At 41.4% G+C, this 285,458-nt stretch overlaps 18 protein-coding genes across 32 annotated transcripts; 3 read left to right on the plus strand and 15 right to left on the minus strand.

Annotated features, from left to right (window-relative positions):
- Positions 1-5,231: 5,231 nt before the first annotated feature.
- Positions 5,232-18,504, minus strand: LOC115361444 (E3 ubiquitin-protein ligase TRIM39-like). Its single transcript, XM_030054813.1, has 3 exons — positions 18,217-18,504; positions 16,820-18,023; positions 5,232-5,516 (listed from the first exon to the last, which is right to left on the minus strand). The coding sequence occupies exons 1-3, from the start codon at positions 18,481-18,483 to the stop codon at positions 5,407-5,409; spliced, it is 1,581 nt and encodes a 526-aa protein (XP_029910673.1). The 5' UTR covers positions 18,484-18,504; the 3' UTR covers positions 5,232-5,406.
- Positions 18,505-23,903: 5,399 nt separating this feature from the next.
- LOC115361445 (zinc-binding protein A33-like) lies at positions 23,904-25,648 on the minus strand. Its single transcript, XM_030054814.1, has 2 exons — positions 25,368-25,648; positions 23,904-25,202 (listed from the first exon to the last, which is right to left on the minus strand). The coding sequence occupies exons 1-2, from the start codon at positions 25,632-25,634 to the stop codon at positions 23,904-23,906; spliced, it is 1,566 nt and encodes a 521-aa protein (XP_029910674.1). The 5' UTR covers positions 25,635-25,648.
- Positions 25,649-30,090: 4,442 nt separating this feature from the next.
- Positions 30,091-31,967, minus strand: LOC115361446 (nuclear factor 7, brain-like). The gene is made up of 3 exons (XM_030054816.1): positions 31,902-31,967; positions 30,813-31,497; positions 30,091-30,161 (listed from the first exon to the last, which is right to left on the minus strand). Exons 1-3 carry the CDS (start codon positions 31,965-31,967, stop codon positions 30,091-30,093), a joined length of 822 nt encoding a protein of 273 aa, XP_029910676.1.
- A 4,688-nt stretch (positions 31,968-36,655) lies between these two features.
- Positions 36,656-38,338, minus strand: LOC115361447 (nuclear factor 7, ovary-like). The gene is made up of 2 exons (XM_030054817.1): positions 38,069-38,338; positions 36,656-37,903 (listed from the first exon to the last, which is right to left on the minus strand). Exons 1-2 carry the CDS (start codon positions 38,336-38,338, stop codon positions 36,656-36,658), a joined length of 1,518 nt encoding a protein of 505 aa, XP_029910677.1.
- LOC115361944 (tripartite motif-containing protein 35-like) lies at positions 36,695-60,953 on the minus strand. 3 transcript variants are annotated; one of them, XR_003928466.1, is made up of 3 exons: positions 60,667-60,953; positions 58,666-60,478; positions 36,695-36,918 (listed from the first exon to the last, which is right to left on the minus strand). XR_003928466.1 is itself a non-coding variant. In XM_030055664.1 (2 exons), the coding sequence occupies exons 1-2, from the start codon at positions 60,931-60,933 to the stop codon at positions 58,814-58,816; spliced, it is 1,932 nt and encodes a 643-aa protein (XP_029911524.1). In that variant the 5' UTR covers positions 60,934-60,953; the 3' UTR covers positions 57,690-58,813. The 3 variants fall into 3 exon arrangements, 1 of the variants encoding a protein (XP_029911524.1); XR_003928467.1 differs by lacking the exon at positions 36,695-36,918 and adding an exon at positions 49,755-49,777; XM_030055664.1 differs by lacking the exon at positions 36,695-36,918 and having other exon boundaries at positions 57,690-60,478.
- LOC115361946 (nuclear factor 7, brain-like) lies at positions 49,472-51,183 on the minus strand. Its single transcript, XM_030055665.1, has 2 exons — positions 50,896-51,183; positions 49,472-50,714 (listed from the first exon to the last, which is right to left on the minus strand). The coding sequence occupies exons 1-2, from the start codon at positions 51,160-51,162 to the stop codon at positions 49,515-49,517; spliced, it is 1,467 nt and encodes a 488-aa protein (XP_029911525.1). The 5' UTR covers positions 51,163-51,183; the 3' UTR covers positions 49,472-49,514.
- Positions 60,954-68,361: 7,408 nt separating the features above from the next.
- On the plus strand, positions 68,362-126,702 carry tns2a (tensin 2a). 5 transcript variants are annotated; one of them, XM_030054873.1, is made up of 29 exons: positions 68,737-68,748; positions 68,992-69,167; positions 86,847-86,952; positions 87,638-87,675; positions 107,041-107,079; positions 107,696-107,737; positions 108,043-108,092; positions 108,485-108,668; positions 109,697-109,747; positions 109,842-109,964; positions 111,340-111,404; positions 111,832-111,915; positions 112,745-112,857; positions 113,206-113,266; positions 114,046-114,121; positions 114,550-114,679; positions 116,091-116,156; positions 116,432-116,548; positions 116,946-118,520; positions 118,862-119,027; positions 119,692-120,974; positions 121,136-121,267; positions 121,859-121,954; positions 122,169-122,246; positions 122,467-122,544; positions 122,948-123,116; positions 123,841-123,909; positions 124,281-124,310; positions 124,788-126,702. In XM_030054873.1, exons 2-29 carry the CDS (start codon positions 69,036-69,038, stop codon positions 124,924-124,926), a joined length of 5,292 nt encoding a protein of 1,763 aa, XP_029910733.1. In that variant the 5' UTR covers positions 68,737-68,748; positions 68,992-69,035; the 3' UTR covers positions 124,927-126,702. The 5 variants fall into 5 exon arrangements, with proteins under 5 accessions (XP_029910734.1, XP_029910735.1, XP_029910733.1 ...); XM_030054876.1 differs by lacking the exons at positions 68,737-68,748; positions 68,992-69,167 and adding an exon at positions 76,692-76,794; XM_030054877.1 differs by lacking the exons at positions 68,737-68,748; positions 68,992-69,167 and adding an exon at positions 81,023-81,062.
- Positions 126,703-126,753: 51 nt separating this feature from the next.
- On the minus strand, positions 126,754-133,349 carry LOC115361495 (transmembrane protein 106C). The gene is made up of 8 exons (XM_030054878.1): positions 132,832-133,349; positions 132,132-132,425; positions 131,563-131,626; positions 131,041-131,200; positions 130,757-130,897; positions 130,120-130,169; positions 129,884-129,937; positions 126,754-128,933 (listed from the first exon to the last, which is right to left on the minus strand). Exons 2-8 carry the CDS (start codon positions 132,343-132,345, stop codon positions 128,765-128,767), a joined length of 852 nt encoding a protein of 283 aa, XP_029910738.1. The 5' UTR covers positions 132,346-132,425; positions 132,832-133,349; the 3' UTR covers positions 126,754-128,764.
- A 203-nt stretch (positions 133,350-133,552) lies between these two features.
- LOC115362359 (PTB domain-containing engulfment adapter protein 1) lies at positions 133,553-136,192 on the minus strand. Of its 2 annotated transcripts, XM_030056249.1 has the most exons (8): positions 136,130-136,192; positions 135,958-136,035; positions 135,591-135,662; positions 134,716-134,814; positions 134,463-134,600; positions 134,040-134,147; positions 133,837-133,913; positions 133,553-133,694 (listed from the first exon to the last, which is right to left on the minus strand). In XM_030056249.1, exons 2-7 carry the CDS (start codon positions 136,003-136,005, stop codon positions 133,851-133,853), a joined length of 528 nt encoding a protein of 175 aa, XP_029912109.1. In that variant the 5' UTR covers positions 136,006-136,035; positions 136,130-136,192; the 3' UTR covers positions 133,553-133,694; positions 133,837-133,850. The 2 variants fall into 2 exon arrangements, with proteins under 2 accessions (XP_029912109.1, XP_029912111.1); XM_030056251.1 differs by lacking the exon at positions 136,130-136,192 and having other exon boundaries at positions 135,958-136,065.
- Positions 136,193-137,307: 1,115 nt separating this feature from the next.
- sars1 (seryl-tRNA synthetase 1) lies at positions 137,308-145,119 on the minus strand. The gene is made up of 11 exons (XM_030056230.1): positions 144,984-145,119; positions 143,866-143,936; positions 143,682-143,762; positions 143,257-143,415; positions 142,607-142,750; positions 141,737-141,892; positions 140,358-140,579; positions 140,073-140,202; positions 139,601-139,758; positions 139,351-139,480; positions 137,308-138,480 (listed from the first exon to the last, which is right to left on the minus strand). The coding sequence occupies exons 1-11, from the start codon at positions 145,117-145,119 to the stop codon at positions 138,320-138,322; spliced, it is 1,548 nt and encodes a 515-aa protein (XP_029912090.1). The 3' UTR covers positions 137,308-138,319.
- Positions 145,120-146,621: 1,502 nt separating this feature from the next.
- LOC115362141 (interleukin-17 receptor D) lies at positions 146,622-157,145 on the minus strand. The gene is made up of 12 exons (XM_030055962.1): positions 156,896-157,145; positions 152,907-152,991; positions 151,967-152,125; positions 151,527-151,645; positions 150,309-150,432; positions 150,007-150,045; positions 149,613-149,758; positions 149,402-149,476; positions 149,006-149,072; positions 148,724-148,867; positions 148,447-148,619; positions 146,622-147,580 (listed from the first exon to the last, which is right to left on the minus strand). The coding sequence occupies exons 1-12, from the start codon at positions 157,013-157,015 to the stop codon at positions 147,020-147,022; spliced, it is 1,812 nt and encodes a 603-aa protein (XP_029911822.1). The 5' UTR covers positions 157,016-157,145; the 3' UTR covers positions 146,622-147,019.
- A 335-nt stretch (positions 157,146-157,480) lies between these two features.
- Positions 157,481-167,904, minus strand: fam50a (family with sequence similarity 50 member A). The gene is made up of 13 exons (XM_030056698.1): positions 167,612-167,904; positions 166,680-166,764; positions 166,192-166,291; positions 163,728-163,855; positions 163,225-163,304; positions 162,808-162,874; positions 162,577-162,638; positions 162,321-162,397; positions 161,379-161,433; positions 160,726-160,774; positions 160,521-160,591; positions 160,031-160,141; positions 157,481-157,947 (listed from the first exon to the last, which is right to left on the minus strand). Exons 1-13 carry the CDS (start codon positions 167,720-167,722, stop codon positions 157,939-157,941), a joined length of 1,005 nt encoding a protein of 334 aa, XP_029912558.1. The 5' UTR covers positions 167,723-167,904; the 3' UTR covers positions 157,481-157,938.
- Positions 167,905-169,525: 1,621 nt separating this feature from the next.
- cav4b (caveolin 4b) lies at positions 169,526-171,695 on the minus strand. The gene is made up of 3 exons (XM_030056534.1): positions 171,462-171,695; positions 170,210-170,397; positions 169,526-169,709 (listed from the first exon to the last, which is right to left on the minus strand). Exons 1-3 carry the CDS (start codon positions 171,693-171,695, stop codon positions 169,526-169,528), a joined length of 606 nt encoding a protein of 201 aa, XP_029912394.1.
- Positions 171,696-173,811: 2,116 nt separating this feature from the next.
- arhgap4b (Rho GTPase activating protein 4b) lies at positions 173,812-199,840 on the minus strand. Of its 2 annotated transcripts, none has more exons than XM_030055886.1 (24): positions 199,676-199,840; positions 193,774-194,116; positions 192,303-192,474; positions 191,053-191,215; positions 188,898-188,960; positions 188,513-188,683; positions 187,829-187,957; positions 187,055-187,276; positions 186,394-186,495; positions 185,718-185,903; positions 185,478-185,562; positions 185,177-185,204; positions 184,121-184,148; positions 183,753-183,813; positions 183,487-183,564; positions 181,794-181,922; positions 178,976-179,081; positions 178,639-178,866; positions 177,731-177,786; positions 177,196-177,367; positions 176,067-176,162; positions 175,656-175,763; positions 175,370-175,472; positions 173,812-174,558 (listed from the first exon to the last, which is right to left on the minus strand). In XM_030055886.1, exons 2-24 carry the CDS (start codon positions 193,841-193,843, stop codon positions 174,364-174,366), a joined length of 2,751 nt encoding a protein of 916 aa, XP_029911746.1. In that variant the 5' UTR covers positions 193,844-194,116; positions 199,676-199,840; the 3' UTR covers positions 173,812-174,363. The 2 variants fall into 2 exon arrangements, with proteins under 2 accessions (XP_029911746.1, XP_029911744.1); XM_030055884.1 differs by lacking the exon at positions 184,121-184,148 and adding an exon at positions 184,703-184,799.
- Positions 199,841-201,415: 1,575 nt separating this feature from the next.
- Positions 201,416-205,383, minus strand: LOC115361967 (U8 snoRNA-decapping enzyme). 3 transcript variants are annotated; one of them, XM_030055700.1, is made up of 5 exons: positions 205,251-205,383; positions 204,113-204,244; positions 203,843-203,883; positions 201,944-202,181; positions 201,416-201,845 (listed from the first exon to the last, which is right to left on the minus strand). In XM_030055700.1, exons 2-5 carry the CDS (start codon positions 204,242-204,244, stop codon positions 201,621-201,623), a joined length of 636 nt encoding a protein of 211 aa, XP_029911560.1. In that variant the 5' UTR covers positions 205,251-205,383; the 3' UTR covers positions 201,416-201,620. The 3 variants fall into 3 exon arrangements, with proteins under 3 accessions (XP_029911560.1, XP_029911558.1, XP_029911559.1); XM_030055698.1 differs by lacking the exon at positions 205,251-205,383 and adding an exon at positions 204,539-204,732; XM_030055699.1 differs by lacking the exon at positions 205,251-205,383 and having other exon boundaries at positions 204,113-204,379.
- A 99-nt stretch (positions 205,384-205,482) lies between these two features.
- gss (glutathione synthetase) lies at positions 205,483-216,116 on the plus strand. Of its 2 annotated transcripts, none has more exons than XM_030055692.1 (13): positions 205,483-205,614; positions 206,139-206,280; positions 208,230-208,375; positions 208,724-208,799; positions 209,961-210,100; positions 210,373-210,489; positions 211,227-211,307; positions 211,499-211,576; positions 211,712-211,781; positions 212,210-212,404; positions 212,908-212,989; positions 213,527-213,716; positions 214,901-216,115. In XM_030055692.1, the coding sequence occupies exons 2-13, from the start codon at positions 206,149-206,151 to the stop codon at positions 215,022-215,024; spliced, it is 1,431 nt and encodes a 476-aa protein (XP_029911552.1). In that variant the 5' UTR covers positions 205,483-205,614; positions 206,139-206,148; the 3' UTR covers positions 215,025-216,115. The 2 variants fall into 2 exon arrangements, with proteins under 2 accessions (XP_029911552.1, XP_029911553.1); XM_030055693.1 differs by lacking the exon at positions 205,483-205,614 and adding an exon at positions 205,621-205,644 and having other exon boundaries at positions 214,901-216,116.
- A 1,507-nt stretch (positions 216,117-217,623) lies between these two features.
- Positions 217,624-233,269, plus strand: LOC115361966 (glutathione synthetase-like). Of its 3 annotated transcripts, XM_030055695.1 has the most exons (12): positions 217,624-217,774; positions 218,059-218,204; positions 220,048-220,123; positions 220,394-220,533; positions 220,763-220,879; positions 222,341-222,421; positions 223,973-224,050; positions 224,936-225,002; positions 226,001-226,195; positions 230,667-230,748; positions 231,009-231,198; positions 232,028-233,269. In XM_030055695.1, exons 1-12 carry the CDS (start codon positions 217,640-217,642, stop codon positions 232,149-232,151), a joined length of 1,431 nt encoding a protein of 476 aa, XP_029911555.1. In that variant the 5' UTR covers positions 217,624-217,639; the 3' UTR covers positions 232,152-233,269. The 3 variants fall into 3 exon arrangements, with proteins under 3 accessions (XP_029911555.1, XP_029911556.1, XP_029911557.1); XM_030055696.1 differs by lacking the exon at positions 223,973-224,050; XM_030055697.1 differs by lacking the exons at positions 220,048-220,123; positions 220,394-220,533.
- Positions 233,270-253,527: 20,258 nt separating this feature from the next.
- Positions 253,528-258,375, minus strand: pim1 (Pim-1 proto-oncogene, serine/threonine kinase). 2 transcript variants are annotated; one of them, XR_003928481.1, is made up of 7 exons: positions 257,938-258,375; positions 257,295-257,401; positions 257,089-257,139; positions 256,393-256,759; positions 255,630-255,806; positions 253,780-255,504; positions 253,528-253,722 (listed from the first exon to the last, which is right to left on the minus strand). XR_003928481.1 is itself a non-coding variant. In XM_030056105.1 (6 exons), exons 1-6 carry the CDS (start codon positions 258,017-258,019, stop codon positions 255,290-255,292), a joined length of 999 nt encoding a protein of 332 aa, XP_029911965.1. In that variant the 5' UTR covers positions 258,020-258,375; the 3' UTR covers positions 253,528-255,289. The 2 variants fall into 2 exon arrangements, 1 of the variants encoding a protein (XP_029911965.1); XM_030056105.1 differs by having other exon boundaries at positions 253,528-255,504.
- Positions 258,376-285,458: the final 27,083 nt, after the last annotated feature.

Raw genomic sequence — 285,458 nt, forward strand, 5'->3', positions numbered from 1 at the left:
AGCACACACCCACCAGCGCTGTCTGAAGCGTAGCGCGGCGAGAACAAAGTTAAAACAGCAGCGCACTGACATAGATTGTGTAACAAAGTGAAGAGTTGCCACTCCGCTCTATTTTCACTGGCTAACAGCAGCACACTGGCCTAGCTTGTCTATTCAAAGAAGAGGTATCACTTCGGCTTATTTTTCAATCTATGTTATTACATGCATACTACTGCTCATTCATTGGTAGCTGAATTGTTAGGTCTGTTTGATAAGCAATTTACATTTTTAAAATAATAATAATAATTTAACATATTGTTAAATAAAAAAACCAACATGATGCAGGTCAAAGACTAAAAAAGACTATTGACTAAAACTAGACAAAAATACTTTGGATTTTCTTTGACTAAAACTAGACTAAAATGCCAAGACTTTTCATCGACTAAAATGTGACTAAACACATTTAGTCCCCCAGTAGCAGTATAGAAATATTATGCTTGTATGTACTGACCTGCCTCATATTATGGTATATCCAATTACCGAGTGGGGAGCGGAGTATAAGCAGTGGCTCTCCCCCTGCCTCTTCCTTTGCGTTAACATTTGCATCACTTCCGCTCGTGTTAGGGGTTGGTTTGCAACAGGTATGTTCCATGCTGTATCTTTGATTGTTTGTCTCATTGATAGTTGAAATTTATTTATTGATGGATAGCCCCTTGAGATGAACCATCTCGTTTTCAAGGGGGTCCAACACAAAACATAAAACACAATACAACAGCACAATCACATACAACATGTATATAAGGCTCTCGAGTACCAACCAACCCACACATCATTCCTACAAGCCCACAACACCCACACAGAACAAGCAAAAATAAATCACACAAAGCATATCATGCACCGCCAGCTACAACAATGAAACAATAATGATGTCAATAATAGCGACAGCAACAACAATAGTAGTAGAAGTGGTAATACCAATGACAATGCACACAACACAATACCATCAATATACCATACATTATAAAGATGCATAGTAATGTTTATAAAGAGGGTAAAGAAGACATTACCATTAGAAGCAATTGCATGATGTTTTAAGGAAATAAAATACAGAGTTTTTAAAATTACGAGATTAATTGATTGTACTTATGTTGTTAGGAAGAATGTTCCAGTCCGATGGAGCTTTAAATTTGAAAGCACGTCTACTGAATTCTTTATTAGTTTTTGGAACAAAGAAAAAATGGTTGCTGAGTGTGTCTGAGAGGATATGGAGATGTGAATGGGTTTAAATATTGTTTTAAAATATGGGGGGCAACTGAAATGAATACACTTGAAAATGAATTGTAACCAATGATAGTGTCTTCTTGTATTGAGTGGTAACCAGTTCAGTGATTCATAGATGGAGCAGTGATGTGTTCGATATGGGCACCTTAGGATAAATCTGCAGAGACTATTGTAGATGACACTGAGAGGTCGAAGATGTGTTTCAAAGGTGTTCTGATATACAATGTCTGCATAGTCCAGGATAGGTAATAACTGAATAACAATTCTTTTTCTGATCTGAGGAGTGAAATAGTTTATTGAACGGTAAAGTATGGCGAGATTACGACTTAGTTTATTTGTGATAGATTTATATGTGATATTTAAAGGAAAGTACAGGGTCAATCCGAGGCCGATATATTTAAATGAGGTGACTTGATCAAGTGGTGAGCCATCAATAAAAGAAATGGCCAGATCTAAGACATCACCAAGACCTGGTCTAATGCCGAACAGCATAGCCTACTACAGGATTTATTTTTATTCAAAATTAATTTATTGGATGAAAGCCATTTCTGAACTGGGGCAAACTCACGTTGTAGAGAATTTTGTATGTCAGATAGCCTATATTATCGCTAGATGTATATATTAAGGCTGAATTATGCTTCAGCGTTGGAAGAGCGTACGGGGGTTGTGCGAAGCACGCATTTCCTACGCAGCGCGTGTGTGTCCAACATACCTCTGCAAACACACAGAGCAATTCTCCTCCCACCAACGTAGACCCTGTGACGTATGGTCGCTGCTCTTTTGTGGCGAGTGGACGAGTCGTATAGGTGTGGGCACTCTCCAAAGTTTTCAAACACAACCGATGAGTCGAGACACAACAGTTAAAAAAAAAAAAAAAAAAAAAAAAAAAAAAAAAACGGCGCTGACGGCACAACAACAGGAATGTGATGCCGGTTGCAACGAAATGCCGGAAATAGTGTACTTCGGCAGACCAATCACAGCTCTTGTGGGGCTGCGGAGGGTCCGCGTAGTTACAATTTTTGGGAGGCGCGCGGCAAGGCTCTGCGGCGGTCGCACAACCCCCGTAAGCTCCGCACAACCTCCGTACGCTCTTCCTACGCGGAAGCATAATTCAGCCTTTACAGTGTCGATTGATGAGATGCTTAAGGCATTTATTTTGCACTGCAGAGCGACTGTATCCCCGGGATTGTGTGTCCCCTCAGCTTGTCCGTGGTTGTGGTAGGTGTCCTCTCTCTTGGCGCTATGTGCATGCTTTTATCTAGCTAACGCTGGTGTGGTCGCATAAAGTGCTGGTGGATGTCTGGGCTCTCTTCCTCCCTCGTGTGTATGTGTGTCCGCGCTGCCGACAGGTGTGTATGGGTTTTACTTTTGTAGCAACCATGCATATTATTGTCGAGCGTTTAGTGTCAAATGCTAATGGTATTTCCAACAGGTGAACTTGGAATCAGCTGATTGCAATTGCGCTGGTGACGTCACTCTCAGCTGATTGGGACCGCTGCTGTTTTGTCTCCCGCATTGTGTCCTGTTTTGTCTCCCGCATCATGTCCTGTTTTGTCTCCCGCATCATGTCCTGTTTTGTCTCCGGCTGTTTTGTCTCCTGCTTTGCCCCCTCCCCACCACACACACACACACACACACACACACAGACACACACACACACACACACACACACACACACACAGGGGCGGACTGGGCATGTTACTTTGAAAAAGTAATTAATTATAGTTACTAGTTACTTCTACTAAAAAGTAATTAATTACCAGGAAAAGTAACTATTACATTACTTTTTTAAAAATTATTCAAATATGTCAAATTACTTGGCTGCCCCAGTCATACTGGCCTATAGTGCTATAGTGGAACAATAAAATGCAATAGATAAATTGGAACTTTTTTTATTCTACTGAACAGGCCACAACTGGCCAACACCTTTTGGGCATCTATTTCAGATTGGTAAGTGCAGGTGCCTATCAACATGAATGGAGAATGAGCCCAAAATGCACATAGGAAGGTCATGGCGACAAACAAAGTATACCACACAAATCCTTGTTTAAATCTGAATCTGATTCGATTGGTATATATATCTCCCCATAAAGTTAGGACAAGGCATTAAAAATGGCCATAATAATAATAATAATAATAATAATAATAATAATAATAATAATAATAATTTAGCACCTGTGTTACAAATTCACAAAAAGAGTACAGAAATGAAAATTACAAAAACCCTAAATGCCACTGTGTGTGTCAGGCAATGACAGGCAGAATAATAAGAATCACTTCATTGTGATTGTCATGGTTAACAACAAAGTGAGGTAACAAAGTAAAAACACACTCTTGTCCTGGTGGGGAATTGAACTCCTGGCCTCCTGCATGACAGAAGGAGAAACTATCCGCTCTGCCGTTGGGGCTTGTGTCCCTTTTATATGGTTTGGGCTCATTCTTCATTCATGTTGATAAATTACGATAAATTAAGAATAATGTTGATAAATTTCTCACAGTTTCTCTGTGCCACCTTTGCATTTTCTCTCCATCTCAGTAGATCCTATGGGATAACGTTCGACCCGCGTTGCACTGCACACCGGCGCACCGAGCCAAAGTCTCGTGATATGATTGGGCCAGCCCCGTGTCAGTGAAGAAAAATAACCAATGGGCCACAGAGCAGCGTGTCTATGAGACTTTTTTTGCACTTCATATTCAAATGCCACAATTTGTTCATTTTTGTTTCAAGAGTGAAATATCAATGGGATGAGAGACCCATAGTTGCTCCATTGGGAACAGTGTAAACTACACTGTCTAGGAGAGCCATGACTGATGAAGGTAAACAGTTTCAACACAGATTATATGGCTTCAGTACAGAGGAGACAAGTAAAATGTTGCTGCAGTCTGTGTAAGAGGACCTTTGTGGTATCAGTAAGTAGCTGAGACCACAAGACTTTGCCTTAAGGAGCAACAGACATGTTCCACTTGTAATTCCCTCCCTCAAATCACTACAGTTCATATGTATGACAGAACATAAATGCTGTATTCTACTGTAACAGTGAATACAGTAAAAATTCAAATAAGAGGGCATGCTTTCAGTTCAGTTGACTAAAGTGTACTTCAGGTATCTGTGACATCCTGGGATCTAATTCAGTCTAAGACCTCATGGCATCCCCTCTACCTCTCCCTTGCTGTTGTAAACTGTCCAGTCAAAGCAGAAATGTCCATCACACAATGAAAACAAAATAACAAAATCATCATCACTCAACTAATCACAAAACATCCACTCTTTGGAGATTGCAAGGACTCAATCTCCAAAGAGTGAGCAAGGACTCAGATTAAAATGTTCTTAGAGATCTGACTGAATTTGGTTCATTCTCTCTCATCGATGCTATGAATTTGGACTTACTTAAACTTAACCCCTAACATACACACACACAAGCCTTGCCACTTCCCCTCTATCACACTCATACATGCACACAAAGCATATCAATGAAAATCAAACATCAGTTCAATATCATTATTTTTTTAAAATTCTTCATTGGTGCTCATTTTTACACTTTAATATGTATTCCACTTTGCACTGATAAAACTAAAGTTACATATATCCCAAAAAATAAATAAATAAATAAATAAAATAACATGCAAAAATGTTGCAAGTCACAATAATATTCATTTTTGAAAGCGAAGCATTTTTAGTATTCAGAGGATACATGTTCTTTTTTTTACATGATATAATTAAAACCAGTGTATTATGGTCAAGAAGCTGGTATAATTATGCTGAAAATCTACATTGACAATGATGAAAAGATAAACTGATATTCATTGTATACACAAGTTTTTACAGAGCATAGGTTCTAATCCAAGGTGCATAAGAGATACATGTGTCAGATGCTGGGTTGAAGAAAAAGAGAGAAGACAGAAACTGAGTTCATACTCTAAACTACTATACTATATTATGAAACATTGGTTTGATAGTAACAATCGGCTGTTTTTTTTTTTTTTTTTTGTTTGTTTTTTTGTATGTTTTTTTTTTATTTTATTTATTCATTTAGCAACTGTTTAGCATTAGCATTAGTTCATTTTGCATTATTGGAAACCAGACATTGAATTTCGGACCCAAATTCCACAAGTATACTACTAAGGATTTCCTGGTGGCCCCTCTGCTCAGTACCAGCACACTGTCAGAGGGTTACGATGTATGTCCTCACTGGGTCCAATGTTAAAATAAGCTGACACTGGCAGGGACATGAGACTTGAGCTCAGAGTATGAACATGTTTCATCTTGTCTGCAACATGAGTATTTAGACAATAAGTATTTTGTTGTTTACATGATATGTCAACAAATCCCACGAGTGATAACCAAGAGTCTTGCATGACAGAAAATACATAACAACAATCATGAAAAGATCACCCTAATGACATACACAGTCCCTAGTTTCTACAGTACACAGCTGCTCATCCAAGCTGCACAAGACAGAGTTACATCAAATGCTGTGTTGATTTAAAACAGAGCAGATACAAACAATGGTTTAATACACAAAACCATTCACTTTTTCAAAATGAGCTGATAATATGAGTGTGACTTTCTATTTTTTTAGTAATTATTTCATTCTATTCATTTTGCAGATGTTGTATTTTCAAGCAGAATCACATTTATCTCTTTTTTGTGTTATTTTATTTATTTTGTTTGTTTGTTTATTTGTTGTTTGTTTTTGAATTTGCAACAGCCCAACCTGCTTGTGGTCCAGCATCCCTCTGCTCAGTACCAGCACACTGTCAGAGGGTTACGATCTATGTCCTCACTGGGTCCAATGTTAAAATAAGCTGACACTGGCAGGGACATGAGACTTGAGCTCAGAGTATGAACATGTTTCATTTTGTCTGCATCGTAAAAGGAAAGCTCCTTGGAGGAGCAGTTTAGGTAAATCCCAATCTTTCGAGGTCTATCTGGAAATGTCAGCTCTGTTTCTGAAGACTGATTGGAGATGGCATATTTTTGGCCATCATACTTGAGGAAATGACCTTTCATCCCTAATTCCCAGTAATTCCTCAGTCCAACCTCTGTCTCCCAGTAATGCTGCCCTGAGCTGAACTCATTGACACTGAATGCATGATTTCCCTTGACAGCAAAAGAGTTGTTATCATGCCACCCACTAAAAGATGAACCACCAAATGTTTGAGGCGCATGGGTAGAGCCAAATCCAGAAGGTTTTGATGCATCCGTAGAGCCGAATTCAAAAGAGCTCCTGGCTTGGGCAGACCCAAATGAACTGGTTTTAAACGGATTATTGAGTGTGTGATACACGTCATCATCTAGAGAAAAACTAAATTCTTGGGCACGACGTAATCTTGCTGAAAAGTCCATTTGATCAAAGCTAGATTGTTGGTTAGAGCTGAAATCAACAAAGTCTCTGGCTCTGGTAGAGCCAAATGAAAAACCTGATTGAGATTGGCTGCTTTTGGGAGTACAAAGCAAACTCCGGCCGTCATCAGACACAGTTACATCTGTATTTTTTCCTCTCAGTGAGAGCAGCTCTGCCCGGGGCTTGACCACCTGAAGCATCTCCTTCCACACAAAGAACTGCAGGTGACTTTCATAAGGACCCAAACTCAGAGAAGTGTGGGCCACCTGCAGATCATTTGCTCTGGGCCTGAACAAACGCTTTGATGTCAGCATGTTGTTCACTTCAGTCCAGCTCTGCAAGAACTTCACTGAGTCAGAAATTTCCAGAGCTGCTGTCACCTTCACCTGCAGCTCTCTACTCTCAGACAACGCCAGGTCCATCGCCTTAAACTTCTCAGTCATCTCCTCTACAGCCTCTGTCTTTTTCTCCTTTAGTTCATTCTTTATCTGCTCTTCTCTCTGTCTCAGAAACTGATGTATCTCCTCAAACTGGGTGCTGATTTGGGTCATCAGCTGCTGGGACATCACATGGGTTTTTGTTATTTCTTCTCTCTGTGTATTGGCTAAGCTCTCTATGGCCTTGATGTCATCAGAAAGGTGCTCCATACCCTTCTCCAACTCCCGCCTCAGAGATGTAGCTGCTTCTCTGACTGGTTTAAATTTGTGTCCATCATGCCTCTCCCCATCTCGGCATATGACGCAGGCTAATTGTTGATCTGTTTCACAGAACAGTTTCAGCTTTTCTTCATGTTCAGGGCACAAGAACTGAGCAACCTTTAATATAAAAAAACAATAACAAATGAAATGAAAAACAGTATAGAGAGACGAGAGAAAGGAGACTATAATAAGAAAGTTAACTATTCCGCTGCAAGACTCGCAGGAACCTGCATTACGATGAGTACATACAGCAGTAAATTATTTCAGCAAGAAATAAAATAACAAACTTACCCCTGTGGTCTCATCTCCCTGTTCTCTCTTTATCTTCTCAGCTTCTTTAGCTTTGTCAGCAAGGCTTTTCAGAATGTGGCTGGTTGGGAGATATTTCTCCTCTTTTGGAACAGTTGTCCGACACTGTGGACATTTGTCCTTTATGCTCAGAGAGTTGGTGATACATTTTCTGCAGAAAGAGTGGCCACAGAGAAGGCTCACCGGATCAGTGAAGATAGTCCGACAGATAGAACAAGTCAAATCCTCCATGTAAGAAGCAGAAGCCATGGCTGCTTTCTCTTCCTCCTGTCTCTGCCAAAACAACTGGTTTAGCAAATATGAGCCATGAGTTTCACTTTCCTGGAACAGCCCCTCCCAGTTTTGTGGCTTCAATAAGCTTCATCAGTTTACATTCTTCAATTTAGTTTCCTTGATGATTATACAAATGTAACAGTCTAGCCTAGTCCATAGTTCACTACAACAGCCTGAAAAAATAAATAAATAAATAAATATATAATGACTATTATTGCTTTATGATGCAACATCACACTCTAGTGGACAGAGATTCAAATTGTTGGTTGGACAGAAGTTTTCCTGCAAAACAGGGGTGCAGGCTCATAATTTTGCAATACACTAAGCTTGTAACTATGCTGTGATTGAGTATTATGCAGTACAGTATGTAGCAAATATTCAACTGGCTTATAATACACTAACAGCAACTTACACATAGTCTTTTAACCCTTATAAGGTATTCGGCTCTGTGGGACCCGTTTTCAGTTTTTAGCTTAAGAAAAATGATACAAATAATTATTTTTTTCAAACTAATATTTATTGGCCTTGGGTCATTTTCTGTGAGGAACATAAATCAGAAAAAAATTTCAATGCACCCCCCCCCCAGCCCCAGGGCCAGCTGGTGAGCAGCTTGCAAATGACAACATATGGATGTCAAGAAATGGCAGAATTGAATGGTCTTCATTTTCAAGAAATGAACCGCCCCACATAGCTGCCAATGTGACGAGTGTTAGTAAAGATCTTTCTTTTCATTATTCTAGATTGTAGCCAGTAACAAAAAGTGCTGTGAGGTGTGTGGACCCAAGATGGACAGAAAAACACTATACATGCACCCAGTGCAAGAAGTACATTTGCAATGCACACACAGTGAAACTCTGCACCTATTGTATGGCGTAGTCTGGTATGAAATGGCGTGTTCAGTTGGGCTAATGTGTTGTTCAGACAGATTTAATGTGGAAATGTTAAGTTACATTTCTAATGAAATTCAAATAAAACACTAGTTTTATGCCTTCATTTGTACATTTGTTGATATTTTCTAGTTATGCCGGTTTTATGATAGATTTTCTTATTTTGTTGCATTTTAATAAAAAAACGAGTGTTATTTGTATTCATAAATGTGATTTTACAAAGGTAAAGGGAACAAATTTAACATATGTATTGTTTATATTACTTGCAATTGGGATGAAGTAAAAATCTGCTGAGTATTTTAACAAAAAAGGTTTGATTATGTTGAATTAAAAGCACCAAAACGCAATGGGTCCACCAGACCCAGCAGGACTCCCTGTGTAACAAAAAAACGAATACCATATAAGGGTTAAGTATATTTGTCGGCATAAAATTTCATATGGTGGCTTTTCAAAACACTAACCAAACAGCAATGAATTTTTATTCAATAAAATGCTACAGTGTGGTGAAGACAAGGCCTGTCTTCCCCACTTAACCTTTGCAACTGCCTGCATTTTCTTTAGTTACATTGTATTCATTTATTTCTTGTTAACAAATACATTCATACATATTTTCATCCATATTCACCCTTGTTTAACCTTTAATTTCTCAGCCATGTGGTCCAAACAACCTGTTTGCTACAATGCATGCTACGTAGTATTCAGGGAGTTTACATCTCTACAATTTAACTAGAAAAACTTTCTGCACATATAAATCATCTTACAAACAACATAACAAAGGTTTAGTTCAAACACACATTTATTCGTCTCAAAAGAGGTTCAAACATATTATTGCAATCTATATACAAACACACATACTTAATATATCCAGTTACTTGAGCTGACAAGGAAAGGGGAGACACAGGTGTGCAGAGCTCCATTTATAGGGGTGGTGATGTCATTAGGACATACCACTAGCCAGGGTAGCTTGCATTCATTTTGAAAAATGTTGTTTTCCGTATATAAATTGATGTTTACTTATTAAGATGAAATGTACTTACCTTGTTGAGGAAGATTATTTTCTGTATGGTTTTGGAAATGTTTTCCTTGTTTTGCTGCGTTTGAACTGTAGGTGAAATGTATACATTTACCCTGTGCTTGAGAACAGTTGGTTTGGTCTAGTAAGGGACGCCAGGTTCAGGGGATATAAGCTCAGTCTGCCTTGAGTGAGGGAAGAGTGAAGACGGTGTGAGGCACAATGCCCTTGCGAGCTTTGCCCTAAATTGTATTTGGAAAGACAGCAATTCTGTTTGCTTGAAATTGAAGCATTTAATGTGAGTTGGTTGATTTTCCTTTTTCTATTTTTTTGAGTTTACCTTTATCTTGCAAGAAGAAAATATATATATATATTTTTTTCAATTGAAATCCCTGTCATCTCTGTACACCTAGCCCTCATCCAAAATGAACTCATTTACATACAGTATGAGACAAAATAACTGAGGAGACAATCCAGACACAGTTGCCACGTTGTCTTTCCTACTATTCAAAATCAAATATCAATCTCTCTGAAATTACTGGATTCAAACAGTGTTTCATAATTAAGATACAGTATTGACCTAATTATCTTGAAACAAAGCCAAATAAAGCAGAATATATCATTTATTAAATGTATAGTGAGTATTCCCCAACTGTGAATGCATCAGACCACAGACTGCGTAGGCTAGGTGAATGCATAGTAAATGCAAGTTTGTTAAGAGCTTGGGACTAAACCTGACACTGTAAGTAAAATAAATGGTTCATATTTGCATACATATCACAGTGAGAGTCATCTTTTTAGCTGTTAGCAATGGATAATGTTTCCTAAAACTTGAACTTGGTCCACAATTTACAATAATAACTTGCTGTACCAAAAACCTAATAAAGCTCCACCTCCTCCAGATAAGCCGTCTCATTGTTATTAGAGATCAGGCCTACCACCACTGTGTCATCCGCGAATTTCACAATGATGTTGGATCGGTGTGTCGCTGTGCAGTCATGGTTGTAAAGGGAGTAGAGCAGAGGGCTCAGTACGCAGCCTTGTTGAGGGTACGGGAGCTGAAGGTGTGGGTTCCAACCTTCACCACCTGTGGTCTGCCGGTCAGGAAGCTCTGAACCCAGCAGCAGAGTGAGGGATGACCAGTCTGTGGGGAACTATGGTGTTGAATGCTGAGTTGTAATCAATAAACAGCAGACGCACATAATTCCCCCAGTGTCCAGGTGGGAGAGGGTGGAGTGGAGGACATGAGTGATGGGGTCACCAGTACTCCTATTGGGGCAATAGGCGAACTGAAGGGGGTCCAGGGAGTCCGGCAATGATGAACAGATGAAGTCTTTGATGAGTCTCTCAGAGCCCTCCTTACGTCGTGCTTTGAGAGGGAGAGTGGGCAGTTCTCCTCACCGGTCAGGTCGCCTACTTTGATTGCACTAACCCCAGCGCTAGCACCAGTAGCCTCAAAGCGTGCGAAAAAGGTGTTTAGTTCTTCCGCCAGTGAGGAAAAAAAACTGTATGTTTTCTCAAAAGCCATGAATCTCATAGGTTTTGTCCAATGGCTTCACACAGGCCTACTGTCTTTCAGACACTGTAGCAGGCTGGGGTTTTAGCAAAATGATGATACTGTATATCATATGAAAACAGATGAGCAAAGGAATCCATTGACACCAAGTATGTCATGGCAGGTTGTCAGCAGGGGATAAGCATTGCTACAAAATTGGGCTACATTTTGGCGAGGAAAAAACTGGCATGGCCATTTTCAAAGGGGTCCCTTGACCGCTGACCTCAAGATATCTGATTGAAAATGGGCTCTGTGTGTGCCCTTTCTAGACATGCCCATCTTATGCTAATCCCATGCAGTTTGGGGCAAAAAAAAAACATGCAGTTAACCAGCTAGCCAGGAAAAACCCCTTGCTGGGCCTCCATATTCAGTAATCCATGCAGTCTGAAGACGCCTGAGGGCCAAGCACCAAAATGATGCAATATAAAAAAGCATTTAGGGAGCTACAGTATTAGGACCACTTTATCTTCTGTTACTTTTAGAACTGCATGGAAAAGATCATACCTAACAGTTATTGTTTTGAAAAAATAGCTTTTACACACAGTACATTTTAAATGAGCTACTTTTTACAGTACATTTTTACAGCAGAACTTCTACTTAAATAAAGTATCAGCAAAGTAACAGTACTTCTACTTGAGTAGCAATTTGTAGTATTCTGTCCTCCCAAGTCACCCAGGTTACCACTTCCAAATACTTGGGTGTATACATTGACACTTCAGTGGATTGGAAGGTTCACATGGATTATGTGTGTTCTACAGCCCAACAGAGAATGCACTTTCTCTGAAGGCTGAGGTTTTTTTGGTGTTGGGAAAAAAGATCATGCTCCTTTTTTATCATTCTATTATTGAAGTGTTATCAGGTATGGAATATGCATCTGGTTTGTTAGTTTGCAAGGCTGACTGCCAGGGTCAATTGCTTGGTGGATGTGGCAATAAAAACTTTAGGAATCTGGCACTCTCCCTCCAAGCCACATACGAGAAGTCTGTAATCAGACTAGCTCTGAAGATAGCCTCGATCTGATTCCCCCATCCTCCTCAATGATACCAGCTTTTTCAGTCAGGAGGAAGGTACAGAGCCCCACAGTGTGGATAGAATCGATATATTCCCAGGTCCATAGGGGCTCTTAAGATCAGGAAGAACACCAGGATTGAATGAATGAATGATACTTTATTAATCTTTTCCAGGAAATTACTTTGTCACGGCAGCTTCATTACTTCAACACATAAAATTGCACACTCATACAATACAGTGGTTGCAGCATCTCTGTCTCTGTCCACCCGTACTGTCCTAAAGCCGGTGAAATTGATCGGTGAGTCGGGGATGATGTTCGTGAGCCACGTCTCAGTCAAGCATATAATGGTGCTTTCCTGATACAGTTTCTGGCCCCGGACAAGAGCCTCCAGCTCCTCCAGTTTGTTGGACAAATAACGGACGTTTCCCATAGTGATAGAAGGAAGAGGTGGTTTGAAAGTTTCTCTCCACGTTCTCCCTGTCTGCCTCCTATTCCGTTAACACCCACACGAGTTCCTCGGTGCCCCCTCCGCAGGAGCTCCTTTTGGATATCATGTCTGATACCAATCTCGAACAATGTAGCAGGTTCAGTATTTCTTGACGGGTGTATGTCAAGGCAACTTCCTCCTGGATACGTCCCTCTGTCCGCTCCACAGTATTCAAGCACATTCCGTAGGTTATAAAGTCCAATTCCCGAATGAGCACAGATCACTAGTCACGAACAGATGTTGTTGGTAGTAGTGGCTCCAATAAAACACTATGTATCCACTGAAAAAACTGTGATAAGATGAGCTAAAGAATGATAAAAAAAAAACAAACAAACAAACAAAAAAAAAAAACACTCAGCTGCGTGCAACAGGCTGCCGTCTCTCTGGAGCCATGTCAACAGTTGGCTGTGGTTGTCACTGAACAAAGACTCAATCAATCAATCAATCTTTATATTATTATATAGCGTCAAATCACAACAGAAGTTATCTCATGACGCTTTACAGGTAGAGCAGGTAAAGACCACGCTCCACAAATTATAGTAGAAAAACAAGAAACCCAACAGATTCCCTCCTGCGCATGCTCTTGGCGACAGTGGCAAGGTAAAACTCCCCTTTAACAGGAAGAACCCTCAGGCAGAACCAGACTCAGGGCGGGCGAACATCTACCTCTACCGGTTGGGTGGGAGGGGAGAGAGAGAGAGACAAGGAGACAGAGACAGGGGGATAGGGACAAACTGGGACAGCAGACAATAGCAGAAACAGCAGGGTATCCTGAACAGGTAATCTAGGTGGAAGTGACACGCAGCATCCAGCCTTCTCGTCTGCAGCTGGATGACCTTCCAGGATGAGCAGGACAGTATGACCTAGACAAGACACAGAAAGCACAACGAAAGCAAAGGGGCAGTGGACTCTGGAACAATAGCATGCACTGAGTAAAAAGGGGGGCTATAGAGGGGGACAGGAAGAAGAAGAAAGGAAGAGGGAAGAGAAAGATTAGAAGAGAGGAAAGTGCTCAGAGCATGATATGATGTCCCCCGACAGTCTAAGCCTATAGCAGCATAACTAAGGGCTGGTCCAGGGCAACCTGGGCCGACCCTAACTATAAGCTTTGTCAAAAAGGAAAGTTTTAAGTCTACTCTTATAGATAGAGAGTGAATCTGCCCTCCGAACTGAGATAGGAAGATTGTTCCACAAGCGTGGGGCCTGGAATGCAGTGGTTCCCAGAGATTTTGGGAACCACTGCATTTTGGGAGCGCAGTGCTCTGGCAGGGTGATAAGGAACTATGAGCTCTTTCAGATAAGATGGTGCCTGCCCATTAAGAGCTTTATAGGTGAGGAGAAGAATTTTAAATTCTATTCTAGATTCTACAGGTAGCCAATGTAAAGAAGCCAATATTGGAGTAATATGATCTCTTCTCCTAGTTCTAGTCAGCACACGTGCAGCAGCGTTTTGGACCGACTTGCTGGTACAACCTGATAATAAGGAGTTACAGTAGTTTACCTAGAGGTAACGAAGGCGTGGATTAATTTCTGCATCACTCTGAGACAAGATATGCTGGACTTTTGAGATATTACGCAAGTGAAAAAAGGCAGTTTTAGAGATCTGTTTAATATGGGAGGTAAAGGACAAATCCGCATCGAAAATGACTCCGAGGTTCCTTACCGTGGAGCTGGGGGCCAAAGTAATGCCATCCAGAGTAGCTATGTCATTAGAAACCGATTCCCTAAGGTATTTAGGGCCGAACATGATAACTTCTGTTTTTTCTGAGTTTAATAGTAGAAAATTGGTGGCCATCCAGGCCTTTATCTCCTTAAGGCAGGCTTCAAGTTTACTTAGCTAATGGGTTTCATTTGGCTTTACGGATATGTACAACTGAGTCGATAAAGACATATTGATCATAGCAAGAAGAGATGTGCTAACTAAAGGTAATATTTTTTTAAGCAGCTTGGTTGGAATAGGGTCTAGGAGACATGTAGATGAATTGGAGGAGGAGATAATTGAAGTTAGTTCCAATAGATTAATCTGGGAGAAGGTCTCTAACTTATTATCTTTGATAGATGTCTCAAAGGGTGCACTTTAGATTGTCACTGCCATTGTATTATTACTGGTAAAAGACAAATAGACGGTTTAACAGACAAGCCTCACTCTATACAGTGACATACCCTTTATCGTCTGTATGCAACTTGAAAATTAAAGTTATCTCAATTCTCCTCTTTGCATGTTGTGAACTGGCTGCCTGTATGATGACATCATGTTTTTTTAACTGCAACCTGCAGAACTTCCCAGACCTCCCAGAGTGGATCTGCTTCACCCAAAGGCACCCCTATGATAATGGCTTCCTCTATATATGGTACACCAACATCCCCAGGCAAAATGCTTGATGATTGAGGTAACACAGTCGTGATCTACACCAAAAGGGTTACTAGGCTCTTTAAGGAAAAACCCTTTCAGCCTAAAACAAACAAACAAAAAAATCCATCTGGGTAATGTGCAGCATCATTAACAGAATTAGAAGCAGATGAAGTAGGTGGATACACCAAACAACACTTTTGCACAAAATAACAACTTGAGCATGCTTAGCAGCACATATTAATAATAGTGTATTAGGTTGCATTATATTTAAGAGTTTACATGTGGTATATAAAAACTTCTTTCATAGTTTCTCATTTCATTGCAGCTCTGTCACACAGCATAATGATGAATTATCCTGTGTGAAGAAAGATGAAGACATTCCCCACTTGTAATTCCTTCCCTCAAATCACTACAGTTCATATGCATTACAGAACATAAAGACTGTATTCTACTGTAACACAGTGAATACAGTAAAAAGACACCAATTCAAAAAACAGGGACATGCTTTCAGTTCAGTTGACTAAAGTGTACTTCAGGTATCTGTGACATCCTGGGATCTAATTCAGTCTAAGACCTCATGTCATGCCCTCTACCTCTCCCTTGCTGTCCAGTCAAAGCAGAAATGTCCATCCGACAATGAAAACAAAATAACATAATCATCATCACTCAACTAATCACTAAATATTCACTCTTTGGAGATTGCAAGAGCAAGGACTCAGATTAAAATGTGCTTAGATCTGACTGAATTTGGTTCATTCTCTCTCATCTATGCTATGAATTTGGACTTACTTAAACCTAACCCTAACATACACACACACACACAAGCTTTGCCACTTCCAGTCTAATGCACTCATACATGCACACAAGGCATATCAATGAAAATCAAACATCAGTTCAATATTAATTTCTTTTTTTTTATTATTATTCTTTATTGGTGCTTGTTTTTACACTTTAATATGTATTCCACTTTGCATTGATAAAACTAAACTTACATATGTCCAAAATAATAATAATAATAATAATAATAATAATAACATGCAAAAATGTTGCAAGTCACAATATTATTCATTTTTTAAAGCAAAGCATTTTTAGTATTCAGAGGATACATGTTCTTTTTTTTTCATGGCATAATTAAAACCAGTGTATTATGGTCAAGAGCCTTTTATAATTATTCTGAAAATCTATATTAACAATGATGAAAAGATCAACTGATATTCATTCTATACAAATTTTTTTTAAAGAACATAGATTCTAATCCAACATGCATAAGAGATAGTTATATCAGATGCTGGGTTGGTTAGAAAAAGAGAGGAGACAGAAACATAGTTCATATAAAATACTATATTTTGAAACATTGGTTTGATAGTAACATCACTTGTTTTGTTTTGTTTTGTTTCCATTTAGCAAATGTTTAGCATTAGCATTACTTCATTTAGAATTATTTGAAAAACTAGACATTGAATTTCGGACCCAAATTCCACAAGTATGCTACTAAGGATTTCCTGGTGGCCCCTCTGCTCAGTACCAGCACACTGTCAGAGGGTTACGATCTATGTCTTTACTGGGTCCAATGTTAAAATAAGCTGACACTGGCAGGGACATGAGACTTGAGCTCAGAGTATGAACATGTTTCATCTTGTCTGCATCGTAGAAGGAAAGCTCCTTGGAAGAGCAGTTTAGGTAAATCCCAATCTTTCGAGGTCTATCTGTAAATGTTAGCTCTGTTAGTGAAGACTGATTGGAGATGACATATTTTTGGCCATCATACTTGAGGAAATGACCTTTCACCCCTAATTCCCAGTAATTCCTTAGTCCAACCTCTGTCTCCCAGTAATGCTTCCCTGAGCTGAACTCATTGAAACTGAATGCATGATTTGTCTTCATAGCCCCCATTTTTACAAAAGAACTGTCTTCATGTGCCATAAAATTTGAGCCAGATCCAAATAGTCCCTTGTCTTGGGTGGAGCCAAATCCAAAGGTAGAGGAAGACCCAAATGTTCCTGTGTCTTGGGCTGAACCAAATCCAAAGGTAGAGGAAGACCCAAATATTCCTGAACCAAATCCATAAGGTCCTGTGGTTTGGCCAAATAATGAACCTGATTGAGATTGGCTGCTTTTGGGAGCACAAAGCAAACTGCGTCTGTCATCAGACACAGTTACATCTGTATTTTTCCTCAGTGAGAGCAGTTCTGCCCGGGGCTTGACCACCTGAAGCATCTCCTTCCACACAAAGAACTGCAGGTGACTTTCGTAAGGACCCAAACTGAGAGAAGTGTGGACCACCTGCAGATCATTTGCTCTGGGCCTGAACAAACACTCTGGAGTCAGCATGTTGTTCACTTCAGTCCAGCTCTGCAAGAACTTCACTGAGTCGCAAATTTCCAGAGTTGCTGTCCCCTTCACCTGCAGCTCTCTACTCTCAGACAAAGCCAGGTCCATCGCCTTAAACTTCTCAGTCATCTCCTCTACAGCCTCTGTCTTTTTCTCCTTTAGCTCATTCTTTATCTCCTCTTCTCTCTGTCTCAGAAACTGATGCATCTCCTCAAACTGGGTGCTGATTTGGGTCATCAGCTGCTGGGACATCACATGGGTTTTTGTTATTTCTTCTCTCTGTGTATTGGCTAGGCTCTCTATGGCCTCGATGTCATCAGAAAGGTGCTCCATACCCTTCTCCAGCTCCCGCCTCAGAGATGTAGCTGCTTCTCTGATTGGTTTAAATTTGTGTCCATCATGCCTCTCCCCATCTCGGCATATGACGCAGGCTAACTGTTGGTCTGTTTCACAGAACAGTTTCAGCTTTTCTTCATGCTCAGGGCACAAAGACTCAGAAACCTTTCAAAAAACAATGCATCAATCACTAAATAATATTAATAAAAACAGCAATAACATAAAGATAAAAAAGAGATAAAGACGCAGAATGCAGTAATCCTGCTTAAAAATACATTGTCACTTGCATATTAGCAGATACAAAGCTGACATTACATCAAACAAACAAACAAACAAACAAACAAACAAAAAAACTTACCCCTGTGGTCTCATCTCCCTGTTCTCTCTTAATCTTCTCAGCTTCTTTAGCTTTGTCAGCAAGGCTTTTCAGAATGTGGCTGGTTGGGAGATATTTCTCCTCTTTTGGAACAGTTGTCCGACACTGTGGACACTGGTCCTTTATGCTAAGAGAGTTGGTGATACATTCTCTACAGAAAGAGTGGCCACAGAGAAGGCTCACCGGATCAGTGAAGATAGTCAGACAGATAGAACAAGTCAAATCCTCCATGTAAGAAGCAGAAGCCATGGCTGCTCTCTCGTTCTCCTGTCTCTGTCAGACTGACTTAGCAAATTTGAGGCATCACTTTCCAGGAAAAGCCACTCCGTGTCTTTATGAGATAAGTCACTGAGCTTCATCAGTTTTCAGTTCCACCTTCTCTTAGTACAAGCATGATTACCCTAAAATAAAAGCTTGATTTTATCCAATCACAGTTAACTTGACTGCATGAAACTATAAAAAATATATTGTATGTAAAAAAGTTGTTTATACAAAAGAAGGCTGATGATGGATGCAGGTGGAAATAGTGCAGGTGTAGCATCACACTCTAGTGGAGAGAGACTGGAACTGCTAGTTGAACAGATGGTGCAGGAATTTGTTTTTTTTTTTTTAATTTTACTAACAAATAGCAGCATTAATACCATGGTACAGATGTGATGAAGACGCTCATTTTGAAGTTCACCAAACTTTGAGAGATGAAAAATAAAGATGTGGTAATGACTAAATAAATGGTGGCACCTCTTCCATCACTGCTGTTTGTCACATGGATCCAACAGAAAAGAGTCATGCACCCAGTCTGTGAGCTGGTCTGAAGACCTGAATCATTATTTCAGTCACATGATTTACTGACTTGATCAGACTATATCACAATCTTAAAAGTTTGTTTTTGCATTTTTTTTTTTTTTTTTTTAACTTTTTTCCTCAGAAGATAATAGTTGCTGTTTTATATTCCTTGGATTTAAGCGTACAGCCTTGGAAATGCTGTCTTCCATCAGCCTTTTATCAACTATGATAGGGGAGAGAGGGGTACAACCTAACGTTTCAGGCCAAAGGCAAAAAAATGTAGGATATGTCAGAGTTAGAGAACTCATTTTTTAATACAAGCAATATACACATCTTTGCTACAAATGAATACTTTAACTTTGTTTCTAGAACCTACCATTTCCATGGAATTTCACCCTAAGTGGAAGAAGAGAAATGTTACAATTTACCAAACAGGTGGGGTTAATTGTAACGAAGGGTGTCTTAGTTGTAACACTTATAGAAAGGTTTGGTTTAACACAGTTTAATACAATCTCATCTACATTCTACTGGGGGATACTGATTGTGCAGGCCATCCGTGGCGTAGCGTAGTCCCCCGCCCCATAAAAGTCTTATGGCCAATATAAACGCAGGCCTACAGTACCACAAATACGCCGCGAGTCCCATTTAGGATATTACAAGAATACTATACGCCTACCATAGGAAATAAAAAAATAGGCCTATAATAATAGTAAAAACCCACGCAGATGTGCAGTGTTGTGCGGACTGCAGGGGTAATATCATTCTGTGAATGAATGAATGAATGAATGAATGAATAAAGACAATCAACCCATCCCACATGGGGTTATTCTGACACCACATAAATCATAACTCTGACTTGTATGCCTCACAGAAGAAGAAAATCTGTTAATACACTAGTTGGAGTATCTGTTTCAATATACACTAGCTACTAGAAAGAATACAGTAGAAATCCCATGATGATAGGGGCTCACATGTTATATCCACACACACGTTCCACCTTGTGCACGCACACACGCACGCATGCGCGCGCGCGCGCACACACACACACACACACACACACACACAGCTACACTACGTAGCTAACGTTACTCTTATGTTAGTGACAAATATGCAGTTGTTTTTATTGCGGCTTAGTTGTAACACTGCGATACAACCAACCCCACTGTGTAGTCACTGGTCTCAAACCTGACTAGCACTCGCTGTGAGTTAGCTAAATGTTTGAATCAGTGCTATGTTTTAGGCAACATGATGCTCAATACGTTGATGTAAGATTGGATTCGGTAACGCACGCACACAGTTCAGTAGTCAAAAATTAGAAATGTAAAGAAATACACTTACTTGGTGGTAAAACACACTTTTACACGTGTCTCCTCAAAAATGCAACCAATTCCCCCGAAAATTTGCGCTGGGCTCTCTTACGATCATGTCATGAACTAACTGGAAGCACTTGCCGGTTGACCTTGTGCAACTACCTAAAAAGTCTGTGTTACAACTAGTGGTGTCAAGAGATTAAAAAAATTGAGAGATTAATTAATTATGATCTGTAATTAATTGATCTAATTAATCTCTTTTTTAATCTCACCTAAAATTGCTGAGAAAAGCCCTGAACTTGAGGTATTTCCCTTTAAATTGATTACATTATTGTAGCAGATCAGTCCGATGCGGGTCGGGGGGACGACCCCTCTTTTTCAAGACCCTTTTTTGGAAAAAAAAAAAAAAAAAAAAAAAAATATATATATATATATATATATATATATATATATATATATATATATATATATATATATATATATATATATGGACAAAATCTTGTTTGAATAAAAAAGCCACCGGTCGGCATCAGGCGAGCCGGCCGCGGCACCGGGTCTGGTCTGCCGGATCTGACAGGTGAGCGGCGCACACATAGCTTAGCCTACTGCCATATCAATTTTTGTTCATACGCGGCTGCAATGACTGAGCAATGCGGCCATTCGCCGGTAATCGTGGCATCAGGCGAGCCTACCTACTGGTTTACATATGCACAATACATGTGTATTTGCTTAGACCCCCAATATTAGACGAGGGCGTTTTTTCAGGGCATTTTCAATGGAAAAAATATCGTCTTATATTCGGATGAATACGGTAATGTATTAACTTCGATCACGCAACCTTTTCTTCCACCTCCTCTCCTCTCCTCCACAGTCAGACACACACACGAGTCGCGACACCCCCTCCTCAACATGCGCTGCCTGTTTACAACGGACTCGGACTGTTGGGGCGGGTGTTAATCAAAACAAACCAATCATGTCTTGACCTCTTCACAGGTTGCTGGCCTCTGATTGGCCTGGCCTGTCTCTCTGACTTAAAAAAAAAAAAAAAGATCAGACTGGTGAGGCCAGCCGGACCGGACCGACAGCTGATTGGCCTGGCCGGCGACCTGTTTAAAAAAAAAAAAAAAAAAAAAAAAAAAGACGGTCAGGCCACCGGGCCAGTGACAGGCCGGCACAAACACAATGACAGCCAATCAATGTCCACTTCAGGGTGTGACTGACCATTGTTTTCCACCCCCAACAATTTAAGCACAGGAAGCCCAACGCCTACAAACCGATTTTATAAAAAGTAAAATTAGAGATTAGAAATTAGATTAACTCGATTAAAAAACATAACGCGCTAAATATGACTGTAATTAATTAATCTCAATTAACGCGATAATTTGACACCACTAGTTACAACTGACCCCACGTTAGTTTCTACCCCGCGCTCCCCTACTCATTTAGTAGATATACACAGGCCTATATTGTGTCTTTAATAAACCCAGACACACCCCATTTGCCAGTTACCATCTAAATTAGAAGTACAGGATTTCAAACTGGTCTTCATTCCACTGAATTGCTAGTTTGTGGATCATTTTAAAACCAGGATCTATCTGAACATGTCGGTATGTCCAGTACTGAATTTTTTAGATGAATTTTGCTGAGGACTTTGTTGTAATAATAGGCTGTGATAGGAGGTTTGGGGTCTGGTGTAGCTGGATGCAGGGAGGGTGTTATTTTTTTCAGTCAAGTCTAATCCACAAATCAGTTTTAATTATTTCACGACAATTACATCATGTCATTTTTCACATACAATTGCCTGTGTCTTTCATTGTAATTTTATATTTTGCTGATGACTGTTTAAGGCTGTATCATAACAACAGGCCCGCTTTTCCATATTGCAAGCAGTTGTGAAGCTTTTCTTGTCAAATTCAAGCAAGTTTCCTTCCTTGTAAATTACTGATCTTTCTGTGTTGCATGTCAGTATTCACAGACTTTGCATCTCATCCATTTCACTTCACATACATGACAACAATTCAACCCTGCCTTGACTAAAGCCTAAATGCAAGGCAAGGCAAGGCAAGGCAAGGCAAGTTTATATGTACTGCACATTTCAGCGACAAGGCAATTGAAAGTGCTTTACATAGAGCATAAAGGCATTAAAACAATATAAAAGCGACGCAAGAAAACATACATGAACTCGAAAGTACAAAACATGCTAAATTTATGATCTCTTCTTGAATACACTACAGATGTTTATGTGTGACAGAACATAAATACTGCATTTCTCTGTTATGTAGTAAATACAGTAAAAATCAGCAGAATTCAAGTCCTGGGAACCTCCAGCTGGTGCAGTTGATGACGTCGACTTCAGGTACCTGCAACATCCTGGGACCTAATCCAGTGTGGGACCTTTGCATCCTGTCACCCCCATCTTTCCTCTCTCTCTCTGATGTAAAGCAGTGAAGTGTCCATCAAACAGCTTAAACAAAATCATTAAAATCATAGTCACTCAAACATCCACATATTCCACATCACAATCACAAGTTCAGTTAGTGATGGGAATAATTTGGAGTATAATTCCTTCTCATCTGTCCCATTGGGATTTAAGAAAAGAGAACTGCCTGTTAAACTAAATGCACTTTCAGTCAAAATGGTTCTTGATGCTTTACCTTGACTCTGCATACACCACAGATGCCACTCTACCTGAACCTTTGCCAAATTCTATCCAACTCTGCTGCTGTGCAAAGAATTTGAACCAAAAGACAAAGCATGCTGAATGAAATGACAACTTCTTTACACGCACGCACGCACGCACGCACGCACGCACGCACGCACGCACGCACACACACACACACACACACACACACACACACACACACATACACACAAAACAATAGGACTGTGAGTCAAAAGTGAGTTCAGTTTCAGGAGTTCATTTGTTTTGTACTCATGCTCATCCATGCTAATAAATCTGCTATTTTATATTGATGAAGCCAAAGTAACATATATCCATACAAAGGCAAAGTTGATTATAGAAATTCTTTGGTGATAAAATATTAAAACATCTTGTCAATAAGTCATAGTATTCATTTTCAAACATGCAACATTTTGCTAAAGCAACATGAGTATTTAGACAATAAGTATTCTTGTGTTTACATGATATATAAATAAATCCCACAAGTGATAACCAAGAGTCTTGCATGACAGAAAATACATATCAACAATCATGAAAAGATCACCCTAATGACATACACAGTCCCTAGTTTCTACAGTACACAGCTGAATCCAAGCTGCACAAGACAGAGTTACAGCAGATGCTGTGTGTTGATTTAAAACAGAGCAGATACAAACAATGATTTAATACACAAAACCATCCACTTTTTCAAAATGAGCTGATAATATGAGTATGACTTTCTATTTTTTTTTTTTTTTAGCAATTCTTTCATTCTGTTCATTTTGCAGATGGTGCTTTAAAAAAAAAAAAGACAGTGTATTTTCAAACAGAATCACATTTATTTGTTTTATTTTGTTTGTTTGTTTGTTTTTGAATTTGCAACAGCCCAAGCTCCTTGTGGTCCAGCATCCCTCTGCTCAGTACCAGCACACTGTCAGAGGGTTACGATCTATGTCCTCACTGTGTCCAATGTTAAAATAAGCTGACACTGGCAGGGACATGAGACTTGAGCTCAGAGTATGAACATGTTTCATCTTGTCTGCATCGTAGAAGGAAAGCTCCTTGGAGGAGCAGTTTAGGTAAATCCCAATCTTTCGAGGTCTATCTGTAAATGTTAGCTCTGTTACTGAAGACTGATTGAAGGTGACATATTTTTGGCCATCATACTTGAGGAAATGACCTTTCACCCCTATTTCCCAGTAATTCCTCAGTCCAACCTCTGTCTCCCAGTAATGCTGCCCTGAGCTGAACTCATTGATACTGAATGCATGATTTCCCTTGACAGCAAAAGAATTGTTATCATGCCACCCACTAAATGATGAACCACCAAATGTTGGGGGTGCATGGGTAGAGCCAAATTCAGGGTGTGCCCATGCGTCCATAGAGCGATATTCCAAAGAGCTCCTGTCTTGGGCAGCGCCATATGAACCTGTATTATACTGATATTGTTGATACAGATTAGAGCCAGAAAAGCAACAAGGCTGAGATTGGCTGCTTTTGGGAGCACAAAGCAAACTGCGTCCGTCATCAGACACAGTTACACATGTATTTTCTCTTCTCAGTGAGAGCAGCTCTGCCCGGGGCTTGACCACCTGAAGCATCTCCTTCCACACAAAGAACTGCAGGTGACTTTCATAAGGACCCAAACTGAGAGAAGTGCGGGCCACCTGCAGATCATTTGCTCTGGGCCTGAACAAACACTCTGGAGTCAGCATGTTGTTCACTTCAGTCCAGCTCTGCAAGAACTTCACTGAGTCTGAAATTTCCAGAGCTGCTGTCCCCTTCACCTGCAGCTCTCTACTCTTAGACAAAGCCAGGTCCATCGCCTTAAACTTCTCAGTCATCTCCTCTACAGCCTCTCTCTCTTTCTCCTTTAGCTCATTCTTTATCTCCTCTTCTCTCTTTCTCAGAAACTGATGCATCTCCTCAAACTGGGTGCTGATTTGGGTCATCAGCTGCTGGGACTTCACCTGGATTTTTGTTATTTCTTCTCTCTGCATGTTGGCTAAGCTCTCTATGGCATGGATTTCAGCAGAAAGGTGCCCCATACCCTTCTCCAGCTCCCGCCTCAGAGGTGTAGCTGCTTCTCTGATTGGTTTAAATTTGTGTCCATTATGCCTCTCCCCATCTCGGCATATGACGCAGGCTAGTTGTTGATCTGTTTCACAGAACAGTTTCAGCTTTTCTTCATGCTCAGGGCACAAGAACTGAGCAACCTTTAATAAAACAATGAAACAATAAAGGAGTATAACAATAAAGGAGAGGAGACAAATAAGAGCACAACAAGGAAGTTAACTATCCCGCTCCAAGATTCACAGACAACTGCATTACAATGAGCACACACAACATTAAATTATTTCAACAAAAAATATCAAACTTACTCCTGTGGTCTCATCTCCCTGTTCTGTCTTCATCTTCTCAGCTTCTTTAGCTTTGTCAGCAAGACTTTTCAGAATGTGGCTGGTTGGGAGATATTTCTCCTCTATTGGAACAGTCGTCCGACACTGTGGACACTGGTCCTTTTTGCTCAGAGAGATGGTGATACATTCTTTGCAGAAAGAGTGGCCACAGAGAAGGCTCACCGGATCAGTGAAGATAGTCAGACAGATAGAACAAGTCAAATCCTCCATGTAAGAAGCAGAAGCCATGGCTGCTCTCTCTTCCTCCTCTCTCTGCCAGACTGACTTTAGGACTTTGAACTGTCACTTTCCAGGAAAAGCCACTCCTTATGTGTATGAGATAGGTCACTGAGCTTCATCAGTTTTCAGTTCCACCTTTTCTTAGTACCTGATGATTACACTAAATTTAAAAAAAAACAAAACAAACACAAAAAAAACTATGAAAATATAAAAAACATGATTTAGAGTTGTTTATCCTACAGTAAAGGACTGATGATGGATGGTGATGGAAGTATTGAGAGTGTAACATGATGCTGGAGTGGAGAAAGACTGGAGCTGCTAGTTGGAGAGTTGGTGCAGGGATTTTCTTACTGTTTGGAAATTTTATTACTAAAGAACAACATTAATACTATGGTACATACGTGATGAGGATACAAATTGTGTACTTCACCATGCCTAGAGGGGCAGTGGAGAGCTCTTTTCCAGTTTAGATCCAGCTTCTCTGCATTTATTTACCAAACTCTGTACAGTGAAAGGTACCAGAAACAGTGCTGACTGTCCACATGGTCTTACTATTAACTTGATGGGGGCCCTCTTGGGCTCCTGCCCTGTATGTTTTCTCAAAAGCCATGAATCTCATAGGTTTAGTCCAATGGCTTCACACAGGCCTACTGTCTTTCAGACACTGTAGCAGGCTGGGGTTTTAGCAAAATGATGATACTGTATATCATATGATATCATATGCACTTCCTCTGAAGGCTGAGGTTTTTTTGATGTTGAGCAAAAACATCATGCTTCTTTTTTATCATTCTAGTATTGAAGTGTTATCAGGTATGGAATATGCATCTGGTTTGGTAGCTTGCAAGGCTGACTGCCAGGGTCAATTGCTTGGTGGATGTGGCAATAAAAACTTTAGGAGTCTGGCACGCTCCCTCCAAGCCACATACGAGAAGTCTGTAATCAGACTAGCTCTGAAGATAGCCTCAATCTGATTCCCACATCCTCCTCGATGATACCAGCTTTTTCAGTCAGGAGGAAGGTACAGAGAATCGATATGAATAATCATTTATTCCCAGGTCCATAGGGGCTCTAAACAGCAGGAGGAGCACCAGGATTGGCTGTGGTTGTCACTGAACAAAGACAGTACTTTAGATTGTCACTGCCATTTTATTATTACTGGTAAAAGATGAATAGACGGTTTAACAGGCAAGCCTCACTCTGTACAGTGACATACCCTTTATCTTCTGTTTGCAACTTGAAAATTAAAATTATCTCAATTCTCCAGGATTAGCCACTCCCTCTTTGAATGTTGTGACCTGGCCGCTTGTATGATGACGCCATGTTTTTTAACTGCAACCTGCAGAACTTCCCAGACCTCCCAGAGTGCATCTGCTTCACCCAAAGGCACCCCTATGATAATGGCTTCCTCTATATATGGTACACCAACATCCCCAGGCAAAATACTTGATGATTGAGGTAACACAGTCGTGATCTACACCAACAGGGTTACTTGGCTCTTTAAGGAAAAACCCTTTCAGCCTAAAAGAAACAAACAAACAAATCCATCTGGGTAATGTGCAGCATCATTAACAGAATTAGAAGCAGATGAGTCAGGTGGATACACCAAAAAATTCAACACTTTTACACAAAATAACTTGAGCATGTTCAGCATCACATAATAATAGTGTCTTAGGTTGCATTTTATTTGAGACTTTACATGCAGTATATGAAAACATCTTTAATAGTTTCTCATTTCATTGCAGCTCTGTCACACAGCATAATGATGAATTATGCTGATAAATAATAATGAGGGGGAATTATGAGCTCTGACAGATTTAGTACATCAACAAACAAACCTATGAAACAATCAGACAAAAAACGAGTATAGATAATGGATGTATGGATAGTTTTCTATGACACTTTTTTTTGCACACCTGTGAAGTGAAAACCATTTCAGGTGACTACCTCTTGAAGCTCATCGAGAGAATGCCAAGAGTGTGCAAAGCAGTAATCTGAGCAAAGGGTGGCTATTTTGAAGAAACTAGAATATAAAACATGTTTTCAGTTATTTCACCTTTTTTTGTTAAGTACATAACTCCACGTGTTCATTCATAGTTTTGATTCCTTCAGTTAGAATCTACAATGTAAATAGTCATGAAAATAAAGAAAATGCATTGAATGAGAAGGTGTGTCCAAACTTTTGGCCTGTACTGTATATCCCCCCCCCAAAAAAATAAATAAATAACATGCAAAAATGTTGCAAGTCACAATAATATTCATTATTGAAAGCAAAGCATTTTTAGTATTCAGAGGATACATGTTCTTTTTTTACATGATATAATTAAAACCAGTGTATTATGGTCAAGAAGCTGGTATAATTATGCTGAAAATCTATATTGACAATTATGAAAAGATAAACTGATATACATTGTATACACAAGTTTTTACAGAGCGTAGGTTCTAATCCAAGGTGCATAAGAGATACTTGTGTCAGATGCTGGGTTGGTTAGAAAAAGAGAGGAGACAGAGAGTTCATACTCTAAAAGAGTATACTGTATTTTGAAACATTGGTTTGATAGTAATGATCGATTTTTTTGTTTGTTTGTTTGTTTGTTTGTTTAATTTAGCAACTGTTTAGCATTAGCATTAGTTCATTTCACATTATTGGACACCAGACATTGAATTTCGGACCCAAATTCCACAAGTATGCTACTAAGGATTTCCTGGTGGCCCCTCTGCTCAGTACCAGCACACTGTCAGAGGGTTACGATCTATGTCCTCACTGGGTCCAATGTTAAAATAAGCTGACACTGGCAGGGACATGAGACTTGAGCTCAGAGTATGAACATGTTTCATCTTGTCTGCATCGTAGAAGGAAAGCTCCTTGGAGGAGCAGTTTAGGTAAATCCCAATCTTTCGAGATCTATCTGGAAATGTCAGCTCTGTTATCCATTGTATTCATTGTAAGCAGTTGTAAAGCTTTTCTTGTCAAATTCAAGAAGGTTTTCTTCACTGTAAATTACTAATCTTCCTCTGTTGGATGTCAGTGTTCACAGACTTTGCATCTCATCCATTTCACTTCACATGCATGACGAAAAAACGACCCTGGCTTGACTAAAGCCTAAACTCCAAAGTACAAAACATGCTAAATTTGTAATCTCTTCTTGAATACGCTACAGATGTATATGTGTGACAGAACAGAAATGCTGCATTATTCTGTGATGTATCAAATACAGTAAAAGTCAATAGAATTTAAGTCCTAGGAGCCTCCAGTTGGTTCAGTTGATGAAGTCGACTTCAGGTACCTGTAACATCCTGGGTCCCAATCCAGTGTGGGACCTTTGCATCCTGTCACCCCCCATCTTTCCTCTCTCTCTCTCTGATGTAAAGCAGTGAAGTGTCCATCAAACAGCTTAAACAAAATCATTAAAATCACAGTCACTCAAACATCCACATATTCCACATCACAATCACAAGTTCTAAGAGTGCAGTAAGTGATGGGAATAATTTGGAGTATAATTCCTTCTCATCTGTCCCATTGGGATTTAAGAAAAGAGAACTACCTCTTAAACAAATGTGGTTTCAGTCAAAATGGTTCTTGGTGCTTTACCTTGGCTCTGCATACACCACAGATGCCACTCTACCTGAACCTTTGCCAAATTCTATCTAACTCTACTACTGTGCAAAGAATTTGAACCAAAAGACAAAGCATGCTGAATGAAATGACAGCCCCTACACACACACACACACACACACACACACAAATAGGACTGTGAGTCAAAAGTGAGTTTAATTTCAGGAGTTTATTTGTTTTGTACTCATGCTCATCCATGTTAATAAATGTTTTATTTTGTACTGATGAAGCCAAAGTTACATACATTGAAACAAAGGCAAAGTTGATTATAGAAATTATATTCTCTGGTGATAATATACTAAAACATCTTGTCATTAAGTCATAGTATTCATTTTTAAACATGCAACATTTTGCTAAAGCAACATGAGTTTTTAGACAATAAGTATTCTTTTGTTTACATATGTCAACAAATCCCACAAGTGATAACCAAGAGTCTTGCATGACAGAAAATACATATCAACAATCATGAAAAGATCACCCTAATGACATACACAGTCCCTAGTTTCTACAGTACACAGCTGCTCATCCAAGTTGCACAACACAGTTACATCAAATGCTGTGTGTTGATTTAAAACAGAGCAGATACAAACAATGATTTAATACTCAAAACCATTCAGTTTTATCAAAATGAGCTGATAATATGAGTATGACTTTCTATTTTTTTTAGTAATTCTTTAATTCTATTCATTTTGCAGATGTTGCTTTAAAAAAAAAAAAATGACAGTGTATTTTCAAGAAGAATCACATTTATCTCTTTTTTTGTTATTTTATTTATTTTGTTTGTTTGTTTATTTGTTGTTTGTTTTTGAATTTGCAATGGCCCAAGCTGCTTGTGATCCAGCATCCCTCTGCTCAGTACCAGCACACTGTCAGAGGGTTACGATCTATGTCCTCACTGTGTCCAATGTTAAAATAAGCTGACACTGGCAGGGACATGAGACTTGAGCTCAGAGTATGAACATGTTTCATCTTGTCTGCATCGTAGAAGGAAAGCTCCTTGGAGGAGCAGTTTAGGTATATCCCAATCTTTCGAGGTCTATCTGTAAATGTTAGCTCTGTTACTGAAGACTGATTGGAGATGACATATTTTTGGCCATCATACTTGAGGAAATGACCTGTCACCCCTAATTCCCAGTAATTCCTCAGTCCAACCTCTGTCTCCCAGTAATACTGCCCTGAGCTGAACTCACTGACACTGAATGCATGATTTGTCTTGACAGCAAAAGAATTGTTATCATGCCACCCATGATCTGGTTTACTAAATGATGAACCACCAAATGTTTGAGGCGCATGGGTAGAGCCAAATCCAGAAGGTTTTGATGCATCCATAGAGCCGAATTCAAAAGAGCTCCTGGCTTGGCCAGACCCAAATGAACTGGTTTTAAACGAATAATTGAGTGTGTGATAAATGTCATTTTCTCGAGAAAAACTAAATTCTTGGGCACGACGTAATCTTGCTGAAAAGTCCATTTGATCAAAGCTAGATCGTTGGTTAGAGCTGAAATCAACAAAGTCTCCGGCTCTGGTAGAGCCAAATGATAAACCTGATTGAGATTGGCTGCTTTTGGGAGTACAAAGCAAACTGCGTAGGTCATCAGACACAGTTACATCTGTATTTTTTCCTCTCAGTGAGAGCAGCTCTGCCCGGGGCTTGACCACCTGAAGCATCTCCTTCCACACAAAGAACTGCAGGTGACTTTCATAAGGACCCAAACTGAGAGAAGTGCGGGCCACCTGCAGATCATTTGCTCTGGGCCTGAACAAACACTCTGGAGTCAGCATGTTGTTCACTTCAGTCCAGCTCTGCAAGAACTTCACTGAGTCAGAAATTTCCAGAGCTGCTGTCCCCTTCACCTGCAGCTCTCTACTCTCAGACAAAGCCAGGTCCATCGCCTTAAACTTCTCAGTCATCTCCTCTACAGCCTCTCTCTCTTTTTCCTTTAGCTCATTCTTTATCTCCTCTTCTCTCTGTCTCAGAAACTGATGCATCTCCTCAAACTGGGTGCTGATTTGGGTCATCAGCTGCTGGGACATCACATGGGTTTTTGTTATTTCTTCTCTCTGCATATTGGCTAGGCTCTCTATGGCATGGATCTCATCAGAAAGGTGCTCCATACCCTTCTCCAGCTCCCGCCTCAGAGATGTAGCTGCTTCTCTGATTGGTTTAAATTTGTGTCCATCATGCTTCTCCCCATCTCGGCATATGACGCAGGCTAACTGTCGATCTGTTTCACAGAACAGTTTCAGCTTTTCTTCATGCTCAGGGCACAAAGACTCAGAAACCTTTCAAAAAATAATGCATCAATCACTAAATAACAGTAATAAAAATAGCAGTGACACAATGAAAAAAGAAGCGATAAAGACGAAGAATGCAGTAACCCTGTTTAAAAAATACATTGCCACTTGCATATGATCCGATACAAAGCTGACATTACATCAATAAATAAATAAATAAAACTTACCCCTGTGGTCTCATCTCTCTGTTTTGTTTTTATCTTCTCAGCTTCTTTAGCTTTCTCAGCAAGGCTTTTCAGAATGTGGCTGGTTGGGAGATATTTCTCCTCTTTTGGAACAGTTGTCCGACACTGTGGACACTGGTCCTTTATGCTCAGAGAGTTTGTGATACATTCTCTGCAGAAAGAGTGGCCACAGAGAAGGCTCACCGGATCAGTGAAGATAGTCAGACAGATAGAACAAGTCAAATCCTCCATGTAAGAAGCAGAAGCCATGGCTGCTCTCTCTTCCTCCTGTCTCTGTCAGACTGACTTAGCAAATTTGAGGCATCACTTCCCAGGAAAAGCCACTCCCTATCTTTATGAGATAGCTCACTTAGCTTCATCAGTTTTCAGTTCCACCTTCTCTTAGTACCAGGATGATTACCCTAAAATAAAAGCTTGATTTTTCCGATCACAGTTAACTTGACTGCATCAAACTGTAAAAAATATAATTACAGTTCTTCATCCTACAAAAGAAGACTGATGATGGAAGGAGGTGGAAATAGTGCAGGTGCAGCATCACACTCTAGTGGAGAGAGACTGGAACTGCTTGTTGAACAGATGGTGCAGGAATTTGTTTTTTGTTCGTTTGTTTGTTTGTTTGTTTTTGTTTGTTTGTTTTTTATTTTACTACCAAATAACAGCATTAATATCATGGTACAGATGTAATGAAGACGCTCATTTTGAAGTTCACCAAACTGGTAACTCATAGTGGAAATAATAAAGACAGAAATGAGAGATGAAAAATAAAGATGTGGTAATGACTAAATAAATGGTGGCACCTCTTCCATCACTGCTGTCTGTCTGTCACATGGATCCAACAGAAAAGAGTCATGCACCCAGTCTGTGAGCTGGTCTAAAAACCTGAATCATTATTTCAGTCACATGATTTACTCACCTGATCAGACTATATCAGAAACTTTTTTTTTTTTTTTTTTTTGCATTCTTGGATTTTTAACTTTTTTCCTCCGAGAAGATAATTGTTGCTGCTTTATATTCCTTGGATTTTAGCATACAGCCTTGGAAATGCTGTCTTCCATCAGCCTTCAATCAACTATTATCCTAATTTAGTTGATATACACAGGCCTATATTGTGTCTTCAATAAACCCAGACACACACCATTTGCCAGTTACCGTCTAAATTAGGAGTACAGGATGTCAGACTGGTCTTCATTCCACTGAATTGCCAGTTTGTGGATCATTTTGAAACCAGGATCTATCTGAACGTGTCAGTATCTCCAGTATTGAATTTTTTAGATGAATTTTGCTGAGGACTTTATTGTAAAAATAGCCTGTGATAGGAGGTGTGGGGTCTGGTGTAGCTGGATGCAGGGAAGGAGTTATTTTTTCAGTCAAGTACAATCCAGGAATCAGTTTTAATTATTTCACGACAATTACATCACATGTTATTTTTAACATTACAACTGCCTGTGTCTTTCATTGCAATTTTATATTTTGCTGATGACTATTTAAGGCTATATCATAATAACAGACCCGGTTTTCCATATTGCAAGCAGTTGTAAAGCTTTTCTTGTCAAATTCAAGCAGGTGTCGAATATGGTCCTGCCTTGACTAAAGCCTAAACTCAAAAGTACAAAACATGCTAAGTTTGTAATCTCTTCTTGAATACGTTACAGATGTTTATGTGTGACAGAACAGAAATGCTGCATTATTCTGTTATATAGTAAATACAGTAAAAATCAGCAGAATTCAAGTCCTAGGAGCCTCCAGCTGGTTCAGTTGATGAAGTCGACTTCAGGTACCTGTAACATCCTGGGACCTAATCCAGTGTGGGACCTTTGCATCCTGTCACCCCCCATCTTTCCTCTCTTTCTCTGATGTAAAGCAGAAGTGTTCATCAAACAGCTTAAACAAAATCATTAAAATCACAGTCACTCAAACATCCACATATTCCACATCACAATCACAAGTTCTAAGAATCCAGTTAGTGATCCGAATAATTTGGAGTATAATTCCTTCTCATCTGTCCCATTGGGATTTAAGAAAAGAGAAGCACCTCTTAAACAAAATGCACTTTCAGTCAAAATGGCTCTTGGTGCTTTACCTTGACTCTGCATACAGAACAGATGCCACTCTACCTGAACCTTTGCCAAATTCTATCCAACTCTGCTGCTGTGCAAAGAATTTGAACCAAAAGACAAAGCATGCTGAATGAAATGACAGCCCTTACACACACACACACACACACACACACACACACAAAAGGACTGTGGGTCAAAAGTGAGTTTAATTTCAGGAGTTTATTTGTTTTGTACTCATGCTCATCCATGTTAATAAATGTTTTATTTTGTACTGATGAAGCCAAAGTTACATATATTGAAACAAAGGCAAAGTTGATTATAGAAACTATATTCTTTGGTGATAAATTATTAAAACATCTTTTTATTAAGTCATAGTATTCATTTTTAAACATGCAACATTTTGCTAAAGCAACATGAGTATTTAGACAATAAGTATTCCTTTGTTTACATGATATATCAATAAATCCCACAAGTGATAACCAAGATTTTTGCATGACAGAAAACACATAACAACAATCATGAAAAGATCACCCTAATGACATACACAGTCCCTAGTTTCTACAGTACACAGATCCAAGTTGCACAAGACAAAGTTACATCAAATGCTGTGTGATGATTTAAAACAGAGCAGAAACAATGATTTAAAACTCAAAACTATTCAGTTTTTCAAAATGAGCTGATAATCTGAGTATGATGTTCTGTTTTTTTATCAATTCTTTCATTCTATTGATTTTGCAGATTTTTTTTTTTTTTTTTTTTTGTTTAAAGATGGACAGTGTATTTTCAAGCAGAATCACATTTATCTCTTTTTTTATTTATATGATGCACACAATTTCTTTTGGAACAGTTGTCCGACACTGTGGACACTGGTCCTTTATGCTCAGAGAGTTGGTGATACATTCTCTGCAGAAAGAGTGGCCACAGAGAAGGCTCACCGGATCAGTGAAGATAGTCAGACAGATAGAACAAGTCAAATCCTCCATATAAGAAGCAGAAGCCATGGCTGCTCTCTTGTTCTCCTGTCTCTGTCAGACTGACTTAGCAAATCTGAGGCATCACTTTCCAGGAAAAGCCACTCCCTATCTTTATGAGATAGGTCACTGAGCTTCATCAGATTTCAGTCCACCTTCTCTTAGTACCAGGATGATTACTTGAAAATAAAAGCTTGATTTTTCCAATCACAGTTAACTTGACTCCATCAAACTGTAAAAAATATAGATACACCCTTTATCCTACAAAAGGAGGCTGATGATGGAAGGAGGTGGAAATAGTGCAAGTGCAGCATCACACTCTAGTGGAGAGAGACTGGAACTGCTTGTTGAACAGATGGTGCAGGAATTTTTTTTTTTTTTTTTTTTTTTTAATATTACTACCAGATAACAGCATTAATATCATGGTACAGATGTAATGAAGATGCTCATTTTGAAGTTCACCAAACTGGTAACTCATAGTGGAAATAATAAAGACATAAATGAGAGATGAAAAATAAAGATGTGGTAATGACTAAATCAATGGTGGCACATCTTCTATCACTGCTGTCTGTCTGTAACATGGATCCAACAGCAAAATGTCATGCACCCAGTCTGTGGAATCATTATTTTAGTCACATGATTTACTCACTTGATCAGACTATATCAGAAACTTTTTTTTTTTTTTTTTTTTGCATTCTTGGATTTTTAACTTTTTTCCTCCGAGAAGATAATTGTCGCTGCTTTATATTCCAGTGTGGGACCTTTGCATCCTGTCACCCCCCATCTTTCCTCTCTCTCTCTCTCTCTGATGTAAAGCAGAAGTGTTCATCAAACAGCTTAAACAAAATCATTAAAATCACAGTCACTCAAACATCCACATATTCCACATCACAATCACAAGTTCTAAGAGTGCAGTAAGTGATGGGAATAATTTGGAGTATAATTCCTTCTCATCTGTCCCATTGGGATTTAAGAAAAGAGAACTACCTCTTAAACAAATGCGGTTTCAGTCAAAATGGCTCTTTGTGTTTTACCTTGACTCTGCATACAGAACAGATGCCACTCTACCTGAACCTTTGCCAAATTCTATCCAACTCTGCTACTGTGCAAAGAATTTGAACCAAAAGACAAAGCATGCTGAATGAAATGACAGCCCCTACACACACACACACACACACACACACACAAAACAATAGGACTGTGAGTCAAAAGTGAGTTTAATTTCAGGAGTTTTTTTGTTTTGTACTCATGCTCATCCATGTTAATAAATGTTTTATTTTGTACTGATGAAGCCAAAGTTACATACATTGAAACAAAGGCAAAGTTGATTATAGAAATTATATTCTCTGGTGATAATATACTAAAACATCTTGTCATTAAGTCATAGTATTCATTTTTAAACATGCAACATTTTGCTAAAGCAACATGAGTTTTTAGACAATAAGTATTCTTTTGTTTACATATGTCAACAAATCCCACAAGTGATAACCAAGAGTCTTGCATGACAGAAAATACATATCAACAATCATGAAAAGATCACCCTAATGACATACACAGTCCCAAGTTTCTACAGTACACAGCTGCTCATCCAAGCTGCAGAAGACAGAGTTACATCAAATGCTGTGTTGATTTAAAACAGAGCAGATACAAACAATGATTTAATACACAAAACAATTCAGTTTTATCAAAATGAGCTGATAATATGAGTATGACTTTCTATTGTTTTTAGCAGCTCTTTCATTCTATTTATTTTGCAGATTTTGCTTTAAAAAATGCACAGTGTATTTTCAAGAAGAATCACATTTATCTCTTTTTTGTTTTATTTTATTGATTTATTTTGTTTATTTATTTGTTGTTTGTTTTTGAATTTGCAATGGCCCAAGCATCTTGTGGTCCAGCATCCCTCTGCTCAGTACCAGCACACTGTCAGAGGGTTACGATCTATGTCCTCACTGTGTCCAATGTTAAAATAAGCTGACACTGGCAGGGACATGAGACTTGAGCTCAGAGTATGAACATGTTTCATCTTGTCTGCATCGTAGAAGGAAAGCTCCTTGGAGGAGCAGTTTAGGTAAATCCCAATCTTTCGAGGTCTATCTGTAAATGTTAGCTCTGTTTCTGAAGACTGATTGGAGATGACATATTTTTGGCCATCATACTTGAGGAAATGACCTTTCACCCCTAATTCCCAGTAATCCCCTTTTCCAACCTCTGTCTCCCAGTAATGCTGCCCTGAGGTGAACTCATTGACACTGAATGAATGTTCTCTAGCATCAGACTCATCAACAATATGCATCCTTAACTTGAAGTGTCTATCAGTCAGTGTTTTATAATCAGGCTTACAGTGTGATGTTCTTGAAGGCAAATATCTGTCAAAGGCTCTCTGATTGACAAACTTTGGGGAAAAGTCAACGTAATCTGATTTAGTAAGTCTTTTATTGGGCATACAAAGCAAACTGCGCCCGTCATCCGACACAGTTAAATCCCTTCTGTAACTTCTCAGTGAGAGCAGCTCTGCCCGGGGCTTGACCACCTGAAGCATCTCCTTCCATACAAAGAACTGCAGGTGACTTTCATAAGGGCCCAAACTCAGAGAAGTGCGGACCACCTGCAGATCATTTGCTCTGGGCCTGAACAAACACTCTGGAGTCAGCATGTTGTTCACTTCAGTCCAGCTCTGCAAGAACTTCACTGAGTCGGAAATTTCCAGAGCTGCTGTCATCTTCACCTGCAGCTCTCTACTCTCAGACAACACCAGGTCCATTACTTTTAACTTCTCAGTCATCTCCTCTACAGCCTCTCTCTCTTTCTCCTTTAGCTCATTCTTTATCTCCTCTTCTCTCTTTCTCAGAAACTGATGCATCTCCTCAAACTGGGTGCTGATTTGGGTCATCAGCTGCTGGTACGTCACATGGGTTTTTGTTATTTCTTCTCTCTGTGTATTGGCTAAGCTCTCTATGGCATGGATCTCATCAGAAAAGTGCTCCATACCCTTCTCCAACTCCCGCCTCCGGGATGTCGCTGCTTCTTTGGTTGGTTTAAATTTGTGTCCATCATGCCTCTCCCCATCTCGGCATATGACGCAGGCTAATTGTTGATCTGTTTCACAGAACAGTTTCAGCTTTTCTTCATGCTCAGGGCACAAGAACTGAGCAACCTTTAATAAAAAAATGAAACAATAAAAGAGTATAACAATAAAGGAGAGGAGACAAATAAGAGCACAACAACGAAGTTAACTATCCCGCTCCAAGATTCACAGACAACTGCATTACAATGAGCACACACAACATTAAAACATTTCAACAAAAGATAACAAACTTACCCCTGTGGTCTCATCTCCCTGTTCTGTCTTTATCTTCTCAGCTTCTTTGGCTTTGTCAGCAAGGCTTTTCAGAATGTGGCTTGTTGTTGGGAAGTATTTCTCCTCTTTTGGAACAGTTGTCCGACACTGTGGACACTGGTCCTTTATGCTCAGAGAGTTTGTGATACATTCTCTACAGAAAGAGTGGCCACAGAGAAGGCTCACCGGATCAGTGAAGATAGTCAAACAGATAGAACAAGTCAAATCCTCCATGTAAGAAGCAGAAGCCATGGCTGCTCTCTCTTCCTCCTCTCTCTGCCAGACGGACTTAAGGACTTTGAACTGTCACTTTCCAGGAAAAGCCGCTCCTTATCTGTATGAGATAGGTCACTGAGCTTCATCAGTTTTCACCACCATTTCTTAGTACCTGTATTATTACCCTAAATAAAAAATAATAATAAAAAAAAAAACTATAAAAACATGGTTTACAGTTGTTTATCCTACAGTAGAGGACTGATGATGGATGGTGATGGAAGTATTGCGAGTGTAACATGATGCTGGAGTGAATAATAATAGAAATAATAATAATAATAATAAAACTTTATTTGTATAGCACCTTTCATACAAGAATTGCAGCTCAAAGTGCTTCACAATAAAAAGAAGAAAATTTGAAAACATTAAAATAAAACATTAAAAACAGCACAGGGTGGAATTAAAAAGAAAAGGCTAAAAACGAGAACTTTGAAATAAAACAAAAGATGCAATTAAAACAATAAAAGACAACAGTGTGGAATAAAATAGGAGCTAGTTAAAGGCTAGAGTGAAAAGGTGGGTTTTTAGTCTTCTTTTAAAGATATCTAGTGAGCTGGCTTCCCTGATGTCTAAAGGTAGTGTGTTCCAAAGTTTGGGGGCATAAGTAACAAAGGCGGCATCCCCAATTTTCTTTCAACTGTTGTAGGGAACCAATAAGCCAGCAGCTGACGATCGCAGTGCTCTTTGGGGTGCATAGCCAATAAGGGAGTTGGCAATGTAGCTCGGTCCTAGCCCATGAAGTGCTTTATATACAAGTAGGAGAACCTTAAAGTCAACTCTAAATGTTACAGGGAGCCAGTGTAGGTCAGCTAAGACCGGACTAATATGCTCTCTCTTCCTGGTTCTGGTTAATAAGCGAGCAGCAGAGTTTTGGATGAGCTGAAGTATGTCAGTGGTTTTCTTTGGAAGGCCAGTAAAAAGTACATTATAGTAGTCAAGTCTGCTTGAGATGAAAGCATGTATTAGTTTTTCAGCATCTTTTTGATTTATATATGGTCGCACTTTAGCAATGTTTCTAAGGTGGAGGAATGATGTCTTCGTCAACTTGTTAATGTGGGACTTGAAACTAAGATCCAATACAATGCCAAGACTTGTAACCTCAGATTTAATCCTGGGTGCCAGTTTCCCCAAGTTAATGGACAGCATCTCTCTTTTTGTTTTGGGGCCAACTAACAGGATTTCTGTTTTGTCTTCATTTAGCTTTAAGAAGTTATCACTCATTCATTTGTTCACTGCCATGAGACAGGTAGTGATGGAATTTATCGCTGTCGCATCATTTGGTTCGGCAGAAATATACAGTTGTGTGTCGTTTGCATAACTATGAAAACATACATTGTGCCTTCTGATGATGTCACCGAGTGGCAGCATGTATAGTGAGAAAAGTAATGGACCAAGGCAGCTCCCTTGTGGAACTCCATAGCAGTTGTCCTGTTCCCCAGACACATGATCTCCCAGTCTGATGTAAAACTTTATCCCTTTGATGTAAGTTTTAAACCAGTGTAACACACAGTCAGAAAGACCAACCAATTTTTCAAGGTGCTGATTAAGATGTCATGGTCAATCATATCAAACGCAGCACTAAAGTCTAAGAGGATAAGAATTGAGACCTTATTTTCATCATAGTTAAGTCTGAGGTCGCTGACAATTTTAGCAAGCGCCGTTTCAGTGCTATGATGTTTTCTAAAGCCTGATTGAAATTCCTCCAGGATGTTATTTTCTTTAAGAAAGGCATTTATTTGCGCTGCAACTATTTTTTCAAGTATCTTACTAATGAATGGTATGTTTGATATTGGCCTATAGCTGCTTAGTGCATTACTATCTAGGTTGGGTTTCTTTAGTAAAGGTTTTACAACAGCTGTTTTGAACTCATCTGGGAAGATGCCAGTTTGAAGTGACATGTTTATAATTGCCAGGACATGACTTGATATACTGTTGAACACCCGTTTAAAAAATGCTGTAGGTACAGGGTCAACACATGAGGTAGTGGAGTTGCATTCAACAGTCTTACAGAGCTCAGATAATGTTATGCTGGTGAATTTCCCCATGGTTGCATAGCTTTAACAGAATTTTCTGAGATCACCTGCGTTTGCATTGGTGTCTGGATTAACAGGAATAGTAGTTCTAATTGATGTTATTTTGTTATTGAAGAACAGTGCAAGTTCTTCACATCTAGATGCAGAGAACTGTGGTGAAGTGGGAGCAGTGTTGAGTAGCTGGTCAATAGTGGAGAACAATATTCTAGAGTTTCCTGAATTCCCTGTGATAATCTTGGAAAAACAGTTCATTCTTGCCAGACGTATTTCCTTGTTATGTGTTCATGGCTTCTTTGTATATGTTACAGTGAACTGTGAGCTTGGTTTTCCTCCATTTTCTTTCAGCTGCCCGACATGTTCTCTTTGCTTTTTTAACACTGTTATTGTTTAAGTGCAGTCACCACTGTGTGGCTCAAATGATCTCATGAGATTAGCAAAGTTAGCTTCTGCCTCATCATCAAGAAATCTCTTTGTAACCAAGTACTCCCTCTTAGTTTTTGTTAACCCTTAAATGGGCAAGCATATATAAAAATTTTGGAAAAATAATTAATTGCTATTTTCTATTGTATCTAGGCTAAAATAACACAATTTCATGATTTTTTTCAAAATATGACCTTTAGTTTTCATTTTACAGTTTGTATCTCCCAGGATACGTTGCCCGTTTAGGGTATAAATTTACCATTTTCCAATTTTTCAAATATTTCATTTGTAAACTTTTAAAACATATTATAAGCAATTCATTAGCTATTCTCTTTCATGTCTTGTATAAAAAGTTTCAAAAAAGTGGGGGAAAAACAGAACACAAGCTATTCACATGTGTTTTGAACGCTAGAAACAAGTCTAGCTTTGAATGGTCACTGCTGCTGGTGTCCTGACACTGGCCCTCTGCATATAATTCATCTTCCTCATCTTCTTCACTGGTTCCCTCATCTGAATCAGATGAAAAATCAGGTGGCAACACAAGAGATGCCACCTCTTTCTTTCTTTTACCATAGAAAGTACTGGTAGAAATTCCCTGAAAACATATGTACACTGATGAATTAATCAGTAATATACATTCAAGAGTAAAATGAAGTGTAATCAATATTTAACACCTTTATATTATTGATTATCTGTAAAGTATAGGCTTCAAAACATAAGTATATCTGAGAGTGATTATGCCTGTTTTTATACCCCTATCTGGACAACGTATCCCCCAGGATACAGACATTCAATGCCTGGTTATCAAAGATGTGTAAATGTAATTCATTATTTTTCAACAAGAATACCTAAAATTATCCTTATAGAACAATATTTTCAAAAACAAATCCCCCCAAAACATAATTAACAAGAAAAATAACAACATTTATCTCATGGCCAGTGTCTCTGTCCACGCAGGCTGCCATTTTGGAGTTTGACATAAATGTATCAATTTAGTTTTGAATGCTGCCATGAAGTCACATGACCTGGGTACTTGACCCATCCCCCCTTAAGACTTTCTCATGATATTAAATGCAGATACTTGATGTCCCTCCCCCCTATAGTCTGCCAAATGTTTGTATCCCCCAGGATACAGAAACCATTTAAGGGTCAGGGTGGCATTGAAGAGCACACAGTGATGGTCAGAAATGGGCAGTTCAAGCACTGAAACATTCTCAATGTTTAACCCTGTTGTTATTACCAGGTCTAGGGTGTTACCATGCTGGTGAGTGGCTTCAGTTACATGCTGAATGAGTGCAAAGCTGTCCAGTATGTTCATAAACTCAATGGCATTGGTGTCATTCTTTTTGTTGATATGAATATTCAGGTCTCCATTCATTATTAACCTGTCATATCTAGTGATGGCAAGTGAGACCAGCTCTGTAAACTCCTGTAGGAATGGTGATGAGTATCCTGGTGGCCGATATAGTGTAACCGTAAGTACTGCTTGTTCTGACTTGAGCTCAAAAGCAAGATATTCAAATGATGCAAAATCACCAAGGTCAATGCCATTTCATACTAACTGTGTAGAAAAATGGCTGCAATCCCTCCTCCTCTCCTGTTTTGCCTGACTGACTGATAGAACTGAAAATTTGGTGGACAGGCCTCTAGCAGTGTTGCTGTACCAGTAACACTGTTTAGCCACGTCTCAACTAAAAATATGCAAGCAGCTGTAGGGATGATACGATGCTACGATGTGTAATGGATGCTAAATTTGATAACTTTGCAAAACCAGTTGAGTGCTTCCTGTTTCTTAACAGATTCACCATTCTTTTTCTGTTACCTATCAAGACAGTAATTTGGCCAGCTACCGGCACACTGGGCCCCGGCTTTTCCTGGGAGGAGATATGAGTGTCATTAGCCTTGTAGCCTGGACCCAGCACATATCAGTTAGGGAGGAGGGGGAGGGAGGGAGGAGGGAGAGGATGATTTTGTAGCCGTCGTGGAGGGGGTGGGTGCCGTAACTGAGATCGAGGACTTAAAGTCATTGGTGGAGGTGGGGGGTTTAGGGCAGAGAAAATGGGAGTGGGGCGGGGTGTGAGTTTGGTCCCCGCAGTGACCAGCTCTTTCATCTGGTCAGTGAACTCCAAAAGGGGGGAGGAGGGAGAAAGGGTGGCTGGAGAGGAGGGTGACCTGGATGGGGTTCGGGGGGGTGAAGGAGGTGAAGGGGGTGAATCCTCCAAAGTGGGAGTTGGTGAGGGTGGCGAGGACTCCTCCTCTCATCTCTGTTGAAGGCACTGTCAAGGCGGAGGCTGAGGCGGCTCTCTGTCAAGGTTTCTGCTGAGTTTTGTTATGTCTTCTTCTTGTTTTAACCCCTCTTGTCACCTGACCTTGGCAGAGGGAGCAGATTGGTGACGTAGGAAGTAAGATAAGTTGGAGATGAACATTTTTACTCCTGACTTGTTGAGGAAAAGTCCATCTGCCTTAAATAGATGTCTGCGGTCCCAGAAAAAGTTGAAATTGTCAATGAAGTGCAATGAATGGACAGTACATGCAGTTGCAAACCATGTGTTCAGTGCCAGCAATCTGCTGAATCTCTCAACTCCTTTTCTGACGGTAGAGGCGGTAGAGGTCCACTGATCAACACCTTAGCACTCAGAGAGCTGACTGTGTTCAGCAGAAGAAAGACTGGAGCTGCTAGTTGGAGAGTTGGTGCAGGGATTTTCTTACTGTTTGTAAATTTTATTACCAAAGAACAACATTAATACTATGGTACATACGTGATGAGGATACAAATTGTGTACTTCACCATGCCTCGAGGGGCAGTGGAGAGCTCTTTTCCAGTTTAGATCCAGCTTCTCTGCATTTATTTACCAAAGTCTGTACAGTGAAAGGCACCAGAAACAGTGCTGACTGTCCACATGGTCTTACTAGAACCTTGATGGGGGCCCTCTTGGGCTCCTGCCCTGTATGTTTTCTCAAAAGCCATGAATCTCATAGGTTTAGTCCAATGGCTTCACACAGGCCTACTGTCTTTCAGACACTGTAGCAGGCTGAGTTTTTAGCAAAATGATGATACTGTATATCATATGAAAACAGATGACCAATGGAATCCATTGACACCAAGTATGTCATGGCAGGTTGTCAGCAGGGGATAAGTATTGCTCCACAATTGGGCTACATTTTGGCAAGGGAAAAACTGGCATGGCCATTTTCAAAGGGGTCCCTTGACCGCTGAACTCAAGATATCTGAATGAAAATGGGCTCTGTGTGTCCCCTTTCTAGACATGCCCATCTTATGCTAATCCCATGCAGTTTGGGGCAAAAAACATGCAGTTAACCAGCCAGCCAGGAGAAACCCCTTGCTGGGCCTCCATATTCAGTAATCCATGCAGTCCGAAGACGCCCGAGGGCCGAGCACCAAAATGATGCAATATGAAAAAGCATTTAGGGAGCTACAGTATTAGGACCACTTTATCTTCTGTTACTTTTATAATTATATGGAGAAGGTCACACCTAACAGTTATTGTTTTGAAAAAAATAACTCCGTAACTTTTACACACAGCACATTTTAAATGAGCTACTTTTTACAGTAGATTTTTACAGCAGAACTTCTACTTAAATAAAGTATCAGCAAAGTAACAGTACTTCTACTCGAGTAGCAATTTGTAGTATTCTGTCCTCCCAAGTCACCCAGGTTACCACTTCCAAATATTTGGGTGTATTCACTGACACTTCAGTGGGTTGGAAGGTTCACATGGATTATGTGTGTGCTACAGCCCAACAGAGAATGCACTTTCTCTCCAGATCTTTTACTGAAGTGTTATTAGGTATGGAATATGCATCTGGTTTGGTAGCTTGCAAGGATGACTGCCAGGGTCAATTGCTTGGTGGATGTGGCAATAAAAACTTTAGGTGTCTGGCACACTCCCTCCAAGCCACTTATGAGAAGTCTATAATCAGACTAGCTCTGAAGATAGCCTCGATCTGATTCCCCCATCCTCCTCGATGATAACAGCTTTTTCAGTCAGGAGGAAGGTACAGAGCCCCACAGTGGGGATAGAATCGATATGAATATTCATTTATTCCCAGGTCCATAGGGGCTCTAAACAGCAGGAGGAGCACCAGGATTGGCTGTGGTTGTCACTGAACAAAGACAGTACTTTAGATTGTCACTGCCATTTTATTATTACTGGTAAAAGACGAATAGACTGTTTGCAACTTGAAAATTAAAATTAGCTCAATTCCCCAGGACTAGACACTCCCTCTTTGAATGTTGTGAACTGGCCGCTTGTATGATGACCCTATGTTTTTTAACTGCAACCTGCAGAACTTCCCTGACCTCCCAGAGTGCATCTGCTTCACTCAAAGGCACCCCTATGATAATGGCTTCCTCTATACATGGTACACCAACATCCCCAGGCAAAATACTTGATGATTGAGGTAACACAGTCGTGATCTACACCAATAGGGTTACTAGGCTCTTTAAGGAAAGACCCTTTCAGCCTAAAACAAACAAACAAACAAATCTATCTGGGTAATGTGCAGCATCATTAACAGAATTCGAAGCAGATGAGTCAGGTGGATACACCAAAAAACTCAACACTTTTACACAAAATAACAACTTGAGCATGTTCAGCATCACATATTAATAATTGTGTTTTAGGTTGCATTTTATTTGAGAGTTTACATGCAGTATATGAAAACATCTTCAATAGTTTCTCATTTCATTGCAGCTCTGTCACACAGCATAATGATGAATTATTAGTTATATTCTACTGTAACACAGTGTTAAGCCGGAGCTCACAAGAACAGAACCAACAATGCGGAAATGGTTGAATAACAGAGTTCTTTAATGAACAAGGTACATTTCACAAAAACACAGGAACAAGCGGGAAAATCCAGGAGAGGCTGGGCGCAGCAGGCAGGACACGGGCAGGCAGGCAGGGTCTAAAGGCAGAGCAAAAAATCCGGGAATCAAAAAACAGATCAGCAAAAATCACGAACTAGCAATGAATGGAGGTCTGAACCGGGGTTATAAAGGCTGTAGATTGTTGGAGATAACGACGTGATGAGAACCAGGTGCGTGAGTGGAACAGGTGAGTGGGAGAGACCAATGAGCCTGCCACACCCAGCCTGCAAGGAAAAACACACACACAAGACACAGGGGGAGGGGAACAGGAAAAAAAAAAAAAAAAAAAAAAACACAGACAGGGCCGACTCCTAGCACACAGTGAATACAGTAAAAAGTTCAAATAACAGGGGATGCTTTCAGTTCAGTTGATTAAAGTGTACTTCAGGTATCTGACATCCTGGGATCTAATTCAGTTTAAGACCTCATGGCATCCCCTCTACCTCTCCTTTGCTGTTGTAAACTGTCCAGTCAAAGCAGAAATGTCCATCACACAATGAAAACAAATCTGACTGAATTTGGTTCATTCTCTCTCATCTATGCTATGACTTTGGACTTACTTAAACTTAACTCCTAACATACACACACACAAGCCTTGACACTTCCCATCTATCACACACATACATGCACACAAAGCATATCAATGAAAATCAAATGTCAGTTCAAAACCTTTTTTATTATTATTATTATTATTATTATTATTATTATTCTTTATTGGTGCTCATTTTTACACTTTAATATGTATTCCACTTTGCACTAATAAAACTAAAGTTACATATATCCAAAACAAAAATAACATGCAAAAATGTTGCAAGTCACAATAATATTCATTTTTGAAAGCAAAGCATTTTTAGTATTCAGAGGATACATGTCCTTTTTTGTACATGGAAAAATTAAAACCAGTGTATTATGGTCAAGAAGCTGGCATAGCTGCTCTCTGGTCCTCCTTTCTGTGTCAGACTGACTTAGCAAATTTGAGGCATCACTTTCCAGGAAAAGCCACTCCTTATCTTTATGAGATAGGTCACTGAGCTTCATCAGATTTTAGTTGCACCTTCTCTTAGTACCAGGATGATTACCCTAAAATAAAAGCTTGATTTTTCCTATCACAGTTAACTTGACTACATCAAACTGTAAAAAATATAGTTACTGTTCGTTATCCTTCAGTAGAAGGCTGATGATGGCTGGTGGTGGAAATAGTGCAAGTGCAGCATCACACTCTACTGGAGAGACTGGAACTGCTAGTTGAGCATTGGTGCAGGAATTTGTTCTTTTAAATTTTACTACCAAACAACAGCATTAATACCATGGTACAGATGTAATGAAGACACCAATTTTGAAGTTGACCAAACTGGTAACTGCTAGTAGAAATAATAAAGACATAATTGAGAGATGAAAAATAAAGATGTCGTAATGACTAAATAAATGGTGGCACCTCCTCCATCACTGCTGTCTGTCTGTCACATGGGTCCCACAGAAAAGAGTCATGCACCCAGTCTGTGAGCTGGTCTGAAAACCTGAGTCATTATTTCAGTCATGATTTACTGACTTGATCAGACTATATCACAATCTTAAAAGTTTGTTTTTGCATTTTTGGATTTTTAACTTTTTTCCTCAGAAGATAATCGTTGCTGCTTTATATTCCTTGGACTTAAGCATACAGCCTTTGAAATGCTGTCTTCCAGCAACCTTTTATCAACTATTATCCTCATTTAGTTGATATATACAGGCCTATATTGTGTCTTTAATAAACCCAGATACACACCATTTGCCAGTTACCATCTAAATTAGGAGTACAGGATTTCAAACTTGTCTTCATTCCACTTTATTGCCAGTTTGTGGATCATTTTGAAACCAGGATCTATCTGAACATGTTGGTATGTCCAGTACTGAATTTTTTAGATGAATTTTGCTGAGGACTTTATTGTAATAATAGGCTGTGATAGGAGGTGTGGGGTCTGGTGTAGCTGGATGCAGGGAAGGAGTTATTTTTTCAGTCAAGTCTAATCCACAAATCAGTTTTAATTATTTCACGACAATTACATCATGTCATTTTTCACATACAATTGCCTGTGTCTTTCATTGTAATTTTATATTTTGCTGATGACTATTTAAGGCTATATCATAACAATAGACCCGGTTTTCCATATTGCAAGCAGTTGTAAAGCTTTTCTTGTCAAATTCAAGCAGGTTTTCTTCACTGTAAATTACTGATCTTTCTCAGTTGGATGTCAGTGTTCACAGACTTTGCATCTCATCCATTTCATTTCACATACATGACAACAATACAACCCTGCCTTGACTAAAGCCTAAATGCAAGGCAAGGCAAGGCAAGTTTATATGTATAGCACATTTCAGCAACACATTTCAGTGCTTTACATAGAGCATAAAGGCATTAAAACAATATAAAAGCGACGCAAGAAAACATACATAAACTCGAAAGTACAAAACATGCTAAATTTATGATCTCTTCTTGAATATGCTACAAATGTATATGTGTGACAGAACATAAATGCTGCATTTTTCTGTTATGTAGTAAATACTGTAAAAATCAACAGAATTCAAGTCCTAGGAGCCTCCAGCTGGTTCAGTTGATGACGTCGACTTCAGGTACCTGTAACATCCTGGGACCTAATCCAGTGTGGGACCTTTGCATCCTGTCACCCCCCATCTTTCCCCTCTCTCTTTCTCTGATGTAAAGCAGAAGTGTTCATCAAACAGCTTAAACAAAATCATTAAAATCATAGTCACTCAAACATCCACATATTCCACATCGCAATCACAAGGTCTAAGAGTGCAGTTAGTGATCTGAATAATTTGGAGTATAATTCCTTCTCATCTGTCCCATTGGGATTTAAGAAAAGAGACCTGCCTGTTAAACAAATGCGGTTTCAGTCAGAATGGTTCTTGGTGCTTTACCTTGGCTCTGCATACACTACAGATGCCACTCTACCTGAACCTTTGCCAAATTCTATCAAACTCTGCTGCTGTGCAAAGAATTTGAACCAAAAGACAAAGAATGCTGAATGAAATGACAGCCCCTACACACACACACACACAACAATAGGACTGTGAGTCAAAAGTGAGTTTAATTTCAGGAGTTTATTTGTTTTGTATTCATGCTCATCCATGTTAATAAATGTTTTATTTTGTACTGATGAAGCCAAAGTAACATATATTGAAACAAAGGCAAAGTTGATTATAGAAACATTATTCTTTGGTGATAAAATATTATAACATCTTGTTAGTAAGTCATAGTATTCATTTTTAAACATGCAACATTTTGCTAAAGCAACATGAGTATTTAGACAATAAGTATTCCTTTGTTTACATGATATATCAATAAATCCCACGAGTGATAACCAAGAGTCTTGCATGACAGAAAATACATAACAACAATCATGAAAAGATCACCCAATGACATACACAGTCCCAAGTTTCTACAGTACACAGCTGCTCATCCAAGCTGCACAAGACAGAGTTACATCAAATGCTGTGTGTTGATTTAAAACAGAGCAGATACAAACAATGATTTAATACACAAAACCATTAAGTTTTTCAAAATGAGCTGATAATATGAGTATGACTTTCTATTTTTTTTTTTTAGCAATTCTTTCATTCTATTCATTTTGCAGATGTTGCTTTATGTTTTTTAAAAAAAAAAAAGAAACAGTGTATTTTCAAGCAGAATCACATTTATCTTTTTTTGTTTTATTTTATTTATTTATTTATTTTTTGTTTGTTTGTTTGTTGTTTGTTTGTTTTTGAATTTACAAAGGCCCAAGCTCCTTGTGGTCCAGCATCCCTCTGCTCAGTACCAGCACACTGTTAGAGGGTTACGATCTATGTCCTTACTGGGTCCAGTGTTAAAATAAGCTGACACTGGCAGGGACATGAGACTTGAGCTCAGAGTATGAACATGTTTCATCTTGTCTGCATCGTAGAAGGAAAGCTCCTTGGAGGAGCAGTTTAGGTAAATCCCAATCTTTTGAGGTCTATCTGTAAATTTCAGCTGCGTTGCTGAAGACTCATTGGAGATGACATATTTTTGGCCATCATACTTGAGGAAATGACCTTTCACCCCTATTTCCCAGTAACTCCTCAGTCCAACCTCTGTCTCCCAGTAATGCTGTCCTGAGCTGAACTTATTGACACTGAACGTCTGATTTGAACCACCACATGTTCGAGGTCCAGAGTGTCTCTCACAGACATAGCTCCTGGCTCGGGCAGAGCCATATAAATCTGTATTATACTTATACTGTTGATACAGATTAGAGCCAGAAAGGCAACAAGGCTGAGTACAAAGCAAACTGCGTCCGTCATCAGACACAGTTACACATGTATTTTCTCTTCTCAGTGAGAGCAGCTCTGCCCGGGGCTTGACCACCTGAAGCATCTCCTTCCACACAAAGAACTGCAGGTGACTTTCATAAGGACCCAAACTCAGAGAAGTGCGGGCCACCGGCAGATCATTTGCTCTGGGCCTGAACAAACACTCTGGAGTCAGCATGTTGTTCACTTCAGTCCAGCTCTGCAAGAACTTCACTGAGTCGGAAATTTCCAGAGCTGCTGTCACCTTCACCTGCAGCTCTCTACTCTCAGACAACGCCAGGTCCATCGCCTGTAACTTCTCCGTCATCTCCTCTACAGCCTCTCTCTCTTTCTCCTTTAGCTCATTCTTTATCTCCTCTTCTCTCTGTCTCAGAAACTGATGCATCTCCTCAAACTGGGTGCTGATTTGGGTCATCAGCTGCTGGGACATCACCTGGGTTTTTGTTATTTCGTCTCTCTGTGTATTGGCTAAGCTCTCTATGGTATGGATGTCATCAGAAAGGTGCTCCATACCCTTCTCCAGCTCCCGCCTCCGGGATGTAGCTGCTTCTCTGATTGGTTTAAATTTGTGTCCATCATGCTTTTCCCCATCTCGGCATATGACGCAGGCTAATTGTTGATCTGTTTCACAGAACAGTTTCAGCTTTTCTTCATGCTCATGGCACAAAGACTGAGCAACCTTTAATGATAATAATAAAAAAAGCAACAACAAATGGAATGAAAAACAATGGAACAATGGAAACAAGACAAGGAAAACTACAATAAGAGAGTTGACTATCCTGCTTCAAGACTCGCAGGCACCTGCATTACAATGTGCACACACAACATTAAAACATTTCAACAAAAACAAAAAAACTTACCCCTGTGGTCTCATCTCCCTGTTCTCTCTTTATCGTCTCAGCTTCTTTAGCTTTGTCAGCAAGGCTTTTCAGAATGTGGCTGGTTGGGAGATATTTCTCCTCTTTTGGAACAGTTGTCCGACACTGTGGACACTGGTCGTTTTTGCTCAGAGAGATGGTGATACATTCTCTGCAGAAAGAGTGGCCACAGAGAAGGCTCACCGGATCAGTGAAGATAGTCAGACAGATAGAACAAGTCAAATCCTCCATGTAAGAAGCAGAAGCCATGGCTGCTTTCTCGTCCTGCTGTCTCTGCCAAAATAACTCGTTTAACAAATATGAGCCATCAGTTTCACTTTCCTGGAAAAGCCCCTCCCGGTTTTGTGGGGTCAGGAAATTTCATCACTTTACATTCTTCCATGGAGTTTCCTTGATGATTATACAAATGTAACACAGTCTAATCTAGTCCACATTTCACTACAACAGCCTGAAAGAAAACAATAATAAATAAATAAATAAATAAGTAATTATTGTATCATTGCATTTATGATCCAACATCACACTCTACCCTAATTATTAACCTAATTATCTTGAAACAGAGCCAAATAAAGCAAACTATATCATTTGTTAAATTTATAGTGAGTATTCCCCAACTGTGAATGCATCAGACCGCAGATCGCGTAGGCTAGGTGAATGTATAGTAACTGCAAGTTTTTTAAGAGCTTGGGACTAAACCTGACACTCTAAGTACAATATATGGCTCATATTTCTCCCCATATGCATACATATCACAGTGAGAGTCATCTTTTTAGCTGTTAGCAATGGATAATGTTTCCTAAAACTTGAACTTGGTCCACAATTTACAATAATAACTTGCTGTACCAATAACCTAATAAAGAAAAAAGGCTGACCTGAGAGTTAAGACAGGAAAATTAGAAGGAGCGGTGGTAAAGTTATAGGCTCCATGTATTAGTGTAAGTAAACATCAGTGCAATTTTGCTCTAACCTTACGTGATATGAAGGGTGTAAACAAAAGAGGGGTGTACTTATAAGGTAGTCTACACTTCTGTTCACGTGAGGGTTTTTTTTTTTTTTTTTTTTAAGAGCTGAGGGAGTAAGATGAGTTTTAAATGACATTTATGGAAAAATGAAAAAAATCATTTTAAAGTGGTGGAGTTTCCAATGCACGTTTTACACTGTTTTTGTTTGTTGGTTTGTTGGTTTGTTTTTAAGCTATGTGTCACATTTTTACCTTAGTCAGGGCAGACAGTCTCATAGTACATAGGCTGAAACCCTAAAGATATACAGGCTGCCAAGTCACCTGATCAGTGAAGATAGTCAGATAAATAGAACAAGTCAAATCCTCCATGTAAGAGGCAGGAGCCATGGCTCCTTTCTCTTCCTCCTGTCTCTGCCAAAGCAACTGGCTTAGGAAATATGAGTCATGAGTTTCACTTTCCTGGAACAGCCCCTCCCAATTTTGGGGGGGTTATTAAGAATCATCACTTTACATTGTTCCTTTGAGTTTCCTTGATGATTATACGAATATAACACAGTCTAATGTAGTCCACAGTTCACTACAACAGCCTGAAAGAAAGAAAGAAAGAAAGAAAGAAAGAAAGAAAGAAAGAAAGAAAGAAAGAAAGAAAGAAAGACTGTAATATTGCACTAAGATGCAAGATCACACTCTAGTGGACGGAGATTGAAATGGCTGGTTGGACAGAAATTTTCCTGCAAAACAACAGGGGTGCAGGCTCATAATTTTGCAATACACTAAGCTTGTAACTATGCTGTGATTGAGTATTATGCAGTACAGTATGTAGCAAATATTCAATTATATACACTAACAGCAACTTACACATGCAGTCTTCTAAGTATATTTGTTGGCATAAAATTTCTTATGGTGGCTTTTCAAAACACACTAACCAAACAGCAATGAATTTTTATTGAATAAAATGCTACAGTATGAAACTAAATAACTGAAGAGACAATCCAGATGCAGTTGCCACGTTGTCTTATTAGCGTTTCATAATTAAAATACGATATTGACCTAATTATCTTGAAACAGAGCCAAATAAAGCAGAATATATCATTTATTAAATGTATAGTGAGTTTTCCCCAACTGTGAATGCATCAGACCGCAGACCGCGTAGGCTAGGTGAATGTATAGTAAATGCAAGTTTGTTAAGAGCTTGGGACTAAACCTGACACTGTAAGTAAAATAAATGGTTCATATTTGCATACATATCACAGTGAGAGTCATTTTTTTAGCTGTTAGCAATGGATAATGTTTCCTAAAACTTGAACTTGGTCCACAATTTACAATAATAACTTGCTGTACCAATAACCTAATAAAGCTCCACCTCCTCCAGATAAGCCATCTCATTGTTGTTAGAGATCAGGCCTACCACCACTGTGTCATCCGCAAATTTCACAATGATGTTGGAGCAGTGTGTCGCTGTGCAGTCATGGGTGTAAAAGGAGTAGAGCAGAGGACTCAGTATGCAGCCTTCGGGGGCACCAGTGTTGAGGGTACGGGAGCTGAAGGTGTGGGCTCCAACCTTCACCACCTGTGGTCTGACGGTCAGGAAGCTCTGAACCCTGGAGCAGAGTGAGGGATTCAGACCCAGGTCCCTGAGCTTGGTGACCAGTCTGTGGGGAACTATGGTGTTGAATGCTGAGCTGTAATCAATAAACAGCAGACGCACATAATTCCCCACCAGTGGGTGGGAGAGGGTGGAGTGGAGGACATGTGTTATGGCGTCACCAGTACTCCTATTGGGGCAATAGGTGAACTTAAGGGGGTCCAGGGAGTCCAGCAATGATGAACAGATGAAGTCTTTGATGAGTCTCTCAAAGCACTTCATTACCACAGAGGTCAGTGCTACAGGGCAGTAGTCATTTAGATCGGCTGGGTTGGTCTTTTTTGGCACAGGGATGATGGTGGACTTTTTAAGGCAAGTTGGAACAACAGAGTGGGCCAGGGACAGATTGAAGATGGATGTGAACACCGGAGCTAGCTGGTTAGCGCAGGATTTTAGTAGACGCCCAGGGATGTCAACTGGCCGGCTGCCTTCCTGCTGTTCACTCGTCTCAGAGCACGACCCCAAAAAACCTGTCTGTCTTATATCGGACATTTAAACATTAATTTTGTCACAGGCTACATAACTAGTCTAAAAATTAATGAAACCTACAGAAAACAGCTACATTTCCATCCAAGGCCAATCCTCACTGAATAAAAGACTGCCATGCAATGATTAATGATGAAATGATCAAGTTACAACAAAATGAGGCTTTATTCGCAAAATGTTAACAGAATGGGCAGCTTGCTCAGAGGTTAATACTGAAATGAGGCCATATCACACTCCTTTTGAACATTATAAAATCAACAGGCTTCATTCACAAAATGGGAACAGTGATATGCACTGACTGTAATACTGCAATTATTCATTATTCGTTTAAGGGGCTTTCACCTAGCGTGCTATCTATCTGTTAAGGACACCGAGGTCATGTCCTCAGTATTTTTTTCCAGTATCATTTTCCATTTTTTCAAGCTGACTTTTATTTTGAAACATATTTTTTTTCCCTATAGAGAAAATAATAATTTTGATTGCATTATCATTCGTTGCTGCAGTAAGTAACGCAGTGTCATGTGACGTGCACTAGCCTGTCTCACTCTGACAGCCGAGTGTCAGTGTGTCATGTCAGTGTGGGAAAAAAAAGTATCGGTGTCAGGAAAGATCATGGGGAAGATACGTTCAAGCAAATCTATCTCTGCGCAACGGCTGAAACAATCGGTCTTATCATTTGGAATTGGAGCAGCAGATAAGTCAGCAAAAGGGGAGGGAGAGAGGAGAGAAGGTGAGGGTTTAGGTAGGACAATATGAGAATGAGGAAAAACAGTCAACACAGGTGCAATAACATTAACAGGCTAAACAGTCACTGTAGGCTAGACTTGCTAACCGCCACTGAAATTGTAACGGAATCAATGAAAGAAGATGCAGGCATTCAGCCAGTGGCAGATCACTGCTCTGTGAAACAGGGAAACGTACTCATCCTCTTTAATTATGGCTTATTTAGAAGACAGTCATCCACACTTCTGGACTAGCATAACAATACTGAGAGTTTTCAATTGGAAGTTGTAAAGCCAATTAATTACTTTCTTTGACTATTCATTATGTAAATACCATTGTAGCCTATATAGCTGGTTTAAAAGTAGTGCAGTTTTAAAGCAGTCTCATCAGTATACAGTTAATAGAATAGAATAGAATAGAATAGAATAAATCTTTATTGTTCACCGAAGGTGGACAAAAATGTCAAAAATGTCTTATTACTAGTCAAAATATCTCATTACACTTAAAATAAGACATGATCACCTCAGAAGTAACTTGTTTTTAGACAATTGTCTCTTGTTTCAAGTGAAAATTTGCTTGAAACAAGTGAAAATTTGCTTGTTTCATTGGCAAAATTTGTTTCTTGTTTCTAGCTAATTTTCACTTATTTCAAGTGAATTTTCACTTTTTCCACTGGCAAATTTTGCCAATGAAACAAGCAAATTTTCACTTGTTTCAAGTGAATTTTCACTTGAAACAAGTGAAAACTGTCTAAAAACAAGTTACTTCTGAGGTGATCATGTCTTATTTTAAGTGTAATGAGATATTTTGACTAGAAATAAGACGTTTTTGACTTGAAATAAGACAAATAATCTTGGTAAGATTTTGCGTTTTTGCAGTGTAAATAACAGCAAAATAAAAAAAGTGCCAGAAAGAAACGTAACTGAGGACAGAGCAGAACATAGATTTTACGAAGTTTGAAATTTCAAGCTAGTGTTGCTATTCCTGTTTTCGGATCTTGCTGCAGTACATTTACTGACCATTATGCTGTGATCTCTGCTACAGTAAAATCAATACATACAGTACACGTTCTTTAGGCTGGTTGCTGATGCTTGCATCCATTAGGTTATGATAATTAAATAAAAGTGTCATTAGCAGCACTGATCTGTTTTTATTTACTTCTTTATTTTCGACCTTGGGGTGGGTCAGGGTGGTGGTTCAGGGGGTTGAGTTGGGGTTGACCTCGGTATTTGAAAAATCCTGGCTACGGCCTTGGTCATGGACATAATAGAAATGAAAAGCCAAGCCATAAAAGACTATAATTGCACTTACCTTTTGATACATTTTGTGAAAATAAAACAAATGAAAGAAAGAAGTAATCAAGCATCATTAAAGTTGTCATTTTGTCAACTGGCCCCTGGCCCCTTGCCATTTTCCTAAAGTGGCCCCCAGGTTCAGGTATTGAGTATCCCTGCCCTCGAGCCAGCTAAAGTAATTTTTTCTGATTCCACTATTCTCTCCTATTGGACGCGCCGAGGTGTCATCACTCGGTGAGCACCCAAGTTAAAAATTTTTCAGTTTGGCCGCAGTGTGCACGGGCGCCGGCGCCAGCCTCGCACTGCGCTCAGCTCAGCATAACATATTAATAATAGTGTCACAGGCTGAATTTTATTTGAGAGTTTACATGCGGTATATGAAAACTTATTTCATAGTTTCTCACTTCATTGCAGCTCTGTCACACGACATAATGATGAATTATGCTGATAAATAATTTTGAGGGGGAATTATGACCGCTGACAGATTTACATCAACAGACAAAGCTATGAAGCAATCAGACAAAAAGTGAGTATAGATAATGGATGTATGGATAGTTTTCTATGACACTTTTTTTTTTTGCACTTCATATTCAAATGCCACAATTTGTTCATTTTTGTTTCAAGAGTGAAAAATCAATGGGATGAGATAGATAGATAGATAGATAGATAGATAGATAGATATGCTTTATTCCAGACTCAAGGTCCATACAAAAGAGACCCACAGTTGCTCCATTGGGAACAAAACTGCCCCCCTCGCCCAATCCCTCCACATCCACCAACACACATACACACACACACACACGGACACATAAACATACACGCGCACAGACATTCACACACTCAAGCATACATAGATATGCATATACATACACACAAAATTATGCAAATGCAAGTCGAAAGAGATAGGTTTTGAGATTTTTTTTTTTTTTTTTTTTTTTTTGAAGCTAGCCACTGAGTCAGAGAGCCTGACCTCATCTGGGAGGCTATTCCAGAGACGAGGGCCAATGACACAGAATGCAGCATCACCATACTTCTTAGTTCTACTCTGGGGGACCATCAGTCGACCAGAGGTGGAGGATCTTAAGGATCAAGAGGGAGTGTATCTGATCAGCATGTCGGATAAATATACAGGTGCAAGTAATGCTGTATTCTACTGTAACACAGTGAATACAGTAAAAAGACACCAATTCAAATAACAGGCCATGCTTTCAGTTCAGTTGACTAAAGTGTACTTCAGGTATCTGTGACATCCTGGGATCTAATTCAGTCTAAGGCCTCATGTCATGCCCTCTACTTCTCCCTTGCTGTTGTAAACTGTCCAGTCAAAGCAGAAATGTCCATCAGACAATGAAAACAAAATAACAAAATCATCATCACTCAACTAATCACTAAACATTCACTCTTTGGAGATTGCAAGAACGGGGACTCAGATTAAAATGTGCTTAGAGATCTGACTGAATTTGGTTCATTCTCTCTCATCTATGTTATGAATTTGGACTTAACTCCTAACATACACACATAAGAGCCTTGCCACTTCCCATCTAATGCACTCATACATGCATGCAAAGCATATCAAAGAAAATCAAATGTCAGGCCAATATCTTTTTTTTTTTTTTTTTTTTTTTTTTTTTTTTTTAATTATTATTCTTTATTGGTGCTCATTTTTACACTTTTACATGTATTCCACTTTGCATTGATCAAAGTAAAGTTACAAAACAAAAATAACATGCAAAAATGTTGCAAGTCACAATAATATTCATTTTTGAAAGCAAAGCATTTTTAGTATTCACAGGACACATGTTCTTATTTTACATGGTATAATTAAAACCAGGGTATTATGGTCAAGAACCAGGTATAATTATGCTGATATGATATTCATTCTATACACAAGTTTTTACAGAACATAGATTCTAATCCAAGGTGTGCAAGATGCTGGGTTGGTTAGAAAAAGAGAGGAGACAGAGACTGACTTCATACTCTAAAATACTATACTATATTATGAAACACTGGTTTTATAGTAACGATCGCCTGTTTTTTTTGTTTGTTTGTTTGTTTGTTTGTTTTTTTTTGATGCCATATTTTTGGCCATCACACTTGAGGAAATGACTTACTTATCGTCTTTGCCCCTGATGGGGCATAAGGCATCGATGATAGTCTTCCATCTATCCCAGTCTTTGGCTGCCATCTGCGCCTCACCCCACGAGAGTCCCATCTCTGACATCTCGGCCTCTACCGTTCTTCGTCAGGTGATCTTGGGTTGGAATCTTTTTTCTTTTTCCCAGTGGTGTCCATCTGAGGGCCACTTTGGGGATCTGTCTGGGGGCATCCAGAGTACATGTCTAAGCCATTTCTGACGACAGTGTTTGATTTCTGATATCACATTTCGGGAGCCGGTTCTTCTGTAAATTCCTTATTAGATATTTTATTGGGCCAGAATATGCGGTAGATCCTTCTCAGGCATCCATTGTGGAATGAGCTGACAATTTGCATGTTGCTTGTGGTTACTCGCCAGCACTCCGCCCCATATAGTAGAACCGGCTTGACCAGGGTGTTGTACAAGTGGATCTTGGTATTGAGATTGTAGATGTTGGACTTCCAGATGTTGTGGAGTCTTGAGTAGGCGCTGCAGGCTTTCCCAAGACCTTTCACCCCTAATTCCCAGTAATTCCTCAGTCCAACCTCTGTCTCCCATTAATGCTGCCCTGAGGTGAACTCATTGACACTGAAGGCATGATTTGTCTTGACAGCAAAAGAAATTTTTTCATGTCGCCCATCATCTGGGTTACTAAATTATGAACTACCAAATGTTGGAGGCACATGGGGAGAGCCAAATCCAGAAGGTTTCATTGCAGCTGTAGAGCCGAATTCAAAAGAGTTCCTGGGTTGGGCAGAGCCAATTGTAAAAGAGTTATTGGGTTGGGCAGAGCCAAATGGAAAAGAGTTCTTGGGTTGGGCGGAGCCAAATGTAAAAGGGTTCTTGGGTTGGGCAGAGCCAAATGTAGAAGAGTTCTCGTTTTGGGCAGAGCCAAATGGAAAAGAGTTCTTGGGTTGGGCAGAGCCAAATTCAAAAGGGTTCTTGGGTTGGCCAGAGCCAAATGGAAAAGAGTTCTTGGGTTGGGCAGAGCCAAATGTGAAAGAGTTCTTGGGTTGGGCAGAGCCAAATTCAAAAGGGTTCTTGGGTTGGGCAGAGCCAAATGTGAAAGAGTTCTTGGGTTGGGCAGAGGCAAATTCAAAAGTGTTCTTGGGTTGGGCAGAGCCAAATGGAAAAGAGTTCTTGGGTTGGGCAGAGCCAAATGTGAAAGAGTTCTTGGGTTGGGCAGAGCCAAATGGAAAAGAGTTCTTGGGTTGGGCAGAGCCAAATGTGAAAGAGTTCTTGGGTTGGGCAGAGGCAAATTCAAAAGTGTTCTTGGGTTGGGCAGAGCCAAATTGAAAAGAGTTCTTGGGTTGGGCAGAGCCAAATGTGAAACAGTGTTTGGGTTGGGCAGAACCAAATGTAAAAGAGTTCTTGGGTTGGGTAGAGCCAAAAGTGAAAGAGTTCTTGGGTTGGGTAGAGCCAATTGTAAAAGAGTTCTTGGGTTGGGCAGAGCCAAATGTGAAAGAGTTCTTGGGTTGGGCAGAGCCAAATTCAAAAGAGTTCTTGAGTTGGGCAGAGCCAAATAGACTGGTTTTAAATGCATTATTGCTTGTGTGATACAGATGGGAACCAGATAAGGCACCAGGCTGAGATTGGCTGCTTTTAGGAGAACAAAGCAAACTGTGTCCGTCATCAGACACAGTTACATCTGTATTTTCTCTTCTCAGTGAGAGCAGCCCTGCCCGGGGCTTGACCACCTGAACCATATCCTTCCACACAAAGAACTGCAAGTTACTTTCATAAGGACCCAAACTGAGAGAAGCACGGGCCACCGGCAGATCATTTGCTCTGGGCCTGAACAAACACTCTGGAGTCAGCATGTTGTTCACTTCAGTCCAGCTCTGCAAGAACTTCACTGAGTCTGAAATTTCCAGAGCAGCTGTCACCTTCACCTGCAGCTCTCTACTCTCAGACAACACCAGGTCCATTGCCTGTAACTTCTCAGTCATCTCTTCTACAGCCTCTCTCTCTTTCTCCTTTAGCTCATTCTTAATCTCCTCTTCCCTCTGTCTCTGAAACTGGTGTATCTCCTCAAACTGGGTGTTGATTTGGGTCATCAGCTCCTGGGACTTCATGTGGGTTTTTGTTATTTCTTCTCTCTGTATACTGGCTAAGCTCTCTATGGCATGGATCTCATCAGAAAGGTGCTCCATACCCTTCTCCAGCTCCTGCCTCAGAGATGTAGCTGCTTCTCTGATTGGTTTAAATTTGTGTCCATTATGCCTCTCCCCATCTCGGCATATGATACAGGCTAATTGTTGATCTGTTTCACAGAACAGTTTCAGCTTTTCTTCATGCTCAGGGCACAAGAACTGAGCAACCTTTAATAATAATAACAATAAAAAAAAACAACAACAAATGAAATGAAAAGCAATATAACAACAAAGGAAATGAGAAAAAGAAGACTACAACAACAGAGTTAACTATCCTGCTTCAAGACTCGCAGGCACCTGCACTACAATGAGCACATACAGTGTTAAATTATTTCAACAAAAAATATCAAACTTACCCCTGTGGTCTCATCTCCCTGTTCTCTCTTTATCTTCTCAGCTTCTTTAGTTTTGTCAGCAAGGCTTTTCAGAATGTGGTTGGTTGGGAGATATTTCTCCTCTTTTGGCACAGTTGTCTGACACTGTGGACACTGGTCCTTTTTGCTCAGAGAGTTTGTGATACATTTTCTGCAGAAAAAGTGGCCACAGAGAAGGCTCACCGAATCAGTGAAGATAGTCAGACAGACAGAACAAGTCAAATCCTCCATGTAAGAAGCAGAAGCCATGGCTGCTTTCTCTTCCTCCTGTCTCTGCCAAAATAACTCATTTAGCAAATATGAGCCATCAGTTTCACTTTCCTGGAACAGCCCCTCCCACTTTTGTGGGGTCAATAAGCCTCATCAGTTTACATTCTTCCTTTGAGTTTCCTTCCTTGTTTATACGAATATAACACAGTCTAATGTAGTCCACAGTTCACGCCTTATGATGCAACATCACTCTCTAGTGGGTGGAGATTGTAATTGTTGGTTGGTAAACCAAAAAGGGATGTACTTATAAGGTAGTCTACATTTCTGTTGCACGTGAGGTTGTGTTTTTTTTTTTTTTTTAAGAGCTGAAGGAGTAAGATGAGTTTAAAAAGATTTTCCAGTGCACATTTTAGACTGTTTTTGTTTGTTTGTTGGTTGGTTTGTTTTTAAGCTGTGTCACATTTTTACCTTAGTCAGGGCAGACAGTCTCGTAGTACATAGGCTGAAACCCTAAAGATATACAGGCTGCCAAGCCACCTGATCAGTGAAGACAGTCAGATAAATAGAACAAGTAAATAGGTATATGGAAGATGAGGTATATGGAAGATTTTTTTATAAATTGGTATATGGAAGATGAGGGATAAAATAAATTGCTAAAATGATAAGGCATAAGCAGATAGGGGGTCATTATGTAGTATAGACCAATGATTATATAATTTAATGGCTGTGGTAAACATGTTAATTGATGTGGATATTTATGTAGCATATATACAGTGATATGGATATATATATATATATATATATATATATATATATATATATATATATATTGATATGGATAAAGTTGTAATAGATATATAAACTATAATGGGTAGGGAAGGGGTGGGAAATTTAAAAAAGTGCGCACTTCTTCCCACTCCTATTTCGAACTTGTGTTTATTATGATTTGATGATGCTTGCATTATTAGTTTTGTTTTGTTTTTTTTTACTTATGCGTGCATGTATGTATGTACATACACTTTTTGTTTTATTATTTCTTTCTTTCTTTCTTTCTTTTCTTTTAGACATGTTCGAAATAAAATTCATTCGTTCATTCATTCATTCAAGTCAAATCCTCCATGTAAGAAGCAGAAGCCATGGCTCCTTTCTCTTCCTGCTGGCTGTGCCAAAGCAACTGGCTTAGGAAATATTAGCTATGAGTTTCACTTTCCTGGAACAGCCCCTCCCAATTTTGTGGGATCACTAAGATTCATCAGTTTCCATTCTTCCGTATAGTTTCCTTGATGATTATACGAATGTAACCTGCAATCTAGTCCACAGTTCATTACAACAGCCTGAAAGAAAAAAAACAAAACAACAACAATAAATTCACTCTTAATAATAATAAATAAAGACTGTATTATTACATTATGATGCAACATTGCACTCTAGTGGGCAGAAATTGAAATTGCTGGTTGGACAGAAATTTTCATGCAAAGCAACAGGGGTGCAGGCTCATAATTTTGCAATACACTACTAAGCTTGTAACTATGCTGTGACTGAGTATTATGCAGTACAGTATGTAACAAATATTCAACTGGCTCATAATACACTAACAGCAACTTACACATACGGTCTTCTAAGTATATTTGTTGGCATAAAATTTCCTATGGTGGCTTTTCAAAACACACTAACCAAACAACAATGAATTTTTATTCAATAAAATGCTACAATATGAGACAAAATAACTGAAGAGAGCTATGTGTCACATTTTTACCTTAGTCAGGGCAGAATTCTCATGGTACATAGGCTGAAATGCTAAAGATAATACAGGCTGCCAAGTCACAGCAACCTGCAGACCATGTGAGTGCTAATCATTTCCACTAGATGTCCCTAAAGCACTGGTAAGTTTGTGGTTCTGGCTCCATACACAGTAGAACCATTGAAAGCCCACGCATCTTCCTGCACGCCCTGTTCAGGTAGATCTGCTTCAACCAAAGTCCTAAAATGGATCAGGTGTGGAAGAGCAGAGCTGAAACAAAAACCTGCAGGACAGGGAGTCCTTGAGGACTGGGTTGGGGAACCCTGCAGTAAAACCATCTAAAGATCCATAGTTATTATAGTTAAATACAGTTATAGACTAATGATTTAAGATTTAAAAATCGTAGTTTTTTTTTTTTTTTTTTTTTTTTTTGAGCTGCATTATTTAAAACATGTCTATGTAAGGATTAAGCCATTGAAATAGTCTATTCAGTCCCACCAATCAAAATAAAATAGCGTGCTACCTATAACTCCACAAAACAGAATTATGATGCTTCTGAGGGATTGCATTTTTTGTCAAGCTTGAAGGTGCACATCACAGATGTTAGACAATACCCGACTTGCAGAGATATCAGGGTTTTTAAGAAATACTTCCACTGCCAGTGAAGGAATGTAAAACCTAGTTATTTTTACAGACATCCTCCTCACCTATTTATTTGCTATAGTTGCTAATTTTCAGTTTTGTTTCAGTAATTTTGTGTTAATATTCAGGTATGAATTACTGTTTTTTTGTTTCATTTTAATAACAACATCTCTTTCCTCATGTTTTTGAGAGAAATGAATTTGCTCAGGCTTCAGTGGAATAAATGAAAACTTCCTAATTCATGTAACGTGATTCTGGGGCACATGAAAGCCCTGCCAAACCCATTGTGGAAAATATCAAATTCATGGTCTTTGGTAAAGCGTTTTTTTTTTTTTTTTTTTTTTTTTTTTTTTAATTAATGCAAAAATAATAAATAAATAAATAAATAAATAAAAACATCAGATATTAGTATTTTGTCTATGAATGGTCTCCTGGTTGTCCATAATGCCCGGAAGAAACAGTCTTTGTTGGCAGTAGACAGTCATGGGAACTTTTGGAATTTGTCCTAATCAAGCCAGCATGAGGATGTTTCAGAGTGGCTCAGACTCACCAAAATGGACGTGAGGAATTTATCACTGACTTATCCCCTAAAGGAAATGGTCTACCACATGTCTCAATCATCTTGTTTTGACTGCTTGAGTGTAACCCCGCAAATTCACATCTTTAAGCCATGGTCAACCAGATTGTGGTCTTTTTAGTTCAAATACCCGCCTGTGGCTGCTTGTCTTGGAGACCAAAACATCAAATAGGTTAACTTATATCTGGGAGAAAAAAAAAAACATTTAAGAGGGGGAAATCGTCAAAAAAAAAAAAATGCTGAATGGCGATTTTATGGACATTTTCACCTTCCATACTTGCTGACACCCTTCCTCCCATCAATACTCCCACTGGTCTTGTCACTCTGACCCCTCAGGAGTGCCCGCCCAGATGTGTGGACTTTTTACCCCGTGTGGCAAACCCTAGCAGGCAGAGGCTGCAGGCCCCCGGGCTTATTTCTCTTCCCTGCTCTGGAATGATGATGGGAAACAGGCATTTGCTATGTTGTAATACTGAGTTTTGTGTGAGTGTGAGAACATGTGTATGTGTGTGTGTGTGTGTGTGTGTGTGTGTGTGGGCGCAGTGGAGGGGGTACAGAGCCACAGAGACAGAGTTAAAAACAAAGAAAGAGGGCCAAATGAAGGACAAGAAAGAGCAAGGGAGCAGGACTCACTGTTCCAAAAGCCTCTTTTGGTTTTTTGTGGCCGAACAGCTGCCTGCACTCAGAGCCACTATTAAATACACTGACAGTTTCCCAGCCTCTCCTCCATCTGCTGTCCCATGTTGAGACCTATTCCTGGAAGCTCAGCCCCAGCAGGCTCGGCCCGCCCCAGGGACATCAGGATGTCCTGTGTGGATGTCATCCCATATTCAGTCATTACTCAGACCCCTGCCTCTCAGGCTACATATGCACCCTGCTGGCCTGTGATTAAGAATGGGGGCTGTTGTCTTGCCTGTTTATACCCATCAAACCAGCAAAGCTAACAGTTTTGCTATGCATTTTCTCAGCCAGTGGGTCGACAGTGAGTGATGGTTTGCTGATGCTCCTGGCACACTAACTCAAAGATACAGTTCACTGAGCAGTAGCCCACTATTTCTTCCCCACATCATAACAAGTGGGACGTCTGCTGGCCCGTGTAGGTGGGCATAAGTGATCTTTGTATCCTCCTTGTTAAAAGGATGGTTCACCCATTTCGAAAACTCTTTAACTCACTAGATCTCAAGTCTGAGTCTGAGTCACAGGTCCTCAGAGTTTAAGTTGAGCCTGAGTCCAAGTCACAAATGTTGAGTCTGAGTCAAATTCGAATTGTCTGTCCATTACCCATTACCTGCATATGAAACACCGATTTTGAGTCCAAGTCCCGGCCGAGTTCAATCCACATTACTTGTGCCGGAGCCCAAGTCACTGCTCTGCTACAGTGAAAAAGCTGACATACATTTAAAAAGGTAAAATGGCAATAAAAACTGTTGACAGCTATGCCATTAATCAGTTGTATGTGCTTCAGCCAGTATCCAGCAGTCAGTAACAATGAGAGGAAAATGGCACTACCACTGTCCTGCATAACCGCAATGGGGCAAGTGGGGCAAGTGGGGCAAAAAAGAGAGAACAAAGTGATTTCTTTCTCTGTTTTTTACATTTTTTTTTCAAAGTGGGTGAACTATCCCTTTAACTTATGTAGCAGTGTCTATGTTTTCCTGGGATAAGCCTAGTGTAGAAGGAGTAGTGCTGAAGAGTATTATGTAGTAAATACTATATAATAAAGATAGTGAGGATGGTGAGAAATAAAGGAGATATGAGAGCTGTAGGACAATGCATGAAATAGGACAAAACCTTGCAATTACATTACATAGATTGTTATTATCTTATTTTTATTTTATTTTATTTCATTTCATTTCATTTCATTTCATTTTATTTTATTTTATTTTATTTTATTTCATTTCATTTCATTTCATTTTATGTTTGTCCACTCAACAGCCCATGCCCCACTACTTGTCAAACCATTTTAATTCTAAGAAATTGAATAAGGAATGACAAATGGACAGTAGTCTTTAGGTTGAAACACAAACTGCATAAAAAAGGGAGTGCAGCTCTGACCAAAATATTTTATCCATTGGATCGTACAGATGATCGGGATGTGACACATTTCCATCGTGGCTGTACTTGACTTCCAGTTTCCTCCTGTCTTTTCCATGATGACTAAGCTAGAAACCCTTCATACCTAGACAGTCTGTTTCCGGCTTTTGTGTTCACTCTTAAAACGATCACGCTTCTGTGCCAAAACTGACGTCAATCATAACGATGGACACTGACTCATTTTCCTGACCTTGCAGGTTAGGCAAAAAAGGCTGGTGGCCCCAGTGAATGCAGGTTCACATGCAAACATATTAAATGAAACCACAACCCTTTATGAAGCCAAAGCTGACAATTTTTTAAAACTACACGTTTGTATTCTGCAATTTTATCCCTTTTGCACTTTTTGTACAGAGATATTCATTTCACTTTTTTATTTTTTTTTTTTAACGCTCGTTGACCATGTTTTTGCTCTTTCCTGTCTATGAGCCAGCAGTGCTAACTAGGGACAGCGCCCACACCCTTGGCATGGAGCTGTACTTGGTCAACAGGCTAACCACTGTGTGTATGATAGCACTGTGTGAGGTTAGCACACACACAGAGGGAGGCTATGGTGTAGCTCAGGACAAGGACACCAAAATGTATGCTTAGACACAGCAAAGGGACCAGAGTGGTGTAGCATAGAGAGGTCATAATGAGAGAGAGAGTAAAGATCAACTTTCCAGCTTTGGGAAGGACGCACGTGTGCCTCCAACTGGTGAAAAAGATGGCAGGCATTAATATGGGATGTCAAAAGAAATCTTTTATCAGACCAAGTGCTGGTATAGAACAAGGCCTACAGAAGACATGCGTAACGTCATTCCTGACATCATCGCAACTGCGGCTATTTCTGTACTCCTTTGTTTCTTAGCCGTTTGTTCAAGGATACAATCCCGCCTCTTTCTGTCTGGCTCTCCATATTTAGGCTTTGTTGATCTCCTTTTCTGTCTTCTCTCGTCTCATCCCCACCATGTTATCAAGAGGTCAGTCGTTTTCAAATAAACCCATCAGTAATCTCCTCTCATCCAGACTTCAGCAGATCTCTGCAAAGTCTCCTAACTAGTGCCAAATAATGAGACTATCTGCAGCATGCTGCCAAGGAAGACATGCCTCATCTTTGCCAAAATAAGACTCCATCTTGGAGAGTGCACTTTCTGTGCTATCTCTCTGCTCATCAGAGGAAATAAAAGGAGAGCTTTCTTTTGGCCTCCATATGCCACAATTTGCCTGTGCAAGCCATCTTCCTCCCTCTCTCCAGCTTTGTCTCTTCCAGATGTGAAAACAGAATCTGAGTTGATTAGAAGGAGTTAATTTCACGGCACTTAAAACCTGGAGGGGGGCTTGTTGTAAACGCTGTCTACAGCCTGAGCTAATGTCTGGGGCCTCGTCTGAAAGCACATATGTAGAGGGGAGAGACAGAGGGGAAGCAAAGGAGGGGTTGGAGGTGACTGGAAGGGGGCCTAAGAAATGGGGCCTGGAGTTAGAAAGAGCTGGGGGAGGTGGTCTGGCTCGCGGAGGAATCGGGATGGATTGATGGCAGGGAGGAAGGGGAGCGAGTCGGGAAAAGGAAGGACACCTGGAAAGCTCGGGACATCGAGACTGTTTTACCACTCGTTCCTGTCTGAGGAGAGAGAGAACGAAGGAGAGAGAGAGGACGAGCATGAACGGGAAAGCGAAACGGGGAACGGAGAGGGAGAGAGTAAATAGAAAGAGGGTGGGGGGGGGTGAAGAGGGGTGTTTTGGAGGCACGTCAAGAATTCGCCTTTTAAGGGGTACAGCCTCACTCGTCCAAGCCTTGTGAGCTCTCGCGCGGCAGCCAAAACACTCCCGGGAGAAGAAATAAGCAACACCAAAGAGAGCGGGCAGAAAAGAAACACACGATGCTTAATGTTTTTCACGCCCTCTGGTCATATTAAAACCGCAGGGGGAGGGGTCGGAGCTGATGTCAAGGCACAGAAAAAGTTCACCCTCCACTCGCCAGGCAGAAATCCGCACGGCGCCCTCTCAATAATGGCCAGGACGTATCCGTGACATTGCTTCACACAACTTCCCTGCTGCGCTGTATGTTACATATGGAGCCTATAGTGAAAGAGCCTCTGTTGCATGCTGAATGCAACGAACAGGCTATAGCATTGTCAAGTGTACGTCGTCCACTCTGAATCACTGGCTTGCCGAGCATCCTAACAGCCGGCGTTGCTGTTGTGGTGGTGTGTTGGTTGTTTTCTAGACAATACCTACAATGTCTGGCCCGAGCTAAGGAGAGGGTTGCCTGTATATGGGAGCAGGAAACAGAGGAGCGCTGAGAGGGAGAGGTGGGTGGGAGTGGAGGGGGGTGGGGGGGGACAGAGAAGTAATTGTATATGCAAGAGTGAGGCAACCTAGGTTAGAGGTGTAGAGGCAAGAGAGAGCAGCGGACGGAGGGGAGGCTTGCGGCGGGGATGCAGAGGAAGAGGGGAGACTGAAGACGAGAGCGAGGGAGGAAGAAAGAGGAAGAAAAGTCGAGAGAGGAGAGAGGGAGCAAAATGTGGGCGCAGGGCTTTTGCATAGCGGGAGGATGTAGGATGTGTCAGTGAGCATTACCGGACGTAAGGTGGGTGTGGGTACGAGTCAGAGTGAGTTCAGAGAAGAGGGTGGGGGGCAGACACGGAGTGAGGAGTGTGATACAGAAAAAGAAAGAAAGTGTGAAAAGGCAATGAAGGGTGCTCAGGAAAGTACAAGATGTTTGTAACTGGATGGGTGTGAGACAGAGAGGAGGGGTGAGAGAGGGTGGAGACAGAAAAGCAGGGTGTCCGCATGTGACTGCAAGTTAGAGAGAGAGAGAGAGGTGTTTTTTAAAAGTTGTGTAGTAGGGGAGTGAGAGCGTGCGGAGTGTATCCGCCCCCACTGTCCCCTCCGCAGGGCGAGTGAGGCTGAATGAGAGCCAGGAAAAGGGGAAGGGCCTCTCTCTCCTCCCCTCCAGCTGACAAAAACAGCTGCCTGGGAGCCTGGGCTGGAGAACAGTGCCCGTTTAGTGGACGAGGGTAGAGGGGACAGAGAGAGGGTGAGCGGAGGGGGGGGTCAGAGGGAGAAAGAGAGGAGAAATAGTCCCAAATCCAGGGCCCGTCCATCTCTATGGGTTGCGTCCTGAGTTCGGACTGGTGCGGGGAGGAAGAGGTTCAAGCGGTGCCGGTGGTCCGGAGTGCATCTCTGAAGAGGAGGAGCGGAGTGGAGAGGAGTGACAGCAGCAGGATGAGGCTCACCAAGGTGTGTGTGTGTGTGTGTGTGTGTGTGTGTACTTTTGTGCATGCAGACTTTAATTTATTCTTGCTGCTGGATCCCTAAAGTTCCCCTGAGCCCAGTTTGGGAACAGCTGGTACAGATCATATCTGCTTTCAGTATAAGGAGGACGATTTAAAGGTGCACTATGCAAAGTTACAGAGGGTCAGTTAAAGTGAGGCTGTTTCAGTTCAGCTAGCAAATGACATATCTATCAGTGAAGGGTCTAGTGATGAGAACCATGTAGACTCAGCCGTCAAATGAAGCGCTTATTCCACATTTTCGTCAGTTGAGTCTAAGGTTCCTCACTTCAGCTGACCCTTTGCATTTAGAGAACCTTTAATGAGGATTAAAGAGGCATGGCATCAACCTTGTAATCACTTATTATGAAATACCCCTGTTATTGATTTGTAGATCAATTTAGGGAACATTTGCATGTAGGGCATCCATCTGATCATCTCATCCAGTGTGAATACAACAATAGAATAAAGTGCCTTGTCAAGGACACTTCAAGGACAGTGGGTCACCTCAACTCAAGCCCTCAATAGAAGCCTGAAAAGATGAAACATTATTTTCCTGTGACCCTGATAGAGGTGCTAGAAAAGGAATACAGAGCTTGAGGAGGGACAAAGAAATGCCTTTTTATTTTAACTTGAAATTACAAATGGCCCTGATGTATTAGAGTTTGCCAGTAACTTGGGTTCACCTGCAAGTTCTGAGGATGCGATAACGATGTCAGAAAGCAGGGAGATAATGTTTGGAGTAAATGAGGTCAATTGTCTTTGCAAAGAATTTGGTGTTCAGTGTTTGTTTTTGGTCGTCTTTGGCCTTCTTAAAAGATGATGTGAATGATGATGGCATCTCCAAGCTGGGGCCACATCTGTACTGACACAATGGTGCTGTTGTGATGACCTCGCCACTGCTGAGGAATTACCATAATGTCAACAGAGACTGGCTTGCTTGCTGGCTGGACCAGCCTTTAAGTGCTCTTACTCATCAAGAGTAAACAGACCTCTGTTTAAGAGTCTGTGTTGCATCACATTTGATTACATGCATGCATAACAGGGGCATATTTTCATTTTAGACACACACTGTGAGTGTATGCATGCCTCTTACAGGTCTGTTTGCGTGTGCGTGGATACACCCTATTGTGCATGAGTATGCTGCTTCAACTCTGAAGCCCCTGGACACTGTTTATCACTCTGCCCTTAGATTTATAACTGGCGATAGATATGACACTCATCATTGCTTGCTCTACAAGAAAGTTGGTTGGCCCTCCCTTGAATAGAGGCGCAAAGGACGTTGGCTTTTATTCATCTTTAAAGCCCTTCTCGGTAGACTACCATCATACATCACAAACCTTTTAGCATGGAATTCTGGCACTTACATGACCCGTTCATCTGACTTATTACTCCTAAAAGTTCCCTGAGCTTGTACCGAACTTGGTAAAACTGCATTCTCCCATAATGCCCCAAACTCGTGGAACACCGTCCAGCACACTCTGAAGATGCAAGCACTCCCCTCTCTTGCACAGTTTAAGACTTTAATCTCAGAACACTGTGTTTGGGATTGTATTTGTTTTAAATGATTTTCTTATTATATGTATGTGTTATTTTGTTTTTAATGCACATGTTAACTCGACGGCATTGAAAATGAGGGTAACCTCAATGTCCCTTCGAGAAAAGGTTGAATGAATGTGTTTCCATTTTTCCACATGTGTATGCATGCACAACTGCTCTTCACCATGCACATCAATGTGTGTGTGTACATGCATCTGTGTGCACAATTAGTTGTCCTGGCTCCACATCCCATGCTGAGCAGCGTGGGAATGTGGAGCCCTCTGGTCTATGTCATCCAGCAGCAGCTGACCCCACGACATGGGTGTGGGAACCAGTTAAATGATCCCACCGATTATCCAAGTGGATGTTGCCTGTGTTATTTATCATGTTGTTTATGATTTCTTCTTCTTCTTTTTCTTCTTCTTCTTCTTCTTCTTCTTCTTCTTCTTCTTCTTCTTCTTCTTCTTCTTCTTCTTCATGGACCTGGAGACTATCCTAGGTGTGACAAACAATTTTGATGCATGATGATGTGAGCTCCCAGCCGGCAATTAGATTGAGAGTTATCATGTATTGATATCATGGCAAGCACTGTACACATATATGTGCAGCCAAGGATGAGCATCTGAATGTAATTAAGGGAATCATCTGATTGGATAGTGATGTTCTTTAGACAGCTCTCATTGTGATTCCTTGATTTGATTTGATGATAAAATTGACTGATTTCTAAAACAAACACATTTTGGTGGAAAGCTGCTTGAAATTCATCATGCAATACTGATAAAATATACTAGATCCAGTCTGTAAAACGGTTTCATTTTTTACCATTTAAGGTCTTACTTTTGTAAGAACTAATGTTATCTTCTCAAATGTTGGATATTTCTGCATTTGTTACCCGTTAAACTGCTGATTAATTTTAAGGAATGTAGCTTCTGCTGCCTGAGTGGGACTCGTGTGCAGACTGCCTGCTGCTGAGATAGAGTAGCTGAACATCAATAAACAGCCGTCCAAAAATGGCTTCTAAAAGTAAACAGTTCCTAAGAGCATGAGTCACAATGTGTCTGACTTCTTTTGTTATGGCACATATGATTCTCATTCTCTTTGAAGCATTCAGCGCCAAGCTCTTGTGAGTGATGCCAAAATTCACCTGGGGGAAATGTGAGTGGATTTGTCTTTGGCAGAATCTGTGAAATCGACACATCTGGCATTTCTGTGCCGCAAATGAAATGGTTTTCTGATTTTCCTTTTTGTGTGTTAAGATCACAGTCTGGCCACAATGGGATCGAAAGTTTAATGTCTTAATATCTTGGCAGCAACCATCAGAAACACAGATATAGTTCAACTAGATACATGGCCAAATATCAAAGTCTGAAAATTATCAATGGAATCACTCTGTGGTTAAACCTTATATGATACTTAATCTGTTATAAAGCCTTCATAACTAAGGAACAGCTGGATTTTAGCTCAGGAGCAATGATCTGCTGATCTCTATCACAGTTATGAAATAATGCTTTATGCATTTTGGCTTTTACCCTTGGATACTTTTCTGTTGGTTGCTTGTGATGTTGTTGATCTAGGAATTTAAGCTTATTCTTGTGTTTCTTGTGCAATGACACTGCTTCAGGTTCCAGATCTTTCAAATTTATGTGCATTTCTACCCGGATGTTCTGTATTTATAGAGGCTGTTTGTGGATGGTTGGCTTGATTGTCCAAAAGTAAAGAGACCTGAGGTTACGGGAGTGTTTTTTTTTATAGGGATTTAACACGTATTTGTATAGCTTCTTTTGAATTCCTCAACAACAACAAGGCTAAGATTGTCCATGGCCAATGCTGAGGCCATGAGCCACAGGCATTCACTACAAACACACACCCAGCACAGGAAGGAACACTGACCGGTCATGGATAAATATAGACCCCAACATCCAGAATAGCATAGAATCATATAGAATAGAATGTGTTACTAGCAATGCCTGCAATGTATACAAACATAAGCCACCTCACAATATCATTCATGATTCCTTGCAGATCCTAAGCATCAGCAGAGAATCATGGGATCAAGGCTGATGTCACACACTTCTTATAGATTCACAATATAGAGAATATAGAAGAGAAGAGAAGAGAAGAGAAGAGAAGAGAAGAGAAGAGAAGAGAAGAGAAGAGAAGAGCTATTTGTCATTCCCACACTCTGACACGTTACAAATAAGGTGAATTCCTACGTGAAATCCAGACTGTAGTAGACTAGATTCCTGTGGCTTGAGAACAATGATCTGTCCCAAACTCTGACCAGGATTTGAGGAATGCTTGTTTTTTTGCATATGGTGGAGGTGGTGGGGGGAGCTGGGCATGGAGATGAAAGCCGATCGAGGGAAAGAGGGAAAGACATAAACCTTTTCCTGCCTCCAAAAGCCTACAGAAACCCCAACAAATCCCTGCACCACCCTTTAAAGAAACACCTCACAGCAAACTGTGGGCAAAATATTTTCTTTTCTTCCACCCAAAAATGCCCACTGGATGTTGATCTGAGAGCGTGTTTTGAAAAAGTATGCTTGGGAGAGGTCTGTCGGAATGAGCCGGGCACCTGATACAGAAAGGATTGGGCTTCTTTATTGAACACTGACGCTGTGTCTTGCAGGGGACTCTAAGCAGTGGAGCTCACGTGGGTCTGAGTCCATTCCTGTCATCATTCTTTCTCTGTTTCTCTCTCTCTCTCTGTCTCTCACCCTCACTTATCCCGCTATTTTCTTGCTCTCTCTCTTTTACTCCTTCAACAGCTGCACCTTATCAGCCTTTGGCTTAGTGCTGTCTTGCACAATCACTCTTCAAGCTACGCAGCCCCTTTTCTAGCCTCCTCCTCCTCCCCTCATTTCCTCTTGGCCCTGGTTCCTACTCAGTCCACCCCCTTTCTCATTTACCTCCAAGCCTTTCCACTTCCTCAATGCTCTAAATCCTCCTTTCGAGACATACTAGACCAAAACACACCTGGCATCCCTGCAGTATTGCGAGGAGTAAGCTATTTACCAAGATGAAACAGCTTGCACCCCTGAGGAATTTTATTCTGTAGGTTTCTCTGTGATGTGTGAGGCTGTGGTGTGCTGGACTGCAGTGCATGATGTTATGCAATGTCTTGGTTCAATTTATCACCTGGGCTCGCCTGAGCTCACTTCAATGCGCGCTGTGTCAAGTGCATTGAGAGGTTGATTCTGGGCGAGCCTCTATGCCCAGTTTAAAGTTAATGGGGTGTGCAGGTTCTGCCATGTCTATCATTATTCTCTTCTACCCTGTCAGTCCCATTGTTAGTTTGGCGTTACAAATAGATGCTGCATGGTCGAGTTTTGTTCAAAGTGACAGAAATTTATTTTAAATTCCAATGGAGATGCCAAGGTTTCCAAAGATACCAACTATGCCCTGCTGAATTACAGGGGGACATGCATAAAATGATACGCAAGATATGTAGGTATTTTCTGTTTGACATGACGCTGCAGCCACAAAACAATGATATGTTGGGTTTTCAATATTTCACTCAGTGTAAGTGTGATGTAGCTCCAGTGAAGTGTTGCAGCCAGCAGATACAGAATGTTATGTACAATATGGAAAAAATCTGTCCTCTAACTTTGAAGCTTTGAAAGGAAAATTGAGGAAAATTAGACTTCAAGGGCTTAAACTGCTTCTTACCGTTGCTTAAATAAGTTTGCCACTCCACTTGTCTGTGTGGATCTGGCTGCACTGCATACGCATCACATTCTTTGATCAACACACTCTTCTCTCCTCCTTACTCTGAACCCCACTCTTTTCCCTCTTTCACAGTCTGTTCCCCCTCTTTCCCCATCTCTATTTTTCTTTCGGTGTCCGCCCTCCCCCACTTGCTTGCTCACCGCTCACCCCTCATTCCAATCCCAAGAACCAGCTTCCTGTCTCTCATGGTTCCCCAGTATTTTCTTAGACTCTCATGTGGCCATCCCACCCCTCCTTCCCATCTCTCCTCTCTTTGTACCTATCCCCCCCACCCACACAATCTCACCTCTTTGCATTTCTTTGTAATAATTCTCCCATCTCCATCTCTCCATTTTTTTCTCTTTCTCCCCGATTTTTCACCTTCTCTCACTCACTAAATCCATCTCTCCTTCTTGTCAACTCCCCCCGCTCCTCCTAGTCATGATCCAAAAGAAAGGGAGGTAAAACTCCGCAGACAATTAAGCCGCCCCAAACCTCCAATCCATCAATCCTCATTTTTTTCTTATGTGAGCCGGAAATTCCATGGTTATGAGCGAAGGAATGGACTGAATTACTCCATGTGTTGTTTTGGGGATTGCTCCATGACTCACAGTCACGTTCTACACTGATTGGTGGGGATATAGTGTGTATAGGGTGCATACCTGCAAATCAGTCTATTACATATGGAAGCAACTAAGAGATTATGGTAGCAGACAGAAGTAATGTTCTGTGGATTAGAAATCTGAGGCTGTGGAGTATAGGGGCTAATATTTTGCAGGTCAAGAGGCAGCTAAAAAGACATGTGGCTGGATATATACTGAAAAAAAAAATGGGAAAAAATCCATTTTAACATGCCATTTTGTCTCATGTTCAGTCTTAAAAAAAACTTGTTTTTCTTAAAACAGGTGAAAAAATCTGCCTGTGGGATGAGATAATCCCACTTGTTTCCAGTGCTAATCAACTTGTTTTCCGAATTGTCTTGAATCAAGTATCATATTCTTGATTCAAGTAGGCTGATCTGCCTTATTCTGCTTCGCCTCAACATATTTATATTAGTTCCAAGAAAGGTCCTGAAACAAGTGAAACTGCATTGGAAACTAGTGGGATTATCTCATCCAACTGGCAGACACTAAATGATTTGCTAAAGTGGAGATTTTTTTGCAGTATATGAACGCACCCATACACATATCCATATCATCATGCCTTATTTAAAAAAATATTGATGTCATGAAGACATAGTTGTGATGAATGAGCACAGACTGTTGCAGTGTGTTGCCTTGAAAAGGATACAAATCTGTGAATTGTAATTGATCAGGCATAGATCAATTTCTGTTATTCTGTGTAAATGCAAACACTTCATCTAAACTGACTGGGGCAGAAACTGAGAACAGTGACATGATAAGCTGCTATTATGTTGTGAAAGCCAAGAGAGACAGCTGACCAGGACCCAAACCATATACAGAAGGATGAGTTGCAAAGCAGTTATGTTCAAAAATCATAAATAAGATCAGTAATATCGAAAGCTGTGCTTGCCTGAAAGATACTCATGCCAGATCTCTGTGAAGCAGCAGCTCTGACTTACCTGGTGCATTTCTCATGTTCCACCACTGAGTGCTGCTGCTGGCACACTGCTCACTGCTCTGGACTGTGTCGAGGTAGATGCTGCTCTAAGGTGTGCATATCTCCAGTATATATGCGTGTATGGGTATGCTTTTTTTTATTACTTATAATTCATTTTAATTTCTGGACAGCCTAATTACCCTTAGCCTTTTTCTTGCTTGTCTGGGCAGGGGAGCTCACATGCATCTTAACTTTACTTTTCAAACTACAACAATCAACTACAACAATAAATAAAGGATTCTTTTTTTTTTTAAAGAAGAAAATATAAAACCATAATACAATTTTTTGCACCACAGACAATTCTATGAGAATAATACAATGGGATCAACACAGGAATATTACAGTGATACTATAATATACTAGTGATTTAAAAAATACCATTACGGATGATATGGTTACTGTATACTAATTTTTGAAAAGCTCAAACATGTCAAAGTCCTTTGAAGAATATTCCAGGGATATTATAGTAATTAATCCAGCCAATCCGGTGTGAGTGTGTGCACTCTTCCCTCCTAAAACGGACCAATCAGGAGGGAGAGTTCCAGTAATACTACTCCACACATGCTTTTTTGCTGCCTGTAGCTCCACCCGCAGCCCCAGCACGGAGGGCGGACCAGAGAAAAGAAAACAAGTTATCTCATAGTTGCAGACCATGTTACTGATGGCCTTCCCGAGAATGGGAGACAAGTTTTGAACCGGAGGACAGGAGTAGGGGGAAAATGAGTAAGGTAAGAAATTAGAAATGAGCTTTTTTTTTTTTTTTTTTTTTTTTTTTTTCTGGAGGAGGGGGGATGTTTCTTATTTTACTATATGTTTGTTTTAGGTTATTCACAAGTTTAGTCTTTATTCTGAGTGTGAGTCTGTTAGTGGGATGTGGATGGGATATGCATAATGATGCTGAGTTTTCATGCGCCTATGTCGGAGTTGTGCGGAGTTGCGCACTTTGATTGCGAGCCGGACTGCCTGCTGGGTAGACGCACTGTCGCCCACTGTCTTTTCTGTCCACGTTTTCTGCTCATTTGATCAAATTTAAGGCCAGATTCCGCTGTTTTCAAGCCTGCAGACTGTCACGCAGTTTTTGCACGCGGCTCTCCAAGAGAACACGCACATACTGTATGTATAGTGCGCCTATGGGGCTCAGTAGTGACTTTATACTATATTATGTATCTCATATCAAACTAATGTTCTTATAGGGAGGAATATGCCCGGTAGTTATTTCATAACGATCTTTATGCAGTTTAGTTTAATCACAGTAGCTCAATATATCTGCTTTTAATTAACTGCATTACAGGATTGCTGTAGGTCGTGATTGTAGGGTCTTTGACTTTAAGCAGCGATCAAGAGGCTATCTAACTCACCACACTAACCATATTGGAAACCCGCAAGATTTCCGCATTGCTCCCTGAGAAGTTCACTTATGTGTGTCCTGACAAAGAAAAGTTAGGACGAGGGTCATATGATGCAGTAAACTACAGCCACCCACCCCACCCCCTCCCCTCCACCCCCACCCCTCCAGTGGCATCAGCGCCAGTCAATTATTATCATACTGGACTGTGTATTCCTAACTTTGAGGATTAGGTTTGAGCTGCACAGTTAAAATGCAGGTATATAAAAAAATCTACTTCAGAAAAAGCAAAACTTGAAAATGTACTTGGAGCAAAGTTGCTGAGTAAAGCATGAGTCAACCAGAGGGGATGAGTTGTGGTTTCTGCACAGAACATTGGTCTTGGCTGAGGTACCGGCTCTTTTTGGGCTGTAAATCCAATGGCCGTGGATGAGGGCTGAGTTGCAGTTTGGACCTGTTGATTTTCACTGACATAGACCTGGTCAGAAAATAGAAAGAGAGAGAGTTTACAAGCACATGTATATGAATTAATGCACATGTGTGTCTGATGTGTCTTTTGTCAAGGTTACTTTTAGGAGCACAAGTTGTCCAAAGGGATGCTGGGAACAAAGAGCAGCCATAATGCGGGTGCTTATGTGTGTGCACGCGTGTGTACATGTGCATGCATTTTTTTTTTAATGTGTGTTATGCACGTCCATGTATTGGTGTGTGTATCTATGCCTGCTTGGACTGATGCATGGGCGTTATGTTGTACTTGTATCAGTCCATCAGGGTGGCCTCCATTCATGCTCCCATGTCAGAGTCCCTACCCCACTCTGCAACATGGAGATCTAACATGAGGAAAACAGCGAAGGATTAATAGCAAGATAACATTGTCCAGTCTCTCCAGCCTTTCCTCTAGGGCAGATAACGCTGTGGGCATTAATGGAGCTCTCCTATGTGAACAGTATTTCATGCCTTTGAGGATAATTGGCATCATGCCTGTATTTTGATGAGATAGGACTGTGACAGAGCTTAAAGACACCAGCTTGTGACTGTGAAGTTGCCTGTATCAAATCTTCAGGCATGCTGAGAAAATCTGAGCAGGGAAAGAGAGCAGGTTTGATGTTCCTTCTCTTTCATCTGCTGCTGTTGCCCTTAAGCAAGGCATTGAACTCCCCAGCACCCAGAAGTGAATATATGTACCTGTGAAGTTGGGTTCTCCTGAGAAATGGTGAATGACGGCTCAGCAAACCTTCCATGGATAAACAGAAGTAAGATTTATGGGACACCCACATCGTCACTGCTAAGTTAAAATACTGTGACAGTGCCCAGTCCACGCTCCCCTATGCCAAATAGTTTTGCTGGCTTGAAATTCACAGTGGCAGCCATTCACTCGCACCACAGAAAATCCTGCAGTCCCAGTGCAGAAGCGATGCAGATGCTTCCCGGCTGCTCCAGCAGAAGCAGCAGCAGCAGCAGCAGCAGGATTCTTCACAGCTGAGGTGGTCAGAGTGCCATTGCAATGTGTTTCCAATATCCGAAGCTGGAATCTCATCAGGTCCTAGCTCGCATGCTTTGTCAGCTTTCAGAGCAACATGGATCCCCGGGTGATGTCATCCATGCACTAATGCCAGAACATGGACAACATTTTGAGGCAAAACAGATGAGGAGTTTTGCTCGTAATTGTGAACAATAGTGACAGGGGTGTTGGTGCTGCCGCTGGAGCAATAAGGATAGGGTGTGTGTGTGTATCCCCGGGACTATGGGGACCGTTTTACTGCTGCTGGAGTCGTGAGCGAGTATGCAAGTGTATGTGTGCGTGTGTGTTTGCAGCGAGAGCCGTAGGGACCGGAAGTGTATCATGGCGGCACGCTGACCTCACCTCGGGAACAGGCAGTCTCTGTTCCCTCCACTGCCTGTCCCACCCTTTGGACACATACACACACATTCAGACTAGCCTTGATGAAACAAATGATGCAGGAACTAAGATACAAGCTCAGGGTGGGATTTAAACACGTACACATATAAACACACTCATGCACGGAGATGAATGACCGGGTGTATCACGGATACACAATTAAGAACCGGTGCAGAGTTGGCAACCGATGTTCCTTTCATAAAGCGTAGGTACTTTGGCCTCGTGTTGGGAGTTTTGATGGACATTCAAAGTATTGTGCTACATGAGGCAGGGGAACAAACTTTCCCAGTAAAAAAGTGGATATTAAAGGCCAGTTCCTATGATAAGATTATGATACGATTCATGCATAAATATGTCTGTGTTTAAGGCACACGGGCAACCTAACCATCCAAAAACGATCATTCAAGATTTGAGGACACTTTTTTTTCTATTTTAACTGAAGATCAAGCATGTAAATTCCTTTGATAAACATTTTCCAGACACAGACAAATACATTTGGATTATGTTTGAGTGAAATGAACAAAATGATGACATATAAGTTTGTGTAAAGTAAGTAAGGTTCCATGTTTCCCACAACACAAATACTATTAACTACTATCTTGCTAGAAAGCAAGTCAAGCACTGGCCAAACAGACCGTCAAAAAAGTGGAAATCAGGTGTTTTCAAGACAGCTGGGTGGTCAAGCACCTGTTTTCTTGCAGTAAGGATAAATCTGTCTGCCTCACATGTGGAGCTAATCTGGCTGTAATGAAAGAATATAACTGTAGGGTACATTATGAGACTGTTATGTATTGTTATGTTTTCTTTGTTTGTTTGTATGGAATCTCAAGTCAGACTGACTTTTCAAATTGTAACATGAAAATATTATTTGGTTATGTATTATCTGGTTATTTTTGATTCCAATTGATGACACTATTTATCATTTGAGGAGGAATGTTTCATGCAAAGTTGATACTCGTGGATGAATCATTATTTTTACACAGGACATATGTTGATTCAAAGGATGACCACTTTGGGTCAAAAGTGTTCAGTGTATATAGGCTCCGTTTGGCCCTGGAATTGGTTTGGTTTTTTTAATACGGCCCCTTTAATGGTTTGAGTTGGACATCCCTGCCTTACGGAGACACATTGCCATTATCAATTCACAATCACAGTATTCTTCAAAGGAAAAAAATAAGTCATAGGATGTTCCCCTCCAGGGCAGTTTTGATCTGTGTCCTCAGTGGCCATCTGCTGCTAATTCTAAGGTCAGTGTATCCAGTCCTGTACTCAGTCATGTATCGCTACCACACAATGTTCATCATTGTCTAAATATCAAGACTATTTTTAGAGGGGGGAAAGGGCAAAAGATTTTCCAGGACTGTGTGTGTGCGTGTGTGTGTGTGTGTCTGTGTGCGAATGTCTTTGTCCAAGTCTGTGTATCTACATGTGTGTGCATCTCTTGCGTATGTGTCCAACCCCTCCCTCATTGAATCCGGCTTCTGTTCTGTGACGGCTGGCAGACAGGCAGCAAAGAAGGGGCGGGATCTCTGGTTAGAAAGCATCTCTTTGACTCCAGAAACTCCGGGCTCCTTTTTTTTTTTTTTTTTTTGCCAGACGGCTAAAAATATAAGAAAAAGGGCCTTCTTGTGTGAAGCAGATGTTTTAGGAGAGGTGGGGTCTGAGCTGGCACACGGGAGATTTAATGCAGGGAAGAGGAAAGGGAAGGTTGGCCTTTTCCACTGCCTGTCTGCAGGGACACACGTCTGCACGTGAGTGTGTATGTGTGTCTGTGTGTGTGTGTGTGTGTGTGTGTGCAGCTGATGTGTTTGTGTGTCTGTGCGAGTTCTCTTCCTGAGGTCTCAGGTAGCTGTTTACTGCAAGTGTCAGTTTTGTGGAAGTTGAGGCAGGTCCCAGCTGGTGGAGGCTCTGAGGAAAAGTAGCTGAAAGGATTACATGTGCGCTTGTTGCAGCAACAGTGTGTGCGGTGTGTTTCTTCATGAATTACTCATTGTCGGTGCTGATAAATGGATTCACTTTGGTGAACACGGTTGTTGTTTGTAGAAACGCAATGATAGCGTGTTTTTATCTTTGTAAGGTGTGAGCAGTTGTGTTTTTTTTTCTACCAAACGGATGAAAGAAATGCACGACTCAAATCCTACTTTGAATGCTCCGTTCTTTCACTCTGGTTTCCTCTCCATTTGTCTCCATATTTCTCCCTCTCCCTCTCCAGCAGGAGGAATTACCTAACCACAGCTCGTGTCTTTATTAGGTCAGAGAGACAGTATTGAATAACATGCATGTCTTACCAGTGGAGGATATTTTTCATCCATTACAGTGGTGACAGTAATTACTATCCTGAGGTCAAGGCCCAGTCTTGCAGGTTGTTTTCACTGAGACTCTACCAGCTGTTCTCTGCTTCCTCTGTTCAAGTTGTAAACTTCATCCGCTGTGGTTTTCTGCTGAACTCCCAAGTGGAGCTGGATGGTGTTTAGCTCAACTTGTTACTAAGCCCGGTGTGAATGTTTCGCGTACATGAAAGTGCGCAAGTGTTGTATTATCTGTGACTACAGTGGCAGTTGTTCATCCTGCATCTGAACTGTAGGATTTTCTAAACAGCTTCTCTTGAGGGTTGTGTGACACTACAGCAGCAGTGCAGTAGGCTTGTAAAAAGAAGAGCAGATTGATAGGCAGCGTATCTGTCTCTCTGTTAATAGCTACTTCAGCAGAGGTAATGTAAATGTCATTAAAATGACATTTCAGACAAAAATGACATTCCAGATGTGGTTGTTAAAGGCACTAATTATTCTAATTATAATTACTTCAACTGATGCTTTTGTTGTATGGTCATGTGCATACTGTACATATTACATGCTCGAACTGTGCTGTGTGGCACTGTCAAATGCATGCATTTTTTTTCCATACGGCAGTCTTACAAATGGACAGCCATATATATCACACCTCAGTCTACATCACTGCTGCATAACTTTCCAAAATGAAACCGGTCTGTGCACTGTTACAAAAAATGGATACAGTTAGTATCGAAATCAATTAGTCATCTTAAGATGTAAACCTGTAAAAATGGTACTGTTTGAGGAGACAGTTATTCATGTCTTCCAATGACTGCTTGATAAATTTCAGGGTGCAACTTCCCTCTGCCCTGTGAATCCATAATATCTTGTAATGAAACCCTTCATTTTAATCCTTCTAACTGCAGTTGTAAAATTTGCTTTTATATTTTAGGCATCAGGGGTTGATGCACTTCATTTTATTGTCTCCAGTGGGATGCTCACTCAAACCACCAAGCCACCCTGTCTCCCCAAGTGATACTGTAGGTGGCTGCCACAGTTCGCTTTGTGGCGCGGAAACGCAACACCACAATAGTTGATTGTTACTCGCGATTGTCACGTATTATTTGGTAGCTGGCTCGATCTGCAGAAGGAACTTGAGAATTAGAATGCTTGTTCTGCTTGCACCAATTCATTGACTTTCACTAGACCAAAAACGCTTGATTTACTGTCCATTCTTCCCCCAAAAACCATAGTGTGGCAGCTTATAGTGGTGTCCATCCATTATGAGGCCTTATACAGCAATCGGTAGCAGGGTCATACATCACGGTCTGACCATGATTGCATGTGGTCGGACTATATGGCAGTCTTGATTGTGTCTGAAACAGGAGGAATGTTGCCAGCCTCTCCTCTATGTGTTTATCTCTCTGCCCACTGCACCACTGTGGTTGAATTTGCAGTAATTGGATTGCTTTATTTAAACTCACCGTGGGGCCCATGTGTATACTTGTGTACGCCTGCACACACACACACACATGCAACGAAGCTATCACGCATGTTCGTAGATGTAAATGGCCACAGACTCGAGCACACACATGTATGCATACATACAGGCACACACAAAAACGCCATAATTGAGTGTGGGAACACCCATACACATACATTTATAGATGTCACAGAGTGCAGGCACAAGCGTGCATACTAACACACACAGTGGCTGGCCGGTCTTGCTAAATTGTTGGCCTATTGGTTGTCTATCTGTTTGTTTGCAGCCTCTGAAGTCAAATAAGTTGCGAACGTTTGATGTGGTGGATGTTTACAGGCTCAAGTTCAGTGCTCTCGTGTGAGTCTGAGTGTGTCAAAGTCCACATCTGTCATGCCCGGTCAGTTGGCATAAACATCGGGACAGAGGGACTGAGGCAAAAGGACACGAAGTGGTTAGGTTGGTCATGAGGCAAGGCAAAGGGGGCGATTGTTTTGTTTGAGGTTCAGGAAAGGGTGGGCTGGGAGAAAGGAAAGGCGGCTAAGTGAGGGATTTATGAAAATACATGATTAAGATAAGATAAGATGCCATGAAACTTTAACCATCCCTGTGGGGAAACTGGATAGTTCCAACAGTGAATAGTAAAAAGATACAGCGAAGAAAAATGCAAAGATGCTGTGTAGGAATAAGGCAAAAGGTGGGGGTTATTACAAATATCCCAAATGGCTTTTACAACATTTGAGCCAATTAAGTAGAGATGTTTAGATGAAAAGTATGAAAATATTTGAATTAGGATGTATGCAGGGAGTGCAGGTTTACAGCAGGAAAGCATACCGACTGAAATAAAAGACATAGTAATGGAAATATGGTCGATGTTAAAATATACGATTTCTGAAAGCAATGAAAACACAGCTTCAGAGGGGCCTGCGACTCCCCCAGCCGGCTGCACCGTATTACATAACAGGCATCACCTCCACTTCCACCGACATCGCCCTAAGGCCTACATCCATCCAGGGTGCTGAGGCTGTAGTGTGCGTATGCTGTGGCGGCCGACAGCTGCTGAACATGGCTGGCAGTGGGCGATGCCAGGCAGGCAGCTGTCCAAACACTGTCCTGTCCCGAGAACACAGTCAGAACAGGGGGGATAATGGAAAAGAGTGCAAACAGCTCGCTTTTTTGTTACCAAGGAGGAAAAGCACACACAGAGGAAACAAAAAACCCCTTTATGTGTACATATCAGTTTAATTTGCCAAAGCGGTGAAAACACAGAGGGCTATCTGGACTCAAGGCAGCGCTCTGTGCGATCGCTTACTTTCAGATGTGTTTGCTGCTGTATTTGCATGTAGATGAGTGAACGCGTACGGCCAAACGCATTAAGAAAAGCAACTAGTACGTCAGAAAATCAGATGCGTCATTTCTGGTGACTCATCGACGTTTTAAAAGAAATGACCTCATCCACCTCTAATTTGGATTTTATGCTTGAAGTTGAGAGAACAAGGTGTCAGCTGTTCACTATTACTCCACTGTCCACCTCAGGAACCCTTTCACTCATTTACATCTGTGGAACTGGTTCCTCTTTTTTCTCTGGGACTTTGGAGTTCCTGAGCCACAAATCAGTCCCTACAAATGAGGGAGTACTCTCCAAGTTCCTGGGAGTTATTGGCAAGGAGTTTTAGCACTGAGCATCCCTGAATGTTCAAACATATGACACAAGCAGTGCGAAATTATCAGTTCTGCTTTTTTGTAAAATCAGGACAAATGATTAAAAGATTGTTCTATCAAGAGATCGGTCGGACAGTAATCGAGGGCCCTCATTCTCATTGCTGATAATGAGGCTGAGGGCCAAATGCAGCATCGCATGGAAGTAAACAATCAGTTGTCAGCTGCATGCAAACAGACGACAGGTCCGGTCTTCACCTTGGTCAACAAAGGTTCTCCAAGAGCAGTGATCGAACAGTTGGAACAGTACACGTCCTGCGTCTATGACGCATTAAAATTTGAGAGGACGCAGTAAACTTACTATCCATGTGTCCTTACTATCCATGTGTCCAGGCGACACACCCTGTGTTATCCCTGTGGATGCTAAGGCAGCGCTTTCATTTTCTCCTTCACTGAATGGGATTCTGTGATTCAGTGAAGGAGGCTGATTGAAAACAGAGCCGACTCAGGTAGTTGAGGTGGCTACATAATGATCATATGACATTGTTTTGTGGATAAAGTTTTCAAATTTGGGATTTTATTTGTTTAATTTTCAGGTATTTCTAAAACACATATATCAATCTAACCATAATCATAACCATATAACATCATACACGAGTAGCCGACGCTACAGTTTGTTGTTGATCCTGGGGATGAGAACTCTTCAACTTCATTGCAAGAGCAAATCTTTTTGCAGCTTTTTGGTGGAAATGAGACAGTTGTCTTTATCAGTGTCATGCCAAACCCGTGAGCGTATCATCCTCCATGAATAACTCAGTCACCAATCATTGCTATTTTGAGAAAAAAGTGGTGAAATGTGTAATTCCAGGCCAAGTTTCATCAGAAGCTTATCAGTGGTGTCCATCATATCGTGTGCTATGGATGGACCAGAGGGTTTACACCGGGGCATTGGCTTTTGGCTGGATGCATGCCGCCTTGCGTAACACCTGTGCGAGTCTCTCTGCATGACACCGCACATATATGAGTGGTCCTGTGCTCACATGCTCACACATGTTTTGTTCCTCCTCCTTCCATTATGTATCCATGCGTGAAACATGCTAAGCTACCCAGCTTCTTAGCCCTTGGTTGTTGCCGTTCTCGTGTTCAAAGCCTCCATAGAGTCACCTCAGACTCAGTGATGTGTGGACTTGATCCCATGTTGGGAAACAAAGAGGCAGTCTTGGCGGGAAGGGCTAACGCACACACATACACACACACACACACACACACACACACACACACACACAAAGTGACATCCACACTAATATGTATGCACACGCACACTGACATACAAGGGGGAGAGAGAGCAATAGAGGTACATATTCTTTCTCTCTCTCTCTTTCCATCATACACAGAGAAAGAGAGAGAAAGACATACGAACACATTTTTTCTCTCTTTCCCACACACACACACACACACACACACACACACACACATACACTCAGGATTATAGCGGGGTATGGGTGGGTGGGAACCACAAGGATTATTACTGGAAGAAAGTTACACAACCAGAACAGAAGTTCAACAGACAAAGTACAGAATGGATACACACACATACGTGTCACATACACACACACACACACACACTTGAGATAATTATACGCCCAAGATCTGCCCCAAAGATCAGTTGAAGTATGGCCTCTTCTTCTTCTTCTTCACTTAATACGCAGCCGTTCAAGCTGACAGCCCTAAGCTCCTGTCACTATTACAACCCAGTAAGTCACCAGCCATTATCATGTTTCTCATGAAGCTGCCTTTCTTTCTTTCTTTTTCTCTCTTCCTTTCTTCCTTTCTTTCTTTGGCCATGAAAGGAGTCAGATCAGTCCACTCGCTCACTTAGTGCATTTTGTTTTCTCCCTGTCAGAGGAAAGTACATAGAGGGTTGCCAGAAGAGATTTAACATTGGCCAAGTCAAGCCCCTTGGCCACAGGTCAGACAGGGACTCTTACAGGGTTCTGAGAGCGAGCAGCTCCACGGACTCTATTACCACGTCTGGTCATGTACCGGGTTTCTGTAACAGTGTAAAACTTCTTTTCTTCTTCCTTTTGTGTGTGTGTGTGTGTGTGTATGTGTATGTGTGTGTGCAGACAGGGAAGGGGGAGCCCCACGTCTTCAAGGAGAAGACCTTCAAGAAGAAGCGCCAGTGCAGTGTGTGTCGCCAGGGTGTCGACAACGTGGGCTCCTTTTGTAGAGGTGAACGCCATACCCCCGCTTCTCCACTCTATCTTTTACACACACACACACACACATACTGTCCATTTCCACCACATCCTCTCTTAGCCTCTCTTGCCCAATTCTATACATTTAAAGCCCCTGAGCAATTAGGGCAATTTTTGGCATTTTTGCTATAATTTCATGCTCCTAGACCAAAGATTTTATGTCGTTTTGTGTTTAATTCTAGGGCCATGTTTTTTTTGTTGTTTTTTTTTTAGATAATTGTGTCTTGTTTTTATGACTGTATTCAAAAGAGAGACATTTAAAGACACTTGACCATGACATTGGCTGCATGATGCAGGGTATTGGATGCAAGATATAAGACATAAAATGAAGTTTGTCGGGCCCAAGAAGTCATGATGCAGCCCCATTGCACAATATGCCAACAGAACAGGCTGTGTTTCTGGCAGTGTGATGGTATCAAGATTTGTATTGGGCGTATTGCACAACCTGGCATTCAGTAAACACAAAAAAAGGTCAGAACCGGACAGCCTGAATGTTCAGTGGCAGAATAAACCCACCTCCTGGAATGTAGGAAATTGATTTTGGATGGTGAATATAAATAAATCCTCATTTTTTCAAGACAGTAATCATTTAATCTGTTTTCCTTTGTCTCTCCATCCCCCATGCTTGCCTCTATCCCATCCTCCCATTCTCATTTTAGTATGCAAGACAGCCACTCACAGGAAGTGTGAGGCCAAGGTAAGGACCAGCCACACCCCGCACCACCCAAACATGGTCACGATGGAAAAAACAACACAAAATTTGAGAATTTGAAGTACGAAATAATTGAAGCTATATCATGCTTGTGCATGAGTGAAATATTCAAAGACACCACTGATTTGCAGCTGCAGCATTACAGCGTCAAATAGAAAATATCTACAAGTCATGTGCATGTATTTGTTATGTCTGGGAACTTTTGGATGTCCACAAGAATTTCGAATGAAGTTCTGTGGGTTTGAGAAAAATACCAGCCACGCATGCATTTGTAAAGATGAACTCATTGATGGGACAAGCAGGTTGAAGAGATTAACCGTCTTTCAGATTCACATCATACCTGACTGCAGAAATTACAAACCTTTGCTTTCTGATCTTTAGTCCTGAAGCAATGTCAACATGAACTTCAGCAATAAACTACAAACAGTTGTGGTGTTATGTAAACATGTGCTGCTAACAATTTCACCACATTAAGTTCAACATAAAATTGAAAAAAAAAAGCGGATTATTAACATCTGTGTTCTCTCAAGCAGAGCAAACTATTATGATCAATAAATATGAGCAATGCAAAAAACATTTTCTGCTCACAGTTTCCCTGTGGCTGCAATGATGGGAATACAGGTGCAGTCTATTACAGTCCTGTCAAAGGGTTTAATGCAACAGAAAATCTAATTCATTCGCAAATCTGTGTAACAAGTGGGCCACCATCATGACACCAAAAGCCATACTGAAGACTGAAGGTAGCTCTCTAACCCACTGATCTGGATTCATGAGACCGAGACAGAGTTGGAGAGGTTTGTTCTTGTGACTTCACTAGACCAGAGGGGTAATACGTAAACATTCTCCTTTGAGAAGCATTCCCCTTATGATTTAGTGGGTTGTTATGTCAGGGAAAAGACTCATGACTGACGCTGCGAGAGCACAAGTCCTGAGGTCTCTGCTAATGTGAAGGCCGCTCTGTTGCATTCCTCCAGCAGCGAGCCGAGAGCCTCGCCCCACACTGCTGCCTCTGTGAAAGGGTCATTGATGGACGGTGTAATGAATAGACGGAGGGATGCAGGGACGCAGGGCCGGGGCGGGGCGGGGTGGGGGAGAATGCCAGCCGTGGCCAGGGGGGTGAAGGGAAGGCAGGGAGAGTTGGCAGGCAACGGGCGAAGGAGCGAGTGCCAAGCGTCATGGGCGAAGGCATGTGGCAGAGAAGAGCCTCATTCCTCCACCACCCCTCTGCCCTCTGGCCTTTCATCTGAGGAGAGGACAACCTTTAGGATGAGTTCAGAGATGAAGGGATGGCTTTGAATGCACAAGCACATCAATAATAAAAATTATAGTAATAAAAAAAAAATGAAATCACGATATCAGGTTTTTCAGTACAGCTTGTCGTACGGGTTGTCCAATACTCTGGAATGGAGGATTTAACTCTTATGGTTTTTTTTGGGCTCCGGATTATTCTTTCTCTCATATGTGCTGGAACAAGAGAAGTGATTTGTTTTAAATCTTATTTTATTGTATTAATTTTGACCCGTAAAACCCTTGCCCATAGGCTTCCAGTCTGGGAACACATACAGGTCTGAGTGCAGAGCTCAGGCTCAGGTCAAAATGCATTGTCACATCACATTACGATGTGATGTGATGTGCTCTCATTCAGATGAGATCACATTATCTTAAATCATAGGTAATCAGTTGTAAACCAAACAGCAATGATCGAAAAAAATTGTTTGTTAAAACACTAAGAATATCATTCTGAAGCACTACAGAAGAATTTTGAAGTCAGGAAAAGTTGATTCGTTTAATTGCTCAAAATGTCAAATTGCATCTAATTGCATCACCTAAAATGTTGATTATGTAAGGCTTGAAAATAGGTAATAAGCTCAATACTTGTCCCTGGGGATTATAATGTAAATGAGAGCAAAGTGTCACATTTCAAATCGGTGTATCCTGTTCAAGTGAAATCTTGAAACATTGCAAAGACTCCAATTGTAAAATAGTTTAGATTAATGACTGTAGTGATTTTAGCCCGGTTTTATCCATAAATGCCTGAGGAGTTGAATCCACAGTGGTCCAAGTTGTGGTTTGATACTCTAAGTGTCTGATGTGTGGTTGTTGACCGGTAGTTAGGCAGAGATATCCATCTGTCCTGCCCAGGAAGGGAGAGGTCAGATAAGGTAGGGTGTGTTAGTCTGGCTGCAGTGACCATCTCAGCTGTTATCTGACCTCATGAGCAGGAGCGGATTGAAGGATGGGTGGCATCCCTCGCAAATAATCCAAATTAAAAATGCATCTTCCTCGCTAACTAAAGATTTTCAGGCAAAACTCAAGGAAAACGTCAATTTGTGACATCTTCCCAGTCCAATTTAAATCTTAAGTATATATCATTGCTTATCAGACAGGAAATTAAAAATTAAAAGGTCACCCTGAAAAAGTTTTCAGGGTGACCAACATGAATTTGTTTAGGAAAAAATAACCCACAAAACTGTTTACTGCTTTACTGCTCTCTTTACTGCTTTACTGCCCTCACTCTCCCCACAGTTTTATGGTCTATTTGTTATTTGTATATAAACTTGCAGTGGGCAGCACCTCTAAATTCATGTGCGGAGTGGACAGCTTTTTCCTTTTATGGATTTGCTCACATAATGTTTTGTGTACAGATGGGGATTACGTGTTAGACTCCAGTGACGATCCCGAACAAATGAAGGACCTTCAAAGATGCTCGAAAAGTTTCGTTCTTACAAGGTTCACATCCGGCTCTGAGTGCGGTGGCTTAGAGAGGAAGCCCTGCCCCTTTGTGTGACTTACGGCTTGTTGCAAGAGTTTTACGCAAGCTGATGAGGCACTTGAGCCACTGGCACATCATTTACTCGAGTATCCAGCTTATTATAGAATCGTCTCACAAGTGACAAAGATAAACTACTCAATAAGCTAACTTTCAAGCTTACAAGATTGGTTTTAGGTGCAACTCAGCACCATGTGTCAGATTATTATGGTCATAAATCTGGAATAAAAATTTTTAGGTGCTTGATTCACTTATTTATAGCGTACAAGTGTTAAATCATTATGATGCAAGGATATGATAGCCATTCCCGTGGATATTTATGTCTCCTAAGTTGTTGCAGCAATTTTTATGTTGATACCATCTGTTACACTGATTTGGTGCAAAATTGAATCATTTTTGACCGCTCAAGGCGATGAAAACTGTCAAAAATCCCCCCAAAATACCACATTGAGACACCAAGACATCGATGAAGAATTGGGTTTTTCAGCAATTGGAATAGTGAGCATTCTGTTCTGGAAATCGCTCAGAAACTAACCCCTTATGTTCAATATACCTGAATGCTGAAAGGACTCAATCAACAAGTGTATGATCCCTGTGAGCTGACATCATGGAGAATAGTGTAGGTCTAATGTTATTCTACTAGGCTTGGTGGTTGATTAGTGGCCACAGTGTAAAGACATATTACACATACATGTCTCTGCTTTTAGGACAACGCTCTCTAAAGAGAAAGATACAGAAAGAAAGTTGAGATGTGCTGCACAGATGTTGTTACTACCAGTAACAACATCTAGTAACTAGTGTTATTAGTTCAAGAGGTTTGCTCACATGCCCTTATTTCATATTTGGCAGTTATTAACCATCGCCTTGTGTTCCTCAATGAGCCATACCATCTCTAGCCCCCTCTATGAGCATATTAAATGTGCATTTGTTTATGTGTGCGCGTGTGCGTGTGTGTGCTCGTGTGTCCATGTGTCTCTGCTCACACACATCTGGAGGTCTGCCGTCTTGTCATCTGTGAGCCATCCTGTTCTCAGCAGGTTTCTATTTACGTCCCCGCCCCCGCTGATGTTGCCGTAAGCTCGGTGACAAATCATCTCGTTACCACGCCATCAATAGGTCTTCTCCAGAACTGTGGAAACCCCCCCTCCTCCCCGCCAAACATTTCCTTCCTTCCCAGACAGAAAGAATAGTGGCGATAGTCTTGTTGGCTAGGTTTCCTTCACCTTCTCGCCTGGTCTTTCCTGCCTGCCCGCTCTCTGTGCAGTTCACGCCACTGTAGGCTGTATTTTTTTTTGTCTCTCTCTGTCCCCCCCGCCTTCCCCCTCTTCCCTTTGCCCACAAGGTCAACAGCCTCCAGCTGGCTCATCTCTGCTTTAACTGACAGAGAGAGAAAGAGAGATGGAGGGAAAGAGAGAGAGAGAGAGAGAGAGAGAGAGAGAGAGAGAGAGAGAGAGAGAGAGAGAGAGAGAGAGAGAGAGAGAGAGAGGGGGGGTCAGAATTTGTTTTATTCCAGCATGTTCTTCTCTCAAAGTACAGTCCCTTCTTATCTTTGATCTGAAGTGGAAAATTTAGTCCACAGGGACTGGGGGTGACTGGGGGCCAGGGGGCAACTAGATGGAAACATGGATAGAGAAAGACAGCGAGGGAGAGAGAGAGAGAGAAAAAGAGAGAGAGAGAAAGAGAGGGGGAACAGTGGGAGGAGGAAGGATTAAACATCAGTGAGTGTAGCCCATGATGAGATGACGGGCCTGCCTGTCTAATTAGGCAAGGAGAGGCATTTCCGCTGGTCTGGGAGGAAACCCCAAGACTTACTGTTTGACTGACTGACTTACTGCCTATCTGCTCACAGACACACCGAGCCAAAGAGGAATGCCTCCAGTGATATCAAATCCCCCACTATCTGGCTGACCGCCTGAATGACTGTCGGCTAGGCTGACTAGGATAAAAAAAAAAAAAAAACAATTGATATCTAATCATACGGACTGTCTGATTGTCTGGTCAGCTGTCTGCCTGGCAGACGTCACTATGGGGAGCAGACTGATATGAAACATTGTAACACTTAGCAGATGATTAGGAGAGTGATGGATGAGAGGTTGAGCAGACTGACTGACTGACTGGCTGAATGACTCGCTGCTTGTTGGTGTTTTTCTGTTCTGGGGCCAAGTCTCTGATCATATCCTCCGCTTGTTCAGCCTTGTTAATGGGGAAACGTATTTGTGCATTTTTGTATTTTAATTTTTCCCACATATAACCTGTACACTGCAAAAACTCAAAATCTTACCAAGATTGTTTGTCTTATTTCAAGTCAAAAATGTCTTATTACTAGTCAAAATATCTCATTACACTTAAAATAAGACATGATCACCTCAGAAGTAACTAGTTTTTAGACAATTGTCTCTTGTTTCAAGTGAAAATTTGCTTGAAACAAATGAAAATTTGCTTGTTTCACTGGCAAAATTTGTTTCTTGTTTCTAGCTAATTTTCACTTATTTCAAGTGAATTTTCACTTTTTCCACTGGCATTAAGCTACCTCCACTAACACCAGCCATCTTCAATTTTTTACCTAAATGTGTCTGATTCTCATGGTGTTACCATCAGGCTCATTTACATATATGCTGTAAATATTTTTCAACTTTGCATCACAGTCCTGGCTCTGGTTCAAGACAATTGTGATTGGTTTAGAGAAATACAAACAGGCCAGTCTGACCGGAGTGTTTTTTCCCCCTATGAATGATCGTGGGGTAAGAAAGAGCTTTCTTTAGCTCTGGCACAGCACTAACTAGCTCAGTCTGGCTATGCGAGACTAATCATGCTGAACACACAGTTTATTCATTTCTCACTCGCAATAAATGGAGATGAACTGTTCAGCTTATGAAGTCATGTCTGTCTGCAACTTGTATACAGATTGTTTCTCGGCCTTTTCTGGGAACAAGTATAGATTCAGTTCAACAAGGCAGAATAAGGCAGGTCAGCCCATTAATATCAAGAAAATGAAATGTGAAGTTGGTTAGCATTGGAAACAAGCGGGATTATCTCATCCCACTTGTTAAAAGATTATAGCAGTGACTATGGGAGTGAATAACTGATTAAAATGGGAATTTCTGAGCTGTGACTAATGAGTCGATTGACTGAGTTGGTCCAAAGCTGTCCAGTTTATAACTGGATAAATGTTTGCCTGACTGATGAGGTGGCTTACAGAGAGCTGGCCAGGCGAACTGATCTTTTGCGGTGCGTGATGGAGACGTAGCGCTGTGTAGTACAGTAATTACAGTTCCTGCTTACCACAACTGAGATCTGAATCTCTTGTCTCCTTCTGTGCATATCAAGAGCCCCGCTTGACTCTGTCTCCTCTCAGTCCTCTTATCTGCTGGTCATGTCAAAATATATTTTCGGTGACGTTAAGCTGTTTGCTGCTTGCACTGCCCACTCCTAGCTACAAGAAGAGGATGTCCAGAACGGTAGAGATAGATGGAGAGGAAGCGTGGGAGGATGGAGGGATGGGAGGAAGAGCAACATAACCTGTACCCTGCCTGCTGTTTTCCTAACCTTCACCCTGTCATCAGGACAGACGTGGTTGGCGGTAGCCCCGGCCCTGCTGTCGTTTTTTGAAAGAAAGCGCATGCTAGATGAAAAAGGGAAGGAGGGTAGAGAAATTTAATATATGGCCACATGTGCTGCTGGAGGAGATTGACGTACTGTATATATTACATACAGTGTGTGTACATTAGGGTGCATCAAAAAATAAAATTTTTGAATTTTGATATGGCTGGGTGCTAAAAGTGTTCCAATATATGTTTTAACAACACATGCAAAATATTTTTCCAATACATGAAGGTTTAGGGGTGCCAGCTCACATGTGTTTCTGTGGATAAAGGGGCAACAGTGCTAACCGGTCACCATAGAGCTCTGATGTAAAAAAAGACTGCACCTCAAGAAAACTGAGGAGATATTTATATTTTTGTGTTGGGTATGTATACACTTATTACATGTAATTACCATATCTGCAGTTGTTTCTTTGTATATTGAAATACTCTGAGTGAAATGTAGTCATATTTAGAGGTATTTGGTGCTCATTACATCTAAGGTTAACTTTCTAGCCACAGTTAGCTAGCTATGTTAGCTAAGCTATTAAGCTTATCATCAACAGTATTTTAGAGTAGGCAATATCCTATTCAGAGTATTGATGTCTCATCTTTATTGAGTGTAGCATTGTAGCTGTTCAATTAACATTTTAAAGAAGGTGCAGCTAGTCACTCTGGTAGTGATGTTACTGTAAGTTCTCATTGTAATGATGAAGTTAGACGATGTAGAGTTTAGATTTGAGGCTTATGCATGCATGGTACATCATAATTGAGTGATATTAGGTATGCTAAGACATGATTGTAAACCCTATCCTTGTCCTTGTATCCTTTTCATTCTCAGGCACTGTACAACACAGCAAACCCCAGGATCCAGCTAAGATGCTGTCCTCACCAACTGTAGGGTTGCCAACTTTCACGCAGAAAAAAAAAAAAAAAGTTAGTCCTAGTTTGCTCAGAGGTTAATACTGAAATGAGGCCATATCACACTTCTTTGGAAAATTACAAAATAAACAGGCTTCAATCACAAAATGTTAACAGTGATAATGCACTGACTGTAACACTGCAATTATTCATTATTTGTTTAAGGGGCTTTCACACAGCACGCGGTTTGGGCCGCACGCTATTAATTATTATTCCCTCCTATTGGATGCACCGAGGTGTTGTCACTGAGTGCTGCGCCCAAGTTAAAATATTTTCAATTTGGGCGCTGGCACCAGCCTCGCGCTGCGCTCAGCCCGGCGCAGACTGGTGCGCCTTTGTCTCCTGGCTCCCGGGTACCTGCTGCTGTTGCTATGGGCAGGCACTTTGTAGCTTAGCAACACTGAGTGACAGCGCATTCACCAATGAACGGAGTGCACACTCACTGACGTGTGTGAATGAGCTCCGCTCATTGGTCAAACAGCGGAAGAGGGGGCAGACTCTCAAAAATAAGGGACAAAGTACGTCACTTATTGGTTCAATAGGGGACGTGTGTTTTGGTTGCCAAATATGGGACGATTCCGTATTTCAAGGGACGGTTGGCAACCCTAACCAACTGGTCCCAGCCAGACTAGCTGGAGACATTTCGGGTGGGATGCTCCAGCTAGGTTCAAGGTTCCATTTCCATTCACTCTCTCTCCCTGGTGATGTTGCTCAGTGGGGCAGACTCTGGCACAGACTGAGCATTTACGTTTTGTCAGTTCTTATCATTAGGTTGTGTGAGTTTCCACTAGGGTTTGTTCTTTTAAGTGTCTCACTATTGCCCCTTGTGTGTAACAGTAAAGTCAGTTAAACTTTATATTTGTGTCTGACGTCCATCTCTGCTGCACAAACATAAAGAAAAAGGTGAAGCATCATCCAACTTAGCACCCATAAAATTTTGGCTCGGATCTGACATGTCGGTCCTTGATCTCCAGTCATTGTTTGGACCAGAATTACACAACCTATAAAACAGATTTTGAACAAACTTGATGCAGGTGTGAAGCATTGGCCAACCTAGAAACCCTAAAATGTTGTTGTGGATCCAACCCACAAGGCAGGTCCACAGGCCACGAGAAGTTGTCCTATTGCCTTCCATTCATTTGTCTATAAGCTCTCGTAAATGAAGAATCTTGAAAGGTGAATTCTAAGAAATTCCCAAAGTTATCCAAAGGGCAAACAAACTAATTTTGCTTGAGTTACCCTATAGAACATGTTTCTGTATAAAAGTTCACCTTATTTAACCTTTCTGGGTCAACCATTTGGCAAATAGACTAAAAAATGCACATTTTTTGACATTTCACAGAAGTTCACGTGTTAGCTGGTACCCCTAAACCTCAATGGATTTCCACAAAACTTTGCAAAAGTTATTTGTACATGAATAGGAACAAAATGCAATACCAGCCAAATTGATATTTTGGAATTAAAATTTCACCATGTTAATTTGATGCACCCTAGTGTACATAGATATACAATGGTGGAAAAAAGTTTTCAGACACCCTTAAAATTTTACACAATCTCACAATCTCAAATGATTATCATGAAATATTTGTGGAAAAATCTTTTTTGTGTTTCAAAAGGTGTGGCTGCATTAGACAGATACAAACAAATACAAATTCTATTTTTTTGTTTATTGTTTACAAGAAAAACTAACAAAACTAAATTATTGACAGTTTAATCTTTATCTTCAGGCGTGTTTCCTGCGTTAGGTTCCTTGTTTTAGCCATTTTTGTGTCTGAAGAACTTTCAAATGTGCTGGCTTTATACAGACACGAAGCTTGGCAACAAAAATTGTGTCTTTTAATAAAAAGAACGACCTTCATCACTGGTACCAAAAAGACCCAATACTCAAAATTTCTTATGTATTTTTATGGAACCAATCAATTTTAAGTTTTTAATGGCTTTTTTAGGATTTGTTTATTATTTTGGCTGTGACTGTACTAAAAGAAATTGCACTTGAAGAACTATGAGTGATTCTTAATGCAATATTTCACAAATGCATGGGGTGTCCTAAAACTTTTTTCCACCACTGTATATGCATGCTGGCAGACATCCATAGACATACATGTTACTTTTCCATATACTGTTCTTTGCTGATTTTAACCCAGTCCTGTCGAAGGTCAGATTTCCCTTTAACGTGTACACTTCTGACAAAACTGACCCTGAGATAAAGCACATGCAGCAGAGACGGAGGAGAGGAAGTGGAGAATGAGGAGATGGAACTCTCGAGCGATGGAAGAAGGGCACCGCAGCCCCATCGTCCCCCATGTTTTCCTAACATGCAGCTCGCACATCACAGCTAACCCAACATCACCCCTGCCCCAACTGACTTCCTGTCAGATGAAAACCCCGGGGTTAAATCACCTCCTCGTTGCCCCGGTGATGTCATCATCTCTGTATGGGAACGTGTCACTGACTACCCCAGCAAGATTGAGCTGTGATTTGCTGAGTTTAGGGGATTTTGGTGTCAAGGCTGTGTTAACCTCCACAGTAAAGGCTAAAAGAAAACATCTCAGTGTATATATGAGGAATTCATAAAATGCCTCCAACTGATTTATTTCAACAGTGTAAATAAAATCGATGCAATAAGTGGTGGGAAAAAAGGCTTATCAGAGAAAACCTGAGTGACATCAGTAGTGAGTAACTTGTTGTTTAGCGCTTTGTGGCCTTGTAGTAGAAAGCCGGGCATATGGTTTCTCTCCTGCAGGCAGAGCAGTTCACCAAATACTCATGTAATCGGTGTGAGTCACTCAGGATAACAGGATCCGACTGTATCGTTTTAACATTTGGAGTATGACTGTTTCTCCTAATTGTTGAGGAGTCACCATTTTATCACAGAAGGCTCTTGTAATTGCCGAGATAGGCTGGCTTGTTTTGAGTTCAAGGTGTGTGTGTATGTGTGTGTGTATGTGTGTGTGTGCATGTGTGTCTGTGTTGTTAGCGTGGGCTGAGCCAGATAGTGAACGATTGAGTGAGTCAGTGCGATGTTGATGAGAGTTAAAACCATAAGCGTGACAGCTAACTTAGCCAGGCTGGGTTTCTGCCAGCCCACTGTGTGTGTGTGTGTGTGTGTGTGTGTATCTGTAGGGGGATAAGTCTTGCTAATTGGCCAGTGGGACTAGTCTGTCTGCCATGAGCACAACAGGAAGAGACAATTGAGATATCTTTAGCTCCAAAAGTTTTAAATATCGAGACTTAGTGCAGGGTTCATCTATTTCAGTCATATCCACCTGAACCGTGTGGGTTGACTTTGAGTTATGGGTGCTCTATGAAAAATCCAGGAAGAAGAGTATTAGCTGTGGTGAAGCTGATGGACAATGTGGAGAAGTAGACTGTGGCCACAGGATGTTTATGTCAACAGATAAATTAGGAATGTTGCTCCAAAACTATTGGTTCAAAATCCCTTTCAAATGTTGTGTTTGAAAAAGGGAAACTCACAGCACAGTCAAATGCGTCTAGAAATGATCCATCTGAGAAATGATTGCAAACCAACAAGTTTCATTTTACATTTATGATAACAAATAGCCAGGTATCCCACTCTGATGCTAAGCCAGCAAATGCTGCATTCACTTACACTAGGATCTCGGATTTTCTGCCAACATTGTATTCACGGTGTCAACTTGGATGCTCCTGTCTTTGGTATTCTCTTGTTGTGAGTGGACACCATGGACACCGTGTTGTCTCAGGTCATACATTTAAATCTTAGCCAAACAGTGTGGTGTGGTTTCTGAATGGACAGTTTTGGGACATATTTGACTTTACTGTGAGTTTCCAATTTTCCAAAAATACATCTATAAGGCTGAAAATGATCGCCCTGTTGGACTGTGCTGAAGGCGAGCAGCAGAGTGGTGAGATTCTCTTCACTAAACCTAGTGGTGACGTTGTACGATGTGCTGTTAAACCAGTGTAGTGAAAGATACTTCTTCTTTCCTCTAATGTGGTGCCCACCAGATGTATGCCAACTCCAAAGGGCCTATTCCCGTCCTCAAAACAGAAAAACAATCGCCTTGTCTCAACCTTGTCTTTTCTCCTTCTGTCTCTCCAGCAGTCTGTCTGTATCCCACAGGTCTAAATTCAGATCCTTCGGCCTCTGTGGCATGAGAAGGACTATGAACAGGAAGAGAATAAAGACAACAGGGCCGTGCGTTGTTTGTGTACTGCAGAGGGAGATGTGCCGTAAAGAATCCGGCTGACAATGCACAATGCCGGTCTGAAGAAAAACAAATGCATTTTTATGCCTATGTAAAAACCGCTTAGAAGAAGTGGCGTTACAAATATAGAAAGAGGAGGGGACAGTTTACATTGTGCTTTTGGTAATGAATATGCCCAGTTATTGTGAATGTGTCATAATCTCCAGCAGTGAGTGAGAGATACACGACTGAGGGAAGCTCGACCGCAGAGGGCGGAGGGGGAGGGAAGGACTGAAGATCTATAATAATGCCCCGCACTGGTTAGTTCGCAGGAGATTTTTCCATTGTTGATCCCTTCCAATCTCATCCCGGCCGAGGTCTTCCTGCTCTGTTTGTTTACCCCTGTTTATTTTTGTCCGGCTTTGCTTCTTTCAGCCCTTGTTTGGCTTGGAAGGAGGGAGTGATGGGTGTATGGGAGGACTGCTGTGTCAGTGTGTGTGTGTGTGTGTGTGTGTGTGTGTGTTTAAGTACATCTTCACATGTGTGTGTCCTCAAAAACCCTGTGTTTATATTTGCATTACTGTGACTTTTCCATTCCTGTTTGTGTAAATGTATGTTTTCATCTGCATACCTCCTCTCCACGTGTGTATATGTGGGCTTATGGCTAGAAACAACCTGTTGCTGTGAGGCTTTTTGGGTGGTCCTGACAAAGGAAAAAGTCTGATTTGGGCTTTTTGGTTAAGGATATGGTTATTGTTAGGAATAGGGTTAGGTTAAGGTTAGGGTTATGATTAGGGGTAAGCATAAGCTGGTTTTGGTTAAGATTAGGGAAAGGCTATATAGAATGAATGTAAGTCAATACCATGTCCCCACAAAGATAGCAATACCAATATGTGTGCGTGTGTGTGTGTTGTTGGGGTAGCTGTAACTGTTGACCCTAGCTCCATAACAGGGAATTGCAACCCACTCAGTCATTAAAGCTCCACCACAGGGACCCATGTGACCTCTCCTCCGATATCTTCAGCCTCCCTCCTTCAGAACGAAACTCAGAGAGACAGAAACCCCTTTCTTTCCTATTGGGGTCAAAAGAAAGTGTGGGAACAAGAGACAAAGAGGGAGAGAGAGAGAGAGAAATATAGGCCAATCAGTCAAAAAAAGAAAAAAAAAAAAACACAGATAAGTGCTTTGTTAGCGGGCTTCACAAACAAAAATGGACCACAAGAATAAGATCGGGGACTCCTAAGTCCAGAGGATCTACGTAATTCACCCCTAGGAGTTATTACTGCTTAGCTGTTGGCCTTGAAGTCCCCGTCGTTAGGCTGGGTGCTCTCTGGTTTTCTCATGAAGTGCGAGCCAGCCCACCTTGTCATGATTAAGAGGCATTAGACATGTGGGGTGCATTTGAAGGATAGTTATACGGCTAAGCCAGATTACAGTCAAAACTACCATAAAATGACTCCTGAAAGATGCCTTAAGACAGATCCTCTGCATTTATGTCTGCCAGACATCCATAGGAGCTTATGTTTAATTTGAAAGGTTATTCAAAACATTATGTCACTGTTCACAATTATTCACAGCTCCCTGGATGGCTTTTGTTCTGGTTTCAGAGGATGCGTGCAGTGCACTAAAAGGTGGTGTAGTCTGGATCCATATGTACCAATTCATTTTTGTTCAATTAAAGCAGAGTTTGAAGGACATGACCGCTAGTAGTCACAACTTTTTCCAACACATTTCCCTAAAGGCTTTAGTTAACAGGCAAATGCATATGAAATTTGTGCTAAAAAAAGAAAGAAAAAAAAAAAAACAGGAGCATGTGATTACCAACACACTTCATCTCGCTTAAAATATCCGTGACTTCACAACACATTTCAGCCTGATTGAGCAAATGACTTTGGAAAAAAAAAAAAAAAAAACTTCCCTCCACTTCTTCCCATCTTTTTCCAGCTTTTACTATACATTCCTTTCACCTACCATCCATTTGGTATTTGATCTATGACAGAAAACAGATGAAAAGCATAAAGTCATACAGTGTTGCTTACACTTAAGTCAGCCTGCGCATGACAAGTGTGAACAAAATTACCTGTGGGGGTAATATAGGGAGTTGGCATATCTACACAAGGCCTCTTTCGTGGTGTTTGGAATGTGCAGCTAGTTAGTTTGGTACATTAACCAGAGCCTCTGTTTGAGAAGGCGCACTGTTATTATACAATGTGCCATCTCAGTCATGCAATCTGACTGGTCAAAAAGGTATTCCCAGGGTGCTAGTAAATATTTATGGCTTTCTCCTGCTTTTTTTTTTTATTTATTTATTTAAATCTTGCATATCTATGCTACTTTGTAAATTCATTGCACATATGTTAGCACCATACCATTGATGGTGTTCTGTACCATTACAGGAATGTAAGTAATCCCAAGGATACGTGGTTGCATCTAATACCTGTTACATTACTATTGTTGTCAGAGTAAAGTTTGCTGTATGGCTGTTATGATTAAAAGGCATCACTGCTCTTTGTACAGCTCAAGTCCTCCCAGAGTTCCCCTTTTTCTCTCTTTGATGATGGTGATGGTGAATGCACGAGGTCATGGTTAGCATTAGCTTTCACTGCTGATTGGATGCAGATTTCATCAGTGCACGCTGATTGGCTCTCCTGTGGGAGCTCAAGGAATGGCGGGGGGCTATTAGGCTCGAGGCTAATCATCAAACAAAGAGGTCATGGACAAATGTTATGTGACTGCTGTGCTCACATGTAACCAACCAAGAAGTGAATTGTTTTTCACTGTTTAGTGTGCTCACAGATGTAGTGACCATAGAGGTCTCATTTCTACTTGATGCAGCAGTGAATTCTTGCTGCACTGCTGCTCAAAAACTTCTACTTCTACATGTATTGATGCCATTTCCTTAATGGCCAACTCACTCAGCACTCCTTTTGGTGTCAAGTGGGCCAGAAACCAGCCTTGGTACTTCAGTGCACACTAATGTGCAGAGATGCACACACACATGCACATACTCTTTTCTCACACTAATAACATACCAAGGCTGCTACCTCATCCCCTAGTTATCCCTTTTAGAGCCCATAGCTCTGAAGCCATGCGTTGAGGGGGAGGGTTTTGCATTATCCATTAGCTATGCTCCTTCTGTCTTTGATGGATCACAGAGCATGGAAAGCATTGGAGGAGTTCGGGCCACTGCAGCAGCACAACAGATAGAGTGGAGGTGGTGGAAGGAGATGGAGCAAGGAGAGCAGAGAAAACACAAAGGCTAGAACGTTTTCAAAAAGTTGGGCTGGAGGAGGGGTGGAGAGATGGAAGGAGGGCGGGAAAAGGGTTGTGGAGGTCAGGTTCCTGAGCTTTGCCAGCTGGGCCCACCTGGAGGGACTAGAGAGTGAACAAGAGCTGAGAGGGGAGGAGAGGGCAGTGGAGAGGAAGGAGAGACAGGATTTGACTGAGAGTGACAGAGAGGTTTGGGTTGTATGAGATGGAATGTTTGGAGCAGGTAAGTCCAGCCTGTTGTGTTATTATGTTAATATGACATAACATCAGTATACTACTTCTATTACTGTTACCACTGCTGCTGCTGCCACTACTACCACTTCCACTAATACTGCTATTACTATTACTACTACTACTACTACTACTATTACTGCTATTACTGCCATTCCTACTATTACTGCTACTACTGCTATTACTATTAGTGCTACTTCAGCTACAACTACTATTATTGCTCCTGAAGCTACTAGTGCTACAGCTGCTACTACTATGAAACTTCAAATTTTCCTCACACCAGTGTTCCATCACTATATTGAAATCGTTCACATTATTTTTCCTAAATAGCAGCAGCACTACTATTGTGTTTTGATGACTTGAAATTGGGTGGAGTGAAATATGTGTTTCCTCAGGAAAATGGGCTGGGAAACATTTGCTTTGTTGTTGTTTGTTAGTTTGTTAGCTGCAGAATCAGACTATTATAAGGTGGGTCTTTCAGTGTAAAATGTGGATAAATTGTAGTAAATGGGATGGGAACAGTCAGAATCACTGGCATGGTCCTTCAAGTGCTGCTTCTACAAATACCACTACTGTTATTACTACTACTGCTGCAGCTACTGCTGCTGCTGCTAGTACTTGAACATTTTGCTCATTACCTGCTTCATTACTTGTATTATAAGGCATTTAGCCAACACTATTACCCAGAGTAAATTCCATCAAATGAGCAAGGAGTGCTTCATTTTGGTTGTTGTTGATGGACACTGGCACTTTTGGCATTGGCTGGCACCTTCTTGTGACCTTCTTGTTATGGCACACAAAACTGTGAGGAAGAACAACATGGGCAATTGAGAACAAAGGTGGAGTGAATGAAAGAACTTGAGGAAAAGTAAGTAGGACGTTAGAGAGATCAGAGGAGGACAAACAACGATGTTCTTGCAGGAGACAGATGAGATGGAGAAGGTACCGGCGTGAGGGAAGGAGAGAATGAGGGAGAAAATGGGGATGAAGAGTCATAGGAGAGAGCAGACAGGGATGAAAAGTCAAGAGAGTAGTACAATTTAAGCAGAGGGAAATGAAGAGTTGGATGGAGGGAGAGGGAGAGAGAGATGGGTGGAGGGCTGTTAGCAGGAATTATGTGCGTAAGTGTTGGCCTGGGGAGATGGAATCTGGTGTGGTGTGTTTGTTCTGGCTTAGCGATCGCCCTGCAGCAGGCCCCTTCACTGGGCACAGGGACATAGGGATATAGAGGGATAAATGGGGAATAAGAGAGAGAGATTAGAACTGAAGAAAGAGAGAGAGGGAGAACGAGATGCTTTGTCGCCCTTAACATAGGATGCTGGGATGTTAAGAGCAAGAGAAGCTTATTCTCTTTTCCCTGTTGGGGGTAGGCTGGGTTGTTGAATTTTCTAGCAGCACAGTTGTCCTGGAAGCACCCAAAACATTAATGCCAAGCTTCACGGACTGCATCCATCCTCACCCATACCTTGAGAGGCAGCTGGATTTGCTTGATTGTGATCTCTCAATAAGCCATCTTGCCACAGTGGTTCAGACCAATCAGCATCCTACTGGCAGCTATGGACAGCTCTCAAAGAGGTTACTGTAGATGCTGCTTTAACATCAGTATTTCTTCATTGAATATTCAATGAATTTATAGGTACCTACACCAGTTTTCTTGCATGCTGTCAAAATTACTTAGACTGCGGCTGTGGCATTTGGTTCGTTCATCGGATTTGTTGAAGTTAGCCCGTGATGTCCCGACAGTTGGTTCATCCAGTCACCTGCCAAGTGTCAAACGGTTTCCAATGATGACTTCTCAGATGGTTCTCTGTAACAAACCATCTGGTGTGCAGTGGTCAAGAAACACAGAAAGTATGAACTAGCCATTGGTCGACTAATCGATTAAAAGAAGAGATCACCTATTCGTGTTATGCTTGCGAAACTTGCGAAAGTAGTTCTAACAAGGTCTTGCTTGTTCGTTCTTGCAATAACTTGTTCTCATGGAGCAAAGCGTGATCCCATGAGACTTGGGCGTTATCAAAGCCCTTAGCCAAGATTTGAGCTAAATAAGTCGTTCAGGCTTCAAAGGACTTGGATCATGCCTCACGGACTGTATGGAGTAATTTTGGTGTCATTTTTTTGCCCTTAGTGGAACTCTAACAAGTGAAACAAAGGGGAAAGAGGAAAGACAGATGAAAAACGGGAATTGGACAGGGGCTGCGAGGAAGCAACCGGGTGCCATGACAGACATCGGAAATAAATGGTTATGTTGCAGAAAGACAGAATCGTCTGGAGGGGAAATGGGATGGAAGAGGACGCAAGAAAAACAGAGGGAAAGATATTAAGCTTTGAACTTGCTCTGGTCCACATTTGTAGCCAAGAGGTTTCCTAACCACTTTCATGTCTGTCGATATGCTATCATGTCTTCTCGCTTATGGGTTTTCCTGCTATCCTAATGCTTCTGACTTCTGTGTGATACTTTATCGTGTACTACTACATGACATCCAATCCTCCATGATGCCGTTTCCCAGTGTGCTACTGTACACATATATGCTCGTACAAATACCACCACAGCCACAACATAGGGTGGGTTTTGCGATTCGTTTCCCAAGGGAGATGGAGGGGGGAAAAAAAGCTAAAGATTTCTCAGACTGAGTCACGCAGGAAAATTGCTCAGTTAGTTATTTGATAGCTCAGAGTCAACCAGAGCCTGTTTCCTTCAACTTGAGTCAAAATGAAACATGGCACGGCTGGATTTAGCTCATTATCTGTTCCTCCGCCTTCCTGTTGATGTCCGTAGTTACGCGCAAGCAGCAGCAATCCACCGAATTTGAGACTTATGTTGGTAAAAAAAGAAAGAAAGGAAGAAAGAAAAGAAGCCAAATTGGCACAAACGGTGCACTGACATGTACAGAAACACACACACACACACACATTGTGGCGACACACCCCCAGGTTCAAGGCCCATGTAACTTCCCTCCGTGCACAATGAGATATACAAAAGCCCTTGCCCTTTTCCTGTAGTCAAACAAACAGGCCAAATAGGGCCCAGTGTGTGTGTGTGTGTGTGTGTGTGTGTGTGTGTACGTGTGTTACGTAAGCATGACTGTGGCCCTCAGCCCCCTTCATTAGGGGTGCCGTTCCAGCCCCTGCTTCCTTTGGTCACAGTTCATTGACCTATAGGCCCATACCAGACATGGGAATAGGATGTGTGACTGTGTGTGTGTGTGTGTGTGTGTGTATCCATCTGTGGCTGTCCCGTGGCTGTTCACATTTTTACATACTGCCATTTTGCACACACACCAGCCATGCCTCTGTTTACTTGGCACTTGACAGCTGTGTGTCTAAATAGTTTCACAGGCCATGTCTTTGCTCCATTGGCCGTACATTCATTTACTCGGTACTTAAGTGCGTCTAAGTAGTTCTACAGACTCATGTAGCTCTTAAAGCTGTCACTTTCTGCGTATCCCCTCCTCCTTCAGTGCCCCCGACATGTTGCTTGTTGTGGTGAAATACAAGATTAATTTTTTTGGGATTATGTGGACTGGCAGTATTCCCGGCTGCAGTTGACAAATTGAGACACAGGGTCAGAAATGTCTCTCGGCATGTCGATGTCCCTGTGCAACAATAATTGGGTAACCGCTGGGTTCCCTTGTGAAACACTGTTTTTACACTGCATATTGACATCAGGGGCGCACATTTGATAAACTCGTATACTTTAACCTCTTGAACCCTGATATTCCCTTAAATTGACCCTTAAATGGCTTCAAAGTTAGAGAAAAAAATTCATGTTGTACAACAGTGTCACATACATGTTGTGTAACTGCAATGCTTCGCAGAAACTATGCCAGGCTTACATAGAGTGAAATATTCAAAGCCAAGATGCCATTGGTTTATGGCTGCAGCATGACATCAAATAGAAAATATCTACATGTCTTGTGTAGCGTTTTTTACGCATTACCGTGTAATTCAGCAGGACATGTTTGGTATCTTTGGAAACGTTGGGATCCCCACTAGAATTTAAAATCAGGTTCTGTGGGTTTGAACAAAGCTCAGCTGTGCAGCATGAATTTGTAACGATAAACCCACTGACGGGACCAGCAGGGTTGAGGAGTTATTGAAGCCAGATCCGTTCGGTTTTGGCTTTGTTTGGTTGGAGAGTCATACAAATGAATGGCTACTGTACGCTACTGCTAATGTTGTATCAGTTTCCGCAGGTGGATGTTTACGTTGCTGGACGGACCCTCTGTTATCTGGTGTATTTTTATATCTTTATCTCGTTTTTAGAGGAAGTATTTCCTCATATTCCTCACCCAGGCCTGGCCCTTCCACTCCCTTCCTTCTTTCCTGGAGCAAAAGTGTGTTTGTGTGTGTCTGTGTGTGTCTGTGTGTGTGTCAGTCTTTCTGATGCCGCTGTATTTGTGTGTTCCAGGTGACCTCAGCATGCATCCCAGCTCCCTCCAATGATCTGGTAAGATGACATTTCTCTCTCTCTCTCTCTCTCTGTTATTTTGTGTAAGAGCATATTGTAAGCTAGACTTTTCTTATACTTCCCTGCTCATCTGTCCTTGGTTACAAGGTCTGGTTTTCCTAAGAAAAAAAAAAAAAAACACACTTTATGATTTCTTCCTGCTAAATTGTTTTCGGGAAGGCGAGCCCTCAGCCCCGTTTGAACTCCATTCGTTCCTGAAGCCCTGCAGGGTTCCAGTCCAGAAAAAAATATTGATGTTGCTGCAGGAAATCGTAATGTTTATCCATTAGGGAGTCTGTTTGTTGAATTAACTTTCCTTTCCTTCCCCTATGTCCCCCTCCTCTCCCTTCTGTCCTTCCTCTTGTCACCCTCTCCTCCTCCTCCTCCCTCTCCTGTCTCGCCTCCCTCATCCCATACTTTCTCCTACATCCTCTCCTCTTTCTCCTCGCCCCTTCTTCCCCCTGCTTTGCACCCATGCCATCTTAAACCTTCCATTTCATTCCCCCACTCTTCTTTCCACTCCTTCACCGATCTTTCCCCCTCTCCCTTGCCCGTTTGCACCCTCCTCTCCTGTTTTCCTGCATCCTCTCACCCGTCTCCCCTCCCCTCTTTCCAGCAGCGTAGAGGGACCGCTCCTTCTCGGCACGTCCAACACCTGGTGAGAGCACTTTACGATGCATTGCTCCTCCTCCTCTGCATCCTCCCGTTTCCTCTCGTCTTTCTCCTGCCTCCCCTCTGTGCCCCGCTATCCATCTCGCAAAAATGCTGAAACCTGTCCGAGGAAAAACATTTGCGGTCAAGTCAATTTCGGTTTTTAGAGCTCACACACACGAACCCAAAGTGTGAAAGTAATGCCAGATGCTTGATGATGAGTCTCTGTGGAAAAGAAATATATAGTTGAATTATTGGTCAGCTGTTTATTTATTGTATTTTTTTTTTTTTTTTTTTTTTTTTTATCCTCAGGGTTCCACCAAGTCGCTGACCTACACCAAACAGAGAAACACCCTGCCCAGGTAAAGGTCATCTCATTTATCTCCATGTTTGATGAAATGACTCAAATCTTCTGTAGTTCTGTAGTTCCACTTTTTCCATGCCTGCCGCTGGAAGCCGCTGCAGAGGGGAACTGGCAGGGCTTTCTCGTCTGACTATTGCAAATTAAGTGCCATGGGAGCAATGGCACCGCGCGGCACCATGATTCAATCAGTGTCGTCTTCACTTTTCCTTTCTTCCACCTCAGTCTTTCCAGAAGCCTTCGTGTCAGCCATGTGATGGAGCAAGTTTATATCGATCCACTTAATGCACTCTGAACCACAATAATACTCTCATCCTCCCTGCTTTCCTCCTCCATTCCCCTCTCCTTTTCTCTCTCTCTTTTTTTCCCATCCGTCTCTCCCTGCTCGTCCAGGAGCTTCAGCGTGGACCGCGTGATGGAGCGAGTGATGGAGCGCCACTACGACTTTGACCTGACCTACATCACGGAGAGGATCATCTCGGTCTTCTTCCCCCCGATGCTGGAGGAGCAGAGATACCGGCTCAACCTGAAGGAGGTGGCCGCCATGCTCAAGTCCAAACACCAGGACAAGTTTCTGGTGAGGGGATGGAAAAATAAAAATATACTGCTCTTTTTTTTTTTGGGAGGGGGATCAGTTATTTATTTATAATTTGTGTAAGGAAGGGGAAGCACCATCACAGTCACTTGTTTTTCCTCGACCGGCCCCACACAATCCACCCCCACCCTCTAACCTCTGACATGATGAATCAAGGCAATGGACAGAGAAAAAAAAAGAAAAGAAAAACAGCAACAAAAAAAAAAAAAAAAACATATACAGGAAACCACATTAATAGGGACAAAAAAAGGAAAAGGAGTGGGAAGAACAAAACAAAAACAAAAGTACAGAAGTCCTGCAAAACTCTCAACCCCATCCTCGTGCTACTCAGGGATCCCAGGACCATAGTAATCATAAACTAAACTAAAAAATTCAGGCATAAATTAGATACTTATGCCAATGTCCTCCATTGCTGATGATGATATCCACAGAAATAGCTGAGAGCACGCATAAAATGTTTATATATGCATGAGGTAATTAAAGACTCTGCATACAGTATGTATAATATTCCAGACAAGGAAAATATACTGTGCTGTTTCTGTCCTTTGCCGTGTTGCAGCACCATTTTGCATCCCGTCTGTTGTTGTTTGTGGATGCAAAATGGAACAAGAAGAAGCAACAGTTGTTTTTTTCTTTCTGTCTTATTTAATGGCATCATTGCACTGATCAAATACTTCACAGTGGAGAGTATTTTAGGGAAGAGTCACGGTAAAGATAAGAGTGTGGTATGTGACTGTTTTGAGGACGGTGTTTTGAGGTCATTGTGTGTGCCGAGCCACAGAAACAATTCGAACAGAAATGTCCGAACAAATTTAGCAGCCCACAAATTAGCTGTTTATCAACATTTCTCTGCCTCCGCCCTGCTAAAATGATAACTGAGTGGATAGTCGGGTCGACGCTGATTGGAAAGGAGGACAGAATGCATTTTGAGTGGATATGACACTGCATATCTCTTCTGCTGCAAGATGAAGTGAGGAGAAATGCCTGATGAAAAATGAATTGTGTTTCAGCTCTTCAACCTCTCCGAAAGGCGCCATGACATCAGCCGTCTGAATCCCAAGGTAGAGCGATGGTTCCTTTCAATCTCATGAGTCTATAATTCAGTAGAGGGATAAATTCATTTAAGTTCCTGGGCCTCTCTCTCTGCACCTCCAGGTTCATGATTTCGGCTGGCCTGACCTCCACGCCCCGCCGCTGGATAAGATCTGTGCCATGTGTAAGGCCATGGAGACGTGGCTGACCTCTGATCCGCAGCACGTGGTGGTCCTGCACTGCAAGGTCAGAGTTCAGGGAGTCGCCACGGTTTAAAGACAGATGGCCCTGCGGTTCCCATGATCACAGCGCACGGCGCATCTTCATTTTTCAATGCAAGGAAAAATGTTTCCTGTGGAGTTTGAGATGAATTTCAAGCTATTACTAGAGGGCTTTCCAGAATCCTGATACAGAGGGTATTCTGTTTCTTTAGCTGTTAGCTCTGCAGCTAGCAAGCAAGACAACAACCAGCTCAAACCTCACTAATGTAATATAATATATAGCACTAATATTGCACCTGCATGGATGCAGTTTTGGTCATTGTCAACTATACCATGTATAAATTTGTTATCTTGAAGTTTAATATTTCCCCGCATGTTCCAGATGCAAGTTATGGTTGCAGTTAAAAATGCAGGAAAAAGTATCACTAATGACAAACTATTCAAAAAGTGGAAGGACACTAAAAAGCTTCTTTGTTGTATAAAGCAGCTAAATGTAATTTATTTCCTCTATCGTTGCCAGTGAAGTTAGTAAATCGGTTAAAACCTTTACAAATGAACATGTAACCTACCCACCATTACACCCATTACTCAAAAAAAAACAAACAAATGAAAGCGTCAGTGCATGTTGAGGTCAGTTATCTCATTTAGCGATTTATTTATCTCAACTTTTCAGGAAAACAACTCGCAGCGACTTTCGGTGTAGTAGCGCTGCCAAGCAGTGACCACCTGCCACTGTGGGTGACCGAGCTTCCCGGGCTTGTTTGGATGTTTTAGCTTTTGGTTTTGGTGAAGAGACACAAGAGCTTAATACTAAAACCAGACTACTGCTGTGGTCTGTTGACTTTCCAGCACATTCCGCTACAGGCCGTTCTTTCCCACATGCACATCATGCCAGAGGAGTAGAAGAAGTGAGCTTTTGTCAATAAAGAATCTCCACGGAAAGACGCAACAAAACTTAGCTTTCCTGAAAGAGACTGATAGACGTTTTGGCGTAACCTGCTTTCTAATCAGCAGGGGCGTCTGCATGGTTATTGGCATCTATAGGGGTCGGATTAGGAATTTCGAAGCTGGAATGTCTTTGGAATGTGTCAGGAAGTAGGGAGCACCCGGTGTGAAAAAAAACTCCACAGGGAGCTTTTTAATTTGTTTTTCAGCTCAAGGTGGTTCTCCTTGTCTTTCTCTTGTCTTTCTCTCGCCCTGTCAAAAAAAAAAAAAAAAAGATTAAAAATCCACCGTGCAGTCTTAACTGTCACATCTCAAAAACCGTGCAAATTCGTCTGTCTCCACATTCAAAACTCGGTGCCTGAGGCTGAAATCAGCTGATCTGCGGTGCATTGCACATCATGACTTCATGGTTTTGCAGAAGACTTCATCCCTGCTGTTTTCTCTCCCTCCGACAGGGCAACAAGGGGAAAACGGGCGTGATCATTGCAGCATACATGCACTACAGCAAGATCTCTGCTGGGTGAGTTTATGTGCTAGGTATCCAGAGCCACAATTTTCCGAGACATTTGACATTTAAGTTACTGCAAGGACGTGCAAAAACCTACTGAATCAGCATGCCAAATCACTTTAAACGCTTATGGCAGTGTACGTTGTGGCTGTGATGCAGTTCAAATGTACACAGCAGAAAGATTTCCAGTCTGACTCGCTGATAAGTTGCCTGATAAATGATGCCCTGTGGATTTTGCACAGTAACAGTGGAAACTGGTTTATCCTGTGGCCAGTGCCAGCTGTATCCCTTCCATGTACTTTCTGGCATCTAGAGAGTCTGGTGCAAGTCTCATGATGGAAATTGTTGGCCAAACCTGTGTGTGTGTGTGTGTGTGTGTGTGTGTGTGTGTGTGTGTGTGTGTGTGTGTGTGTGTGTGTGTGTGTGTGTGTGTGTGCAGTGCGGACCAGGCCCTCAGTACTCTCGCCATGAGGAAGTTCTGTGAAGATAAGGTGTCCTCTTCTCTCCAGCCGTCCCAAAACAGGTAGAAGGGAGATTGTGTGTGTGTATGTGTGTGTGTGTGCATGCATCCCCTTTGTATACCACCTGCAGGGAAAGGGGAAATATATCTTTGGCTTTGAGAACATGTTGATGGTCTTGATCTCTCTATGCTGAAGTCAGTTTGCTTTGTGTGTATAACTCTTCAACTTTACGTGACTGTTTATAAGAGGGTAGAGCAGATAAATGGGTGTTGATTGAATTATAGAAGTGGCACCATATTATCAAAGCTATTTAAACAAACTAGCCTTTTGCTTTTATAGGATTCGTGATCAGCCTTGTAGTGTTTCTGTAAAAATAAATCTGGTCAACATATGTGCTGCTCCTTGGCAGTGATGATAAAGAGCATTAAAATGGTCATAAATAACGTGACTTGGAGTTTATGTACCGTAACCCCATATGCTTCCTTTGTCTTTTTGTAAAAATGTAAAGACCTGAATGCATTTTCGCTTGTTTAAGTCATTTTCAGGAGACAAATGTCAATATTTTGAAAGAAGGCAGAATGAGGCAGATAACTTCAAGTATCAAGGGAATTTAATTGAAGAACATGTCGGAAAAACTCAAGTCGTCTCACCCCACTGGCAGATATTTTTCTTTAACTTGCTTTAAGTTTTTTTTTTGTTTTTTTTTCAGTGTTCAACTTTTTATCTGCTTGCATTTCTCTTTGAATTTGAACGTACTGAAGACGACTATCTGACTGCGGCATCAGTCTGCTCCATGGCTGTTTGCATTTTTTCCTCATGGTTTCTTCATCTCTCATCTCTCTCTCTCTCTCTCTCTCTCTTTCCCTCTCTCTCTCTCTTTCCCTCTCTCAGGTATATCTATTACTTTGGGGGTCTTCTCTCTGGGGCGATCAAGATGAACAGCAGCCCTCTCTTTCTCCACCAAGTTCTCATCCCTTCGCTCCCCAACTTCCAGGGTGAAGGAGGTGTGTGTATGCGTGGTGGTACTGCCTGAATCCAAATCTCCTTCCCCCCCCCGAAATATATACGTCTCTCTTTTCTTGTGCTGTGTAACTTTGGCCGTGTGCCTGGATGTGTATGTGATGTGTGCTTGTCTTGATGCTCTGAGCAGCATTCCATCTGAATGACAGCGGTGTTAGTGTTTGCAGACTTCTTAGATGGTCATCTCCACCCTCCACCCACACACACTTGTCTGTTTGTCTTTAATCTGATGATGGAGTTCAGTTGGGGGGGAGGCAGTCAGCACATTCCTCTGTGTTCATATTGATAGCACTGTTTATATATCTCTCTCTCTTTCTCTTTCTCTCTCTCAGGTTATTACCCCTTCTTGAAGATCTATCAGTCCATGCAGCTGGTCTACACGTCAGGCATATAGTAAGTCTCCACTACCAATAGCCAGTGACTTAAAAAAAATGTATGCTGGGTGAGGTATTTGCCCTGCATGATGAACAGCTTTCACCCCTGCCACAGTGATGTCAAAGAGGCAGATAAAGCACACAAAACACACTATTAGACAGAAATATTGTCAACTGCTGTTTAGTGACTGTACGGCATGACATCAACAACATAGTGTACTCTTGATGCATATGGGGGATTTTCATTAAACATGAAAAATTGCAATTCAGCTTTGAAAAGTACTTTTTAAATAAAATATGTTTAATTTGGATTTGGATTCAATTTAAAAAAAAAATTCAAACATGACTATTCTTTGCAATATATCACCATATTAACCCTTTGATGCATGAATTATGAAAGCCTGAGTCAAGGTTTTTTTCTTATGTGTTTTTACTCTTCTTAGGGCATGAACATTTTTGTGAGTCTCCATACTTCTTTAAGGATGCAGGACTGGTATTATCATACTAATATTAATATGTGTTCAGCAAGAACTGATAGTCTCTGCATAAACCTCGATGAAGGGGAGCAGCAGAGAGCATTCTAACAGCTGATATGCAATTCCACCATAGAAACCATTGCATTTAGGAGAAAATGACTTTTAAACAGCTGTCCACTGTAGTGACCGCTATGCACCAAAGGGTTAAAAAAGTATGCAGTGATTGCAAAAATCAGTGCTTATGAATATCCAAGTTCACAGATCTGCTGTTGCTGTGTGTATTTTTTCGCTATCTAATTTCTTTGCGTGTGCTGTGTTACAGTGACTTGCAAGGCACTGGAGGTAGGCGACTGGCTGTGACCATCGAACCAGCGCTGCTGCTAAAGGGTGACATCATGGTGAGTTCAGACTGTTTATGTAAAAGGAAATGACAAACGGGACGGCCCCTCTGCGCCCCAGGGAGAGGTTGTGATCATGAGTCAGGAACTTCACTTATATCTCACTGTTTTAATAAACAAACGCTTGGAAAGTGTCTTTAGCAATAATTTTTGCATTGCATAAACATGAGCCACTACCCTGAAGCCAGTGTACATCTACAGCTAATGTACAGCAACAAAGTGCTTCAATATGTCTTTTTAGTCATTTTTTTTCAATAATGCTTAACAGCTGCAAGACCTCTGTTTCAAAATGTGACATTTACAGTTAATCATTTTCTATGAATATGCGTCACTCATTTTGGAATGAAACTTTGTCGTGTGCTTGATCTCTTACTGTTCCAATACAAAGTCAGCTGCATTTCTCCCCCCCTCTCTGCTGCCCCCTGTAGGTGAAATGCTACCACAGGCGAGCCCAAAGTGCTGACAGGGACACAGTGTTCAGGCTGCAGTTCCACACTTGCACCATCCACGGATGCCAGCTCTGGTTTGGAAAGGGGGAGCTGGACGAAGCTTGTACCGGTGAGTTAGTTTGATGAGAGAAGGGAGGGAGGAGGAATGTTAGGGAGCGGAGGGGGGCTGATCAAAGTTTAGGAGGCAGACGGGTAGAAAAGAGGGCTACAAACTGGCTGATTTGTGAAAATTTAACAAGTAGAGTAGAGGGCATTTATACTATCTGCAAATCCTTGTCCTGAAAATCCATAGGCAACAAAAAGGATGCAGGTCTTGAGTTCAGATAGGATCAGTTAATTTATGAATCACAGTATATCAGGGTGTTAAATTAAATGCTCAATGTGATTAAACAAACTACCTTTTTTTGATCCAGCACTGTAGACAGCAAGAGAAGTAACATTTCCCTAATCCTCTAGCTATTCAGCCATAACACTGTGGGGTTACATAAACAGTCATCTTGTTCCACATAAGATGTGGGAAAAATGTGGGATTTGCGTAATGGATACATTTGTGTCATGATCCTCATAAACTTACAATAATAAAAAAAAAATACTGCTCCCTTAGGACTGGACTCAGTTCTGTCTCATTTTGCTTCCTAAAATAGTCTTAAATTGTAATTTAGAATTAAATTTGTTAACAGTGGTAGCAGGTTAATCACTGTGTTGGACTAATTGACGTAATGGCTGCTCTCTGGAAATGAGCATAGTGGGAATGTATTCACAGTAGTTTTCCACTTTCAAATGGCCTCATATTACTGTGGCTGAAAATTAAATCCTTTAATAGCAGTATCCTAATCCTCATATTGGACAAATTGAGGTAATGACAGGTCTCTGGAGGAGAGAATAGTGAGAACTGGTTACACTGCATGCAGGGAGTGAGTGTCCCAAATTATCGCACAAGAAGAGTGAAGCAGGCTTGGTGTGTGTCGGCCTATTGCTTAATTCCATAAATAACATGCTTATTACCTCATTTCCTCATCGGTTTCACATTTTCTCAAATGTCAGGATACTTCCAGCCTAAAAGCATGACTCCAACGCACAGAGGAGGTGCTGTATGTGGTAGTCAATCCACTGGACGAAATGAAGCATTAGAAATGTAAACACTCCATTCAGAGTTCATCCAAATGAAAACATATTTGGCAGATAGGAGTATAGTTGATGTATTAAAGCAGTGTTTCTTAAACTGTGTGTCATGGCCTAAAATAGGTTGTGGCCTTGGTACTTTTTTTTGGTGGGGGTCCCCACATCACAGAAGCTCAGGTATGCCTTAATAAGTCTGGGTCTCATGGGAAGATTACGTTTATACTTGGAGGATGAAAATGTTCAAGACTTCATGTATTAGAGGATCGCATAGTGCCTCAAGTGGATTTTCAAGACAGGAAAGCAGTTAATGATGGCAATCTTTGTGAAGTTGATATGAATGTAACATTTTCTATCGCTCATGTTTTGGTGAAGATCGTTTCTGTTGCTCTTCCCCTCAGATGAACGTTTCCCATCCGATGCCACAGTGGAGTTTGTCTTCTCCTCTGGACCTGAGAAGATCAAAGGTTGGTTCATTCTACTTCATGTTCCTCCTCGTATCTGTTTCACTTCAAACATTCGCCTCGTACAAGATAAATTGATTTAAGTGCAGAACTCAGGATGTATAGACTACAAAGATTTGTTATCCAGATATGTTAATGTTAAAGAAAGGGAAGGAAAGGTAGGGAAGCGTGGCCTGCGTTGCTCCCACTCTCAGCTCCATCTGTATTATATCTAGTACGGTAAGAATGCCATAAAATGAATTTATATAAAGTGTTTATTGAAATGTGTCTTTCTCAAGGCCGCGAGTACCAGAAAAATGACCCAGCCGTCACAGTGGACTACAACACAGCTGACCCAGTGGTTCGCTGGGACTCCTATGAGAACTTCAACCAGCGATACCAGGACAGCCTGGAGGGTATGATACAAAATGTACTCTGTATGCCTCTACTCAACTAAATTATACTTTCAAATCTAATAGGCTTGTAATGGGGGATAATTATAGTAGTGGGACCTGGCACTCAAAACAGTCTTCTGACACCGCTGGCTATTCTGCCCCTACATGCTCCAACATGACTCTGTAAATCTAAAGCCATTTCCAAGACAGAAAGCACAGGTTTTAAGTTTAAGTGAAGTGACTAATGGGCATAACAGCTGTCAAATAAAAGTTCCCTAAATCTGTCGATTGCTAATGAGCAAGGAAGATATTAAATTCCCCACAGCAAATAGTTCAGTGTTATAAATGTGCTCAGTTGTAAAGTAAATGGTTCTGCAGTTTGAATACTTGTCTTGCTTTGTCTCTCTGTTCTATTCAGACATTGCCCACACTAAAGGTCCTCTAGATGGCAGCCTGTATGCTCAGATAAAGAAACGCCGTGGTCCTGGCTCCGGCTCCCTCACCTCAACAAATGGCAGCAGCCCAGGGGTGGGCATTACAGAGGATAGGCCCAATCACCTCATTACTCCTGGTTCCGATTCTGCCCTCTCAGCCCATTCCAGCCATTCAAATCAATCATCTGTCCATCCTGAACGTCAGGACGAGTCGATTCGCCCCCCACCCCCGACCAGACAGGAAAGGGAGGAGCTGGAGCGCCTTCTCGGAGGCATTGAGGGAAACGGAGAACGAGAGACCGCCATCTTGGATGACGGGGATTCCTTGCCCTCGGAGCGAAGCGGAACACTGAGGCTCAGCCGGTCATGTTCCTGTCGGGCTGGTTACCGGTCCCAGCGTTGTGCCGAGCCTGGTTGTGACCGCACTCTCCTCATGCCCAATGGTTACTGCCTTGACCGGGCTCCCGGCACCAATGGGCACCATGGGGCAACACCCTCTGCCAGCCCCAACTCAGCAGCCCCACCATCACACATGGATCTGTGCCAGCACTACAGCCCCCACTCGCACCAGTCCCTCCCACCTCCAGATCTGGTGTGGGACCGCCAGAGTGGCCCACCACACTACTTACACCGGTCGTGCTCAGACAGCACCTCATCTCGCCACCTCTGTCCCTACCCAACTCCAGACCTTACTCCTCACCCTCACCCGCATAACCACCCACACTCGCACCCCCTGTCTGCACCAGGTCGGCTCTACTATCGAGGGGATGACTACGGCCCCTACCACCACCCTCCACCTCACAGCCACCACCACCCCCACCCACACCACCCCAAACGCCCCACCAGCCCTACCTACCAAGACATAATGATGATGGATGGTTTGTCGCCCCCTGGTTGCCCATGCAGGGATTGCAGCATCAGAAGAGAGGACCCGGCAGCCTATCACGGCCTTAGGCTGGACCGAGGTGACAGCTTCCACTGGGACAGAGAGGCAGAGCTTCAACAGAGGGAAGTGGGGTTAAGGAGAGCCAGGGAAGCAGACCTACCAAGAGGATCAGAGCTTCACTGGGAGAGGGATCCTGGCCTGAGGCGGGGCAGGGAAATGTCCCTGCACTGGGAGAGAGACAGGGAAGCCGAGCTGCAGTGGGAGAGGGAGAGAGAAGCTGAATACTGGCACAGGAGGGCCACTGTAGCCTCATTTGGCCCACAGGGCCATGACCTTCCTGCATTTACCTTTGACCCCTTGCCTTCGGGTCACCCGGCCTATCCAGAGGCGTCCAGGTCCCATGCTCACTCCCATCTGGATCTCAAGTACAGCAGCAGTAGTAGCGGATACCAGACGCCCCATCAGGCCTGCCCATGCTCGCCCTACCAGCCCTCGCCATCTGAGAGCAGGGGCTACGCCTCTGGCTATCAGTCCGAGTCCACCTCTCCTCTGCCCCCTGTCTCCTCCATGCCAGGGTCCTGCAGCCACAGCAACGGGCCAACGGAGCATAATCACAGTCACCACCATCACCATCCAGACTCACAGCAGTCATATGGCTCTGACTCACAGACTGGTGAGTCAAACGAAAACAAAGACATTCACATAATGATGATATCCTGAAATTTGTTCTTATTTAACAAAAAGAATGAGCAGATCAATTATGTCAACAACAGCATGCACTGAATAGTCTGTGCTAACTACAGGGATGACTCTTGCAAACTCCAATACAACCACATTGCCTCTTGCCTACATCACATTAATTACAGAGGTCATTTGTGTGCACATTTTATCTCATGATTTTAATACAGAGTGTGCACTTAAAATGTGTAAATCATACATCAAATATTATTGAACATTGACAGAAAAGGACACAAGATCACACCTGATATATTAATGGCGCTGGTGATTTTTCAGATGGCCTTCGTAGTTCTGGTGAAAGTGTGGGCTGGAGGGATCACATTAACCATGGTTCCTTTAAGAGGGTCCACAGAGATGGCCATGGTGCATGCTCAACGCCATCCGACATGTCTGGACCGCCCACACCTGTCCACACCAGCAGCCCTGTATGCACACAGGAAAGGTAATCCACTTCAACACTACTGCTGTTGGCATCAGTGCTTCATCCCCACAATTTGTTCTTAGTAGGGTGGACAAAAGTGCAAGAAACCTTCTACTGATGATTGCATAACCAACATAAAGTAAATGTCAGCTCCTTGGAGTTGATAAGGTTCATAGGAGGAAAGCTTGACTTAACTTGGAACTAGTATTGTTTTGGAGGCAATGTTTCAATTTGGTCAGAAGAAACAATCTGAAAATTTACCCCAAAAATCTGTAAGAAATTACAAGAAAATTGCTACAAAAATATCTAAAAAAAAAACAAAACAAAACTCTAATTAAAAAAATATATATACTAAAAACATTACCAGTAACAATGTTTATGATTATTGTACTTTTTAAAATTTGATATTATATTATAAGAAGCAAATATTACAAAATTACCACAAAAAAATGTTTGGGGAAAAAACACTAGAAAATAGGGCTGGGGGCCCCAAATTTCAAGGGACACTTCTGTCTTGGACACTTTAAATGCCACAAGGGACTGGATATGACTGAAGGACAAGAGATTGTTTGAGGCAAAGTGATCATTCAAATGTGTTGAATATAATGTACAGAACTGCTTCTCATGTGCATGGGGCCACATGAGTCACTTTAATGCTTAATGATTGTGTGCATTTCCAATTAAGTGCCGGTCTGGGAGGGAGAGAGTATGAGATCCGGACGACCGACATCATCACCAGTGACTATGATGCTTCTCAGCCGCAGGACAGACCATACCATGACAACAACGTCATTCAGGATCCTTCACAAACCCAAACACACAGCACAGATCCCTCATCACAAGCACAGGCTGCCAAAGACACACACTCACACGCAGTAGCCACACCTCCTCACACAGAACCCACCAACCATTGCACTGCACCCACAGACCCAACCCCACCCACCTGCCAGCAGAACCACTGTAGCTCGCCTACAGCTTCAGCTTCCTCCACACAGAACCAGAGCACTATCCCATCCATCACACCAGATGCATCTAACCAGACAAACGCCCACTGCCAAACCCCCTCTTCCCCAACCAAAGCATCGTCTACAACGGATAAACACCCGCAACCCGACCCCCTGACCCCTCAGACATCCCACCCTTCAGAGACTGCTGCATTACCTTGTGTTGTGACACAGGCAGCATCCCAGCCTCAGAGCCAGACCCAAACCCAAGCCCCTGGCTCTCCAGGACCAAACCCAGCTCAAGTCCAAGTCAATGGATCGTCTCCACCCACGGAACCTACCCCAGAAGTCCATAAACCTGCCTCCACCAGCCCCGGTTCGCCGTCTGCGCCTGTATCTCCCAGCCCAGCCCCACCCTCTTCTCCCCAGCCCCCGTCCAGCAGCATGGAGGGTTCCCCCATCACTGAGGCCCCAGTTCCTGGCTTTGCCACCTTGGCTAGACGGTTGATGTTGAGTGGGTCTGACCCCCACCATCTGAACCACAGCCACCACCATGGACCCCCACATCACCATTACCCAGGCATGGAGCTCAGTGCTGTCGGACACATGGACAAGCCCTACTCTGCTGCTCATGATACCAGTGAGAGGCACTGCTACCCTGCTAACGTTGCTCAGCACCATCCGCCCTCCTACTCCAACTACTCCACTATCTCCATCCCACTTCCTCACCCCCAGCCTCCTCTCCCAGAGAAACGACGGCAGCCTCCAGGCTCACCTAATGGTGGGGTGGGGACCCTGAGAGCAGCTGTGGGTCATGGACCTTCCTCCATGGCCAGCGCCACCCAGCAGCAGCAGCAGCAGCACCATGTCACGTTCTCTCCCATGGTGGGGGAAATGGCGCCCCCTGTGGGAGAAGTTGAGGGAGGGATGTCCGTGGAGGCTGAGAATATCAACAGGGTCAGTGTGAAGTTTGTCCAGGACAGTTCAAAGTTCTGGTACAAGCCTGGTATCTCCAGAGAGCAAGGTAGGTCACATAGCTAAAGGTTTTATTTAATTCCTGTCATTTTCTATTGTAATTTAATTTTACCGATAACCAACAAAGATATCCTGAACAGATTTACTATTGAGAAAGACTAAATGTAAAGAATGAAACATTCTTAATGTTTTGGTTCTGTTTCCCTCTAGCAATCTCAGCACTAAAGGAGAGAGAGCCAGGGTCTTTCCTGATCAGGGACAGTAACTCCTTCCAGGGGGCCTACGGCCTGGCCCTAAAGGTGGCTACGCCTCCTGTTAACATCAGCAACCACAGCAGCAAGGGTGAGATTTTTTTTGCCAGGTCCTGGTTCTGAACCAAGTTTTGGCAAATGATGAAGCTGACTCTTGAATCACAGTTGCAAGGTGCTGCCCAAAGGGATAAATCCCACAACTCCAACAGCTGAATTGCTTTTTATCCAACTTATTCAGAGAAGCTCTGACAGCAGTGGTTTGGTCTCGAGTGACCTTCCTCGGATACAAGTGACCAAGTCACATCTCATCAGGTAAAGGTCAATCATTAGGCCATAGGTCATTGTCAGTTGTCCAGTCCTCATTAGCACTGCATCAGGGATTTTGTGGCGATTCAGTTCTTAAGTGGACTAAGTAGATAAGCTTTACATTGCTGTTAGAGCTTCTCTGAATACATGATACGAAAAGCAATTCAATTTAAGTGCTGCAGTCATTGCCTTTGTTTTGTTTTTTTTAAAGATAGCATTTTTGCATTGCATGCTTGTTTAACTCATTTGGTTTCTTTTCTTGTGGATAACAGGAGCATAGTCCAGCTGTTTGGGCTGTGTTACATGGCATGTAGTCATGCCTCATCCTTGATAAACACTAACTAGGTAACATGTTATCTTTTACTGTTTGTTACAGCAAGTGACCCTCTGGAGCAGCTGGTTAGACACTTTCTGATAGAGACGGGCCCTCGAGGAGTCAAGATTAAAGGATGTCAGAATGAGCCCTACTTTGGTAAGTCTGTGCTTAATCTCTGTGCTTAATGGAAAATAAGTACCATAGGTGGGAGGCAACCAGAGGAGGGATGGAAGGAAATAACAACAATCTTCTGAGCACAAGTCAATAAGCGCATAATCTTTATTGGTTATATGGAAATTATGAGATTTAAAATAAATAAATAAATAAATAAAATTCACTCACCCATTTGATGTTCTTCTGTCATTGACAGGGAGTCTGTCTGCATTAGTCTACCAGCACTCCATCACTCCCATCTCTCTGCCCTGTGCTCTGAAGATCCCAGAAAAAGGTCAGTCCTCAGGATCAGCTGTGGATAAAGTATTTTAAAATAATCTCAGATGTGTTATGATTGATATATACAATCAAAGAAGGCACGAAACACTCAATTAATCCTACAGTGAAAACCTCAGAGAGTCAGGAGATGTACTGTGAGGTGCACAGATTTTACAGCACGTCTGATTCAGTAAGCTGACATAATTCGTTTTGATCTTTTCTCCTCATGCTGTCAGACCTGATAGGAGAGATGCAGGAGGTTCAACCCGTGAGCAACATGAGCACGGCTGCTGACCTGCTCAAACAAGGAGCAGGTGAGTTCCTCATCTCTTCCTCCGACTCACAGTTGTGTATTTAATTCCACTTGAGTCACTGTACATGTTGCCATTGGTTACTTAAGGTGTTTTTGTTCCAGCATGAGAAAACACTGTCATACAATCAAGTTCAAAAACAGTACAAATTCTGCATAACAACGTAATCTACACATATTAAATACAAATTAAATATATACTGTTCACTGTTATTACTATTTGTTAGGCTACCATTAGTTTTACTATTACTTTACTGAATAAAATATGTCAAATCCAAATATATAACAGATTATGCTCCAGCCAAGGAGCCAGAAGAGCCTAGGCCTGATGACCTTTGACCTTCTACCTCCTTGCATTCTGATTGGTCACTATGCCTCCCTTCCTCTGTCTGTGTCTCTTCCCTCAGCCTGTAACGTCCTCTACCTGAACTCTGTGGAAACAGAGTCTCTAACGGGACCCCAGGCCATCGCCAAGGCAACAGACGCTACCTTGGGTCGTAACCCACGTCCCGCCGCCACCGTGGTCCAGTTCAAGGTGACGTCCCAGGGCATCACGCTGACGGACAGCCAGCGCAGGTGAGACACAGCCCCTCAGAATTACTAGTCAAAGATAAAATGATATTTTTTTTCCAAAACATAAATATATAAATGGCCTAAGGCCTTGATTAGTGATTTGAAACCCTGTAACATCATCATGCATTATGTTTCAGAGTTCTCAGAGTTAATACCACCCACATGCTCCGTGAGAATAACCACGTGGGCCCAGACATCCCGTACTTGCTATTCGGTGCACTAATTAGATTAATCAATGATTTCATCAGCATAACTGGTTACATTTAATATATCATGAGTATTATGGCAGAACATTCATAATTTGCCTTTTGTCTCCAGTGAACTTGCTGTAATTACCTTATTTACTGTCTTCAGTGTTCACCATTTAACTTACGCGCATCCATCTCGTATTCTCTGATGCAATGGCCTAATCTTCCTGTGGGACTCTAAGTAAAGTTAAAATTTCATTTAATCTAATTGTCCGCAGCGCTTCTTCCACAGTTGCAGATTGCTGTCAAAGGAAACTTGATTACTTTGTCACTTTGTAGACCTTTAACTCCCCTTGGCCACGACCCCTTGTTAAGTAATGACGATGCTAAGCCAAGTTAAAGATACACTGTAGCAACAACGTTAAGGCCCAGCTTCCCATGACTTCATCGCATTCCGGTGCGAACAGATTCGGTCCATAAAAGGCCAGTTGTTGTGTTTTGTCATCTGTGTGCATCTGTGTGTCTCTTTCTGCCTGTAGGGTTTTCTTCAGGAGACACTACCCGGTGAACAGCGTCACTTTCAGCAGCATCGACCCCAAGGACAGGAGGTGGGAACTGCAAGCGAAACGCGAATCTTACCGCCGTGATTGTTTTAGCCGGAACGTGTAGTCGGTAGTGTAACTAACCACGTAAACCAGCCGAAATCATAGCATTCATTCATTCATTGCATCCATGATCACTCACAGCATTTGTTACCTCGCATGGAGCTGCGTCTCTTTTCTTGCGAGCACGTTTGTCAGTGTGTGAGGAAAAAACATAGTAGGCCGTTTTTTGTGATGCGTGCGTGCTTGTGCGCTGTGGCTGAGGCTGCAGCTGCATCTCTACAGTACGTCAGCTTGTTTGGCAGCTCTGCCCATGCGTGTGTGTGCGTGTGTGTGTGTGTGTCTGAGCCTGGTTTCTGTCTCTCTCTTGGCTTTAGGTGGACTAACTCAGACAACACCACTGTTAAGTAAGTGCTCTGCCTGTGTGTGTGTGTGTGTGTTGTGAGTGCACAAATCTGTGCTGTAGAATTCATAGGTAGGTGTGTGAGTGTGTAAATATGTGTTTGTGCTTTTGAGAAATGACAGATTTGCCTGTGGCTGAGAAATCAGTGGTATTAGATTCTGTGCATGGCCTCATGTTGCGTGTGAGCCTTGGCGAAAATCATTCTAGCAAACATAATGTGATAATAGCGGTCCAATTCCCATTGCTCCATATTATATAATACTAATTCTTTCACTGTAGTTAACCTGCTTTTAATCAGGGAAGTGTTGAATGGTGCAGAGAGCCCTTGGCGTTTTGTAATTACCTCCTCACTAACATCTTTTCTCTCGGTTTCCCCTTCCCCTCATCCTGTTTTTTTTTTTTTTTTCCCCACATCCTCATTCACTTTCTCAACCATTCTTAATCCCTGTTGTCCTCCTCCTCCGCCTCGTCCTCTCCTCAGGGTGTTTGGCTTCGTCGCCAAGAAGCCGGGCAGCCTGGCGGAGAACGTGTGCCACCTGTTTGCCGAGTTGGATCCCGAGCAGCCTGCCTCTGCCATCGTCAACTTCATCAACAAGGTCATGCTGCCGCAGCGCCGGTAGAGGGGGGAGGAAGAGAAGCGAGACATCAGAGCAGACAAGCAGTGGCATCAAGCATGTAGCTGACAGAAGGCATTTACTGTTCACCAGTGGCCAAATATTGCCATTGTGTTCCGAGTTGGGATGATAGCGCTAAGGCCGTCTACGCCCTGTGTTCATGATCCTTTTGTAATGGAAACACATTCAATTTTGTCTATTTACCTCTTCATCTGCTCCATACACGTCACCTTTCCCTCGATCAGGACTGATTGGATCCATTCATTATTTTTTACTGCCCAAACAGAGTAAACTTGATTCAATATATACATCAGATAAAAGACAGGATGATGCGTGTAGTGTTACAACTCTTCCAAAGACGAGGAGGCTTCACCGACCTTTATCTTTCATTAAGGTTTATCCACCTAATTGTTCTCCAGAAAAAAAAATACCGTAAAGGACCTTTTCCAAGCCATCATCGTGAGTGAAGCTCTGTTGACCTGCCTGTTTAAATGATTACAATGAAATATGCCTTATATCACCTTTGTCCTTGAAAGAGCGCTGCAAGGAGAAGCAGCATCCAGCTCTCCTCTGCACTGTAAAAAAAAGCCCATAAGGTTCAACATTTTAGACGCATCTGTCTTTATAAAATAGGTGTTTATATTTGTATTGCTGCAAAACCTTGTTTTCCTCACTGCAAAAACAACGACCAAAGCCCTGATGATGTAATTTAGTTTAGACGTTCAGGTATGCAGAAGCATGTACAGCGAAGTGATGACTATAACTGATCTTTAACCTCTTACTGCAACTTTGCCTTCCAACTTGCCACAGCAACCTTACCAGTGTAACACATTTCCGCTAATCACTGACGACAATCGTGTTTTTCACTCAGAGACCAAAACGCACCGGCGGGGCGAGAGACATAACCATTTAATGAAAGTAAACATGAATGTAAGGTTTTTTTAACTCGAATGATGAGTGTGTGAGGGAGTGGTGTGCGTGTGTGTGTGTGTGGGTGGGTGTGTTTAGGGGTTGGTGTGCGGAGGGCGTTAACGCAAACAGGCAGGCCGACCGGAGTTCTTGATAACAGGGTTTTGTTAGGTCAACTTGCAAGTTTCAATGTGATGTACCTTAAGTGGGGGGAAAAAGATGGATGGGGAAGGATGTACAGTGTTGTTCCACTCTGCTGCCACAAAACGAATGGTGTACATTAATTCATTAATCATTCCAGTAAACCTAATTGCTCCTGTCTATTCACTCTACACAATGAGGTAAATTCTACAATACACTATACTGTGTGATAAAGAATAATGAAATTTACTCAAACACCTTGAGCAAAAATTATTTAACGCCACAGCAGTGTAAAAAATGCCACTGACTTATATCAGTGTGAGTACAAGTGAGTGCAAGTGTACAAAGTTAAGGAAGATCAACACACACAGCCGAGACGGTGGCGTAAGGACAACGTATTTAACCAAAGACAAAGCACTCCTGTATTAATAAGCTTTTTAGCCCGCTATATTTTTGTATTTTTTGCTTCATGTATTTTACTATGCATTCATTTAGTGTGATACTTTGTTCCGTAAGACCTAGATAAACACTACTTGTATTACAGCGATAATATATATTGTGGTCTGTCTCTTGTTGATCTCTATATTATGTAGTAATATATTTTCTCACATGCAGCTATAGGACAGTGTAAGAAACAAGAGAAAGGAAACATTTGTTTGTCTGAAAAAGGAAATTATGCTATTTTGTATGCACAAATGAAGAATATAATTAAACTGAAACAATGTGGTACCAGAAGTGTTTGTGGATTAATGCTCATTTTGGGTGAACAAAAGACAACTGAAGGGTGTTTATATTAATTTTATTAGTCAATATTCCCTTTATTTACATTACTTCTTGTAACAATCAAGCATGAAAATAAACATTTGTTCAAAATTTGTTTTTGATAAAAACCATCTTCATTCATACACTGTAAATTTACAAACCACTATCCCTTTAAAAAAAAAAAAAAAAAAAAAATCACAATGAATCTCAACTCTGTTTCCGTTTCTTGTGAAATAAAACCACACAGTTCAAAGCCAGCTATTGTACAGTATGCCAAGCAGATGACCAAAGTCACTTGAGAGTATTTAGTTCTGCTTTAGTCTCAGCTCCACCGTCCACTGAGCTGTGAGATCATTTACTTGTCGGTCTGAAACTATCTGCAGGAAACTTTACACATCGAAAAGAGAGGAGTTGGCTGAAACACAACCGTAGGAAAAGGCAAAGGAAGTAACAGCGTAATCCTTTAGTGACAGCTGGAAGTATAACTCAACCACGCACACAAACACACGTTTAAGCCAAGTTTTTGTGCCACTTTGGATTTCAGCCGTAACGTTTTAAATACTGTTTGCAGGAAATGTTGCACAAGTGTTATGTTAGCACCAGTACGAGTACGAGGTAAGTTAGTGCCAACGTTTTCGGGGCCCAAACCGACCCTACCAGTAGCTTCATCATGACTATGTGAGTTAGGTTAAAGGGCTTCTCCTTATCAAACCCGAGGTATGTTTGTAATGAAGGGTGGAGATTCTCTAAAAATACCCAGATAAGGCCTAGGGGTCAGTGATTGGATCATGTAAACAGATCAATTTCATTCAAGTCTTAAAGAAAATTTGTTCTCACATCAGTCTTTCAGTTGTGAGATGCATAACTTTGAATCTAGACTGAATTTAAAATGGGGACTCACTAATGAGTGTGACATAAGGTGCTGAAAAATTGACTTTGAATATACTCCCTTATTTAAAAACATCCACAAAATGCTAAATTCTAAATGCCATTTTCAACTTCAAAAGTAGATAAATAACACAGCAAAAGCAATAACATATGCATCAATTCTAAAGGTGTGCGAGTCCAATCAGCAAATTCTCTTTGCCCTCGTCATATGGACTCCCAAAACATAAACAGCAGGCCACTTCTTTCTCCCTTTTTGACAGAATGAAATGTCAGGAGCCTCAGTCTGCACAGTGTTACAGTGCCAAGTTTCTCAGTCATTCAAGCAATGCCAAAGAATGCTCTCCTAATGTTACAGCTAAGGGCAAAAACAGCAGCACACACAGACAGAGCTCTGTAGCAACAATTAAAAGCTTTGGCACAAATGCCTTTCTTGGCACCGTATTGTCAGGGTGGAAATGCCAGCCATTACCCCTAAAGAAAAGAGCTTTCTCCTACATTAATCTTGTTTCCACAGAAGGATGAGGAATGCTGGTCAGGGATTTTTTCCTTATATACACCACTAGTTTTTTTTTCTGGAGGAACAACTGTTTTCAGCCACAGAAATGACTTGTCACCTTATTTAGGGTTTGAAATACACAAACACTCCTTTTGAAACCGTGCTGTAGACATGCTGAATCGGGATAAGGAATGATAAATCACTCAAGGTGCTGATATTAAAAAGTGACTTTTGATTTTTACAGTGCTAAGCTACCTACGGCCTATATGTCAACAACTACTGAAAAAATGACAGGTGTTTGTATAAAGCAATACTGACCTTTAGGGGATGGATCATGGGGCAAAGTTTCACTTGGTTTTGCCCAACAACATGCCTCAGCCACCATGGACGAGCCCAGCTGGCTGAGGCACAGATACAGCCCACATGGAGTTAATGCACAACAGCGGCTGATGACTTTTCCAGTGTTCACTAAGCTGCCCTGGCCCTGCTTTAGGATTCTAAATGTCTAATGTGAGCAAGTAGAGAAAGCACCATATAGCGAGTTGCTGGTGTCTGCACTGACAAAAGCCAAACGCACCCTGGGACTGATGTATGGTGAAAGACCTGCACTGTCTCCCACCTCCTGCAGAGACGGGACACGTCCCGTCCTCACAGTGGAGGGGGAGTGAGGGTAGAGGCTGGTGGATAGCTGGGGGGATGGTGCCAGTGCCGCCTGCCCAGCTGGTGGTACGTGGAGTTAGTGCCACAGTCTATGTAGCGGTAGGCTTCTAGACTGTTCTGGGCCGTTCGCACCATGTAAGAGGTTTTCACAGAGGTCCTGTGAGCAGACAACACAACACAGAAACAACGACCAAGGCTTAGCTACAGGCCTGCAGAGGAGAATGAAGCAAGATTAGGCTGAAAGCATCTGATCAGCCACACGATGCCAACAAAATACAGCCCTGATCCAAGTGTTTTCCTGCAAAAATCAGATAACTCAAACCGGTGCTCTTTATAAGCACAGATGCAGTCTAGTGGCATCGATCCTAAAAAACACATAAGATACTCTACCTTCTCAAAAGACATTAATACTGATAAAATACAATTGTGCCAAAATGATACCTCAGATAAAGAAATCATCTTCATATTGAAGTGAAGTACTTCTAAAGAGAGATGAAGCTAATAACACTACTGGATCTGTTTATGTTTACAGATTAAATGCATGAATGAATGATACACATCTATGTATTAATCATGTAAACAAGCTTAAACATCTGATTGTAAAATACGACAATATCATTAGAAAACTGAGGTAAATAGGTTTCACTGCTATTGATTTTTCAAAGATTTCCTCTTAGGCCAGCACCCTCTGTTGATGTTCACTCACTGACTCTTTCACATTATTTCATGACAATCCACCAGGAAAATTTGGACATGTCCTAATATCAGTAAACCCTGATAGGCTAAATCATGAATATTGTTTTATATGTGCACGGCAACTAAATAATGAAAATCATCAATGTCAGTTCCAAAAACAACAAATATCATTGACAGTCATATAAAAGCAATAATACCACAGAGGTAGTGGTTTATGGCACAATTTGGTGTTGCCTAACAACACCCATGACAAAATTATACATACACTACGTCTTGACTGCAGGCTGATAAGAGAAGGTAATGGTGGCGCAAGTCAAACAATAACAAAAAGCAACAACAGATGGCAGGAGAGGAATATGAAGTCACATGAGCTGGTAGAACGAAGCAGCTTCAAGATAAAAAGATACTTACTGCATGAATACGACAATGTTGTGGACTTTGATGCTGGGCATGGTGCAGAAGGCACTGCAAATACACAAAGCACAGAGTTAAGAATGTACCACAGGGTTTTGCTTAGTCTTGCAAACAAATTCTTGGACACATTAAAATTGGAAATGCCAAGTTTCTACAGAACAGTGATACAACTTTTGGACAAAATAATGCTGCTTTAAGTGCAGCCAGAAAAAAGAGAAGAAAATAACACTTACTAAACATAAGATGCGCTGCTACCAATCTCCACACTGACAGTAAAGTTCACCTGTAGAACACCAAATCATGTTACACAACATCATCTCTCTAAGTGGTTATCTACACCTCACACAGTATTTAGTTATCTACACCTCACACAGTATTTACTTAAAGGCCATTACAAAAGGCGTATTCTATCAGCAGTGAGATGAGGGAATGAGGCAATGTCAACAAGAGCTTACCTATAAATGACCCCGTGATATGCCTCATGACACTTGACTGAGCTTGGGTTGCATGACATACCCAGCTGAGCTACACAAAAGAGCAATATCTTTCCATCTGGCACTGCAGAGTAGTCAAACAAACTCTAAAATTTTCAGATCACTCTCTGAAAGTGTGCTACACATTATTACAGTACTTTCGGTTGCGAAAGTATTTAGTCTTCAACAGCAAAGGTGTGTCGGTATTCATGCAGAGGAGCTGCCAGCTTAAACCCACAACAAAACATCATACAGAGACCGCATCCTGTAACAAGTTCACCTCTGCTGTTATGACAATGATGCTTTCGACTGTAGATTGAACCCACTAGCCTCTTTGAGGTAACCCCTTAAGCATTAAACTCTGTGTTAGTGTATAAGCGCTACAACGTCTCTGTACCTGTCTCTGGCTGAGAGGCTGGATGGTGATGACGTTGTCCAACTGCTGTGTCCCTATCACCGTCTTCATGTACAGGACCTGGCAGCTCACACTTTGCACCAGCACCGTGAAGAAGTTGGGGTTGCTGAAGTTCAATGTGCTCTGAGGGAGAGACATTTATTTAGTCTCAAAAGGTACATGGCAAAATAAAAAAGACACTGAAAATTAAAGCTGCACTGGTCAGGAGTTAAGAGTGAAAGTTTAAACAGTCTCCTAAACAGCTGCTCGCGGTGCCTCTGTCTTACCGTCATGTTCATTAGGACCCTCGTATTGGAAGGGTCGAACCGCACAATCACCGAGCGTATCCCATCATCCATCACAACCACCGAGCGGGGGAAGAGGAAGAAGGCCACGAGTGAAGAGGCCAGGAGGCACAAAACAGCTGACATGACCACATACAGTTTCCTAGGACGACAATAACACAGGTTATCTTTAGTAGTTTGTTATGGATCACACAAAGAGCACAGGTCTGCACACACTTGGATTAGTAATACGTAAGTTTCAAGTCATCAATGGTACGTAACAGCGCTTACATTGATACTGCATTTGCTTAATTATTGCAAAAAATTCTACACAGTCATGTAGAGTGCGGGAGTGACAGTATACCAGTTCAAACAGGTAAACCATTTGATCCATGAATGCATGTATAAAATGACCAGTGTCTTTGGAAAACAACACTAAACAAAAGCCATGTACAACATAAATCAAATCTTTCCAGCTCCTGAGCGCCTCACACACATGAACTGGTAGCAGGGATCAGTCCTTACGTTCTCTGGGGCTGCAGCCTCTGGTCACTGTATGGGATCAGTGCCACCAGCTCGTTCACTTGTTCTGTCAGGAGGAGGACAGAACAGGTGAGTAGGTGAATGATGACGAACATGTCCATCATCTGTATCTGGGTAGATTTTTATTTTCTTGGATGCATGAAAAAAACCTAGATAGTGATGCTACATCTGTACTTTGAAGACAAAAAACAAAAAATACAGTGAGTGTAACAGATGTTCTTGGAAGGGAAGCTCTCCCGGTCTACCTCAGAGCACCTGCAAGTGTCATGAAGTTACAATAAGAGACTTTTCGAGACCTTTTTGACTTCAGTTAGGTCAGACTTTACCACTGTGATGAACATGTGTGTTTTCTTATACTCAAGACCTCTGATCTGATTTTGGATTACATTATATGACTTTGTTGATTAAACACTGTTTCCCAGACCAGCATTTCCAAGGTAAAAGCCACTGGCTAATGGCTCCATCTGTGTCTAGGTAGTTGTACTCAGCCTTAGCTATCGTAAACACTTGAGCTGATTGATCAGCAACTTGTATCTACCATTATAATTCACCTGAAGGTATGCGGCCGGTGCCTTGACATGTCGGGCAGGTAATGCTGTCCCTGCCAGTGAACTCCACGTAGGGGAACTGGGCTATGTCCTCCTGTCTGTCGCGTCCATCCAAAGAGTCATCATCGGAGCCTCTGTCCCCGACTTGTCGCCCGGAGCCCTGGCTCTCCGGGATGAGCTGCAGGCTGCTGGCGCTCCGAGACCAAAGATTTCCCATGACAGATCACCTTTTACACGGATGATCGAGGCAGCTTTCCCCGCCGACAACTATCAGTCTGCAGGCAAGTTCTTCTCCACCTGGGAAATGTTGACAGAGTTAGCGATAAGGTAGCTTCGTAGTTGAGTCAGCCGGGCGGGTCATGCTGCCAAAATATGCAACACTAGCTTTTGTGTAGAGAGCAAACTGACTCAGAAGCGGCATGTCAGCTCAAATTGGCAGAGAAGGGCCGTGTGTCTATCAATAAAATGTGAGAGTCACTGAAGCGCTAATCTCACTTAAATAAATCAGCTGACAGACAGACAGGCAGATGTAGTTAACGATTACACGCTGCTGCTGTTTTTTAAGGCGCGTCAGATCTGACTAGCCAGCTAACGTAGCGGTTTAGCTGTACAGCTAGCTTACGTTGAACCAACGGCTACCTGTTTGCAACGATGCTAACAGACTATGGAGTTTACTACCGGACTAACTCAAGGTTTTACTCACCTTTTACACCAGACAGGCCAATGTCCCCGCCGCAAATTCGTGTTTAGCCATGTAAAAGCATAGTTGTGGCAGCATCTCTCGCTGCTCTCTGTCAAGTCAAAATTTACGTTTGTGTTGCGTGCGGCCTTCAGGTGCTCCGTGTAAATTCCCTAAATGAGTTTCCAGAGTTGTTAAACCGACTTACAGGCGCATTCAAGTGTTAAACTCGAATGTTCTACGTATTTTCAAGTCTACTTTGTGTGTGCTCCCATCGTGCATCATCAGTTATAAGTGTAATTATGACTTCAGTAGTCCTTTTTGGTGTTTTTAACTAAAAAAAACAGGACAAACCAGGCCTTGGCAATGCAGCAGTAATAACCAGTGGTAATGAGAGCAGCTGTGGGCATGATGTCTGCTGCTTTGGTAGCTTGTATATAACTTTAGTCCCTCTGAGCTATCGTGTGTGAAAACGCTGTCTGTTACGACGCTGTCTCACAAGACAGCAGGCAGCTGCGTTGCATTTGGGACGCAGTCCACAGGCCTGGTCAGTAAATGACACAGCTACACTGAAGGCAGCGTTGTTGCACCTGCATCTTCCTTGGTTGACAAAAAACGAGCGAGACATCATTTGGCCTGCTCACTGCTGCCACCTAGTGACATGAATTCATCTGACACGACAATTAACAGAGAACAAATAAGACTCATTAGAAATTGGCAAATATCAAAACATTTGGAAGTTTATTGAGGCTTAGTTTATTTCCATAATGGTAAGCTTCCACTTTCATCCTCCTTCCATACATGTCCACCCCTCTTTGTTCCACCATGCTGCTTGTAGGTTTTTTTGAAGACAATGAAATGAAAACCATGAGATGGATGGAATGAATCTGGAATGACATGAAAACCATGAGATGGATGGAGTAAATCTGGAATGACATGAAAACCATGAGATGGATGGAGTGAATCTGGAATATTTTAAACGATTACATGAGTCTAAATATGCATATGTGTACAAGTGCAGCAACTTATATTGTTACCATTTCTCATTTTGCCTGTTGAGCCAGCCTCCTCGTCAACTCCGCATTCTCTCTCTGCAGCACTTTATTCTAAAAAACAGTCATAATAATGAGAACAAGGTAATATCTGCTTAAAATGTGCCACGGGGCTCATAACTTAGCTGATTTTGAGTCACTGCCATGCACTGAAACCATACAGTGCATATTCCAACTAACCTTATGTCTGAGGGCCTCCACGATCAGATCTCTCCCTCCTCTTCTGATGCTCTCCTCTTTTTTGGATGCTCGGAAAACTTCTCCGATGATTGAGACCAGCACATGAGACTGAGGAGAGACTTGGAGAGTCATAAACCTGAATGTCTTACTTGGCTAGGGCTCAGTATTTCCCTGTGGTTGGTACGTGGTTGGGTTTCAGGGTGGTTGTCACTGGTTTCCCAACCAAAATTACTATAATATTCCCACAGGGACTTAAAATATATCTGTGGTGCTCAGCGGTGAGTTAAATGGGATCTCACTGTATTTTATAGCATTTTTATTTCCTATGGTATAATATTCCCATAATATTATAATTATATGTGACACTATTATACTAGTTCCTTTAGGGATTTGCAGATTTGATGTGAAATACGAGCAACTCACAAATGCCTTGCTCTGGAACAGATAGCAGTGGTACATGTCGGCTGCCGGGTGTTTCGCCACGAAGCCAAAGACTTTGGGTGAGGAGGGCAGGACGGCACAGAAGGAAACCATGGAGAGAGGGCAGGAGTACAGCATATACTGAGGAGGACACAGAGGGGAGAGACAGGCTGATCGCTCAAGCTGCGATGGATGAAACGGTGTGGAATGTGTGGTTAGGGTTAGGGTATAAAAACGTCTTCTTTCTGTCACACACCTTGGTTTTGTTCTCCAAGATGTCTATCCCATTCATGGACAGGAAAAGGTAGACCTTGCTTTTCTTCTGTGCCTTATCTGTGGAGTCCATGTTTGGTGTCTGGACAATGAGATGGGAAAGGTAAAGCCAGGTAAAGCCTCTTTAGCCGACAAAGATGGGGAAAAAAAAAAAAAAAAAAAACATTCTCACCCTAATGTGCTGTGTTTTGTTCCTATTTTAGTACAAGAGAGTTGAGCAGTACAGGCACAGAAAGTCCTTCCTAAGATGAAATGCATTTAATCCTAAAAATATGAAGGTTTGTCCCTGTTAACTTTAATATCTTTAATTTTCTATTTTAACTTTAAAGCACATTTTATTGCTTTTGATTGCATGAAAGGTGCTATGCAAATAAAATTTTAATTGATTCATTGATTGTTTGATGGTTTATCCATTGACCTACTGTCACTGGAATACAACGACAGCACACTAACGAGCTTTTAACACGTTCATTCTGTGTGTGTATGTGGTCCCAGAAAAATTGGGAATATTTTAATTCCACTATTATTTCATTGACTAGAAGTTATCCCAATGAGAGGATACTTTCATACTCGTCACTGTTAATCTGCTAATCTACAGGACAGACAATTAAATCTGATCAGAAGGGGAACCGTGAGACTACATCTCATCACATATGGGTCCATGATGGCCTGATTAGTCTCATTTCAGGGGTCTTTGAAACCAAAAGGTTGAGAACAGCTGAGCAAGATACATAGAATGTAAAAAAAAAAAAAAAAAAAAAACGTGAGGATAAAGGTTGCAGTAGTGTGCTTCAGAAAATCAAGGTGGTCTAAGAAGGAGAGTTAAAAGGGATTAAAAAAAAAAAGATAACTGCTCACCTCTAGGCTTTGAAGTGCTTCCTCCAGGATCTGCACTCCCTCCGAGCGAACCACCTCCACTCGCCCAAGAAACTGTGGTTCAGAGGAGCCAAGCATGCAGCAAAATGGGAAATGGTGTTGAAAAGCAGACTAAGCATCCCGTCTAAAAGCAGCAGTGGCATGCATGACGGATCAAAATATAACTGAAGAACAGCAGTTTTTTGTGATCAGGAAAAAAAAAATCTCTCCAGAGGTAAAGCCTGAAAACCTGGAGTGTGATTGAACAAAGGTACAACACACAGCAGTCGTAGTAACTTCAGTGTGTGACTTTCTAACCAGCTTCATGCTCGTAGGATGAGCTTTTGATGTCAAGAATGACGGTGTTTACCTTCACTGCGAAGGAGATCTCTTTGTCTTCCTCAGCAATGTCACTCATCTTCAGGCCGGGGTCGTGTCAATCCAAACCCTGCAGTCCGTCAATGGAGAAACCTTTTATTGGATAAACCTGGACAGATGTTCCTGAAATGTTTCAAGCACTTGGGAAAAATGATTTCTCTTACCTTTTAAGTTGACTATCAGCACTCTGAGGCTTTTACATTACAGACGGACGGGTGTAAGGTCTGTGGAGTTAATCTGTAACCGCTGTGTCTTCCTTATTGCCCTTTATCAGATATCCAACAAGGTAATACGTGGAGGGCTTTTACATGGCTGGTTTGAAGTAATATAAGCAGTTTCACTACATGGCCACAAAACAGCGCCATCTCATTAGAAAACCAGTGCAATACAACACCACAGCACCGTCAAAACAATTAATATTGAACTAAACATAGCAGAACTGAGGATTTTAGTCTTTATTCAGGTCAGGATTTTAACTTGTTTCAGACATGCAGACATGGTATGTGGCTCAGTTGTTCTTAACAGGAGGTGGTGGGGGGTGTTTGATCTCACAAGTTGGTGGTTTATTAAAACCAGTTTGCACTGAGATTTTAACCAAAATGTCAAACAAAATCCACTGTTGCATCAGGTTGCATCATAAACCGAGGCAGAAATTCAACTGGTGTTCTGATTAGAAATGAGGATTAATTTATTACACAATTATTTCATTATTTTTGTTTCTGTGCATTCATTAGTTGGTTGGTTGATTAGGGTGTTGACAGGTATCAAGAGTGAAATTTATTGCTTTTAAGACCTCTACAAAATAAATTTCAATATAGTTTAAGAGTGATTTTTGGATTTTTTTCTTGAGTAGGACTCAGGTAGGACTGTGTTTGGTTATTGACTACATGATTCTAACAGACCCTTTTATTTTAGACAAGAAAAATGACATCAGGATTTTTTTTTTTTTTAACGAGAATTGGAACAGCTAAGTCCAATGATATTTGTGGATTTCTCTCTCCAGATGCTTACATGAATGATCTGGTTTTTGTTGTGCATGTAAATATAGTGTACATACAAGTTAAATGTTGTGTACCATGTTGGCATAAAGGACATATTAGGTTCAGTGCTAGGTTTAGAGTCTAACATCATAAACGTTGAATTTCAGGCACAACAGCTTGACATTTTTTGACAGAAATAGCAAGATGGATAAATAAAATAACATGTTTATGCGGAAAATAAGACCTCATAAATTCCAATTTAATACTGTTTAGTGACTTTTAAGGCCTAATATTTACTAAATTGAATTTAAGATATTTTAAGACCCACAGGCACCCCATAAATACACAAAAAAGCTGTCAAATGCATTTTTAAAATATTTATTGTTTATAGTGAGCGCCACTCAATCAATGCTCATTCATATATTTATATACTAGCAAGTACATACAGACATGTTGATGTTTCACTCATATGTGAACAGCATTACAGTCAATAATGGCGTCAAGCAAAGATGGTGGAAATTGATGATTGTGGTCAAAGGCAATGTACAGATTATTTAAAGCCCAAAACAGACAGTTTAAAATAATCCAGTTCATTTTCAAGACATATCTGTTAATAACAGTAATGGATAGACTTCAAGTTATCCGTCTATGCCTGATCAATGAAAGATGCATTTTGTTCTTAGCGCAGACATTATGAAAGTACAGTATGAAAGCCGATGAATTTGAAGAGTTCCAACGGTAATTCGCTCAGCATTAGACAAAACACCCAAGTCCCTTCAGCAGCTCATAACCCTGACTTAATGCAAAAGATTCCCAAAGGAACCAACTTGTACCTGGATGCAGTCAGTGCCTCGTTTCCATAAGCGACCACTCACAGAGACTAAACAGGAGAAATCTAGCTGCTGCTTGTGAATACTGAAGTACTGGCCTGCTCTATGTGACCTAACATTATCTGTCTGCTTTGGGCTCAGTATCGCTGCAGAGAGGGGGACAGTGACAGACAGACTGAGCGGCCGGGCGGCCAGTCTCTGAGGTGGCTGAGACGACAGAGTGATCCCTTTTTTGAACTGAGGGGGAGGTAAGAAAGGAGGACGAAAAGCTGGAGATGAATGAGAGCGTCACCGTCCATCCAGACAGATACAGACAGCGCAGAGCCGCTCGTCCTGACAGGGCGAAGATGACCTTAAGTGCAGACTTCAGAGGTCAGTTTGTGCTTTTCCACACTTTAACCAATTCAGAGAGAGGGGGGAAACCACAAAGCTGAGCCCAGAGCAAGGTCAGTGGACACCTTCACCCCCAAAGCATCTACCTAACCAAGAGGCTCTAGTGCATCCATTTCTGTCTGAGAGGGAGGTGAAGCGAGTGTGCCGGGGTCTAGGAGTCGTTGACGGACATGTTCTCCAAGCCGCTCTGCAGGCCCTGGTCTCCTCCGCCCTGCTTCTTCTTCTTGCCACCTTCCTGCTGCTTCTTTGCCTTCTTGCTCATCTCCTGATCGATGGGGGCGGGCTTCACAAACTTTATCATCTCTGTCAGACCTGGAGACAACAGTGAGGGGGTCGGAGAGTGAACCGAAAGCCACGAAAAAGGCTCAGAAGGATTGTAGAGGGGTCTGAGGCGCTTGGTTGTGATGAAGAAAACTGCTCCTGATGTTGACTTCATTTTTCAAACAACACATTCATGACTACATTTTTATCAACAGCCAACGTAAATATAAATAAATATGGCATATCCACATTGTGTGAAGTATAAATGCTCTGTATATTATGAAAGTACCAGGGACTTAGGAGGGTGCATAATGCTCAAATGCAGTGTTAGTGAGGTTTCAAACTATTTGTCACATGAAAACTTCAGTTAGTGACATGGTTACAAAATAGGGCTTAACAATGAATCAAAATATTATTGAATTTGCAACATAGCCCAGTGCAATATCCAAACAGTATTTTAAAGTATTTTGGTGCTACAGAGATGCCCTGGCCTACAAATTCTATATCATTCCTATTAAATTTATTAGGAAATATCATTCCTATCAAAACTGAGAATATCACAATCTGATTTTTTAAGCATACTGTTCAGCCCTATTCCGAATTTTAGAGCAAATGAATTTTATTGAAAATTCTTCTTCTTCTTTATTAGTATGTTACCATGTGTACAGCAGTTACTGTAACTGAGTAACATCATGCTTTCCATATGGCTTAGCCTCTAAAGGAGTATCCAAAGGGCTGTAATATGAGACCATGTTCAACTGCACACCTTTGTAGTTCTGTCTATAAATATCCATGTTAATTTGCAGTCAATGGGATCACTAGCAGGCACTCCATATATATATATATATTTTTAATATATTTAACTGTTACCTATATAGTCTCCGGTGCAAAACATTTCTTATCATGTTATTCATAGCTTACCAGGGGGCATGAAGTCCCTGAGCTTCTCTGGAATGACGATGCCGTCTTCAGTCTGGTAATTCTCCAAGATGGCACACATCACACGCGTGGTGGCACACATGGTTGCGTTCAACATGTGGACAAACTCTGCCTGGGTAACAGAGAGAGGAAGTGTACAAAATACATTATAAAAATGCTCACCCAGTGCCACATCATAAATTTCCTTAAGGTCACACTAGGCCTTCTTGGGGCTTAGTTTCAGGAGCCTCACCTTGTCCATCATCTTCTTGGTCTGTCCGTAGCGAATGCGGAGGCGTCGGGCCTGGTAGTCGGTGCAGTTGGAGCAGGAGACCAGCTCTCTGAAAGCACCGGAGCCGGGGAACCAGGCCTCCAGGTCCAGCTTCTTACTGGCTGCATGATTCAGGGCACCTACCAGGACAGACAGGAGGGAATTCATAGTTAATAAAATGAACTGGATATATTTAACAGAAGTTTGAGTTCGGCTAAGAGGTGCTGGTTAGCATGACACAAAATGCCAGCTGCTCTTAGAAAACACTGTTGGCACACAATACACCCTTTTCACAGCAGCCATTTTGACATGAAATGGCAGGTAAACACAGATTTTTACTAATGACATTAATTAAGGCTCTATTCCATTTAAGTGAAGTGAATAATGTGAATAATTAAGAATAAAGATCAGTAGGATTTTTTTTCACTGTTTGAAAACAACAGTTTCGACCTACCAGAAACAATGTTGACGATGCGGTAAGGAATCCCTAGCGACTGGTAGAACTCCTCTGCCGTCCCGATCATCTCGTCGAACATCTCCCAGGATTTGTTGTCGTGGGGAGAGGAATAAACAAACTGCTCGATCTGAGGGAAAAGGCAGCAGAGGCGAGAACTGGTTGGATGGATTATGAATATGGATCTGATACGGACATCATAAAGATGGTTTTAGGCCTAAAAATGTGTCGATAAAAGACTTTAAGCATATGCAGACACCCAGCTGAGAGCCCCCAGTGACTGACCTTCTCAAACTGGTGCACCCTGAAGATCCCACGGGTGTCTCGGCCGTGGGAGCCCACTTCCTGTCTGAAGCAGGTGGAGATGCCGGCGTAGCGGATCGGCAGGTCCTCGGGTTTGAGCCACTCTTCCCTCAGGAAGGCTGCGATCGGCTGCTCTGAGGTGGCGATGAGGTATTTCTCGTCGATGGAGTTGTCGTCTGACTTCTCGCTGCCTTTACCGATCACCTGATATGAACACAGAGGACATGTGATGAGGACAAGACGACAAAACAAAGGGGGAGTGAACCGTGAGCGAAAAGCAGGAATCTCTGCTAAAAGCTGCTAACTGTTACACAAAAAGGATGCAAAATACACCTTTCTGTAGGGGCCTTGTTATTCTGAAGCTGGAAACTACTCCTCACCACAAAAATAACACAATATGCAACATTAAACGGATGTAACAGAATCAATTCAAGTTTAAGTGCAGTGCAGTTCTTTGGTTGGGCCAGCAGGTGGTGCAGTCACAGTGGATGTTTTTTTTTTTTTTTTTTTTTTCATTCACATTTCTTTCGAGGATTGGTCAGCCAGGGTGCATGAAGGCGCCGCTCATCCAGCAGGGGCCCAGGCTGTTGCTTTGTCTCTGGCTGTGAAATTTATACTGCCAATAGCTATGATTTCACATGACAAATAGTGTATTTAAAACCTCTGGACCTGAGTTTTCTGTTTCATAACAGATAATACCAACCTATAAATCATACTTGTTATTTTCTGTCATGTGCAGAAAGAGGTGGGTCCATAACACTTCAGCCTTACCATCTATGGCCAAAACACGTCTGTACCTTCTTGTAATGTTTTATGTTCTACTGATGTTCAATTCAGACCTGGAGCTTTTTTTCCAGGAACTAATATTTCATCTTATTGCAAATTTCTCTCAGGGTTCAACACTTGGCTTTAAGATGTCATCAGAAGAGCACACCTTCTGTCATCCAGCCAGCTGAATCAAAATCTTACCTTCAAAGTTACTGGGTGAAACCTCCTGGCTCTGAGTATTTCTATCTGCTGACTTTGTGTAAACAGTAGCTGAGAGTTTAAAGGCTTCGTTGAATAATGTAATCTCTAAAATGTAGCTAGGGGGTCGCATTAAAACTACTAACAATGCACAATACACTTTTAACTCCTCTCATTTATTTGAGCCAACATGAAGGTCATAAAAATGTTGATTATATAATGTTCCCAAAACTGACTGGAGGTGTTATTGGTATAAATATAGTTCAGGCAAGTAATGGCATACAGCATGTGGTTGTTGCTGTAGGATATTATTATGCAGGGAGTTCACATCCATCATCACTAGAAAATCAAATTTGGCAAACCAACAGGTGAGAGTTGGGTAGAAGCCTCAGTACCTTGTAAAGCTCTTCGTCAAACTGGCTGAGCTGGGCGACTTCCTGCATGACCTCTTTCCTCATGAAGAAGGGTGTGTAGAGCATGGTGTAATTCTTGCTGTGGAGGATCCTCAGGGCGTAATTGATGAGGGCCTGCTCCAGGAACACCAGAGGCCCCTGAGGAAAAAATGAGAGAGGAGAGGAGACCGACTGAGCGACTGGTGTGCCGAAGTGCAGGTTAACGAGCACCTGCAGCGCCAAAGAGACACGAGATTCAACCCACGGCGAGAAATTAAGTTCATCACTTGAGTTCTGGGCATAGAGGCAAAAACTTTACAACCATTATTTACCCCTTTTTCCACTGACAGAGGTGTCTTGTACTCTTTTCAGGCATATACGTGTGCTCCTTTATTCAGTTGCTGCATTACTTTCAATTATTTCTTTCTGCTCATGTGATCACTCCAGCACTTTCTACTATATGTCCATTATCTATCACCTATTGTCTTTTGCAACAACCAAGTTTCCTAATGTAGATCATTTGTGATTGGTCCAATCTACTCAATTTTAGCTCAGTCTCTACATATAAGCCTCTAAATTTGTGGGAAACTATGATAACTGGTCAAATATGAGTACTTGTTGCAGTGATTGGACAAAATAGCAAAATTTCATGGAGATTGGGTCAATCTGCATTCATTACTGTGATCACTGCAATAAAGTAACACATGAACAAGTGCCTTTGTAAACAAACATCTATCTGTGGATGAGATAAAGGAGCGGGTGAAAGAGTAAAAGAAACGAGACAGAGAAAACGAAAAGACCAGGAGAAAAACCTGCATGTTTACCTGTGCATGCTTATTGCAGGCGTGGGTCAGTTCACGTGTGTGACCTTACCTTCAAGAAGTAGCCTCTGCTCCCAGCCACCACCGCTCCCTTTTCTCCATCAAACCCGTCGATCATGACCACCAGGTCAACGTGCGAGTACTTCTTCTGGGCGCTACAGTCGCCCCAGGTGCGCTCCACCTTGTTGTCTGCATCCTGCCAGGGGGAAGCGACAGGCCACGGGGGAACAACAGAGACGCAATGGAAGAACATCAGGAGAGAACAGGCACAGATACACACACAAAACTTCATGTGAACAAATCAGATCTATACTTAATTTTTTTTTTAAAAAAAAGTTAAATGTGTAATTAGAATGTAATACAAATGATTCTACCAAGCCTTAGATAGGCATGATGCAGCAAGTAGCACATACAACCAACACCAGCAGCTTGTCATCTGCTCTGAAAGTGTATCAGTAATTGATCAAGGATTAAGTTATGTATGAAGAAAGAATAAAACAAATAAATAAAATTAAACTGCAATTTCTTGCCTAAATTGTATACGTTGGTAAGTCAGAGTGATGTATGCTGATAGTGTCTGGGCAACATGTCAACTCGGCCACGTCGTTTTACTACAGAGGATCACTCATCACAACAATATATGAAATAACAGTTAATACGATAAACAATATTACTCAGATGTGCCTGCATGAAGCCACCCACCTCATCGTTGCTGATGGGCACAGATGGATGCAGGAGGTTGCCTATTTCTCTAAGGTACTCGAAGCGTTCTGCCTCCAGCTTTGTCCTCTCGCTGTCCGTCTTCTCCACAGCCTCTTCCACCAAGAGACGCACCTTCTTGATCTGGGTTACTGTCAGGGCCTGAGACAGGAGTAGAGATACAGGAAAATTAATCAAAAGAATGTAAATAGGCAAAGAAAACAAATGACAAAGGCAGCAGGGCATGTCTTTTAACTACTCATACTCTATGGGAAATAAATCACTTTTTATCAACAACTTGCAAACGCTATTGAGATTTTAGAATCTAGAGCTGACAGCGTCCTCATAGGCCACTAATTCACATGTCAGAGGGCAAAACCAAACACAAACAAATGCAAAATTGCACACACTCACACACGCTGCCATACCGATAGTGTTTCAGCTGTTAGGGACTCCAGGTTCTGTGCTTCATCAGGTAAAGAGTCATCCTCCCCGACTGGTTCCTTCTTCTGCACTCACAAAAGGAGATGGTGTTAAAAATCAGGTACACTGCCTCTTAGGTCTCTCAATCTTTCACTGTGTGGATCAGTGCAGTCATTAGCACTTGCATACCTTCATCTTTTCCCCAATACTTTTGCTGCAGAGGTTCTTTGCCTTGTTGAGGTTGTCTGCAGTGAAGCGGCCTGTTGAGAAGAAATATTGGAGAAAGTCTGTCAGAGTGATGTTGGACTTGGGCTTGCCTTTTGTGTTGCAGTAGCAGGACCCTGACACTTAATGCCAGCCGTTAACTGTAGTTGCAGCTCACCATCATATAATCAAATGTTGGGTTTACGTGTGGAAAAAGCCACCTCCAAGAATAATTTGTACAATGTCAACACTGTACACCACTATCATACACAATCTTAGCCTGCCCTTACACTGCAGGGCGAGGTTGACCTGACACGCCACCGGCTGGGATTGCATCAGATTGTACGGTATCAACTGGAACCGCAAAGCCAGCACAGCTAAACGTTAATGAATTGTCCTATCCGATCTGTAAACATGATGTTCAAAATGAGCAGACAGGGAGGACCAACGTGCTCATTAAGGGGGCGAACGTTAAACAACCATATGGTCTCGTTTTGATTCAATGCATGATGCTAGCTGCGCTAACATTAGCCCAGATGGAAGCTGTTCCCTACCGCATACAGAGAGCAGAAAACCGAAGGTCGTTAAGAATTATGGCAATTAAATAATGTGTTGCCTATAGGAAAATATTCCCGTCTCAAAGAACACAAAAGGGGACATTTTGCTAATATTTAGTGTCCATTTGTTAATTCGGCGTATGTTTGATCCACCCAACAACGGTAATAGTATTTCAATAAAATGACAACTTTCTGACATGATCCACAGTGCTCACTATCGTCCACCGCAGTGCAACGTCATTAGCTATGGCGTTAAAAATGGTGGAAAGAAAAGTAGAGCCAAGTATTTAACGTTGAAATACTGAAAGAAGTGCTGTTTCGTGTGTTGGGTGACACCGAATGGAAGACTGAACTCTAATGAATGGTAAAATATCTTGAGTTATGTCTTCAATTGGGCACACAGCTGCCGAACAACACGACAACATCAAATTGACAGATTCGTGAGGGGAACCACGGCTACGCTAACGTTAGCATCATTTGCTAGCTGTGTGCTACGGTTAGCTACTAACGCTACTACAGGAAATGGAAAGGCCCTTTAACACTTACATTTTCTCCACTCTGTGTCCGCGGCGACCAGTTTATCCACGAGTGTAACATCTTTAAACCTCTTCCTCTGAGTCTCACGGACGACTTCTGGATCGCCGCCTTTGTCGGTCCGAAACAGGTCCAAATCGAGCACCATCTCTGCACGCTGTCTGTCACACAAGGGAGGGAACCACTGAATCACAAAACTGATGAAAGCTTCACCGGGGTTGCCAGATTTTCCTTATCACGCAACTAACGCGCAGTTAAGGGAGCTATTTTCAACACATCTCAATTTGAAAACGAGGTTATCACACTGAATGCCTCACAATATCAATTTCAACCATTTTCGTACAGGAATTAAATGATTAATCTAATCACAAATGTTCTAAGGTCAAATTTTTAGTATAGACACTTATTTGTTTTCTTCCAGCCTGGCAACCCTACAACACGCTAAAACTAGACTGTCTGCATCGACCGTATATAGTGGCTTGGCCAAGAGACTGCTGTCTTGTTGACTGACTTACTGACTTTTTCCGAAATAATAACATAGTGGAGCCTTAATAAACATTGCTAGGGATGGGGTCTGCCAAGCATAGCCCTGTCTGATATAGTTTACCATACCAGCCACAGAAGAGAATAATGTGCATTATGAGCCAAAGAGTCATTGTTAAAAGTTATTATTTTAATTTATTAGGAGTATACAAGAGGGGAAAATCCATATATGTTATCTCACATACAATTAAAGGGCTAATAATATATTAATATGAGAATAAAAAGTGCACAGAGAGGCTTCGTCAACAACTATGCGTGTATATGGATATAATGTTGAATATTTTTTTTTTTTTTGAGGGAAATCTCACAAAACAACATTAATCTCATTTCTTGAGATGAAGAGAGATCAGGGATGGAAAAAAATGAGATCGGAGATGTACACACATTTCAAATGTTATAAATTCTTTCATGAGACACATAAGAGGGAACATGATCCTTATCTTTTTTTCCTTAGGTTGGATGAGTTTATTTTGAGAGGGGTCATCATGGCCCACACCGGATGTTCAGTGGTCCCTCACATGGTCATTATGGTCTGGACCAGTTCAGAACCATGGACAGACCACACAAGGGACCACTGACCAACTAATGGACCACAAGGACCACACGATGGACACTGAACAACAAGAACCATATGGACCACATGTTTCATATTTATAAATAGTTAAATAAAATATCTACTCACATGCTATAGATAGATAGATAGATAGATAGATAGATAGATAGATAGATAGATAGATAGATAGACAGACAGATAGATATCTATAACCACATAAAATGCAATATACAGTGCAACATAAGAATATAGGTATTATTGATGAAGTATATTTAATAGACAAATGATTATGCTGTTATATTTTTAAAAGTAATATACAGAGCAACAATAAGAATATAGGTAGGTATTATTGATGAAGTATATTTAATAGACTAATGGTTATGCTTTTATGATATTTTAAAATGCAATATACAGTGCAACAATAAGAATATAGGAATAATTACAAAGGATTATGACATTGTGACATTGTGCCCCAGCACTGGTGGTAGTGACCAGTGGTCCCTGTTAGCGACCATGGCCAGTGGACAGACCACTGAACTGGCTACAACTGCTGCTGTTTATGTCTATATGTATTTACAATGCATACAGTATAAATGTTTTACAATTTACAATGGCTTTCACCATGTCTTCTAGTTACTTGTGCGCCTATAACCATGCAGTCTCTTAAATGGACCCTTCAGTTCTTTTTCAGTGCAACAGTTTGCACTCACTCAAACACACACACACACACACACACACATGCACACACACAAAGGCTCTCATGATACAATCACAATGCATCTGTCTTGCTATTACTGGCATCTGCAAGTAATCACATAAAACTCAACAGGGAATCAAACGTTTGAAATGCACCAACTATGTGAATAAGTAGCTTGGATTGATTTTACAGATACAATCCTTCTCGAGAACATTTGAGGAAATTAACAGGATGGCTTTATTGGCCATTTATAGCTTAGTCCCTTCCTTCCATGTGGTGGAGCTCTTTGTCCCTCAGCGCCATCGAGGCCTCACAGATAGCCAGCTGCAGAGCTGCTCCAGCCGGTGACTTAGTGAACCCCTCTTCTGAGACATGCTCTATCTTCAGGCACCTCCCAGGTCTGTGCAGAGCCACCCCGTGGAGGTGGGAGAAGAGCAGAGGCAAGTCCCTGGTCAAGGTGTAGTGAGACACCAGCCTCAGCTCAGTGGGGATGTCCGTCTCCTCGGAGTACTCAAAAGTGGCTGTCATGTATTTGGACAGGTCCCGCCCCCTGGCTATGGCGTGGCCCACCTCCATTCTGATAAGGGGGATGGCTGCAGCACAGCTGGAGGTGTTGGACCCCCAGCCCAGCTCTTTGTCTGCCTCCTCATGCTCATCATAACCAGCCTCTGTGTCCAGGTGACACAGCTGAGACCTGTAGTTTAGGCCTCGGGAACAGATTACCAAGACAAAGTCGCACTCCTGGATTTGCCGGCAGTGCCAGCCCATGGTGCCCTCCTCGGCTACACTCAGGGAGTCCCACAGGTCCAGGCAGACCTGGTGGTAAAAACAGAGAAACTGCTATCAAACTGCTGTAAGAATACACTAAAAAAAAAAACAAGTTGAAACATCAAATTATTGGCAGGTTGTTGAAATCAAAGGAACAGTTCCTCCAACACATAAAAAGAAGAAAAGATATTTTCCAACATGCTGTCTCCCAGCACTCTGGGTTTAGACGGGAAATGGTTCCCAACAAAAAACTCTTCAGTCCTGAGGGCTGTGGATTATGTCAGGTATCTGTGTGATAGATTATACAAAGTCTGTAGCCGCTGAATTTTTCACATGTAAAATTTTTGACAGTTGTATCAGGATGACAGGAGACAGGGAAACCTCACCAGATCCCACAAAAGACTGCACTAGGGGTAAGTGGGAAAAACCCAGCTTGTTTCCTGAATGAATTTACAGCATGTATTAATACAAGGAGCTTTTAACTGCCTTTATCACTTCTTCTGTTTGTCATTTCAATGCATTTGATTGATTCATCTCCCCAAATATGTTTATTGGAGCTGCAGCTAACAATTCTTTTCATCATCGATTAATCTGTCCATTATTTTCTAAATTAATCAATTATCTGTTTGGCCCATAGAAATGGTGGAAAATCTTGATCACAATTTCCCACAGCCCAAGGCAATGTCCTCAAATGTCTTGTTTTGTCTCAATCGACAGTCCACAACGAGAAGATATTTAGTTTACTGGCATACAAGACTAAAGAAACCAGAAATATTTACATTTCGGAAGCTGGAATCAGAGAATTTGGAAATTGTATTCTTAAAAATGACTCAAAATGATTAATCAGTTATCAAAATAGTTGGTGATTAATTTAATAGTTGGCAGCTAATCATAAATTATAGTCAGTATTCTACCTTAGTGGCCATGTGCTGTTGTATGAAGACGCCTAACTGCATGACGGCTCGGACATGGGCGGGGCCATCTTGGCGGCTGTAGCAAATGAGAAGGCGAGGAGGAGTCGACCTGTTGCTTGGCGGCAACATCACCTCCCCGGCAGTGCTCCTCTGTTGATGATGCTCAATAATGTCTGAATGAATACGAAAACAAAACAAAAGCTGCATGTCACACTCACAGACAGGCGGCTGAATTTACTGTGCATGCATATCGAGCTGTCTTAGATGAAGTATGCACCTGGCCTTATGAATGATTTCTTCATCTGCAGCTTGGGCCTCCTCTTGATAAGGACAGCCAGGAGGATTGTAAATATGGCTGCCAAGGAAAGGCCAAGTAGAAGGATCAGAGCCAGGGGGGGGATGGCAGTGAGCGGCAAGGCCTCTGGAGAGGGAATTAAGGTTATATGACAAATCAGTGCCCGACCTTACAGAGCGGAGGTTCAGTAATTGAAAGCAGTCACATCTAAGCATGAGACACTTGATTTATTTTGTGTGGTTCATCCGGATCAAAGGGACGTACTTTGTTGAACGGGCGTGATCAGGACGCGGAATGTTTTCCTCACTGCATCCACCTCATCGGCTGCAATCTGTGATGCACAAAATGATGTGAACAAGTGATTTAGCTTAGTAACTGTTTCATGTTTTTTATGTCACAGCAGCTAAATATAAAGTAGAACTGAAGAGTTTTGTCCAAAATGGAGAAATCCACCACTGTAAATATGAGGCAGCTATTTTTTTTTTTTTTTACAAAATTATTATGAGCATTTCACTAAGATTTAGAAGAGAAAATTCATCAGCTATCTGAAGACTTACAAAAGAGTGATCTTTGGGGGAAATTAGTCTTAGGTAGGTAATTATTTTAATATTTTGTAGTAATGATCAAGTACTCATTACTTTTAATCCGCTTTCATTTTACCTCACAAGTGTAATTGATTCCTTCTTGGAGGCCGTGCAGCTGATAGCTGTGGTGAGTCGTGTTTTTGCTGGAATTCTGCAGAGGAAGAGTTAACAGAGCTAGTAAATTCACTTGACTATTAATTATGTTTTTATGGTAGAAATAGCGCATGTAACAGCTAAAACATAAAAACACAGTACAATACAAAACTGCAGAAGAAGCCGTCACTCACAGGTCTGATGTTCATGTATTTCTTCATGCCATTTGCATAACACAGTGAGAAGTAGCCTTTGATGCCCAGGCTTGGAGGAGCGAGGTTAAAGGTCACAGTGACATCAGTCCCGTTCTGTTGGACGTCAATATGTTTGGGGTACCAGTCTGCAATCAGAGCAGCAGGAATCAATCAAATCTGCACGAAAGCACAACGTACTTGGCATGAAACGTGTCTGATTCTCCTGATACTAGTCCTTATGTGGGGTGTTCAAACTCTTAGCCTCACAAACACATAAAAACATTTGATTGAAGGAAGGCACGGGTGTAACTGGTTGGCATTTCCTGACACAACTGGGAAATTTGGGAAATTTTGGGAGGTTGAGGCGGCCAACATAAAAAAGGTTTTCACTCACCTTTCTTGCACTGCTCGAAGCCGATCTTCTCTGCACATGCTGCAAAAGCACAATGTGCATATTACTAAAGATTCACTATTGTCTGTATTACTTTTGGAAAATATCTGAGCAGAGATCAAGTTCCTAAACTAATAATATAACAATGCATGGTAGATGCCTTTACAGCCATAAGTGGTACAACTGAAAACTGGTGGGATGGATGGATTTAGATTGAAAAAGTTACACTACAGCGATCGTTCACTCTAGTGATGCCAAGTGTGTGTAATTGTGTGTGCCTGTGTGTGTGAGCTCAGGGCTCTTACAGCGAGTGGAGAAGGTCTTGCTGTGGTAGAACCTCTCCCACTGCTCGGGCACCGGCAGAGCCATGACGGTGATGGCGTACTGGGTTCCCAGGAGGAGGCCAGGGAAAGGGTCCGACTTGTAAACCTGCCGAACATAAAAGTAATGACGGCCTTGCTTTTCTTCAAACATGGCAAACAGCGCTGTCTCATTCTGTTGAGTGACATATCAAAGCTGCCCATAAAAGCAGGTCATGATACGTTGCACTGCACTGGTTATGCTTTTAACATGGGTTAAATTATGGTGTGATGTTTTTAGCTCTCTGTAAAACTGGTATCATTAACATTATCCCCACTTGAGTGATGACTGATTGCTGAGCGTTTAATTTGCTCCTCCGGGGATGTTGTGCTTTGAAGTGGCAATGTAAGGTTGGCCAAGTAGGTGAGGCAGAAAAAGGGAAAAAAAAGAAAATTATATAGTCCAGGTGTATTTATTTACAAGTGGACAAAAATAGACAAATCCCATGCAGCAATATTTCCAGCGCAAACCTGGAAAAAAATTAAAAACTGAAGAAAAGAAAAACAACAACAACAACAAAAAAAAGACACAGACAAACACACATAAAATAAAAAAACAGTACTTGTCCCTGTTCAGTCTGACCACAACTTGCCTCTCCAGGATCTCCACCCCCCTTCTTTCATGTAATATATTACAACCAAAACCCAGTTCCAAAACAAAAGAACGACATGACAGAGGGCAGATAATGATCCCTGAAGTTTGCCAGCCACCATCAGCGAGCACCAGATGGCAACTTTACCAATGATACCAAAAGCGAGAATGACGCAGAGCAGACAAGTTTGAGCGGGAAGAACTTCCTCCAGGCTGCCACAGGTATCAACTTTGGCATTTGTGAATTTGATCAGGAATCTTGTATCTACCCGGTTATTTCAATGTACAAGCTGAAATACAAATCACTCGTCAATAGCGAGCAGCAAAAAACAGAGAGCAACCTATTTAAATGAAAATTGCACAGATTATGACTTTAACATGCTTCTCTGTGTCTCCCTGTTCATAATTACCAGGAAACCTTCCCGTGGGAAGTGACTGCCAGAAGATCTCCGGCTGTAATTGCATGTCAGCATAGTGTGCTGACATGTATCTGATTAGTGGGCTGTCATGTGGACAAAGGGAAAGGGGGAATGAAAGTGGTAAATAAAGAGAGAGAGCGCAATCCTTCCTACCCTCTGAGCATGTGAGGCGGAGAGGGAGAGGTTTCGATGGAAGAGAAAGAGCTGGCATGCCATGTGAGACCCTCCCAGGGCCTGGAGGGACACCTGAAAGCCTCGCAGGAAGGCGATCCCTGCAACGAACACAAAAGAGAACACGGCTACAGCAAAAGATCCATGTCGAAAAACACATCTCCACTCATGTTTCAATCAAGCTCAGCAGTCGGAGAGGCCATAGAATGATCCTATGAGTCACGTACAAGAATGATCAAGTCAGCTGTCTGTCCTATTCTGGTGCATATCCAAAGGGAGAAGCTTATCGCGTCTCACATCTGACATTCAACTGAAATGAATCACATTTAATTAAAAGGTTGAACTGACACGACAAATAACATTGCGAAGATAGGACGGAGGATAGACGGGTGATTTTCTGTCTTGATTTGTGGTCCACGTACCGTAATAACTGGGCTTCCAGGAGACAACGATGGTGTCAGATTTTGGGTTCGGATCCTGTAAAAACTCCACCGTCACATCATTCGGCGCGTGAACGTAGTGCTTACACACTTCAGGGTCTTCTTCACCAAGCAGTTCGAAACATGGCCATGGAATACAGCCTAAAAATGAAAATGGAGACTAAAATGGATTACAGTACATAAATCACCTACTTTGTTGATTGCTGTGGTTTGGCTGTTGAAAAATTGGCACTGGCCTGGGATATCAAGATGGTCATGTGAGGATAAGGGAACTCAAGTTTTAATGCTGGTTGTGCTTGTGCAAAATATGAAAAAATCACTCAAGTTAAAGTAATTTTAACTCACAGAAATAGCACTTTAGAAATATAAAGATGTGGAGTGGCAGCAACTCTCTTTTATGACAGAAAAAGCACAGGTACAGACACACAGGACCTGTGAGCTGCAAAGCCTTGGTGCATTTTAATCTTGCCATGCATCAGCCAATTTAATAAAGTCTTTCTCATATTTTCACTGGCAAGAGTATGCCTTAATTGGATTATTTTCTTTTTTTTTTTTGGACTTCAGTGCACACCCCATTTTCAAAGAGCACCTCTCTGTCTTCGGACTTTTAAATCAAAGCAGCACTCCTCTCTTGTGGACATAATATGTGTATACATTTTTAAAATTTCTAGACATTGTACAATAACAGACAAAGGCATAGGTCAAAAACACAACAAGCTAACTATAACTTTGCAGAAATAAGCAGTAAATAATCAATAAATGTTTCGGATGCCAATGGCACCACTTCATTTGTACCCCCGTCTGTAATGCTTTTCAACCAACCCAAAGGGCAAATTAGGCAAATGGGGGCATTCTGGGATTTAAACCCCCTTTTGCACAGAATGCATATGTAAATGAGTCAGACAGAGCTAATCAGACTTACTTCCAAACGCTTCAATGGGGCGGAAGCCCAGGATCCTCTGCACATCAGCTCTGGTTACTCTGCAGTATTCACATCCAGGTCCTCCCTGCAGAAGAGAGCACGATACACTCCTGTAATGAATTTTGACTTTGCACTTCCAGCTGATGCAATTTTGATTGGATTTTTTTCACCCATTTAATCTTTTGTATGTAGCTTGTTTGCAACTTGCATGCTCCAGGCCCCCTCTGATGCTGATTTGTAATATCACTGGCTATTAGCTGGATCAATAAAGGTCACATTATTTTAAAATGCATAAGAATCAAAGTTTAACTAAATGTAATACGGAGAGTGCAGGAAAAATTGCATAATGGCATGCACATACATATGCATGAAAAAAAAAAAAAAAACATTATTATGCTGCTTAAACGTGACATTGCATTAGGCTTGTGGTCAAAATGATCCCAGTAAATTCCAAGTTACTGTAAGTTTCCAAGACTGATGGGGACTGAGTGCAGGACAAGAATGTTAAAAACGTAAAGTATTCATCCCAGAGGGAAACTGGATTGTAAAAAGCGGCAACGGATAATAAATTGCTATATAATGACCCTTGTAATGACATAAATCTGCTTTAATCTGGTGAAGCACTTCATGTCACATTCAGTTGCATGAAAAATGCTGCATGAATAAAGTTTATTTCAGCTGCTGCGACACAGTTACCATATGCTTCCACATACTGTGATAAGACGATGCCTGCTGGCGGAGATACAAGGCGTGAAACAAAAAAGTATCACAAACAAAAGCAAACTTGAGACAGATGAAATTCCTACAAGCTGGAAACATGACAGAAAGCTTTAAGCACGTGCCCTTGTCTAAACCTTGCTGTTTTTGCATTGGCTGGCATCAAAACCCCACACATATTAGATTACAGGATATGTAAACATCCTGAAAAATATGCATTTTTCAGTATTTCTACCCCATATTTCCCTCTCTCTCACTTAAAAATCTAAAACCCATGAAGATGAGGACCTAAAATGAGAGAACACGGGGTAGGGTTTTCCCCATCCCCCCAAAAAATATTTATTTATTTATTTTAATTATTATTTTTTTAATCATTAGCTGCAAACCTCCATGAGCATGGAAAACACTGTCAGAGTGGGTTTGGCAATGGTCGGTTTTCAAGGGAATCATGTAAAACCACGGCAATAATAAAACAATACTCCTCTGTTTCTGTTCCAGTGGTGAGGTCAACATAAACTGCACAATATTTTCCTTCTCTTGGTCAATACACCCCATTTCCCAATCCACAGACCTTCTTGTAACTGTCCTTGGGTTTTGACCAGTTCTGACCGTTTAATGTTACTTTTCCCTGCAGGCACAGTGGAAGAGGACTGAGAGGAGCTCCAGATGGCCACAGAACAGCATCACAGATGGAGCCAAACTGCATTTACCTATAGAGTTTTTAAGAGATCACCCCACGGCACACTTGACTTCAAAGGAAAATAATAAATAGCTGTAATAATAGCTGGTGTGCTGTAAACATTTCTTTATTCTCTCTTTTATTATAGGTTTGTTAAATTTATTATAACTCTTGATTTAGGTTTAATGGCATCATCAAAACTGTAAAAAATGTACAACTCATTCTGTGCTGATGTAAAAACTTCACTTTGACTAAGTCAGCCACTCAGGGTGGATGGCGAGAGGAGGAGCACACATATATACATAATTGGCTTGTCTTTCAGGTTTTTGGCAAAGCCTCTAGAGGTCATAACTGGGCGAGCAGCTGGAGAAAATGAGAGGAAGAAAAGCTGCACCTCCCTCAGGCAGAGTACATATATGAGAGAGAGAGAGAGAGAGAGAGAGAGAGAGAGAGAGAGCATGTGTCTGCATGTCTTCCCAGGCAGGCAACATCTCTAAGAGTCTTTTAAATCTCTTCTTAAAACATTCTTTTATCAGAGAGCTTTCAGAGGCTTATCAGAAAAACTGGTATATAAATATGGAAGTTCACTTAATTATTTATTTTGTGTGTGTGTGTCTGTGTGTGTAGGGACAGAAAAATTGTCAAACCAGAATTCCAGAGTTCTTGTAACCTGAATACATGCTTGCACGCAAACTCAGGAGAGCATGATTATGTTTGCCATGTGCTTCACAGCCAACAGGTTTTCTGTTAACAGACTTACAGCATGTGTGTTTTTCCAACACAAACATGACACACATATTGACCGCTGGATCTGAGCAAGAGCAGTTTGGCTTCAATATATCTAGTAACACAAAAATCTACAGTCTACTCTGTCACGCCTCTGTTACTGTTGGAAGACTGAAGGTGTTATGAAAAAGATCACAAACATCACCTCAGCAAGATGGATCACAGAGAGCCGACAGCCATGCATTTTTATGTAGTGAAGCTACTATTGACAACTGTAAACAACTTTTTTTTTTTTTTCCCCCCCTCTTTCAGACTTTGAAACATAAAACCTCAAAGCTGTGATGGCGTAGTCACATAGCCTGGAGCTGCTGCTTTCACAGTGTTGTTATCACAGTGTTTTTCTCAAGTTTTACAACTGAACTTACAAATGTACAAATGGGTTGGAGACACAAAGATGAACTCCAAAATTCCCCAAATTTTCAATCATAGTCAAGTCATTCTTTTCAAGTGATTTTGGCAGGATGTGACAGCACAGTCTTGTGGTGTCACAAGACTTTGCCTGAATGGCTGTCTTTCTTCATTTCTCTGGCTTTAATCATTAAAAAGAGCATATTTCAAATTACACTGGAAAATGCAAAATGTTCATTTTCATTCTGAGTCTAGTCTTCATGAAGCTATGAGATGTATGGTACAGGCACATGGACTGTGTGCACAAAGCTACAGTTTGTGGTGATTAACCGTATCAGGGTGAAAAGCAAAACAAATGAAAATTTTAAAAAATGAAAAAGGAAACCTCAAAAGATGAGATCTGGAGTCGTGCACGAGGATGTTGCTTTGAAGCTTCTTCTTGATTTATTGAACATAAGTTTTGTTGACACACGCAGAACGGCAAACACACCAAAGAAATGAGGTTTTGCCAGAAGGCTTTGTCAGGTCATGGCGCAAAGCTCAGTGTAACACACCAAAACATCATTTCCATCTCTTGGCACTTCAGTAATTGTCATAAGGATTGGATAAACATGAAAACTATGCGTTTGATGAAGACGACTATGTCTGCACAGATTTTGGATCCCCCGTTTCCAAATTCCTTACTTTTTGTGAGACTGTAGATGTTGGTTGGTGTTCAGTATATTGTGCTGAAAAGGAAATTTAACTGTCAACTTGGATTACGCACTCTCGAAATGAGCACAATTTATTTCGACAACAAAAACCAAGACATTGGCACAGGCTTATGTTATGGGAGTCATAAAAAATGTTGGACAAAAATCGGAACCCCATTTTAATTTCTGCCCTGGATAGACAAACATGTTGACAGCTTTTATGACATAGGCAGTACAGTCGGCACTGAAGTATGCATAACTCAGCCAGTAAGAGCATGTCAACATACTGTAACTTCTCCACAGCTGCAGTTGCTTAAAGACACTCGTCTACATCATTACATCATTTGCAATCCGTTCAAGATGCTTTTTTTTTTTCTTACAGACATTAAAACCTCTTCCACTTGACCTTTTTATAAATTAACATTCATGAGAAAAGATGTAAACAACTGCAGATATCCTATTTTAGGCATCTCCTTGGTAACCCTTCCTTTTCCAGTACACTACTTACTAGTCTACCCGATGAACACATGGTAAATTATAGTGTATTATTGGGTAAATATTCATAAAAACTACAACTGAAATGCTTGAGAAAACCCTCCACTATTACCCATCAATTCAACAAAATACTGTGTAACTGTGTGTCCAGTTCAGGTTGGTAATAACGCCATAATAAATACTTCCTAGGAAAGTAGGGTTACTGTCTCCTTCAATGAGGCTTAACCAAACCCGAGAAGGTCAAAAAGGTGTAAATACTAGTTTTAGTTTACCTGTTGCACACATTCAAGGCTGCAGTCCTGAGGAGAGACAGCAGCGGTGATATTTTCCCGAGCCAGGAGGAGCTGAAGAGATGTCAGGAGCAGGTAGAGAACGAGCGCTTCCCTCCACATGTTTCGACAGTCAACATGACTCTGTGTCACTGGCAGCAACTGGTGTCAAACCACAAGTCAAACACGCTATTTCAGACTTTCCTCATGCAGCCACCCTTGCTGGTTAGCGCTGGAGGAGCAGTGGATGTTGACGGCCGTGGAGGGTGTGTAGCTGTGAGTGGCAGCAAGAGGGAGGGAGGGGGAGAAAGACGATGAGGGGAGTGGTATCTTTAGGCTACGGGCGGGGAAGCTGATAATACACAGGCAGCGAGCTCCCTGTGTGCATTTGTGCTACGCCCCTGGACTAGTTGGATCTGTCCCCGAGGGCAGAGGAGACATGACATGATTGGCTCGAAAGTCAGCTCAACGTCTCTAGCCTGAACCACATTCACCACACACATACCGTGCTCGAGAGGCCCAGCGATCCCAAAGTATGCGAGTGGCAAGCGTCCACTGCTGCACTGCCAAAGAAACACAACTCTCATCTCCGTCCAATAAATCATAACCAGATTTATTTTATTCAACAGAGTTGCTGCGACATAGTTCATAAGCTATTTACATACAAGTGAGGGTTGAAGACTCAGCAAACATTGCAAAAGGCAATTCAAATACGTTTCTGGAGATCTAACATTTCACAAAAAAAAAATATTAAATCAAATGTTTATCTTAACCCATGTGTTGTCTTCCTGTGGGAAGCACATCTGTAGACAACAGAAAGATTTATATTTTTTGCAAATGAAGTCTATTGACCATAAATTCAAAAGGAAGTATAAAACTTGGGGTATTCAGTTGGAATGAAGTTGGCTCTTGTATAATACAGAATTGGGTGATCATTTATACTCTATGCTTTTTAAAGAAACCTGTTATGATAATACAATAATAACAAAATGAGGGAATAAAATGGTTTGTGTTAAGAACTGCAGAGGCTGGAGAGGACCACCACTTCACCGGATCTGAAAAGCAAACACAAAAAAAACAAAACAAGAGCAGTTATTGGGAGGAGTTCTGCACAGTCAATAAATCAATCAGTTTTGACAAACTCGTCTCATCCGCCTTGGGATACTGGCTGATTTACAGTGCCTGTCAATGACTCCATTCAAGAAAAATGGCCCAAATTCTGCCAGGCACCTAGAGGGGGAAATGGTGCCAGAGCAGAGAGCATGCCCACAAAACAAGACGTGGCAGCACGGACGCTTTGGCAGAAGAAAACTAGAGCTGCACAAAATGTCTTTTCAGCATTGTGATGTGCACATGTGCTATAGTCACACACAACATCATGTGATAATAATAATAATAATAATAATAATAATAATAATAATACATTTTATTTATAAGCGCCTTTCAAAAACACTCAAGGACACTTTACAAAAGATGAAACAAGCAGTAAAAACACAGGTAAAAGACTATATAAAATACAATGGAAAGAGTGCAATTACAGAGAGTATGCAGTTTTAAGCAGATGAGTTTTGAGTCTAGATTTGAACAGAGGAAAAGAGTCGATGTTACGGATGTCCGGAGGGAGTGAGTTCCAGAGTTGCAGATGTAAGGCAAAACAGTCATGCTACAACTTTTTTGCTGCCTGATTCAATACTAATCTTGATATAATTTTGTCTGATTTAAGGGTTCTTGCATTCAAAGAGTTTTGTTGATAGTGACTGCAGGCTCAATTCATTTGTCAAGGTTATTAGGAAACATACTGTATGTTGTTTTTCCCAAATACCTCTCCATCTATTCTCCCTCCACTTGTGTTTACCAGTGTCAGAGTTGCTAAACTTGTATCTTTTCTTATCACAATATATACTGCAGAAGAAAAACATTTTTTTCCTGATATTGTGCAGCTCTAAAGAAAACCTGGGGATTTTCTCTTCACTAAGAGTTTCACTATGTGCAATGAATGTCCGCTTTGTTACACAAGCTCAGTGTTCACATTTGGAAATGTGCCATGTACTTTTTCTACACTGAGTATCTGGATAAAGAGACCATTAATTCAAAGAACATGGAGTCCTATACTGAACAGCTTTTGGATACCCACTCATATTTTTGCATCCCTGAAAATGTAAACCAATACCAAAGTCATATGCATTGTTTTTCCTAAAGCTTCTTTGCTTGCACTGCCATGGCACAACTCAGTGTTAAGTACAAATACGAGCAATGTTGCAAGAAATGTTCTTGCTGCAGGCCTGCAAATGTTAATAACACTGTAACACAGCCAATCAAGCTGTGCAGAGTATTCATTTATCATCCACCAGCCAGACATCAAGGTTAAGATCATTAGCATTATTTGACCAAACTTCCTCGGTCTTGCCTAACAGCCCAAGTGGCATCCTGCCAACGTCCATGTTTACGAACAGACTACACTGCCAAGTTGTAGCATTGTTTTGATTTTCAAAGCCCAGCTAATGCTTTGTTGAGTAAGAACCTGTCTGGAGGCATTTAGCCATGGCAAGTTACAATTCAGGAAAGACAACAGACACTGTGTTCCGATGTGTGAAGCCCAGCCCTTTGCCCAACTCGCCATGATTCAGAGTCACTCAACAATTAAAGCATGAAGTAGAAGAAAAGTTCACTTAGTCACTTAGCATGCCCCATCCATTCTATTTATATCTTTATCTGTGTATCTGGCATTTCTATTTCACCTGGGGCACAACTAACATTTTTTTTTGTATTCACTGGACAGGGACACTGCACACCAATTAAATGTTAGCTAACTCTCACTGAGTAAGTGAGAGTTAGCTAACAAGACCAGACAGGCTTCTGGAAATGCTTCAGCTAAGTGAAATTGCCCAATTACGTAGTCATCTTGAGACAATACTTTGTTTGTGTGATACTGAACAATGCTTGTAAACACTTTGCCATTCTGAAAAATCTGCTTTTCATTTACGACGGAGATACAAGCGGCCAATATAACACGTGAGCACTATTTGTGTGTAAAAGAAAAGATGACACGAGGAGAGGAAACTTCACTGAGGTCTGTGAACAAGTTGGGTGATTTGCTACTTAACGAGGTGTGCTGGCACATGGCAAACTATTTCTCACCGTATATTTGTCCCATTTCTTCTCTGGGTCGTATGGCTCCCAGCGACTGGCGGGGAAGATGTGCTTGTTCTTCTCATACCAGCTCCTCAAAACCACTTTGCCTGCGTGAGACTGGATGAAGACAAATTAAACCCTTTTTTTATAGTTTATTTTGTGAAATTCTGACATCATTTTAAAATTTTAACAAATATGTGCTTTAAATTCAATTCGATTTCGTTCATAATTTAGTCATGTCATACTCAAGTTACTGAATGAAATGATAAGTTGTGTTAGTCAACAAAAATGACAGTATTGTCAAACTACTAAGCCAGTGGGTGAACTTACCCACTCCTCATTATGGACTGTAGTTATATTTTTTTGAAAATTTGAGGTAAATGTGCCTCGCTCAAATGAGTAAAATCTCATTTTTGTAACGCAAATATGGAAAATGAGTGACGAGTTGTGTGATAATCTGAAAATGAATATGAAAGATGTCCCCCCATATCCTCACCTCATCTTTCTCCACAGTGGCGTCGTTCACCAGTCGAATATCATCGTGGACATCAAAACTGAAGAGAGGACCTGTGGAAGATTGAAGGAACCTAATTTAATCACATATATTGCACAGAACATAATACATATCCAAATACTGCCATTTGGGTGAATGTAATATCTGCAACAAATAACTGACTAGGGCACATCTTGTGCTGACTTACCCGATTTTCCTCTAGCTTTTGTTACAATGAAGTCGTAAAAACTGTGGTGCTGTGAGAGAGAGGGAGTTTGGTAAGACTGATTGTGTCAACATACATGGAGTCCATTCCACTATGCAATTAAATCCTGTGCATGTCAAAACTGCCACACCTTTTGGAGCAATTACAGAGTACATCGGAGCTAGGTGACCTGGCCTGTTTTGCTGATGTTTTTAACTTTCCATCTTGACCTTGGAACTCAAAGCAGGTCAAGGACACAAAGCAAGGCCTTGCTTTGCTGAAGTATCAGTGGAGGTTCATCCTCTCTGACGGCTTTCAGAAAGCATAACCCTTATTTCTTATTCAGTCAAATGAATCCATTCTCAGCTTTAGTTATTCACACCATTCGTTTACAAAGCTATTTTAAGAACGTACTGGTCTGGATGACCAATTACAATTATACATTTCCATATCAAGATGTCCATTTGATGGACTACACGAAGTCTATCGGTGCTACCAGTTCAGAGTGCAGACCCATCTGTGTTTCTTGAGAATCATGACTCACGTTTCATGTGTTGACAGAAGTGCAACTGTATGAAAGTGAAGCAATAGTGCAGCTGTCACTCGCTGGCTGGAAGTTGTTTCATGGGCGTTTCATAGATACACTCAGTACTCACATGTGGGATTATCAAATCTTCCTTGATGTACATCAGCTGCTCCACTCCTGCAGACCTGCACACCGAGGAGGACAGATACGACTTAACACCAACAGTCATGAATGTCACCACAGTCCCAAGACAGACACGCTCAGGTGTGATGAAAACCAAAATCTGATGCAAACTAATTCAAGGCCCTGTCAAAGCCTGACAGAAATCCAAGAAACAGTGCAAGTAATGGATAAAGTCCAACATGGCACTTCTCTTGCAAAACACTTGAATAATTGAGTAATGAGTCAATGAAGCCTGTCTTTGATCTCCAACCGCTAAAAACATTTAATCTGGCAGAAACAGCAGCTTGATATAGTGTAATTTTTTTTTTCAGAACTTGGCAATACAAAAGAATTTCAGTTGAGTCACAAGAGAAATTATCTTCAGACCTTTTCTCATTATTAAAACTGTATTTTTCAGCTGTGACTCAAAAGAACACTGTGCATGCCTATTCCATGAGACAGCTGTGAGGGAGAGACGAGTGAATCGGAGGATGGTTTCATCAGACCTGATAAAGGTCTGACACCAAAACGTTGCAGATGAATGTAGCATTGCAAATTACACGGTGTGCAGAAGTCCTACACACTGCACACAGTCTGGTAACTGTAATCCCAAACCCAACCCTTAACATGGGCCACACACAACACACATACTTGTCTTATGCATACAAGTATAAGACATGATTAGCTCTGTCCAGCTCACACTGGCAAGACGGACTAGAGAAACAAAGGAGTGTGTGGTATGTGTGGAAAAAAGATGAAAAAAGGAAGAGAGCCAATCATCATCAGGTTATACAACACAATCAGCGTAACTGACAGTGTGCTTGTGCTGCTCCTCGTGGATGAGCTGTCATAAAATTCTGATAACGCATGATCGTGGATTGTTTTTTGTTTTTCCTCCTCAGTTTCTCACCTTAACTCACTGAAGTCCTTCCTGAGGACCTCGAGAGCCCTCTGTAGGAAGCTCTGGATGGTGTTGCCCTTCCTCATCTGCAGGAGAGACAGTAACCAGATACTTTTTAGCACAAGGGATGATGGTAAAGTACACAACTCATTTACCCTTACAGGCACCCCTGACGAGAGGGATATATTTAGCGACAGGTGACCGATTTTGAAACCACAGTAAAGTATATATTTGCATACCAGTGTGCCAACTCATCATGCTTTACCTTGACAGTCTTACGATGTCCAGATCCATCCCAGTAGCTGAATGTGATTTCAATCTCCTCACCTGAAAGGAAACATGAGACATGATGACAACATCATTACTTTGGATTTTGTCTGTCTGTAGTTCTCAAGTGGGGGATATTGGTCAGCCATCATGCTCATGTTACTTTTAAGCTTTCTGTGGTTTGAGTAAGAAGATAATAAATAGGTGTGTGTGTAATCCTGCCACTCACTCTTGATCTTCTCCTGCTTGCGTTCCCACTCCTGCCTGAGCTCCTCTCTGAGACGGTTCTCCTCCTCCTAAAACACATCAGGACACCAAAATCGAATAAATGAAAAAAAAAAAAAGTCTATATCGATATTACAAAATGATGCAAAAACATGAGTATGTCAGTCACAGTCTAGAACTGATACTTCTATCACTTTATGAGCCTGATTATAATAATAATACTACTTTGTACCAATGTAGGAACTTAACACTTGCAGCAAGCAAAATGCTGTTAAAGAAATGGCCATACCCAACATCTAATGGGACAATGCATGTAAAAAAAAAAAAAAATACTAAAAAGAAGAAAAAACAGAAAGCCAAGCAGAGATTTTTCTTTTTCAATATAAAAGCCCCCAACAAGTATCACATGTGTAGGGCTCACCTCTCTGTCTCGGTCAGGCAGGAAACTTGTGTCCACATCTGGGTTCTTCCCCAGCTGCTTCTTCTTCTTCACTGGGCCATCTAGGAGACAGAATCAGACATTTTCCACAGAAAGAAGGGCTGTGTCAAAGGCTGGTGAAGAAAATCGGAAGTCTTGAATCAAACTGATACAAAACTCACTAAACACTGAGTAAACTAAATCCCAACACTGAGCAACTATTTAAAAGTTATCAATCATTTTCCAATATGGAAATCAATCCATTAGACTGAAAGCCTCTTTTTTTCCTCAAGTAAACCCTGGTCTGTATGCAGTGTGAACACCTTGGTATGAACTTGAATTTAACATATTTCTTATTCATTACTTTTAACCGGTCAAAACGCAGCTGTGATTGGATGAAATGATGGCCTCCATTCACAGGATTTGCTGTAAAAAATAGGACTAGGAATAGGACATACACAAAATCAATAGTTAATTTTATGTCTTAACCTGACATCTGTACTCACAATCTTCCTCTTCCTCCTCCTCCTCGTTCTCCTCTTCATCTTCTTCATCATCTGGATTAAATGATAAACTGGCTATCTTCCTCTTCTGTTCCTCCTTTCTCTTCTTCTCTTTCTGCTTCTCAAGCTTTCTGAGTAGAGAAACATGTCAGTGACAGTCAGTATCAGCAGCAAAACAGAGAAACAACACAGGAAGAGACAGGAAGACATGCAGGCGCTTGGGGCTGTGCAAGCATAATGTATGTGAACACACACACTCACACACACATTCTCTCACAGCCAAACATCACAAGAGGCAATTAGGGACCCATGACAGTCATCCATCCATGACAGTACGTCATAATCAGTGTGAAATCAATCATAACATGCTGAATTATTATTTGGATTTCAAAACACATTATTGACAGGCTTCTTCAGTATTGGCACATGTTTTCTTTGCTGGACCAGAAAAAATGTTGCGAAAACAATACAATAAAAACTTTTCATTGTACAAAGCTTGTGTGAATTCCCCATTAATGGTGTCTTAAATATAAATGACAACATGATAATTATGATAATTATAAAAGTGTTATTTTCCACCAGACTAGAACTGCGTCATGAAAATCTCGTATCATTACAGCTTTTTCACAGCAGCAGCTTTTGACATGAAATAACAGGATAAACAAAGGAGTTACTAATGACGTTAATTAATGTTCTGTTCCATTTCGGTGTAGTCGAGTCTTTGAACAACAGCAGGAGCCTGGCTGCGTTAGACCTGAATGGAACAGCGCCTCCATAAATGTCATTGGTAACGCCTGTGTTTACCTGCTGTTTACTGCCAAAATAGCTGCTATGAAAAAGGTCTATTGCTTTTGCACATGCCAAAAAAAATATGTTTTTTACTTTTTGCACCTGGTAACAAGCCTGTTATCTCTGGCACTTCTGTTATTCTTTTTATAATAAATCACATGGGTTGAAGTCATCCCACATGAAGAAGAAAGGGTGGTGGTTACTTTGGCTCTTTAAAGAAAAGCAGGGGCGGCTACCGTAAAACCACAGTCGATGCTCACAACAGCCAGCAGTAGCTAATCTGTGTGCTGACTGACAGCGCCTCATTATGTCTGACGAATGTATTGGCAAGATGGAAGAAATTTACCCGCCACATGAATTTACACTTCGATTTTTGTTTTGTTTTGTTTTTCTGTGCAACTGCTGGTTACGTTAATCAGTTATGAGGTCTCATGTATGAATACAATGCTTTAAGTGCAGCAGGGGCTGGTTTAGATTGTGGAATTTAAAGGGCTGAAAATCATTTGTATGTACAAGTGTACAGTTTGTCAAAGTCCAGTTGTAGTGTGCAAACATCTCATCACATTTCATTTCATTCACTTAAGGTTCTACACTGGAGCTGTTCTTCATGAGACAACAACTTTATGATTTTTGTTCACACAATACATCAACAGAGCATTTTTATTTATACATGAGAAACATTTTGCTGATAACTTCCTATATATCACAAGGTAACCTGCTCTGGAAAATGAATGTCAAGTTGTTCAAATAAAATAAAGATTTTACTTTTCACCATTTTTGGTGAATCTGAGAACAAACATCTTTGCAAGTCTGTTTCTTCTATTCCTTAGCTGAAGCAATTGACAGTTACATCTGATGTTTGAAGCTTTCCATCCCATAGTGTATCTCGGCTGAAATTAAAGTAAATTTATGGACTCCCAAAGAGGATCGAATAGCTCTGTAATGCAGAGTGTTGCAATTTGTGTGTTCACAGAAACCTCAAACAACAGAGGCATAGTCAGACACAGGACACACACATGCATTACAGACTTGCGTATGGAATCCCTGATTAGCACATTGTTTTAGCTGCTAACTGAGCTACAACACTGACAGCCTCTCTAAATGTACTAGTATTTCTCCAGAGTCAAGCCATGACGATGTTTTTATTGATCGGCATATGAGAGTATGCTGAACCAAATTTAAAAAGAACTGAACTCTGTCAGATGACTCTCTCTAAAAGCATTACTTATTTCTCAATTTATAAAACTATATAATTTATATTTAAATGGAAAATTTAAAGTTTTTGTCTCTATCACTGATACTAAGTTGTGTTTCTGCACTGCTCGAATTTTCTGTTGATCAAATTTGATTTCAGAGGCTATCGTTACTCACGCTAACTACTCATTTGTTCTTTTGCTATTTTTTTTTTTTTTTTTTTCCAAAATAAAACCACTGCTCCTGCTTTCAGGTGCATCAGATCCTGTGTAACACAGGATTTTGCCTCTTAGACACAGGGTGTTTAGGACAAAACATAGAAAAGCTTTCATGAGCTGTCTATATTAATGGCAGATAATGGCAATAGAGAGGAGAAAAACATTATCATTATCATACATTATTGGGCGCATGGGAAAAAAACTACATGAAAACACACTTGTCAGCTCATTAACCAATGTTTAACCACAACTACAACGTAACTTACAGCTGGAGTTCCTTGGACTGCTCCTTCTTAGCAAGCTGCTTCTCTCTCTCCTTCACCAGCGCCTCCTGCTTGGCCTTCATATCGTTCAGTGTCACCAAACCTGTTCAGGATGTGGACTTAGATAAGTCAAAACAAGAATCATAGGGATCTCCCTTTTTAATGAAATAATGTCAAAACAATATAGACTACACAGGTTAGATAGATGTGCTTATTATAACATCATCTCACAACATCCACACTACTGCGAAAGAAAAATCCTCTGTCTAGTTTCCAGAATAACTCTGCATGCTGCTCTCTATAAGATGCACATGTATTCTAAAGGCTCAGCATTCCAGCTCTCAGGTCAGGTGGAATATTTTACTCTTGGTGCATGCTTTTAACTATCTGGTTCACATTTGGAGTCAGGTATGGCATTTCTAGCTGGCCTAAAAATGACACAGTGTGAAGTGTAGTGTTGCGAGGCTCACAGATAACAGAAAGCTACTTACCAACTGTGCTGGATTTGAGCTCTGCCTCCACAGCATCATAGTGGGCTGAGAATTTCTTATCAATGTTGGACTTGACCATGTTGTCCTGCAAGAAGACAGAGTTAAGTGTCTAAAGAATCCTATTAATGAAACTAAAAGAAACCGAGGACCTCACTGAGGCAGGGTTTTGGCATTATGTTATTACTGGTATGTTAGATAATACTAGCAGTACTCTGGTCTCAGGAGGAAGACAACTTAATTACGGTGACTCTGATTTTGAAAACCTCTGACAAGGTTTGACTCTGTCACAGGCCAATGCCAACTTTGTACCATCAATCAGGAGAATTAAAGAGCTTTCAAACTTTTCCATGCCAAGCACACCGAAACCGAGTGACAGGGTGACCCTGAGGTTAAAGGTAGGCTGTGCAGTTTCAAAGGGGAGGGCACACCACCTTGTTACTGCACTAATATAAATAATTCATCATATTATATAAATATAATATGATGAATGCTACTCAATCTCAAAAGATTATAACTCAAAAACACCTCAGGAGTTCAGGACAACTTGTTTTACCCTTAACCCTAACCCTTTCAAAACATTAGACTCAAGACAGGTATTTAAAAGTGTTCTGGGTGTGTTATGGGTTATTAGTCTGCATAGTGTGTCTTTAAAGAAAAGTCCTCATCGTCTCAGGTGCACAGTTTTGCTCTGAGTAGCAGCCAGTGTGTCTGTTAGCCCTGTCAAAGTGTCCTCAAGGCAAGACACTGTCCACACACCTCATTCAGGATGTCTTACAGCACACTGCAGGTAAAAACAGTTTATTAGCACAGAAAGTCATTGAGCTCATGTGTTTGTGGGGTTGTGAACTGGTCTAAAGGCCAGCCTAAGAGCTCAGCGAGAGAAACACATGAGCTTGTGTGTATTTTCTAACTCCAGGTAACAGGTGAGGTACCTCTGCAATCTTCTGCTTGAGCTGCTCGAGCTGCTCTCGCTCCTTCTCTCGTTTCTTCATCAGCTGCATGGCTCTGCCAGCCTCACTGGCGGCTCCTTTGTACTGAGCCATAATGGCGGCGTTGGCTTAGTTTCTGAGCCCTGCTGTAAAGAATAATGCACTGAAACAGGCGGTAAACACGAAAACCGTCAATAAACTGTAAAATTAAACACAGTCAAACAAGAATGTTGAGGCTAAGGAGGTAGAACTGCTCGGAGGATACCACAACAAGAAAAATGGCGATGTCGAAATGCATGCTGGGCAGTGACGTCATATGTGTTGCCTTCGACGTGTCGGAAACAGAAAAAAAGAGAAAGAAAGGAAACATTAATAACCAAAAGAAGAGGTAAAGACAACTAGTTTATAATTTTATAATAATGGAGAGACTGGGTCAAATTGAATTATTATATGACATTGTTCAATACTGTATGTACTGGTATTTTTACAATTTATGCTTCTGTTTTCACTGTAAAAGGCAGTTGTCACTGTTTTGACACAAAAGCTGCAAATAGTATTTAGCCAAGCGTGTGTTATAACTACGAAAGCAAATATAAATAAATAAATAAATAAACTATTTATTATTATTTATTTTAAAAAAAATCTTAAATCAGTATACACTTTAAACACTTTTTTTTTTACACTTTTTTTTTCTTTTTCTGATGTGATAGCAATACGCTGCTGTATATCACCAAGCCCTATAGAGCTAAATAAAGTCAAATCTATATAATATTCCTCATGCATAATTTCTCTTCATTTTGTCACTGCAGACTAAAGCATCTCTGAGCTTCTTGATTAGTCATTCAAAATCAGTTGAATGCCAAGTATTTACATCCTGGAAGAAGGTTATGAGGAACAATGTAGAAAAGTCCAGCTCAAGTGGGAAGGAAGGTGGTAGGCAGGCAGACTGGTAGCAGACAGCTTGATATTTACTTACAGTGATTTCCATTACACATGTTAACTCAGGCAAAACAACAAATCACATAAGGAAAATGAATGAGAAAATCATATCTTGGCAATTTTTAACAAAGCACACCTCTCCTCTAAGGTTCAAACCCAAGTTCAGTTCACACTTCACCCGCTTCAGTCAGTACCATGACCCAAGAAGGCTGACCTACACATTAACCTTAATTCAAGAAAATCTAATAGCCTTGCTTGGACTCGTTTACAAGCTCATTTACATTACTAAATGGCTCTTTGAAAAGTTAAGTAATCCATAAATATCGGGAAATGGTGGGCCTCCTCCTAAACACCAGTCTTGCATGGTGGATCTAAACAATGAATAAATAATGCTGACAAAATCACACCAGGATAGTAAGTGATGCAATTGCAATGGTAAATTTCAGCAAAATGAGCTCATGTAAGATACCTAAAATAATGGGATGTAATGTGTAAGATGGACATGTGAAGGACAGGTGGTGAGTAAATGAGAGTTATCACCCACTTTACAAACTCACACTCACACAACAAAAATAAAAAATAAAAAATAAAAATAAATAAATACATATGGAGCTCTCAGGAAATGTGGTTATATTTATTCATTTAATTATTAAAACAAAAGAGAAAAAAAAGGAAATGCACAAATCTTTTAAGACATTTTCTTTGTCTTGAACCTTATACAAACTTCTCCAAATGAAAAGACAGTCTCAGTTTGAAATCTGTGTAAACTGCACTGGTTAAATATACTAGAGTGACTACAGCTCCCACTATTAATAATAACAAACAGTTATACAGTTTTTTATTAGTTTATACATAATGCTGCACATTTGTAGAAAACATCAAATAACACTGGCAATAATACTGGGCTGCAGACCTATGCTGACTCAAAAACTCCAAAAGAAGTGGGCTCATTCACAGAAAAACCCCACTCACTCACATTCATACTATATCTTTTTCAGCCCTCAAAGACCAGTCCTTGTTAGACACTGAAATGGCGATTTGGCTGCAGAAGTGAGCGAGGGATGAACAGAAAGGAGTGATGAAAATGTTCAAAACGCACATCCACAAGGACCGCAGACATGGAAGGAAAGTGTTGCTCAGCTGTATGCAAGGGACCACACACCTACACAGAGCGAGGGGGGGATTTAGTGTGCAAGAGAGTTAAGACTGAAATTTACAAAGTGTGAATAATGCTACAGTCGATGTCACTTAAAGTCACAATGAGGGTGTGTGCACGTGTATGTAAACCTAAAAATTCTCAACCTTTTCAGTTCAAAAACCCCCAAAACAAAAACAGTTCCTATTTGTGGCTCCCTGCTGCAGGCATAAACATGCACAATGCAGGCCATTAACAACAGATTATTACTTGTAGTTCTCTTGGAAGGCAATATAAATCAATAGAGGAAGCCTTGAGGTTATCAGCATTACAGTTAGAGGTTTTTATCACCTGTATCAGCTGCTGTGATTCATCAGTGAATCATGTCACTGATTCATCAGTCATAATATAAGTTTCTGAGTGGTAACTACAGATAGAAATCAAAATGTTACATGTGGTTATGTGGTAAATGGATGAGCATGTAGTTGTGTGTGGTTGATGTGTCTATCTTGGTCACATCAGCTTACCAGACGTGCAAACAGGCGAGGATGGCCAGGAAAACGCCAGAGAGGAGAGCGAAGGGCACAGCGAGCAGCAGGGAGAGACACCGGTACGTCCAGATGCGCGCCGACTCAAAGCCAACAACACTGTAAAACCACACTTGGTCTATGCTGCGCGGTGTGTCAGGCTCCGCCAGCACGTCACTGACTTCTACCTGTGGGATCAACCAATCAGACAATCAATCAATGGTCATTTGTCATATGTAATCATATTAAGTACAATCAATGAAAAGCAATCCCACCAGTTCTTTCAATGTACGCATTAGAGTTTAAATAGAAAAGCAATATTAATAGTAATATGTGTATAATTGGTGGTGGTGGTGTGTGTGTGTGTGTGTATATATTTAGGGGTGAGGTGGGGTGCAGTGAACTCATTTAGGTCAGAGGAAGACATCCCACCCTCTTGTGCAGTGAACAAGGGGGTGGGATATGTGGGCATATTTTAAAGGTGCTATTTGTAGCACTTTAACATTAATCAATCACATTATTAATGTCAGTGGTGGAATATAACTAAGTGCATTTACTCAAATACTGTACTTAGGTGCAGTTTTGAGGTTCTTGTACTTTGAGTATTTTCATTATATGCTACTTTACACTTCGACTCCACTACATTTCACAGGGAAATATTGTACTTTGTCAGCTTTAGTTACTAGTTACGTTGTAGATTTATATTATTCATACAAATTATAAATCAACTAATAAATGTATTAGTATTTTGTATTACTATATTTATCATAGGTTAAGCTATACCACAGTATATGAAGTAATTCAAATTACCATCTGCAGTTTTTCATTGTGTACCTTGTATTGGAAATTTGGACAAACAAAAAGTAGAACCAACAAAGAGAATGAGCTTTTATTGTGAAAGGTGTAAGGTTGTGAAAGGTCATGGATCGTTTGTTCTCTGTAATTGATATTCTTTAAAATGTAGTGAAGGACAATACTCCAGCAAAAATGCACTGAAGTAAAAGTAAAATTACTGACTTTAAAAAATACTCAAAAAAGTACACAAAATCTGACTTAATTACAGTAAATGTAATTAGGTACTTCCACCTCTGGGTGTCAGTGTGTGTTTCGTAAACATATCTTAGATGAAAGGTAGCACAAATGTGCACACAGACTAAAAAACACACTAAGGCTTGGCAGCACATGATAAGGCAACAGTACAGAGTCCTAATGAGGGGAAGCACAAAGGAACGATGGTTCCTCGTGCAGGTACCTTCAGGTGCTGGTTGATGCCATAAGGGTCCCTGTTCTCAGGACGGGTGGGAGTTTGTGCAACAAGGCCTGCGGGAGGAGTCGGGGGTTTGGGAGGTGGAGTCGGAGCTTTGGAGGCAAACTCTGGCGGAGGCGGAGGAGTGTTCAGCTGTTCTTCACCTGCACCTGCACTGTCTTCATCGTCATCGTCATCGATCTTACACTCCACCAGACAGTCGTCGCTCACCATCATCATCCTCACTGCAGGAGGAAGCACATTCTCACCGAATGAAGATGTATAATAAACACAGACAAAAGTATCAGGGCACACACATGCACTGAAACCACACACATATGCAAACACATACACCCAGTCAGAGTGCTGCAGGCCAGGCATGTGCTGTGAAATAGAGAGCCGGGTGCCTGCAGCACCACCTGTTCTGTGGCTCCCAAAAAGAAACCATACCAAAATCTGTAAATAGCAGTGGGTAATTTTAAAATGACACTTGTAAAACGTGAGTCCATATGGTCATCTTCCTTTATAGTGTTTCCTATGTATCTTCAGATATGTTTTTACAGGGAACAATCCAGTTTATTCATAGATATTACCTTCTTTTTTTTCTTTTTTTTTTTTGGACTACTACCTGAAAAAGGGGATTCCATTTTTAAAATTATCTTGCAGTTTTTATGAATGTATTTCCTTAAGTGTGACTTATCCTAAGAAACCTGTGTGAAAATGAGTGACTCGGCGCTTACTGAATGCCTCACAAAGCAAAACACTCACATCATTTTTTTTCTTCCCATAATGAAAGTCTGACTTTGACTCTAGTCATTTTTTACTTAGCTCTCACAGCCAAAGGATGCAGAAGAAATGCCTCAGGGGCAGCAGGTGTAGCAATGATCAATCATAAACCACTTACCTTACTCAAATGGGATCCCAAGTGTGTATCAATGACAGAGACCCTCACAGAGAGAGGGAGAGAGATAGAGAGATAGAAAAGGAGCGAGGGAGCCCTGCAGAGAGTGCTAATCTCAAACGTCAGTAAGATCAGTTCAGCCGCTTAATCACAATGTCCCTTAGAGCTGATTTGGGATATGAGAACCTCAACACACACATACCCTCACACACACAAACACAGACACCTACGCTGTTCTGTTTGACACTGACTTAGGCAGGCAGACGTGCTAATGTGGTACAGTGGTTTTTCCCCCTGTGTGTGTGTATGTGAGTGCGTTGGGTGTCTGTGGGAAGGGGTTATTTTAGGAAGAGAAATGGAGGGTTCAAAAGATCAAGTTACAGCACTGGGGAATCACCACATAACCATAATTGAAACAATGAAACACACACATGCACTGGCATTACAGTGAATGATTGCAAATTAATTCTTTTGTGTGAATCATGTTTTAAAACTTGTGTCTTGTAACCATGCAGATTTACTGCGTGAGTCACACTGATTGCATGCGGTGTAAATGCAAGTGTTGAATCCTTAGATTTTACAAACCACAGTGATGGCTGTGGGCTGTGTGATTTGCATTAACTTGACAACCTCTTAATCATTCATCACTTGATCAACTTTATTGTTTATTTTTTTTTTATACCACATATACAATTTGACACAGTAAATTTAGTGACATCATCAAACAGTGATCCATAATAACAAGGTGTCTTAATAAAATAAAATAAAATAAAATATAAAACAGAATCAATCAAAAAAAAAAAAAAAAAGTTGTAATGTTTCCAATATTGAAACACTAACGGGAGGGAGATAATATGTAAAAACGTTTCAAAATGCTTTGAAGTCAAAGTAACTCACATTGTACAGCTCACTGCAACAATCCTGTCACACATTTGAATGGGACCTGCGGGTGGTGCTAGAATATCGTGTAACGGGGCCGAAATTTATGGACAAATGAGATGAGAGTCGCATCTCGGTCGCGGCTCCAAAGTATCACCGTTGCGTTCACAGTTTAAACCAGAGGAAGTCCTTGAATCCTCTCTGATACGGAGGCCGTTTTGGCTCTTGAGGCTAGGACACAGTTTCCAGTTGAAAGGTAAGTCAACCAAAGCCCTGAGTGAGATACTCGTACTCTTCCTTATTCCTTCTAAGCCAACCCTGAGTTAGCCCATCCCTAACTCTGCAAAAGCCCTGAGTTTTGGCCTATAGCTGTCAGGCCATGTATCACATACTAGGGGGAATGTGTTTTTCATCTGCGTGTGTGTGTGTGTGTGTGTGTGTGTGTGTGTGTGTGTGTCTGTACGTGTGCGCACACTGCATGCTGCTAGAAAATATTGGTCTCACTTCATATAGTTTTGAACTTCCCTACCTGCATCTTGCCAGATCAAACGTTTATTTATTTATTTATTGATTTTTAACACTGACTATGCCGAGAAGTGTTGACCGACTAGGCCTTCCCAAGTGACACAAATGTGAAGAGTAAAAGATGTGAAGGCACTCCTAGACACAGGCCCCAGATCAGTTGTTCTTTTCTTTTCTTTCTTTCTTTTTTTTTTTGAAAATACAGTATAGGGATTCAGAAGGGTGAGCTGATCTTAGACCTGCCACTAGGGGGCAGCTTAAGTCGAGTGAAATTTCTCCTTCATGTTGTTGTTGATGTAGCTACCATGGCGACCAGTTGTCTAAATGTCAGTCTGGTGATATCACTGGTGATGCAACATCCCTGATTCTCCCAAAAATATGCGAAAAGCCTGAAGAACAAAACCAATCAGAACAGAAAGAGACCAAATCCAGCTGGAAAACAGACACACTGGACAGACTGTAATACGGCACCGAGACTAGTGGCACTATGAGATGGCAGAGACGAGCAAATATAACACACGTGTCAGAAAAATAAATCAACATCTTCATCAAATGCATCAATCAATCAATCAATCAATCAGTAATTCCACAGTCATCCTCCTCTCTCTATTGGTCCACTGGTCTGAAAAGGGCCCGCCCTCTGAGGCCGAATCCCCCTTTTTTGGCAGCGGGGGTGGCTTGAGCAAGAGAGGAAGAGGAGGAAGAGGCAGGAGGAGCGGGGGAGGCGGTGTTGGGCTGCAGAGCAGGCTGGCGAGACAGGAGCTCCTTAAACACAGAGTTCATCTGACGACTGATCATCTCCTGAGAGAGAGAGAGAGAGAGAGAGAGAGAGAGAGGAAGATGAACATTTTTGGAATATCTGTATATAAGCTTTATACTTGCGTCACAAATCTATAAAGCATATCTGCCACTAAGTAAAGAACAGCAGTGCAAAATTTATAGGAGAAAGACTGCGTGTTGTGGATGTAGGTCAGTTCAATAATGCAGCAAGCAAAAATGAAAAGTCTGACTGGGCAGATTTGTTTCTGTGTGTGTTACTGTGACACTGTAAAGTTGCTACGTGCTCGCCCGGGGTGCTAATCCAAAATACTGTATTTGTTTCTCTCCATTCATATCCACAGAGCAGCAGTACAGGTTCCAAAATTACACACAAGTCCCGCTACCCATTTTTGGGTTAATAATGATAATTTGTGAAAGAACTATTAGGTTATATCTTCCTGGGGCAAAGTTGCAATGTGGAAGTTTCCTGCAGATGCTTCCTGCGTAACTGTACATACAAGAACAGATCTACAAAAAAAAAAAGAAAAAAAAAAAAGTTAACGTTGAGTCCCGTCATGTTGTAAGTTTAGAAAGACAGACAGTTGCTGAGCTGAGGACTATCAACATGGTTGCCAGAGGTTGTGTTACATCCCCTGTAAGCGCTCAGTTCTGCAATTTTGGCAGAAAAGATTGCACTCAAATCATTTTGCATCCTTAATTTTACTACAAGGATCACAAAATAATTCCACATGGCGTCAAGTGAAAGCTCTCAGAATTCCACTTCATGCTAAAATCTCTTCAAATTAAGTTCACAGATTGTCACAAGTAAGGTCAAATGGGAAGAACTGCTGACCTTGTCCATCGGTGGTCTGTCTGTGGCTCCAGGTGGAGGCCTGTCTAGGGGTCTGAAGCCGCCCTGCCTCAGACTGTCCAGAGTGTGTCTTCGCTCCTGGGACCTGACAGAGACGTTTAAAAGGTGAAAGATGTGAGACAAACAATTGCGTGGCAGATATAGGTAGATATTAAATGTATCGTAATGTGAATTGTGTGTATACAATGCTTGGTGGAGCATGTTACTCGGTAAAGCCTTAGAGTAGAGCTATAACTCATCCAGTGTGCTGTGTGTGTGAGGCTTTTACCCTGGTAGGTGACGCGTGGCAGGGGAGGTTGGAGGCTTTCGGACGGGGCTCCCTTCACTTCCTCTCTGTCTCCCTGGCAACGAAGCACTGTCGCTATTCACCCGCATCCTGTTAAAATACACACATAAACTCTGTTTCCTCATGCTGTGTACACTTACATGAAAGTTTGTGCACAGGTGTGTGTGTATGGGTGCTCAGGGGAGCTTTTGATATGTGCATCCGTGTGGAAGTGAGTATTTTTGTGTATATATATATTTGTGCATGCATATGTGTGTCTGTGTGGATTTTGCTGTCTACATTCATGCAAGTGGCTGTGCATGTGTATGCGTGGGTGCATTTGTGGGTGTTTACGCATGCATAGTTTGCAATGTGTTTGTGTGTATGTGTGTGTGTGTGTGTGTGTAAGCATACCGAGTTGTATTCTCCGTCTGTGAATCCTCTACTGTCAGGTTTCCAGTGCTGCCTCCTCCACCTCCTCCTCCTTCCTCCCTTTTCCCTCGCTCTGACCTGAGGGAGGAGAAGAGGAGAGAATATATTCAACATACATTTCACTACGACATGCACAACATCCAAGCATATTAATTGCTGTAGTTTAAAAATAGGAGTTAAGTTCCGTCATTTTAGGAAAAAACAACAACATACATTTGGAGAGAAATTGAGTTTAGCTGGATTTTAATAGTAGTGCTTTCCTTAATCTGACAAAACAGGTACAGAAATGTACATATAAGCACATATAAGCATATAGTACATATTTGTACTATATGCAATATGAAAAGCTGAGGGCATTTTTTCTATGGTGTGATATAGTGTATGGTGTAAAAACAGGCTTATGCTCATAATGCATATAACCTGTTGGGGCTAACCATGTCGAGAAAAATCAGACAACAAAATGTGTCAAATGTGTACAGAAAATTAATTCTAATCCTGTGATAGTCTAAATCTCATGGCACTCATTGTATTGTCCTTATGTGGCAAACACAACCCATCTGGCGCCTAAGACTGATAAAACAAATGAGAAAATGCTCGTGCCAACATTGTTTGACCAAGACTCAAGTGAGCTTGGCATTATTTTCTACTCAGAACCTAATGAGATTTAAATTGTGCCCCAAAAGCACCCTACATACTACGATTAAACAGTACATACTGCACGCTAATCTCCATAGCACACTGCTTTGGGAATTAGTATGATAGAAATTTAACATGCTACACCATTTTTTTTACTAAGCGGAAATGACTGCACTGTCATACTGCACACTCAAAATACTTAAGGAGTTGAGTAAGTTGACATTCTTGACTATACTGCATTTTCACAGTTTTAGAGTGTGAACACGACATACTAAAAAACTGTCAGAATGAGTGTATAGTCCAGTTTTGGATCACAGCTTGAGTGTCTCAACTTGGTGTCCAGCCTTCTCAAAGCAAGTTAGCACTTTCATCATGTGGCGATCCATCTGAGACCCGCTTTAGGAAACAGGGTAATGAGGAAGAATCATGTTGGCCATGGCAGGGAATAGCTGTTACAAGCAGAAATGCCACTCACCCATCCAGCACGCTGATGTACTTGTGAGGGATTAGGCCCTTCACCCCGCCCACCTCTCCTCTCCACCAATCGCTCGAGGCCTTGCTGTGGAGGATGAGGAGCTCTCCCTGCTTGAATGACAGCTCAGCGGGAGATCTCGCAACGTAGTCAAACATGGCCACTGCCTCCCACTCTGCACACACACACACACACACACACACACACACACACATACAAATTCAAGCACAAATACACACACATGCACTGTGTTATAATGAACAACTACAAATTAATTTATTACATGAATCATGTTTCAGAACCGAGGGTATTATATTGCCTAGTAACTGTGTCCTATGACTCATAATTTAATACGGTGATTTAATACAGTGTAAATGCAAGGCTCATTTGGTTTTCACATCTGTAAATGTGAATGTGATTTATGTGCTTTCTGGTATATGTAGCAGCATATGAGATATGCGTGTTCTGCCTGACCTATGATTCCTGCAAACATGTCTGAAGTGTGTGTGTGTGTGTGTGTGTGTGTGTTTGTGCTTACCATCCTCACTGTGCAAATGCTCAGCCTCTCCATCTCCCTCCTCTGTGATTGGCTCACTGCAGTACAAGCAGAGCAGCGAAAGTTATGGTCACTTCCTCTTCTGTGTTACAGTTGGGGTGACCACCACACCACAGCTTTGGTGCATATCATGTTTTTCTTTCATTGCGCAATTTGAAATGCCAAATGAAATCACAGTCTCTTTGTACCACTTAGCTGGTGCTTGTGCAACTCTAAATGTATTCATGTTCTGCAGAACTACATTTTTCTTTTTTTTGGTTCATTTGTACATTAATGAGGGGGAAAAAAACAGCCATTTTCTCAGAATTTTCTTTTACTTTTGGGGTTTGGAGCTTTCTGTGGACACTCTCTATAGGCTGGAAGGCTTGTGTTCAATTTTAGAGAGCGATCAGCTTAATAGTATTAAGCTGTCTTTACACAGCATTCAGAGCTGCACAGAAACGCCTTTGGCTTGGCATGAAATTCTGTTTTAAGAGGGTGAAGAACCATGAAAAAGGGGCTGGGGGAAGCTGTTATACATGCTTGGAACTACTTCGGGTCTGGTGTCAAACATTATGCTAACCACCGACTCAGGATCAATGTAGAGCTTTTGCTCGTGTTTAATTTGCTACAAATTATCCTGATGCAGAAATGTATGGAGTTAGTTTTTCAGCAGGAATATGATACACTGCAGGAATTGGAAAAGGTCAATATGGAGCTAGTGTATTGTTTGTAGACAACGTGAGCCATCAATAAAAATATTTCCCCTATAAATGCAAATTAACCAAATATGACATAATGCACCATGACAATTTCTGCAGCTGCTGTTTCCAAAGGCAACAATCACATATTTTTCTTCATAGCATTATGCCATCACAACTAATTGCATACAGTAACTAATTGTGTCTCACCAGTACTCCTGCTCCAGGGTCATGTGCTTCTCATAGACAGGCCCCGGCAGTTCTGATTGGCTAGGAAAGATGCTGTCATGCTGGAGGATCATGGTCTTGACCAAGTCGTTGACCTGTGGCTGCCTGGCGACAGCGTCACCAGACTCGGTCCCCCTCAGCAGGCTCGGACCGAAGCACACAGCCAGGTTGTACGGCTGCATCATGTTCTCATCACTATACTGGGACACACTGAACAGACACACACACACAATTTATTGATGTTGTAGACATGCATAATCAAATTGTATGGCTATATCAGATGTTACAGTATCCAACACTGGGTTGCGTAGTAGCTTACTGATTGAGGAAAGCAAAAAGGTAACGCATCACAATGAGGAGAGGCCGTGGGAAGGAGGAGACAATCGCCTTAATCTGGGAAGCTTTCTCTGTCAACCCCTCGATTTCTAATAGAGAGAGAGGGGAGGGACAGGGAGAGAAATTGAACAAGATGAAGCCTTAAAGGAGGGCAAAAGTCATTGTAAAACAAGTGTTGTACGATTCAGTTATTGCAGAGCAACTCCTGAGAGCACAATAAATGTAGTTTCATTGCTAGTTGTCAGCCGCTGAGGTGCTGAGAAACCACACGTGACAAGTCAACCTATATTCCGCCAACATCGATCTGGAGTCACACCCATAAATAATCGTAGCACCAGGTACTATGAAACTACACTGATAACCCCTTGCTGAGGTGCCTAGGTTTATTTATTTGGCCTCTGACAGGAAATATATTTCTGGGTAGTAAACATCTTGCAGGTAGGTTTGCAGCCTCAGTTGGTTGCAGAAATTGGGACAGAGAATTATTGCATCAGAACAGGGGGAAGAACTGGGATTGCTCCTTTGTAAATCACAAGGCGACAGTGAGAGATAGAAAGACAGAGCAAGACAATGAGACTCATCAGCAGCTGGTGCAGAAGTTGCTCCACCTCACATCTACCTGTGTTAGCATTACAGGCTTGCCTGCTGTGCTGTTTAACAATAGAGACGTCGCAGTGCAGACGGAATGCTAAAAGCGAGTGTCTGCTGCTGTAGTGAGAAACATTCCCCCAAAATGTCGAGTTGATGGATTTGTTCGTATTTCATATTTCAAATACCACCGTCAATCATGGGGATGCATCATGCAGGGGGATGCATGGGCAGGGAGGGATAGTCCAAATACATCAGCAGGGGGAAGCAGCAAGAAGTCTATCTCTCAGGCAAAACGGGGTCAGTGGATAAACTGGGAAACTGTCGAGTGGAAAAAACTTGGCTGGGGGGAGTTATGTGCTGTGGAGGCAAACCGATTTAGATTCATTATAGGTGCAACCTATGATGTGCAACCATCTCCCCAAAACCTCACCCAGTGGGTTGGTTAGGACCCTTAGCCCCTTGTAGACATTTTATGTCAGGCTGCAAAATGACTGAGGGCAGTGTACCTAGCAACATAACCCAGGTGTTTAAATGTCTGGCAGCAGCAATTAAAAGCAAACAAACATAAATTAATTTATCAGTTGACAGGAAGAAAGATAGTATAGTTATTGGCTGTTGTTTTTTTCTGTTAGTGAGAAAAAGTATATTATATGCCAGCTAAGGGTGGGCGGAAATTGGCAAATGGCAGGAAGTTTACTCTGCCAGTTTAACACCAGAGGAAACAGTGAGCACTATTTTAAGGCCTGACTTAGTGTTGTGGTCAGATGCATAGCAGATAAAGTGCATAAGATACAGTATATGAGGCATATGAGAGAAAAATGTTTTGGTATGCTGAGTTAGTAACAGAGGTAGAGCAGCAGGGTTGGAAACCCACACTACAACCCCTGAAAACTGGATGCTGAGGCTTTCTTTAATTCCACTTAAAAGGGCATTATACAAAGCTGCAGAGGGTCGATTAAAGCGAGGATCCTTTCAGTTTCAATTTACAAAAATGTGAAATGAACATGTAATCTATCAGTAAGACAGTACAACAATGAGAAGCACATAAACTCAACCATCATATTACATATCACACACCATCATATTATATACTACACTTAATTCATGCAGTTCGTCATTTGAATCTAAAGGATCCTCACTTCATCAGCACTCAGCCATTTTTTGTGTAGCACACCTTTAAAGACAACTGGGTGAGGAGACCTTTTTCACAGCGGTCGTTTTGACATGACAGGGTGAACATAAGTGTTGCTAATGATGTTAGTTAAGGATCTGTTCCATTTAAGTCTAACAGAGCCACGTTGCAAGGCCTTGGTCATGCTGGCTCACTGGAAAGACTCTGATGCATATAAATCAAACACAACCTTTATTAATGTCATCGGTAACTCCTGTGTTCACCGTGCTCTTCAAGTCAGAATGGCTACTGTGAAACATGTCTATTAGGCATTTGTAGACAGAGCTTAAAGCAGACAGTGAGGCGGGTTTGTTAGTGGTTGCTGGTATATTGATCCTTCACATGACACGTTGGCTTATTAGCTTTTGCTTGTCTGCAGCACGCTCTCTGACATATTGTTTGTAGGTAGCATGGCTGCTCTCGCTGTTTGCAACATGGCAGGTGTATTTATTCCCCAGAGTGTTACATCAGCCTGCTCATACAGTTTAGTTGCTGAACTGCTAGACGGGCTCTTCCAAGCTAGCAGCAGTGTCAGCCGTCCCATTAGCCTGTTGTTCATGTCAAAATCAACATTGGGATCAAACATTATTGACTAATTGGAAAGGCCTTGGTGTAAATCCAGGGTAGTGAAGGTGACTTTAGCTGTATAAAGCTGCATTAATATTCACTGTAGTATTAGATTGCTTGTGCATGGTGTTGTACAATTACGACAGTGCGGTCTGATGTTCCCTCAAGTCACCATTTGTGCATTAGTACATCACTCTTTTGACATATTAATTGCATTTCTGTGTGACTGCTCACCTTGGATAGTGACATTGCAGCAACAACTCCTCTGTCGCTGTAAATGTTAAATGTACTAGAAAGAGCTGCTACACCCCCCGACACATCATTTACTTGAAACTAACTGATACACAAATAAATCAGAAGCGGAAAGCACAACTGAAACCAATGAGTATCACTTGAAAACAAATCACATCAACACACCAAAACCCACATACTGTACATGCGCACATATAGAGGTTATATTAGGGGGTCTTACGGACACACTCCAGCAGCTGAGAGTAGCTGTCGTAAGGGAAGAGTGGAGGCTCGAGGCCCCTGAAGTAGAGCTTCAACACACCGGCCACAGAGTCCAGGTCACACTCACTGTCTGACAGAGGATCCTCTCCTACAGGGAATTAACACAGGCATATACAAATGAATGCATGCAAACACATACCATTTATAGTTACTGCACATACATGAATGAATGAACAGTGACCCACATAGACATGCACGCAGAGACTCAGTCACACACAACCACATAATAGCTGCACACATACTCCGAGAGACAATGAATGCACATATGTGTGAGTACAAAATACCCAGATAATGTGTGAACTTAAATGTGTGATTTATGAAAATGAATAGTTGGATGCTCGCCAACCAAAGCCATTTGTCTCTAAAGATTAAAATACAGTTTGCTGGTGTTCTTCGGCAGGAAATAGTTCCCAACAAAACTGTTAGTGCCTGAAGGCTGTGGATTGTGCTGGGTGTCCACGTCATTGTTTTTGGAATAAGATGTTGCAGTTGCATTTTTCAAGTTAAATTTTTGACACTTGAGCTGCTCAACCAGCCAGACTGATTGAGACAGAATAGAAGAACACACCAAAAATGATCTACACTATATGGACAAAAGTATTGGACCACCTACACATTACACCTACAGGAGCTTTTATGACATCCCATTCTAAATCCATCAGCATTAATATGGAGTTGGTCCTCCTTTTGCAGCTATAACAGCCCTGACCTCAACCCCATCAATCGTCCATCAGACTGCCAGATAGAGAAGCATTATTGGTCCAGTGGCGGCGTGCTTTACACCGCTCCATCCAACACTTGGCATTGTGCCTGGTGATGTAAGACTTGCATGAGGCTGCTCGGCCATGGAAACCCATGCTGTGAAGCTCCTGTCACACAGCGTTTGTGCTGATGTTAATGCCAGAGGAGGTTTGGAGTCAGCAGAGCGTTGGCGACTTGTACGCACTCGGCGACTTTCACTTTGCAATAAGAACATTTACAGTTAATTGTGAAATATCTAGGAGGGAAGAAATTTCACGAATGGTATTGTTGCAACTGTGGCGTCCTATTACACAACTTTTACAGCACTGTGCTCGAATTCAGGGACCTCTTCAGAACGACCAATTCTTTCACAAATGTGTGTAAAGGCAGGCTGCATGGCTAGGTGCTTCATTTTATACAGGAAGCACCTGAATTCAGTGATGTGAGGTGTGTCCCAACACTTTTATCTATATAGTGTAGATGGATAGATTGCACTAGAGCTAAGTAGAAAAATTGTTTTGTTTTGGGTTTTTTGCATTTTGGTTGAACTGTTTCTTTAATTTCAAGATATTATGCTTTATTAAATAGCATGCGGTAATGCAATTAGAAAGGCCAAGTTGTTGTGTATGTCAGAAAAAGTGCAATAAAACAGTTTTGCTACTTAACTGCTCAAAACTAATTATTGTAACTATCACAGTTATGCGATCACAATGATTAGAAGGATAATTGGGATTATCATTTCAGCCACAATCATTCAGTAGAGAGTGACAAAAAGATGAATCAGTGACACTTCACTTTGCCAGTTTAACAAGTACTTTGCAATGAGGATGCTTCATGTCCGCTATTTTGGGGGATGAGAAGCACATTTGTAAGAAAAGAGCAGCGACTGGTATTTCAGAGTCTGACTGTACCTCTCTCAAAGGCGTCTCTGATGTGGTTCACCTCTCTCTGTGACCCAGGAACTCTGAATATCCCTTCATGGTGGAGGCCTGAGTGACCAAGACACACAGACACACACTGGCGTCATATTGCATGTTCACAGATGCCTGGGGTTCCAGCCATAAACGCACAAAATGCACACACATGCATGCACGTACAATTTGTACCACCTATCCATTCAGAGCATTCAGATCTCTCTCAGCATGGCTTAGTGCTCTGCTGTAAAAGTCTGACTCACCATGGAGGTTTATGAAACGGATGCAGCTTTCAACCACCACAGGAATCTGCTGCCCAGAGCTCTGAAAGAGAGAGAGAGAGAAAGAGAGAGGAAGAGGTAGATGTGGGAAATATATCAGCTACACAAAAAGATGATAAAGAAGAAATAGAAAGATAGGGAACAGCATGATGGGCAAGACAGAATAACAGTGAGTGAGTCATAGAGAACAGCTACTTGTTATGTGTTTGGGCTGAAGTGAGGTGCAAGCAAAAGGCCATCTTTACACTAAAAGCGATGCATAAGTCTAACGTCAGTACATGCGCACACAACAAACAGCACACTGGCCCGCATGTAAATAACCAGCCACGGGTATGGAGGGTTCTTACTACCTGTGTCCGAGACATTCTCCTCCTTCTTCTGCACAAAGCCAAGCAGAGCAAAGTGGAGAGAGAGAGAGAGAGAGAGAGAAACAGAGGGGGAGAGAGAATAAAAAGATTAGAAAAGGGACAGTGAAAAATAAGAGGAGTAAAGATTTATCAGCAGTGGGAAAACAGGCGTACACACTCAGTAGAGGAGTCGAGAGAGGAGGCGGCAGAAAAGGCCACTGCATTTTAATCCCTTTCACAAGAGAGGAAGAGATAAAAGAGGGAAAATGGATGAGACGAGAGGAAGCCAGCAGTAAGCCATAAGCATGACGCTACACATGGAGGCAGCAGTGAGGACAGCGGGGACACGGCTGCCAGTGTGTTTATGTGTGTTTGTTTTGTAAGAATTCCCCCATTCTCCATCTATCCTGCATTAGCACAGAAGGATTTAAAAAAAAAGAGCCCTTTTGGAGGGCTGAAGAGCTGCGCAGTGTAGCAAAAGCAAATAAAAAAGTGGCTACACAAGGCATGTCTTTGCACTTATATGCAGCGTGTGTGTGTGTGTGTGTGTGTGTGTGTGTGTGTGTGTGTGTGCATGAGCATTACCTGAATGTAGGTGAGCATGTCTGTGGTGAAGAGTGTGTGGCAGAATTGGGAAACGGGTCTGGACTTCCGAACACGCACTGACCGAGCACATTGCATTCTGGGAAATATGATAAATAACATGCATGACGGCATTTTGACATGTGGGTATCAGCTGCTGCTGCTCTGTGCTTCTGAAAGAGGTCTCAGAGTGCTTGGCGCTCTGCTGGGCCCATTTTGTGCTGTAAAATTTCAGATATCACTGAAACTGAAAAACGACTGTGTAAAGACTATATATTTTCCTCATTTCTATCATCAGCCACAGTTTGAATAATCAAAGCAATGTGTTTTACCTTTTATGATACCGCAGAAAAATCACCATTTTGATTGGATTAATTAAAATTGTATTATATGCAAGTCCTCTCCTCTCTCCATTTCTCTACTCTTTTACCATGTTTAATTCTTTTATTCTTGATCGTCTAAATCAGCGTTATTTACCTTGAAGGGTCGCTGTCGACTGCTTCAGCTGAGAAGAGACGGAAAACACATGAAATGCACAAGGCCGGGTTAATAGGACCCTGGTGCAGAGTATACACAGTATTTGCAGATTTTCCAAACTCTGCTAGGATCATTCATGAAGCTGTAATGATGTTTCCAAGCAATTTTCCTGGCATGTTTCAATAGGCAAATGAAAAAGGAATCCAGTGCTACAGGGGTGTCATAATAACAACCATCACAGCCACTTCAGTAAAAACAGCAACAGCGTTAGTCATAGAAAAGAGGGCTAGAATGATGGCACCTTTCTGTATGGCATCATGCAGAAGGTCATGTTTGGCTTGAAGTTTGGAGGTCAGAGAACTGCTGGTGAGGAACTCCTTCACTTTCTGAAGAGACACAAACAAGACACAAAAACAGCCTTTAATGATGATATTTATGATCATAATAATATCTGATATGGTCCTAATATCTAATATGATCATAATAATATCGGAAGTCTTAATCTAAGTTTTGATCAGGGTAACCTATTGCAGCAACTCACTGTAAAATAGTAGGTCTCTGTCTCCTGCTGATTGGCTCGGCGCTTGGCGAGGGTGAGTTTAGGGGCGGTGCCTCCTCCTGGGGGCTCGTGTGATAGGCTGCTGGGCATGTCAGGGGTGGGGTTACAGTCGCTGTCACAGATATTTTCCAGCAGGGCTGTGAGCGTGGCTTTGAGTGTTTTACTGACCTGGAACATGGAAAAAAATGTGGTGCTTGATACCAAAGAATACCAAAAGATCAAATGTGTGAATAAAAGTGGAAATGTCTTCATTTGAAATGATTTTTTGTCTTGCATTATTTTTTAATCGTTATTATGCTCATAAAAAAGTGCATTTTGCCCCTTCCTGGTCATTGAGAAGTGACTATACCCAACTCCAGAATTTCATTTGTGTGAATAAGGTTAATATATTGTGCATCAGTTAACAGCCATGGAATGATCTTTTTTTTCGGTTGCAGTGTAGCAACCAAAAATCCACCTCTCTAAACTTAGGTTTAGAGTGGTGGATTTTTATGCCAAAATCATGCATAACACAACCTTAGGCAATAATTGACATTTGCATTGATAGATAGATAGATAGATAGATAGATAGATAGATAGATAGATAGATAGATAGATAGATAGATAGAAAGAAACAAAAATGAGACAGAGACAGTTAAAGTAATTAACAGAAGCTGACCTCCTCTGTTTCCAAGGTAACGGCAGCAAGTCGAGACTGAAGCTGCTGGAACCTGGTCTCCAGCTCGTACCTCACCTGGCTCTCAGCACTCACTTCACACACCTGCCACACACACACACACACACACACACACACACACACACACATAAGCACATATAAGGATTTAACTCTCCTATTAGGTGTCAGAATGTGAGAAAAAAGTTTTGTGTTTCTTGGATTTTTGGATATTGTGTTCATAGAAGAGCTGTGTGTGTGTGTGTGTGTGTGAGTGTGTGTGTGTGCAGACTGTGTGAAGAACTGGCAATCTAATATTCGTATTACATTTGCAAGGATCAAAGAAATTTGGGCCTAATTTTGCAGGCATTTTACTACTTTTCAGTCTCTTTTCCTTTCTTTCGTTCTCACAACAGGGTCAAAATAACCCAAGCATCATTTTCCTAATTTTTATTATGAACAAGAGAGATGTGGGGGGCATAGGGATTTATGTGCTCACAATGAGATATTTTTTGTCTCACATGTTCAATACCCTAATTAAGGCAGGTAGAGAAGGCATCGTGCTTTAAGAAATATCTGCAATAATGTTCCATTAGTTTTGAAAAAACTGAAACAGGTCGTTTTGACCCAAACATAACACGAGGCTAATTATGTGCAATAATTTGACCTGGTCTCCTTCATGTGGGTGGTAGTTGAATCTGAACGGCAGGCAGAAGGCAGTGTCATGCTGCTGCAGCAACGCGTCCCTGTCTCCGCCCTGGTCCAGCGACGTCACCGCCGCCTCCAACTGCTTAAGCCCCGCCTCCTCCGTCTTCTGGATGCGTGACTTACTGGCCAGGTAGCACCTCATCACTCTCTCAATGGACAGATGGAAACCCAGGTCGCAGCACTGCAGGGAGACAGGCAGGTGGAGGAAAAAGAAAGAGAGAAGGATGGATGGAAGGGCAGAGAGAGGAGGGAAGAAGGGAGTGGGAGAAGGAGGGATACAGAGAAAAAAGGAGAGAAAGATGCAGGAAATCGAGGTGGGAACATGACGGGGCAGGGATTGGGGGAACAAAGGAGAGAGAAAAGAGGAAGGGAGAAGGAAGGGAGGGGAAGGATAACTGGAAAATAAGTGAAGAAGAGAAGGGAAAGTAGGGTCCATAGAGAGGGAGGGATAACATGAGCTTTTTTGTCTTTTGAATGGGCTTTTCTTCCCTGGCATTCAACAATATCACTCTCCTCTTTTGCCTCTCTCTAATCTTGGTATCACACCCCTCCTCTTTGTACAGCCCTTCTGTTCCTTTTTTCTGATTCCTGACTCTCACCATCTCTTGCTCCTTTTTACAAATAAAAGGAAAGAAAGGAGCAAGAAAGAGCCAACTGAACACCCTTACATTCACACACGCGGGTGCATCCACACAGTCACGAGCTGACACTACTGAAAATGTGCATTTCTTACGTCAATGAGAGTGCTGATGTCCTGCAGGTAGTATTTGTTCATGGCGGCGTTGGCTGCGGCTAGATTCAGCAGGTAGTCGTTGCGAGCCTTGGTACACTTCAGCTGGGTCTCCTGAACTCTGCCGTGCCTCTGTGCACATGTGGACACACACAGGCGTGAAAGAGATAGAAGGGACACACATAAATGCATATAAAATATATGCAAACATGCACTCACATGCTTACAATGAGCAGAGAACACAAACACGTGAGTGGACAATGCATGCACACAGGAACTCACACAAACACACACATCAATTTAATGCTTTTTAAGACTTTTTCAAAAAACATTTGAACACAATGTAAAACTCATTTTTTTTTAAAAAATCAGCTTTTCCTTTTTCAAATGAACATTTCAGGTAAGTGTTCAGGTAAGTACGATATATTTGGTCATGTGCCAAAGTCAGTTTCAGGTATGAATATGTTTGGTTGTTGACCACATGACTCTAACAGACTCCTGCACAAAGGAGTCAGATATGCATAAAAACAAAAGTACAGACAAAACAGGGACAGGAAATGACGGTTTGCATTGCGGTAAAAGTCACTTCAAGACTTCCTGTGCCCCATTCTCTCTCTCTCTCTCCAACACACACACACATACACACACACACACACACACACACACACACACACACACAGCATTTACCTTCTCCATCAGTCTCTCCATCTTCTTGACGGAACTCCGCCTCTGGCCTCCTGATTGGAGGCCGAGGTCAGCTGACTTGCCGGTGTGTCTCTCTTCCAATCGCTCGGCTTCCTTCAGTTTCCCCTCAGCTGTCAGACAGTCTGTGTGGTACTGGTTGTACGTCTTCAGAGCCTTCGTCAGCACAGACACACACACACACACACACACACACACAAAAGTAACAGCCAATCAAAATGAGCAGTAGAATCATCAACTCATCATCATCTCATAAAACATTTATTTATAATGGCTGACGTTGCTAAGAGCCTGTAGGATTTTCATTTGGTCCTTGCTGACTTAGTGCCTCAGTTTATTAAATGCCGTCAGTAAACCGTAGAGTGCTTACCGTTTGCAGTTCAGTGGTGACCTTCAGCAGCTCATCCTGCATCTGGATGCCAACCTCTTTGCTCTGTGGTGTACACAATAAGGACAATTAAGTACTTAAACATTTTCTTTAAATATGCAAACATATAGGCATAACATTCCATCCATCTCTGTCTTCGTTTTGTCAAAAGTTGTGTAAGGAGGCTTATGCAGATACAGTATGTGTGTCTGATGTGTGTGTTTGCGTATCTGTAACGTGTGTGTTTGTGTATTTGTGTGTGTGTGTGTGTGTGTGTGTAAGAGGGTCTCAAACCGAACCTCATACTATGTGTCGCTTAGCAACCATATTGTTTAGCTGTTGTTCAAGAACTATATTGCTTGGCAGAAAAACAAAGTCATTATTATTTCTTTATTATTTCATTAGGCCTATATATAGTATAGTGATCTTTTTATGTGCCGGTGTGTCACTGTCATCCTGTAAATGCAATAATCCACTCGAGGCAGGGCTTTCAGTGATTTCAGAGGTGCTAAAAGGGCTTTACTGCATTTTGTGTCGTGCCTAACAACACCTCTTTGCTGTTCTGAAATCACGGTAAAGCACAGCGTCAAGTGGCTTACTGCTTAATTAAAATTCTGCTCACTTTTCAACTGCGAGAAGGTACTAAGAAACTGTCTGACAACCAGTAATTTCAGAAAGATGAGTTTGTGCTATTTTATCAAATGAATGGGCCGCAGAGCCCACTGTTGCACAGAGACAAGTGCGAGACAAATTCATGATCTGACCATCATTCAGTACTCTCATATGCAGTGGTGGACCAAGTGCACAGTCCCATTACTTGAGTCAAAATATACATTCTCCTTGTCACATATTACTCCACAACAAGTGAAAACTACTGCTGAAAGTTGCTCGGTCAAATTTTTACTTGAGTCATGCTTTTAAAAATCCTTAAGTGTTCAAAAGTACATTTTCTTTTGAACATCAACACATTCCTGCATTGTTTTCACAAGAACCTCGTAACTCACTGAAACCACCTGATTGCATTGACCTGCCTGTAGAACCACTCTAAACAAATGTACTCACCACAGCTGGGTGGGGTAAATATGACCTGATTCAGTGTTTTATATATCTAAATACACGATTATTGTCATTTTTTGGCTTAACATTTAATGGAGATAAGTGGGTAAACACAAAATGAATATGATGATATGTTTTCAATGTCCTGTATACATTTAGCACTCATAGGTGTTCCCCTGGGGTCAAATTGACCCCAGGCTGTTTTAGCTGTATAAAACATATAAGAAATCCCAACATTTTACACACATTTGCTTTAGTTTAGATGACACTGGGGAACTAAAACATGCTATTTTTAATATTCAAAAAAAATTTCCTAATAGAATTACTGATAATTCATATGACATCTGGGAGGGAAAAACATAATTCCCACAAGAAATTTGATGTATAAGAAGGGTTTTGTTTTATTTAAAGGGCTATTTAGGTCGTCAACAAGAAACATAAAATACCTGAAACATAAACATAAATTTTATTAAAATAATTTTCTGGAGGTTTGTTGGGGTCAAACAGACCCTAATTAATAAAAAAAAATGCTTGTAAATTTGAATGTAACAGGAGGGTTAAATCCAGTACTCAAGTAAATGTGCTTTGTTACTGTCCACCGATGCTCATATGTGTCTACTTCTATGTGAATCTTACCTTATGGTGTTTACAAATCAGTGCACATTTCAGCACTGGCAGCCAGTCTTTTGATTTTTATGCTACAATACAAAATTAATCAGCTGTTGACAAGTAACAAAAATCTGTCAGAGTGGTGATATGATTTTGATTGTTTCTGATGCAAATCAGTGTAACATAGTAGAATAATTTGCCTTATTCTTTCAAGATTTTGACAGTTGTCTGAGAAAATTCCTGGAATTGAACCAAATCATGTCACCCCTATCAGAATTCCCCACATTAATGCGGAGGAAGCATTCAAAGTTAGCAAATAGAGTGAAATTTCCGTTTCTAAATATCCTGTGAAGGTGGATTTTTTTTTTTTGCAGTGTGTAGCTGTTTGAAAGAGGAGGGTGGACCTCTGCGATGACTACCACTGTACCTGTCAGGGTCTATCTGTGTAACTCTGCTTATGTGTCGGACGTGTGCGTGTCTAACCCTCACCCACCCGTTTGTGCAGGCGGTGTGTGTCCTCGGTGCTGTGCGCCAGCCGCTGTGTGAGTGTGTTGCAGCAGGTGTCACCCAGCGCTGCGTGTTCCCGGCTCTCCAGACGAGTCTGAGTCAGCAAAACAGACCAGACCTGACACACCGACTGACCCCACTGCTCCTTCCTAGAGACACACAGACAGACAGGTAGACAGATAGACACAGACACACACACACACACAGTAGAGAGAGACGCGTCCTTACTTGTCCCAACTTGTCTTAATGCGCTTGATCACTCATGGACACTTTTAGGAAAAGAGAGGAGAAGTCCAAAACACACACACACACACACACACACACACACACACACAAGATCCTACACTGGTAAGACTACAACAAATGCAATTACCTTAGTATAGATATTTAGTATTATATAGTTAATGCTATACATTTTAAAAATAAATAATCATCTAAATGTATACATTATGTGCAGGTCACACAAATAAAAGCTATGAACTGAACTGAATTAAGAGAGGAGAGGGAGAAAAGGAGCACTTATATGTATTGGGAGGGCAAAAGCGTCCATGCTGCCGGATTGGGTGATTTTCCACCACAGGGCCTACAGGAAATATGATTGTACCAGCAACTTTTCCTGTATATATTGTTTATATTGTTTTAAGAGTTGATAAATGAGTCTTTTGTTAAGCTTGTGGCACTGTGGCAATCACTCTGAGCTACAGGCAAAATGGCAAAAAATGACAATAAAATTAGTCCATAAAGCTTGACCAGCATGACCCAAGTCTTTTGAAGCGCCACTATCACAATCTGAGTGGAAAAGACCCATAGTTAGAGCCGACGGCCATCCAAACCTTGAGTTTCCACATTCTGCTTGACGAGAACTTCAGCACCACGGACAGGCCTTTCCAAAATATCAGCACTACTGAGCAAAGCTACATCAGCTCGATAACAGACCAAAATATATTACCATCGACCTTCACCGGGATGTGCACCAGCTTCTAAAACCTGATTTACTGCTACACGAGCTGATTATTGCAACTAAACTGCCACTCAGGATTTTTTGTCAAATCAAAATATAATCTACAGACATGCATCTTTTCAAAAATTCTAAGTAAATTTTGCCACCTTGACTGAGACCGAAATCTGCTCTGACTCACGGATAATTAGAACCCAGACTTTCTCTCTCTCTTTCACACACACACACACACACACACACACACACACACACACACACACACACACACACACACTCACTTCTTAGTCTTGTGGGTGAACCTCTCAGTGAGCTTATCGAGGGCTCGTGCGTATTCGGCCTCGATGTCGCCACGGCGCCGGAGGAACTCAGAGAGGTCGGATAGCTGCTGCTGTTTCACTTCCACCTGAGAGTCTAAAATCTTCACCTGGTCCGCCAGCTGGGCCCGCAAGTCTGGGAGAGAGACATAGAAAGACAAAGCGAGATGGAGGGAGAGACAGAGACAGAGAGAGAGTCATGTGAATGCATACCGGTAAGCTTAAATGAACACACACACAGAAAAATGAACACAAATAATGACACATGGAAGGATAGCATATGTACATATGCATACATACATACGTACAGGACACACACAACTGCACATATGCATATTCAGAATCTTGTGAATCAAGAAATTACACGACATGCAAACACAAACATAAATCATACACATGTAGTTTGAGACCAGTGGTTCCCAGAGTGGGATCTGGGGACAGCCAGGGGTGGCTGAAGAATAGTTTAATATCCTAATCATTTAATTCATTAGAAATAATGCCAATTAAAGAGTGTATAAATATGAGTAAAATATTTTGCCTATATAATCTCTCCCATCTACAGTACATGCAATTATACAAATAAAAACTAAATCCCCAACAACAGTCTTCTCATATGGGTCCCTTGGATAAAATCTAATATAATGGGGATCCATGGTGCCGCTTGTGGCTATTTGAGGGTTTATGATATGTAAAATATTTAGGAACCACTGCCTTAGTGAAGATGTCGACAGAGATGCATAGATTATTACACAAACCTCACTTAACATACACCCCACTTATCCCTCTATTATATATATATATATATATATATATATATATATATATATATATAGTCATATATGCAAAATGAAACCCAGTGCTGCACTATGGTTTGTAAAGGCAAATCCAAACATTATTCTCTTAAGTAACACCACCCTCGCTCCATCTCTCACCTCTCTCTCTCTCTCTCTCCCTCTCTCTCACCCATCTGCCCCCCACCCCCCTTCGTCTCTCTCTTTTTCCCCTCTTCACTCTTTCTCTCCGTCTCTCTCTGAGTACACAGCCCGGGGCTGACTGGATGTGAGGAGACAGCATCACTAATACTGGCTATAAATACATCCTCGTAGTACAGTACAGGGAGCCAGTCAGCCAGTCAGCCAGCCAGCCAGCCACAGCCTGCACCCTCCAAAACACAGCACTGCACTTCCACTGGGCTCCATAACACACCCATACACACAAAACACACATGCACACATGCAGGCACACAGCTGGATGGCTGTGTGGAGCATCCGCACACATTCATGCATGGGTGATGATGTGTGCTCCTGTACATATGCATGCTTGCACACTGCACATGCACAAACAGATGCACGTTAAGGGCACAGACATACACACAGACGGACACGTGACTGCAGCTGCATCCAGTGCATGCACACACACATATACAATGACTCACCTTTGACCTGTGATTCGTACTCGGCCAGACTTCCCTTCTCCCTCCTTAGCTTTCCGTGTGATGTCATCATCTTTGACCCCTTTGATTCTCGACCGTCACTTAAACCTCACTTCCTGAACCCTGCTTCCTCTCCAGTCCTCGCTATCTAGCCTTTTAAATCTTTCAGCCCTTTCTCCTGCTGCTTAGTCTGCGACCTTTCAACTCTACGCCCTTGCCCTCTACAGCTGTACACAGCACGTCTGCATCAACGCTGACAGTCCGTGCTCGGCGGGGACGTCGGTCAGGTCGATGTGTCCATGGAATCCCCTGGGTTTCTGACGGGAGCGCTGCTCCATAGGTGAACCTGTTTGAGCAGCAGGGAGAAGGAAAACAGAGGGAGGAGGATGGAGAGGGGAAACGGTTGGAGGCAGTGGGAAGTAACAGACACAGAGAGAGATAGGGAGAAAGAGAGGAAGAGAGAAGGAGAGGGCAAGACGTAATGAGACCAGAAAGAGAAAATGAGACAGCGAGAGAGAGGACAAATGAGGCCAAGAGACGACAAGAAAGAAAGGGACAGCAACACCAGAGAGAGGAGAGAGAGAGAGGGAGATTTAATATGAGGGACGGCGGGATGGGGGGCAGAGTGTAGAAGGGACAGTAAGAGGGCAGAGAGATGGGGGAGGGGAAGATGAGAGGCGATGAGTAACAGCAGTAATGAAGGACATTCAGCAACTTGAGGTTAGAGGTTTGGTTTCACCACTAACCTACAGGACAAAGATTTAGTCACACATTCTCCACTGTTTTTAATGCATACAGAGCTTCCACATACCATGCAAACAGGTTTAAAAAAATAGGCAAAGTTGAGAAATTCAGACTTTCACAGGGATGCAGTGGTACCCATGCTATTTAGGGACCTGCCTTAAAATGGGTGGTGATCCACTGAGGGTCTCAAGTAATGATGATTAACTATATCTCTCCATATACACAATTGCTGTGTGGGTCACTCATGGCTATTAATTAGAGATTATGACTTGAAATGCAGCTAAGCAGGTGTTACACTCTACTGAAGCATGCATTAGTCAAGGTCAGCCACCTTGGGAATATAATGACATGTTAGTCAATTTTTGAAATGCCAGCTGGGTTGTATTTAAAAGGTTTTAACAATCCTAGGCAAGTCCTAGGCCTTGCAGTGTCAAAATGCTGATATTCCATTAGACATTGCAATTTGCATGGATGTTTATCAGTCAGCGGAAACCGTTGTCGACCAAGAAGATGGTATCACACACTCGCTCTCCCTCCCGCCCTTTCTCTATTACACACACATATATGCACACAGACGGATAAGCCGGCACATACACACAAATAAGCAATCTGCCACATCCTGTTACGATTGCTCAACAGCAAGTTTCAGTGCACTGGTATGAGTGCCAGTACATGCTAGTTTTCTCCATCAGGCCCAAGAGGAAACTTGATATGACCTTAAATGAACAATAACTGTACCTGAACCCAAACCTTGATCTTTGACAGACTGACTCAAAAAAAAAAAAAAAAAAAAAAAAAAAAAAAAAAAAAAGAACACCAAAAAAAGAAAAACACACAGTCACTCCTAATCATGACCTGATTTACAATAATGTTGCCTGAACTAACCCATGGCATTGTGGTAAACAGGCTTAGAAATGTCTTAAAATAATATACATGCAAATTAGAAAAGAAACATTTCAAAATGTAAAGTATACATCATGGGTAATCCTTGGGTCATATCATATGAAACCTATGGACTGACTTCACTTACTATCCTTTAGATCTTTTAATTTTGTGCCCACAAACCCCCAAATCTTTAATTTTATAGGGCTAGATATCATTTTTGCCTTGTGGTGATTATCTGATATTAGAATAACTTTGTTCATATACAATTAGACCTGAACTTTTGTTTCCTCAGCAAAAACCATGTAGCGGTTGTCAACTCTGACATCCTGTGAATGACAGTAACAGCGAGGAATGAAGTGTAAATGGAGAAATACAGCCAACAAATGAAGAGACATTTCCACTACAAAGAGACTGTGAGGGCCCCAAGACCTTGGAGGCTCCAGAGACCTTCATCAGTGTGCGACCTTAATCTGTGCAGAACAAAGGAGCTGGTAATTGATCTGAGAGAGAGAGAGGGGGAGAGAGAAAGAGAGAGAGAGAGAGAGAGAAAGAGAGAGAGAGAGAGAGAGAGAGCATGGATGAAAAGTAAACATGGGAGAGAGAACACAATTGACCAAGAGGTGTAAACCTAAAGGGCAGAGAGATGGAGGTTATCTAGGTACTGTGTCCCACACTTAAAGTCAAGGTCATAGCAATGGAGAAGTCTTGTGGTACACATAATGAATACAAACTAGTAGACAGAAGCCAAAGGAGGATACAAGCGGCACATTGTGCCAACATGAGGATTTTTTCCCCCTCATTTCTTCTGAGGCAAAAATGGAGCAAACTAAGCAGAACTAATACAGGATACAAGTGGCAAATTGTTAGATTATAATGGCCGATAGTGTTTTGGGGGTTTCCTCACATTGCTGACAGCCAAGCTGAAGTGAGCCGAACCAGGCTGTGCTATGCTGACCTACTTACATGCTATCTGTTTCTTGTGGAAATGCGTCTCCAATTTGTTCATTTTTCTCCACTTTAACTGACAGCTGCATTGTCTTGTAACAGCTGCAAATTGCCTCTTGTGTAAAAAAAAATCATTCCTGACCCTGCGACCCTGGGACAAAGCCAAAGCATTGCTAATGCAGTGTAAAATGTCGAAAATACACGTGGGTGTCAGCAGGACCGTCAGCCAGATTTTCTCACTTCCTGAAAAAGTTGACTTTTGGGAAATGCAAGGTTTCTGCAGAACTGTGATAGTATGCGCTCAAGTGGCTGAATCTGTAATGTGTGTGGGAATTGGCTGTCTCGAGCACAGCATGGTTACAGATAAGCACTGGCGTGTTACAAGGATGCATGAGTTGTCCAACATCATCACATGGTAATCTGTGCTGTTAGACATGCTAGGGCTGCGCAGACGCTGCTGTGTACACACGTCGCATCCAGCCACATCCAGCAGTATGCTTGCCTGACTGGCAGACTGATTGGAGTGGCTCTTGTAGATACAGATTGGACTGAAAGAAGATGGGCTAGTTCATCGCAATATAGGCCTATGTTGTGGAGGAAATCCAAAAGATCAAATCATAGTTGGCTAAAGACAACAGAATAGAATTTTACTGTCCATTCAATGTGGAAATTTTGTCTGTAACATCACCCCGGATACAAACAAGACGCATTCATACGGAAAATAAATTCATTTAAAACCAGTGTATACAGATCCTCTTAGCGTACTGGGGGAAGTGCAAGTGTGGGACGAAAATGAAATGTAATGGAATTAACCCATATAATAAGCTACAGGCATGACCTATGCTGTCAGGTTACAGCTTACAGCAGTTGTTTTTCCCCACAGACCAGCTTATGGCCAAAAAATGGCTCTGTGGAAGCGAATGGATTTATTTTATTGTAGTTTTCCATAACTCTAGCTGACTATATTATGGTGCAAATGAAATGTACCCAGCGAAAGGATACCGAGCCTCCAGGTTACAACATGTAGGTGACCTCAAAGTACTGAGGGTGATGTGATTTTAACCACTGCGAGCTAACTGACACATCAGTTCACAATATTGTGTGTGTGTGTGTGTGTGTGTGTGAGTGTGTGTGCAATTTTGCAACATAGTTCAGCAAATCCAAAAGTCACCCATACAGCTAACCTGACTGCACACTGATGCACGACAACAGGTAGAGCGCTCTCCTGTTGGCTCTGTCCCCAGCTTCCCTTTGGAATGTCTCATAAGATTTAGGGCGATGCAAGATTAGCTATGCAAAGTAGGAAAATCCAAATTCATCGTATCTCTGACAAAGTTCCCTGCTGTGCTTATAGTCACTCTACACTGTCGTACATCCTTTTCAAACTGCCGCTTGTGCAGCAGCTGCCACGGCAAACAGGAAACCATATCATACACTTGTGCCGCAGGTTTTACCCCAGTCTTGCACTCTCTGGGGAGAATTATACCTGCAAAATCTCACAAAAGTCTTAAGCCGACGCTTAATCCTCACTTTCATCGCTTCCAAAAAATACAACTTTGGTCTACTGGAGTTTCAAAGCTGCAAGTGAAAGATTGCACATAAGGCAGCACATACAGGAGACTCCTTATATGTATGAGGTCCTGCCCTGGTAGAGTTTTATGCAGAGGATCATTTACAGGTAATGTTTGCAGAGTGAATACTTGTCAGTCCTGGTGGAGGGCGAAAATGAAAAAAAGAGGAATAAAAAAAGGCAAATGAAAACATCTCTGACAGTCGTGCAGTGTGAGGAGCGAGAGACTGTCAGGCTGGCCATGTCCCTTTCTAAGGCCCTGCCAGACCTATAGATTTCCTCCAGTATTTCCCTGCATTTATCTTATTTATTTATTTATTAGGTAGCTGAGGCAGTAAGAGGAAATTTTAGTTTTGGTTCCACTGTCTATTCTTGTTGTAGTTTCTGTTCTACTAGGTTATAAACTTGCTCCTATTTGATTTCATGTTTTTGAGGGAAAAAACAATAAATGGCCTATTCATTTTCCGTTCATGTCATTTTCCATTGTTTAGGGTTTAGTGGAAACATGGCAGAAAATATTTTATGTTTTCAGTTTTTACATTCTACTGATTGCACATTTTCACACAAAATGGATAGGCCTACAGGTTGTGTGCAAGCACAGTATATGCACCAAGAAAATCCACTTCCACTTCATTCTGTTATACCTTCATTGTGAGCAAGAGTAACACTTCTATATTTGGATGGGTCTGATTTAGAGTCTATGTTACACAACTGGTGGCTGAGTTGTTTTCGATAGACAGTGAAAAGGATGATAGAAGCTATCAATCACTGTGGCACATTGCTGTTTGAGGTTGAGGGATTTGCATCATAAAATGAGCATATAAATGGCTGCAACTGTGCATTGCCAGGTCAGGCTTTCTGAGGGCCACTTACAGAGGCATTGCAGTCGGTGATTTCCCACATGCGGGCTATGACTAGAATCAATGGGAAACCACAATGAACAATGTCAATGGTAAATTAACAGATACAGATGAGCACAGAGATTTTTTTTTTTTTTTCTTGAGAAGCCTGATTCTAAACTCTGGCCTCCTTTTGTTGTGGGAAAGTAAACTTCAAATCATCAAAGAATACAATGCTCTGCCTGTATTTTTAAGAGCTTTTTTAGGTTACAGGGTCTCAGGCCAGGCTGTTGTGTTACATTAGCATCAAGATCCCCTTTGTTCCGTTATAAACCAACAGCACAAAGGGAACATTAGTTTGTAGATGCCTTTAGAACATGTGTTTAAAAAAAACAAAACATGTACTTATCTGCGACTTACAATGAGACAAGGTGAATTAGCTGTTAATGGGTGATAAGCAGGAGGAGTCAAGGCTCCACTGCTCTAACAGCAGAGGAGGAGTATGAGTTATATTGGCAATGGCCATAAATCACTCCATATGGTTCAAAACACTGTGCTCCACACAATGGCTATATACACACCTATGCATTTGTAGGCATAATTACACAGACATGGACATACACACACACACACACACTCACACACACACACACAGCAACAACACTGAAAATGGTGCACACATATTACATAATTGATACCCCTAACAGGCAGTAGCCTACATCCATCATGCATTTGTCCACTTACAAAACCCCATGAGAATTTAGTCTCCCTTTTACTCACTAAACTGTGTACACACACAGAGGCATGTATTGACAATAGTCACGCATGTCCACAATCACGCGCGCGCACACACACACACACACACACAAACACAGGTTGCTCCTGGATTCATGAACAACAGCAGCATGACAGCCGTACATACCTCACTTTGTAGTCCTCTGCTGTCCCTTTCTGTCTGCTCCTCAGCTCTCCTCCCCTCTTCTCTTCCCTCTTTCTCTCTATCTATCACACACAGAGAGCAGTGTGTTTGAATCTGACAGATTTCTCTCAGCTCAGTACTCTCCTCCCTCCCTCTCTCTTTTCGCAGGCACACACACTCAAAAACAGCCCTCCCTCCCTCCCTTCTTTCTTCCCTCTCCTGCCAAATAGCCTCCTCTCTGCTCTCTCTCTCTCACACACCAGAGCTCCCTCTCTCCTCCTTTCCCTCTCTCTCTCTCTCGCTCTCTCGAAGCAGAGAAAGCCACAACCCAAGCCACGCCCCCGCTTGCTCCTCTCCTCTCCGGCAGCTATAAATACCGCTGCTGCTATGAATATACCGTCTATTTCCCTCAGCATCCCTCGCTCCTGCTCTCTCTCTCCCTCCATCCCTCCCTCCTTCCCTCCATCTTTCGCCTGCACTGCCCCCATCCCTCCCTCCATCCTTTTCTCTCTCTCATGCCATGAAATGTTTTTTTTTTGATGACCTTGTATTATTCGCCCTAACAACACCATCATACATCCTTTCTCTTCAAACCACAAGATGCAATGATCCACACACACACACACACACACACACACACATACATTCACATCATGAGAGTCATATGCTGACTTACTACCCGTCTCCTGCGCTTCCTGTCTGTTGCACCGGATGTGGTGCATATATCCTCTCGACAGCTGAGAAAAACACCCTTATATCAATGAGATCAATGATGAATCAAACTGTATCAAATTGCACCAATAAATGATGTTCGCATTATATACATTCAGCCACACCGTCTCACAGATGATTCCACCCATTGGTGTGCATAATCATGATTAGTGTATTTACCTCCCCTTGTAATATGCATCAACTTCTCCATTACAGCTAATGCAAGATTGAGTTGAATAAAAGATGAGTATAGCATCTTTTCTCTCAGCATCCTTCATCCCTTTATTCCATCTCTCTTATTGTATAAAAATGATCAAACATGCACGGGTGGTCCCATATGTATTTACCTGGACAGTGTGGTAAATCTACCACATGATTAATGAATCAATGATAATTTTGTTGTTTTCCCTCAGCATTGTTGACCCCATCTTTCATGTGGACATACGGCACTAAATTCGTCAAGCATGTTTAGTTGCATCCCTTTGCAAAAAATCAAATCAAATCAAATTATAGACTTGGTTATGTACAGTGGGTATCATCAGCATCAGCCAGGATCCTCCCTATCTCTTCTTGCTCACTGCCAGCAGTACTGCTTGGGAACGAGGTTACTAACATCTGCTGCAGTCAGGTTATGTGCACCAGGGGTATACTTAAACAGAATCAAATCTCGGGCTGTAGGCTGTATACTATGTCACGGACATAATGAATCCTTGGCCGGCGCCGGCACTGAGCTAAAACCATCATGAAGGAAACCTCCAATAATCTAAGCTGTGTTAAGAAAGATGAAGAATGCCCTCTGATCGAAAGCAGCCTATTGTTTCTGCAAGCTGTGCCCCTTTGAACCTGGCGGATGGAGGATACCACAGAGTCCCTGCCATGTGTTACCATATAAGGCAGCAGAGCCCTGCAACACCACTGAGATGTAAAATGGTGGTGGTGGTGGTTGAAAGTGTTGATTATTGCACCTGTAACTTCCATATTATCATTTGTTACCCACCCTGTGATTTAAATAAGGCAAAACATCAGCTCTAGTATGATTATTGAAATCAGTTATTTTATTCCCAATTTCAAGCAAATGGTGAAGCATGTGATGGTGCTTCCTCCAAACTGTTACATGCACACCAGGCAATCATGAGTCACTGGCGCAGAAACAGCACTGACTGTGTGTACGTGCATGTTTGAGAGTGCATGCTGCTGATGCATGCTCAGGTGTCTTTCAGGACTGTTTCCTCTTCTCCTACGTGAGTGTGAGCGCTGCCTGCAGGTCCTTTGAGGTGCGTGCATGTATCTTGACAGACTGCGTGAGGGCTCTGTGCAATTCCTCAGGGGTGACCAGCTTGAAGCGCAGCAGAGCGTCCAGCAGCTGAGAGCGAGCGTTCCCGATGAACGAGTGCGACAGAAAGGACGGGAGTCCCGCTCCGCTTTTGAAGCTATAGATGGGGACTCTGACCATTCCCAGAACCTGGAGAGTCACAGGGAACAGAGCATGAGATTAGATAAATGGTGACAATCAGTCATTCTCACAGGAAAAGGACACACACACACACACACTCGCTCTACCTCGTGCCCGTGATCCGTTGCCGTGGATGCGGCTGCTCTCTCCACTTCTTTAATCTGCTCCTCCTCTATCTTCTTCACGTAGAAGTGAAGAATGAGACGAGAGGAAGATGGGGAGGAGGTGGGAGCAAAGCAAGAGGCCACATGATCTTCTACCGATACGGGAAGCGCCACACCCAGCTCTTCCAACAATTCCCTGGTCAGCCCCGCCTCCAGGGTTTCTTCTGAAGGGTTAACAAGCCTGAGGTTCAAGGAATCAGGGGTTCAAAGGTCAGAATCAGACGTGAATGCAGATGAACAGCCATGTCGGTTGTATTGCTCCCGTGAGACTTCTAAGAGTAGGAGTAAATAAATCAAGAAGACTGGCTCATTGAATTTCAAAGCCCAAAATCACTTTGCTGAGGTGGGCCGCTCTTGCCTCAAGTCACATGTGAGTCACAAGTCATTGGATCTAAGTCAGAAGGGACAAGTCTTCAGTCAACCCACAATGTCTTGCAAAAACAAGCCAAGTCAAATCAAGTCAAGTAACTGGTCTGATTAAGATCCAGTTTAGTTTATGCTATTTTGCCTTGAGTTCTGCTCCAGCAGTTGACTCTTTTAAATCACGACTAAAAACTTTATTATTAATTTATTTTGACACTGCCTTCAATTAAGTTTAATGTCATTAATTTCAGGCCTGCTGCCAATCTGTGATGCATGTTATCTTTAATCTTATTCAATACATTTTTATACCTAATTTAATTCAGTTTTGCATTTTGGAATTGGAATTTATCCATTTTAATCTTCTTTTGTTTGTCATTTGTCACCAATCTCTTTATATCAGCGTTTTTTGTTGTTTTTTTTTTTTGGATTTTTTTTCATTGAAGCCATTAATTATCATGTATATGAAATGTGCTCTATAAATAAACCTGCCTTGTAAATGTAACCAGGACAATACAACCCTGGCATCAAAATGGTATGGGTGACAATGAAAATCATATCAATCCAGTGGTAAGTATTAAAATTTGAAAGTTTTTCATGTCACTTCATGTGCAGAAAACAGAAAGTCGAAGTCATGTGATTCAGTTATGGGAGTCACTGTCTTATCTTCCATATTCCTTGGTCAAATCTCACCTCTGTCACATGTTTTTTGATCAATACATAATGAAGTCATTCCCACTGGATTTGTTTTTGCAGTGACGAGGTGCTCTCCTCCATATAATTCATCTGGTATGTGTGATGCATCTGCAAAAATGCATGTGCAGCCATTGCAGAAATCCTGTTTCAACGTTCTTTCTGCATTGTTGCTGCATCCACAGGTGCTCTCACGAACCTCTCTGTAGGACGGCATGGAGGTGCGTAAGTCTTCATAAGTTGTCGGTCCATAAATGCAAAAGGAAATGTCAGGTCTGGCAAATTCCACAATGGAAAACATGTAAATGCAAACAGGTTACAGTTCTCATTCTAACTGAGGGCTATCATCAAGGACCCTTTTGCATTACACTGATGCTCCTGGCAGTGTGGCTGTTCTTCGTGGCTTTGCATTGTGTCATAAGTGTTTATACCTGTTGACAGGACTCTTTTGGCGACCTGAGGATGGACCTTGGACTGAAACATCTGCACTGCACCTCAACACTCTTCCCTTTTTTTTTTCTTTTTTTTTTTTTTTTTTTATTAAACATGAAAAACAATCTCCCTTTAAGTTTGCCTCAGTGCTTCAACAGTGTGCAGGCGTTCTGGAACTGTGCTTGAATGTTTTTTTGCCTACGCACATATAAGGACTTTGAATTGGACATTATTAAAGGCACGGTGAGTGTCCATGAAAGCTCATTTGGGGGAGAAAAAAATAAAAATATGAAATTAAACCTACCTGTATAAATAAAGGATAAAACAAAAACAACACCAGGAAAGACTCCGACTCACCCGCCAGGGAAACCCAGCAGACCGTCAAAGCGCATCTGCATCTGCAGAGGGTGACAAAGGCAGTCACACACACACACACACACACACAGATGCATCAGTGCACACACAGACGCAGAGATGTGCAGAAGCGCACAGACACGCATGGAGGCTTTCCCATACATACACACAGACACGTCAGCACAAAGGTTGTGCACATACACATCACGCATACGCACTCACACACGTGCAACTCCCCCCTCCTCCCCACATGCACACACAGCTCTCCCTCACCAGTACGATGTGTCTCATGGGAGTTCTCCCAAACAGCTGAGCTTTAGTGTCAGAGAAGAGCATCACGTGGCACGCATGCCTGCAGTGTGAGCGCATCAACGCCTCCTCCCGGGACAGCTGTCCACTCGCCATCTACAAGAGGGCATGCACGCACGCATGCGCACGCGCACACACACACACACACAGAAAGTAAAAATCCTAAAGTGACACAATCACAGTGCAGTTCTTCCTGCTCTCTTCTGCCATGTGCTGCCCATGTGACATAATCCCATCCCCCTGCCATCTCTCTACCCCCCTCTCTCTCTCTCTCTAATGTTGAGTCATCATATCCATGCAGCCTGGCTGAATCACACTCATGCTCAGATTTCTTTCTGCTCTAGGAGATGCCCTGCCCGCTGATCTATTCTTATAAAAAGCAAACCTAACCTCAGTGAAATCGACTGTTTGGCTCGCTTTAAGGCCTGTGAGTTACACAATCCACTGTCAGGCTAATAAACCTGCATGCAGGAAGTCCAGCCTGAAGGATCAGGAAGTTTACAGGAAGTCTGTGCCACTCCTCTTAGGAAACCAATTCAGTTGATTGGGCAATAAAGCTCTTTACCGCCATCTGCTGGCGTGAAGCAGAGTCACATGTGCGGAAATCCTAATACAGGGTGACCCAAAAAAACGGGAATTTTTGAAGTGCGTATTGGCAGACATGAGCAAGTGGCAGCACAATTTTTAAAAAATGAAAATTCCATCATTGTTTCTTAAATGGCATATTTTCAGGTTTCAATTACTATGAATAAAATATTTTTCTTCCATCACTCTTGGTTTTATTGGATTGTTAAAAAGTTCCCGTTTTGTTGGGTCACCCTGTACTTTATTTCTGACCTTTTCATATCGTGACATTTTTAAAACTAATATTCAATTCATTTCATACACCATTTAGTTGTTTTAAGGGGTTATTTTTGAATTATACTACATATTATCATTCTAACCCTAAACTTGCCTAATAAATCTGTAGGCCTACACAACTCTAGAATTTATGAACCTAACTTAAAAATAACCTATAAGAGTAATAAGAGTATAACAGTTTTCTCTGCATAGGCTACATATTACATATTTGGCTACTCAGTTTTCCTTATAAGAAAATTACATTTTAATCTTCTCTTCTCTTCTCTTCTCTTCTCTTCTCTTCTCTTCTCTTCTCTCAAGATAGATAAATAGGTAGATAGATAAATGCTGCGCTTTCGATGTGGACTTTTTAAAACTGCAACTGACAGTTAAACTCCTTCCAATTTACGGAACCAACTACTGAGCACTGATTGGCCCGACAATACGGAAATGATTATGTGTAACCAATGGCACATCCCGAGAAGCGCTGGTCACGCGGGGGGCGCGTCTCTGGGTGGCAGTGGCGTACGTTCATGCGTCAGCTCCGTTCAGCGTCAGCCCCACCACACTGGACGTCAACGGCCAGTATTGGCATTTTAAGGAGCACTGTTTTCCGTGTGACTCAGGTAAGGAGAGCAGCTCAAACAGTTTAAATGGTAAACTCATTTAGTTGAAGCAAAATTACTAACTGTGTCTGTGAAAGCGGAAATTTCCTTGTTGCACCCAGACGTAGCTTACTTGGCTAGCTAGCCACCAGGACTTGACTGAACCACACTCAGTTCACAACATCGTCAACACTACTGGTGGCACATTGATAGTTTTACCATCTATTGCACTATAAATGTCGTTGTGCTTTTTGAATTCGGTCTCCTGTCCTTCCTCATGTCTGTCAGTGTAAATGCTATTACGCATTCGACTTCTTTGCAAACACTTCTAATGAACACTTGTCTAATGTATCATGTCATATGTGCACTGTGTAGGCTCTAGGTTATCTATTCTTCTTCCTCTTAATTATAATATTCACTAAGTGTGTAACCCTTTAGACGGTTTTACTAAATTTCCTGGCAAAGTCAGATGTGTTACTGATTGATTTAACAGTGATGGTGATCCTTGCTTTATTCCAACATGTTCCTGCTGCTCATTATCTTAGGTGAGTAACTATGGCCCAGGGGATCCCAGAGGAGATGTTAATGAATACCACGCTCATCAAAGAGCTGGCAGATGTGGCAAAGGATGCAGCTCTAATACATGGAGTGGTAATGCGGATTAAAGAGACCCCCAATTCATCAGAGGTGAGATGTGACAACAGACGGCGTTATCTTCACTGGAGGACTGTCTCAACTCATTTCCTTTCTCTCTAGAGAGAGAAAGAGAGGAAAAAAGGGGGAGAATGATAATTTTGACAGTTTTTTTTTTTTTTTTTTAATCACTTTTTCCAGTATAATGAAACTGGGATCCACTTCACCTCCAACACAGCACAAGTTTTCTTTTGCAAATGTGTCCATACCTTTTTATTGGATTCACACATTTTTCACGCTCTTTTGCATAACACTTCTCACATGTGTCATTTACATGGCCCTGACTTCACTATGGTAGTCAAAAGCAAAACATCTGCTCACAGCTGATAGAAATGATCTGCATCACTGTGAAATCACTAGTGCACCTGCATCACTACCCTTCCCACAAATCATCATTCATCAATCAGTCAGTATACACCTACAAAAAAGGGGCCTATAAATTGTATTCTGCATTTTTTTCAACTCCTTTGCGTTTTTCTGTGTAATACTGTATGTGAATTACAGTATTTCAGTTTTTGCTATCAATACAGTAAAATTTCACTTCAAAGGCTTTCTGAGTTTGGATGCAGTTCTTTACTGTAAGTTCACATTTGAATGTTTAGCACACAAACTGATAGCTGTATTTTGTATCCTGTTGTCAGCTGCGTTACAGTACAGTAGAGCTGATTGAAGGAATCTACTCATTTGGGCATAAGTTGAGTTGTTTGAGGGAAATATTGGCTTTTGCTACTTGCTTTACAATATGTAACTATGTAAATTGTTAAAAAAAAAAAATATGACTGCAATACACATAAGAAAAAGTAAGGTTGAACCTGCTCAGACTGAAAAGGGTATGTTGCATTTTGGTGTTGAGTATGAAGTGAGTGAGTGGCTGGATTAACTCGCTGACTCACTGACAAAATGTGCTTTTGCTGCATGTTTGAAATGTTTTGTCATGGTAAGAGCCTTTTGCAAACAAAATGTGTTATTTTGAGAAGAGCGCCTCTCATTAGGCCTATGTATTAACTGTTTTGATACCATTGTTTCCGATTTGACAGAGGAGGTAAAGGGATTGAAAAAAAAACTGTATTGCGCAAGGAGAGCAGACAAAATAACCGGTGAAATGAAATCAGACTAAGGTGTATTAGCTATTTTAACACCGAATGAATTAATCTAAAATTATATTTCATTATTTATTTAATTATTTAATTATTATTTTACTTCCTGGAAAAACAGCGGAGAGAGAAACCAGATTTGTCACATGTCTTTTGTCTCCAAGTTCATTCACCTGCTAACCCCTGCTGGAGAGGGTGTAGACTGTCACGCTTCCCCTGATGCATATGCATAATATGCATATTGTGTGCGAAGGTTCACGCTATCCCCTCACTTCCACCGTCAACAGGCAGTCATGTATACACACACTGCAATGTAATGTGCTAATTATAAGATTGCTAAAATCAGCCACCTAACAGTAATGCGTCAATGTAGGATCTTTAATATCAATAGAAGATGGTTGAGAGTAGTATAAGTAAGAGATAAGTTATTGAAGACAGTGCTGATGAGAAACATTGTCAATGCAATTAAATGGTGTTGCTCTTCTTTGTGGGAATTTTTAATGTAGTTCAAAAAGACATTTTTTCTCTCTTGTAGAACACATAACTGCATGTGCATTTGCCTGATTTGACTAATTGATCTGGAAGAGCAAATGAACCGAGGAAGAGATACCATTGAGCCGCCAGCCAGAGCTGTCCAAACAGCCGTGTTCAATGCAGAGTCATGCTAGGAATTTGTTATGCTTTGGGAGACAGGATTTGGGATAGATGTTTATCATGCCCGTGTGTGCAGTGAAGGGATCTTTGGCTTTAATGTTTATTTCCATTCCCCACATGTAATGTCAAATGCTTTGGTGAACATTTTGAGTTTATTGCTGTCAAATTTATATTGTGCACCGTTTTATTTTTCAGCTGGTGACCTACGCTCCATTCACACTTTTTCCCTCGCCTGTGCCAAAAGCTGTGTTCCACCAGGCTCTGGCAGTGCAAACTCACTTCAATTTGCTTGTGGACAAGATCAGTCAGGACTCAGGCTTTCTGGAGGAAGCTCTTGCTAGGTAGGATGTGTCTGTAAGCTACTATGAAGGTGACCCTCCAAGTGATTTTGGAAGTAGCCATGTACCTAAAGATTGCTGGACAAAAAATAGCTTTAAAAAACAGCTCATGGAGGCCATCCTGACAAAAACCATCCTGAAAAACAATTTCTCTTCTCTTCTCTTCTCTTCTCTTCTCTTCTCTTCTCTTCTCTTCTCTTCTCTTCTCTTCTCTTCTCTCCAGGATTTACATTTTCTGTTCCATGATTGATCTAGCTACTTATACTTTTTACCAGTGGAGTTTGTTCAGCAGTGTAAGACTGATAATATTGCCTTCCAAAGGATTAACAGGGTGCTACTCTTTGTTCTTAGCACCATTGCAGTGGATGATTTCACAAGGAGGCTGTTTGATATCTATCGAAGTGTCCTAAAAGAAGGAAGGTCTCAGGTATGTTTGTGCAAAGTACTCAGCTGGGCAATAAATCGATAAGTATCGATATTGTGATGAGGCCAGATATTGTCTGGGATTTTGGATATTGTCAAGAAAGGGTTATTACATTAGGGGCATAAAATATTTGGAAATCCAGACGCATTGGGAAGTTTGGAATTTGTTAGTATTAATTTGTATTTCATGAATGTGTTTATTAACTTGAAAACTGACCAATGTCCACGTGCTTTGACATGCTTCTACTCCTGTTCAGCTGCTGTCCCTCGCGTAAACAGTCTCGTGCTTTGTGTAAAGTGTGAGGTGAATCAGAATCATCAGCCAGAGTCATCAATCATTAAACTTAAAATGTTCTTTATAATGCATGTGGCATCTGTAAATTTGAAATCACATACACAGGCAACACAACCAGCATGAGAAATTGATCCAGTGGCACAGCATTGAAAAAGACAAGACACAGAACTGACACGCTACTTTTGATGTTCATATTGAAATGTCCAAGCTCTTTCAGATGAACAGAACAGAACAGTCTGGTGTTTGGTGATGTCTTTCTCACGCTCTCTTGTCTGTCTAAACTGTCTTCTCAGATAAAGTCTTGATTTTATTCTTTATTCCTAAAATTAAAAAAAAAGAATAAAAACTGCCTCACAAATAAGAGAAAAACTCCTTAAAGTAATTGTTGAACTATAATCGGCCTCCTCCCGCTTTTACAAAGGAACAGTAGTTTTCTTCTGATTTGTAGGAAAGAAATCATGCTTCTGACATTAAGAAAAGGCATATGTGATGTTTTTTCTCAAAAACCTTGTGTAAATGTGCTTGTCCAGATGATGAAAACGAAAAAAGCAAAGTTAAAATATGTTTAAATGTCATAGAAACTTGTTTAATATTGGAGTATCCAGACAGTTTCTCATAATGGGGGCATGAGTTTAACTGACTTCATGTAATCAAGCTCATTAAAGTCTTAATCCTCAGCCTTTGAGATATAATTTCACCAGATATTCACTTGTCTCTTATAGGATTAATCTATTTAGCCTTACTGAAAATGCAAAATATCAGCTTTGCTGTCTGAGTCCGATGTCACTCTTGCCTCAATCAATATCAATTACTGTTATTGATTTATTGAGTTACTAGTAGTATAAGGGGAGTCCTTTTTGTTCTTCCCAGTCCATCGTGTTGGGCCTGAACCGGTCAGACTACATGCTGGACCAGAGAGAGGATGGGACTTCTTCTCTGAAGCAGATAGAGATTAACACCATCGCTGCCAGTTTTGGAGGTCTTGCCTCACGCACCCCAGATGTCCACCGGTCAGTCAATCAGCATATCAGATCAACTCAGAGACTGTGTGGCCGATTTAGTTTGGGTGATGAAATTGAACACATTTTTTGGGGCACCTTTGGAATTAACTGGAATTGTTATTCCTGGTAAGGTGTTAGTATGGACATATCACTCACTATCACTTGTAGGTGTGATATCTCCATATATAGGCTGTCTGCCATGTGTCCTCCTCCCTTGTTCTTTTTGTTTTCCCTCTTTTCATTTGCTCTCCTCATTTCCTCCTCATCATCCTTCTCCTCAGACACATCCTTCAGGTGGCAGGCCGGCTGGAGGACAGCCAGCGTATCCTAGACAACAACCCTGCAGCAGGTCTGGCCAAGGGCCTAGCCAAGGCCTGGAAGCTTTATGGATCAGAGAGGTAGGTATTGAGTTGGTCCGTTTAATTGAGCAGCGTGGAACCATCCATTAGTTTAATATGTCCTTACTTTATTCATTCAGGCACTAACCAGTTTATCTATCAAGTTGTGGCTGCTGTTACAGTGCTTTCTACCAAACAATTTGTGTCAATGCTATACAGTAGGATAGAAAGATAGTTGTCAGGGTAATAAATGCAACATTAGATAAATCCATTTTATTGCCTCTCCTTTTATAAGCAATCAGTATCAGTCAGTACCCTTTCCTGGTTTTTCTTGCAACTTCATTAGGATTTGGGTATGCAAGATGTTGCCAAAGATGTTTTCTAATGAACTCCATGTCAGTGCATTATCACAGCTGTGTGTTGAGTTATTACCTGATACACTCTTTAACATTTTGTGATTAGATAAGGCCAATTTACTTATTTGCAGATAAATGGCAATGGCTTTATAAGTAATCATTATCTAAAGGAAATGGACATTTTTTCATGTGCAGAAGCAAGTGTGTTTCAAAACCAAAAAGTAAAAATGCTTTCAGTTTCATAATTAGTATGTAGAAGGTAATGGTATCAAACTTAAGATAATGGTATAACAGTTTTAGATTATAGCTATACTCATGGGATCAGTTTAACTTGTTGACTTTACTTTGGTATGACTTTCCTAATACTATGGCCCATCTTGACAGTTGAAATCAGTTGAGTGATGTGTTGCAAGCGTTCAGGAGCACCCCTTGTCATTCCAGAGCAGTGGTCATGTTCTTGGTTGAAGAGGGCCAAAGAAACATCTTTGACCATCGATATGTTGAGAATGAGCTGTGGAAAAGGTAAGACATGACTGCTCATGGGCTGTTTTCCATTAAATATTAATTAACCAATGATCCACACCCTACAATGATGTATTTTTATGAAAAATATATCTGCAAGTGCAGCTTTTACTGCATTCACTGCATTCCCATCTAAAGTATCCACTGTCCAGTTAGAATTCACCTTACTCTGCTGTGAAATGATCTTTCAGAAAAATTCCTACAATAAGAAGACGGTTTCAAGATGTGTGTAAGACAGGGTCCCTTGATCAGGACAAGAGACTGTTTGTGTAAGTCTGATTTAGTCAATACATAATAGATATTTCTTAGCACAGACACAATAAAAGCATGTTAAACAAACCAGTAAGAGATAATTACAGGAGCAGTCACTTGTATTCACTGTGTGTTTGTTACGTTCTTTTCAGAGATGGACAGGAGGTTGCGGTGGTGTATTTCAGGGATGGCTACATGCCTCAGAACTACATCTCTGAACAGGTCTCAACTTCCTTATTTTTAGTAGTATTATTCCCTGCGTGAAGTCAAGTTGGAGATTGTGCTTTAAGCAGGCACCACCTCCTTTTAGATGAGCTTAAACTAGGCAAGGGAATTACAGTAAATTGAGAATTCTATTTTAAAAATCTCAAATATTGAAAGTAGCTGATGAGCAAATCTTATGAAAATGTTGTTTTCTTGTTGTAGCTTTGATATATGTACTACATTTTGAGACCAAATGATTGGACAATACTCTTGTTTAACAAGGCATACTATTTTGTTTTTACTTGATATTCCTAGTATAGTTAACATTGTGGCATTTTTACCTACTTTCCACTTTATTGCAGTGGGAATTGCAAAGAAAGTACATCATTCTGCACAATTTTATTAATATTATTATATTTTTTAAAATATATTTTTATAACTTGCAGAGTTGGGATGTTCGTCTTCTGATGGAGCGCTCTCTGGCTGTGAAATGTCCAGACATCAGCACCCATCTGGCTGGAACCAAGAAGGTCCAACAGGAACTGGCCAGGCCTGGAGTCCTGGAGAGGTTTTTCCCCGACCAGCCGCAAGTGGTGGAGCAGATCAGAGCCACCTTCGCTGGCCTCTACACTCTAGACATGGTGAGGGAATGCCACATACCACACAGGTGTCTCACAATCCATTTTGGAGAGGATTACGGGCCTCTTGGACTATGTAACTCCACCTTTGTAAATTTGTTAGTTTGAATGAAGGAAAAATCGATCATTTTGTCAAGCTTTATTTTTATAGCACATTTTATACATTATAATGCAGTGCAACATACCGTACACGGGGACTAGTTGAAGGAATAAGAGGGTGTAAAAATCAAAGAAATGTGATAAAAGGAAGTGGTCATAGTAAAACAACATCTAGACAAAACATAAATCTAGATAAAACTCAACACCAATGAAACAGAACCAATCAAACACCAATAAAATTGTTCTTAGGTAATGGAAACCTTCATGATTCATGTCAGAGGATGTCATTTTATTTTCTATAAACAGTGTGAACAATTAATAAGAGCTATAAATAAAACTTGAACTTGTCTCTGTCTCAGACTACTCCTGTTTATTTACTGTGCTGTCCTTGTCGATGTTGTCTGCAGGGCCCAGAGGGCGACAAAACAGTGGCAATGGCTTTGGCTACACCAGACAATTTTGTCCTGAAGCCTCAGCGAGAGGGAGGAGGTACTGAACCCTCATATCATAGAGAGAATTTCCCCATGGCTGCAAACTACAACCTCTTTATGACCGATTTCCCTTGTTGTCTGTTGTTGGAGATTTTTTTCTCAGTTAGCTCAGTACAAGCTGTGTTGTACAACTAACTCCCAAATGCTGAAAGATTATTGAAATCACATGGGTTGCATTTTTATGCCTTTAAAAATGACTGGATGACAAGGGTAAAATTACAAACCACCGCCATGTTGGTCATTGGAGTGGCGCTTCCACAGTGTCCCACATTGTTAATGATGAAAAATCCAGTGGAGCACAGGACAATTTTACAGTCCATATAAAGGAATATTGAAATAGTTGACTATGTTATGTTACTTACCTCTATTAAAAAAAAGTTGAAACTGCTGCTTTTGATCTGCAAAACAACCCTTATATACTTTCCTTGCTTACTTTTATTGAATACTTTAACTTTGCCAATATAAAATGTACATATAAAAAGTCATGGTTTTCACACATTATCCTGGCCATTTTTTTTTTTTTTTTTTTTTTTAGGTAATAACATTTATGGATCAGAGATTTGCCAGGTACTGGAGGGAGTGAAGGAGAGCACAGAGAGGACAGCATATATTCTAATGGATCTGATCCATCCCAGCCCTGTACACAACTACCTGCTGAGACGAGATGCTTCGCTCCAAGTCAGCAAATGTCTCAGCGAACTGGGAGTGTTTGGAGCATATGTCAGGTACACAATCATTATTGTCATGAATAAGATGTATGCATTTACTGGCCTGCCAGTCTTTCTATATATCCAAGTATCATATCCAGTTAAATTCTATACACTGCTATGAATTTATTCACAATTTATTCATTTTATCCGAGCACCAGCAAAATATCCATATAAAATGAATAGATCCTAACCCTCTCTGTGCAGCACCTGTTAGAATATAACAGTATAGCTAGAACTTTTTTTTCCATGAATGGAATGTTAGTTGTTACTGTTCATTTATTTAGTTTGTTTTTTCACTCTTTTGAAAATGAACATGGATTTTGCTACAACTGTGCTGCCACTCAAAATAATACTAAAACTGTATAATGTCCTTTGACCACAAGATGGCACTGGTGATGTGCCTGAACTTACAGTCTGAATTGTTCAGTCTGATAATATTGAACCATGAACCTGTGCACCAGAGTATGAAGTGATATGCTATTTTGATGTCACATAATACAGACAGTAATCATTGGAATAATAATTTTACATGAAGAAAACTTTTCTACAACAAGATTCACAAAGTGCTTCTCAAGCAGTAGGCCTAAGTTATAAACAAAGAACACTTAAAAGGGATAATAAAGCCAAAGAATATGTAAAATGTAAGGTATATAGCACATAAAAATAATCAGACCTCCTTAAAACCAGAGGTTGGACCGGCTGTTTTGGACATAGGCTCTAATATGTGGGATCTGTCTTTCCCTAGCTGTGATCCATGACTGTCTTTTCATGCAAGTCCAAGTCAGGTCTCAAGTCACTGAAGAGCAAGTGTTCAGTAAACTGCTCAAATATGTCAGTACATGGGAAACACTGAGACCATAATGCATGTGGAAAATTGGTAGTGAAAATGATATTTAATAGTAACTAAATGAATGCACCTAGCCTACTTAAAAAAAAAAAAAAAAAAAAAAAAAAAAAAATCATCAGTAGGTTTTCAAGTCTTGGCCAAGTCTTTGCTTCCAAGCCTCCAGCAAGTTAAATCTCAAAGCTGTCAAGTTGAAAGTACCAATTTTGGTGACTCAGAGTCTCAAGTCTACAGTTCTGCCTTGACAGGATTGAATATACCAAATTACAGGAATAAATGCCAGACATCTAATTGTAAAACGTCTTGTGAAGATTAACTGGTCTTAGCTCCCATTCCTCTCTGTGTATCCTTGCAGGCAGGGCAAAGACATGGTGATGAACGAGTGTGTGGGTCATCTGCTGAGGACCAAGAGTTCAGAGCACTCCGACGGGGGCGTAGCAGCAGGAGTTGCCGTGCTGGACAATCCACTTCTGGTCTGAGACCTTAACACGGTTTCCTGCTGGACTCTGACTACAACTGCACAAGCAGACAGCTGTGAAATCAGGGTTGCACTTTAGAGCTTTGCCACAACTTGAGTCAGAAAGAAGAGATGCCTAGCAACTTTTGGACAGAATTATGAGATGAATGTTTGGTCATATTCTGGGTAATGACAAGCTGAAGTAGAAGTAGATGAGTTTAAGTTGAAGGAACGGTATATACAACAAAAAGTAACTAATGATGTTTAATCACAAAATAACTCCTGGTATGTACTTAACAGATTGATCATACATAGGAGTGTAACATGACCCAAGGGTGTATTTTTCCATAAAATACATCTTTAAGACTAAATAGTAACTGTAAATACAGTAAATCTATAAATCTTACAGATAAAACTTCCATTTCTTTAGGTATAAATATCCGTGATAATAGATGATTCTGAAGGCAACTTAAACCAATGTTTGCCTGTTGCCTATATTTTGTATAATAATGATTCCTAAAGAGTTCACGAGGGCCATGTTCATTAAGACTAAGTGTTGCCAGCCAGATAAAAGGAAAACCTCAAAGTGTCCTTTGACCATAGATTTTTTCTATTTATCATCAACTCATTTATGCAGGTACTGTGATGTTTTGCTGTGACTTTATACTGTAGGAAATTGAACAATATCTTAAAGACATGGTGGTACAGGGCAGAAAAAGCAGAACCATTTTTCTCATTCCTTGTGGACCAAATGTTCCTGCTCGACATGCAGTTAAAAAGAAAACTATCAAACAGTCATTTGGTAGGAAATAATGCTACATTATAGGTATTTTTACAGGTTAAAGGCTTAAGATTTAGCCTGTGGAGGAAATAGAATTATGAGTTAATTATGACACAGATTCAATGGCATTGTCTTTATAAAGTGAAGAGATATATTTCAGATCTTTGAATCAGCTGACCAGCCACACAGACAGCTGGGGTACAGGATGAACACTAGTCCCATGTGTCATTGGCTGTTCACTGGAGAAAATAAATACCTCTTACCTCTCCCTGTTACACTCGTGTCGTGCATCCTACCACCTCTCGTGCATCCTACCACCTCACATACTGTTGTTCTCGTGTCGAGAACAGCCTGGTCTCTTCCCCAGAGCTGCCCTACAGACTCTTCCTTTTTATTAGCAGCTCTACACATGATTATCACAATCTCAGTCTCTCTGTTTTTCTTTTTTTGGTTGTTTGTTTTTATTTTAACATATAAGACGTTTTCTTTATGTAAAAATTTTGAAACCTCTGATTTAGACCACCAGCAGGTTGAACACGAGCTAAGTTTTCCCCTGTTTGCAACGGGTGTACATATGTACCATGGTAGGTAAGAAAAAAGACTGAAATGTTTTATTGCAGTCTTTTACCTATTTTGGCTTTAAACCCATAAACGTATTAGAAATAGAAATATATATGTTGGTTATTTTGCTGGATTATTTTGAAACAAAAATGTACAAAAGGGAATTTGAGTTGTTGACTCTGAATCTTCAAATCACAAGTAAGTAAATATTGCTGTTGTCACATGAAGGTGTAAAGGCAGAGCTGAAGCAAATCTTGGTGTAAAAAATTACCTTAAAATTCACAAACTGGCACTGACAGTCTCTCAGAGCGTCTTATGACAGGAGGGCACAACATAATAACTTATAGCAGCTTTGTCAAATTTGTTTGAAATAGTGGCATGGCACTTTATGTCCTGCCAAGATTTGAAATTACTGTAAATGGAGAGAAGCATGAGAACACACACCCTTGTGTAAAAGCAGTGGTAGGTCTGTTGCAGATGAATAACTTAATGAATAATGATGAATAACCCTAAGAAAAAGCTTTTCATTCAAAATTTGAAAACAGTGTGGTTAGAGGTTATGCAAGTATCTCAATGCAATGCTCTTATCCCGCCAAAAGTAATGTGTAATTAATCAGGGATCAAGACCTCCTAGAAAAACACTTTCCACTTATTTTGGTGCCACTACATCTTGTGCTGCATACAGACCGGCATGGAGAAATTCATTTTTGCGATAATCGCAACCTACTTTTTGCGCAGGCTAAGCGCAGACTATATCTGACGCAAATGGATAGAGCTAACAAGGCAAGAGGTCCTGTGTTCATTTAGGCATTGCCTGCATACAGGACCGTGTGGTCCTATGCGCCTTTACGCACAGCCTGCGCTCTGACAGTATCTGTGCTTATGGTCGTCTTTGCGTTATTCTTACAGCCATTTCTATATAGACATCCCTAAAATACGACAATACACCTGTATGAGTAGGATTTTTTTTCTGGTTATTTCCAACCACCGCTTGAAAATGTGATAGAGAGCAATAATGCTCTGGTCATGTATTTTCGCAGACAGAATTCAAGGCAAAGTGGCTCTGGATTTTTTTTTTTTTTTTACGATTTTCCAGGGACAGTTCTTATGGAAATTGTTCGGATGCAAATTTACTATGCATTAAGCAGAAATGTCATAAATTTGGTTGGGCAAAGCCACAAGTGTTGCAGTTGTCCCCTCACCACACCCAGCTTTCCCACAATCATTTCTGAGTGGGAAACTTCCGTTCACAGGCTGCTTCCATCCTTTCACTGGGGAGACTAAGCACAGCTGTAATGGCAACAAATGAAATACTGGAGGGCTTGATCAAAGATCCGGACAGATTAAAGGATTTGGCAGATGAAGCAAAAGAATTAGCTCTTCAACATGGGGCTTTACTTCGGATATTTGAGAACCCCAATTCATCTGAGGTGAGGATTTTCAATTGTTCAGAGTAACACCAAACCAGATGAGTAAGATGTCTTATGATTTATAGCGGCGCTACTACAGTCCGACATAGTGCAATACATTTACTTAAGTGTTTGAGAAAATACAAAAATGGGTGGTTGTATAATTTACATAACAATTGCTGGGAAAAATAAATGTGAGTGTGAGTGTGAATTCAATTTTTAAATGGTGGCAGTCTCCTTGGGAACAAAAGCAATATGAATCTACTCGGATTTTTCATGTTTGTTCACTTACTTTGTGGTTACAGGTAATTACCTACACTCCGTTCACACTCTTTCCATCCCCTGTGCCCAAAGCCAAGTTCCTCCAGGCTCTGGCACTGCAAATTCACTACAACCTGCTGGTGGACAGGATCAGCCAGGATCCAGGCTTTTTGGAGGAGGCTCTTGCAAGGTATTCTGCAGGGAATGATAATGTCTGGACTGGAACGTGGACAAGAAGGTCTTTTTGACTGCTCTCTGCCTTTCCAGTTAGACCCAATGTGAATTCCACAATAAACCTTGCATATGATTTACACCAAGAAGATGGAAGAAGTTCGAATGTAGAAATGTCTTTTTTCTTTTTTTTTCTTTTCTATTCTTTCCTTTTTTCTTTTTTCTCAGGGTTGGTGTATGTGTGTAAGTGTGGGCATTCACTTGCCTGATTTTGATTTTGAGATTTCATGCTAATATGTCATCCTCAGTGATAGGCCACTCACACCTGAGCTGAGGAGGATGGAACTGACCACAGTCATTTTCAAAGGTCAGCCAAAATGGTTGACGTAGTATGGTTGACAATTACAGGCTGGTTTATTGAAATCTTTAAAACAAAACTGCATAAAAAAGGAATAAATACAAAGCCATTCTACAGTGATGCAATTAAAGAAACAAGACAAGACAAATGCACAGGGTGTATCAGTGCATACTTCAACTCAGCACTGAGGCAGTTTGTGGGGTAATCAAACCACACAAGACAAAACCTGCTTTCAATCCCTGTTTACTTGGAAATTCCCATAGGCGTAGCTTTAAATAGACCTGGCTTTAAATATGAGTGCACAGAATCTACATTTCTGAAAGAGATTCTTAGCTTTGGAGTTGAGTCTTGATTCCAAACCCATTAAAGCACTTGAAAGAACTACTCTTTGGGCAAACTGAATCATAGGCAACTGGACATATTTGGCTTAGGAAGACGTTTCGCCTCTTATCCAAGGAGCTTCATCAGTTCATCGGTCTTTCTGGTCCGCACTAGTCAGACTAGTGTAGACTAGAAAGACCCCAAGAGAACGATGACCTGGATAAATGAGAATATCCATAGACCTGAAAGAACTACTTTTCCAGGCGTATTTAAATTTGGTTCAACAGATCTCTTTCGCAACTTTACCCAACCTGACCTGACTATATCTGAGGGTCCATGATTGGTGGAAAGCTCTGCCATGGAGCATGAAACAGAGGGGCAGCCCTTGCTTTTCAGCCCAGCAGACACCTGAAGTTAAACGACTAGCTCCAGCAAGGCTACTTACATCCAGACCATTCAGGTGTTGTTAATTAGATTAGATTAGATTAGATTCAACTTTATTGTCATTGCACATGTCACAAGTACAGAGCAACGAAATGCAGTTAGCATCCAACCAGAAGTGCTTAGCAGTGTATTAAATACAAATGTACAGTATATACACATTATATGATAAACATATTATATATATAAATAAACATATATATTATATATATATTAACACACACACACACACACACACACACACACATATATATATATATATATATATATACATAGTGCAAATTAATAAATAACTGTTGCTGTAAAGTGCAGGTATGAAATGAATAATATATAATGCTACAGGTATGTACAGAATAAACAGGTTGACAACTGGATCCTAACACCTTAGAGCTTTGAACATGAAACACATTTGGTGTTAATGTTCAAATCTTAAGTAATATTAGAGTGAAGCAGTAGCAGCAGATCACAGCTCTTGACAATAGTCAATGAGGATGAGCCTGGTCATACAAGGATACGAATGCAATAGCTCAGGGTATGTCTGCACTTTTACATTACCCAGACAATAAGAAAGTTCTGTCCTGCTTTTAAAACTACAGAACTTGAATGGAGTAGAATGGACACTGAATTTGCCATGGTCATTTGGCTAGTTCAGAAAAAAAATGGCTTTTGTGGTTAGTTGCTGCAGTAATTAATTTTCTGATATCATATGATGTTTTATGATTTGTCTGTTTCCACATCACAGTACTATCCAAGCAGATGACTTCACAGCTAATCTGTTTAGGTTATACAGAGAAGTTCAGCAGGAAGGCAGGACTAAGGTATGAACTGATCACATACAGTATTTTCACTCTTTTTTTTCCCGCAGTACTTACACTATGCTTTGATTGGACAGTTTATAACTTTATTCTACTTAATCAGCTGCAGTACTATATTGTGACTTTCAAAAAATTCTCTTAATAACTATCACCAATCACACAGGTAGGTTGTAAGTTGTTTTTTCAATGACAAAGATTATTCTTCAAATTGTTCACAAATATTCATGTTTTGTGAGATTTGGAATTGCATGTGAACTCTTTGTGTGTTGCCAGTCCATTGTGATGGGGCTGAACCGGTCTGACTACATGCTGGACCAGAGAGAGGATGGGACTTGTTCTCTGAAGCAGACAGAAATCAACACCATTGCAGTTGGTGGAATTTGTATCTCTGGCAATCTTCCTGTGGTGCACAGGTACTGTAGGGTGTGCATTTGTGGAAGAGACAGTTCCAATGCTACTAGATGGCAAGTAGTCTAAATTCAATCAAGGATGTGGCGAACAGCTAAAGCATGTTTTTGTATTACATCTGTCTAAAAATGTTCTCATCCTCCTCCAGATCAGTGTACTACATTCTTGAGTCCTCCCTGGAGTTTTTAGTTACCGGATGTGAAGCCAATAATAAAATGTTTACATTCCCATTAGACGTATCCTGCAGATGCTTGGTCTGCTGGAAGAGAGCCAGTGTGTCCCTGAAAACAACTGCATAGCTGGAATGACCAGAGCACTAGCCAGGGCCTGGGAGCTCTACGGACAACAGGAGTAAGTGTACTGATGGTAGAAGTCATCACATGACACCAATGTATCTAAGGTTAATCAGAAAGGAAGAACATCTCATAGCTATGAGGTACACTATATTACCAAAAGTATTTGCTCACCTGCCTTTACTCATACTATGAACTGAAGTGCCTTCCCATTCCTAACCGATAGAGTTCAATATGATGTCGGTCCACCTTTTGCAGCTATTACAGCTTCAACTCTTCTGGGAAGACTGTCCACAAGGTTGAGGAGAGTGTTTATAGGAATTTTTGACCATTCTTCCAAAAGCGCATTGGTGAGGTCACACACTGATGTTGGTCGAGAAGGCCTGGCTCTCAGTCTCCGCTCTAATTCATCCCAAAGGTGTTCTATCGGGTTCAGGTCAGGACTCTGTGCAGGCCAGTCAAGTTCATCCACACCAGACTCTGTCATCCATGTCTTTATGGACCTTGCTTTGTGCACTGGTGCACAGTCATGTTGGAAGAGGAAGGGGCCCGCTCCAAACTGTTCCCACAAGGTTGGGAGCATGGAATTGTCCAAAATGTTTTGGTATCCTGAAGCATTCAAAGTTCCTTTCACTGGAACTAAGGGGCCAAGCCCAGCTCCTGAAAAACAACCCCACACCATAATTCCTCCTCCACCAAATTTCACAGTCGGCACAATGCAGTCTGAAATGTACCGTTCTCCTGGCAACCTCCAAACCCAGACTCGTCCATCAGATTGCCAGATGGAAAAGCGTGATTCATCACTCCAGAGAACGCGTCTCCACTGCTCTAGAGGCCAGTGGCGGCGTGCTTTACACCATTGCATCCGACGCTTTGCATTGCACTTGGTGATGTGTGGCTTGGCTGCAGCTGCTCGGCCATGGAAACCCATTCCATGAAGCTCTCTGCGTACTGTACTTGGGCTAATCTGAAGGTCACATGAAGTTTGTAGCTCTGTAGCAATTGACTGTGCAGAAAGTCGGCGACCTCTTTGCACTATGCGCTTCAGCATCCGCTGACCCCTCTCCGTCACTTTACGTGGCCTACCACTTCGTGGCTGAGTTGCTGTTGTTCCCAAACGCTTCCATTTTGTTATAATAGAGCTGACAGTTGACTGTGGAATATTTAGGAGCGAGGAAATTTCACGACTGGATTTGTTGCACAGGTGGCATCCTATGACAGTTCCACGCTGGAATTCACTGAGCTCCTGAGAGCGGCCCATTCTTTCACAAATGTCTTGTTTCACAGTCTGCATGCCTGAGTGCTTGATTTTATACACCTGTGGCCAGGCCAAGTGATTAGGACACCTGATTCTGATCATTTGAATGGGTGAGCGAATACTTTTGGTAATATAGTGTATTATTAGCTTTGGTTGACAAACTCCCTTTAATTATTTCTTTTTGATGCACATATACACTATGAAATGAATTATCTATCTGACTGATGTTGGTTGATAACGAATGAATAATTCCCTCCACAGGGCGGTAGTTATGTTTCTGGTTGAGGATGTCCAACTTCACAAACTTGGTCAACGTTGCATTGAGCATCAGCTCTGGAGAAGGTAGGGGCATTACATTGAAATGTTAAGTTCTTACATTTTACCTAGAAACCTGTTAATAAAAACAAGTCAAATTGGAGGATTTGTCTAAATTTTGACAATATTATTGTAGAATTATTTGCACGTGTGTGGAGAGTTGTCTAACTGTATCTCAGTCTGTGTGTGTGTAATCGGATTTGTAAAGGTGCAAAAGAATCTCGAAATGTATTCTGAAATTTGTGTGAATGTGTACAGGAATCTGCAAATGTGAACTCAGAATCCAGATTTGTAAATGTGTAATAGCCTATCCAAATCTGTTTTGCAATGGCACAGAATTTGTGAATGTGTTGACAAATCTGTAAATATACATTAGATATTAATGGATGAAAAGTCTAAGTATTTTGCTCCATGAGCTGGAAATCTGTTTATGCAGGCACAGATTGAAATACAGTTACACGACTCTTCACATATATTTGCATGTAATTCTGCTACAATAACATCCTCATACTAAACCTTACCAGCAACAGTATATGAGTGGTGATTGATAAGTTCATGGCCTAAGTTAGAAGGAGTCAGAGGGTGCCAAATCAGGCTAATTGTGTGTGTAACCAGTTCAAATCCATATTTCTGGGTAGCAGCCACGGCCACTATGGACATGTGAGCTGGAGCATTGTCCTGGTGGAGAGGCACTCTTTAGGTTGGCTTTCCACACTGAATCTCCAGCTGTCTCAGGAGATCAGTTTAGTTGGTTTGGTGATAGTGTGACCCTTTAGTCCACATATAATTCTGCATCCCAGAAAAATGTGGCCAGCACCTTGCCTGGGGACATCACTGTCTTGGCTTTCCTGGGAGGCATACCTGGGCGTTTTCCATTGCTTTGGTTGTTCTTTTGTCTCTGATTCGAAAGCCATAGACTCAAGTCTCATTTATGGCCATGCATTGCCAGAGAAAATCCTTGACAACTTTGTTACTTGGCATATTATGCCAAGTCCGTTTCTGATCAGCTCCACGAAGTTTTGGGACCCAACAAGGTGACATTTTGGACAGTTAGAATTTGTTGATTGACGATTGATGATGGATGCTGGGTATGCCTCAGGACGCATCCCTGGGGCATTCCCAGCTCAGTGGAAACATCATATTCAGCTATTTGTTGTTCTGCTGCGATGATATTATCTGTCATCAGCAATCATCTTCCAGGCTTTCTGCCACGTTTGATCTCAGCAGCCTGTTTCTTTACCAAGCTGTATGACGGGGCATCCTCCAGGCACCAGATCCACCATCCTTGGGTGTTAAGCCCTTAAGACCAAAATAGGAGATAACTACACAATTGCTGATGTTTTCCATTTTCCACTAACTTCCAAGGTTTGATTACTCATAACAGAAAAAACAACCTCAAACTAATAAGATGAAACTTTTTGTGTAATCATTCAGTTGAACAAGTTGAATTCCAAGTAAATTCAGAGGAAACTATCGCTCATCTCCTTCTAACATTGGCCTCAAACTTATCAATCGCCCGTGGGACAGGAAGCATTTTAGACTAAAATGAGAAAACAATTTTTCTTTTTTTCTGTGCAGAGGCATTCGTGTTATCCGAAGAAAGTTTGAGGAGGTGTCAAGCACAGGACATCTTAACGGTGACAAAAAATTGTTTGTGTAGGTATGCTTTTACTTTAAAACTGCTGTGGAAACACAGAATTTCAAATTGGAGTGGGACAAGGCAATGCTGTGGTGTGGGCAAAATCAGAATCTGTTTGCCTTTCAACCACTAATGATACTGTTCTTTCCTCAATGCGTCCCATGCATGTATTGACAGGCAGCTAAACGCTCCACTCCAAACAAGACTCTGGGTATCTCTCTTTTTTTTTTTTTTTTTTTTTTTTGCCAGGTTTATTACAGGTGTAAAGTGTGAAACTAAAGGGAAAATAAACAAAATAGCATAATCATGACTATTACATTTCTGCAGATGCATAAATCATCAAATATATTATTTCACATCATATTTATGCACTATATCAACCAAAAACTAGTATGGCTAACAAACAGAGGATGCTAGAAAGAAATATAGGTAAAATATATTTCTAATAAGCATAAAATATAAAGGTTGCCACTTAAACATCAACACATGACAGTAAAATTCACATAAATGTGTTAATACGTACCGACGGTGCAACTCAAAACAAGCTGTATGCTGAAGTGGCTGATTATCACTGGAAGCTGGCAAAATGAGCTCTCTCTTACTTGCTTTCTCACTTCCTGGATAAAGTTTTATTCAACATTGACAAAACACTAACCACAAAACTAGAATCGGCTAGTAGGTGGCGGTACTGCAGTTTTTACTATTCCCATTCAAGGAAAACACAATGAAATACATGAAATTAAATACATCAAATCTTTTTTTCTGTTTTAACTGACACTATGAATCTTATGAACTAAACAGAACAGATACTTTCATTAACAGAGTGAGTAGTTACAGGTTTTAGCCATACAGTGATGTTTTTGAAGACATTTCCTTCACCTTATAACTCTATAACTCTGCAGAGATGGACTGGAGGTAGCTGTTGTGTTCTACTGTCATGGATTCATGCCCGAAAATTACAAAGAACAGGTCGGTTATTATTTGAATACTCATCAATACTGTTTGCATAAAAGATTGAATGGCTCTGAGTGTCATGGGTGGAGGTGGTGGTTGGACCCAAACGCAGGAGCATTAAAACTCACAGGGAAATGCCGGAAACACTGGGAACACAGGCAGGAATGACAAAACAATGAACAGATAAGGAAAAGCACTTGAAACAGGACTTAAATACACAAGAACTAATGAGGAAACAAGACACGCCTGCAGAAGGGGCTGTAGCACAAGACAGGAGAACACAGAGAATAGGCTTAGGGAAACATTGGCCCTGCAATCCAATACCCATACTACCATACTATTTAGTAGGCAAAAAAAGAATTAGTATGTCCCAATACATAGTATGTTAGATGCAGTATGCCAAGAGTACCAGGATGTTCTACTGCATCTGGTCAGATTTCGCAGTATGCATGTCAGCTTGCTTCTATGGCCATTCTGACCCATAATCCTTTGTGCAGCAGAAGTTACCTCGCACTGACTGAGCTGCATGTACAACCCACGCCCACATACGGAAGACAACACGACACAAACATCGCACTCACCTCGCTCAGTGACAGCAGAAGCAACAGGAAGAAGATAAGAAATATGACAGACGACAGCGCAGTATGAAACAGCACCGGCATTTTGACAACAACATTCAAATACTTCTAGTTTTTACTAAAAGTAAAAAGTAGAAGTATGTGATTTGGAAAGCAGGGCCAGATAATTACCAGACACAGGGCAGGTGAGGAACTGGGAGGGGCAAACAAGACACAGGTGAAAACACTGATGGGAACTGGGAAACAGAAAAACATTAGTCCAACCTAAAATCCAAAAACATAGAAAACATGAAACCATGACACTGAGCCAATTTACATTTTAGCTTTTTGTTGATTCTGAAGTAGCTTTTGTCTTTTTTTATTTGTTCCCTCATTGTCTCTCCCCACCAGCTCAACAGCCATTCATTTCTAACATATAATTCCTGTTTGGTTCAGAGTTGGGATGTTCGTCTTCTGATGGAGCGCTCTCTGGCTGTGAAATGTCCAGACATCAGCACCCATCTGGCTGGAACCAAGAAGGTCCAACAGGAACTGGCCAGGCCTGGAGTCCTGGAGAGGTTTTTCCCCGACCAGCCGCAAGTGGTGGAGCAGATCAGAGCCACCTTCGCTGGCCTCTACTCTCTAGACATGGTGAGGGAGCGACACCAGTTTGGGGGCCTCATTTACAAAACATTGCGTAGGATCAATACTAAAAGTGTATGTATGCCCCAAAAGTCGAAAATGGCGTATTCCAAAAAAAAAAAAAAAAATCCAGACTTAGGCTACGTTCCAAATCGCATACTTCTGCTTTTTACTTTCAGTATGTACTGCAACTGCCCTTACAAAGTATGTAGTGTAGTATACAGCAGTGTTTCTCAACCGGGGGTCCGCGGACCCCTAGTGGTCCGTGGTGTAATTGCAAGGGGTCCGTGAAAATAAAATCTTTTTAAAAAGATTCTATGACATTTATAGAAGTAAGATTATTTTACTCAAATGTGACTGAGACCTTTATCTACCTAAACTAGAGAGGGTAAAAGGACTTTTTTTTCCTAATTCCATCTGTTTCACAAGTGTAAGGAGCGCCCAGGCACGTTTGCCCCTAAAATCCGGATTATTTGACTAGTGTGAGCGCTCCGTTCCGTGCTTGAATACAGTACACTTCCCCTCTGGCACGGTTGGAAGGTACGGGCGCATACACGAGCACATGCACGGTCACGCACGCAGCGCGCGAACGTTGATACCACGTAAATCATGCAACTTTCCTCCTGCCTCTGCAAAACTGTTTAATGCGCGCGGTGCGATTACCGGCGAATGGCCGCGTTGCGCAATCAGTAATCAACTATGTTGTCTGTGTGGCTGTCTGTTGTGCTGCTGCAACCGCATATAAACAAAAGTCGGTTTATAATGAAAGTACAGCAGTCTGTGTGCGTGGAGATCCGGCAGACCTGATGCCGGACGGCACCGGCCGCGGCACCCAGTCAGGTTCTGCCGGTTCTGCCAGGTGCCGCTCCGGCTGTCAGTTGGACCTTTCTGAAGAAGGAGGAAGTTACCTCCGAAACTGTCAAGGTAAACAAACATCCCATGTTTTATTAAAAGGAACAAAAATGTCTTTTAGTTAAAAGGAAGACATGATAAATGTATTTGAACTATACTGATTTATGATGAAGTCGGACCATACCTGTTGTCGTATTTCAACGTGATGACGTACGTACCGGGGGCAATCGTGCTTGGGCGCGTTTGGGCTTTATGTAATGTGAGTGCAGGCCAGCCAGGGACTGGGGAGGGGGGCATTTTTGCTTTAGCAGGATACAGAACAAACGGCCCTAATGTGAGCAGGCCCTAATTCACTTTATTTTAATCAGAGATGCATTGTTAAAGTAACTGCATGACACTGTTAATACAAACTTAACATGATCTGCATCCTTTTCAAATTATGAGCCCCCTAGCGTTTCAGTGGGCATACACCATTCATTTCTTAATAATGCTTTTATTGTGAAACATATGAAGGAAAGTGTTGTGGGAAAAGAAAACTGGAAACACTGCAGTACTGCATAAGTTGTTTTGTTCTGGAAGTTACAACTGAAAGCTCTTATTTTCCTCAAAGAATAATTAAATGCCATAATGCAATTCTGCTGTTTCTAACAAATTGCACCTCTAACCCCCCCCACCCCCCACCCACCCACACACACACACACACACACACACCCCGATCGGGGGGGTCCTCAGGGTCGATCAAAAATATGCAGGGGGTCCAGGACCCCAAAAAGGTTGAGAACCACTGGTATACAGTATGCATGCGTATGCACACTACATATGTCATCCCTGAACTTCGACCCTCTTGCTCACTTCCACCGCCATCCGTAGCGCCACATTTGAATGTTCCCATACACAAATCTGATATATGGCCATATATGAACATATATATTAAATAATGGGACATATAAGTTCACATATTTGGACATATATTTCAGGATATGTGTGCAAATATATGGCGTAAATATTTGGTCTCTGACATAAGGTAACATATATGTGCATATACTGGATTACATTATTTATTTTCCACATATATTAAGAACCTTAAGTGTCAATATGTGGCAGATGTATTTGTTTTGCACATATATGATGCAATTATGTATACCTATATTTGGATCATACTTGCCAACTCTCGCGATTCATGCAGGAGACCCCCGATTTTTAACCCTATCTCCCGCAATGCTCCCAGTCAGTAGTTTCTCCCGCTAATCTCCCGATTTTACAGTGAAGGAAACAAGTCAGATTGTGGGGGGTATTTGTCACAGTATCTGGCGACCCTGGCCTGCCTGCGGCCGGTGACGTCACTCAGTCACTCACTCACTCACTCACTCACTCACTCACTCACTCACTCACTAAGTAGCGCTGATACTGTCGGCGGGGTTTCTGTCTTCCGCTCAGTTCAGCGTTCAGACAGACGAGATGGATAGAGAAAGAGAGACAGTTTTCACTCCACATGCATAAATTCAGGATAAAGTAGTAGGAAAACTAGTTGTGCTTTGAAAAATGTAAATACAAACGCAAAGTAGCTTCAACTTTTTAAACGGTGACACTTAACGAGGCAGGAGTGTCAGCTCTCTCCCCCATAGACTCCCATTATATCTGGAACCCAAAATCTGGGGAGAGAAGGAGAAACACACACTTTTTTAACTTGCCAAATCTCAGGGATTTTTGGGAGTTTGAAAATAATTTGACAAAGTTTGAAAGCCCAAAGCCTTACCTTTCTCATGATATCTTATATTTTCCACTTGGACTTACTGTCATTGAGATAAAAGTTGTTTGACCACTACTTTTAGGCGACTCTCCCAAGCACCACTGTCACTCATGCTGTGTGCTTTATAGAGCCTCATTTCTGACCTGGGCCACACAAGCCCCACTGGTATAGTGGATAGTGTCTCTGCCTGCCATGCAGGAGACCAGGGTTCAACTCCCCACCTGAGCAGGAACAACAATACTACACAACCTACAAACAGCATAGGACTGCTGGTTTACCACATGTCCACGCAGGTGGCAAGTACATTCAAAGAAAAAAAAAAAAAAAAATCTCCCTGTTTTTCACAACCCAATGTTGGCAAGTATGATTTGGATCCTTAATATGATTAACAGTATATGACTAAGTCATATATTAACATTTATGCAATAGAAATATATTTGCCATATATGTGTATATTTGGAAAAATATATGGAACATATTTGAAAGTGGCCATTTTTGCTATACTTTAAAATACATTTGTCATATATGCCTATATAATTATCATATATGTATGAGACATACATGGACATATATACTCAATATGTAGTTTACATATATGGCCATATATCAGATTTGCGTATGGGAATTCACCACCTCACCATCTGCGTTGCCAGTTTCCCCTGTCTCCAAGATGTGTGTACGCAAGGCTCAGAATTTACGTGGAGGACCGTACATTCTCCTGTCAATTTTTTTTTTTTTTTAATAAATCACAACTTTTGCATGGAAAGTGTCATACGCCAATTTCAGGCCCCGTTTTGTGCATATGCAATGGTTATAAATGAGGCCCCTCGTCCAGGGTGTTAGCCTCAATGGCTAGTCTATAAGCCTGTTTAGTTAGTGACTTTCAGTCTTTGCTCATTTATTTCACTCATTCCTAGTTCAGTGTGTGAATGAGTGATGTAAGTAGTAATGGTACAGCTAATGATTAAATGTGCTTTTTAAACAAAACTTTGAAAATGAAAAACATTGTCGCTGTGGAGAAAGTCTTTCATGACTTGAACACTGTCTTTACTTGTCTTTGCTAAAGCCAGTCTCTGTTGTACAAACAGTGATAAGTCTGACAACGTTTCACCTCGTAGAGAGGCCCCTTTAATGAAAATTCATAAGATCTGCCAACTTGCACATTTTTGCATACCAGCCACACAGGTCCAAATGCTAGCTGAAATTGCTCAAACTGATATTTAAAGATATTGGATAGTATTTCCTGGTATTTTCATCCCTTGGTTTGAGCCAGAATAGATAGATAGATATATTAAAATGTGTTTTCTCCAGTCCCCATTGCACTTGAAATGCTTTCTTTACAAGTAATAGAAAGCTTTCCCTTCATTTCTGTTTAATTCATTTTCTGTCTTTTTCTCTTTTTTTTTCAGTCTCTGAAATCTGACTTTTGTAAATAACTAACCTATTAGTATGACTCTCTACTTTGTAAATATGGGAGTGGTTACTTTGATTCTTGGCTAAAGTCTCATAAATGTATAAGACAAGTGAACTTGTCTTGTATGTACTGTATCTTCTTAATGAAAAACACTATCCTAATACACCCTTTAAATAGGCTGATACAAATTCTGATGTTGCTGCTCTCTGGTGGTCAGGAATGAAATGTTGCCAGTCTGTGTAACTTAGAATTGCAATTTCAACTCCCAAGTGATTGATCCATATCTAAACGTGTGTAAATGTTTACATTTACATATTCTGGGGGAAATTTCTCTTGTTGTGTCTTGTCTCAATGATTGCTTAAACACATGCTTTGGTTTGTTTTGTCTGTTGGCATGTCAGTGTGTTTGTCACAGAAATAGAATGAACATAATCTGATTGAATGATTTTTTTTCTGGGTTTTAGGGTCCTGAGGGTGACCAAACAGTGGCCATGGCTTTAGCCAACCCAGAGAAGTTTGTCCTGAAGCCGCAAAGAGAAGGAGGAGGTATGATAACATCAGTGCTTTGTAACAGCTTGTACATGTCCTTGGTATTCTTTATGTAAAAGGTCAAAGACTGAAGTCTTGAGGCCTCTTTGAGGTTCGTTTGGTGTATTTTTGATACGGTATCTATTAAAATGTACTCTGTCTTTAATGTCTAATTTTCCCTCTAGTTCTGTCGCATGCAACCTTACAAAGCTTGTAAATCTAATACTGTGCATTATAATTGCCAAACGCTGCATCGTGTCTCCACGCTGTTGCTTCAGGGAACAATGTCTATGGAGAAGACATTGTCAGGGTACTTGAGGAAGTTAAAGGTGACAAAAGGAGAGCCGCTTATATCCTGATGGACAAGATCCGACCCAAAACAGAACAAAACATCCTGCTGAAGACAGGTCAACCACTCAAACTCACCTCTGTTTGTTACGAGATAGGAGCCTTTGGAGCCTATGTGAGGTACAGTACAGCTTACAGTGGCATACATGCTATGAACATATACAGACACTATTCCTGTACTATTTCTGTACTAATTGATTGATTAATTAGTAATCATGAACAATTTGTCCTAACTTTTTTTTTTTTCTGTGGTTACACTTGTCTTTTCAATCCAACTTTTGTCATCCAATCATGCCAGGATGCATTAATGTGTCAAGTCTGCCTGGTCTGAGATTGGATCTTGCTCGCGTTGGGATCCAATCAGCCAGACCACGTGCTATGGCATCGCATTGAGATTGGATCTTAGTGAGGTGTGGACAGCATGTTGGCACAATCTGAACAATTTATCAAATGTCTAACATTCAAATTGGTCAGGCAGGTGGCATTCAAATGTCAAATCAGAACACACACATATATGGACACGGCTAAGTTCTGATCGGGTGCATCGAATCACAAAAGTCATATTGAAAAGAAAAGTGTAACCACAGCCAAAGTGGATTACTAAAATGTTTGTCTTGCTGCTCTGATAATGCTAATTTGGTGCCAATAGGGGAATGGACACATTTACTGAAAAGTACATTGCCACCTGGGTCATGTGATCACATACTACACACACTGCTGAATGGCATACATTACCAAGGAGGTACACAAAGTAAATGAATGTGACATGTAGGGGTTACTTTTATTCAGTTAAAGAGGAAAACAGACAGTCTCAAGTCCACAGCTGTGCCTTAACCAGACAGGACTGAATGTAGTGGATCACAGGAATAAATGCCAGACATCTAATTGTAAAACGTCTTGTGAAGATTCACTGGTCTTAGCTCCCATTCCTCTCTGTGTATCCTTCCAGGCAGGGTAAAGACATGGTGATGAACGAGTGTGTGGGTCATCTGCTGAGGACCAAGAATTCAGAGCAGTTTGAAGGGGGTATAACGGCAAGAGTTTCTGCGCTAGACAATCCACTTCTGGTCTGAGACCTTAACACAGCTACCTGCTGGACTCTGACTACAACTGCACAAGCAGACAACTGTGAAATCAGGGTTGCACTTTAGAGCTTTGCCACGACTCGAGTCAGAAAGAAGAGATGCTTAGCAACATCTGTCCCATGTTTAGGTTTTTTCCCAAAATTATAAAATAAAGGTTTGGTCACATTCTTGGAAATGACTAAGGGAAGGAAAACTATATACAACAAAAAGGTGAATGACCACATTTGACCACAAATGCACTGAACATCACAGATTGATTCATATATAGGAGTGTAACAAATCCGTGTATTGTTTTCCTTAAAAACCATTATATTCTCCCTGGGTAAATGTCTGCTATGACAGATGATACTCAAGGTTACTAGCTTACTTACTTACTTACTTACATGTAATTATAAAATGGTGCAGTTACTGAGACAAATTGTAATTAAATTAGTTACTAGTCAAAATGTTTGTGATTACAAAGGGATTGCATCTGAATATATTCATTTTGATTAAAAAAAAAAGATTATATATAGGATATAACATTGATTCTGTTGCTCTGCTTTTTGCCATGCAGGAAAGTCTTCTTTTGCCAGATTTCCAGACAGAAAAGCTGTTGGGACAAATCTGAGTGCAACAAGGTTGGATACAAGGAGCTGTCTGTATATCTAGACAGGCTCTATTCATTTGGCAGAATGTGCTCAAATTTTGTTGTTTTTCATTGGTTCTCTTGTTTGAATTTGCACCGCCTCTCATCTGCCAATCAAATCAAAGCCTGTTGCTCTGAGCAGCCAGTCTGCCTCAGCCGTGCCTGGCTGCGACCAGCTAATCACATCATGGTCATTTGTTGTTAGCCACATTCATTTGTATAATCAGTTGATGAAGCAAGAGCTCGCAAAAATTACAATAAGAAGTAATTGTTTTCATGATCTCAGTTTTCTTGATATAAAAGTTTTGAAACCACTGATTGAGACCAACAGCAGTTTAAACAGAAGAGCCAAGTTTTCCCCTCTCTGCAAAGGTGCACATGTGTACCATGGTAGGTAAGAAAAAACATAATTTATGGCAAAAAAAAAAAAAAGCACAAGTAAGCAAAAAGCAAGGGTATCAAAAAAAAAAAAAAAAAATCATCTGAATAAACATAAAAGTTTGTATTTTAGGAGAATCACATCAAAAACATATTTCTAAATTTAAGCCTACAATATAAATTCAAGAGAATATTTTTTGTAGTTGCAAATTTAGAAAACTGCATGTGTACTTACAAATCCTTAAACAAGTTTTGTTGCTGTTTTCACCTATTTTGGTTTTAAACCCATGAAAATATTAGAAATAGAAATGTAAAGAAAATACAGTAAGAATCACAATAAATGCCACAACAGCAGCATCACAATGATATTTTACTGTGTTTGTAAATGCCATAGTTTTTACGAGTACCACTTTTTGACACATTTTGGTTATTAGGATCTCATCCCAGAGCTCCAAATGTATTTTTACTTTTTCATTATGGAGTACTGTGTGTAGACTAATAACAAATATATTTGTAAATGAATTAAAGCATTAAATACATCCACTATAGATATTTAACAGGACATTGTTGAGACAGGATTTCCATGTAAAGTTTTTTTTTTCTTCCTGCAGTTTCACATATTACCCACTGAGGGGCGCTAAAACCAAAGGTATTTCCACAGACATCACAAGCTCTGTAGAGTTCACACCAGGGTAACAGGGCAGTGGGCTTTACATTTTTGTCTTTTGGGAACTATGAGTCCAAATTCATTGTGCAAAATGCATCTGGTTTGAGATTAAGTAAGATATTTTATTGTGATTGCATGAAAAATAAAATAAATAAAATAAATATCTGACATAATAAATGCAACATGAGGTAATAAAATGATTCTTACATATGAGAAGTGCTGTTCATCATTTCAAAAGCCAGTATTTGCAAATATTTTCATTATATTTTAAACTGCTTGGTGTACCAATCAATTGGATTTACAATGTTTGGACAATTCAGATTATACTAAAATGCTTTATACATAAATACCTTAATAAAGCCCACAAACGTTTCCTGGCATCTGACATTTAAACATAAACTGAATTACACTCTAGGTGAGCAGAGAGGCATTATGAAAAGATACTTCATCTTTTAATATGAGGGCCCAGGTTCAAACCCTGTTTCAGAGGCTTCCCAACTTGAATCACTAATCAGGAGCAATGCATGTTTGCACCTGCTGCAGTGTACGCCAGTAGCAAACGTACAGAGTAAAAGACGGCGTTTGTAGAAACATGATGTCCTCACCATCATGTATGTTTAACTTGAATCTTTTGCATGAAATCAGCACACACACAAACATACATATTTGGGTCAAAGCCCTTGGAACTACTGACACAGCTAGTAAACATGATGGATCGTCTGTCTCTTAAAGGGGTACTGCCTTATTCTCACTAAACTACATCCCTTCTTCCAAATGAAATGTCCCTCCTTGTTTTCAGAAATACTTAGTCTGATGGGGCTTGGATTAAACGTGAAAATAGAGGATCCTGAAAATGGGAGTAGCTTTGACTCAGTAATGTAACATGAACTCCTACATCAGTTACATAACATGGCCTTAATGCTATACCTCATTCAAGTCTTTGAGGAGGTTTTCTTTTTACCCTGCAGGATATCTCCCCCTGGCCGCAGGGTTAGGTTGTCGTTCAGGATTACGTGCATGTCTACCAACACAGTCATCGCCACAGCCGTCATTATCTCCTGTTGTCAGTGGGACTTCAGGCTTGTGTTTTAGAAGCTTAAGGTGTTATCTGTGTTGCGATTGTGTGTCAATGTCTCTCTGCAGTGACCATTGTTCGTTTCACTGTGATGATTTTGAAGGGTTTATGGTTGAATGGGCGTATTAGGCCATCGCCCTCTTTGAGTTCTCATGGTGATGGTTCCTTCTTTCAACTGCATAGTGTTTCATATCCTGTCTTTCTGTAACTTGTCTGTTTGGCAGAGAGATGCTTCATAGGGTGGATGAGAGACACTGAGTCACCTCCATGATGGGAAATCTTAAGTAATCATCCAGAATGACCAATAGGTAGTCACTTGAAGGGAAGAGTCCACAAAGGTCCACTGCAACCTTTTCCCAGGGTCTGTGTGGAATCTCTGACATTTGTAAAGGCTGGTGCTAGGCTTTGGGTGTGAATGACTGATGGGGAATACTGTATATGATACCAGTTCTTCGGCTTGTTTGTCTCTTGGAAACCAGACATTTTCAGAGCAACTGCTTGGCTTTGATGGTCTTTATGAGCCAGAGCAAGCACTCTAGGTTGCAGGGTCTGACGTATGACCAATCTGTAACCCATGAGAGTGAGACTGCCATCTTCATGAGTGGTGCTGTTGCTCCTCGAGAGTTGTTGCAAGAGCTGTTCTCTGATGTTGTAGAACGCTTTCAGTATTGACTGATCATATTATGTACCATTATCTTGCAGGCTGTCCTAGGTGCCTGAGCTGATCACTCTGACATGATGATGTAGATAGATAGATAGATACTTTATTCAGTATCCAGTAGCAGTATCCACAGAGTACAAGATTAAGTAAATCAAAAATAAAGAATATAAAGATGACACTCGAGATCTAAAGATCTAAGTACCCAATGTGCGAAAAACAATGTGCAAAAAAACCCAAAAAACCAGTGTGCATCGATGTATACAATGTGCATAGATGAGAGCAATGTGCAAATTTACAGTATGTACAGATGATAAATAAATAGCACCCAGATGATAAATAGATGATAAAAAACCAAAACAAAACCCAGTGTGCATCGATGTATACAATGTGCATAGATGTGGGCAATGTCCAAATTCACAGTATAAACAGATGATAAATAGCAGCAAGCAATATATACACTATAAACGAGGAATATATAAAAAATAGAAATATGAACAGTTTAAACAGCAGAAGTAACCTAAACCTGAGGAACAACACGCTCCAACGGAGGTTCGGGGTGTCTCAGTGGATCATCAAAGGCCTCTTTTTACTTCTTGAAGAATCACTGCTTTTGGGACTGTGTGTGCTGTAATGAAGGAGACATGTACCTGAGTGTTGACATCATCTGTGGCTGTGGACGAGTGAAGTGTTTGTGGATGACAGTACATGTAGTCTACTGGGTTAGATATTCCAGCTTTGTGGATCACTTTGAATGTATAATGTTGGGGTTTGAGTCCCTAATTTTCTCTCTGTGTGGAAGATTTGGACTTTGGATTGTTGAAGATGAGCTCCAGTGGTTTGTGGTCAGTGACCATGCTAAATTCAGCCACATAGAAACAGATACGAAAAGGCTAACAACTCCAGATAATTGCCAGTGCTTCTTGTTCAGTTTGGGAATATCACTGTTCCTCTGGAATCAGTGCTGTATTTGCATAAGCTACAATGTCTTTGTCTTTTCTGTCTGTCTTACAATGTCTCTGTCTTTCTTTCCACCTTGTGTGTCTGTGCAAGAATAGCACCAAGACCAAGTGGACTTTTGACTCTCTGTCCAGATGAAAATAGCTCATGACTGGATTACTGATTAGTCTTTCAGCTTGTTGAGAGCATATGTGTGTTTTGTTTCCTATGACCAGTCTGCATCCTTCCTTGTGAGCTCACGCTGTGGCTGGGTGACTGAGGAAAACTCTGGGATCAAGTGTACACTGTAGATGACCATTTCCAGTGAACATAGCAATGAGTGCTATGTGTCTCTCTCTGGACAAGTGTTTTGAGCAGACGCATTTATATATAGAGGTACACTTTCTTTAGGTTTTTAGGTTTAGGAGATGCTACAACAGGTGACACCCATAGCATCAGGCCCACTACTTTCTCAGTGATGCCTTGGTCCTCTAGATACTAATTTCCTCCTTATGTGGATGGCGATGCGGCACTGAACTACAGGTTGCACACTGTGGTCAATATGCAGCTTGACTTGAGAGTTTTTCAACTTCCCAATGCCTTTGGTGAGGCTTGGACATTGCAGGAGCAGCTGTTCAGCTTTAAACAGATTCTCCAGTATGGCTTAAGTGCAGATGCAGTCTCATGGTCCAGCAGTGATCCATGGTTTCCTTCAGCTAAATTGTTCTTCTATTAACTGCAACCGATGTCGTTACTTTGCCACTGAGTGAAAGTGGGGTCTTTGTACCATAAGGAAAAATCCTTTTTTCATGTTTGGTTTAGATTTCACTATGCTGTAGGCTGTCCCATCCAAGAGGTTGGCTGAAGCTCTCGAATTAGCAAGTACATCAGTGGTTTCTCCTGGGTTTTGCTTTGAATGTCAGAATATGAAGAATTCACACTCTGTAACATGACTTGGACTGAAGAGTGCTGTGAGTAGCTATAATGCCTGATCATAATCATTTGACTCTCCTTTTTCAGAAAGGGTCTCAAAAATATCTCACACTTGTTCTCCTGTATAATACAAGAGCATCTGCAATGAGAAATATTTCAGATTTCGCCATCCATTTTTTTCCATTTTGAGGAAAGAGAAGCTGGTTCTGTATTTACAACAAAATTTGGAAATGATGGTAGTTCAGCAACAGTAGCCTTGTTTTGTCTGTTATTTTGTTTTGTTTTTCATTTTTAATCTATATGTCAGTTTGTCCAGCTACATTGGTGTGTTGGTTGTTAGTGTGGTAGCATGTTTCTATGGGTTTCTACTGTCAGCAGTGTCAAGATACAACTTCAGTGTGAGGGACAGAATTGCTCTGGAGATTGTTCAGCATTATTCTCCAAACCAGTTTACTCATGAAGCTGTGAGCACCGCAGTGGTTTTCCCATTTTGTCAGCAGGAAAAGCTGTTGTGTAGAGTGAATAATGCCTCGACCACACTCTCTTCCTGCGCAGTGGAACCTCTTGATTTTCATTGCAGTGCCCATACTAACAGATTAGAGCAGCCACACAGCCTGCGTGAGCAATGCGTCTCAGGCGCAGCTTGAGCCTCGTTGAAGCAACGCATCAGCTAGAGTTTTGGCGTGAAGCCTATTTTCTTTGTATGAAGCGCATGGTTTCCAGCAAAAATAGAAAGTGGAGAATGATCTGCTGGTAGGTTTACTGACAGCATACCAACAACATTACGTAACTGACACCTTTCACTGATATCCATATCTGTAGAATATGTCACCGACGTAAAACAATATATTTTTTTACAACTCTCTTAGCAATTATATGGAGTGGCTGTGTGGGTTTTCGGCGATGACGAACTCACCAGCCTTGGTCCTGTGTTGCAGCGACCTTCCGTCCCAGAGATTTAAAAAATGACATTGGCCATTAGTGAAGGCAAACTCAATGTAAACACATAGGTCATTCAGTAGCAGCGCTGCAGCAGCACTGCTGTCTGTGTGGATGCTATACACATGCGAGTTGCCACAGATCAGCGAGGCAGCCATCACACACAGGTAGCCGGTCTGGCCAGGGTGTAATCTAAACATGTGGATCCACTCATAAGAACTGCACAGCATCCTCCTTGGCATTGTAGAAACATGGTGTCTGTGTCGGCATGCGTGTTTACCTTGAAGCTTTTTGTATGACACGCACATAAGCATACTACTTTGGGTCATAGCCCTAAACAAGAAAGTGTGTCTTAACTGAAGACAAATTGAACCTGGTAAGAATTTCATAATAGGTCATTAAGCCTATTCTGATATGACCTCTCTATGTGATCTGCCATCTTGAAGAGAATTACTATGGGACATCATTTTTTTCTGTGTCTCTACTTGGATTGAACACAGTGTGTCTGACCTTCATGTCCACCCTCCTTGATGGATTTCTGTGTGTGTGTGTGTGTGTGTGTGTGTGTGTGTGCCTCCCATCCTCGTGATCAGAGTTCATTGTTATTGATCTTTGAGTGTGACACATTCCAGCAAGCAGTGGGGTCATCAAACAGACACACGGGTCACTCTCACTATCGGCTGTCAACACCAGACAATCTCAGACAGGAAACACTCATGTTTTTTGTTTGACTCACAGAGTACAAGCACAACTAGAGGATTCTGCAGGAAAAATACCTCAGTGTTTTGTTCCCTGAAGCAGTTGCCCTGGGGAGAGGGTGAACAGAAGGTTAGGAATGTGAATTTTGGCACCTCTCCACAGTTTATGTATTCCAAATTTGAATTGGCTTGGCGCCTTTGCTGTGTACAGCGTGTTCAGATGAATACTGTGGAAGTTCAAACAGTTACACACATGAAAGGTGTTGAGGAACACTTTTGTTGTCGCCACTTTTCACTTTTACTCTCTGATGTTCTCTTCCCATGTGATCATTTACCATTTCATTCAAGCTGATTGTCACATAAAAATCATTAGACTAACAGTCTGAAAGGGATTAGGTAAGCCTTAAATAGCCTCTGTTACCAAAAATTATCAAACGCCTCTCTGTTCTTGCAGATGTGGGGCTGAGGATCTTTTTTTGTTTGTTTTGAATTACAAAATGCTGCTTTAACAGCTCACAATTCAGCGCCAGACTAAACATTTGTGATATAATAAGCCGGTTACACAAGCGCTGGCCCAGTTAGCTAGTGACCTCGCTGGCAGTGTGAGGGGAGTGTGTGTGGCACGGTCAGAGCCGGTAAGGCTGGGTTAGGGAAGAGAGGCAGGATATGGGTCATGTCAGGCTGGAAGTGGGTCACAGTCACCCTTCTCTTTTACACCGTGCCTCTGCAAAAGGAGGATCGAGAGAGACGTCAACAAGGCTGCGATATGTATATGGGTTTGCATGGGTGTGTGTGTGTGTGTGTGTTTAACCAAAAACAGATGCTCATAAAATGTATTTCTCCATGTTGTGTGTGTGTTTGCTCACACTCTGGCTCGTGATGAGGAAGCACAACATGTATCTCAAGTCCGGATCAGGCACTACCACAATCCTTGGCTGTTTTCCCCATTGACTACTCAGTCCTCCCTCTTTACTACTTGCACTACATCCTATTAACAAGAATAGCTGGAAATAAACCACCACTGCCAGTGTGACTGGAATAAGTGTCCCTCTGGCTCTCATTGTGCTTTTACCATATTTCCTCTATTATGACCTCGGCTCCCAGCTTCCCATTGTGGTAACATTGTCGGTCTTCCTTGCTTATTGCCAAAAATCCTTGCTTATATAAGCCAGCAGCTGACCTCACCCTACCTCTGCTGCCTTCTGTCCAGGAAATAAGAGAATTACCGGCATCCCTCTTATTACTCTGCCAAAATACCTCACTTGTGCACAACAACAACACTCTGCCACTCAATTAGTCATGTGATTGTGTTTTAAAATTAGACCACAGCACTGTGGTCCAGGAAATTCTGGCCCAAAATAAGCCTCGTATCAAAAACTGGATTCATTTCTAAGGGATCGCTATCAGAGCACAGCACCATTTAACAGCCTGTTTATTGACAACATGTCATACGCAAACATTTCCTAACAACAGTCATGAATGAACTTTGGCCTCCTTCCGCCGCCAAGGCCACCTCTGTTGTGGGCGCAAAGTGCATGTACAGCGCATGGAAGCATCCTCCACGTTTGCAGTCACCTTGTTTCATGTCTGACCTGGATAGGTGACGTGGATGTGTTAAAAGATAATCATTGAAAAATGATTGTGCAAGCCTTTTTTTCTTCAAATAGAGAGCAGAACTCTAAGCAACCAGCCACTGTGGCTCGCTGTGCTTTGACAGATCTGACTACAGTGTCCATGTGCTAAGTGATTTGGCAGCAGACCTTCAGTGCAACGCTGCTGACTGCTGATAATGCTGCTTAGTTCAACCCTCTACCAGGACAAAGGCCTGTGCCAGCACTGTGTAGTGCAGTGTGCGTGCGTGTGTGTGTGTCAGTGAGTGTACATGCATGTGAGTATTTGGGACTCTGTATTTAGCCTATTATCATTGTCTGCATTTTCTGTATGTGTGCATAGCTTACCAGTAGTTGTGCAGTTTGTGTGCATGTTTTCGTATTTACAGTGTTAATACCATCACTTTTTGCATTGCTTGTAGCATATTATCACTCTCTACTCTGCTTGTTCTGTGTGTGTGTGTGTGTATACGCGCGCACGTGAATGTGCATGTCCTCCTCTGCTCTGTCATCGCCATGTGATGATAATATCCTGTCTACTCTGGTGAATGGAGCCAGTAACAGTCAAGACACTGACAGAGAATTTCAACAGAAAGGAACTCCCATGACTCCTATGTACATTCCAACTGCTGTCCACACACACACACACACACACACACACACACACACACACACAGAGTTGTGTCCACCTGAGTTAGCTCAGAGGAAGCAGGTCTACAACCACACATAGACAAACAGCCAGCAGGAAGAGTCAAGGTTCAGTTCCTGTTTTTTAACCTCGCAAGTTCTTCATTACTCTAAACTAAAAGTCTCATAATCCCCAGTTTCCTTCATTCTTAATGACTGCTTTAAAAAAAAAAAAAAAACAGACAAAAAAACAGCCCGATGGAAAGTTCAGGGAGTACAGTCAGGGGGTCTTTATGTAATTGATGGTCACTGGCTGCTGGCAGGCTCTCCCGACTCAGCAGTTACCGTCAGCCTGGCTGGAAACTCACAAACACCATATGACCAAGAAATTCATTGGTTTGTTTTATTCTCTGCTTGAAAATAAGCCACTTAAAAAGGCAAAAAGACAGGATTTTAAGACTTTAAGAAACTCAGACTTTTCTCAAAGGAGGACTAGTCAAAATCTGGAAGGCAACTATGTAACTATGTAGAGCTAACTAACTATGTAGAGCTTTTGTAGCCCGCCTGGCAGACTGTATTGTTGAATATGACGCATGTCAAGACTTCAGCCAGTGCAACACACGAATCCCTAAAGCTCAGCATTAAAAGCAGAGGCGTAATTGAGTTGTACATCAATAAAAGCACCGTCTCTCTGGTGGTTATTCAGACTCTCATGCTCTGAGTCACTGTATGTGGAAACCAGAAAGTATCAAAAGATTGATCACCTCTCATACATAATCATGTATCAGCACATAATATGCTTGAGAAATAGGTTAATATCAACATCACCCCCAAGTGTCTTATATTCACACACACACCCATTGAGGATCAAAGGACATCAAGCGAGCACAGGCAAGCAGAAGCTTGAGCGTTGCCACATCAGTGTACTTTATTGGTTTTTCTGGAATGAGGAAGTGCGTGAGGCAGCATCTTTACGGGAAAGCAGTCAGTGTGGGAGGGAGGGGCTAATGGGAATGCATGTGGGTGGGAAGGTTATGACAAATATTTGTTAAGTGAGAGAGGAAGAGAATCGAAATGGATGAGGAGCACAGAGGTGGAAAACTTTAATTACATTTGAGGTGCAATAATCACATTTCTCCTCTTACTCAACCCCCCGTGCTCTCTGTGTGCCTTGCCTTCGGATTATCATTGTTACTCTGTTACCACTTGCAACCTCTTGGCAAACCACAGTGCTATTGTGAAAGGGATTTTCATACCAATGACTTACTTGGCAAGTGAAGGGATTATTCAATAAGGAAACTGGGACAGCTTGGGGCAATAATACATAGTGTTCTCTCTCATAATGTCATTAAAATATATTCCATTTGAAAACAGACAAGGGGAGGAACAGACAAAGCAAACAGAAAACTGCATGACTACATAAACCATTCGGTCTGTACACACACACACACAGACACACACACACATACACATACACACAGACCAACATGCTACACAGGTAACATGTTTACGCTGTGGGAGCAGGTATTGATTTTGTATGTGTTTGTATGTGTGTGTCCTCACGTGCCTTCTCCCACAAATAACTACCTGACAGGAATCTAGTCTCCATACTGTCTGCCCTGCATTCCATATGAGTGCACTGTGTGTGTGTGTGTGTGTGTGTGTGGTATCTGTGATTTTGTTTGTGTCTCCATATCTGGTGTTTGTATGACTGTTTGCTTGCTCTGACAGAAAGCGAGAGCAGGCTGACCTTTTCCCTTAATGGATGTGGCAGCAGCCGGCACAATGTGTAAGACAGTGAGTCAGCCAATAGGAATGCGGCTCTCCCCCAGCATCCCCTGGAAACCTCGCTTAGGTTCTCACAGACAGACGGAGTCCAGGGGGGAACGCTGGCAGGGATAACGCTCTAAACTTAACCTTAACCCTTCCCCATCCTCCTTCTCTTAATTCCTTTGCCATCCAATAAAATCTTTATACGTTTTGCTTGGAACTCCTGCTTTTAAACCCGGGACTCAAATACAGTTTATTCTTCAAAGAGCTCGCGCCAACTGAGGCAGACGGTCAGATTGCCTTGCATCACGTCATGTCTTTGGCTAAAAGTTATCCGTGAACACACCGCAGCTGACACGCTGGCACATGCTTGTCCTTGGATTAAAAAAAAAAAAAAAAAAAAAAAAACATACTGGAATTTATTTGCCCTGTTTACGCCTCTATTAATCTGTTCACTTTCAGTTTCAGTTCAGCTCTTGTGTTGTCAGCCTGAACGTGAATGTCCTGTTTACCGAACCAAACCTGAAGGAGTTTGTTTTTTTCACCACAAGTGAATAAACCTTTTCTCTTATGTGCTCTGATTTATTAGGCCAAACTGCATGCTCAGTCGACCGGTTGACTGCTGACGGGGTGGGACACACCACACCGTCTCCATGTGCACTCCCTACTCTCTCTCCATTGAGCCGCTGCAGTGTGGAGGAGCAAGGTTAAGGGGACAAATGTCAAAGTGAAACTCATTCACCTGCCATGCCCAGATGTTCCCGGCTGAGCTCATGACCTCCTGCTCACAAGCTTGCTTGGTTAGCCTTCAGGCTACTGCCACTCCCCTGACCTCTGCACTAACCATATCCAGCAGCAGCATTTAGCCCTGTCAAGATGGAGTGTGTGTGCACCTTTTGACAGAGCGCTATGGCTGAGATCCCAGGCTTTTAAGACACGTCGTGCTACAGAGCCTTATAAGAGCTCTGAGGATGAACTCTGTCTTGACAGTTTAGGGGCCTCTGTAAAAGTCTGTGTCGTTAAAGTTGAAGCCATATAAGCTTTAATGCTGCTTTATTGCTTTTGTAGACGGTGGAGAGCGAGAGGAGAGTTAAAGGAGCAAGAGAGAGATTCATATGGCACAGGTCATGACACAGACTCAGGGACATGGTACTATGAATACAGAGCAGCACCCTTTTGGGGGATTTTGTTAGGATCCTTTCTTTCACAGTTTCCTCAACCTCCCCTTCCCATAACCTCTCAGATTCAAGGAGCCGCTGCCTCCCCCTCCCACAGCCTATCAGCTTCCTGGGGAATTAGCCAGAGAGAAAGTCAGGGTCACCGCTAGCTCAGACAAGTTACTCCTAGTACCCTGGAAACCTAACAGGCATCCTGGAGACAAACACAGACCCACTGAGCTACCACAGCGAGTTCCGCAACTCCCACAGTTCCCAGCCAAGCCTGGGAAAAATCCTCACTGAATATGTTTTAAATATTTGAAAAGCAAAAGAAAAGATTGTCAAGTGTCTCTGGTCTGAATCTCAAATTAGCCCAGCTCAGCTCAAAGCTCCTAATTTTGCTCTTGGTCTGTTGTTGTGTAGCCTGACTAGCCTATTTTACTGCTCTGTTGTTTTCTACAAGACGAAACAGGGTTCTGTTGGGCAAGAAGAGAGGAGCTCAGCTGATCTGTGGTTTCTGGAGTGCTTATTTGTCTAACTGGCCATCATCCAAATCAATTTCCACCAGGAAAATCAGCTCTTGTCCAAGCCAAAATATTATACTCATTGTCAATATGTTGGGTTAAATGGGGTCACGATTACAGAACCTTTCAAATTTAAACCAGTTGGATCAGTAGGACTGTCCGATATGTGGGATTAACATTTTACACTAGAAAATCCGCATTGTAGCTATACATGACTGACTTCAATAAACAGTGAAATGATGTAGAGAAATTGAAGTTAATCGCCACATATTGACATTTGATGTCAAAATAAGACTGAATCTCTAGCCTTGATGTCACTTTGACATCAACACATCATCTAATTGATTCCCATTCTTTCAGATTAGCAATTCTGTCTTCATTTGAGAATAACTTCCAGAGATGAACATGGAAAACAGATTGCATCATGGGCTGTTGTGGCAAAACTTTCAGGTAACTGGTTGTTTATGTCCTGATCTAAAACCACCTCATACCTTCAGCCCAGACAACCTCAGCCCCCTCCATGTCCAGGCTTGTTGCTCATGGAGGTTTGTCGGGACCACGGGTGGCCACAAACCGTGGGATCCTGCATAGCTGTTGGGAGAACGTTGGGGTGGGGTGGATGGCTGTCCGCCTCTTCTCTCATTCTCTTATTACTAAGTCTGAGTCATTCACAAAAATGTGAGAACAAAGTCAACAGCATAACTGCCTTCATGTGTCTGCAAGTTGAGGGAGGATCACTGCTGCGTGTGTGATCATCCTCCAGAAACTATGATTGCTACTAATGAAACATTATTTGGGCACCAGTGCTGTTTGTCACCATTCATTTTCTTTGCTTTGAGTCTACAGCTGCATCCTCACAGCAGTCACCAGCATCATGCTCGGTGCACTGCCTTGCATACACTATTGCTCTTGTACTAATTCTAGATAAATATTGAAAAGGTTGACTTTTAGGTAACATTGCAAATGAAGACATTATGGATACGAATATGGTTATGAGGTGCAGGTGCTGCTCTACCAATTTTGTAGCTACATCAGTAGATTCAAGATCTGCCAGTTAGTGGCTGCTTAGCTGCTGATTTTTGCATTTCCTTTATGCTCTTTGAAACGGCAGATGAAAAAGTGACATCTACCCTTAAAAACAGATAGAAAATGGTGCCACTTTTATGTTGTGGATGCCGAGCTGTTTAGAGATTCTCAATGTTAAACCACATGGATTTTGCCCACCTTTTCAGATATTGGTGATGTTATTTCATGGCACATATATTCAATCAAATTGATGTCACATGAAAATAAGGTGTTTTAAGAGGTAATCATGAACACTGATCGCATTCAAAATTTCATCACTTACTTCACTGAAGAGGTGGGTCCCTCCAGGTTACCAGGTGTGCTGCTGTCTAATACTCACACATAAATGTGTAATGGAAAATCAACAGTTCAATCCAAATATCGATTGAATGACGTCCTTTCAACAGAATGGCACTCACGCTAAAGCAGCGGTGCCTCTAGAAATTTTGACATGGGGTGGCAGAGGGATGGCATGGAGTTTTGGCAGGATGGCACATTTGGGTGTTGCCCTGATTATTGCTGCCTCCTTAACTGTACCTCTCCAACACGGCAGCGCAGTCCAGTCACAGTAATAGCCTACTGTAATGCCTCTTGCACTCAGTATGGATAATTATTTAACAGCACAGTGTTACATAAACCAACAACAGCATATATATGGTATGTATATACCAGACAGGAAAACAGCTAACAGCCAATGGCCAATAACTAAAGAAAAAAAAAAACAAAAAAAAAAAAAACACTGTACTGACTCAACAGAAAGCATAACTATACTGGAATTTTTAAAAATAAATATATAATAATAAATACATAAATAAATACATACATGAATAAATAAATAAATAAATAAGAACCTGCACACCATGAGGTCCAGCTGCACATGTGGTAGAGATCTCTTGAACCTCTGTCTCTTGGTTCATCCTTTTCTTTGTCAGAAGCCATGTTTCCATTAACATATTTTTATGCACATTTTAGGCACTGAATTAGAAAAGGTCAATGGAAACGGCAAAATTTAAAAAAAAAAAAAAGGAAAAGCTTGCAATTTTGCAAAAAAGTTTTTTGGCCTGCTTGAGGTGGTTTTGTTTTTTTGAAAAAGAGGTAGTGCACTAAATGCAGATGGAAACACTTTATTCGTGCAACGATGACGTAACGGGGAGCTGGGACTAATTATGACTCCCGATTTGTAATACTGACATCATTTGACTACATGTGCCATGCAGCAGTGAGGGAGGGAGTGATTTTGAGCTCTAAATAAATCTGAACTTAAATGTGTGCTTTTCAGGATAATTTGCATATGAATTTTTGAAATGTGCTTAAAATGTGCAAAACATTTTGGATGGAAACCCAGCTGATGTCTTGCTCTCTCCTTCTGTTTGAATCCTTTTCACCTCTTTTCATTGCTATTGCATGTTTTAGGCTATGTTAGGTTACTGATTAGCTTTTATTTCTATCTAATTAAAAGAGAAACTATATGCTTAGAGCCTTGGAAATACGGCTTAAGTTTACCACCTGACCTGAACCCCAGTGAGAAAGAAAAAAACTGTTTTGCATCTCAGTTCAGTATTGTCATGAAGAGCCCACTCACAAAGCCTTTTTGCAGTCAATCACCTCCCTTTAGTTCTGCACTGCGAGACAACTGGCTCATATAACAGTTTTTAAATTTGAGTGAAACTGTTTTCAGTTAGAGTTTGTTTGTTTGTTTACTGTTTATGGGTATAAAATTTGACTTCCTTGTTGTTGGGGGTGTGACATACTGTTCCCGTCCTTCCACATCAGCACCAAGACAAGAAACTATCCACTTTTCTTAGTAACCATTTCCGTCACCACAGTCAAATAGCTACTGTAAAAACTAACCTCTCGCTTTCGTCATCTAATGCTGCTTTCACTTGCACTCAGACAACACAGTTGCATCCACTGAAAAATGGATATCAGAGTTCCAGTGAATGAACTTTATCCACCACCTATTAGATCTGGGGTGGCCTCGCAGGTGGCCAGTGAGATTTCAGGTCCACCCCTTGGTCGCTCCATGGGGTGGACCTGATCCTTTCATACATCCAGTGTCAGATTATTCCCATTGGTTAACACTAATCATCTTTTGGAGTTGGCTTTGGCCCTGTGTGGGTTGGAGTTGGAGTTCTGGAGATAAAATGCTCTAAAGTGAAGCAAGTGCTGGAATTTTCAACAGAATCAATCATCACAACGGCAAAAAAAAAAAAAAAAATCCTAGAAAAATATGGTTAAGGTTGAAAATAAATGGAACCCCCTATAAGGCTTGATCGCTTCATGATGAACAACAACTGGACGACATCCCTCTGTATGCTTCCAGGATGAAGGGATGGAAGTGGTGTGATTTGATCTGTGGAGTGCAGTTTTGAATCAGGCAGGAGAAAAAAAAAAGTAGTTGTCAAGTGCCTAAAATTTGATAGAGCATATATGGAGAAAGCAGCCAAGCAGCCGCATCAAACCGGTGCCCCAAATCTCCGGACGAACCGTCAGAGCAGCAGTGAGGAGGAACAGGATCAGAGCGATACTATTAGTGACATCTGGAACATTCTGTTGCTCCAAGTGGAGGCAGTTCATCCTGACCTTTACTAGAGCGCGGCACCCTCAGCCCGGCTGGAACAAGTGAGACCAACACAGGCTGGCTCCCATCCATTACTCACTTCATGTGTGCGCGTGTGTGTGGGCAGAAGTTCCTCTGTGTCTATCTTTAGGAGGATCAAATGACTTCACGAGGATAGAAATGTGAAGGAAATCCAAACTCGATGGTCCTTTCCTCAGATGGCTTGTTATTTTATGGTTAAGATTAACATTAGAAGGTTTAGGTTAGGGGTTAGACATGAAGGGTTAGGGTGGGAGGAATCTATGTAGGTCAGCGGTCAGTCGTCACAAATATAGCAATCCAAATGTGTGCGGGTTTGGGAATATTTAGTCATCCCCTTTAAACTGCAAGCATTATCCTGATATCTTGCTGTTGAGCAACATTCTCCAGGCTAACCTCTATTTTACTTTTTTATACATGCATCTCAGGTTTTATCCTTGACCCGTTTATTGTGCAGGTCTGTGGCGCACACGTACATACAATATTTGCATATTTCACAACTGGCGTGTAGGTGTATTGTGTATGTGTATAGGCAAATTACTCAACATGGTAATTTTCAGACTAAAGCAGTGCACATTTCACACTCCCTGCTTATTCTTGCGGTTGGCATTTACTCAATATATGACTTTTCGTTCATGTGTGACTGCACACCGTGTGAGCCGGAATAGTTACATCCGGACTATGGAACCCTTGGCTGAGATAAACTAGATTTGAATTAAGCAACTTTGAGATGATACTTGTTTTTCTTGATTTTCTAGCAGCACCTTTGGTGATTAGTAGTCACTAGTTTGGTATTTGGTACTCAGTGTAGGCACATGACCCAGCACACTGTGGTAATAAAGGCACTCAGTGTACCTTCTTATATTTATTCCAAACAAAGCCCTGTTGTTGCTTCCATAAACATAAAATGCATCACAAGGAAAGAGGGAGTGCCTCGGAGGTGCTTAGATCAGCAAATGTAAAAATTTACATTGGACTCATTATTGTGTGGTAGCAGCTGATGATAGAGAGTCACTATTTATTTCTATGAAATTTACTATAAATTGAATATGTAGAAAAGCCCAAAACTGGGGTGAAAACTGTGTGTCTCCCCTGAAAAATAACAATAATCTGAGGTTAGGCCTGCCTCCTTAGAAGTTTAATATAAACCTTCATTTGGTGCTTTGTTTAATCCAGCTTAAAAGAGCATTTTTGTCTGAGACTGGGGTTAACTCCTGTTGAGGGAACAGTCTCTGTGTGTTTGTGTGTGTGTCTCCTTATGAATCAGCGTGTGCCTGCATTTTCAAAGACACACACTCATACACACACACACACACACACAGAGTGAGAGGTGAAGAGTTGAAGGAAGTTCCTGACAATATTACCCAACAGCTCCGGTTCAGCAGTTGGAACAGGGAGGAGGAGGATTCTGCAACAGCTGGACTCTCTACTCTCTGTTTCCCGAGAAAGTTGTAGCACTCCAGTTACGGGAACAACACAGAGATAAGCCAATCATCTCCTCTCAGCGAGACAGCGATAAGTCATACACCTAGCCTAGCAAATAATGAGCCCATTAAGCCCGTACAGATAGGAATCAGATCCTGCATCTCGGTCCTCCATAATGTGATCAAAACAGATGACACATACATTGACTCATCCGCTCCTTTAGCTTGCATCTCACTTCAAGTACACAAAAGTCAACGGGGGCAGAAATGTGTAATCAATGTATCACTTCTCCTAAAAACTAAGCACAGTCTGTATACCTCCAAAAAGTCTCCGGTAGCTATTTCACTATGTCCTATTTTTGCAATGACTCAGTGTTGAACAAAGATAGTCTACATTCAAATGAACTCGGTTGCTACTTGGAGAGAGTGACTCACTGGCGGCCCATGCAAATCACCGACTCTGTATTTGACTCTCATTTTAAAGAAGGTTTGCATGATTAGTTCTTTCACATGCACAGGGAAAGACGTGGCCGACTCCATTAACGAAACAGAGCAGTGGCAGGATCAAAAGCAGGAAGACACAATAAGCACCGCCGTAGGCTATAGATAGAAGTGGGCCAAAGGGGCACCTGTAGCCTTTTAGTGTTGACAGGCTGTTACTAACAACATGCCAGGCAAAAAGACAGAATACAGACTGATTATGAAAATGCCACCCAACTCCACTTTAGATGTCTCCATTGTTTGTTTTTTCTTGATCCGCTGCACAAATACAGTTGAATTAGACTAAACAAAGAAGAAGGAGCTCATATTTTCACAAGTTGAATATTTACTCGTTACGTCCGTCACTTACTTGCTGAACATGAGAGCAGGCACTGTATGATATTCATGACAAAAGCAGCAGACACCGACATCTGACATGCGATATGGCATGCGGTTCTCAGAATCAGAATGGGAAAGAGTGACAATGCAATTCGCAGAAACTACCTGTGGTATCTGATGATATCTCTTCATGCAAATCTCAATGAAGTACTTGTTTAAAAAAAAAAAAAAAGCCAGATCAAAGGATTACTGAATGAGGAAACAGATCACACATGCTACATTTTGAATTCATTTTAGAGACCATATGGTTTCATTTGACCTGTTACCTGTGTCTAACTGGATTTGAAATATATATACGGGATCTCTTATTAGGTCCTTTTGAGACCTGGATCTTGGATGCATCTTGAATTAGAGGAGCTTATGCTGAAGGCTTGTACCAGCTGATCAGGAACAGATATCAGGGATAGTCAGAGGATTAGCTTGAGCTTGGAGGATGAGGTTTGGTGTGCTTACCCGTGGGATGATCCTGACCAAAACCCTGCCTTTCTAAAGCTATTATTGTACCTTAGACCTTTTCTCCAATGCAACACTAATGCTGGTTGATAAGGAAATTATTTAAAGAAATTATTTGGGATTTTCATAAAAAAACAAAATGCTTGTTTTGCTGCTGGCTATTTTCAGTTTAGTTAATGTTGTAGGTTAGATCAGTGTTTTTTTTTTTTTTTAAGTGGGGTTCAAGGCCCCTTTAAGGCCAGGCAGAAGGTCCCCAGCAAAATGAGGAGTAGCTTAATTTCACTATAATGATAATATCTCTAGGAAATGTTCCCATACAAAAATGGATATGTGATTATTTTAATGTTGTGTTTTAATCTCACACTTCTGAATCTATTTGTCCATGTTCAAAACAAACAATTTCATGCTTAATACAAGGCAAAATATCTTCCCATATCAGGGTCACTTGGGGAAAATCATTTCAAATTGTGGTTTCCGGCTTAATGAGAATTGACTTTGGGGTCTGAAACATGACAAAGTTTGAAAACCCCTGGGTTAGTAGTGACTCAACCTATACCTCACTTCTTGAGAGCTTTTACATTTTCTGTTCTGAACATCCGGACTGGTAGGTCTTTCTTAGAAAATCTCCTCAGACGTAACAGGAACTGATGCGTTTTAGCTGCTAAACATGTTTGTCTTGACGACTGACTGCACTGGCAAAAAAAAAAAAAAAAAAAAACAGAGTACCACCTACGGAAACTCAAACTCTGCCAAAGAGAGACGTCACCGCACTGGACAGGTTGTTTTATAGACAGGTGATCTCTGGGAAGTGCAAACACCACAGCGATGAATGGCACCAAAGACGTCACCACTATAAAATGTAATAAATTGCTGGACTACAGCTTTATGTCCAAACTGACTTTGGCTGTTGCACAAAAAAAAAAAAAAAAAAAGAAAGAAAGAAAGAAATGCTGTACACAAGCATTAACAATCCATGTGTCATGCCCTCCTTTCACTGAAACATCGGCTTAATGTTTCATCGAAAATTTGCAACAAAAGTCTCACCACTGTCCTAAACACCATTTGTGAGTCTGTACATGTCTGTGGTTCTTGATTATTACAAATGAACAAGGAGAGAAAGATGGGTTGGAAGCATAATTGGTGTAGACGCAGAGACCATTTCCAACCACTAGTGTTGTAATTAATTATCATAACATAGGCAGACATGGAACAGTGGAATTTTAAGCATTTCGTGACACCAGCCCTCTGTTACTCTTTGGCTCACATATCCATTGACCCAATTTGAATCCCCATCCATCCAAATAACAGACCATATATATATTTATATATATATATATATATGGGAAAGAACGGTTGGTGATGTGAGCCCGGGAGTCCCATTCATCACAGCTGATTAAACCTGCACACCTTATCAGCCTGAGAGAGCAGCTCTGTGATAGGCTGCTGTCTGCTAGTCATTGTCATCACACCAGATTAAGAGCGGCATTAGTTCGCCAGCGGGATTAAATCCATGTAGACACACGTGGAATTTTGTCCACGTCCCAACAATGAATTGACTATATAATTGACTATACAATTACTTTATAACAACAAAGTGATATAGTTGTGGCTGTTGTTAATAGACAGACTAATCACGCCTGTCATCACCAAATAAAAGATAAAGCAATTCTCAACTAGAACCAAACAGGAGTGGCTTGTCTAACATAGTTGGAAAATAAGATACAATTAAATAAAATAAGAACAATTTAGGTTGAAATGTATGTTTTATTTGTGCGCTTTGATCACTCCTAGTTTGTACATGAAGGTCAAATCTGTGAATTTTGCCATTCTGTCTATTTGATGCTCCGTGCCTGATCTTAATCATTACCTTCTACTCTTTGAACTTAATCTCTAATCTCTTTACCTCCGTATGCTCTCTCCTGAAATGTGTCAAACAGGAAATTTGCAGAGTGTTGTGCAGCTGACTCACCACGTAAATTCCAATTAGGTTGCCTTGACATATATACACTTCTTTTTCACAACTAACAGGAAACTTGACAGAGATAAAAAAAAAAAAAATGTATCCAGTTCCTATGGCTGCCATGTGCCAGAAAGGCTTCTTTAAGATATTGATTACATGAAAATGATGTCTAGTCAGACAGACCATCCTGTACACTGACGATCCTTTAATCACATATGCCGTTAGGGTGCACCTTTATCCAATGCACGATTACCACAGTGCTGGTACTGTATAATGCCTCTGTCCTGTAGCATTTCAGGACCACAACTTCACTCAGCTTTGAAACTAATTAGGCAAATGGAAATCCCATTGTTATTTGAAGCAATGCAAAGGAGTCAGATGTCAAGGTTAAAAAAATATTTATTGAAATCGTATAAAAATAGTTTCTAACATAATTTACAATTCTAATTTGAATGAAAAAAAAAAAAAAAACCAAGCCGCAATCATGCAACTACAGGTGCCTGTCACTCACACATTCATTTAATGACTCACATGTGCGCACACACACACACACACACACACACACACACACACACTCTCTCACACACACACACACACACACACTCACATTTACTTCAGTCAAACAATGTGAACGCACTCACTCCCACAGCAGACAACAGAGTAACAAAACCAGTTACCATCAGTAGATGTTCAATGTTTACATACATTAAGATGGAAGTGCTTTCAGGACTATTTACACATTATTTACATGACATACACAAACATACACACACATCTGCTCTTTAAAATTCCAAGCCATAAATATGGTCAAAAATTCATTTTCTCTTATTCTTTTTTTTTAAATAATCTGTGGGCCCTTCAATAACTGTGGAATGAAATATACCTACAGCCGAAATTCTCTTATAAATAAATAAATAATTCCACAACAAAAAAAGCTCTTTGAGTGAGAAAAGGTCACAGCAATAATAAATACTATTATTTACAATTCTTGACCCCACCGCCCCCACCCCAAATTATGACCTGTATGAGGCACTGTTAAAAAAAAAAAAAAAGAAATAAAGAAGAAAAAAAATCAAACTGAAGAGCAGAGGATGTATTTTGGTATGGTAAGGTTGCATTGCGGTGTGCATTCAGGTGGATGTGAATGAGCGGTTGCCTAAGCCTTTCGTGTGTATACAGTACTACACTGGAGCAGTCGGAAGAGGAGGAGTCGGAAGTTGTAGAGTAGAGGTGTGTGGCGTAGTAAAGAGAGTGAGGTAAGTCCAGTGTTTGTTTTTTTTTTTTTATGACTTGTTTGCACAGGTTGCTGCCGCAGCTATGAGGTTGTCTGGTTGCTAATGACATTGGAGTAGTAGAAGTAGTGGTAGTAGTGGTTTGTAATGGCATAGGCTTTACTGATCTAGGCCCATGAGAGGAAAAGAAAACAGCAAAAAAAAAATAAAAAAACATAAAAAAACAATATAAAGCCTTGTAAAGAATAAGGAACAAAAAAGCCATTAAAACTAGCCTTTTTTGTTTCTAGAAATTCAAGTATTTCCAGGTTCCCCCAACAATCACACAGAAGGCACTTTTTTTTTTAAGATAACGCTCCTCTTTGCCATCCCCCCCTGCTCCACCCTCTCTGCAGTGACAAGATAGAGAGAGAGACAGAGGGAGGGAGAAGATCAGAGTACAGTGTAGCTCGAGGTTACATAACGTGGGACTGTCCACTTGCCATTCATCTGAGTGCATGTGTTGCACTCCCTCTTGCGCATCGTGTACACTGAGCTGGCGTACAGAGCGTGCCCTCCTGCAAGCTGATAAAACACTCGCTGCCTAGATCAGAGTCCAGTGAGGATGTTCTGACACCGACTCGAGCCGATGAGCGAAGAGAAAACAGACACAAAAAAAATCAAGTAGTTGGGGTGTGTGAGGGGAGGAGGGTCTAGCCTGCCAGGTTGAAAAAACATAAAGAGGGAGCTGGGGTTTTGTCACGAACCCGGCCTCTTCTGTGTGTAGCTCTTCCACGTTGATCTCACACATGTCGGACGAGTGGGCCGACACAGCGCCGCCCCTCCTCTGTTTTCAAGTCTGTTACATAAATAAAGTCTTTTGTGATAGTCTCTTGTGTCAGTGCAGTCCAGAGTGAACCGATGTGCCTCGGTCACTGAGCCACAGCGACGGCGGGGGGTGTGAAGGCAGCAGGCTCGTGGCTGATGCTGTGCAGCCGGATGTCTGCGGTGCTCTTCTCTGTCTGCACAGTGGACGGGACCCCAGGGGAGTTGCTGCTCTGCATCCACGAGTGGTTCATGATGTCCTCAAAGGAGGGCCTGTCCGCCGGCCGCAGCGCCAGACACCACTTGATCAGCTGCTGGCATTCTGGAGGACGAAGAGGGATAGAGAGCAAAGAGTCAGTCAAGAACAAGCCAATCGTATTTCTATTTGACAAATACTGATATCTTGGCTAAAACTACTATAAAATATGCATCATATGCTGAGCTTACCAGCGGAGATTCTTCTCCGGAAGAGGACCTGCCCCCGTACAATCTCCTCATCATGTTCAAACGGGATGTCCCCACACACCATGTCATACAGCAACACACCCAGCGACCAGACTGTAGCGGAGCGTCCGTGATAGCGATGGTACTTGATCCACTCAGGCGGGCTGTACACTCTTGTGCCTGTCAAGTGGGAGAAAGACAGCTTTATAAGCATGACGATGCACAAAATAAATAAGAATATCCATAATACTTAAACAGTGTCAGTGCAGTTATCAATGACCATTTACACAACACATGGCCAATATGGTCAAAAATGTCAAATTTAACATGTTAATTTTCTCTGAGGGGTAAGTGTTTAACTATAAGCAGATTTCTCTGCTGCGCCTCTGAGTCGGTTATGCAGGCTCAGGTGCCAGGGAGCGTGACAGACAGTGTGTGTGTGAGAGAGGGAGAACAGGGCAGGGAGGGAGTGTGTGTGGGAGGGGGAGCAGACATGTGACTTTGTTTACAAACTTTGAGTTGTAAAAATGCCTCTCCCGTCCGTTAGGGGGCGACAAAACCAACAATTCAACTATGACTGTCCACAGAGGCAGTGAGGGGTGGGGAGGGGAGATGACACAACTTGTGAAAATCTGCTGGGGTCAGTGGTTGCCAAAGTGAAGTGTGGGGCCCACTGTGGGGTCCAGGCAATTTACAGCAGCGACATATAAATAAATAAATTAATAAATAAAGCATCTAAATGAAGCAGCTGGTTTTGACAACTCACCATCAAAGTCTGTGTAAACTGTGTCCTTGAGCAGGGCTCCGGAGCCGAAGTCGATGAGCTTCAACTCCCCTTTGCGGAGGTCGATGAGGATGTTCTCGTCTTTGATATCCCGGTGCACCACGCCGCAGTTGTGGCAGTGACGCACGGCATCCAGCACCTGGCGGAAAAGGCCCCTTGCCAGCTCCTCGGATAAGGCACCGTTCTCCGTGATGAAGTCGAAGAGGTCCTTGACGTTCTCGGGCCTCTCCATCACGATGATGAAGCTGTCCGGCCGCTCGTACCAGTCCAGCATCTTGATGACGCCGCGGAAGCCCGTCCCGACTTTTTTTAACAGCACAATCTCCATGGGGACCCGAGAGCCATTAGGCTGAAAAGACACCGATAAATGTTAATACTGGCTACAACCTCGCACTGAAATACAATAACCTCAACTCTAACCAATAATCACTATCATACCCCCTACAGTGAGTTACAGTATGTCTGTGCTGCTCATTATGACTTTACAGTGACCTTTATCACACTTGATGGCATTTTATCTCCTGTGGTAATCGCTGCAATATCCCCATGCACCTTACAGTTTTATCTGTGATATTTACCCTGCTGTATCCCTCTGCTCTGGGTTTCATTTCAAATGGGAGAAATCATAACCAAACCTAAAAATAAAAGACATATAAATGCATGTATATCATTCCTTACCAGTTCTCCCCACTCGGAGATCCTGTCCTTGGCTACGTGTTTGACAGCAACCTACAGCGCAGGGAGGAGGAGGAGGAGGAGGAGGAGAGGAGGACACGTCAAATGACAAAATAAAAAACAAAACAGTGGCCATTCGTGTGAAATAGGTGATAAAAAGCAACTGTGAGTGTTTTAATGACATATAAGCGACATATTAGGGTACTAACCGGAGCACCGTCGGCTATCCTCGTACCGGAGTACACAGTGCCGAAGCCTCCGCTGCCCAGCACCCCTCCGACCTGGTAGAGCTTCTCGAAAGGCTCCCTCTCCTTCACTGGAAAAATAAATACGACACAGCCGGTTAAAACCTGGACAAAACTGTCCCGACTGACAATATAGGCGTCTTTTGGCTAAGTGTGTGGACTTCACAGACCCCCTCAAGTCCGAATTCAACCTGGTAGTTTTTATTATCACAGCGAAAAAAAAAAAAAAGCTAAAACTGTCAGAAAGCTCTCCGAAGGTTAGCTAGTTTTCCATCTAAAAATACAAGAGCGGGGAAATGAAGACAAATCTACCCTGGTTGACCTGTGTTTGCTAATTTATCGCATTTGCCATAATATTGTGGTCGTGTCAAGACTCGTTTGCTCAAATTTCTCTCCAATATATATATATATATTTAAATATATATATATTCCTATAAGCGTGTTTGGAAGTTTTTTCCCCATAGCCGCAGCGTGGTGTTTAAGTGAAATGACGCCCTTGAAAAATAGCAGATAACAGCATGTGGATTGAGCCAAGGTAAGCAGATAGCCAGCCATTGCTGCAGCCCCGTCCTCCATGACAACACTGGGGGAAAAAAGGGCGTCTAACCTTGATGAACTTGAAGCTGGATTTTCGCCGGCATATCTACGGTGGGGATGTGGGCCAAAGGATTGAGCTTGGACAGCAGCATTCCTGTGGGGAAATCCACGACAAGCTGAACGACGTCTTCTTCGTCTTGTTTTGGGTTTAGCTGTGTAAATTTATTCCGATATTACGGGTCTCCCTTCTCCCGGGGTGCGCGTAATATCCACGTTGCAGGAACAAAAATGCGGTAGGGATCCTCTCATCCGGATAGGAAAACCGCTTTTGGTCCAGGGTAAAAAATAATAGCCCAAAACTCCGAAACAACGGCTGGATTTCTTTGTTTACATCAAAACCGAAAACAAAGTCGCAGGTTTTCTCCGCAATGTTTTGCAAACAGTTCGGTAAATTCACAATATAAACAGATAAAACTGGTGAGTACGCCGCTGTCCCGCTAAGACACCGGCTCTTGGAAACACGGAGCGGGGGGAGGACGCTTTTAAAGCTATAGTAAGAGGGCGGGACTACACTCCGCGACCCCACCATCTCCCCGCCGCTTCCGCCGTCTCAACCAATAAGACGCGACGTTATGGTTACGAACGCACGCCAATCACAGAATGAAAATAAAGCCAATCTCATAACCGGCCAGACAGACGTGGCGGGAATCGAAACGCGCCAAAAAAGGGGGCAGAGACAACAATTATGATCCAAGCCCCCCCCTCTCTCTTTCCGTTCGCGGGTTTGTGACTCAGGGAATACAAAACATAAGCTGACTGCATTTATAAGGTGGTGCTATGAGTACCATCATCTTATTTTAGTTCAAAGTTAATGCAACTTTTCTATTCTATTCTATTCTATTCTATTCTATTCTATTCTATTCTATTTGTCTGATGGGGACATATTCTATTGCAGCTGAAGCCAGACGGGCTGTTGCTGTCAGCTGCACTAAAGCAACCGTATCTTAATAAAGACATTATGCCTAAGGAGACACCTATAGGCTCCAGATACATAGCCTATAACCTGTGGGCAGTTCATCAATTGCATTCCAGCTATTCTAGCCCCCTGCTATTTACCTGATTATTTTCACATTAAACACAGAGGTTTATTGGCTGAGTGGAGTCCAGGACTATGGTCTTTATTTGAGTTGTCTGACAATGGCTCTCAAATGGCTGGGCACCAAAGCGCGTCGGGCAGAATAGGCGCATTCCACTCATTCTTTCAAATTGGGTGGCCGCGTTTTCAGTCGCTCACAGGATGTGGGAAACTGAAGATAAAAAGACTTCCATTTACTCGCACCCCTCCTCCTTCTGCGCCTCCTCTCTCCGCCCTCGTTTTCCCGCGCATGTTATTGTCTGAAGAGCATTGCTCTCTCTCTCTCTCTCTCTCTCTCTCTCTCTCTCTCTCTCTCTCTCTCTCTCTCTCTCTCTCTCCTCTGCCGGAGCGCACAGTGTTGTGTTTTGTTTTACTTTGCAATTTCATGGTCACTTGTAAACGATCATAAAGCCCATATATTTCAGGAGCAGCTCGCATGGCATAACCCATGCTTCTTGGGGATATACAATGTGACAACAGTTTGCCCCCCTCTAGCATTACTCTTGGTCTGTGCCTCCCCACAACAGACAAAAGTAGGATTTATAAGCAAAGAATGAATTATGGTTTTCATATAGCCTTTTTGGCAGATGCAGTACTTGTAATAATTTTAAATAAATCTGTGTTGTGTGCAATATGTCAATTCCCCCTCTCCCCTATTTCTGTCAGCAGGCAAAAAAGCCGGCTTGTATTAAAATGTTAGTGTTTCATTACCGAACATGGGAAAACTGTTCATAATGATTTAAAGTCCATTCTAAAGCTGCATTGTGTTAGTTTGAAAATGTTAACAAAGCTTGTTTATTGTAAAATGCCAGTGGAATAGTTGTTAAAGTATTTGCAGTTTACCCATTTGACTTTGTGTGTGTGTGTGTGTGTGTGTGTGTGTGTGTGTGTGTGTGTGTGCATGTGTGCGTGTGTGTGTGTTTGTCTGGGAGGGGGTAGTCAGGGCTGAATGGAATGAGGAAGAGGTCAGTAAAGTCTTCATACCTGCTCTAGCATAGCCCTGGGCAAATTCCTTAAATAGTTCATAAATATTTGAGGACACTATAGGCAAAACTAGTGTGGGTTGCACCTCAAAGTAAAGCAGAAAAACAGTTCTCAGTGTCACAGTGTGTCACCTTTAAATCAGCCAACAATAATTTAAATGATTGAAAACTATTTCGGCCAGTGGGAGAGCTTTCATCAATACCCCTCAGCAGTGTTTTACAAAGTACATTTGCTGTACTTGAGTACAGTTTTACTGCTGACACTTTACCTGTCCATTTCTATTTTGTGAGAATGTATGCTCTTACTGCAGTAGCCTACATTTCAGAGGGAAATATTGTTCTTTTTACTCCATGTATCTGACAGCTGTAATTAATAGTGCCTTTGCAGAATAAGCCTTTACAAGCAAAACATAGCATTTGACTCTTTTTTTTAAGAGTGCAAACCTGCCAAAAGAATGTGAAGCTGTTAAACTTAAAGCATTAAAATACTTTTTACAGGTTAATGCATCAATAATTTTACTGTGAAAAAAAAAAAAAAATTCTTCACTATTTTACTTTTCAAAATTAGGTTACTGCTAATAAATCAAATTTGGAATGATGATTATTCCATTGTGATATTGCTACTTTTGTTTCAGTAAAGGATTAAAGTGCTTTTTTCTACCAGTGGCAGTCCCAGTATTAGTTGCAGTAGTAGTAGCAGTGGTATGGGCGAGCTTGTAGCGCACAGATGGTGTCAGAGAAGAGTGCATGGTGAGTATGTGCTCAGTCAGTGCCGACGGTGAGGTGAGTGAAAACTGAGCCACATGGTCAGGGGAAGAGTGTGACAGTGACTGGGGCTCTATGTAATGCCAGGGCTATGAGCGCACCTCTCAAAGGCTGCAGATATCCCTGCCTGCATGATCAGCAGGGCTCAAGTGACAGCCATCCAGCCCCATCTGTCAAAAGTACTGCTGCTGTCTTTTTTTTTTTTTTTTTTTTGCACTGCTCTTGAACATTCACTGTAAGGAGGGCTCCTGCACCAGCTGCTCGGTCCAATCGATGGAAATTTGTGCTCCACTCTGAGGACACGACAACAGGTTTGAGCACCAGGGGTTCCTGAATTTTTCATGTCAGGGTTCCCCAGATAGATTCACATTTCCCGGTGCAACCCCGCATGAGGCATGATGAGTATTTGTCACAGGGATTCCAGAGGTGACTACCTTAGTATACATATTGACTGAGTGCACATTGAAAAAAAAAAAAAAAGGCCTATTAAACCTACAAAAGCAAAAGTCCACTAAAGGAAAAGGTTTGGCTTGCATAATAGTTCTATGAATTACTTCCTCTTTCTAGATAAATACCAACCCTGCCCACAGGAAAGTTTCACAACTTCAACAATGTTTCTCAATTGAGAATTGCCATAATGTGTCTCACAGGCTCAGTTCGCAATGTAGTGTGGCACATCTGGTTAAAATACTGCCACCTCACCATTGGCTTGTTGCATGTAGTAATTCAGGTTTCCCCCTGAGATTTATTGTCTAACAGCTTGACATATAGGCTGAGACCGTGGGACTGCTAAATATGACTTTACTGTGTGTTTTGATGCTGTCAGGGCATCTAATGCTTGTAAACACTGCATTGAAACTGACCTGGATTTAGACCAAGTACAAATTTCAAAATCTAATTTCTGTCCTCATGTAACATTTTTGAATAAAGGAAGGAATTTATGCAAGGCTTTGATGGTCAAATTAAGTGTTGCTTTAATTTAACACATCCTCTGCATGTGCCACCTTTGACGTAGATATGTCAAATTCCTCTTTGTGCAACCTAGTAGTTGAGTACATGTTGCAAAGTGAGCCTTCCAGTAAGCAGAGCTATCTTCTTGACCCTTCAGTAAACCCTTGACCCTGTACTCCAGCTCCACCCTTGATCACAAAATTACGACACTTACTGTGTAACTCATCAACCAAGCAGAAATTTGCCTCATAGTAGAGAATTCACTTTTCCCCGCCCTCATGTGCGCCCTCATGCATGACCCGAAACCTCTTCTTCTCTGCCAGAGAGCTTGGCTGTCAGTTTGTTTCAGGGAATCTCCCTCTGTCTGTCTTTCTGAGTATCGTAAAAGGCTCTGCCACCTGTCTGCACTTAAAACACTTGTTCACCCATCAGTCATGATGGGCAGCCAATCACCTCCCCAGCTGTCTCTAGATCCCACCTGCTGCCACTCTGTAAACACTAGGAAAAACAATTAGCAGAATGGAGAGGACAAGTTGTAGGTTTGCACAGGATGGGCCAATGGATAAAAGATGGCATGGTGTTTTCACACTTCGATGGCTTCTGCAGTCATTCACTTTCAAAAAAACAAAAGTGCATATGCCTTGTTTAAACTGTACTGCAAGGTAGATATTTTCTAATACATAGCAGTGATATGCAAAAGAAAATTATATGTATGAAAATGCAATTGACCATGAGCCTTTATCTGTTAACCAGGCTATGAAAATGAGTCTTGCAGTTGTCATAAACAGCTGCTGTAGCTGGTAACGGTAAAAGCTGACAGGTTCTTTGTACAGCGTTGTGCAGGGATAATTGTGTTAAGGGTTAATGGAGACACTGTAATGTAGTCATAATGGTTTTGATGCTTCATTTAATAACATCACTATCAGTCTTGTCATTCATTAAGGTAGTGTTAGAGCATACATTAAATAGAATTGAGTGCCACAGCAATGCAGATGGAATCTGCAAACACCACATATTCCATGCTATAATTACCTGCTTTCATATTAGGATTTCAGTGTAAGCCGTGAATAGACTGAGATGACCTTTCAACTGTACTGATGGTAATGCAGATAAATTAGGTTCTCTTAACAGAGGCATTTGACTGACAAAGCACAAAACAAAGCTGCACCTATTTGCAACAATGTTAAACATGCCTTCATAATTATGCATAAATGCAGCCATATATGAGAGTATTTTAAAAAGGACCCTGACCTAGAAAACAAGGCACATTCTTCATAATAATACCTTTATGGCTCTGAGCCGGCGGTTTTACTGATATATAATTGTTTCAACCATTAACCCATTTAAGCCCACCGGCAACTATAGTTGCCGAAGTCTATGCCTGTCATTTTCTACTCAAAATAAAAAATCTATATGTTACTCATATAGTTTTCTTCAATTATATGATAGTAGACAACTTAGACAAAGGTTTTAAGAAAAAAAAAAAAGTTTGCAAGTGCTTCCTGTCAAATGACATCATCGACTTCCTGCCCCTTCCTCCCGAGAACATGGCGGCAGCAAACCCTCCCAGAAAGAGCTCATTTTCTTTAAATTACAATGTTTTCAACCCTGATATGTATATATGTATTTAATCATACAAGTCTCTTGAATAACCCAAAAAAAGAATTTTGTACCTGGGATGAATAGTTTTTTGTTTATGGGCAAATTTGTGCAAGCGGCAACTATAGTTGCCGGTGGGCACATAGCTTGTAACTACCATGGGAAAACACTGTTTGCAATATTGCTCATGAATTACTTATTTTAAATTGTAGAATGATGTACAATGGCTCATTTTAATCCTCTTAGATTACCTTTTCTAACTATATAAGGACACTGGTGTTCAAAAGCCACACGTCCCTAGATTTTGACACATTTACACACCTCATCTTGCTTGCTGTTAACATAATCGATCCTACTTTGCTTTAGTATTGAACTGAGGCAAAAAAAAAAAAAAAAAGACTGTTGTCCAATTGGAGATGCTTTTCCCTTCATACACAAGTACTAACCCCAACCAATGCCTCCACCCCCCGACCCAATCCCCCCATTTGGTAGCTAACACACACACACACACACACACTCCCCAGGACCTCTCCCCAGTCCCTCCCAATCTCCTCCTCTGCTATATGTTAGCACTTTTCATATAATAATCTGGTACCAAATGAATAATCATGTATATATCCATGGATGACATAAGAGGAAAATCAGTTTTTAGAGGTTTTGGGTCATGTTTGAAAAATGAAAAGTCCATACTGTTTTTAAATGAACTACAATTCATAATGTTTATGTTTTATACGATGTTTATCTATTTCACATGCACTTTATCATTTCTAACTTTTTAAGTGCTTTTTAAACTTGTTATGGACTTTTAAAAAATGTTAATGACCCTTTATGAAATTCTTGTAATTGGTTTACATTTGCTGCAATTGGTGCTTTGATGTATCCAACTTGTTCCCACATTTTTTGTCGGTTTTGGATTGACAAAGTGTTATTTAATGTTTTAAACCTTTGAATTGATATTTTAATCTTCAATTTTGTGCTAAAACAGATTTGAGCTTACATGTAGCTCCAGCATAAAGATTGTTTATCATAAAGAAAATTGCTGGAATATATTTTTTTTATTTCATTATTTGATTTGACCATTGTTCAACATGTAGCTTAGAGGAACCAGGATTCGAACCGGCAACCCTATGATCATTGGGTGACCCCATCACTATCTGCCTGGGCCAATAATTCATATCCATGTACAGTTTTAGATCAATTGCTCAAGCCAAACTGAGGAGATACAATGGCAGCTTACCAGCCATTGATTTACTGGTTTAGACCTTGATACAAGGTATGTGCCCACCGGCAACTATAGTTGCCAGTCATTAAACTGCTATTTTCTTCAAAGCAGAGTACAAAATGGAAAAAATACATAAATAACATGATTGTTAGTGACTCAACTGACATAATTATATGCATGAAACCTTTGAAAAAAATTTGGGCATAAATGGGTTAAGCCCCCATTCCCTGAAGGCCATGAGCATAAAGCACTCATAGAGCCCTAAAAATCATTTGTATTCTCTTTGTTTACATGTCATCCTCCAGCCCTGATGTGCAGTGAGGTCTGCAGAGGAGGACTGAAGCCAGGTGTCTCTTGGTGTTGTATGTGCCTTGACAGTGATTGACAAAGATTACCCCACAATTAGAGGAGGGTTGTAACACTGCCCGGCAGCTCAGCAGGAGGAGCAGCAGAGCTCCTCTCAGACAAAACAAAGACTGACCATGTTAGTTATGTTAATTGGGTTGCCAGACAAAGAGGCCTTCAGGGTTATCATTTGGTATTAGTTCAGACTTGATAAGCAGGAATTCATTGATTAACAGGGTAACAGGAGGGGAAAAGGGTTTATAAACCTGTGCAGACACTAGTCTTGTCCCATAGTGCTGTTTTAAGTTTACACTTGTTATTAGGTCACAGTCTTTTTCACTGAACCATCTTATCTCACTGGTTAAAAATGTGCAAGGAGAAAGTTAGGGTCGGCAGCTGCCCTCTCTGACAGCACGGGACCTGGAAGTCGCTATCCCCGACCACCCCCTGTTGCTATACACATTACACACTCTCAAACACACACAAATAAACGCTGATGCACAGATGCTGACACAGTATCTGTCATGCTTCCAAATTAGGGGCTGAGTCTTTTTAACGACCCCCAAAAAAGGAAGGCAGCAGTGTGTCTGAGTGTTTGTGTGTCTGTGTGTGCGTGGGTGATGGTGGGGGTGAAGGGAGTCATAAGGAGGGTTGAATTATTTTTAGAGGTGTCTAAAAGGAAAAAGGAAGAGCAGTGCGGTGGGTAACCCTCCCCCGTGTGGCTTGACCTCTCCTCAGGTAGCGTCTTAGCCCTCCTCTCCTCAGGTCCTGAAAGGTCTTGACCAGCAAGGCCATGGGAAAAACCTGCAGTGGACTTCAAAGACCCGCCTATGTGGGAAAGCGCCGCAGAGGGCCCGCTGAGCTCCCTGGGGGTCGCCAGGGGTCAACTTTCATGTCAACACAGGCCTGATTCGGGGTCAGAGGTTACTGGCATACCTGTCCAGCGCCTCTCAGACTTTTCTTCCGGGAAATTATCCCCACTTGTCTCAATTAGGGGTTCAGCTACTGAAGGGCCCATGCAAGGTTTGTTTATGGCTATTGTTGTGCTTGCGATGGAGGACTGGGATTAATACGTGTGTGCAAATGGCAGGAAACTCTGTAGGATGCCTGAGGTTGTTATAATAATAGAACTGCTACCATCTGTTAAGGCTTGCGCGTCATTTCTTCCGATTCCTATTTATAATGACACTATTGACAGAAGTGTGAAGAACTATGGATTGTAAACATGATGGCATAATTGAAGAGATGATTGTTGATGGTGAAGTGTGGGTTTGAAAGCTCTCGGGATGTCTGCGTGGGGGAGTGTGCATGTCATTAATCATTGGCTGATTCATGGATTAGGATTACGTCTGTCGCTGTGAAGAAATTTTAAGTGACAATGTTTTAGTGATTTATTCATTCATTCATTCAATCATTCATTCATGTATTTATTTATACTTTTTTTGTTTGCATTTTCTGCTCATATTCCTACATTTGTTTATTTATTTGTTTATTTGCTTGATTGCTTATTGTCACTGTAATTACATTTTTTTTCTCTTCACTTTCACCTCTTGAAAAATGACATACACATTGACATGTGCTTGTGAACCCCTTCAATAAATAAGAGGGTCATCGTCCATATTATAAAGATGTTTATCTTAATAATAATATTGCATGATAATAAATAATGAACATTAGCCAGATTACTTCACTCCAGTATCAGCGTTGGATTGTCACAACAGTTGACAGCTATGATAGTTTTATTGATGTGTTTATGATGATGATTAGTGATTTGTAATCTGTGGCACCTTGGCATTGCGCCAACACTGCCCATCCAACGCTGCTGCCAGGGCTGGGTCACAGGGAGAGAAAGGGGGCGTGGCCAGGCGGCATGCCTGTGGAACGTGAATGCGGTTGAATAAATGATGGTCAGGAATGTGCTGAACCAGGGAGAAGGGCTGCTCATGTCACCTTCCCACGGAGGCCTGGGGGAGGGGGTTGCAGGGTGGTGGGGGTACACATTTATCCACGTGGGAAACAGACAGTGGTGACATATTAAACTGGCGTCACACAAACAGCCTGGTGACAATTTCTCAGTCAGTGCTGAAGAATGTTTTTTTGCGGTGGGATACTTCAAATTTCCCACAGTGAGAGAATAGAGAAGGTTCCTCTCTTGGCCCTTTCTTTACGTTTGGCAATCAGCTGGGGTCTGTTTTCTTTTTGAGAGGAATGGAGTGTGTGTGTGTGTGTGTGTGTGTGTGTGTTTGGGGGAGGGGGTGGTGGGGGAGCAGTTATCCGCGTGAGAAAGGACATTAACAACATTTTAAGCCGGCGTCACTGACAAACAGCTCTGACCAAAACAAGAAATAATCCTTCAAAGTTGAAGAAGTAAACAGAGGAATATTTCAAAAATCCCCGAGATGTGAAAAACAGGCTGGTTTCGCTTTGCCTGCTCTTTTAGATTTTAGAAAGTGCACTGAGCCGGGCTGTTTTGTCTCTGCCTCTCATTCCCACCAGTCCTCCCCCACCCCCCCTTTTACTGTTTACAGTTGATTTGCATGCAGACCAGAGAGGGCTCGGGTTCTGTTGTTGTTGTTGTGATGGCAGAAGGGTTTTCCCAGGCCTCAGTCACCAGTTTCCCCCTCTCCAGCTGAATCAAAACACCTCTGTTTGCCGGTGGTGATGTCATGGCCCAGAAACTGACTCAAAGCTGCTTCCCTGGGAAACCCCATATCAGGAAGTCCAGACGACTTTTTTTTTCTTCCTCCTTGATTGTTATAGCAGAACAGCCGAGGCAGCTTGGACTGAACTGCGAGGATTCTGATTAGGTTCCCATATACCGCCGGCTATAATGGCCAAAGTGAACCTGCTGAACTCAGAAACGGGGCTCGACTGCTCCGGCGCCCTGCTTTTGCACTGTACTTTTGGGGTTTAAAACACACCATATTAGGAAAACAGCTCGCTCGAACAAAACAGATAATTTATGCTGAGCAAATACATGATGATGTTGAGAAAATACAGTACTGTTGATGTAGCCCCTGCACTCAAACAGAAATTACAAGCCTTGGCAATATCGGTACGGGATTCAGTGTTTGTTGTGTATTCTGCATTTGTGTGTAGAGTCACGGGCAAAGCCAAGAATTTGTCCTCACAGCACAAATGCACTTAGACGTGTAAAATGTTCAAAATATCTGCAGACCCATGTTGAAACCTGTTGACATTTTTAAGATGCTAAAGGGAAAATGAGACAACACAGAACTGACAGACCAAAAGTTTTCACCTTTTCAGGTCTGAGTCAACTAGTTCCTGCAGGAAGTTTGCGTGACCTGTTTTAAGCTCCACAGGTGCCACGAGAAAACGTTCTAAAGTTAATTTAATATGCAGTTCTAGTATTAGCATATTATTAGGCACTATTTGATCAGCATTTACACAGTACGCCCCACCCTTCCAGTATGCTGCACCATATTTACAAGTGTTGTTTGGCCTAGCACTGAGCCTTATCAGTGTTTAACTCCTGATTACCGATGCTGAATATTCAATTGCTCTTGTATAGTCAGTAGAAATCACCCCTTTCAGTGTTTTTTACAATGTAAATCGTGAGTCTGTTGTGTATTCTTTAAAGTCCCATTGACACTGAAGTGGGGCGCTGTATGTATACAGTTTCCTTTTCTGATCCTTGATAGGTGGATTAACCTTTGAATGGCTGAGACACAAAACACCACTCGGCCGGCCTCACCCACGGTGGCCCCTGACTCCTTTCTCTGCTGGCCCTCCACACGTGTGTTAGCACATGCTGCTGAGGGGCCTCTCACAGCATGGCTGTCCCACCCTAATTTGCTGTGTGTGTGTGTGTGTGTGTGTGTGTGTGAGAGAGAGAGAGAGAGAGAGAGAGAGAGAGAGAGAGAGAGAGAGTCAGCCTTCAAGGAGAAAACATGAGGGCTTGTCCCTGGAGGGGGAGGCGGGAATTCAAGGAACACATTCCCTCACTCCTCTCTTCACCTACTCCTCTGGATTCTCTTCTCTTCCTTTCTCTTCTCTTCTCTTCCTTTCTCTTCTCTTCTCTTCTCTTCTCTTCTCTTCTCTTCTCTTCTCTTCTCTTCTGTCTGTGCCTCCTCTGCTATCTGTGTAATGATTACTTCCTGTCTCCTTGCCATCACAGGCTGACATACCCAGCATACTTCACATTTGATTGGTTTTTCCTCTGTGGTAAAAAAAAAAAAAAAAAAAAATGAATGAAAATACCACCCACTTGATGGGGATAATGTAAATAAATAGTGCTTCATAATTAGCACTGAGCTCAGGGGACATGTTGTTCTGACGTCTTTTTTTTTTTTTTTTTCTCGACATCAAATGTTCAAAGATTTCAACATCCGGCATTCTGTGTACAAACTGTTGTTGAAAGGGAAATTATGCTCCTGATGCTTTCAAAAGAGGCCAATCTTTTCATTCTTGCGGTTGAATATTCAGCTTAATGAATGAATCGGAGAGACTGAATGCGCAAATCAAATCATATTAGTCCTGCGTATTGGTCCCTGTGGCTCTGCTGCCTTTTACACTTACACTTACACCGACTTATTGGCTCACCGGGAAAAGAGGTTTTTTCTCTTCCGCTCACTTTTTTTTGGTCTCTTTTCCTTCTCTCCGTTTATTGGCAGCACATGTCCCTCACTTTCATTTCCCAGCCGCTGACCAGCCTCTTTATTGCTCTGCTGACCTTGAGAGTCACTTGTAGAGTTAATGATAGAGGAAGCACATGGTGAATAGCACCCGAGCACAAATCACCAGTGCTGTACACGGAGTACAGGGCAAAAGGTTGGATGGATGAATGGAGGTGGAGGGTAACAGGGAAAAGTCTTTCTTTTTTTTTTTGCTTTTTTTTGTTGAGGCTTGCACACCTTGCAAGACAAGATGTTCTATGTTGTGTCTAGAAATTAATCTTTATTTCACAATATACATAAATCCCTTGCTATTTATTTTATCCATTGCTATTTTTTGTATTTATTTCATAGTAGTTTTTTTGCACTTGTGTCATTCTTCTCTTGTTTGTTTAACTCCATTTGCTTCTATTTGTGTGCACTGTTTTATCTTGTAATACAGAGCAAAGATCACACAAAAATGGCTGATAATATTTGAAACACACGCTAGATTGTGAGCCAGTGCAATGATCCACTTTCCCCCTGTTCTGGAGGCATGGTGCACAATATGAATGTTTTGCAAAATAGGTTTAATGTTGTGAGGGGGATTTCCTTTGTTTCATGTCAAGCCCACAATGACAAAGCTCCCACATCGCATTTGCATCGCTCCCACAGATGGATGACCTGCTTATAAACCCACAGTACCTCAGAACATGGAAAGGTCAAACATCCTTACGCAAACACCGCCGAGTCCTGGCATTGCCCTTCAAGCCGGAGTTCTAACAACACACACGGATGTGTAACTTTCCTTTTATCCTCCTCTTACGCCACAGCAAGCAGCCACTTGTGTGCAGGGAAGCCTACTATAAACAGAGGCCGCTGATGAGAGGGGAACGTGGGACAGGAGTCCTGGAGTCCTTTGTTGACATTCTCCTGCCCTGACGTCAATGTGGAGGGAAGAGCTCTGTGAATCAACGCTGGCCGTAAGGAGGACTCCTGTTTACTCACCTGGGAGAACTGTATGATTCTACTACAGCCCTACCAGGAAGGAGTCAGGGAGGAGGACAGAGACAGAGACTGGAAACAGAAGTGCATTGACACACAGGGAGAGGACATTTTGCAACCAAGGAAAGGCCGCTGACATATAAGGGGAAAAACAGATAGACTAAAAGAGAGAGAGAGAAGACAGCAAGGGGAGGCAAGGTAGGGAGCGAGCGTGAGAGATAAGACTCGATACATATGGGTGTGCAAGGGAGTGTGCTAAACAAATATAGGCCATCAGAGCAGTGCAGTGCGCTGGTAGTGCTGTCGGGCCAAGTAAAGCCAGTAACCTGAGACAGCGGTGGACGTCAGCGCTGACACAAGAGATTTCCATTTGGCTCGGTTAATCACCCCTGATCCCCCTTGTTCCTCAGCACTCTCCCATGTATATCATCAGTTTCTCTCCTTTTCTTTTTCTCATACACACCCTTTCACGCATGCACACCTTTGGAATTTTTGTTCTCCCAACCCTCCGCCCATCCCAACCCACTTCTCTGAGATCATTTATTTTGATTCAGTAAAGCCGTTTCGCTTTTCTTCTCTGGCCTCCTCTGGCCACCCTGCAGCCCCGGCCCCAGCCATCAGTATTCATGGCAAATGTGACATTTATCATTTGAAGCATTGCCCTCGGTGCAGGCTGGAAAGACACCAGCGCTTGCAACAGGGGCCTCATCTTACGTAATCTATGCTGACAGCTGCAAGCCGATCGGGCAAGACTCTCGCTTACTTTTAACTCTTACCCCAGGTGAGCTCCGGAGGAATGAACAGACTTCAGTCATCAACCTGGCTCGCACGCCCATTTCTCTGTCACATGTGTGCAGCATGCAGCAAGCTCAGCCAGATTCCATACGGACGACTGTGCACCAATAGTCATGCAATTACACTGGTTTAAATAGGAATGTAGTGTGGGCAGGTGGGAACAGTGGCTTGAACTGAAGTAGCCTCCTCCCCTTTCTTTTCTTCAGGCCATGGAGCTGATGGATCATCTGTACGATTATCTAACTTCGCTCGGATTAGATAGAAGTTTTCTGTCTGTCAGCATCAGGGCCTGCTCATTATCAGATCTCAGTAAGTGAATTGCAGCCAGACATATAAGGTGAACTGTAGATAAAGAAGCCAAATGTACTTAAATTAAGTTATGTGCCAGTGTTTTGACAGGTGTGTAAATATAGAGCTGCAGGTTTGCTCCATATCTAAATTAGCTTGTGCAGAAGATTGTCTCCGTATCCTAGTGCGAGATGTTTTGTTATGAAAGCAAGCAGAGACAAACAGTGCCTAATCATAGGGGTTGGAATGCTGATTTGCGTGACATGTGAGCGTTACTTTCGATATCGTTACCCTGCACTAATTATCATATCAACTCATAGCTCTCTAAATGTTGTTTACCCACCGCCCTGCAGGCCACGGACAGTTTCCCTTTGACGCTCAGACTGCCACATGAATCGTAACGCTGTTTTCCATAACCACAGTTATTTCATGTCATCACAGTTTTGTATAAAACAGCAACCCTATCCATTTTCACAGCATGCAAATATTGTTTTTGTCTTTAAACATGTTCCAAAGGCATCCAAAATGTAATCACACTGTTTCCAAAAGCACCTCTAAACTGCTTACTTGATCATTTCAATCATAAATCATCAAGATTACAATTTGGATTTTTTTCTCTGCTACTGTTACTTTCTAACTTTGAAAGATGCTGTTGTTTTACTGTATTGTTTTGTAGCAGAGGTTATCTATTGCAGTGAAAACCTCGCTAAATAGGCTATGGTCTGCAGAACAGGGTGTCCATTTCTCAGTGTGAGACATTGGGTTACGATAAAGGAGAGACACACAGCGGGATAAGATAGGCGGGGGGGAAAGAACATGATTTTCTATCTTTGAGCAGAGTGTTCTGGATAGGCATTTAGGAGCTTTCAATGGATAAGAGAAACTTTTAATGCTACAGAGCCAAAATGATCTAAAGTGAACTGCACTGACCTGGTTAACTTTCACTCTAGTTTCTAGGTCTGTGTGACCACCAGGGATGGAAAGAGTACTAAAATATCCTACTCAGGTAACAGTGTTACTTTGCTTGGATTTTACATGACAAGAGGTAAACTAGCTGGTGTAAAACTCTACTAAGTATGAGCTGTTCCATGCAGAGTAAATAGGACAAGACAATAATTATATTACGCATTGAGAATACAATAGTTAAATTGCTGTTATTGTTATTGTCTGTGGTTTGTAAAAACGATTGACAATATGCATTATTCATTACCACACTGATGGTTTTTACCTGTCCATCTGGCCAGCAAGTGCAGTGACCTTGCAAACCAATACCTCAGTGGCTGGATGGATGTTAAGTCAACGATGATCATGCAAAAGCTCTTGCTATTAGTTAAAATTTTATCCACGTACCTATTGATGCAAATGTACTTTCCATCTGATCAAATTCTGATGCATTTCTAATGAAGAAACTATAATTTGTACTCTGTCAAAGTGTACTTATATCAAAATATACTTAAGTAGAAGTAGAACTACTGAAAGCTTTAACAATGAGGACACAAGAAAAAAACCCCTCAGATTTGGAAATATGAAATGTCTACATCTCGAGATCAAATATTGCTTCAGAGTATTTTAGGGAAATTCTATTTTCTTGATTTTTCTCTAAGTAATCAGCACCTCACTGGCACTTCACGTCACTGACTGTGTCCCGCTATGGTGCACAGCGTAACAATGGACATGAATTGTTCATTTTTTCAGTGGAACATAGTTTAAAACAGATCCTCCTCATGTCCTTCACTGTGGTCAGACCACCTTTCACAGCAAGTCACTGTTCATTTCACTCTGAGAATGTGAAATTCAACATCATACCAGTATTTGGACAAGTCTATAAGATCAGACACAATTTATTGCTTTTGATCTTTTCCACCAGCCACCACAGAACCCCACCAGCTCAATGAGTGGAAAACCTGAAAATATGCTCTATTGAAATATCACTTTTCAGATGTGCAGGATCAAGAGGGCTGCCAGTGTTACACTCACATGTCAAGTGGACAGAGGGTTTGTGCCAGCAAGGCCTGAGGACAGCAGGGCTGAGAATTGAGAGAACTGAGAGAGGAGAAAGCCTTTCAACCTAAAAGCCTCTGAGACAGCAAGTATCTTCTGAAGTGTTCTTGAGACTCTGATTCCCCAACAGCTCCGGGGCTGCTGCTCTGTAGCTGACCCTGACCTCTGACCTCCCTGTGGAGGGGAGCAAGAGGAGAGATAAAAATTTCTCCTTTAGGGATCAATAGAACATCACAAAAAATAGATGGGAATGGGCTGCTTCTTTATGGAAATGAGGTGTTTCTCAAGGGAAATTCCTTTTGGATTGGCTCCTGTGGGTCGGGACTCTAAATGGGTTGTGGGCCTATTACTGACGGATCCCCACATGGTAATATGTTTTAATGAGCATGGGTCCCAGGGCAAGAGACCAAATTTCCGATTTTGGGCTGAAAAAGTTGAGAGGGGCATCAAGTGATTTATGGATCTGTGATGGATAACAATTTGAAACAACAGTCGGTCTTGGGCAAAGCTGACAGTGACACCGATGCAAACAATAAAACCGCATTTTTCACATGTGAGCTGGCAGCAGAGATCCCTCAGAAACATCCTATAAAGAGGTAATATATCACAGTGGAAAATGGTGTAATAATAATATTGCTTTTGTCACTTGCTTTGTCTGGCACTTGAAATAGTTGGGGGTGGGAGATGGAGGATTTTTTGAAATCCATGTGGGTGGGGAGTTTTTGATGGGCTTGAAAGCCAGACACCTGACAAAGTCATGGCTGAGTCACTGGATTTAACAATTCTGTCAAACACCCATATTGTGTGTTATGAGGAAGTGTAACTTGTGCACCTTAAAGAATCTTCAGTATGCTACAAAATGAGACATTTTGCTGTTGCATTGTGAGTTGCAGAGTCCTGTTTCTTGGCACTACTTTATTGTTTTGCCTGTATCTTGTTTTTTTTCCCTCTGTTCTCAATGTGGGAGGTCGATGGAGGCCACCTGCGGTAGAACGGCAGCACACGATGGAGCTAAACATTGCGGTGCCGCGGCGGTGTCATCAAGCGCCGGTTCACCCAAGTGAGACTGTCACACTATCACATGTGCAGGACAGCCGAGTATCCAGCGTGGTCACGCCGCACCAGCCGGGCCACACACAGACAAACATGCAAACTGCACACAGGCGATCGGCAAGATTTGCACGATCTCGCTCACACACGCATGCGCACGGACATGCATGCACAACACATATTCACACACTCTTTCTGGCACCTCGCCTCTCACACAGATACAGTAGCTCATCTAGGCTGAAGGGCCCAGCAGGAATGGAATGTGACCCATTGTTACAGCAGCCATTTCGTAACAATAGAGGATCACAGACAGTTGCCATCACAATGCCTCCACACTGATCAGCGCAGAAGCCTCAGTGCTACTGGCTGCTGCGGCACCCTGCTGAGCTCATTTAACTACTTGGGAATCGGGTCACTTGTGTAACTCATCAATTAATGATGCTTTTCCAACAATTACGTTAATGGCAATCACGTAATGACGGCGCTGCCACAACACCTCGGGGAGTGGAATATTTGGATATGTGGTGGCAGCTTTGTAACTCGAACAGAAGATAGAATATGCCACAGAGATAAATCAGACAATATAATGCACTGTATCCCCTAATTAAAAAGTGCACACATTCCAACACTTGATGTATTTTCTTACAGAGGCGAAAAGCCACTGCAACAGCTAGAACATTTAAACAGTGAGTTTTGAGGCATTGGCACTTTAGTTGCACTTCCATTTTATGAGACACTACATTTCAAAGGGAAATATTGTACTTTACACTCAACTATATCCACCTGGTGGCTGTAGTTACTAGTTACTAGAGTGTAAACCAGCCAACAGCACATGTTGCACTTATACCTGCAATACTTAAGTACTTCTCACAAGCTCCTGTATTAATTATTTAACACTATGAAAAGGAACCATTCTTATTCACATGACAACTTAAGATGTGCAGGCTTCTTTTACTTAACTTCTGTTTTGACTGCAGGACATTTACTTGAAAGAGGTATTTTTCCACTACTGCTGGTTTTACGTAAGTGAAGTATTTGAACACTTTTTCCACCCGTGCAGACACAGGTGAGCAGCCAGTCAAGGCATTATTTCCTTCAAACTTGTCATTGTGTGGCTCCAGGAAATGTACAGAGAAAATTATGTGACATGAAATGAGTTGAGATACTACTTCAAATGCCCCCTCCAACCCTTCCCACCCCCCTTCCGAGATACATTAACAGCGTCTAAATACTGAAATGCTGTAGATTTCTGCCCAAATTATTAAGTGATATTAGTGCAAAATGTTGGGTCTAGCAGAAAGAAAACAAAACAACAAAAAAGGCCTTTGCTCTTTCCTTTTCTGGAGCTGACATTAAAGTCTGAGTCACCAGTTCTGCACCGCATTACTGCAAATTTCCCTCCTGTTAAACTTAACAGTAGTTGTGCCAAAAAGGTTTCTGTTGACATCACTGGGTCTACGCTTAGCCAGCTAAATTTATCTAGGCTCAATTTAGAATATTTCAAAAGAACCACCAAACAAGAAAATACCAGAGATGTCAGGTGTTTTTTTTAAACATGGCTTCGGTATCACTGGAAAATAAACTTTCAGTTCACATACACTCCGCTGTAGCTTTATATTGAAAAACCTGTTTATTGAGCTGATGAGTACATAATAAAACTGTTTTTGTGCTTTATAAAAAGTTGATTTTGAAGGAAAGATACAGTGGTGTCTTTAGGTGGAGATGGAAATTCTGCAAAGCTTTGCAATACCAGTTAAGAAGTAAAAGAAGAACTTTTTTTTTTTTTTTTCACAAGCCGTTTAGATTTATTTTAGTCCAGTAAGTTGTTTCTGGCAATCTCTTGAATTAATTTTCCCACCTGGAAAAAGCATCCTGGGCGAGGAATCGCTGTTTTGTAGCAAATGTTACTTTAGTAGTTAATTAGTAGTTAATGTTACTACCATGCTGCATGGAATAGACCTTTTTCCCCAGCAGCCATTTGGGTAAACACCCGGATTACTCATGACATTGATTAAAGTTCTGCATTCAGGTCTAACAGATCCCGGGTCCTGCTATTGTGCATGTTGATGAACTGGAAAGACTAGTACTGAATCGTAATTAATGTCATTAGTGACACCTGCTATTTACCCTGCTATTTCATGTCATGAGACCAGTTGCCAAGGGGGATTTCTTCCAACCTAGTTTCCATTTGTCCAACAATGAAGTGTGTATTGTTGTGTTATATTTTCCTGCACTGAAATTGGAGTTGCTGCAATTTCATTCTACTATTGTAAAATGACAATAAAGGGCATTCTGATTCTGATTCAAAATAGCTGCTGTGAAAAAGGTCTATTCAATTCTTTATTAGATTTTCTGAAATCATGTAGCCTTTTGGACAAAACAGCTTCCTAATAAGGACTGTTCCTAACTCATAACAAGGTGGTAGGAAGCGTCCTTTCTAATGAGGCAAATCCACTGTGTACTTACAATATTGGAATAATGCATTTGTGGAATGCAATACAGCGTTTTCAAATCTACAAATGACACTAAGCCTTTCGGCATGGCGATTGCTAAATTGCTCTATTAATACACTGGGAGGAAGATGAGAAATAAAATCCATGAGAAACAGGGGCTTTTGGCTCTAAATGCGTCACATGAGGACGAGAGTTGTGGCGTCACGGGGGAACAACGTGGACCAGCTGACTTGGAGTCAACAGTGACGGCCCTGCCAGCGGCACAGTCACTGTCCGGAGGGACAAGTAGGAGGAAGTGACTCTCCGCTGGCGGGAAAGGGGAAGGGAACTGGAGACCAGTTGCCAAGGGGGATTTCTTCCAACCTAGTTTCCATTTGTCCAACAATGAAGTGTGTTTGTTGCTATAAGGAAGTAAGCATCAAATAGAAACAACCAGGTGTGACATTGCTGTTCAGATGACTGGTGATATCTAGGGCAAAAATATCCAATGGCAAATAGCATTGCCTTGATTATTTTACACCAGAAAATGGCACTTTCAGTATGCCCAAAACAAAGCAGATGGTATTATTGTCATTGATCTCACCTGTTGGGTGAGAAAAAGTGCAGATGAACCACACAGGTTGGTGTTGTAATCAAAGCTTATTGTCGAAAATTATCACATTATCTCCACTTTGCCTGGAGGAGTACTGGTATAAATGATAGTTTATTATGTGGTGAGGAAGAGGGTAAACAGATATGCTTTTATCCTCCCCAAATAGATGGCTGCGATTAAAATTAAAAGAAGCTTAGAGAACTCTATTTAAGCTCAGCGTTGCTGCATTTGCTTTTATGCTGGCCACAAAAGACATAGTTAATGCTTTGAAAACATCCTTCAGATGCGCACACTTGTGTTCATTGTGTCAGCGGCATTGGTTTTCAAACCCAGGAAACTGAAACACCTGCAGAATGAGAATAGGCTGCTTGAGAAACATGGAGGGAGAGTTTCCCCTTAACATCCCCTACTATCGAGAGAAGAGAGAGAAAGAGAAGTGCCATCAGAACAGAAAAGAGAAAGGAAAGCTGGTGAACAGAGAGAGAAAGTGCAGGAATAGAGAAGTGGACCAACACACTCAACTTCCATTCATGATTTAATTTTTCTATACGTCAGCAACTAAAACTCCACATAGGTTGTGCATAAAATATGGGTCTGTGATAGTTTTTTTTTTTTTTCTGTATCAACAGTTGAGGGCACTTAAAGGTAATAAAACAGGGAGGATATGACTCAAGCAACAGCCAGCAGTTTGAAAACTGCAACAGCCACACACACACACACACACCTTTTTCTGTTTATGAGTCATATAACGTGTGAGAGTAAAGGAGCCTATAAATAATGCCTGCACCATTCAATAGCCACGTGAAGACTGGGCATAACAAAAGGCTTGAATGGTGTGGATGAGTGGAATGGATAACTTACCTAGGGTGTGTTTGTGTGTGTGTGTGTGTGTGTGTGTGTGTGTGTGTGTGCGTGTGCATGTATCTGTGCATGGGATGGGTGGGGTGTGAGAAGAAAATGTGTAGAAGGAGAGAAAATGGGTGTGACACCATTTTTGGCATCTTGGATACACACTCTGGCTGTTAATGTTTTGTTAGTACAAATACTTGGATGAAAACTTAATTGTGGTTCACACACCACAACATGGAAACAAAAAATATTCCACACCGCTCCACCTGGAGCGGTATGACTTCGGTATGACTTCATACCGCTCCACCTGGAGCGGTATGACTTGATATGACTTCCTACAGGAAGTCATATCAAAAACTGTGGTGATCTGCAAGTGTTAAGATTAGATTTCCTCTGTATTGTCTCTGTATTGTTCTGTGTTGAACAAATTACAGGGATATGTCCATAAACTCCAGAAGGCAAAGACATACCAGTGAAAAATAGCCATTTTTAATGCGTTCACATCCTCTGAAACATAATCTAAGGATCCATTTTGTATTAGAAATGTAAACACACCATATAAAGCTGCTATAGAGACCTAAGCCGTGTACTTAGAAGTCATTGTATCAACAGCTCAGGCAATCAATGGAGTAAATACAGTGCAAGAGTGAACCAAATCCAATTCAGTCCAATGAAATAAGCATAAACAAAGCTAGCAGGCATCTGGGAGCTCTAGCTCTTGTCGAGCTCAGAGGTTAGAGCATGACACTGCCACTGCCAGCGATAGGGGGTTGTTTTGGGGCCGCCCATGCTAAAAATGTGTGCAGCATTGATAATGTAAGACTTTGTGGCTCAAGCTGCCTACTAAGTAGCATGTCAGAGATCCCGGTGTCCGTGGAGGGCTCGTGACACCGCAGGTGTTGTGCTGCCCTGGTCTGGATCGGGTCTTTTAATGAATGCAGTCGATGCACAGCAAATTGTTGAATTTGCAATGCAGCAGTGCGACGGAGCATATCTACATGTAGGTTATTTGCCTGTATCCTAGCCTCAGATCCCTGGGAAAGCCCTCCTCGTTGGCTGTCAGCTACTTTTGTGAAGCCTGTTAAATCAACTCAGTAGTGTGTATGTGTGGTTATCAGTACAATTCCATAGTAACTGTCAGCGGTAGTACTCTGGGTGTGACTGCAGAGCAATGGCAGGACAGATAGCTGGCAGAGCACGCTGTGAGTGAGCAACAGATCTGGCATGCTGTCATTGCCACAGGCTGAGCATGTGGAATGCTATCACATTTAATTGGACTGTTTTTCAGAAACGTGTGTGCATGTGCATATGAGGTTTTTTTTTCTTCTCTTGCTTGTAAGACCATGTTACATACATATCAGTAAGTCACAGAAATAACAGTATAGTTTCCCTTATCATCTGTGGTTTCAGAGGCTATCTGCAGGTCGGTACGTGCAATTGTAAAGCGCAACATGTGGACAGGGTGTGTAGAATGGGCAAAGTTGACCTGCAGCCAGAGAATGTACTTTGGCTCAAGGGCAATGTTGCAAGTCATATCGTAATACAGTGGTAAAACAAGGTGTTCTCTTCAGGTGAAGTGAACATTAGGACACCTAATAATGATCCTCCAATATGAAAACAAGGAGGATTATTGATAGCTTGAACATTTAGCACTATTGAACATTATTGTTTTGCACTGAGCATGGGCACTGAGGCAATATTGTCTGCAGCAACACATGGGCATGGTCATTTGTATCTGACCATTCCATTTCATAATGTGTGAAAGTGTAATAAAACACACAAAAAACTACAATCAAATAACAAATAATTCCTTCATGCATCAGCAGGCATATTGGTGCATCTCAGGGAGGAGGACAGCATTACACACAAGAAAGGACAGTCACTGGGCTTATTTATTAATAAAGGTACAAACAAATTGGGAATAATATTTCAATGCTGCTCACACAGGCAAAAAAAAAAGCATATAGTATATTAGTATATATTCTATGTTGCCCATTATCTGCGTTGCCAATATGAAAAAAAAAATGCATCTAGACTAGAGGAATCTGGTCAAATACAGATATCTACAGTCATCTACAGTCATATATGAACCAAGCATATATAACCCCCACTGAATATGTTTATGTGAGTGTATGTAGCCTCCGAGTATGTTACCTATATGCCTAACTTATATATCAGCATATATGACAACAATGCAGAGAATGCCTGCTCTGTATTTGTATGCTACATGTCTATATATAAAAATGTGCCTAATTGAAGTACATATATGGGAAAGCCTATTTAATATGGACATATATGCCATATTAAATTTCATTGTGGGTGAGACTGAAACCAGTTATGACAAAAGCTTCACAAAGAGTTCAGTGCTGTGTAATTTCACAGACATCAGGTGCTGCATTCAATGAAATTTTGTCTTAAGCTGCCAAACTGTAACTGTGACCAACAAGATGGACATGGAGAAAAACAGCAGGAAGTTTGCCGTTTGTCAGTAAAAAAAAAAAAAAAAAAAAAAAAAAAAAAATATGTTGATATCCTGCCAAGCAACTGTAGCGTTGTTTCATCATTGCGTCACCTTTGTATGTGCACAACAAACACCGTAAAATGTTTCCACGGGGATGGAAATACACTATTACACGCAGGTCCTGGAGGAGTTTGCTTACACCCAAGCATGGCCCCTCTCCCCTCCTCTCACTCTCTCTCTCTTTATTGTTCAGTGGTGACCTCCTGCTTGGTTTTTCTGTGGAAGCCCCAGCTCATGTTTATCATGCTCACTTCCAGAGAAGCTTGTGTGTGTAAGCATATCAGTGTGCCAGATGTCTACATGCGTGCGTGCTTGTGTGTATATGCGCGTGTTTATGTGAGGGAATGTGTTCCTATGTGTGTCTGAGTGCCTGCGTATGCATGTGTCCACCTTTGTGTATGTACACAAGGGAAAGAGGGAGGACAGGGAGACTGATAACACACATCCTTGCCCTGTTTGTTGACAATATCCCAGCTGCAGCCGCAGTGGCTTGTATTTTGTACGTGCGCCGTTTCCCTAGAAAAGCATGATGGCCCCTGTGAGGCGTCCATGTTCACACCACTAGCGTGTTTGCTAAATTAAAAGTGATGAGCCCCCTCTCTGTGCTTTTTTTGATTAAGCAATTGCGCTGGCTACATCTATAATGCATAGTACAGCCTAAATCCATTTCGATCCTGAACATTAACGGAGGAAAGGCGAAGCGTTTTCCCCCTTTATTGGAAAAGAACAGGGTTATGTGCCCTCATAAAGTATGACTTATATAGTCCTTTTTCGCAAAAGATAAACACAACGTACATAAGGAGAGGGGAACAGAATCATTTGCTGAGAGCTTCTCATCTATTTAGAATATGCATGGCTGAGAGCTTTGCATTAGGAACATGAATAAATATGTTTTTTTTAAAACATAGGGGACACCAATCTATAAATTGAAGGATTCATATCTTTTAATATCATTTCTCAGATGTTATGATTTCCCTTGGTAAACCCAACTTAGTTTACCTGTATGCTTATTTGCAGAATATAATTTACATACATTCTGTGGCTGACATAAATCTTAATGAAGTAAATTTATGTTCATATGCAAGGAAGGAAGTACCTGGTGTTAAATGTTTGAGGATGGGTCTTTGAAGGGAAAAAGTGCTTTTTAGGAAAGACAGTTGAAGCTCTAGTTAAATAATTGCAAACACCGCTTTCAAGTCATTGTATATGCATAGACATCTCATTTTGGACTGCTCAGATCTAACATCCTGTCCACAGCAATGAAGTTTTTCAAGGCGCAAGGTAAACTGAGGCTCGCCACGCACATGAATCAGCCCTGTGCACGGGCGAGCCCGTATGGGAATGCCAAGTGCTACATGGGGAGGACCCTGAGGAGAATTAAGTCAGCTCCACAGCTAACAACTCCCAACCCCTCAGCCCTATCAGAGCGCTAAACAATGATGTCAGCGCATTCCTCAGGCTTCAGAGACGTTCTCCAGGCAGCACCAGCGAGGCTGAGAGCACCTCTCACCACATTCAAGCCAAAATCCACCCTAAAGAGCAAATTCAGATGTTGGAAAGCTGTGATCTCACACCCTGTGATCTTAAATCCTGATGAAAGCTTTGTGCTGGGTTGCTGGCGGTGAACAGAAGTTCACTGTGACCATCTCTTTGCCTTTTAGGGAGCCGTGATCTTGGACAATTCAGTTATTCAGTTCAACATGAACACTACTATTGCCAAAGGTAGAGAGCACAGAAACCTGACTGAACAGATATGCCATCCACACTGCAAGAAATATCCACCTTAGCAAGTGATTTGGACATGTTTGAGTCATGTAGTATTTTAAGATGAGAAAACCTGCCAATGCAGAGAAATAAGATCACTTAAGTGACATAATTAAGGGACATTATCTTGATAATAGTTGAGTGACTTTGCCTTATTTCGGCTGACACCAGCCGCAAGAAAATCCACAAATCATGATAATGTGTCAGATGTTTTTTTTTGTTTTCCTAGCTTTATTTCAAGTTAAGATTCAGTACCAGACTTTCTCCTGCAACAGCCATGAACTGAAGACTGTTTTTGTGTGTCGGCTTGTAAAATGTTTGCTCAAGGTTTTAAGCCATATTTGAATGTCCTGCCAACAGGTTTGAACAAGAAAATGTGCCCAAATATATCTGCATGAAACCACCCTGGGTGCTATTGCTGTATGCACAAATGTTATTCTGCTTTTTAGTGCCAAGGGTAAAATAAATAAATAAATAAAATTTAAAAAATCAGGATTGGAGTCTTAGAAGGCAGAGACCCTGGCTTCTGGTTGTCTGGTGTCCACAAACTAGTCCAAATGGAGGAGCTAAAGGGACACTGGTGAAAACACGTCCGTGCTGTTGGGTGACACTCTGCTCTGGTGAGCCACAGCCCCATAAATCGCAGGAATTGAAAACGTGATGAATGAAATAGCGGAGCTTTCTGAAGCCAAAGCTGTCTTTGTTTGCTAAGTGCCTGAGAAGCTGCTGAATGGCCATGTGGATATTGTTTTTGGGTGGACTGTCCCATTAAAGCAGCACTTAAACTCTGCTGTTTGGTACCAGACGGGCAGATCGGGGCAGGTTTCTACAGGTCACATTCTTTCCACGGAGAGAGAGAGAGAGAGAGAGAATCCCCAAGGCAGTGAGGCTGTTTCATGGCCATGTCTGGTTTCTGCTGCTGCTCTGGTCTGTCTCACCTCCTCTTCGGCCTCAGCGACTCCCTACACAGCTGATCCAAACACACACACACACATGCACGCACAGACACACACACACACACAGTTGGAGACACTCAGGGAAACACATTGGACAGCCTCTCTTCTTCCACCAACTCAGTGACCTCCTTCACAGCTGATTCACACACGCACGCACACACAGACAAACACACACACACACACACACTCAGTGACTCCTGGCAGCTGATTCAGTCCGTCCCTTCCCAGAATTTAGTGAGGTGATGAAAACAGCTGTGGTGCTGGTCTCAGCCCAGGCTCAGTTCTGACTAAATTCCTCTCAATCGCAGCCGAGTTAAACACAGATGTTTATCCTTGTTTTTGCATGGAGGCCTCATTTCTGCGTTTTTGCTCTTTAAAATAACAATTAAAATAACGATGAGAATAATAGCGATCCACTGGTTGTTTACCTCCAAGCTTCGTGCAATAACAGGAATGACAGCTCAAACTGAGCCTGCGCTATTTTGGTAAAGATGGCTGCATTTTCCCATCAAAGGCTTGTTGTTTTCTTTTCTTTCAGTCATACTGGTGCTCTAGGTGGAGGATGGAAATGATTCAGCTCTTACTCTCACTGTGACTGAGCTGCCTGTGATAGATGAGAAGATCATAGTTTTCACACTCACACTCACACACACGCACACACACACACAGGCTTCTGAGAGAGGAGTCCCTGGAAAGCCTAAGGTGAATACATCTCGGCATGCTGCTCCAACACAAACGCACGGGGAGTCGCATCCATATTAAAAGCCTCCCCGCCCTGCATCTGTGCTGCATTAGTACTGCAGGACTTTCCAAACCAGTCCTCCGTGGAGCAGTGTGATAGCGTAACAGCAAGCATGCTGTAGCTGGGACTTTCGTGATGACTTTCTGTTCTGTTGCTCTGCCCTCATATGTGAGCAATAACGCGCCGCGTGACGGAGGCTAATGCCACTTCATCTTGTGGCAGTCGTTCGTTTCCACCTCATGCATTACATCCTCTGTGTGTGAACGGGGTCCAACTTATGTTACCAAGGTCCCATGTTGCATTCTTTCGAACCGAATGCAGCCCCTATGTCTCAGCATGAAATGAACAATTATTTCCACACCTCTGATATCTATGTATCTATCTATGTATATGTATATCTACACAGACACACACACACACACACACATATACATATATATGTATACTGTATGTATGTATGTATGTGTATCTATCTATCTATCTATCTATCTATCTATATCTATCTATCTATCTACATCTATATCTATATATATAGATATAGATGTAGATAGATATAGATATATAGATATAGTGAGATATAGATAGATAGATAGATAGATAGATAGATATTCACATACACATATATATAGCTATAAATAGATTTATAAGTGAGTTATCATGTTTATACCATGGCCATTTGACAAAATTGGACAGTTAATTAATGTAAGAAGCGATTTGCTCCAACAATATAAAATTTCTGCATGCTGTCGTTTTGTGCGGGTAAGAATAATGGAGATACACCAGCTGAGCTTTATTCAGCTTAAACCATGGCATTGTAGACATTGTGTGTTTGCCAACATTGATTAAACAGGGCGCATATCTGAACCCCCAATATTTGTTTTTAATGGGTATCCTCTCAGCTAGCCAGATTCAAGTACTTGCAGTGGCTGTGATATTAGATATAACTAACTGATGAGTAATGA

This window comes from Myripristis murdjan, chromosome 7, assembly GCF_902150065.1.
Source record: "Myripristis murdjan chromosome 7, fMyrMur1.1, whole genome shotgun sequence".
Lineage (NCBI taxonomy): Eukaryota > Metazoa > Chordata > Actinopteri > Holocentriformes > Holocentridae > Myripristis > Myripristis murdjan.

Coding starts and splice junctions, on each gene's coding strand:
- LOC115361444 (XM_030054813.1), bottom strand. CDS start 18,483: ATGGCTTCTGCTTCTTACATGGAGGATTTGACTTGTTCTATCTGTCTG. Junction 18,024..18,216: donor AGGGAGATGAGACCACAGGG/GTAAGTTTTTTT, acceptor GTTTTTTGAAAG/GTTTCTGAGTCTTTGTGCCC. Junction 5,517..16,819: donor CGATGCAGACAAGATGAAAC/ATGTTCATACTC, acceptor ACAAGATGAAAC/ATGTTCATACTCTGAGCTCA.
- LOC115361445 (XM_030054814.1), bottom strand. CDS start 25,634: ATGGCTTCTGCTTCTTACATGGAGGATTTGACTTGTTCTATCTGTCTG. Junction 25,203..25,367: donor AGGGAGATGAGACCACAGGA/GTAAGTTTGATA, acceptor GTTTTATTAAAG/GTTGCTCAGTTCTTGTGCCC.
- LOC115361446 (XM_030054816.1), bottom strand. CDS start 31,967: ATGGCTTCTGCTTCTTACATGGAGGATTTGACTTGTTCTATCTGTCTG. Junction 31,498..31,901: donor TGACTATCTTCACTGATCCG/GTGAGCCTTCTC, acceptor TTGTGCCCTGAG/CATGAAGAAAAGCTGAAACT. Junction 30,162..30,812: donor TGACCTACGCAGTTTGCTTT/GTACTCCCAAAA, acceptor TGTCCCTGCCAG/TGTCAGCTTATTTTAACATT.
- LOC115361447 (XM_030054817.1), bottom strand. CDS start 38,338: ATGGCTTCTGCTTCTTACATGGAGGATTTGACTTGTTCTATCTGTTTG. Junction 37,904..38,068: donor AGGGAGATGAGACCACAGGG/GTAAGTTTGTTA, acceptor TTTTTATTAAAG/GTTGCTCAGTTCTTGTGCCC.
- LOC115361946 (XM_030055665.1), bottom strand. CDS start 51,162: ATGGCTTCTGCTTCTTACATGGAGGATTTGACTTGTTCTATCTGTCTG. Junction 50,715..50,895: donor AGGGAGATGAGACCACAGGG/GTAAGTTTTTTT, acceptor TTATCATTAAAG/GTTGCTCAGTCTTTGTGCCA.
- LOC115361944 (XM_030055664.1), bottom strand. CDS start 60,933: ATGGCTTCTGCTTCTTACATGGAGGATTTGACTTGTTCTGTCTGTCTG. Junction 60,479..60,666: donor AGGGAGATGAGACCACAGGG/GTAAGTTTGATA, acceptor TTATTATTAAAG/GTTGCTCAGTTCTTGTGCCC.
- tns2a (XM_030054873.1), top strand. CDS start 69,036: ATGGGTTGCGTCCTGAGTTCGGACTGGTGCGGGGAGGAAGAGGTTCAA. Junction 107,080..107,695: donor CAGCTCCCTCCAATGATCTG/GTAAGATGACAT, acceptor CCCTCTTTCCAG/CAGCGTAGAGGGACCGCTCC. Junction 121,268..121,858: donor CAGCAACCACAGCAGCAAGG/GTGAGATTTTTT, acceptor TGTTTGTTACAG/CAAGTGACCCTCTGGAGCAG.
- LOC115361495 (XM_030054878.1), bottom strand. CDS start 132,345: ATGGGAAATCTTTGGTCTCGGAGCGCCAGCAGCCTGCAGCTCATCCCG. Junction 131,201..131,562: donor AGGCTGCAGCCCCAGAGAAC/GTAAGGACTGAT, acceptor TTGTCGTCCTAG/GAAACTGTATGTGGTCATGT. Junction 128,934..129,883: donor AACATTGTCGTATTCATGCA/GTAAGTATCTTT, acceptor GTCTGCTCACAG/GACCTCTGTGAAAACCTCTT.
- LOC115362359 (XM_030056249.1), bottom strand. CDS start 136,005: ATGAGTGACATTGCTGAGGAAGACAAAGAGATCTCCTTCGCAGTGAAG. Junction 134,815..135,590: donor AAGCACTTCAAAGCCTAGAG/GTGAGCAGTTAT, acceptor CTCATTGTCCAG/ACACCAAACATGGACTCCAC. Junction 133,914..134,039: donor TGGAGGCCCTCAGACATAAG/GTTAGTTGGAAT, acceptor ACTGTTTTTTAG/AATAAAGTGCTGCAGAGAGA.
- sars1 (XM_030056230.1), bottom strand. CDS start 145,119: ATGGTGCTCGATTTGGACCTGTTTCGGACCGACAAAGGCGGCGATCCA. Junction 143,937..144,983: donor GGACACAGAGTGGAGAAAAT/GTAAGTGTTAAA, acceptor TCTTCTCAACAG/GCCGCTTCACTGCAGACAAC. Junction 140,203..140,357: donor GGGTGCACCAGTTTGAGAAG/GTCAGTCACTGG, acceptor CTTTTCCCTCAG/ATCGAGCAGTTTGTTTATTC.
- LOC115362141 (XM_030055962.1), bottom strand. CDS start 157,015: ATGTGGAGGGAAGCGCTCGTTCTCTACCTGCTCCTGACATCTCTTCAG. Junction 152,126..152,906: donor CCCCATTGAAGCGTTTGGAA/GTAAGTCTGATT, acceptor TTTCATTTTTAG/GCTGTATTCCATGGCCATGT. Junction 149,759..150,006: donor CTTCGAGCAGTGCAAGAAAG/GTGAGTGAAAAC, acceptor CTCTGATTGCAG/ACTGGTACCCCAAACATATT.
- fam50a (XM_030056698.1), bottom strand. CDS start 167,722: ATGGCTCAGTACAAAGGAGCCGCCAGTGAGGCTGGCAGAGCCATGCAG. Junction 166,765..167,611: donor TCAAGCAGAAGATTGCAGAG/GTACCTCACCTG, acceptor GTCTTCTTGCAG/GACAACATGGTCAAGTCCAA. Junction 162,639..162,807: donor CAAGCAGGAGAAGATCAAGA/GTGAGTGGCAGG, acceptor GTTTCCTTTCAG/GTGAGGAGATTGAAATCACA.
- cav4b (XM_030056534.1), bottom strand. CDS start 171,695: ATGATGATGGTGAGCGACGACTGTCTGGTGGAGTGTAAGATCGATGAC. Junction 170,398..171,461: donor GCATCAACCAGCACCTGAAG/GTACCTGCACGA, acceptor TTGATCCCACAG/GTAGAAGTCAGTGACGTGCT. Junction 169,710..170,209: donor CTCGCCTGTTTGCACGTCTG/GTAAGCTGATGT, acceptor CGCTCTGTGTAG/GTGTGTGGTCCCTTGCATAC.
- arhgap4b (XM_030055884.1), bottom strand. CDS start 193,843: ATGATGACATCACACGGAAAGCTAAGGAGGGAGAAGGGAAGTCTGGCC. Junction 177,787..178,638: donor ACCCTGGAGCAGGAGTACTG/GTGAGACACAAT, acceptor CTTGTACTGCAG/TGAGCCAATCACAGAGGAGG. Junction 175,473..175,655: donor GCCACGCGTCACCTACCAGG/GTAAAAGCCTCA, acceptor CGTCTCTGTCAG/GTCCCAGGAGCGAAGACACA.
- LOC115361967 (XM_030055700.1), bottom strand. CDS start 204,244: ATGGCGAGTGGACAGCTGTCCCGGGAGGAGGCGTTGATGCGCTCACAC. Junction 203,884..204,112: donor CCATGAGACACATCGTACTG/GTGAGGGAGAGC, acceptor CACCCTCTGCAG/ATGCAGATGCGCTTTGACGG. Junction 202,182..203,842: donor CTGCTGGGTTTCCCTGGCGG/GTGAGTCGGAGT, acceptor CTTGAACCTCAG/GCTTGTTAACCCTTCAGAAG.
- gss (XM_030055692.1), top strand. CDS start 206,149: ATGGCCCAGGGGATCCCAGAGGAGATGTTAATGAATACCACGCTCATC. Junction 208,800..209,960: donor TAAAAGAAGGAAGGTCTCAG/GTATGTTTGTGC, acceptor TGTTCTTCCCAG/TCCATCGTGTTGGGCCTGAA. Junction 213,717..214,900: donor GTGTTTGGAGCATATGTCAG/GTACACAATCAT, acceptor GTATCCTTGCAG/GCAGGGCAAAGACATGGTGA.
- LOC115361966 (XM_030055695.1), top strand. CDS start 217,640: ATGGCAACAAATGAAATACTGGAGGGCTTGATCAAAGATCCGGACAGA. Junction 218,205..220,047: donor TTGGAGGAGGCTCTTGCAAG/GTATTCTGCAGG, acceptor TCCACATCACAG/TACTATCCAAGCAGATGACT. Junction 220,124..220,393: donor AGCAGGAAGGCAGGACTAAG/GTATGAACTGAT, acceptor GTGTGTTGCCAG/TCCATTGTGATGGGGCTGAA.
- pim1 (XM_030056105.1), bottom strand. CDS start 258,019: ATGCTGCTGTCCAAGCTCAATCCTTTGGCCCACATCCCCACCGTAGAT. Junction 257,402..257,937: donor CCAGCTTCAAGTTCATCAAG/GTTAGACGCCCT, acceptor TTATTTTTCCAG/TGAAGGAGAGGGAGCCTTTC. Junction 255,807..256,392: donor AGTTTACACAGACTTTGATG/GTGAGTTGTCAA, acceptor CCCACTTGACAG/GCACAAGAGTGTACAGCCCG.